The sequence below is a fragment of the Clinocottus analis genome, unplaced genomic scaffold (assembly GCF_023055335.1).
Source record: "Clinocottus analis isolate CAN_PGR_092001 unplaced genomic scaffold, fCliAna1.0.p SCAF_24, whole genome shotgun sequence".
NCBI classification, from domain to species: Eukaryota; Metazoa; Chordata; class Actinopteri; order Perciformes; family Cottidae; genus Clinocottus; species Clinocottus analis.
The window spans coordinates 6,211,216-6,485,000 of record NW_027175976.1 but is presented as its reverse complement, the minus strand read 5'-3'; the positions used below and the strand labels follow the sequence as shown (position 1 = coordinate 6,485,000).

The 273,785-nt window shown below is 47.4% G+C and overlaps 18 protein-coding genes across 49 annotated transcripts; 6 read left to right on the top strand and 12 right to left on the bottom strand.

The window, feature by feature from the left end:
• Positions 1–18,837: 18,837 nt before the first annotated feature.
• On the bottom strand, positions 18,838–21,112 carry LOC137794085 (thymosin beta-4-like). Its single transcript, XM_068590686.1, has 3 exons — positions 20,971–21,112; positions 19,718–19,830; positions 18,838–19,535 (listed from the first exon to the last, which is right to left on the bottom strand). Exons 1-3 carry the CDS (start codon positions 21,081–21,083, stop codon positions 19,510–19,512), a joined length of 252 nt encoding a protein of 83 aa, XP_068446787.1. The 5' UTR covers positions 21,084–21,112; the 3' UTR covers positions 18,838–19,509.
• An 889-nt stretch (positions 21,113–22,001) lies between these two features.
• On the bottom strand, positions 22,002–29,016 carry LOC137794025 (ribose-phosphate pyrophosphokinase 2). Of its 2 annotated transcripts, none has more exons than XM_068590567.1 (7): positions 28,703–29,016; positions 25,782–25,965; positions 24,487–24,611; positions 23,902–24,026; positions 23,549–23,722; positions 23,300–23,459; positions 22,002–23,148 (listed from the first exon to the last, which is right to left on the bottom strand). In XM_068590567.1, exons 3-7 carry the CDS (start codon positions 24,547–24,549, stop codon positions 23,056–23,058), a joined length of 615 nt encoding a protein of 204 aa, XP_068446668.1. In that variant the 5' UTR covers positions 24,550–24,611; positions 25,782–25,965; positions 28,703–29,016; the 3' UTR covers positions 22,002–23,055. The 2 variants fall into 2 exon arrangements, with proteins under 2 accessions (XP_068446668.1, XP_068446667.1); XM_068590566.1 differs by having other exon boundaries at positions 24,487–24,585; positions 28,703–29,015.
• A 1,302-nt stretch (positions 29,017–30,318) lies between these two features.
• On the bottom strand, positions 30,319–89,115 carry LOC137793858 (histone deacetylase 4-like). 7 transcript variants are annotated; one of them, XM_068590239.1, is made up of 27 exons: positions 89,019–89,115; positions 73,462–73,792; positions 63,963–64,031; positions 56,390–56,718; positions 53,055–53,205; positions 51,516–51,639; positions 50,010–50,128; positions 44,964–45,092; positions 44,746–44,855; positions 44,125–44,259; positions 43,838–44,030; positions 41,868–42,091; positions 39,683–39,904; positions 38,997–39,192; positions 37,931–38,064; positions 37,714–37,816; positions 37,536–37,582; positions 37,320–37,427; positions 36,851–36,906; positions 36,517–36,604; positions 36,294–36,413; positions 35,849–35,940; positions 35,374–35,498; positions 35,080–35,213; positions 34,685–34,769; positions 34,456–34,600; positions 30,319–33,733 (listed from the first exon to the last, which is right to left on the bottom strand). In XM_068590239.1, the coding sequence occupies exons 2-27, from the start codon at positions 73,481–73,483 to the stop codon at positions 33,694–33,696; spliced, it is 3,300 nt and encodes a 1,099-aa protein (XP_068446340.1). In that variant the 5' UTR covers positions 73,484–73,792; positions 89,019–89,115; the 3' UTR covers positions 30,319–33,693. The 7 variants fall into 7 exon arrangements, with proteins under 7 accessions (XP_068446340.1, XP_068446342.1, XP_068446339.1 ...); XM_068590241.1 differs by lacking the exon at positions 89,019–89,115 and adding an exon at positions 88,347–88,422; XM_068590238.1 differs by lacking the exon at positions 89,019–89,115 and adding an exon at positions 75,823–76,271.
• Positions 82,302–86,426, top strand: aamp (angio-associated, migratory cell protein). Its single transcript, XM_068590568.1, has 11 exons — positions 82,302–82,597; positions 82,933–83,067; positions 83,157–83,276; positions 83,370–83,509; positions 83,860–84,004; positions 84,108–84,191; positions 84,658–84,773; positions 84,861–84,955; positions 85,231–85,321; positions 85,509–85,663; positions 85,762–86,426. The coding sequence occupies exons 1-11, from the start codon at positions 82,507–82,509 to the stop codon at positions 85,835–85,837; spliced, it is 1,248 nt and encodes a 415-aa protein (XP_068446669.1). The 5' UTR covers positions 82,302–82,506; the 3' UTR covers positions 85,838–86,426.
• Positions 89,116–91,106: 1,991 nt separating the features above from the next.
• Positions 91,107–92,132, top strand: gpbar1 (G protein-coupled bile acid receptor 1). Its single transcript, XM_068590243.1, has one exon. The coding sequence runs from the start codon at positions 91,107–91,109 to the stop codon at positions 92,130–92,132; it is 1,026 nt and encodes a 341-aa protein (XP_068446344.1).
• Positions 92,133–94,616: 2,484 nt separating this feature from the next.
• LOC137794305 (keratin, type II cytoskeletal 8-like) lies at positions 94,617–97,445 on the bottom strand. Its single transcript, XM_068591057.1, has 8 exons — positions 97,284–97,445; positions 95,886–96,094; positions 95,705–95,765; positions 95,463–95,558; positions 95,222–95,386; positions 95,012–95,137; positions 94,692–94,926; positions 94,617–94,645 (listed from the first exon to the last, which is right to left on the bottom strand). The coding sequence occupies exons 1-8, from the start codon at positions 97,443–97,445 to the stop codon at positions 94,617–94,619; spliced, it is 1,083 nt and encodes a 360-aa protein (XP_068447158.1).
• A 310-nt stretch (positions 97,446–97,755) lies between these two features.
• On the top strand, positions 97,756–100,922 carry LOC137794205 (keratin, type I cytoskeletal 18-like). Its single transcript, XM_068590893.1, has 8 exons — positions 97,756–98,216; positions 98,304–98,386; positions 98,496–98,652; positions 98,741–98,902; positions 98,999–99,124; positions 99,484–99,713; positions 99,887–99,921; positions 100,530–100,922. The coding sequence occupies exons 1-8, from the start codon at positions 97,833–97,835 to the stop codon at positions 100,874–100,876; spliced, it is 1,524 nt and encodes a 507-aa protein (XP_068446994.1). The 5' UTR covers positions 97,756–97,832; the 3' UTR covers positions 100,877–100,922.
• A 497-nt stretch (positions 100,923–101,419) lies between these two features.
• arpc2 (actin related protein 2/3 complex, subunit 2) lies at positions 101,420–108,407 on the bottom strand. The gene is made up of 10 exons (XM_068590894.1): positions 108,208–108,407; positions 106,966–107,000; positions 106,594–106,706; positions 105,176–105,221; positions 104,800–104,986; positions 104,441–104,534; positions 103,901–104,027; positions 103,707–103,807; positions 102,718–102,818; positions 101,420–101,915 (listed from the first exon to the last, which is right to left on the bottom strand). The coding sequence occupies exons 1-10, from the start codon at positions 108,279–108,281 to the stop codon at positions 101,894–101,896; spliced, it is 900 nt and encodes a 299-aa protein (XP_068446995.1). The 5' UTR covers positions 108,282–108,407; the 3' UTR covers positions 101,420–101,893.
• Positions 108,408–111,868: 3,461 nt separating this feature from the next.
• On the top strand, positions 111,869–112,924 carry LOC137794119 (C-X-C chemokine receptor type 2-like). Its single transcript, XM_068590748.1, has one exon. The coding sequence runs from the start codon at positions 111,869–111,871 to the stop codon at positions 112,922–112,924; it is 1,056 nt and encodes a 351-aa protein (XP_068446849.1).
• Positions 112,925–113,938: 1,014 nt separating this feature from the next.
• slc19a1 (solute carrier family 19 member 1) lies at positions 113,939–120,098 on the top strand. 3 transcript variants are annotated; one of them, XM_068590176.1, is made up of 7 exons: positions 113,939–113,995; positions 114,650–114,722; positions 114,878–115,275; positions 116,231–117,002; positions 117,737–117,929; positions 118,035–118,176; positions 118,735–120,098. In XM_068590176.1, the coding sequence occupies exons 3-7, from the start codon at positions 114,979–114,981 to the stop codon at positions 118,927–118,929; spliced, it is 1,599 nt and encodes a 532-aa protein (XP_068446277.1). In that variant the 5' UTR covers positions 113,939–113,995; positions 114,650–114,722; positions 114,878–114,978; the 3' UTR covers positions 118,930–120,098. The 3 variants fall into 3 exon arrangements, with proteins under 3 accessions (XP_068446277.1, XP_068446278.1, XP_068446279.1); XM_068590177.1 differs by lacking the exon at positions 113,939–113,995 and adding an exon at positions 114,176–114,347; XM_068590178.1 differs by lacking the exon at positions 113,939–113,995 and adding an exon at positions 114,176–114,347 and having other exon boundaries at positions 114,650–115,275.
• Positions 120,099–121,891: 1,793 nt separating this feature from the next.
• On the bottom strand, positions 121,892–124,951 carry LOC137794036 (T-lymphocyte surface antigen Ly-9-like). The gene is made up of 11 exons (XM_068590581.1): positions 124,700–124,951; positions 123,503–123,655; positions 123,280–123,405; positions 122,992–123,152; positions 122,818–122,911; positions 122,639–122,737; positions 122,536–122,556; positions 122,350–122,370; positions 122,229–122,255; positions 122,071–122,127; positions 121,892–121,931 (listed from the first exon to the last, which is right to left on the bottom strand). Exons 1-11 carry the CDS (start codon positions 124,773–124,775, stop codon positions 121,912–121,914), a joined length of 855 nt encoding a protein of 284 aa, XP_068446682.1. The 5' UTR covers positions 124,776–124,951; the 3' UTR covers positions 121,892–121,911.
• A 596-nt stretch (positions 124,952–125,547) lies between these two features.
• On the bottom strand, positions 125,548–128,415 carry cyp4f3 (cytochrome P450, family 4, subfamily F, polypeptide 3). The gene is made up of 13 exons (XM_068590680.1): positions 128,212–128,415; positions 127,832–127,976; positions 127,688–127,741; positions 127,462–127,589; positions 127,242–127,363; positions 127,021–127,167; positions 126,815–126,926; positions 126,676–126,742; positions 126,465–126,594; positions 126,264–126,397; positions 126,074–126,138; positions 125,915–125,997; positions 125,548–125,824 (listed from the first exon to the last, which is right to left on the bottom strand). The coding sequence occupies exons 1-13, from the start codon at positions 128,413–128,415 to the stop codon at positions 125,605–125,607; spliced, it is 1,611 nt and encodes a 536-aa protein (XP_068446781.1). The 3' UTR covers positions 125,548–125,604.
• An 857-nt stretch (positions 128,416–129,272) lies between these two features.
• On the top strand, positions 129,273–135,411 carry LOC137794130 (insulin receptor substrate 2-B-like). Of its 2 annotated transcripts, XR_011078277.1 has the most exons (9): positions 129,273–129,411; positions 130,481–130,976; positions 131,084–131,333; positions 131,589–131,838; positions 131,921–132,542; positions 132,876–133,290; positions 134,129–134,226; positions 134,748–134,883; positions 135,334–135,411. XR_011078277.1 is itself a non-coding variant. In XM_068590761.1 (6 exons), exons 1-6 carry the CDS (start codon positions 129,387–129,389, stop codon positions 133,282–133,284), a joined length of 2,052 nt encoding a protein of 683 aa, XP_068446862.1. In that variant the 5' UTR covers positions 129,273–129,386; the 3' UTR covers positions 133,285–133,601. The 2 variants fall into 2 exon arrangements, 1 of the variants encoding a protein (XP_068446862.1); XM_068590761.1 differs by lacking the exons at positions 134,129–134,226; positions 134,748–134,883; positions 135,334–135,411 and having other exon boundaries at positions 132,876–133,601.
• A 2,197-nt stretch (positions 135,412–137,608) lies between these two features.
• On the bottom strand, positions 137,609–174,835 carry LOC137793862 (protein unc-80 homolog). 16 transcript variants are annotated; one of them, XM_068590245.1, is made up of 66 exons: positions 174,342–174,835; positions 173,835–173,883; positions 173,324–173,480; positions 172,390–172,730; positions 171,893–172,016; positions 171,686–171,750; positions 171,197–171,339; positions 167,675–167,948; positions 167,441–167,575; positions 167,123–167,339; positions 166,492–166,632; positions 165,677–165,945; positions 164,988–165,377; positions 164,739–164,870; positions 164,171–164,318; positions 162,784–162,834; positions 162,185–162,333; positions 161,000–161,163; positions 159,730–159,828; positions 159,276–159,484; positions 157,683–157,789; positions 157,341–157,494; positions 156,122–156,294; positions 155,813–156,025; positions 155,596–155,731; positions 155,269–155,402; positions 154,978–155,155; positions 154,656–154,895; positions 154,454–154,551; positions 154,116–154,322; positions 153,924–154,031; positions 153,700–153,838; positions 153,196–153,377; positions 152,880–153,011; positions 150,789–150,975; positions 150,516–150,647; positions 150,217–150,360; positions 150,004–150,104; positions 149,794–149,880; positions 149,510–149,693; positions 149,327–149,421; positions 149,149–149,238; positions 148,867–148,968; positions 148,570–148,750; positions 148,217–148,482; positions 148,002–148,136; positions 147,393–147,531; positions 147,189–147,285; positions 146,931–147,101; positions 146,723–146,815; positions 146,398–146,616; positions 146,071–146,301; positions 144,765–144,888; positions 144,539–144,664; positions 144,311–144,434; positions 144,016–144,222; positions 143,753–143,937; positions 143,479–143,644; positions 143,210–143,389; positions 142,954–143,101; positions 142,415–142,471; positions 141,342–141,423; positions 140,863–140,968; positions 140,491–140,511; positions 140,077–140,261; positions 137,609–139,921 (listed from the first exon to the last, which is right to left on the bottom strand). In XM_068590245.1, the coding sequence occupies exons 1-66, from the start codon at positions 174,431–174,433 to the stop codon at positions 139,427–139,429; spliced, it is 10,410 nt and encodes a 3,469-aa protein (XP_068446346.1). In that variant the 5' UTR covers positions 174,434–174,835; the 3' UTR covers positions 137,609–139,426. The 16 variants fall into 16 exon arrangements, with proteins under 16 accessions (XP_068446346.1, XP_068446352.1, XP_068446348.1 ...); XM_068590251.1 differs by having other exon boundaries at positions 146,101–146,301; XM_068590247.1 differs by having other exon boundaries at positions 150,516–150,644.
• A 1,127-nt stretch (positions 174,836–175,962) lies between these two features.
• On the bottom strand, positions 175,963–203,115 carry LOC137793856 (microtubule-associated protein tau-like). 6 transcript variants are annotated; one of them, XM_068590229.1, is made up of 18 exons: positions 196,541–196,613; positions 196,397–196,430; positions 196,096–196,261; positions 192,404–192,570; positions 191,251–191,325; positions 185,981–188,674; positions 185,596–185,793; positions 185,284–185,421; positions 184,503–184,558; positions 183,577–183,762; positions 183,375–183,489; positions 183,046–183,096; positions 182,021–182,331; positions 179,438–179,530; positions 178,707–178,799; positions 178,214–178,295; positions 177,843–177,955; positions 175,963–177,702 (listed from the first exon to the last, which is right to left on the bottom strand). In XM_068590229.1, exons 4-18 carry the CDS (start codon positions 192,531–192,533, stop codon positions 177,493–177,495), a joined length of 4,545 nt encoding a protein of 1,514 aa, XP_068446330.1. In that variant the 5' UTR covers positions 192,534–192,570; positions 196,096–196,261; positions 196,397–196,430; positions 196,541–196,613; the 3' UTR covers positions 175,963–177,492. The 6 variants fall into 6 exon arrangements, with proteins under 6 accessions (XP_068446330.1, XP_068446331.1, XP_068446332.1 ...); XM_068590230.1 differs by lacking the exons at positions 183,577–183,762; positions 196,096–196,261; positions 196,397–196,430; positions 196,541–196,613 and adding exons at positions 198,318–198,379; positions 202,986–203,115; XM_068590231.1 differs by lacking the exons at positions 183,046–183,096; positions 183,577–183,762; positions 196,096–196,261; positions 196,397–196,430; positions 196,541–196,613 and adding exons at positions 198,318–198,379; positions 202,986–203,115.
• Positions 203,116–220,650: 17,535 nt separating this feature from the next.
• Positions 220,651–223,941, bottom strand: acadl (acyl-CoA dehydrogenase long chain). Of its 2 annotated transcripts, none has more exons than XM_068590776.1 (11): positions 223,829–223,941; positions 222,600–222,767; positions 222,368–222,505; positions 222,118–222,282; positions 221,963–222,029; positions 221,687–221,851; positions 221,486–221,587; positions 221,236–221,349; positions 221,010–221,137; positions 220,841–220,927; positions 220,651–220,744 (listed from the first exon to the last, which is right to left on the bottom strand). In XM_068590776.1, exons 1-11 carry the CDS (start codon positions 223,915–223,917, stop codon positions 220,651–220,653), a joined length of 1,317 nt encoding a protein of 438 aa, XP_068446877.1. In that variant the 5' UTR covers positions 223,918–223,941. The 2 variants fall into 2 exon arrangements, with proteins under 2 accessions (XP_068446877.1, XP_068446878.1); XM_068590777.1 differs by having other exon boundaries at positions 222,600–222,758; positions 223,829–223,914.
• A 1,684-nt stretch (positions 223,942–225,625) lies between these two features.
• mylz3 (myosin, light polypeptide 3, skeletal muscle) lies at positions 225,626–228,712 on the bottom strand. The gene is given in 7 exon segments (XM_068591004.1): positions 225,626–226,158; positions 226,248–226,325; positions 226,463–226,633; positions 226,865–227,008; positions 228,108–228,135; positions 228,615–228,653; positions 228,656–228,712. Coding segments are annotated over 7 exon segments (531 nt in total). The 5' UTR covers positions 228,698–228,712; the 3' UTR covers positions 225,626–226,129.
• Positions 228,713–231,076: 2,364 nt separating this feature from the next.
• lancl1 (LanC antibiotic synthetase component C-like 1 (bacterial)) lies at positions 231,077–237,432 on the bottom strand. The gene is made up of 10 exons (XM_068591003.1): positions 237,337–237,432; positions 236,783–236,929; positions 236,497–236,614; positions 235,524–235,734; positions 234,591–234,738; positions 234,178–234,324; positions 233,482–233,664; positions 233,211–233,387; positions 232,179–232,251; positions 231,077–231,839 (listed from the first exon to the last, which is right to left on the bottom strand). The coding sequence occupies exons 2-10, from the start codon at positions 236,867–236,869 to the stop codon at positions 231,763–231,765; spliced, it is 1,221 nt and encodes a 406-aa protein (XP_068447104.1). The 5' UTR covers positions 236,870–236,929; positions 237,337–237,432; the 3' UTR covers positions 231,077–231,762.
• Between the last annotated feature and the right edge of the window lie 36,353 nt (positions 237,433–273,785).

The following is a 273,785-nucleotide window of genomic DNA, read 5'->3' as shown; positions in this document are numbered from 1 at the left end:
CTTCAAAAAGGAAAACATGAGCGTGGATTTTAATACTTTGATGCCTCTCATGACTTTGGTCCTGGTGGTTGCAGCCATGTGTTCCCTCTGGTGAGTCAACTATTATCCACATTGATTTGATTGCCCGTTTCCCTCCTCTCTCCCACACACACACACACACATGCAAAGACGAGACACATGCTCGGCCTTACCGCCACCCCGGGTTACAAATAACCACATCCTCCTCCCACGGCGCTCACAGTTGCGCAGCACCTACTGGACGCCGCGGAGGGCCGGGGCTCCGAGCGCAGGTGCGAGGGGCCGCTCTTTCGTGTGGTTCGGCCGCGAGAGCGACGGCAGCTCGAGCTGCGTCGAATAACTCCAATCGAGGGTCCTTCCAAGTGTAAAGTTGTCCAACGGGATCCCCCGCAACGCGAGGATTTGTGGGTAAAGACAGCCGTGCTCTCGCCTGCCAGCCAGCTGTTACGTTTGTAGACTGTGACCAAGCATGAGACAATTTAAAAGGAAGCAAACACATTATACAAATGCCTATAGCATGACCCAGCATTAACTACTGATCATAGACAAGCTGTAAACACTCTTATCATCTTTTTAAAAGACACACTCTTGATTTCATTGTGATACCTTTTATATTATTTTACTACATCCTTTACTGGTTTACAATGTATTCATAGTATTGCTCATGTGCTGTCTTCAGTGAGACCCTTTTTTACTTATCTCTAACTCTTGTTAATCTGAAGCCTGAACCCCACCTTCAGGCGTTGTGGGCCGATCGCTGCATTCCCGTCGTCCACATCGACCTCAAGCACATATAGATTCAAACAGAACGCCCCTCCTCATCATAAAGAGCTGTAACCTCGCAGGGAAATCACACAGTTCAAACAGGTGTGTTCAAGTCCCTTGAAGATAAGAGCTGAAAAACGCGTTTGTCTTGCAGGGCGGTGCCTCGTGTGACCGGCAGCAGCAACACAAGGCTTTTGTCTGGTGCGGCCGTATCTTCATTTGGATATGAAGCAGAAGACAGATATCATATCATTGTTTGGATCCGCTTTGATCTCTATTTGTCTGAGAGGATTCTGTTACTGCCAAACATGAGAAAGATGTTGGGAAGGATTAAGACTAAAAGAGCATCTCTGTACAGTCAAACGTGCACACGCAGAATGTATTTTTTCCTAAACAAGAAAAGGACAGCGACAGCACATACTGTGCTTTTTACATTTTTAGCCTGCCATCCCCCAACCCCCTCTCTGGTAATTTCCGTTGGGTGATTGAGTCTGAGTTCCCACAGTCAAGACTCGTGGGCCTGCAGTGTGTGTCACTTTACCTCTCCCACCTGACATCCTTCTCTTCTCCCCTTTTTCTTTTCTATCATCCTCTCTTTGTACTTCATTTCCTGCTCTTCGCCTTCCTCTCCTCCCTCTCTCCTCGGCGCCTGTCCTCTTGCTTTCAGCCGCCTGATGGATGCACGATTAGGAGCCTGAGGAGGACCAAAATAGTGTCCGCAAAGAGGAAAAGTGAGAAAGTGTGTGGGATGAAGTGTGTTTTCAGACACAAGCGGTGGAAATGTACACACACATTAGCCGTATCCATGTGCTTGTGCGCTCGCTCCCACAAATGCCTGCGTGGTCACGCGGCGAAGACGTTAGCAGCCAACTGAGCAGGAGTCACCACCTCGCTCTCTCTTTTTCATTCCAATGTAATCAAAAGAGACCCAAGCTGTAGACAAACACACACTGTTTAGTTTGAGCCACGAGATGAGAAAGCTGCAAACAGAGAAGGTGCCAAAGAAAAAGGTGCGACTCCACCTGCAGTTCTTCGGTCTGAACGAAAATAAAAACACTGAATAATCTGCAGGTTTGGAGTCAGTTCCATCAGCTCCAAAGCGAGACGACGCTACGTTGAAAGAAGAAATAATGCAATCTTCTTTCTACAGAGAAAAAGCTAAAGGAATTTATTACACTCAGGAATTTTGCCCCACAGCCCAACTCAGTCTGGTATAACCAGTCCAGCTTACAATGATAGCAAGCTTTAAGTAGAGGCTTCGCTTTAAGGACTTAAAAGTGGCGTGTTGATAGCCACGCTAGCTGTGTTGCACGATCACGTGCTCAAGAACATGGCAGACGTTATACCTGCTAAACATCACCATGTTAACATTGTTGTGATTACACTGACGTTAGCATTTAGCTCAAAGCGAGCTCCTAAGTCCTCTTTTGAAGAGCCACAACAAACAGAGTCTCGGTCCCTGTAATTTTAGCTCAGAAAGCTTCAGTTGCTGTAATTTGATCTTCATACCAACACAGAATATGAATAAACCCTGAAGCGGTAAAACAGGCATCTTTCCCTTTTATTGAAGAAGAAAAAGCGACAGCGCAGAGGTCAAGCTAACCTCTCCAAACACGCTCGGTATGAACACACAACTGGGCATCAAACACATTTGATGACAGGCTGTCTGACAGCGGCTGCTGTCCTCCAGTGCTGGAGCTTCTGCAAATAGTTAACCTCTGAACTGCCAAACATGTGGAATCTGTGGCAGTCGGAGGTGCTGGTGACTTAACTTCATCCCTTTCTGCATCTAAAACTCTATTGAGAGGATGAACGCTGCTCTCTAAATGAGGTTTGGCTTGATGAAACACACATGGACTCACTCTAAGTGGGGACATCTGAAGACTGAGGGCAGGTCATGCTCTTTTCATTCCCGTTGATTTTCAACTACAGGCCTTTGTTACTCGGTCGATCTGAGGTAAACCCCAACGCTGCGTCTCGCTTCCTCGCTTTGAGCCAGTATGTAGCACTTGTCTCAGTCCAAAAGGGGAACTTTAAAGTAACACAGACAATGTGCTGGCACACAGCGCAGAGGAAGTAACACTGAACAGGAAAATTGTGAGCCGTCGTGTTGAATAGCATCGAGACTCTGTCGCTTGTTTTACATAAATTTAAGTGAAAACAGTTGCTGAGATAGAGCGACCTACTATAAAATATTTGTTTTGAGACTGTTCTTTTTTTACTTTACCTTGAATTGAAATGGAATAAAATTGATTTGCATTGAGAACAAGTGACATCATTTCATCAAAGGTGCAGAACATTATAATGTTAGCAGTCGGGTGTCTCCACAATGATCTATAAAAGCACCAAAGCGTGGTTCATTGAACAAACAATGAACCTTTCTGTGGGCATCAGTTACTTCTCATGCACTCAACTTCCTTCTAACAGTCAAATCAAAAACAAAATTGACTTTTTTTGGCGGCAATTACATCAGTAGTTTAGAATTAGTCAATGGCCATTTTAGGCCTTTTTGTTTCTTGGTCTAAACATACCAAAAAAGAAGAAAGGAAAACCTTGAGTTATCAGTGTGTGCTCTGATATTGACAGTTAAACACAGCAGCTGTGGTCAGAGGTGAACGAGGGGAAATGTTTTACTCTACTCTGGAGCCTCAACGGGGTTACATAACAGAGAACATGTGAAAGTGAAAAAAGGCAGGAGACAGTAAAAAGAGGGTAAATATAGAGAGAGAGAAGGGGAGGAGGGACATCGATGATGTCATGCATTTTATAGTAAATGAAGGGGATCAAGTCAGCAGGCAAAAAACACTTACGTCACACTTTTTTTCTCTCATTCTTTTAGTCAAATGCCAAAACAATGAGCGACAGCTTCGACGCAGAACTTCAATTTCAGCATATCTTCAGCAATCTGGCCTTATTTGGCATCCTAGAAAAGGGGGGGAAAAAGGAAGGAAGGAAGGAGGCGAGGGCCAAAATTCCACATGAGGTTTTTATCAAACCAAGACTGATGTGGAGTCAGCAGACGAAAGCGGTTTAACACTATCTAAAGGCTATCAGGTCAGCCATTTTGAGGCCTGGAGTCTCTACTTCAAGTGAACTAAGACATGCTTCTCAACATACGATGGCTTGATACAAGTAACGACTTGGAGTACAAATACACATCCAAAGTAGCCTTGCAGCCCGTGTAGAGGTGTCTTTGTCTGCCACTGGTCTGGTGTGGCAACCCTCCGAGCACAAACAGTTCATTTTGACACATAAAGACACATTCAGCCGCTCACATCTGACAAAACAACCAACAGGAAACAGAACAGACACCTCCTTGTTTGCGCTCTGCTTTCAGAAATAGTCGCCCCCGCCGTTATCAAGCCAGGGTCACACTTCCTGTCTTCCTGCTACTCAAATTCACGCAAGGCATTCTGGGAAAGGACTGGAGGTACAGGAGGCCTGTACACCCCCTCGGCCCACCTCTGCTGTCTGGCAGCAGGAAGTCAGCGCTCCCACTTCCTCCTCGGCCAAAGCAAATGCAGAAGTGGAGATGGTTTAGTTTGGTAGAAGGTCACTCTCAGTTCTCTATCTGAACTCTATCGTGTCTCTTATCAGCGATCATAAATAAATTGCTATTCCACACACAAATACTCTGAACCTCTTCAGATAAAATAACCCAGTTTGTTCTTCTTTTGTAAACCAAAAAGTATTAAAAAAAAAGTCCCAAACATTTTGTAACGTGAGTCACACAGAGCACTAATCATGACCTTTGTAGTGCTGCTGCGTCTCACAAAAAAAACATGCGGAGAAGCTAAAAAGCAAGATCTGCAGGACCTCTTTGTCATTTATTGGACCCTTATATTTTTTGTAGTAATATATACGGTGATATACTAGATCACATCATTTTAATATAGATGGAGAAAAGAGGTGAAACGGCTGGGTGACTGCTGTTGTCGGGTTAATAAACGCACCATTCCTCCCACATTCCTGAAACAATGGCTGCTCTCTGTACCAAAAACAGTGGCTCTTCAGCTCAGGGAAGTGTGATGGAGTAAAAACAAAACACTTGACGTGGTAACATGTTGTCCGTGTAATGTGAAGGTTGTCTGACTGGTTTCAGTGAAACAGAGGAAGGGGCCGGCCCACATTCTTTCGAGCAGACCTCATACCTGACCCAAAAAAAAACAAAAAAAGAGGGGATGTAAGTCCAAAAAACTAGCTGAGACTCTGCGATGGATTATTTGTTGCAACACCTACTTTCTCGAATTACTGCTCCGTGTTTCTGTGTGAAAAATGAACAGAGTAAAATAAAAAAAATGCACGAGCAGTTTCGGCCTTTCTGCACACAAGTTAAACACATATTTGACATTGCTTTGACATTTGACGTTTCTGGGGACTGAGTGGCGAGAGAAGTGTTTATTATTTGCTTTCTTCCTCTTTCTCTTTCCCTGAAAGACGCTATTACTGTTATCGCCGCTTCGATTACCGGAGATAAGAGGCCAGATTGGGAAATGCCTGCGTAGAGAACGCTTATTCGTGTCCAAATATGGTCGCGAGCTGGCACTCGGCAAAAATGCTGAAAATGAGCTCAGAGCGACAGATTTGAGTCTGTGTGTGTGTGTGTGTGTGTGTGTGTGTTCCATGTAAGCGTGCCAGGAGGGAAAAGGCTTGTTTTTGGACGCCCACGCTGGGAAAACAAGCGACCGGACCCCCGAGCCCAGGTGGACGTTCAAAGCCGCGACGGATCAAACTTTGAAAGGCGCCGCGAAAGCCCACGCCCGGTGCACCTGCTGTGCACAAAAAGCCATCTTGTGTTCAGTCACAAAGATGCCTTCACTGGAAGTCTCACGCATATACATTTGTCTCTTCTCTTACTATACCTGCCACAGTCAATTCGTCAGCCGTGTCTGTGCACACACACAACAAAGGCCGCTAATGAGCAGGAATGCCCACAGATCAGTGAAACAGCACGACAGCCATCGCCACGGGGGGGGGGGGTTTCTCTTATTTGTCGGCTGTTGTTCGCAACTGACTGTGCCCCCCCCCCCCCCTCCCCCCTCCCCCCCGTACTCAGACAATGGCAGGCCTGGCTCTTCCCGCCACGGGTGTGTTCGTACCGTACAGTGAGAGGAGAAAGGACAGCGGGCAGAGTGGGTTGATGGTTCGGAGGGTGAGTCACTTCTGCTGCCACAGGAAGAAACTTTCCCAACTGAAATATTGGGAAAGTGTCAAAAGACAGAGACCAGCGGGACAGTTCACTTCTCAGGATAAAACGCCGCACATTGTGGTTTTAAAGGCCGCGGTTTCATCAGGACCGTTTCTAAAGCCTTACGCGCTGAACGGGGACGCGCAAAACTGTTTTTTTTTTGCAGTTAAATGGCATTTAAAAGTTAGAAAATAAGCCACACTAACATCACAGTCCCTGTGCTAAGAGCATGCAGACACATCCAGAGAACGTCACCAGAGGAATCGACTCAACAGTCTCCTGCCAACACGCTGCGGCTGGAAAACCATTTTAAAAAAAGGTGTTACTTTCCACATATATATAAATCTGGGCATCTGCGCATGGAGTGCCTCACGCGGTCACCAAAACACAATCGTCATTCCCAGCATCCCAAACATCCGGGGATTTAGACGTCACTCCTCATTTAAGAGCATAACTGGAACACAAGCGGGTTGCAGTCGTTCCCATCTGCTGCAGCGGCTCGCCCCGACGTCCCAGGAATGCACAACAGGACACGTTGGGCTCGGGGAGGAGGAATGCTGGCAATTATGCCTGGTCTCGGTGTGTGTGCGTGTGTGTGTGTGTGTGTGTGTGTGTGCGTGCTCCCACATGCAGACCATTCCGCCACAGTTTGTCTGCCTGCAATGTGCTGCTAGATGGGTGCAGGGATTACATCAAACGAAGTCTGATTGGCTGCCTCTAAGCATGGCAGCGGGACTGGCCTGCACAGATGCATCCCGGTGGATTATGGGTAAAATTGGAAAGTTGTATTAAGGGCAGGCTGTCTGTTCATTTGTCGGTCTGTCAGCACTTTTTGATATGAATGCATGACACAAAGAGAGAAACAATGAGATTAATCTGTATTTGTGCAGCGGATTTCAAAATAAAAGTCCGATAGTGGCGCTGAGAGCAGATTATATAAAATGGAGGACATCTGATAGCTTAAAGGCCGACTGTGACACATAATCAGAGTTAATATGTATATATATTTTTTTCTTCACAAAATGGTACCAATGTATTTAAGGAACTGGGACATTTCAGTGTTTTGCAGATATTAGTCAGGACTCGGTTTTGTCTTGAAACCCAGACATCTGCTCACTGCAGCTCTCGAGGTGGCCAACTGCCAACTGCAGCGATGATTCCCACTCGATGTTCACTTTTCTTTTCGGCGGCGTTGTGTTTGTCACATACAGTGTTTTTATAGAAATGAGGGGGTGCGGCGAATGTCGTCCGCGGCACACAAACCAGCCTGTGAAGACCTGACAGCAACACACTCGACACATGAGATCCATCGGAGTTTGTTGAGGCCCTTTGTGTCGCGACCGCCTCCTCCATGGTCGAGACACACACTGATTTCTTTCACCTGAAACCACTGATAGTGGCAGGCCTGCGCATGTTTGTCCCGCATCTTACAAACTGCTAGGACACACACACACACACACACACAAACAAGGCCGGTGAAACACAAGCTGAGAACAAGTACGAACACTTTCCCCCTGGGTATGAAGCAAATCAGCCGATCAGCTAGTTTGAGTTGGAGTCGACCGCTCGAGCCATCTGCTCCCTTTTTTTGGGCCCCGGCCTGCGTTTCTGTGACAACGCAGTGTTGATAAATGGAGGCGAGTTTTTATTTAAGTCGGCAATCTGCTCGCGTCGTGAAGTAAACTCTCCGCGGCCTCCTTTTGTGCGCGTGTCCAGTAAAAACGAGCGCCCGGTGGCCGCAGACGTGAGCTGTAATCCTGGATCAGCGTTCTCATAACGGAGGGGAACTCGCTGTGGAAATCTTCTTTTATGAGGTTTTTAAAGGAGGCGTGGAAGTCACCGGGATATGATTGAAAGAAACAACAACCTGCTGTGAGTCTGTCCAAACGTAAAGCAGATGACGGGATGAGTTAAGCTCGAGGAAACTAAACACAGCTGCTCCAGTTCCCATGAGAACAGGTCGCTCGCCTTTTGTCTGAAAGGAGATCGTCTTTCTCGTGACCTTTTTTATTTCTCCCATTTTAACCACCAGTTCTCAATTCCTCCGCCGCTGCGTCCACTCCCACTTGTGATTGGCGGCTTCATCCACAGTGAAACCTCATGGCGTCCCCGTGTCACAGTGAAGGTATTTGTGAAGTGGGAAAGATACATCACACCGCGGTGTGTATTGTACCATTTACTTGGGAAATTAGCTTTGCAGGGTTTTAAATAGTGTAAAACTTGTGTTGAGTTCGAATTAAAAGTTTGTATCAAAGCTTTGTCTGTAGTTTTAAGGGGTTATATGTTATAACATTAGGGATTTTACCTATTTCTTTATATTAAATTGTATTTAATTTGATAATAAAGCTGATTATGCCAAAATATATCTGTCATAAATATAAAGCTGCAGCGAGGGACTGTTTCTTCAAACCAGGTCATACACGTGTGTACTTTCATTCTAATGTACTTAGTGTTAAGCTTCAGCGAGGGGAGTTTTCTTAAGTGATAGCGGTACATTACTCTTGTAATTGTACTTCTGCTTCAGTAAAACAGCAGAGTCACACTAGCTCCTCCTAAAGTAGACATTTTCTTTCCCCCCGGAGCTTCTTTGTGTCCTGATCTAACTCAGCACACTTCTCAGTGGGCGACAACGTCAGATAAATGCTTAAAATGGAGGTAAATCATGTCAACGTCAGCGTCCTTGTGTAGCCGTGAGATACCCAAAAGGCCATCTTTGTGCCTGTTTATCTTTCAGTCTGTTTGTCAGGAGTTATATAAGATCCAGCCGGAGGACTTACACACACACCCACACACACACTCTGCTTGAGTTTGACAGGACCTAAACGTCGATCTGAAGTGTCTGGCATCGCTCTCCTCTCTCGGCTCAGCAGCTTGTCCGGGTGGATCCGTGTGTTTCCTGGTGGGTTGCCGGGGGAAAGCCGTGCCAATGAAGACACATGCCTCTTCTTCATCGGGTTCGGCCGCACCAGCGCCACGCGCCTCCTGACGAAGCCAACGCAAAACCGGTTTCCCAAGCTCTTGCATCAGTCTCTTCTATTGAGAGTAATACGGGGAGGGAGGGAGCCGTGGCCGTGCAGGCGGCGTCCCGACGCGCGGCCTTCCTGTGGCTCCGAGCACCAGTTGTCCTATTTGTCGGCACCGAGCGCGGCCTCGCAAATGCGACCAAAGCACTTCGGCCCTCTGGCGACCGCGTGCTCCTGCTGCCCCCCCCCCCCCCCTCCTCCCCGACGCGACATGGATGTGCAAAAGACAGGCTCCGTCTCGCGGCACCGTTCCCGTCACTGAGCAAATTGATCGTCTTCTCACGGCCTCAGGTGGAGGCGGGGACGTGAGAGGCCGCCAGCCGTTAACATCGGCCTCTTGTTTCCATGTCAGTTAATGAAGAGCTGGCAGAGACGCCATCGAGGTGGAACTGCAGGTTTCACTTGACCTCTATCTAATCTCCGTTCGCTGGGATGTAAATGGCATTTGAATCGGTCTAAATGGTCTTTTATCCGTCTTTAAAGGCCCTGCTTTACTTTGCGTATACTTTAGCTGGAGGTTGTTTAAAACCGCTCCTTCTGTCTCCATTAGCGTCACAATGTCAACACACTCAACACACTCGCCGAGCCGTTTACCGTTGTTCCTTTAACGAGGCACACGTGACCTCAAAGGCAGTGTGTACACTCTGGATTCACCACGTGGGTGTTTTCTGAGTGAAGTAACTGAGCTAAGACCACGTTGTTTGGTTAAGTCTTGTAACTTCATCAACAAAACGTCAAACTGGAGAGACAACGAGATTCAGAGGGCGAAATCGTCAGACATATCCAGAGAACAGCCGGAGACTCGGCTGTTTAAGACCAAATTATGAACCGGCGCGCTCGGAGATGCATCGCGAGAAAACAGCTCCCCACTGGAGACGCCCGGTCTCACCTGAGCAGCGAGATATTGCAGCCGAATCGCAGCGCTTGAGCTCTGGAGCTCCAGGAAATCACGACCTCCGCAGGGAGTCTCGGTACGTCACGGCGCTCGCGGGCACCGCGTGAGGCGCTCCCTCTGCTTTTTGTCGAGATGGATGACTGAAGGACGGCGGGGGCCTCACGCAGACTACGATACGCTCCAGCCGTCGATTACGGAGGCAAAACACTGGAGCCGCGTGAGCTTTCCACCGCTCCTCGGGCGACTCGTGTGTAGGGAGATTTGTTATGGAAAGAGAAGGGATCGAGGGTGGGCCGGTTTTCTGGGAAGTCACCCCACTCTGACCTCCGAGGAGGAGAAGCTGGCGGGGCAGATGGGGGGTCGGATGAAGGAGGAGAGGAGGATTCTTTGGGATCTTTCTGGACGCCTCCTCCCAACCCTTCCCTCTCTGTTCCTCCTGTTAATCCTCTGCTGTTTTGTCTCAAGTTTCTCACCACAGCTGAAGGCCTCGGCCCGGAGAAATGCTCCGTTTTAATCAAATGAAAACAAGGGGCGGATTGAGGAGGGATTCACTCCGTTGGCTCTCGCCGCTGAATATTTTGGCTGCGGGAGTTTTGATTTGACTCGCACTCGCGGCTTTCTAGAGCAACATTATTATTAAAGGAATGCTTTTAAACTGTTTTCCCGAAAGCCTTTCGGGGAAATATCATCCGACCGCCATCTCTCTCTTGCTCAAGTTGTTCACAGCTGACATTCCCTCCTCTCCCACACGAGTTATTTCCGCCCACATCCAGCGAGGTCCGATCGACATGGGAATGTCAATCTATTGTGTAACAGATGGGACGGAGCCTCAGTTTATCCCATGACAATCTAAACATTTACAATCTCACGAGGGCGACGTCAGGACATGAGGCTTGTGTCTGTGTTTCTCACATCTCCTCTGACTTTTTATTTTTAACACAAAATCAGCTGCCTCCGGAGGGGCCAGACGTTTGGTTTGTTAAAATATACTCTCAGGGCCAGTTTGAACAGAGTCCCGCGCCGCTCCGCGCGGCTCATCTTGTTTTAGCACCCAGAATAGAGTAATCAAGACGTGGCGACGATTCAAATCCACACACGAGCGATGACGGCACGACTGTTGTGGTGCCCGCCTTGGCGGCGTGCCTACGCTGGGGCGCTGGCGGTTATTTTCGGGGCCAGAATGGGGCAACGGCGGGAACAATGGGGGCGTTTTTGGAACCGGGCCACGCCAGTCGCCGGAGCAAGTCATGTGCCAGATCTGCAGACAAAGAGGGCGAGTCGGTGCGCATCTGGGCCCGAGTCCAGTCCAACTGGGACTGTGACGGCGGAGGTGTTGGGGGGAGGAGGAGGCGAAGGAATGCAGGCACACGTCTGACTAAAGCCTTTCTTCCAGGAGGGGGGCCTCAACGGACAAAAAGGACACAGGGACCGGCTGTCTCCCCCTGCAAAGACGGAGAGGCACTCGGGCATCTGGGATTCTATTCACTCAGCAACGGCTCCACTCTCTCAAGCGAGCAGCTTGCTGCGAGTCCGTTTAGCTGATTCACAGTACCAGCAGCACGAGCATGTGTCCTTCCCAGAGTTCCTCGTTGCTCCTCTCTCACCGGTTCCTCTTCTGCTTCAGTCGTGCGTAACCTCTTCACATTTTGTTCCTCTGCTTGGTTTTCATGGGAACTATCTACCACTGTAAACAAACGCTCTCCCCGCGAAAAAAAAAAACAACCCTCCAGGATTCATTAATCCAGACCTCAGAGCAACGCGGCTCGACCTTTGACACTCAGATGGAGGAAATTTGGCAGAACCAGGCGCGGCAGAGCCAAAGACTCGCACCCGAAAAACAGGAAGAGCAATCAGCTCCTTGACTTCCTCGTGCTGCTGCAACAGAGAAGTTAGTCTAACGGGCTTTATTTTGTAGGCCCGAACCCGCGGAGGCCTTGAGAGCTCGTTTCTTATCACAAAACACTTTCAAAATCAGAGACAGGAGGCTGTAATGAGGTAGTATTGTGCTGCAAGTCTTAAGGCATATCTACAATAATCTGCTGCCTCACGTACACACCAAAGCCGAATTTAATCTTCGCAGATTACCAGCCTTGATCATTGTATCTGACTGTGCTTTTATAATTGAGATTATGATGTATACTGTTAATCAGGTCTGGTTATCTTTATGGATTGGGTGGTGACCTACATTGCTTCCACACTGGTGGTGATTCACGGTCCGGGAAGTTGCTTTTCCTTTCAATCATTGCTGATAGCTACTGGTGACAGTCAGTTAGTCATCTCTTGTGCAACTGCTCACGGAGACGACAGTGAAGACTCCTCAAGGCCGCACAATCTGCACGTAGAAATGAAGGGAGAGCATCTGGCTGCTGCTGCGCGACCCCCCCTGTGACATCACAGCCTTCCTCCTCTGTGAGGGAGCCTCACTCCTCTCCGGGGGACACACACACACACACACACACACACACACACACACACTACGCGACAACATTGTTTATCGGCCGGCGTCAAACTGCACATCACGTATCCATGGTGAGGATGCACGTCTGTTGCCATGGAGACGGCTTACAGACCACTCTGAGTCGCGGAAACGTCGGTGGAAATCGTGTCAACGCGGCTTTCTAAATGTAATTTGTTGATGAACATTTTCCGCGTGTTTTCCACCGTTATTGCACGAGTTGCACCAAATGAGAGTATTATATTTAACCTTGAAGACGCGTGCACCTTCCTCCCGCTGTCAGGAATCAGTCTTAAGATGGACACGCTCTCCTCAGAGATGGTACGTCCTGTGACATTTCAAACTGCACAGGGAACTCTTCTGGATCTCACGAAGTAATTCTGAAACGTCGCGACCAAAAAGCAGCGGGCAAAGTCACAACCGATACAGCGTGAGAGGAAGTGAAGTGCAGCCAGAGTTCCCTTTTTGGACAGAGCGAGCACACAAAAGACCTTATTCATGAAAAAAAGAAATAAAAGGGATGGCATGCTGGGACATTCAGGAGGCCGAGGAAGCCGAGCAGATTTTGGCGGCGATCGGGGGTTAAACCCCCGGAGGACCGCGAAGCGGACGAGCGTGTGTTCAAAATGTTGCGTGCTTGGGTTCAACTCCAGACCTCTGGCAGCGTCTGGCTGGACGAGGACCCCATGCGACTGATCCCGCTCCAGATTAAGTGCGGGTTCGGTTGCTGAGACACGAGGAAACGGACTCCGAATCAATTTTCGCAAAACTGCCGCGACGATAACAAATCTCATAGTCGCTTGATCCATCGGGAAATTGGATTCCCTCGCCGCCAACCGCAGCGTGTGGTCAAAGGTCAAACTCAGTGATGCGGGAGCTTTAAAGGAGGTTCGAGGAAAACCGGGCTTGAACACGAGACGCCTCGGGGGGCAAGATCTCCTTACGCCGCCGCCGTGTCTTCACACAACTATTGCTGTTGTTTCCACACCGATCAGACCGGCAGCGTCCTCACAAGGAGCTGGAGGCGTGGCCTTCTTTGATGCTTCAATAAGCCAATGGGGACAATGGGCTGCGTCCAACAGCCCTTCTCATTGCGATAACATGCATGTTTTGCCAAAGTAAGCGTTCTCAGTTCGAGTATTCACTTCCCTTAGTTGAGACAAAACAACACGTGGTCCCGAATTCCTCGAATGCCCGACACGGGTAAATAGACGTTCTGTGTCCTGCACGTCTGCGTTAATGTCCTTGAGGGTGCTGGATTGTTGGCAGCGAAGGCCGCGGCTGGAAATCGAGCTCAATAAAATCGGCGAAACTGATTCCTTTCTGAGGGTTTAACAAGCAACTGCGTTAATGGACGTCCAACTTGCACACGTAGCAGAGAGAAAGACAGCCAAGAGCTGGTCATTACACCGCTCAGCACACGCCCCCCCAGCGACCAGATGTGAAAAGCCTCCATAAATCTCAGGAGGAGGCCAAACTTTCCGCTAACGAGGGTAAAACCAGCTCTCCGGGTTTTAAGATCTCTTGGCATTCGTGAGCGTGTGTGTTCGGGCCCGTGGGCGTGGACGCAGGTGTGTGTGTGTGTGTGTGTGTGTGTGTGGGATGCTGTATGCAGTTCAATCATTCGTACCACAGCGGATCCACAGCTTCGCCTTTTTTTTGTGCCCAACCGACACATTGGGGTGTTCACAATAATCTGTTTTTAATGGATCTGGATCCCCAAACAGCGGCTTCCCTCGACGTTGGGGGATAACGGTTTACAATTATAGCGGCTAATGCTGCGTGAGCGCTCCTCTTGGAGGACGGCCAGCTCCCCTTGTTGTCTTACTTCGCCCTGCTTTGCTGTTGTTGATACAGCTCCGGGGCTGACCTTGACACGCTGTCGCTCACCGGCACGCCGGCAGGCGTTATCGCCGCTGCACCGACCTCGCCCGCGCAACTTAGAAAATAAACGCAGCGCGGGAAAACAACCGGGAGACACGAGATTGAGCGGATTACGGGTGTAGTGTGTGGACGGAGCCGCGGGGGCGTCTGACTGTGAGATCCCTCGACTGAAACTCCAGTTGCATCAATGTGCGACTCACGCGACTCATTGAGGCCGATGGCCATCGCATCCTGTGTGTCAGACCCCGGCGAGGCCTTTGAGCAACGCCGTTTGAGCAACCCTGCGAGTCACATACATATGATGCAACGGCATGAGGAAGCTTCATCCACGCGCCAGAGGACGGAGCGAGATGAGTCTCCAACGCTATCCGGAGCCCCCGGGGCCCTCGACACACACATCATGAGCTGATGGAGAGCAGAAAGAGCTTTTCATGATGTCCCTTCCTTCAGGCGATGTGAAGAGAAGGCCCGAGAGGTGGTGACAGCGCAACGAGTCGAATGCAATAATCACCAATGTGGGAAAATATCTATGGGTTTAAAAAGGGCGCCCTTGGATATCCTGGCCTTTGCTCTTGCGCTGATTATTAAAAGTCTAATAAGGACACGACACGGCTAAGCTTGTTATTAGCAAGGGGGCTGTAATTAAGCAGCTCTCTGCTGGGACCACGGGGGTAATTAACACTCATGATCAACATTTCTTTCAACCACAACTCACAGTTTTTTTAATCAAGGTGTCTCCTTTTAGTCCACGCGAAGCAGCATGTGTCTCCAGAGATGTGAAGAGAGGGGCATGTGCATTTTTTTTCCTGCTGCATAACGACGTAAAGATACAAAATGATGGTGTTAGCTTCAGGAAATTAGACTCTTTAGGGGGGAGGGGGTCCATAGATCTATTATCTTCCAGTTAAGGACAAATAAAGCTGCGAGATCAACAAAAGCACCGCGTTTGTCGCTGACAAGGGGATTCTGCCGAGCATCAGCGCTGGAAGCAGACATTTGCTCTGCTGAGTTTTGTGAAGGGGAGACCAAAAGCGCCAGGTGTCTGCAGCGGCAGTGTCGTCTACGAAGAGGAAGAGCAGAGAAAGAGAAGGCCCGCGGCGAGGGAGGGAGCGTCAGGAAATGTCAGGGCTGTCGCTCTGCGTTAGCCCTCAGGAGAGCAGCCACTGGGAGCTCCTCTGTGTTAGCACCTCGTGGCGGATGCACATGCATCTGTCCACCGGATCCTGTGTGACCACGCGTGTCTCAGGCTCTCTGGACCACCTCATCAAGTCGCAACGAGTCCATCCGACGCGTCGCTCTTCCGTCCGAGCATTGATTCCGCGCGACGCTCCGTCTGATGCATTTACAAGCGATTTGAAACGCCGCTTACACGGCATCGATCGGGGCCCATCTGGGGCCGCGCTAATGGAGCACGTCTGGGATAATCAATCCGAGCCACAGACGGGCAGCCTGCTGCTGTAATGTGGGACCACGCCCGCTCTCTGCACCACCGCCGCTTAACAAGCCAGCTGTGCGTCTACGCATCGGTTTGATGGCGCAATTAGCGGTGAAACAACTGTTTAACGGACTTTTCCCGATCCACAGGATCTGTTGTAATTGTCACCGATGCAACAGGAGAGCGAGCGCTGACTTCAGAGGTGGTTTTGAGGCGTTTCTGAGCCAAACGGCGAGCGTCTGCTCTTTCTTGCAGCCATAGGGGTGGGCTCGTGGGCGTGTGCGCTTGGCTCTCCTCGATTTCAGAGCACTTTGTGTCTTTGTTCACAGAAGTGCTATAAAAAGTAAGTTCCTGCTTCCTCCGGATGCCGAGCAGCACTTATCTGTAAACACGTTGCACCAGGAGGACGTGACTGGGGAAGCTGTCTGATGTGTGTACTGTACTCTGTATGTGAGCAACTCAGCAACGTTATTGCATCCAGCGCACTAAAAACACAAAGTCACGCGAAACCATGCAGCGAGGAACTCCTCCGGCTCAGACAAATCACTCCTTTGCTTCAGTTGCGCTTCATCCGTGAGGCGATGTGGGAGGAACCCGAGCGCTTTCATTGCTGTGTTAAATTACACCCTATGAGCTCACGCACACATGGCCCTCAACCCATTAAACATGGCCGCTCGTACCTCGCACGCTTGTCGTTGCCACGTGTCCGTACCAAGCGGCGATGGCGGCGGCGGCGAGCGGTACAAATGCCGCGTCTGACTTGATGTGTGTTCGTCACCACCGGTCTGCCGGGAGCTGAGTCAGCGCGACGCTAAACGACGACCCAATCTGGAGAGCGGCGGGTCGGACCGGAAGCTGCGGCGACGACGACGCAATCATGCACGTTCTTTCCTGTTTGTGTCTCGGCCGCCGATGGGGCGGCGGACATTTGCGAGCGCATTAAAGCTAATGGCCAGGCGTCGACGTGCGGCACGTCCACCGCTCCGCTGCGACGCCAAATGTAGCTCCTGGACGGGCAGTTGCCATGGAAATGGAGAGCAGACCGAGTGTTTGTCTCTGCCGGCGAGCGATAGGAAGGTAATTGACTCGGGCGGCCGTCTCTGTGGAGAAGCAACCTGCGGATAATATATAGCACAGTCAACAGAAGGACGCTGGGGGAATGAGCTTTACTGATATGTGGCTGTTAATTTATTTCCCCTCCAACGATGAAGCTGGAGAGTCTGCAGCCATCCTGCTGGCTCTGTGGGGATGCACGTCCAGATAACCATGCTGTTTAGCAGGTGCAACGTTTACAGTGTTCACCCACTCAGTCGAGAATGTTGACGATGAGCAGGAAACACAAACGCTCCACCTCTTTATGAGACGGTCGGAGCAGCTGATGGAGCGTAATAAGAGAGAGAGAGAGTCCACGAAGGATGGACGGGTCAAACGGACACAGGACTTTCACCCAGGAGGCCGATGTGAAACCAAGTCCGCGTTGATTTATGTTGCATGTGCTTAACTAATGCCAGTTTTCTCGTGAGCATCCTTATTTTAAGTACTTTTTTGTTGTCATCGTTTGTCGCGACTGTGACCCAAACTGCAACAGCTTGTTCCCGGATCCTCAACAATAGCTCATTGGGGAACCATTAATCAACCAATCTCCTGGTTGTCCGGGTCCGACGGCCCCAAAGACAAAGGGACAGACAACACGGACAACAGAGCCCCATGTGCTGCGTTCATAATCCCCCTGCGTGTTTGGCTCACGCTCCGCCCGGACAGCTTTAATGACCCGTGCCTTTTCCAAGGAGAAACGCTCCACGCGCCGGTAACTAGCATCCGACCGCCCGACTCCAGGAAGTGACTCAGCAGCAGCTGTTGCCATGGGTTACCTCGACTCCACCCCATCTGCCGCTCCTGCTCAAAATCCTTCGTCACTTTCCTCCTGGGGGAGGCGGCGCCCCTGTGTGCGGCGTGCAGAGGGCCGTAATCCCATCCGAGGGGAGGGCCCCGCGAGGCTTTGGCTCGCTGCACCAACCCCCTGACCTCCACGCCCGCCCCTCCTCCCCCACGCACATTAATGCCTTATTAAGAGCAACTGATTTAGCAACAATCCACTTACACTGACACACAGCGAGCGGAGGAATCCTCCCCCGTGGCCTGAGATCAATCTCGCCGATGGGCCCGGGAAGGAAGAGCTGACAAAAACAACGACGGTGAGCGCGGAAACACGCCCCGCTGAACGCTGCGACGTCTGACATGCTTAAAAATGCCGATTCATGCCCCACGTGGTCGCAGTCGTAGCTTGTAGCGTTAGCGTTCAAGGCTACAACCATGCTGAATGAACAGATTTCCTTGCCCAGAGCCCAGTCACCTCTGAATTACATAAAAGTACGGACCATAACATGGAGGTATAAATGCAGGAATGTCCGTGACGTGATGCTAATGACTTTAAGGCTTTGCCGGCTAATTTAGGACAAAGGGTTGTGTAAATCTCCTGCTGAGGCTGTACTCTGGGTCAAGGCCTGCTGTCCCATAAGCCACTTCTCTTCCCTCCACAGCAGAGATAAGCAATGTGACCAATGCACTTTTTGAGTTGACTTCCTGGTTGCTCTGCAACAACCGGTGGCTCCAACGTGAGCTTTGCGCTGACAGTGAAGCTCGCTGAGGAAGACCTTTGCTACCCTGCCTCGCTGCAGACACACAGAGACAAAATGTATCTCCTGTGCTAAATCCCCTGCAGGGCTTGAGACGTTTAAGCCTTTTAATAGTGCACAGCGTCATCCCTTAAGTAATGCTAAAGATGTTTGGCATCTGAAGAGTGTAAGTTGGTGTGAGATGTGGGTTAAGCTAAGACAAGCAGTTTGGCTGCATTACGTTTGCAAATGTGAAACAGCTTCTAACAAGCTGTGAATGTGGAGACGTGTGTGAGGACGCCAGAAGAAGAAACTCTGCGGCACAATTTCTTTAGTAACAAATTCTTTTTTATTACAACATTTCACGGTTTTCCCATTTCTGGTAATGGTTTGTGGCAGAGTAACATGACTGCTGGAACACTTGAGAATTCGAATCTACTGTCGAAAGCGAACAAATGGGATCAATTGCCGGCACATTTTGTTTCCCCATTTCCTCCTTTGAGACGATTCAGAGACAGATTGCTACACAGAAGCCGTCCTGAATCGCTCGGGCCAAAAAAAAAGGGCGTTAAAATGAAACCGCAAGTGAGGTCCCATTGGAGCGCCTCCCAGATCTAGATGGAATCCGGTGCATCGTTATCCTCGTGAACATACAAAATAAAAATAAAAACATTGTGACAGAAGACAGTTTCCATTTTTTTTTTGGGGGGGGGTAGGGTCATTTACATTTTGGCCAGCGTACAAACAAAGTTGTGCATTTCCGAAAATTAGGAGACGAAGAAACAATAATAACAACAGAAAAAAGCTTGACGCCTCAGCTGGGGTGGGGGCGCAAAAGCAGCCGCACGGGGCCGTCGGGTGATGTGGCGATGGTGTGTGAGACGCTGGCGAGCTTCCGGGGGCCACGCCCCGTCCCCTTGTTCAGGTGTTGTCGACGAGGGGCCGCGCACACCTCGCGCAGCTCCCCCACCCTCCTCTTCCTCGCACAAATCCTCCCCATCCTTCAGGAAGACCCGCGTGAAGGCGGTTCGCGGTTGAGGGGACGAGGCCCGGCCGCCGCGGCGGAAGCGTCACCCCGTCCAGCGCAGCTCGGTTATTGTTGTTGTTTCATACTTTCGGTTACAAAGTTATACATCTAGAAGAAGTGGCTGAAAACAAGGCAATGCAGGAGGAGGAGGAGGAGGAGGAAGAGGGGGTGTACAGTGCATGACGGGAGGGAGGGGCATCGTTATTATCCAGCCTTCTCCTGTTCGATGGCTGTGGAAGAGAAGAGAGGGGAGGAGATGTGAGATTCAACCGCACTGGGTCAAGCTCTACTTTTATACACTAGAGTCAGTAAAAAGGACAGAAACAGTCGAGGGGACTGTGACACACACACACACACACACACACACACACACACACACACACACACCACGTGCAGGAATTCTGAATCTTACTTTCTTTTGTCGGCAGGGGGTTCTTCTCTTGGGTCTCGGTCTTCTTCAGCTTGGACTTGTCGAAGTTGGTCACTTCTGAAATGTCTGGCTTGTCACTCATTGTTGCAGGTAGTCTGAAGCATCAGAGAGAGAGAGAGAGAGAGAGAGAGAGAGAGAGAGAGAGAGAGAGAGAGAGAGAGAGAGAGAGAGAGAGAGAGAGAGCAGCCATTAAACAGAGACATTATGTGAAAATATAACCATCCAATGTGTATTTATTCGGCTTTTACAATAACAATAATGCCTTGAAGAGGAAAAAAAGTAGAAACCATCAGAGCCTGAGGTTCACTCTGACTTTTTTTTTTTTTTATCAGTCTAAGGGCGTTGCCTAAATCTCAGTGGTCGAAAAACCGTTTATTCACTCCAACTGCATGCGCACTCACACCGCTTGTGTGCGTCCGCCCCTCCTTTTGTTCGCCCGCGGCTGAAAAACCAGCGTGATCTGCCTGATGTGCGTCCAGTTATCAGACTCACAGCCCGGGATGGCGCACACAGAGGGCAACACAACGCTCCAGACAATGAAGCCAGTCCACAAGGGTTCAGACCGCGACATTTACATAACAACAGGAGTTCCCATACTGCGACGGCAGAGAACAAAAAGGAGGGGGATAGGATGGGGGAGCCGCATGGCTTATGTGCAAATATTATTTTAAGGTAACTAGAGGGGTTATAAATGATGTAATCTCGTGGTAAAATAATGATTGAGAAGTATCCACAGGGAGGCTGTGCATTGGCTTCTTCCTTTGGGTTGCGATCCGAGAGGAACCACCGCCCAGATTTTTTTTTTTTTGCACGTTCACGTCAGCCTTAAAATCCAAGTTCAACTCTGTTGGTTCAAAATATAACCCCCCCCTCCCACCCACCTAAAAAAAAAAAAGCAGGCACGTTTATGGCTGAATAAAAAGGGCACCGCTTGAATGACGAAACCATGCAGCACGAGCGCAGACCGCAACAAAGGGGATCGGCCGATATGCGTAAATGTGTTTTGAAAACAGATAACGCCCTCGCCCTGTCGTCTCACTGCACCCTATAATTAGCTATTTCAATAGGGAAAAAAAGTCAAATAAAAGGAGCTGCATCCCATCATAACTAATCATCTGGTCCCTGGTTATGTATTTGGGAGCAGCATCTCTGGATCACATGTCCCACGTCAGACTCTTCATCGCTGCCAGCAATGGAGCTCAAACAATAGAAACGCTTTGTTGGAAGAGGCTTACCGAAGTGTTGGCTGATGGCTGGATGGTCTCTTGGTCAGTGCGTTGCAGCAGTAGTGGCACGTCTTTGCGCAAGCATCAGATATAGTCAGAAATATGCTAATGACGTCTGACATCACCAGCTCGCATCCTCCCGTGTCCCCCTGCTGGAGAGGCGCGAGCCCTCCATCCTCCTCGTGCTGAAAACCAAACACTGAAGAAGAAAAGCCCCTAAAGGAGCTCCGTGTCATCTCGCTCAGGGAAGAAATGTAAATAAATAGATGTATTGGATTTCTTTGCGCGTGAAGTTGCGCAATCGCGCCCTCATCTTTTTTGTTTTGACTGTTTCACAGCAGCGTGGCGCCCTGACACTTCAGTGTATCACCACCGGAGATGTTTTACTGACAGTCTTCTCTCATTTCAACCGCATTTGATGTGAAAATAACACTATTGGTATCAATGGCACATTATTTCTCCTCTCTACTTCCGCCTGCCTGCAGCTGCTGCGGCTGCACGCTGCTGGGGAAGGCGCGCCCCCTGGCGGCAGCTTGAGCGTCACGCATCGCCGCCTCTAAAGATGACGTTTCTATTGTCTCTTAATTACTACATGAGGTCATCGCGCGTCCATATTGAGCCGCTGATCGAGTTAGACGGTTCATTAGTGGAAGAATATTGATTTAATTGAGTAAAACAAAATGCAAGAAAGTTACTATCAAGTGAAAAACTCTTGCATTCAAACTGTGGTTGATTTTTTTTTTTTTTTTACTGATATTTCAACTGAACTGATATTCATGTAAAAAGTAACCTGTTTTATAACATGTATTAGAACATGTAAATACTTCCAGAGCTTACATATGTTTAGTTTAGCCTTGAGTAATATACTTAATAAAATGTAAAGACACCAAAGATAAACTGTATCATTTTATTTAACGCAATACTCCTGATGCTTATAGTGAGGATATGTAAGCATTAAAAGTCCATCTTTTAGAAAACACAATTCTAAATTAAAGTAATGACACTTTTAATTAACTGAGAGGAAAACAAAGATGAGCATCTGCAAGCCATTGTCAAAGCTTTATTGGCAACGAAACAGCTCAAAGTGTTACATATAAAAAAAAAAATTAAACCACGCTTTTTAACCAACTTTTCTTTATCCACCTGCAGGCAAACCCTGAAACCTGCCTCATTGGAATTAAGTGACCCATTACAGCCGTAATGACAATTGAAATCTTGACACTTTAACAAGCTTCGGGCTCAATTTGTTTTCATGACCTTTTGGAACATGGGCGAAACACCCACCGACGCCTCGTCTCACACACTGTCAACACACCTGCCCAGAGTTTGGAAAGTTGTCTCTAAATCTTATAGTTTCATAGCATAATTAATATGAGAAGAGGGTTGTCATGCAGATGAGCCACCACTGGGTGACAGCAGCTTGTTGTGGGAGAAGTTGCACTGAGGTCCGATGCCTCAGCGTCTCACTAAAGGCCCAGGAAATTAAAGATTATGCGTGTTCATTAATTTGACTCCCATTTGGTCAGATCAACACATTTCCACTTGTGTGGCAGCTTTAAACTGACCAAGCATGAACTATTACAATCAATATAGCTAATAGAGGGTTAGGCTATATTACTTTAATACTTGTAGCAGCGGTTAAAGCAACAATGAAGGGGGTGGGGGAAGGTGCCTGAATTTATTTTACCCATTATTATAACTTTGTGAAGCAGAAAGAGCCAACATACGTCTAGTCACATGATGTTGTGGAATGCTTCATTTCAAGCGAGTTCGATATGAGGTACAAATACATGTTTACAAAGTGAAGCCTTTGGTTAAAGTGAAGGCTAGGCCTCGGGGGACCACGGTCGGCAACAAGAGATACTCATAAATAGAAACTTGGTCTTCTGAGAATTAAATGATATTTCTCTCCGTCTCCTGGGTGAGAAGGTCAAGGACAATGTGAGGGCGTGACCTTTAAACAGTCACGTGCGGTTGGCAAAAAAACCATCGGGCCTTTATTCTGGGAGATGTGGCAAAAAGTGCCAGCAGAGTGGCCCAACAGGGGGGAGGAGGTGAGGGAGGAGAGGGACGGAGGAAGCCCTCTCTCTTTCTTTATAAGGGTACGTGGCTGAAGAGGTAGGACACAGACTCGCCGTTGTGGGTTCTCCGGATCGCCTCCGCCAGGATCATGGAGATGTCGATGACCTGATGGAAACCAATCAAACGCAAGGGACATGAAAACCTATTGCATGTCCGAGGTGAACATAACGTCTAAAAAGCAGAGAGAAACATAGTCCGACGCCCTCAAGTGGATGGTGCAGCCTTGAAAACGGTCAGAAACTGCCGGTCTGCATACCTGTATTTTCGGGCACGCCTTCATCTTCTCTTCCTGTGGGATGGTGTTGGTCACCACCACGGCCTCGAACGGGGCGCTGTTGATGCGCGAGATGGCAGGACCGGAGAAGATGCCGTGCGTGAGGATGGCGTAGACCTTCACCGCGCCGGCGTCGATCAGTCTAGAACCAGAAATACAATTTTTTTTTAATAATGTTTTAACTTCGTCGATTGAAAATGGGTGAATTTGGAACACTGAAATGACACCGACTTGTCGGCGGCGTGGCAGATGGTCCCACAGGTGTCGGCCATGTCGTCCACCAGGATGGCGACGCGGTCCTTCACGTCGCCCACCAGCACCATGCGGTCCACTTCGTTGGCCTTCTTCCTCTCTTTGTGGATGAGAGCAAAGTCCACGTTCAGACGGTCGGCGATGGACGTCACGCTGGACAGAGAGACGAGAAGGAAGACCCATTAGACACGGACGAAACCTTTAACTGCTCGTCAAACAAGACCACTTGTTGACTCTTCCTTGGAGGCAATGAGCCTGAGCGGGACGGGGAAACGCGCAAACCAAGCATTTATCCACAGAAAGGTCTGCCCAACAACGAGGTGTCTTCGTACCGTTTCGCTCCGCCGGCATCCGGAGACACGATAATGCAGTTTTTCCATTCTGGGATATTTTCCCGTATCCATTGGAGCACGGCGGGCTCCGCGTAAAGGTTGTCTACAGCGATGTCGAAAAAACCCTGAAAGAAAGACAACAGTTAAGAACAAAGTATCGCTCAAAGTCAGTGCGGGAATATGTGCACGTTTGGTTTTCTATAAAGCGAGGGACGATGTTATCTACATTTGTGCCAAACGACTCAACTGTACACGTATAATCAGTCTTTTTATTACATCAACAGTTCCTTATCCCCGTCTGTACCATTACTACAACAGAAGGCCTTTTTCTGACCCCAAAATGTCATTACTTGGGGCACTCTGTCTTATTGCCTCTGTTGAAGCCTCTCTGACATAAGCTGGCACTTAAACATCTCTAAACCTCCATTTTGGACACAATCTCCCCGTAATCCTTCATATAAATTAACTTTCAGTAGGTTTCGCTATGCGCACCAATGATCCGATGAAACACTGCAGTAGTTCGAAACACAAACGTTGAGTACATTAAAAGCCCGGTTAGACCCAGAGAGAAGGCAGCGTACTGACCTGGATCTGAGACGCGTGGAGGTCCATGGTGATGATGTGGTCAGCCCCGGCGACAGACAACATGTTTGCCACCAGCTTGGCTGATATGGGTGCTCGACTCTGGGACAAGCATCAAGACACAGTCGCTTGAGGTAAGTAAGTAAGAAAAGAAATGTTGGAACTTTAAAAAAAAAAATAAGGACCATCAAAATTCCTTTATGTGAAATAAAATGGGACAGCCTCCGTTTTCACTCCGTCTAAATGAAATACATTTTGTCAGGACTTTACCTGAGACCTTTAAGGGCGAGTCAATGCCGCAGGCTCTTTCACTCAAGAAAAGCCAACACAGTGCAAATGTACCGGGCAGACCTCAGGGCCTGTTGACACAACACTCGACTACCTGGAGCTGGTGGCTGAGCAAAGAGTGTCTCAGAAAATGCTGTTTGGAGAGCGAGGCCGACGAGGCGCTAACATTTAAATGCCATCACACATCGACAGGAGAATGAAATGTGAAGTGGACTCATCGAGGGAATAATCTTGGTCGTGCAGGAAGCCTGCCGCGTACCGCTCACGTTAAAGTATGGATGTGGGAAATCTCAGTGTTTGCAGGGCTTTGACCCTCACATGATACACTACCATGCGACTAAAATCAAATAAAGTATTGGATGACTTTGGGCAGACGGAGGTGCGACTCGTGGAGCTGTCTTCATTTGGACCCGACTTGCTGTTGTCGTTGCATAAATAACTGAGGCAACACCAGATAATGATTTACAAGATAAGCAGGTTGTGTGAACCAGTTTCTCAGCCTGAAGGAACGTCCAATGTGTCAATTTCAGATTTTTCCCTGACTGCACTGCGTACGTGTTTTACAGCAGTGTAGACGTATGTAACCTGCAAGGTGCAGACACAGGGAAGTATATAAACAGTTACTAAAGGCCTTATAACGAATGTTACCAGCTGGAAGGACATTGTAATTGTTCCCTCAAGTACTGTAGTTATAACATCCATGAGGACACATATTACTACAGAGGTGATTTATGCATTTATACAATAGCCTCTACTTATGGGAAGAGTTATAGTTGTTGAAACATTAATAAACACTAATCTGCTTCCAGTAAAAGTTAATTATAGTGTTGTAAATCATTTGTCAGATGTTAATAAATGCTAAATCAGGGGAGGTCAAAGTCATGTGTGACCAATGCACGTGTGTAATCAAAGTCTTTTGAAGGGGCGTCATGGAGGAGAGGATTCAACAGGACATTGGTTTCGTCGTGATGATGAAGAGGATGACGATGATGCCGTGTCTGTGTGTCTACCTTGTCCTTTTTGTCCTGCCGGGCGTAGGGGAAGCAGGGGATGACGGCGGTGACGCGGGACGAGGAGGCAATCTTACAAGCGTTGATCATGATGAGCAGCTCCATCAGGTTGTCGTTGATTTCGCCACAGCCGCTCTGCACGATGTACACGTCCTCGCCGCGCACGCTCTCCCCGATTTCCACGCTACGTAAACGACAGAAAGGGGAACATGAAAGCGTTTGGGTTCGACTGGAGCCCAAGGATCTCAGGCCGACGTGCGCGGTGAAACGGCGCATTTTTAAGAAACAAATTCCTCAGCACCACCGTTAAACCAGCTGGACGGCAGCATCGACATTTTTGCGAGAATTCTTTCCAAATTGAAATGTGATACACTTTATAATCAAGTGTATTAAGCACACGTAGAAAGTTATCGACGACAGAATGGCAAGAAACAAGTTTGGACACCTCTCGGCTCATCTGAGGCCCTTTAGGGAGGCAAACGCTGCACCGCCAGAATCACAGTCCACCAGCCTCAGCATGTGTGTGAAACATTCCTCTGTGGGGGGATGACAACGTCGTCCCCGGCCTCAGTCATGTGATCACTGGACGTGTACAGTTGTAAAGGATAACAGACCATGCGGTCACAAGACCTGGAGGTTTTTTTTTTTCCAGAGGCCAGCTCGTACAAAGCCAATATCCCCTGCCGCTCATACCGTTTAAACACGTTTTACAGCGTGCTTGTAAGAGAATAAAGTTGAAGACAACTAAAGTTAACAATGTGGCTAAGAAAGAGATTGTTTTGACACAACTAGAGCCGCAACAAAAGATCATTTTACTCATCTGGTATTGTATGTAATAATTTTGTCTGAAGGCAACAAGAAGCTGCCACAAGCTAATATTTGGCTTTAATTCAGAGAAGGGAAAAAAGAGAAATCCCCCACATCTGAAAACATCAACTCCCCCTGCCTTTTGATCCTCTCCATCTGTCATCTTTTGATATCGACAATAAATCCGGATCACTGTCCTTCACTAGGGCAAACATGGCAGTGACAAGAAAGTCTTTATTTTTACAATCTCCCTGTGCTAACAAACAAAACAGACTGTCCGTCTCAGGAATGCGCTCCCCCTCTGCACTGGTCCCTTGACCTCTGCGCGTCACCTGGTAAAATCGGTGACGCGCTTAGAGAAGAGCTGTTATTAGCATATTGTTCTCACCTCCTTGTTAGTCTGTGAGAATGAGCGAATAATCTTTGTTTTGCACTGCGCGTCGCCCAAACAGCTGTGTTCCCAAGAGACAAACCCAGAGTGCGGATAATCAGAGTTTTCCCTGGATTTTAGAGTTGTGGGTGTAAACATCAACTGCAGACAGAGTCTTTGGAGGAAAAGGGGTCAATACAACTTCACAAGGCGGGGTTTGACGGAGGAAACCAACGTTGGAAAACGCTCTTTGGTGTAATTCAAAAGGAAAGATTACAAAACAACGCATCCCATCTGGAGGATGCTTTTATCCAGAGTGCATTACAATACAGTGAGTGCATCAGTGAGCGACCCCAGAGGGAATTAAATCCAACCCTGACAATGTTGAAGCCGTGCTCACTAAGCCACGAAACACACTAATGCAGTCTGTGGCTCCCATTGACTGAATCAAAGAGAATAAAATGCACTTAGGCGAGATTGATAGAAAGCCACACATGCATTTAAATGTATGCAAAGTTTAAAGCTGCACCGCATGGTGAGTTTAGGTCCACTAAAAGAGCAAACAGGCCAGCGTGCAGCTAGAAGGTCATCCTGCAGGAGGGTTCAAACAAGCTGCATGACCTCAACAGCCTGTTCAAGGCCAGGCAGCAACAGGATTAAACAGGTAGTTTGCTATGCTAATGTTAAACTACAGTAGCTGCAGGCGTGCAGATAGTAATTGAACTCATGGTGAGCTTGAGAGCTTTGGAAATGAGCACAAATTAAGTTCATGTGACTTCAGCTAACTTCCCTAGCAATACAGGGAGTAACGATAGCTACACATACACATGCGTTTATTCATATTTAACTGCAAGGTATCCTCTCAGTTCATAAACCACATTTGACATGCACCACCTCTGTTATGGTTGAAGTTCTGCTTTCGCCTCGTCAGATGCTTACAACTGCAGTGAGCCACATGTTTTAGTGTGTAGTTAGCCAGCTAACCTCACGTTGACTCCATGTTTAATGACCTGCATTCTCTCCCCCAGCTTGCTGTGCTTCTTTTCGCCATGAAGTGGACAACAGTGGTGCCTAAACTAGCGTTTGAGCTGGTGTACCGATGCCTGTATCCATTTTAATCATATCAACATGTAGTAATGCTACAACTAGCTAGAATCCATCGAGCTAGGAAGGCATTCAAAAAAAGGTGTAACATACATTTCTGTATAACTGTGTCAATCTGTTCCCAATTCAAACCTAACCCTCTTTTTTTAAGCCCACAGTTGACATTGTGACGCGTGCACTAAACAAACAGCTCATCGTGTTAAAAAATAAAGTTACTCCACAGAGTTGAGACGGATGAAGGAGCTCGGGGGAAGACTTAAAACCTGGCCTCCTCCACAGTCACCCATCACACGGACCGTTAGCGTAGCTAGCATCATACGCACCGAACAAAATACAAGGTTGCGTACTTGTATGGCTGCCGGTTGTATTTGAACGGTGAGAGTATTAAAATCCCCCCCGTTGCACAATTACGTGTAATAATAGCGGAGAAAGCGGTCCGGTAAAGGACAGCACATGGTCTGTTTACATGTGGCTAGCTAGTCACGTGTGCGCTTTAGAGCCCGCTGAATAGTAAACTATTGTTAGCCTCAAGCTAACCGAACCCACATGGGGGGTAGTAGCTATAGCAACAAAACTCGTTTGCTGCTCATGTCGAAAAGTGAGGAAAAAGTCCACTTTTTATATGCGTTGGTCTACTTGCCATGTCTCCTGGTTGCTGAATTTTTTCGTGATCACTTTCCCCAGCTCCAGTCCGAGCCGATCGGCCACTTTCTGGGACAGGTCGTGGTGCGAGCTCCCGCTAAAAAGCACGATGTTCGGCATGTCGTGAAAAAAAACGACTACCTCCCGCTGCAGCGCGTGAAAGAAAAGGGAAAGGAGAGTAAAGAACAACCGAGGGGTCGCGGTCGCCCACTTAAGGGGGTTTAAGAAAATGGGGGGAAATTTGCGAGCTAATGCTGCAGCCGTGGCATCGCAGTGGTGCAGCGCAGGGGCCAGTGAGAGGAAATAGCAGGTCAGCATTAGCACGGTGAAGGAAGTGCCCTCCCCTCATTGGCGGAGCAGTCCACTGACACACGTACATTTATTACGTGTGTGTGTTTATCGTTATTACACACACACAGAGGTCTATTTATAAGATTAGCAAATACTATTCATCTTTTTTTTAAAAATGCATTTATGCGTGGGCGTTGTTTTTTTTTGCCAGCTTAATTTATATTTCTGATGTCTCTAGTTTACCATTTATGCTGTATTTTGTTGTATTATATATTTATTTTTTCTTCCGTGAATATTTTCATTATTTTTTTTTAACACTTTGGAGTTATATTGACAATTTAAAGATGTTTTAATTTAATTATTCATTTAATTTGTATGAATATTAATGATGCACATTGTATTTAAACTATGGTTTATTTGTTGATATATTCATTCATTAAAGCATGTTGTTATATTATTATCAGACATTTGCATTCATATGGGATCCTGCACGTTACCAATACCAATTTATCCTCCTTTTATGCTTGTAATTACTTCACATTAGTTTGTCTCAAACTCAATTTCCAGCTTCATAAAATACCATTTGCTGTTTTTCTTATAGTCTCTTATACCGACGAACTAAATATCTTTGAGTTTTGGACAGTTGGTGGAACAGACCAAGCTGATTGAATATTTCAGCTTGCGCTTTCGGAGATAATAATGAGAATTTGATTTACCATTTTGTGTCGTTCTGGAGAGGAGGTCACCTGATAGCTGCTGCTTTGAACACTTGTGATATTGGCTCTTGTAATTAGATTTTCTACTCATCAAGAAGTCAGCTGAGACTTGAAGCCTGTTCGTCTCAGTGGTGGCATACTTTCTACCATCAACGCTGTCATGTGCCGGGCAGCTAACTGCCCTTCAGATACAGTTCAGGTCACAAAGTGGAAAGTTTGTATCGGAGACATACACACTTTCGATAAACAAGGAGTGTTTCTCAGATGAGATGACGGCGAAGCAGCTGTCCTGTCTTTCCAAATACATTTCAGGAATTCAACTACAAGCAGCACTCTTGATTATTTACACTTGCATTCGCTCACATGGACTTTGATTAATCATTCACCTGAAGAGACAGAATGCTGAAATCCTCACAAGTGATTAGAAAATCATTTCACTGTGAGTGTATCTGTTGAACTGGTTTCAACCAGACGAAAACTCCCTGAAATCCCACCAAAAGATCCCAAACCCTGACCTTTTTCTTTTTTTAAAAAAACATTTGGAAAGCTTTTACGAGACCAAAAAGAAAAAAACAAAAGTGCAGATTGTTGTATTTTTCAGAAATATATTTTATAGATGTCAGAGATGAAATGTCCAAAGCGTAGGTCCCAAAGAAAGATAACATTTTTCATCAATAGAGACAAACAACAAACAAAAAATAACGTTTTTATCCATTTACATGTAAACCAAGAATTGCTCTTGAGCCACAGTGGTTATATATATATATATAGAACTGGCCGAGGTGGGTGTGACAATCAAACGACGATGCCCTTTTCTCCAAACCTTCCCAAAACCAAAATCTTCCACCATCTCTACCGTCATTGTGCCCGTTCAAAGATCTTTGAAAGAGGAACATTCTTTGGGAGAGTCTTGTGAAGTTGTGGATGTGTAGCAGAGGTTTGGCGGAGCATCTCTCTAACACAGTCCACACATGTTGGAAGTGCTGAATCCGGTTCAAATCACTTATTGGGAACAATACTCAATAAGAACGATATCAAATGATTGATCAGTTTTGGACAAAGTTTTTTAAATTGTTTTCGCACCAGAGAGGAAGAAAACCGCCCCGCCTGGTGCTCTTGGGAGTTGTCATGGGAGGTTGTTTTTTTCTTCTTCTTCTTCTTTTTCTTAAAAGTCCTCCAGTGTTCTTCTTCTATTGTGCAAATACATTTTTGTTACATAGACAAGCAGGCATGCTGACTCACAAACCATGCAAAGAGTTAAAGTTGTCGCGAGCAGATGGCGAAAAAAAAAGAAAAGAAAGAGTAGTGTTAAAGTTTCAACAAAAGAAATAAAAAAAACACATACAAAAAACAAAAAAAAGACAAGTTAAGCCAAATTAAACGAGTAACAAGTGGAATGTTTTGTTAAGACATGAAAAAATAAATCTAAAATTGTACAAGTTTCTAAAATGATAATTTAAACATGACAGTTGACTTTAATCGGGTGGAACGAAGCAGTTGACAGATGGAGGTCATTTCAATGTCATCTGATAAAGTACTGATGTGAGATCAGTTGAATTGAAGCGGGGAAAAGGGAAGAAGGAGACACTGATGTTATGGACAATTAAACATTATAGTGCAACACATGCTCAGAAAGAGATATCTAAATTATCGGCTGATGTTTCTTCATCCTCATACTCGTTCAAACTCCACTTCTTCTGACACCCGTGTTCCCTCCTTCTCTTTTCCCACAGAGGAAAACTCAGCTGGCTACATAAAACGGCCTCGAAACCTCTTTTTTTTTGGGATGTCTGATGTTGTCACAGTCGAAAGGTAAGTGCATTATCACCCACGCACGAGAGGAAAATGTATCAATTAGGCAACAAAGTGATCAAACGTTTTACTCTGAAGGCGTTCAAAAGTCAATTGCAGCGCCGCTTAATGACCCTCGCTTCCCTTGAGGCCAACTTGAAAACTGCAGTCGATGACGAGTTAAATATGCTGCTTTTTTTTCTTCTTCTTGTGTTGAAGTCCATGGAGTAATATCGTACACCATACTGTTTTTCGCTCACAATATCATAGCTGTCATTAGTTAGAGTACATTTATAAATTTTCCATATACAAATCTTCTATAAACAGTACATGTTATAAATACACGATTGATGAAAATGCAGAAAGGCCGAGAGAGCCGTAGAAAGAAAGAAAGAAAGAAAGAGTTGCTCCTTATTTTTGATAAATACAAGAAAGAAAGAAAGTTTTTGAAGAAGTGACAATAGTACTAAGTTTGTGAATGGCAGCCCTATAACTATCCAGAAAACGGATAAAAACACAAAATCTATAGATGAAAAAAAAAAAAAGTTAGAAAAATAATCTTATACAATAAAAAATAAAAAGTGGACACGCTTACCAAACACGTTTTTTGATATTGTAAAATCGACAACTTGATGTGGAAATCATACATGTAGATACAAACAGGCAATACTCGATTACTGCCCCTCAAAATATATTCAATTCAATATACATGACCAATGTTGAGCTCACACCAGCAACCAAGGTAGTTGCCAAACCGGCAAAGCATGGGAGGCCGATGGGCACGCGTCAGGAAGTGCTCACTTTGATACGTGAGGATTAAATCAGTAAACATTGAACTGGGTACTGGGAGCCTTTTCTGAAAGGGCCAATACGAGAAATGTCTGTGCACTTGCCGGCTAAGTGGAGTGAAAGTATTACTGTAAATGCAAACTCATGCTTTGGCTTCTCTTGCTTGGCTTTCCTCTTTTGGATAACATTCAAAAAATCTTGCACAAAAAAAAACGCCCGGTCTCTCCGCTCAAACGCATGCTTTATGTGTTGACAAAGCAACGACTTCAGTTAAAGGGAAGCTACATCAAAGGCTGAACCTTTTTGACCGTTTTCAATCTAATTTCCTTGTTTTGAAGGTCTCCATGTTTGCGCCGGTTTTCTACTGAAGCTGGCAACTACCTTTTACAAAGCGGGTTTTATTTTTGTCCTTTTTTACAGAAAAATAGATCCATCCAAAAGTAAAGTAACTCTTCAAGAGAGGCGTGTGAGAGACGTAAAGGTTGTCTTCGTCACGTTCCAAGTAAACATGCTGAAAGATTGTTCGCTTTATTTTTGTCATTCTCGCCCCCGAAAGGGCCGGGAACTCTTCGTCACCTTCTCTCCTCCCCTTCCCCTCGCACCTCGATTCCTAGGCGAGAGAAATCTTTTTTTTTTTTTTTTTTACTTAAGGCAATCTTTTCCTGAACAATCCTGAAATCCAGCGGACCCTCACCAAGGCACTCCTCTCACTCGTCAACCCCCCAACGACAGGCCGGTCCGGCGAGGTGACAGTCTCGTCATCAAATCTTTGCAAAGGCCGACTCAAACTTTCGGCCGACCAAAGTCCACAGTGAACGCATCGTATCGTAAAATAGTATCTCGGCTGCCGCGATGCCCTTTGTCTCGCAGGGGAAAAAAAAAAAAAAAAAAAAAAAAAAAGTCGAGAAAAGGAGGAAAAAGAAACTCCCGAGCTGTGATTGGCGGCTGGGAACGTCTGCTGTCCCCGGTGTCCTTGTGGCCAGAGGGCAGCCGTGTAAATCACCGTGTGTTTCTGCGGTTCATCGCACCTTTCTGCGGCGAGGCCGGATCTCGCTCCCCGACTCCAAATACGCTCGCCCTCTTCCCGCTGCCTCGGCCACGTGGTTAGCCGCTGTGGGGCGACGACGGCTAACAGAAAAAAAATGAGTGTCTCTGAGCGAGTGCTGCCAAGCAGCGCTGTTATGTTTAATTTTTTTTCCAATTCAGTCCTCTGTCTCCTGATTGGCTCCCTACTCTGAGGCTGAGCCCACCCCCTCCCCCTCGTTTTTTTTGGCCGAGGGGCCGCCAATCAATGTGACTGACGTGGTGAGTGGGGTTAGGGGGACTAAATGAAGGGAAGCAGTCGAGACTCTTCTCCGGAGAGGTCAATGGTAACAGTGTGACACCCTCGTGTTTCCCTCAGTTACAGTGGTTCCTCCTCTTCCATGGGTTCCTCCTCCGGCCTGGTGGACACAAAGAAATGAGATGAGACCTCAAGCTGCTTCCTCCAAACTGACATCTGCTTTACATGCAGATACGTCCTGCCACTGTTTGTAGAGCAACTCAGAAATATTCCACTCCTTTTGACCTTCTGAAACATTTTTAGTGATGCCATTATTGGGGATTTTTGAGGGGACTCTGTCTCGGTGTCGGTACAAACTTCTAATAACATCAGCTGTGTTTGTAAAATGATTGTCCAATTGACTTAATTTGGTTAACTCTGTAACATCTGTCTAGGGACTTCATTGAAGAAATCGCCTCTTCGCAAACTTTCTAGCATGCACAGTCGTGTTTAAAACTCAAAGCCAAAACTAAAACAATATTTGACTTATCTTTGTATGGTAGAGGTCTTTGTGAGTAATACATAAACATAAGAACTCCTGTGTGTTATCATAATACATATTGTATTTTTTTTAGATACACAGAGCCATGATCATGTCTAGGAGATAATGCCAGTACTTTATAGTAGACATGGAGGGTACAGTATGTTCTTATTCACATCAGGTCTTCTAGTGATACTGGTCCAGTGCTAATTGGGCTTAAGTTGGATAATTTGTTGCAATGCGACAATTCAGTAGTCTCGCTTCCTCAATAAACAATATCCCGTGCACAGTCGTAGAAGTAGGAGTGAGGTAAAAGCTTATCAATGTACTCAGGTCACTCTCCCAGGTAGCAGTGAGTTCACCTTTGATCCATGGCGTTGGTGTTGGCCACAGACAGGGAGGCCATGGCGCTGACGGCTTCGGCCTCCTCCGAGTCTCCTCGCTTGGCCTCCAGCAGAGAAAGTCCCACCAGCGGCGAGCAGCGCTGCACCGAGCTCCAGTACTTACCTGGTTGGTCATCAAAGTGCATCGTTAGAAACGGAGATAAATACTGTTTACAGACGTCTCCGTGTGTGTCAGCGCTGCACTCACTGTGAGTCTCCAGAACTTTCTCCAGAGAGCGAACAGCGTTGGGGTTGGGCCTCTGCTCCAGGACGGCCTTCGGCAGCGGGTCCAGCTGTTTGGAGAAAAGGAAAAACACGAGTGTGGGACAGGCTGCATTGTCGACACTCTCCACGAGGGGTTGATCTGGAAATAATAATCAATTCCTCCTACTCAGGAATCTAGCCCTGAAACGTATCACCACAAAACACTGAAACTAATCAAATGGACGGCGTATTTGAAATCATCCGGGAGAAGGAAAGCTCCCGGCTGACAAGCGGACAAACATGCCACACTCTGTCAAGCCCACTTTCCCCCCTTTGATATAACATGAGGGACATTCATTAGCATGCAGAGGCTGTGTGTTGTCTCAGTGACCTCCTTACCTCCTGCCCGAGCAGGGCGGCCACGCAGGCCTCAGAGGCGTCGCAGATGGCGGTGAGGTCGTGACCCCCCTCCAGAGCCAAGACCACCCGGCTTCCAGCGAGGGTCATCAGCTGCCTGGTCAGATAGCCAAAACCTGAGGAAAGGTTACGGGCAGCGCGTGAACGCATGCAAATTTAATTTGCTTTTTTTTTTTCCCCGTTTGTCAGCTGCAGAAACACAACTCTCAACCGTCCTCCGAGGTCAACTGCTGCAGCGCGAGATAAGACACATTCTTCAGATAATCTTGGACTCACATTTAGACGTCAAAGTGTAGCCGCCCAGTGGGGAAGGGTGTCCCTCCACAGCGTCGAAGCCAGAGGAGACCAGCACAATGTCCGGGGCAAACTCGTTGGCGATGGGCATCACCACAGACCTGAAGGTGGGAGGGTGGCGCGTTGAGATTATGCAGAATAACAACTTTTTCTTATCACGAATGCAAAAAAATATTGTCAACCCACCTCAGTCAATTCATGAACCAACAAGTATTTTTCATAATCTGTTCATCCATAATATACTGTCCCACATTATCTGCTTCTGTTTGTCTTATGAGCTAATACATTGAATATCTCTGGGTTTTGAAAGTGAGACATTTGATGGCAGTTGCTTCTGTTGCTGAACATTTTCTGCCTTTTTTCGTGCAATTAAATGTTTGGCTGTTTTTCCACACACATGATGAGTGTGATGCTGGTCTGCGTGGGACTGGTTGGTCTTGTGATGTGGTACCTGAAGGCGGCCAGGTACTCCACATCACCCATGGGGGGGTCCAGGCCTCCGGTGAAGGCAACGTTGACATTGAACCCGACTCCGGACCCGCTGCCCACCTGCAGAGAGAAGCACGTGTGTGACCCACAGTCATACAACAGGACAAAGATCAAAGACTCTATTTGCTGTTCACTGTTAAGTTTCCACACACTTTTCAACACCACTCCATATTTACTTCATTTGGAATATTGCTAAGAATCCAAACTCATGTTAATTCATCTATTTTGTCTGTCGGTTTCTCCTAAATTCACAAAAGGTTTGCATTAGATAATGCAACTGAGAAGGTCTCATGGTCCTATATTGGAGAGTTAAATCATTGAATTAATGTTTTAAAACGTTATCCCACAATGCACTGGGAAAGGTTTTGCTCAACACTGACGACACACACACACACACACACACACACACACACCTCGTCAGGCGCTCCGCTTCCAGGGAAGAAGTTGCCGTCGTCGTAGCGGTGAATGGACAGGTAGAGGACGTTGGGGTCGTCGTAGAACGCTTGCTGGGTGCCGTTGCCGTGGTGAACGTCCTGCGGTCAGACAGCACACATGATTTGATCACAAAGTGTTAAAGACACACAACGCTGACTAGCGGCGTCACATGACAGACATGCGGCCCCTCAGGAGACTGACCCAGTCCACGATGAGGATCTTGTTGACGCTGAGTCTCTGCTGCAGCAGCTTGGCTGCGATGGCCACGGAGTTAAAGTAGCAGAAGCCCCTGAAACAGCAGCAGAGAGATGAAAATCAGCTTCACATTCATCTTTATAGAGCCTTTTAAACACGTTCTGAGAAGGATATGAAAAATAAATAAAGCGGTGTTGGAACAGCTGGCAGAATGAAGGCGTTGGGTGCTTTATGTGCAAATAAACTCCAGGGCTTGTGAGGCTTCAGCTCCAGACGAGCCCGCTCCAACGCTGGTATTTGTATATGCAGAGATGAAGTGCGGTGACGGCTGAGGCCTTACATGGGAGTGCTCTCCTCTGCGTGGTGTCCGGGGGGGCGGACCACAGCGAACCCGTTCTGCAGAGACAGACAGGAGCGACAGCAGTCTGTTAGCCACGGCGGCACTGAGCACCGCTGTTTACTGAGCGGCGGTGAACCACCGCGCACCGAGCGCTGTCATGTCGCCAGAAACACACTCAAAACACAAAGAGAGGTGGTCAGGGTTAGTTTTTGACATTTCTCTAGACCACATGTGAAATTAGTTCAAATAAACTAGATAATGAAAAGGAGTTGCAGTCTAATTATTCACTTACAATAAAAACATTACATTCAATCTGACTGGAACTTTTTTCTTGGAACTATTTGTCTCAGAAAAACTAACTTTCAATCATTTTAAATGCTGGCAGGAACCCCCATAATGTCTTTAAAGAAACAGTTCACCCACAAAACAAGCCTTTGTGACTGTGGGGAAGAAAGTAACCAGTGGTTACCTTCAGCTCTCCAGTGGCCACTTTGAAAACCAGTTCCACCACCGAGCCGACGGCCAGCCGCGCCGCGCTGGAGGAGTGGACCTCGTTCCAAATGGTATCGCTGTCCACCTGGAAACACAACCAACAGGTGTGTCATGCTCACACATATTACTCATGACAGTCTATTCGGTTGAAGATTCAAATATGCATATTATTATTGTTACAACTGTTACTTACCCCCACCCCTCCACACGGTAGACGTACAAACATGGGAGTGACTGAACCTAGTGAACAGGCAATACACATTAAATCAATGACGGTTAGTGACTGGATATTAACAGTTGAGTGTGTGTGTGTGTGTGTGTGTGTGTGTGTGTGTGTGTGTGTGTGTGAGTGTGAGAGTGTCAAAGCTTACAATCAAGTTTCTGTCGGAGCGGGTTGGTCCCGTACAGCAGGACGTGGGCTTCAGAGTGAACTGTCTGCAGCTCCTCCAGAGTGGCCTTCCTCCCACGGATACACTACACACACACACACGCACGCACACACACACACGCACAGAGGGATACAACTCTCGTATACAGTTCATTCTTTGTGAGATGTTCCCCGTGGAGTCTTCTCCTCTCGTAACGTACCTCACACTGCGCTCGGAGTCCGGTCTCCTGCAGCCGAGACCAGATGCTCTGGATCCGGCCCGCGTGCTCCGGATGGCTGTTGGTGTTTCCACACATACACTGGTGCTTCTGCATGAGAGAGTCGTACACCAGGCCTGGAGAAACACACACCGAGAGAAACACACACACTCAGTCACTGTGTAATTATTCAGCGATTGGACAAACGACAACACAATAACTGTTTTTATAATCGACTCAATTTCACTTTAAAAAACAACAAATACTTTCAGCTTCAACCACTGTGTTTAAAAGTAGTGTCTTAGTGTTTATGTTAATGTCTCTAGAGGGACACGAGGAGAGAGCAAAACTAGGACAAATGCAATGTTAACGAAAGGCCTAAAATAATGTGTGTACCTGTGGTCTGTGCTCCACCTTTCCACCAAGTTTCATGAAAGTAAGGCCATTTTAGAGGAGGTTTTATAGTCTAAATATTGCTGAAAAAACAGCTTTATTCTCTATTTCACACCGACAGACATCTGACAGTCAGCTATTTATCGAGCAGAAGACTCTCATCTCAGCTCTCACACTGTTTTTGAGGATATGAAGCCTTCCCACGTATACTATGCGGTTTGGAGGTAGGCGTTAAGGAGTCATAAAACATCTTCCACTACCGTGTGTGGCATCTTCCTGGTGAGAACATGTCGACAAACACACAGGCGCTGCTGGTAGGAGCTTCATTCTTTATTCAAGACTGGTTGCCTTTGTTATTTCCATCTCTGTTTTAAAGAGTCAGATGTCTTGGAGGAAGAAAAAGCGACCAGATAAATGCTTTTTGGCAAGATCCGCTCCTCTGCTGTGACCAGATGGAGGCCGGAATCATTACACCGTTCTTTTGGCAAATTCACCTGCTATTTTGGATGGAAATGCCTCCTTTCAGTCCCGAGTTTCAGCGTTAGGAAGTGAGTGAAATATAACCTCTCAAACCTCTCGGGGCAGACCAGAGGGAGGCCACAGTTGTGGACTTAAAAAAACCGACTGGCAGCTTGATAGAGAAACCTGAGCGAGCTCGATAAAAGGTGATGCCGACCTGTGGTGAAGCGCGGTTTGACGAGAGGTTCGGGGGCCGGGACGCTAATCGGGAAGGAGGAGGCCGAGGCCGGAGACGACTGGGCCCTGGACAGGGGGCGGTGTCCTGGGAAGGAGATGGACAGGCCGGCAGCCTCCATGGAGGCCTGGTAGTTTCTCAGCTGATGAATCCGCTGCTGCTCCAACAACAGGGCCTGCTGCTCACACACACACACACACACACACACACACACACACACACACACACACACACACACACACACACACACACACACACACACACACACACACAGAGGAACATAAATAAATAAGATTAATTCTCCAGTCGGGCCAACATGTTCAGTGAAACGCCTTAAATGTAAATGCATCAGAGGACGAGCGGGGAAGAGAAATCGCTTCAACGTACTCTATATTGCAAGTGCAACTTCTGGCCAAAAGATGGCAGCCAAAACAAATGATTCAGCTTTGATTTTCCCTCAGCAGTTAATCACAAAGACGTCATAGGACAAAGAGTCCTAAATACAGTTTCATGCCTGTTTTTTTTTAATGTGTTTTCACCTCTCAAGGACTTCCCCAGGAACAGCTACAATACATCAGTGCCAAGCAAATCAATTCCCCGGACCTTCATATTGATTCTCTCAAGCCTACGCTGCTTTGATGTCTCACTTTGAACTCCCCATCCTCTACCTGTCTAAAGAGCAGCTCCTGCTCCGCCTGCATCTCCCGCACCCTGTGCTGCTGCTGCAGCGCCTCCTCCTGCAGCTCCTGCGGGTCGGGGGGCTCCTGCTTGACGGTGACCCCCGGCAGCAGACCTCCTCCGTCCTGGTGCTCCCTCAGCTCCTCCTCCGTCTCCTCCGGGTGGCTCTGGTGCTGGCGGCCCACGGGCGACTCGCTGGGCTTGGTCATCATCTGCAGGGAGCGGGGAGGGGGGAGGGAATTGGAGAAAAGAGAGGATGATGCTCTGATGTGAAATTAATTTCACAATCGAAACAGCAGGATGTGACAAATCCCCTCTCCGACGTGTGAGGCTGCATTCAGACAAACGGGCGCTCTCTCCTCTGAATCAAATTCCTGGCAAATCACTCCTTTCTCTGGAGTATTCTTCTTTTAACAAGCTTAATTTGGATTACTCAGTCAGATTGGTGGCTTGCTCATTTCAAACCCGGCCGCTCTAATTGAATGTGAGCGGCCTCTCTGCCGTCTGTACTCCGGGGCAAAATATGTCTGTTTGGAACAGAGGCATTCCTCGCTCCCCGCTGCGCTGCTTTTCATCGACTCATTCTGGGGCCCGCTGTTAACCGAGTAGTGATTCAGTTGTCTGTTCATTCACTCTCACTGACACGGACCATTCAGAAGTGCCATTCAAGGCTGTGGACTACATTGTGCATGTGTGTGTGCAGACAAAAAAAGCAGCGAGAAAGAGAAGTGTTTGCTGGAAGTCTCAAGAGTGAGTTACAGGTGTGTGTGTGTGTGTGTGTGTGTGTGTGTGTGTGTGTATGTGTGTGTCCTGGCAGAGGGCTGGTGCAGCATTGACGTCAAAGTATTCACCGGCTCTCATTCTCCCGCTCCCCCTCCTCCCCTGTTCTTGTCTTCTCTGCGTCCAAACAAACTTCTCTTCTTTTTCCCCTCCATTTTTTTTTCTCGACCCCCTTCCTCTGCTCCACTTTCCCAGAAACTCCCTCTTTATCGGATCTGTCCTCACCGATCGCAAGTGCAGCGAGAGTTTATACACACATTATGGTACGATAGGTCAGGCACCATACAAGAGGATAAAGGAAAGAGAAAATATGTAACCCTTACCGCATCGCATTACACATTTAAATTGCTTGTTTTCTTTCTGGCCGACAGTCCAACATTTCTCTCACTATTCTTTGACATTTTTGGACAAAGAGAGCTATTCAAGCCATCAAACCAGAGTTGGTGATTGTTGGAACAGTGGAAAGATAAAACAAAGAGGATCTCAATGAGTTTTACTTTGTTTCTGTCGTGTTTTGATGATCAGCGAGGTAAGCCAGGTGTTCATGGGTGTTTGTGTTTTGTATTGTCCAGCAAGAATAGGGCCATTAATGCCATCAATTAATTTTCAGTTAATTCAGCAAGTCATTAATTGATGCCACTACGCACATTACAGAGTTTATAATAAAACGTTTGAAGTGGAGTTTTTCATTTTTGTCCTGACAAAACTCAAAAACCCTGTGCTCTGCGAGCCGGAGGCTGCTGGATAGATGTCTGTGTGAAGAGCGTTGAAACATATGGAGGGAGTGAGAGCAGAGCAGAGGAGGGGAGGCGGAGGCGGAGGAGAGGAAATCCCTTGTTTCATCCGCCCACCTCTCCTCCAGCGAGTACTCCGCTCGAATAGGTAAAGCCGTCCAGAGCGGCGGGCGGCGGCGGCTGCTGCTCGCTTCCTCCCCGACCATATAAAGGCAAAAGGCTTCCACTCTGTTGCCATGGCAGCAGCACACTGTTACCTCGCGGTCCGTGGCAACTGAGTCCCGGCCGCAGCCACACAGACGAGGACGTGAACATATCGCGCGCAGCTTTTACACGTCAACCTTAAAACCTGCATAAACACTCCAGAGGGGAAGCAAACGGCAGAATAAAATCAAAGGCTTGCGTGTTTTTGGCTGAGTTACTGGCCATCGCCGCCATCACAAGCAACCACACTGCAGCTGCTGTGCAGGCTCACGGCGGCTTATCGCCCCAATTAATTATCAGCTCATTCGAATGGGACGTCATCACCTGCCTCAAACTGCTTGACATGATCGTTTGCGTTCAACTAGAAGAGAAATACCAGTTGAGGATTTGCTATTTTTTAGCTTCCGCACCAACGGGGCGACGGGGAAAGGGAATGAGGAGATGCTCCGCCCCTCACCTTGTTGAGGTGGAGCTGCTGCTGCTGAAACTGCTGCTTGTGCTTCTCCAGGAACTGCTGGTGCTGCTGCTGGACCACCAGCTGCTGCAGGGCCAGGGCCTGGGCGTGAGCCTGCGCGGCGCTGCCCTGAGGCAGGGGGGCCGACTGGGTCCGCCCCAGAGGCCGGTGCTGCCGCTGCAGCTTGGCCATGGACGCCGCCGGCGACATCGACAGGCCGCTCACACCTGGGACATGAGGACGAGGAAGACTTTGGTTACAAGGGGAGGCGGTGACTCATACCGGGAGACCGCTCGCCCCTCAAGGACAGAGGGTGCATTGTTTTAATCAAACACAGGCTTCATGCTGGATGTCCCATTAGGTCACAAAGGCTTTCATTTTCTGCACTCGGTCTGTGCTATTTAGGGATGGCGGCGTTTCAACATGAGGCATCCGTCTTTCTCGAACATTTTCAGTGCCCTATACTTTGAATACTTTGTATGTGGCGTCATGAAGGACACAACAAGATCTGCTTTCGACTGTGAACCTGGAACAAACACACTTTGTACTCTTCTACAAATAAGTCAGGGTCGGTCTGATGTGTCCCACATTACGGCAGTGAGCCCGAGAGTTCAACTCCATTGTAAAGGATTACTTCACCCTTAAAATGACTATTTGTATATGTTTCTTGCATGCCTCCGAGGCAAATAGAGAAAATAGCCTAGAATTCAACTCATTTATCTACAAAATATTCACCAAAATCAAATTCAAGGTAACACGTGGCTGTAAGAAAATTAACGGATACAGGTTAATTTTGTGGCTGAAGTATTCCTTTAACTTGTTGCAACATAGTTTCCATGAGGTAGAAAACCACAGTGAGTATTTATATGATGACCTGACCTGCCGTCACTCCAACAACCCAGAACATTATGAAGTATTTAGACTGGGTGTCATCATGATGCATGGGCCTCTGTCTGCAAGGCCTAATTTGGTGACTCCCTTGAAGACACACGACATGAGCTTTTTTGTCGTCTTTTTCGAGCCTTGTCAGTCCACACCGAGTGGTCAGCAGACCCCCGTCTTTTGTGCTCAGCTGCATTAATGGGACTTCCGGGGTAAATTCTTAAAATGAAAGAGAAATATATGGCGCGTTCACATCGACACATGGATTCCTAACTCCGCTCTTACTGGTGTTGGACCTAAGATTAGTCAGCAGATGTATTTGTGAACCAAATAAAAAACTGCCATCTGTGCAGCCACGATTCTTCCATTGTGAAGTCAACAGATCAGTGAATTAACAGCGCACCATCCGGGTGAGGAAAGTAAGAAAAACAAAACAGACTCGACCGAGCCCAGGAAATGATCTGAGGGAATATCACAGAGGATTGTGTCTGAAAAAGCTTTTTCTGAAGCATTCCTTCTTTGTGCGTCAGCAGGAGGTAGGACCTGATACGCAGCGCGGCACTTCATATCAGAGAGGGGCTTTTTTTTTCTGTGGCTAAAATCATGACTTTCCCTCGCCTGGGCTGAGAAATAAATGACTGCATTTGTTCAAATTCTCCCTCGGCCGCCGTGCGTGGGCGTGGGCGTGCACGTGCGTCCCTCGTCTGTACGTCTCCGAGCGCGCATACGCACCATGCATGCGTCTGAGTGTGCGTCATTGCCCATTCAGCGCCCGGCTGAAAATAGCAGCAAAGTGGTAGTCAATGAATGAGCGGATGGGAAAAGGGCACACAATGCAACCATGTCACACTCTCATAGCGCACGCCAACGTATGAAAAGGAGCTCATTAGTCTGAGCTCGTGAACGGTCGGCTGTCAGTGCGAGCGGCCAAACAGCGTATTGAAAAAGAGGAATACTTCAACTTTTAGTCAGAGTTGTAGTTGGCGATTTGAGGTCTTTCGATCAATTTTACCACAACTACCACCACAAATAGAGCATCTTTTATGCCTCATCATTCACCGGCTTCATTCAGCTTCCATTACTACTCCTACCTGTCACCAGGGGGCTCTGTGCCGGGCTCTGCTCCATGAGCACCATGTGTTGGAGCAGTGGACTGTGGGCGCCGTGCCCGCCCGTTCCGGCTGCGGCCTCGACCAGGTAGGGGGTCAAGTGGCCGCCGGAGAGGAAGGGAGGGCTGAGGGAGAGGGCCGGCTGCAGACTTCCATCCTGCTGCGCCGAAGTCACCTTGAAAGGAGGGGAGAGCGTAACCGGTCACAGACAGCACGCCGACAAATTCCCCCGATAAACAGTCTGCAGCAGTTTCCCCCCCCCTCCTTACGTTGGAAGCAGCAGTGGACGTGGCAGTGGCGGGCAGCCCCAGGGTGATGTTGGGCAAGGACGGCGAAGTGTAGAGGGACAGCTGGTTAACGGAGCCCCGCTCAGCACCGCTGCACAGCCTCTGGGCCAGAGACGCCTGGGAAGTACATTGAAATGATGTATCTGTGTTTGAATCAGGAGGAAAAAGAACAGCACTGGGGGCCCAAACACTGCAGCATTGAATGTCCGCACCCGACATGAAACCGTCACGGCCGTCGGCCGCCTCCACACTGCCTGAGTGCCCCTAATGGCTGCCTCAAATAGCATCTTGCCGACTCCTCGGCCGTCTTCCTCCTCTGCACACCCATCACCTGAACATCCTTCACTCAAGAGCCTTCGTACACGCTACAGGCTGCAGAGTTTAAAAGCTAATAACGAGCACCTGTAGACCAGAACCCACACAAAAGAGCAAAGCCACAGGAAAAAATGCAGAATGTGAATTGAAGCCGTCCACAGCTCAGGTGTTGTGCCACGATGCATGACATTTAAATGTTGTGAATGTTTGAATGGAGATGGAATTCATCGGTCTCAAGCTAGGATGCGCTAAAGTGTCTTTGCGTGTGTGTTTGTGCGTGTGTGGTACCTCCGTGTTGTTGGAGACTGACACGGTGATGCCGTTCTCATTGGGGATGTTGTTGGAGCTGTTATTCGGGGAGCTTGGGCCCGAGCCGGGGGCGCTGCTACACGCAGAGTCTGAAACACACACACACACAAATCAAAGGCAGGCTCAAGAAAATGCAGGAGCCTGAAAATACATTTTTGTTTTGTTTTGGGTTTTTTTTCACGCCGAGCGTCGCTCACCTGCCATGTCGAGGGAGCGCTTCTTGGCGGTGGTGATGGGGCTGTCCCGGCGCCGCAGCAGCGGACTGCTCCGCCGCTCGCTCACCTTCTGCTTCAGCCGCGAGCGCAGCTTCAAGTTGGGCTCCGAGGCTGAGGGGAGGACGGAGAGAGAGGAACCAGACGTTGTGATCGGTTCATTCGTTTGTTTGCAGTCTTAGTTAACGGGAGAAAAAAAAGTGTGGGGAACAAATTTCACGAGCCCACACCGACCCCTTCCTCTGTAAAGCCGATTTCGCACACTTTTCCTTGTTTCCTCATTCACCACGTCTTTACCTGCCACTCCCCACCGCATCACAACATTCTTTTCCCTTTAATTCCAACAACAGCTTCACGTCGTCTCCCCTGATGATCGTTCCTCGGCAGCCACAACACCAGTGTCTGATTATCTGCTGTACTCATAACGAGGCGTGTTACTGGTTCCTGTTGCAGCCTGACGAAAGTCAACATCTGCTGTGTTGTTTGTGAGACTCTCATCTTTGGTATTTTTTATACAACTTACTCTCATTTCTTTCTCTGCGACGTGGCAATTCAAATCATCAAATAACACCCAGACTTCTGCTTCCACCGTCGGACAGGCGGGAGAGTTACCTGATCCACAGTCTCACAGCTTGAACTGGGAGCACTGGTCTACTGGAGCGCGGAGCGCCTTCCACAGAGCCACTCTGTTATGAAACCTGTTTGCAAGACAAACTCCGACACGATTCCCATTTAAACGCTTTCTGAACATGCCAAATTCTGAGCCATTTTCCCAACGACACTGCGGCTAAAAAGCAATTAGCTGCAATTTGGGAGCCATGTCTGATTGCCTCCAGGCCTTTTGGTCTTTTGTGAGCGCTGTCACAGAGTTGTGAATGGAGACAGGGAGAAAGGAACGGCATGTCACCTTGGCTCCAGCCATGGAGGCTAATGCTCTGTTTACTCTGCCCTGCCAATCAGCAGCCTCGGATAATTTCACTATTCATTATCCAATTTTTAATCATCTAAGGAGAGCTAAATCCAACCGTGGTGCACCACCAGCCCTGATTATGACATAACACGCTGAAACGCTTCTTCACCTGCAGCAAAAGTGCGTCGAAAAAAAAAAAGTAGCATTTTAGGAAACATGTCATCAAACACTTGTTCCCGTTTACAGTGTCAGGTAAAAATAAACGTGTGGAAATAAGTGTGAACGACAAAGTGTGAAGGTACTAGAGCACAGCGTGGGCGCGAGAGCTCGGTCCAGATGGAGTGCAACCAGATAAAGTTTGTGGAGCCAATTTACTACAATTTTACTACAAATGAGCATTTCTAAGACTCTCTGAATTTGATCTTCAGATCTGAGGAAATATCATGAAAACGAAAGTATTGTGCACAAGGGCAACAAACATCTATGTCATCATGGTATAGTGGACATTTCTACCATCTGTGTATCCAGTTAAAAACTGTTATGGCAAAAAAGCTAACAACAACAACATGAAAGATGTCCTTTAGATGGTCCAAGCCATCAAAACATGAAGTACGGCATCTTAAGTCTCACCCTTCTCCATAACTTCACTGTTTCTGCGGTCGTAAAAATTCAAAAGCTTCCAGTTTGATAGAAGCATTTTTAATAATTCACCGTCTGTCCACTCTGTGCAGAAGATAGAAGTTGAGTTTCAGTGTGCTTCATTTGGTTTATCTCAACTTTCTTTCTCCAAATGATTCCTCAGCCTAACGGATTAAAAACATTCAAAAGGGATTTTGTTTTAATGATATAAAGAACAAACTTTTCTATCTGTCCGATCAAGACTGAACGCCATAACAACACTAAAACCATTACACATTAGGCATTTGTTGAGATATATAGTGGTGCTCAGGGAAGAAAATCATGTGTCCGTCACACTGAAGTAAGAGATTTACAGATCATTGCAATGAGTTATTCCCATTTTTGGTGGATTAATGCATTCATTCCGAGGCGACGACGTGGCTGCATGAATATGATTGGATACTCTACCAAGCACATAGCCTTAACATGATTCTATCACTGGTGATTTTCTCCATGCAAAATGAAAGGCTTTGTTACAGGCTGTCGGGGAGCATGAGCACATACAATCCCATATGATATTAATGCACAGACGGGGCATTGTCGCCCTCCTACAAACGGGCCTCATAACGGAGGTGAAAGGTTGTGTTAGTGAGTGACATCCCGCATTCAGGCAGCCGCATGTTGCTTTGCATTCATGGGTGAGCTGTGTGCCATGTTCGGTACCAGCCTGCCTGTGTGCTATTGTCTCCATGTGAAGGACTGGCTGCCCCAGTTAGGCTCCCAAAAAATAATAATACACACACATAGTTGCTCATCAGTGAAAAGACAAGGATGCTTTGCTCTGCCTGCATCAAAGGGCACAGTGAGTCTGAGGGCCTCAAACTTTCCCACCCTTGTCGCCTTCTCTCAGAGGCATCCATGTGTCTGTGAGAACATGCTCCGGACATGCAATGCTCTCTCACCCCTAAGTGTTCACCGCATAAGAGGAGTTATTGATTTTAAAAGGCGCCCGTTTGACTGAAGCTCAGCGTCTCTCTTGTCACGCAACTCTTTTCCCACCACACATTTAGACGATCCCACTGTATCACCAGTTTTAGGATTTGCATGAAATCAAACCCCCCCTTTTTCTTTTCTTTCTGGGTAAGCATTCAATGTATTTATACTCTGTAATTACCTCTCCATAAAGCATTACTGTTAACACCGTATCAGAGCCGCATCCAATTACTCTCATAATACAATTTTGACATCAATCTGTTGTCGTACTGCTCTCATTGTGTCGCGGATAAGGGTATCGTCGGCTCTAAATGTCTAAAAAGTGAAAGAGGAGACGCACAAAAGAGCGCTGTTGCCTCCCTGGGTGCCAGTCCTCTACTTTATGGCCAGGCGGTGATATAAAAGAGCCTCTAACCTCTCCCGAGCTGGCATTACCATAAGTAAACCCCGCAAAGCACGTCATCGCTGTGGGCAAATATCAGGGTGGCACAGTTTCTCTCCTCTCGAACACAATCCTCCTTATAGAAATCAAGGAGACGAGCTGACACTCCAGGGACGATCCTTTCACTTCCCGCCATTTTCCGTACCCTTCCCCCCCTCCTCTCCTCTTTCTCTACATGGAGCAAGTTTTTGGGGGAGTGTGGTATCACTGTGTTAAAATCTGCTTGCCAGCTCTACTACTGTAAAGAAACCGACACTCCCTCCATCCTCCACCTCAAATGTTTGTCTCGACAACAAATGGTCAGTGAAGCCACCCTCGTCTTCCTCGATCGATCTTTCTGATTGCCACGGTTCTCCCTTCTCGTCCTTCATACTCCCCTCCTCTCTTCCTCCCTCTCTCCGTCTTCGTCTTCTCCTCTCTGAGCGTGGAATGCGTCCTCGTGGGCCAGTGTCAACTGTGGTCTATCTGCTGTCGTAGCCAGCGCCACGAAGGCTCAGAGTCAACAGGGCCAGCCGCCGCCGCGCTAAGTGAATAATTGCACTGTAAGACGACCGCTGCATCACGGCTACACCACCGCACACACCACTCACACTCCACACACACAACGCTGAACACATACACACACCTGATACAAAAAAAGCACACTGCAAACAGCTGGTTTTACTCTAAAAAGGCTTCTTGACTTTAAGCACAAAATCCTGAAGACGTTAAGATCGTAGGCCACGAGGAAACTTTACTCCAGCGGTGCACTTGGCCGCGTCACGGACGCTCCAACGAGTTTTGACAAGCTGTGTCACCCAGTTATAAGAAACCATGGTGCTCTGTGCAGCGGTACTGTTACTGGAGTAAACCACAAAGCATAACTTAGAAGCCAATTTAAAATCCGATGTTGTAATCACCGTGCCCGCTGTGTTTTTTGGAGCTGAGGGTGGTCAATTAATTTCTTGGAAAAAACAGCAAATTAATAAAAGCTACGTGGCTGGGCATAAAAAAAAGCATGAATACGATTTGAAATTTAAAAAATGGATTCATTCTTACACCTGATTAACAAATGGCAGGTTTTGTGAAATTCCAATCAGGGATTTATGGCCTCCAGTTGGAATATAAATTGGTTGAAATGCATTTTTAACAAGCTGAAAGTACAACACTGAGTTAAAATGTACGGACACAAACACATAAATAAAGATTTATGTGTGCCAAAATAATTTATTTTTATAGCATAAACCCAATGGAGGCAGATCAATTTAGTACATTTTCTATATTTCTTTTCCACCCGAAGGTTTTATCAACTTGTAATACATTATTGGATGTGAATGATTCAACATCTCGGAGACAGTGAGTAACCAGAGGACAGGTCTGATGGGTTCACTGTGAGCGTATCATCAGCATAACAGGGAAAATAAATATTGCAGTTGTGAATTACTTGACCCAGAGCAGAAGTAGCACGCAAATGGAAAACAATAAAGGTGCGAGAATCGAGCCCTGTGGAACCCCAGAAGTAATTGTTGCGCTGCTGGAGGAGCTGTTCCCAAATCCCACAGATCTCCGAGAGACAGTTAGTTTTAATATGCAATCATCTAACAATTCAAAGGCAGCAGAAAGGTCCGGCACCAAAAAATAGTGCAACAGCAAGCATCAGAGTGATGCTGAGTGCCTCAAATCTGAACATGAGTTATATATATAATGCTCTTTCTAAAGCTGTTGCTGAACAACAGCTGATTTTAAACAACGCCTGAGGAAAAGGAACTATTAAAAACAAATAAAACGTGCTTAAATGTACAAAACCTCTCTCACTCCATTGAACTCTTGAACCACCTACGCTTCTGCTCTCGCTAACAGTCTCATGTGGGGTATGCTGGGAGACCCTGACAGCCTAATGTGCATGTGATTAATGGTGCAGAGCTCTGATGCCATCTAAATTATGCCAGACGTGAGTCTGCATAGCAGCTACTGGACGTTACAGACACGAGCGCGCGTGTGTGTGTGTGTAATCCTGCATAGGAGCAAATAGACAGCTCTGCACCGCCAATGCTAAGTGTTTGTGTGTGTCTGTATGTGTGTTATGTACCAGTTTTTCGCAGTGGGAAGTCGTCCCGGGGGTTGTAGACACCCAGCACAGGATGGTTGTAGGTGGACACACCAGTCTGTGGTGGCGAGCTCTGGTCCAGAGAGCTGTGCTGGGTTTTTCTATGGAACAAAACAAGCACAGTGTTAAAGGTGTCACCAAGATCACAGAACCAAGCGAAACGCTCAGAACTCAGTGTACATGTGACCGACTCCAAGCAAAGTGACTGACTTCATGGCTGTCAAAGATCTGTATGATTAACGCCTCATGCAAATCCCTTGGCACGGCTGCAGACACACGCTGCCATCTGTTCCCTCACTGCCGACAGAATAAAGTGGCGTTTGTAGGCAAAGTTAAGCCGAGTTGGCCTCGAACCAAATGCATGTTCCTGACAAGCGGATGTACACACACATCTCTTCCAAAAGCGAGGGGGCCGATGAGTCCAATGAGTGGAGAGAGAACGGCATCGGAAAAGGATATAGAACGAGAAAGTTGGTCTCACTTTGAGCTGCAGAGTCGACGCTTGTGGGTGTTTCATTGGGTCACACATCCAGATTATGTAACATTGTTTGGTTATGTATTTGCATTGTGTGGTTTCAGTGATTGTATTGTGCCAAATGGAATACATAATCATGGAGAAAAGGGTTTGTAAATGACGCTTAGTGCTCCACTGCTGCGTTATTTTATATTTTAGTGTTGTGTCAGGTGAGCAAGCAGCAGCACTGGAAAGTCACTAAGTACATTAATAGCACTGTGTTGTGTACTGCACAATAAATAATGCTTTTATCCCCTATACTTTAAAATGTAACTACCATTCTTTTCTTTTTTGCCTTTTGTGTTCAGTTCAATGTCCAATTTGTTCAATAAAATAATGAAAGAAACAGTTTTCTCAGTTTTTAAAAGCTATGATATTTTTTCCAGTGCTTCATTTCCATTAAAAACCACCAAGAATAATAATATAAAATATTAAAAGAGATCCTTATTCAGGTAACTGCCATTTAAAACCTGCAAAAAGTAGGAAAGGACCAATATAAATTGGTTTGCGTCACCATGTTTCCATGTTACTCAGACAATGAAAGCGACTAAGAGAGCAAACAAAAGAGGAAACAGCAAGTGTACACACCTGCAAAGGGCTCCAGAGATGCTACAATAAACATTCAAGGCCTAGCCTTCAGTATAAGAGCCCCTATCATCAGGTTTCAATATCCTGCTCTTGTGTGTGCGCGTGGGTGGTGTGTGTGAGCGTGCACGCCTTTTCCCATCATTGTTTTATAACCCTGCTCGGTCCGTCTCTCAGTCAGGCTCATACTGTGTGGCAGGTGAGGAAGAGGAGAGGCTCGCTGACAGATTAAGACACAATCCAATACATAATTCAGCTGCAGTTAGAGAGAGAAACACCATTCAAACTCATAATGATCCGCTTCTAGTGCAATCGTTACAAAGGACGGGAGTTGAAATGCGCCAGCCATGGCAATCAAAGCTTGTATAGAAGCATGAACTGTCCCTCACCGGTACCAGTAGGGAGCGTCGTTGTGGAGGCCTCCTTGGTTGAGGCTGCGCTGGGCCAGGGCCTTCTTCTTGTTCAGGACGAACTCTTGGAGCCGCATCTTCACCTCCGTGCTCGCCACGGCGCCTATGGAGTGAGGATAAAGAAGAAAGTGAGATCTGTATTTAAAGAAAAGTCCTTGCAGAGAAGGTTGTGCTGGTCTGTGAAGAAGAAAGTTGTTATTGACAGTTGGCATGGTTTAAATGTCTCACCAGAAGTATATTTAACAAGTTACACTTTAACATCCAGTTCTCACATGTTAATTCCCTTTCAAGTTTGACAGAAATGAAAAGCCAAAAGGAAACTTTTCTTCCAAAACGTGTCAGCACAGCATGACTGCTGGAGATTGCATGCCAACGTACTGCGTACTATACTCGATCAGTACGCGATGCATACTGCCTACTAAATTACCAACGTCAGGTACACTCATGAGACACGTCTTCTCTGCAACATTACCTCGTCCACTCAGCGGATGCAAACCGGCTGCTGAAGTGTCGACTATGTCCAATGAGTTCACGCCTCAAACGCAGTAATTCTTTCTAATCTAGTATACATGCAGGCAAAGACAAAATCCACATAGTAAGCAGTTGGAACAAACTAAATACTGTTACATCCTACTCCGTAAGAATATTAGTTTTGTGCATAGACAATAAAGCACAATGTCAGCTGATGATGTGAGAAATCTGTACTTTTTCTCTGTTTTTAATATTATTGAAAATGTATTTTTGGGGTTCTGAACTGCTGGTTGCACAAAACCTAATAAAGGGCTTATTAAAAACATTTTCCACTATGCTCTGACTTTTTTCAAACCAAACAATTAACCAATCACTGACAAAGCCTTGAGCAGATTAACTGACAAAGAGAATAAAGGTCAGCCCTACCCCACCTCATGAGGACTTTATATATAGCCTTTGAGGAGTAACATTTCTCCCGCAAAAACAGCAACTCGCTCCCAGTCGACTCCCACGGATGCAGCCTCGATCTGTAACCACTTTCCATATAGTGTGTAAACTACTCTCAAGGACTCCTGTCCACTCGCTTTCAATGAACTGTTGAGAGACATCCAGCAGGCAGCGGTAATAACCTGGCTTAGCCCCCGCCAAGGCCACCGGCTAACGCAGCTCGTTTAACCACAGTAAACACACAGGTTCTCCAAGCAAAATGGAAACACACACACTGTGGAGCCCAACGGCCGTTTCAACCGATTTGAACCTAAACGGGAGGAACGGGGCGACTATTTTGTCTATCGTCTGCGGAGGTCCCAAAAAAAGCAACTTGTTGCAGTCTTTTCTCCAACGGTAACCTCCGATATCTGCTGCTGCTCTTTAATGTGTGACATACATGTTGCACAGTTGAGAGAAAAACAAAACGACCTGAATTAGGATGTATTTTTTCGGGGTGTTTTCTTGTACTTGAATATGTGCAGTTTGAGTTTGTCCATCAGATGCCTGATGGACAAACTCCAGCGCTTCCTCAAAGTGCCATCTCCTGCATGTACTTACTCTCCTGTCCTCTCTCCTTGTTCTTCAGCAGCAGCAGTTTCTGCTCCCGCTGCTGTTTCTCCAGCTCCTGCTCCAGACGGTGGTTCTCCATCTTCCTCTGATGCTCCAGCAGCTCCTGCTGGTGCTTCAACGCCAGAAGCTCTTGTTGCTGCTGCGGGGAGAAGCATCAGAACAACGTCTTCAACATGCAGCCGTTTATATTCAAACTTTATGCGAACTCAGCACAACAGGAGACCCTTCTCAGCTGCGAGATAAGATCCTTCGAGTTTTCTAATCTAAATGTAATTAATTCATTACTTTCTCCTCTTTAAACATCAATTTACATTCCACTCCTGGTAAGTTACCATCTGAAATAATTAAGTCTGACAGCTGTTTGAAGCAATAAAATAAAAACCTTTGCAATCCTATAAAAACCTCATGCCCCAAGCGCGAGCCTTTAAATAAACATAAACAATTTAACTGGGGCTGAGGCTTCAGCAAGACACATAATCCAATCTGCTCACTTCCTTCATAACTTCGGGAGAGAAAGAGAGGAGAATCTGTTCATCACTTTAAATGTAAAAAGAAAACCTCAGGCCTTTTCAATGAAGTGAAAAAACAACCTGGCTGTGACTCAACGGTTCATCCTGTAACCAAAAAGGTCACAAATAATGTCTGCGTAAAAGCCAAAATGTGCTCTGAAACACCTCTTCGTTTCACTGAAGTGTCCTTGAATGAGTCACTGTGCATAAGAACATCAATTAAATGCCGCTGATGCAAACTGAAAGCTGCTTTCACCGTCTTAATACATTTCCTCGACTCAAGGCACCAAATCAAGAGTCCCAATTACTCTTTAATGCCACTGTAATATACAATAAATAGGCAAGCTGTCTCTGCTTGCACTCAGCCAGCTCCATAATGACCTCTTTCTGACGCGTCAAGGACCCGTCGCTCTGCCCTCCTCTTCCCCTTATCATCACACACCCAATGGCAATATTTGATCAGTTCGCCATAACTGCATGTAATCAACTTCTTCTCTTTTTTTTTTTCAACAGACGCTCCTGTGTTTACAGTGAGGGCAAAATCAAATGTTGGAAACAAGTCTGTGAATAAATCAGCGGCTGAAGGTGAGAGGAAGGTGAGGAGGGGCTCGTGAGAAAAGCACATCGGCTCTCTGGCCGGCATCCAACACGGGGGCCTCCATTTTTGTCTTTCAATCAACGTTTGAGATTGAGAGTGGAGAGGCTCAAAGTAACTTCACATGCGCACGTCCACATGCGCACACACACACACACAGACACACACAACCAAAACCCCTGTGGCTCAGTGGACCAAAGATGTACTCACAGATGACTAATACTCCGAAGGGCTTCATGATAGCTCTCACTTTCTGAGGGTTCCCTGTTGTCAAAATGCAAGAAATGTGAGTGTTTGCAGACATTTAAGTGTGTGTGTGTGTGTGTGTGTGTGTGTGTAGCTCTAAACCGGGCATCGTGTCAGTGTGTGTTTGCTGACATTTGAGAGGATGTGTATGTTTTAATGCCTGTGTGTGTGTGTGTGTGTGTGTGTGTGTCCGCAGGGGCAGTGAATGGGGCTGATTGAGGCCGGGCCTCCCTGCTCAGGCTGTGCGTCACTGGCCTCCACCTGAGTGGTCCTGCAGCCCCACCACAGGCAGGACGACCCTTCAGACGCCATCACTCATCCCTCAGTGTCACAAGACGACCCGACAGACGGGACGCAACCAGAGGAACAAAAACATGAAGGAGAGGAGAGGAAAAGAGAAAGAGAGCAACCAAAGAGAAAGCAAAGGGGAGTGGACAAGAAGAAGTCGGAAAGAAGGACAGAGAGGAAAGAAGCAAGAGAGACACAATTAAAGGAAGGAAGAGAAGATGACAGTAAGGAAGATAAGAAGGGTGACAGGAGACAGAAGATAAGACGGAAAGGAGACAGGAAAAAAGGGAGAGGAAGAGAGGAGAAAGCTGGAAGAAAGGAGGAGAGGAAAGACGAAAAACAAGAAGGTCCATAAGAAGAAATGAGGCAAGAAAGAAGACAGGAAGTAATGAAGAAGGACACAAATGTAGAAAAGCAAAAGGAAGAGAGCAGGAAAAGGAAAACATTAAAAAAAAATTAAGGACAGGAAGGAGGGAAGAAAAGGAGGAAATAGAGAGAAAAGGCAAACAAGAAGGCCAGTTAGAAAAAAATAGGACGGAAGTAATGAAGGCAGAGAAAGGGAGGGAGAAGAAAGAAGACAGGAAATCAGTGAACGAGGAGGAGAGGAAAGAAGGAATACAGGGAGACAGTAAGGAAGGAAAACAGGAGGAAAGACAAGATGGTAGAAGGAAGACATAAAGAAAGAAAGACGTCCTGTATGGACCAAGTTGCACAGGAGGAATTAAAACCGTTACACTCAAACTAATGTAATCCTGCACACTGCGATCTAATCTCCTGCCCCCACAATCCATTTTTAGACATTTGATTCTAAGTCCTGAAAAAAGAAGAAGAAGAAGTACTTCAGCTGAATCTGCATGTGATGCAATTCATAGTACGAGCAGTAATATTCTACAAAAGAACAAACACTGGAATATTTTTATATGACATTTAAGTCCCACAGGAGCTGTCGGGGGCCCCCGATGTATTAGAGCTTCCCCGAGTGGGCGTGCTGATCTAGATTCACTTTGTATTTCCAGGTCACTTCTACAGCGACGCGCGCGACGGTCACAGCTTCAACATCCGGCGCTCAACATGTAAAGCAAGTCTGACTCAAAGCGCCGTTATGGTCTGAGGAGCCAAACACCTGCTTATTGAGACGCCTGCGTCGTTCAAAGTAAGGCTGGGTAAGTTCGTCTTGCACAGGGGTCCTGGATCTAAACGCATCCGTCGCTGAAGGTGAAGCAAAAGAAGCCAAACCAACCCCCCCCCCCCTTGTTCTCCGCTGCCTCTTCGCTCAGAGCAAAGTGATTTTAAGCTGACGGAGGTGCTCTCTTTCGGTGAGGGTAGTCTGTTAATGAAGAAGAAGACTAAATCAAGAGCTGCCTCTGCTTTGTTTAGTCAAGTTTTAAATAGGTTTGGGCCGCGTGCCTGCTGCTCCTGCTGCTCCTGCTGCTCCTGCTGCTCCTGCTGCTCCTGCTGCTCCTGCTGCTCCTGCTGCTGCTTACTCTTTACTTTAATTGTATTTGCTGTTGGCTGCTCTTAATCTACAGCTTTAACGATTGATGCTGCTATTTTCCTTCCAAACGAAGGTCAAATGAACTCAACACTGAACCTCTGAGGAGGCGGTTGAAAGGAGAAAGTAGTGTAAAATGGAAATACAAGTACAAGTACCTCAGGAGTACACTGGAGTACTGTCACTGACATACCTTAATATGTTCCTGGAGCTGGACCTCGTGCTGGCGGGACAGCTGCTCGTGCTGCCGCTGGAACTCTGCGATGAGGATCTGCCGCTGGATCTGCTGCTTCTGCTTCAGGGTCAGCAGCTCCTGCTGCAGCTGCTGCTCGCGCACGCCCCCGCCGGCCTGGCACGTGCCCCCCAGCAAGCCCGGGCCGGGCGACTGCTGACCGGGCGGGGAGAGCGAGCACACCTGCTGCTGCTGCTGCTGCTGCTGCTGCTGGTGGTGATGGTCCACGCGCAGGTCCATGGGGATGGCGGCCGGAGGGAGACGCAGGGGCAGCGCCGAGTTGATGTCCACTGCGGGGGGAGACGGACAGACGTTGGCACAGACGTTGCGATCGCGTGAAACTACAAAACAGTGGTTCTAAAAAGCACCTTGGTGTTTACAACCGCGAGGAGAAGCATTGTGCAGCTGAACGGGATTAAATTAAAGCTCTTCAAAACGTTCGGGGATGAGCGATATGAAGAAGATACCTGTTGGCGCCAATCAGCATCAAACGCATTTCAACGCTTTGGAGTTTGAATCAATTAGTTTTTACCAGCTTTAGAGAAGGAAAACACACGGCTGCATAGAAACTATTGTGTGCGCATTGATTCAACAGATGCTTTCGGTTGACAGTGAAGAATAAAACTGCCATCAAACTGAAGCCAATGCTTTTACCTAAACACACAAACAGCAGCCGATAATAAAAAGACCTTTACAGCCACGCGCAACATGACCGATGTTATCATGTGTCAAGTATTGACTGTTATTCGACCAAACAAAAGGTCTAAATCTTTAGTATCTGCGGCGCTCACAGCAGCTTCGAGTCCCCCGTGGTGGTGATCATCTTCTATTTCTTTTTTCTAAGTGACAGCAGAGTGGTTTTCCAAAGCTAACCCTGACCTCTGACCTCTTTGTCGGAGAGGTGATGACATAATCTTCTTATGGGAATCAATAAAAGCTTTACATCCGTAGCGATGAAGAAGAAAAAAAACTTTGACTGATGCTGCAGCTCCACGCGGGGCCCGTCGACAGCTGACAAAGATTGCATTGACCCGGCGAGGTGCGGACCTTGAGCCACCCACAAATCACAGCACAGGAAGCCCTCCAATCACGCAGCTTCCTCCCCATTAAATCCAAATAAACAGAGAGCCGATTGGCTGATTATTTACCTACATGTTTACAGAGAGCGCGGCGAGAGCCAGAGATACTTTGTGTTAATAAAGAGGCAAACACGCCGCCGCTGGCACACTTCATGGCATCAGGGTTACGGAGCCACACGACCAAACAAACCGCTCACATGAGGGAAGTACACAGCGAGCATTATCCAGCGGCAAATTGACACTTGTGCCTAAAAACCTGCAGGGATTTCTCAGGACTCCTTTTTTTTTTTTAGGGACGTCGCTTGAACTCAACCCACACGGACACAATCGCACAAATTGAAGTGTGTGAGGAGGCTCCGGTGATCATAAAAACACAAGTTTCCTGCAATCTGTCGAGCCCTGCTTGATCTACGACGCATCCCTCTCTGACATGAGCCATGTTTGAAAAGTGAAGCATTCACAGAGGATCCTCCTCTCCTTTCTCTTCTGCACATCGTCCTCCCTGCAGACGGACTGGAACCGTGCACCCGAAGCCGGTTGAACCCTCCTCCCAGAGTAACAACATGCAGCGGGCCCCTGAGGGTCTGCCGTCATGTGGCGGATGACAACAGCATGTGAGGCAGGAGTCAGCACTCTCTCTTAATCTGCTTACAATGTCTCCAAAGTGAGAATCAGTCTCTCCGTTACAACCCCCGGGACATGAGGTTTGACATTTCACTCGTCATAAGATGCCTTCTTTCATTCCCCCCTTCTTTCTTACACTATTGGTCTCCTTCCACGAAAAGGAGCCTGGAGTGTTTCGCTATTTGTGAATCTGACTAACAAGGTGCCCAATCTTTTAATGAAATGCAGCGACGCCCTCGTCGTTGGCTGTTCTCCGGCCGCGCGCTCATTTCAGAGGCGACGGCGGTTCAAGTTTGGCAGTTGATGAGACGACGAGGGAAGGGGAGAGGAAAGAGCTCGTTAGGAAAGAGTGACTCCTCCACGTCGTGAATCATCATTTCACAACACGAACAGAGAGTTTTGACAGGAAGACGCTGGAATCCGAAGAAAAGAAATATCGAAATATTACTTATTGTGTATATTTCGATTTCTGACCTGCATACGTATGAGTCACTCTGCAGTTTGTTCAGTGCATGACGGTTAAGAAGTCTGTAGGCTGGAAACAGCCAAGGTATTAAGTCTTCAGGGTCCACCATGACTGGTGACTTCGGTGGGGTCATTAATTCTAATCTCAGAGTAGTTTTAGTAAAAGAGGACGCCGGCCGTTTCCCGTCAGAGGTGAAAGGAAAAAGAAAGAAAGGACCGCGCCGATGTGACTGTGACAGAAAAGCTGCACTTGTCAAAGGCATGCAAATTCATAACTCATGCACACAAACGGGTGCATGCACGCACAGACACACACACACACACACACACACACACAAACACACACACACACACACACACACACACACACACACACACAGTCCTCGGACAAAATGTTCCTCTTTGGGTATTGAATCCCTGACACAACACAAACAACGATGGTGACGTGCACAAACGCGCCGCTTCTCCGCCGGAGTTGCAGAAAGAGAGACGGGGATCGGCGGTGTCGTTGAACGTACCCATCGGTGCTCTCCTCCTCCTCCTCTTCCTCTTTTCAACAGCCTCTTCTCTCCCCCTTATGATTGCACCTCCTTCAGTCTATTGCGGCGAATGACATCTCGCTCCCTTTGCTGCTCATCTGACTTCTCCTCTTGCTCTTCACCTCCGACACTTTTTGCTCCTCCTTTCATCCCCTCTCCTGTTAAACCCGATGGGCGTCTCTCTCCTCTCCCCTCTCTCTCTCTCTCTCTCCCTCCTCCCCTCTCCTCATCCCTCGCTTGCCCAGTGGTGACATCACAGGGCAGTCTCAGGCATGCAGCCTGTTTATTCTGCAGCCCTCTGCTTTTCCAGGAACTAACGTCACACACACACACACACACACACACACACACACACACACACACACACACACACACACACACACACACAGCACTCTCTCACTCACTGTGTCTCTTCTCTCCTCTCCCCCCCTCGACCTGCTTCCCTAGCTTCTAAAGGCCAAGGAAAACCCTCCACGCCGGTTGTAGTGCATCAAATATGTCCGGCCTCTTCCTCCTCCTCCTCTTCTTCCTCCTCCTCCTCCTTGCAGGCGACCCACTCAACTGCACGTGTCCTTTGCCCTCCCTCCCTCCCCTCAGTACTCCCCCATAATAACCATGTGGTTTTAATACCCAGTGCTCAAATTCCTGGCCTGGAATTTGCCAACATTTCCCAAACAAATAAAACCACAAGATGGAGGATCAGAAAAAAATAATAATGTGGGATTAGTGTTGGATAATGGTTTGTTGTTGTTTTTTAAACACAACTCTGCTACTGTAATCCCGCGCCCCATTCTTACAGTACAGGTCTCGTATTTTGACATTTGTTTCACAAACGTTATGTTTTGTGTGTCCACGCATGCCCACACCTGGAGAGACTTGTTATGTGTGTTTCCTTTTCTTTTCACATGATTGTTGTCTGCAGATTTGATGGATTTGCAGGCTTTTTACCATTTACTTCTTTTTATATCTTTATATTGCATTCGCTGAATCATTTTTATTTTGTCACGAGAAAATCTTCAGCAATAAATGGTTCAGCAAAATGAGAATAACTGTGAGACAATATTTGATTTTTCAATTTGTTAGTCGAGCGATTTTGATTACCAATGAACCATTTCAGTATTTTTTCAAGCAAAAGTGCAACATTTGTAAATTGTTCTTGTCTTAATTCATCATACACTCATTATCTTTGAGTTTTACACGGTCAACAGGACACATTTAAGCAATTTAATATTTAAATTTAACCAATTTTTCACTGTCTTGAAACGCTTTTTGACCAAACAGTTGATACAGTAATCTAGAATATCATTACGAGACGAATCGATGGTGAAAACAATCGTTGGTTGCAGGGCTGTAACAGGTCAAGCTCAATAAAAGGCTCGACGGCTGCAGAACGGTCCCTCAAAGGTCAAAACACGCACACTAAACTACCCGGTAAATCGCATGGCAGGATATAAAAAAAACTGTCGCGACCCATGAGATGCACCTGGTGAAGATCAACCCGGCGTCTTTGCGTACGAGCGGTGCCTTCAGACACGCACCTCGCTTCACAGATGTGTGCCGGATAGCAGCCGGCATGGGGGCACTCGGAGGAAAGAGAAAAACAAAGACGTCTCGTCTGGCGGGGGACCGGAGGAGCTTCCGGGAGTCGAACACAACTGACAAGCTCACCTGGAGCCAACATCAGTTTGACAGGAGCAGGTACTTTGTCTGCGTCTGTTCCTGTTCGCCCCTTTTCCTTTGAGCGCTTCAAAGTTTCCTTTCGGTTTGATACGGAACATATTTGAGGCATGAGGGCTGGATCCCCGCTCCACCGCGCAGAAATCGTGATCCTAATGTTTTTTCATCCCACTCTCTGGAACCTTTTATTTTTTCCTCTTCCCTCAGCCGAACCGTTCCTCCTTGACCTCTCTTCCTCCCAGCAGGTACCTCTTCTCCTCTCCATCCTCCTCCTTCGTGCCCTGTCCTCCGGCCCCGCTCTGCACCCTTCCCCTGTTCAGCGGCTCCCTCCCACCTTTCTTCCCTCCATCTCCCTGCAACGGATCACAATCTGTTTACAACCCCTCCGGCGCACTCCACAACTCTTCTGGCTCCAATTGCAGATCTATTAATACCAGACAATGCAGAGGCCTGGCGTCTCTGATTTGAGGCTCGGTTCGCCGAGTGTATATCCCGCGGTCCGACTGCCTGAGCTCCACACTCGTTAGGCTTAATAGACGTCACACTGAGGCGAGCCGAGCTGTTTGGAGCGGCAGATCTTCTTCTTTCTTTTTTTTTTCCTCCCCTTCTTTTTATGCATGCAAAGCGATGACAGACATGAGGAGATATTCTGCACAGGGTTTCACAGTGAATTTAGCAGCGGGGCGAGATGAGTGGCAACAAGTAGCACATCTGTTGACGGTGGAAAATAGCTGCGGTCGATTACTGATTGGTCTCTGAGGGTGGGTTGCGTGAACATCCGCCTACGTTACTTTCTATCACAGAGTTCTGCCTCCAAACTCTTGGTTTTCGACAAGCATATCCTGGTTTTGAGCTTGCAGCAGAAGCCCGACTGTGATCGCTGTGACCTCTTGAGGAGCGAGAACGAGACGCTGACGGGGTGGGGAGTGGGGGGGTTTGAGGAGGGGGGGACCTTGTTCTGCCCGAAAGCGAGCTCAGACATGTCGCGGCCCACGGTTGACGTCACGCAACGGTCTGGAGCGCCGCAGCCTGACGGGGAGGGGACGGGTGGAGGTTGAGATTGAGGTGCAGTACGTGCAGGAACGTGCCCAGGCCTGTGAGTGTTTATACTGGAGACGAGTCGAGCGCCGGCTGCGCCATTTCCAATCTTGAGTCCATGCATGATGAAGAACTGTTGTCAAATATACACAAAAAATGGTTTTTTTGGTTCCTGGTTTGGTTTTGGACAGCTGGTCTGACAACACTTGAAGACATTATCTTTAATTCTTCACAGTTCTATGTCATTTTGTAGACAACGTCCAAAGTTTGCGCTCCAGACGAAACATTTTACTGACCAACCGGTTAATCGGCCAGTTAAGAACATCATCAGCTGGTCAGTGAACCTGCTGCAACTCTCCAGTTTCGCGTCGGTGAAATATGAGGAAGTAGAAACTGTCCGTTCACCAACAGCTCAAAACCAAACATTTACAACAGAGAAGACTTTTGCATGTTTGCTCGATAAATGAGTTCAATGATTCAACGGACGGTTGAACATTTGTTTATTTTCTGTTGTCGTTTCCACAGTCTTCTGCTCGCTTGTCGTGAGGTGCAGGTTAATGGCTCAACGCGTCCTGAGCACAGTTATTGCAAACGACCGGTGCTGCTTTGCGTGAGAAACCAAACGCGGGTGTTTGCTTTGAGCTATGAAGCTCCCAGAGGGCCCGGCGACCACCGCTTTGCATCCCAAAAGAAAGCGCTGCACGCTTCCTCCGCCGGGATACGAGTACGTAAACATGAGACGACGGAGCGTTCGACACTTTAATGACGCAACAATTGCATTTGCTCCGGCGCTGTTTGGTGGAGGGACGGGAGGCGGCGCGAATGCTTTTAAAACAGGTGCGCGTCCAAAGTGTCGGGGTCACGCGCGCTCCCCGTCAGCTCTGTATCCAAGACAACAGATTTTGAGAATATCCGATGAAGTCACTCCAGCGAATTTCAATATTTTATCCGCCTCGCCTGAGGCGCGCAGAACATAACCCCCCGACAACAAGGTTTTGGGAGGAGAGAAAGAAGGTACTTTGGGTCAAAGTGAGGAAGAAGTTGTGGTTCATTTGTTCTTCCAGAGCAACAGAGTGCTGAACAGCAGCTTCCCGCCGCTCCGTGGCATCAGAGGAGCTAAAGAGCAGCATGGGCAGTAAATTATGAATCACACTTCTACTATTTCCATTATTTTTGAAGGGGGGCGGGGGGAAATCAAAAATGGTTCTCCGCGGTGATGAATGAAAAGAACAGAGCAATTTAAACTCCCTCATTATGGACTCAGATAATACATTATGCATATATTACCTCGGACTCGTTCCTCCTTCAGATTACCTCATCTCCATCTGTGCCCCTTTCTTTTCTGCACTCTCGCCTCGACACAGCTTCGCCTCTGCTCCCTCCTCGTCCCCCCTGCCACTGTTTGTATGGACTGGAGGTGGAGGAAGCTACTGTAAACACGGTGCAACACTTTGTGATGTTTTGACAGTGTCCTTTGCAAAGGAGACACAATGCTTGCAGCAGATAGGAATTTGGAGAGAGAGAAGCCTATTTTCACCTATTTTTATTTATAGATGTATATTTTCAGTCCACAAGCTCAAAAAAAGGAAAGCTCTGATTTGTTTTGGGACTATCTCTGCTCCCGCCTCGGGGACTCTTGCGGCAAACACATCACCAAGACAGTCACAATTTACTTGTTTTGTTTTGCTTCATATTTTTGGCAGCCATTCCTCCCGAGTCCTTCGACAACAATTTCACATGAGCTCACGAGCGGAGCGCCAACATTCAGGCGGCTGTATTTCCATTCAACAAAATGGCACTGCATGAATTAAAACGTACAGGAGTCAGCGTGGACTCTCCTTTGGACTTATTAAAATCAACGAGCAATTAGGGTCAGCCGTGAACGGGTGCTATTTAAAGTGAGGACACTTTGATAATTGGAACTGAATGGAAATCGGACTCATTCTCGGAACAACACCTATGCATGCAAAGTTGCACAGGATGTGGTTAATAGTGAAATCACGTAGGTGCACACACACGCACACACACACGCACTGTCTTTGGTTTACAGAAGCTCATGCACACACACACACACACACACACAAACACGCACGCACACACACAGTGTCCAACCTGTTGGGATGTGGTTGAGCGCCGACGTCTTCAGAACCTCCAGCGGCTGCTCCTTCCCCAGGATCCCCTCTGTGGGAGAGAGAGCACACTCCGCTTCAAATATGGTCCGCAACATTGAGACGGGCTTCCAGCGACAAAAGCGTGCTAATTCAGGCGGTCGAGACCACAGTCCGGGCGGGCGGGCGGGCTTTAGGTCATCTGCAGGGCTGCGAGCGCATGCCGCGCCGCGGCTACCGCCACCTGAGCGACTGCCCGCTGCATGACCAGCGAAAAGAGCAAGCTGCTAAATTAGTCGGAGAGGCTCGGCTGCAGAGGCGCTCTGAAAGAAGCCCGAAATCGGAGGGGACGCCGAAGGGAGCAGCCTTCATTAGCTCCCGTGTGCTTGTGTGCGAGTTCGGTGTGCGAGAGGAGGGATGGTGGGGCTCGACTGATACTGCCTGTGCTCAGCATAGCAAATGTGGCTGGCAGCAGCAGCGGAGAGGGATGAAGAGGGGGTGGGGGGATGGAGACGAGGGGTGGGAGGGAGAGAGGTAAAAATAGCTCACCCTTTTGTGTATAACAGCACATGCGGAGAGCGCACACCCAACGCACACACATGCAGACACAAAGACACACTGCCGTTGCCGCTCTCCTGTGTTTGTGTGCGCGTGTGCATGCGTGTATGTATGTGTGTGTGCGTGCGTGTGTGTGTGTGTGTGTGCAAGTGTGTAGGCTGTAATTATAGTGGCAACATGAAAAGGCTTTTGTAGCTGCCGAGCCCTGGGAAGACATGGCTATAAAAAGCAGAGCGACAGAGAGGGGTGGTGGAGGAGTAGGAGTAGGAGTAGGAGGAGGAGGACGCATCGGGGTAGAGGGGGGAGACAGAGGTAAGGAGGGGAGAGAAAGAGAGAGTGGGAAAGAGAGAGAGAGAGAAAGAGAGAGGTGTTGAGGATGAGGCGATGGAGGAAAAACAACGAAAAAGGCGCAAAAAAAAGGGAGGAGAGAGGAAAGGATGGAATTGACATGCATCGCGGCTGCACACCAATCTGCGACTACTGACACACACATTCTCTATATGTGCATGTATTTTTAGTAATCATGGGCACCTGATCCATGTGTGTGTATATTCTGAGCTCAAGGGAAAAAAGACATCTGAGGCGCTCAAACATGCAATTATTCCTTTGGATGGGAGATGAAAACCCATGTAAAATCCCTTTGGAGGAATAAAAGAGAGGAAAACAGTCTCACTGTGCATGATCTATTTCTGGAATTCTCCCTGGACCAGACTGGCACACACACACACACACACACACACACACGCACACACTTAATTAGCCATGAAGCTGGAGGACGCGCCGTGTGCTGATTATATATGTGTGTGTGCGTGAGTGTGTGTATTCGTCTCGCACCACCTTGCATGAATGGCTGCACCCATGATGCACCAATCCCTCTGAGGACTTGGGTGTGGACTCATCACGTTTGGTCCTGTTCACACGAATGTCAACCCACTTTAGCTCAGCGTGATCCTCTCACCGGCAGCTGCCAGACATTGCTGCCCTACCTATCGTAATTAATCAATAAAAAAGTAAGAAAAAACAAATTTAAATCTGCGTCCTCTTCCACGTGAGTGTCAGAATGTATGTAAATAAAGCAGACGGGCGGTCACGCCACCTCGCACGTTCCTGCCTCCCCAAAACAAACACGCCAATGACAGCTGATATCTCTGGAGGAGGCTATTCAAATGAAAACATGCGTGCGCTGGCGGGTTTTTGCGATGTAAATGTGTGATGACACCTGTGGCTCGGAGTCATCCTACGCTGGGTTGGTGGTTGCAGCTTTACATCTCCAACCTGTGGGGGAGTATGGGGAATCATTTGAGGAGGTGGGGGGGACGTCTTTGTCTGCGGTTAGTTGTCACAAACAGCGTATAAGCTTTCAGTCCGGGCGGCGCGGTTGTAACCCGAGTCGCACGTGGAGGCCGCGCAGGTGTGACACACACGCGTCAAACACAACCGCCACACACTTGCAGAGAAGTGCCCCATACCGTGGCAACGGGGTCCATCAATCTCGACTGTAGCCTAGTTACCCAGCAGCCCCCCTCCCCTGTCCTCCCCTCCAGCTCCTTCTTTCCTCCCTCCCTCTCTCTCTCCCTCCTTTCTCTCTTTCTCTCCATCCTCCTCTCTCCTCCAGGTCCCACTGGGCTAGCATCGGGAGACAGGGAGCTATAAATAGCCTCGGCTCGCCTCAGGCAGAGAGTCAGTCAGCTCGAGCTAATGCAGCTACCGCTCGTTGAAAAACATGCATGTTATGATCTGCGCTCTGAATGGGGTGTGGGGGGGGGGGGGGGATGCAGGAGCGCGGAGCTAAATGGTGTAGCGCTCCGTCTGCTGCATTGCTGAGCGTAGTTTTGTGACGGTAAAGAGAGGCAGGATGGGGGAGGAGTGGGGGGGGGGGGGGCTCCACTCCGGCCTGCATGCTCCGTGTTGACAGAGGCCTTTGTTGTGCAGGAGAAGCGAGATGTGTGTCTGTGCCACAAAGAGCGACAGAGACCGAGAGAAAGGGAGGAAGGATGCTCCGGCCTCATTACATTCAGCGCACTTCCGTTCTGGCTGCTTCGTCCAGGGGTGACTCCGGCGCGCAAGGTGAACCCGACAGGAACAATACGATTAATCAAACACGCCTCTCCTTGAAGAGCCTGTTTTCCCTCAGGGTCGCAAATTTGCTTCCCGGGGGCACGGGCTGACGTCACGGCCGACTGATAAAAGAGGACGGTGACCCCTGCGTGAGCCTCCGACGAAGAGTCGGAAACGACCGTCTGACCCCCATCTCACGCTGGGAGAGTCGGGGAGGGGGGTAATGTAATTTGGCGTGGTGTGTAAGCGCTTCTCTGTGCTTTTCCGCGAATGCCGTTATTTGATATAAAATCACAAATTAGTTGGGAATTGTTTCATTAGGGGCTGCGGGTGAATGCCGTGCGTCCAAAACGCATGTCATGAAGTCAGTGGACCAATGAAGAGAGAGAAGAGTCACAACAACATGCAGAGTTGTGTCTGCAGTTCAGATTCATGAATTTGATTTGACATCTGGAAGTGATTTATTAACTCCTTCAGTATTAAAGCAGATTGAGTTCAGATTCAGGAAGATATAGGTATGCATACAAAAGGTCTGGGACTGAGTTGCATCTTGATTAAGACTTGACTATCAGTGTTTTATCTCAACCAGACAGCTGAAATGCAACTTTGACAATCAGATATGATTAAAGTTTACCTTTAAGTAGTGTGCAATTCACTACCCAGGCGGCCATATTGGATGTCCAAAGCTCCTGTGTATCAATGGCAGGAGTCTCTATTTCTCACGATGTGCGTCGAGCTGCAAAAGGTGTTTCTCTGCTTTTTGCCCGTTGCATTCTGGGACGGACTGCAGACCTTTGCAGTGACCCAGTGCAGCAATAATAATAAAGGATGAAAAATGTATCAAAGCAATTATTGAACTGACCTGCACACATCACCTTCGGCATACACCACTCAGAACGCTTTCCCTATATTTCGTGATTATCGCACGCGGTCGATTCTTAATGGACGTCCACGCACAGGTTGCTAGGAGATTTGTGATGCAACTGTAAAGCCTCAGCAGCCGGGCCTAATGCCTTAAAACAACAAACACCCACAGTATGTGAGATGACGGTTGCTCTGCAGCCATTATGCATACAGAGTAACAGGTGCACCATTTCATATTTGGTGTTTTTGGTGTTTGGCACTGTGGCGCGTCATGTCAGAAGGCAAAGACGGGGCTCCGAGGAGGCAGTGTAAACCGTAATTGCCGCTGACAGCTCGTTGGCAGGACACAGTGTATCCCGTTTCTCGGCTGGGACGGGACAAAAGACAAGGGGACAAAAGACGCGTCCCGTTCCTTTCATTAGCTCATGCTCCCTCGCCGCTGTCTCTGTCCCGATACCAATTAAAAACAGAGCTTTTCTAATGTAACCCGCACATAAAACCCGTCTAAAGGCCACGATTGGGCGTTTGTTATTGGAGGGGGATGGGTGTGGCGGGACGGGATGGGTGCTGCGCTCCATTTGCACAAGGACAAAGCAGGGCTTGTGCATGTAGGGGGTCGCTCGTAGCACAAGAGACACCCCCCCTCTCCCTTTCCCCCTCTCTCCCTCCTCCCCCCCCGGGGGGTTTGTTCTGGGATGGACTGTTTGTCGTGTTCAGCCAAGTTGGTGGCACATGGGCGGGCCGGCGAACTGTCTGGCTGGCAGCAACCTCGGCTCTGCTCACCGGGGTTCACCGAGGGCGGGAACACTCTGCCGAAATGTGTGTTTCGCAATCTGTCACAATTATTTTCCCGCCGTACAGTACCTGGCTTTTTTTGCAGCACGGGAAACAACACGCCGGCGCGAGTGGACGGGCCGAACAAACGCCACGACAAGGGGCCCGAAATAGCGCCCCGCGAGGCTCGCGCTCATGTCACAAACCGCTCAGTCGTGAAGAGGAGAAGCAACACGGGAGACCAAATGTAATGATTGTTTGTTCGCCGTGCACGCACGTGTGCTTATCATGTGTGTGTGTGTGTGTGTGTGTGTGTGTGTTTCTAAAAATAGACGCAGGGATAAGCCGGGCCCTCTTTATTGCAGCGAAAACTTTTAACCCCTTCACCCCAGGATTTGAGCAGCGTGATGTGCGAATGCGTGCGTTTGGATAAGAGGATGAACAAAGGGGGTCACTCTGGGAGAGCGCACGCGATGAGAGAAATGTAAATTTAATGCATGAACCGTCATGGACTTTGGCCTTTTGTTCATATCTCATATAGGCAGCCACTGCAGAGGGAGTACTTCCACTGTATTTTAAAATGTTGAGATGATGATTGGTGTGGAAGCTTCGTTCTTCACAGTTTTATGTCTGATGTGCTCTTCTGGACCAGTTAGGAATGATGTGTCTGGCTCAAGGACACCTTCCTTACTTTCTCTTACTGGGGGGAAGGGAAAGTGTTTTCCATTCACTTTTTTTTTCCTCCGTCGACCAGCCAGTACAAGCCAGTGATCTTCCCGTCCCGAGTCTGTTCCCTAAATCTCCGTGCCGCTGCTGCCCCGTTAATAGTATCTGGCAGGTGTAATAAAAAGAAAATCCATAATATGGATTTATAGGCGTCCAGAGATCCGTAGTGCTGCGGTGTTTATCAAGTACGGGCGTGAGCCACAACGACGGGCCGTCAAATTACTCGCACAAAGCGGGAAAAACGTGAACACACGAGTGGAAATTAAGCTTTTCCGTCTCTGCCGTGTACAAAAACGGTGCGGAGGTTTTATTAGAGCCCCTCACTGATGAAACGAGGAGATTATTCTCGTCGTCACATGAGTCACAATCACCAGCGTTCAACATTTACGACACCGCGTGGCTGGAGCGCTGTGTATATTTGCGGCGACATGCATGCGTGTGCTGCGCGGTACGTTCCGGCGTCCCCGGGGTGTGTGTATACACACACATATGCGTGTCACTACCTCGTCGGTGGACGTGTGTGCATGTCAGCAGCGGTCCCTCGCCGCTCCAGACAAAACACCAAAAAAAGTAGAGGGTAAAAGTGCATTCACAGGTTCACATGCAGCAGAAAGCGGATACTTAAAGGAATAGTTCCACATTTCGAGTGTTAAAGGCTAAAAGGAACGACGAGAGCGCCGTCACGGAAGAACAACGACACGTTGAAGACGCCGATCAACCAAAACCAGTATGCTCCAGCTCCGTATGGCTAACCTTGAGAACGACAGCGCTCCACTCCCTTTGTTCCTATCTGTTCCAATTCAACACGACATCAACGCGTGGCCATAAAACACTTTTATAAAATGACCCGTAACCATTGATCGTACAGCGGATCTTGACTGACGGGAGCACAACTCGCGTCTCCTCCTACACTGTTTCCTTCATTCCCCGCCTTTGTTTTTGTTGTCCATCAAGGCCGTATAAAACTGGAACTGGTTGCGCTTGTAACTTCGGATATCGTTGAGCCTTCGAGGAAGGGAGCGCTGGGTCAAGTTTGCCATAAAAGGCGCTCACGCCCACGCACACACCCTGCACAATGAAGCCGGAGAAATGTGATCCGAACGGTTTTAATATCCTGATTCATGCCTGCTTCTGATAATGTTCGCTGAAAGGCCTTTTTTCTTTTCTTTTTTTTTTTTTACATATTTGCATGAAACAACTGAAAGATCAAACCTCTCATTCATTGATAATTACTTGCGGTACCTGCGCGCGCGCGTGTGTGTGTGTGTGTGACTCATGTGCACACCGTGTTCTTGCTCCAATGGGGAAAGCTGCAGATATTCCTTGAAAGACGGTGCACTTTTGAGTAAAAATACATTTTTAAAAAGGGGCATCCCCCTTCCTTCTTCACAAGTCACTGAAACCTGCGAACCCTCTTCTGAGACGCTTCACTTCCACTCACACATCATCATCCGGCCCATCATGGTGTCGACATGAGCGGCGAATACGGACCGATCCCCCACAGAAAATAGAAGGATGAAACAAACTTTCATGCGTAAAGGATGACTAACAGCTACATTAACCTTTAAGTGAATCACAAAGACGGGCTTTCATTGACAAAGTAACACGCTGTCTGTTTTTTGGATCCGTTCGGCAGCACGCTGCTTTTCATTGTCTTGTACTTTATTCAGATCAGCTGCCTATCTGTCGCAATTCATCATGAGCGAGACGTTTAGGGAAACCGCGTGCTCAACGCGTTAGCTCAACACGTTAGCTCCTTGCTAAGCTCAAGTGTAAAACAAATGTCTCAGGCTAATATGCTAAAGCTCTCCGCACACAGAGTAATCACTCGTGAGCAAACACTCAGGCTTGTTTGCTGAAATGCACGCGAAAAAAGAAGAAAAAAAAAGACTGCTGTTGGGAGGGCCGCGTCGGCCTGACCCCCTTTGTTCTGGAAAAATGTAAACCCGTTTTACATTTCACTTTTCTACGAAGAGCATTATGGTAAATGTTTAATCTAAAAAAAAAAAATCCTGCTGCCGTTGTAATAAAGAAAATGAGTAAGTCCTGGATCAAAAACATGCGTGCTGGTAAGCTCATTTGCAGATTACAGAAATGGCACACAAGCAGGAACGCACGCACGCACGCTGGCAAACACCCGCCAGAGCTGCAGCATGAAGCGCGGGAACGTGGCAACGCACACACACACACACACACACACACACACACAGGGCTTTACACTTTGAGACCTGGTACATGATTGGAAATAAGTGCAAAGTAACCTCAGAAAAGAAAAAAAGAAAAAAGTTGGCAGCTCCGGATCGCAAATACAAGAGTACAACAAAAGCCGCGGATGCGAAAAGTCTCGCTGTTCGCCCCCGAGAACAAAGCGAACGTTGTTTGATGACACTCATTAAAAAACAAACTCATTTGAACAGTTTGAGCAGACGAGCTCTGACCTGAAACAGCGGGATCAATTCCCGTGCAGCTTGTTTATCTTTCTTTTTCTTAAAAAGAACAATTATACCAGAGAAATCAAACTGACACCTGACCCCGCTCGTTCTCACTTCTTAAAATATCACTTCAGAGGGAGCCTGACAAGCGCCACAAGGCCACACGGCGTTGCACATTTCATATCGTGCCGACATCCAACAAGTGCGTCTCTGAGCTGTCGTTCAAGCAGGAGGGAGAAGCAACACCTTAAATTGACGCCCACACCACTTGGCAGCACCCGGAGGACCGAGACCGTCTCCTCTGAAGGCGGCTCAGAGGCAAACAAGACAGAGAGGAACGGCGGCGGCTGGGAAGCGTTTCTCCTGGACTCGCGAACAGATCGCGGCTTTTTTTGGGGGGTTTTGGAGAGAGGTGAGAGATCGTGGGTTTGGCCCTCTATCGGGCGCCGCACCTGAGGAGACGAGGGGTAGAAGAGGTGCAGCGTGGGAAATTAAAATGATGGTGTTTTGACAGGAGCTGCTTAGTTTATCTGCTCCATCAGCTGCTGAAGTTTCCTGCCTTGGCTGTGTTCAGATCTGGGCATCGATTCAATATCAATGTTTGTCTTCTTCCAGCAGAATCGCCACTGTGATTAAATAATGATGGACGGTGTCATTTTTTTCTAGAAAATAAGAGCACGTATTGATCCGCGGAAACACCCTCTGCGAGTCCGCGTGACTGGGTACATACTTTTTTGTGGATTTGACACAGTTTCCTCGTCGAGGTCACGGACGTGTGAAGAGAGCTCAGCGGCTGTAAAATGACTCGGGCTCGTTCCCAAAAATAGCAGCGCAAAGATAAATCGGCTATTAGTGCATTTGACAACTTTTAGCATCTATTGATTTAAATAAAGGCTATTTTAAGTTTTCAGACTTATCAGAAGTTATCGTTTATCTTCGAATGAAAGATGCTATTGGGTTGCATTGTGGGACATGTATGATCCAGTGTTTTTGACCTTTTTATTACATTTAAAAAAAATCTATCTCTATGGAAGTGCGACACTGAATCAAATGATGGTATTTTTATAATATAACTTTTATAATATGTCATCTTGCTTGAATGTTTATTATCGTGTATTTCAAGGCGGTGAACACACCTCTGACAGTTGAACACGTCGCTTTGCATATGTCGGCCGATATTACCGTCTAAATCATCTCATCTCTTCATTTTGTCAGCTCTGTTTGAAGAGCAGACGAGTGAAGGTGTAAAGGGACCACAATGGGTCGTCTAATGATATCGGTTGAGCCGCGCTAATCCGAGGTTGAGTTAACAATATAATGAGATTGGCCCTTCTTGGACGGGAAGCGAGGTGTCTCAAAGAGCACGCGTGTACACCCGAGTACCAAGCGCCCTCTCGCAGCGGCGGCGCTGTGCTCGGATGTGTCCGTGAGGGAGATGCTGGAGGGCCGAGGGCGCCGGCTGAGGCTGCAGCTCGTCCACGTCCCCCTGGGAGCCCCGCTGGTGGTATTTATAGGGCACACACTCCCAGGTGCACGAGGTAAACACGGTCGACACCGTCAGGTACCACGGCGACCGGGGCATGAGGGGTGGGTGGGGGGGGGGGGGGGGCTAACCTTTTTTTCTCCATCTGCCAGCTGCTTCCCGAATAATTTATCAGCTCGCTACAACAGGAGCTTCTAAACTGAGCTTTGATTGGGCGTCAAAGAGGAGAGTAGACTCTCTTAATGAGGCCGGTTATGGACTTGTTCTCTCGTCCTCTGGAGCTCATTCATACTGAATCAAGCCAATTAACAGTCATACAGCCGGATTAAAAATGTTTTATTGCGTTTTAGCGATGAATGTTGCCGTATATCAACGTGGCAGATCGAGCCGCGGGGAGACTTCCCAAATCGAGGAGCGAAACTCTCATTACTCTTCACGTGAGAGTGGATGCAAAGACGGAGAAGATGCTGCAAAACGTCACCTCCTCTCTGCCTCTCTGTCATCCTTCCAACCGTGAGTCAAACGTTTTGATATCCACCTTGAACAAACACTGATTCATGCTGACATCCTGTAAAAAAATAGATTGAATGTAACAGCGTAGATCTTACCTTGGTGGCTGTGTGACGTCATCGCTGACAGGTCGGTCAGGCGGGCGTCCGGCTCGGTGTGTGTATTTGCAGGAGCAGGTGTGATTTACAAGACGGCAATCAGGAAGCTATAATCATGCCAAAACTGTGGCTGCAGGAGTGTGTGTGTGTGTGTGTGTGTGTGTGTGTGTGTGTGTGTGTGTGTGTTTAAATGAGTGTTTGTGTGTTCGGGTTGATCCAACGCTCTCTCAAGGCTGGAAATAGGAAGCAAAAGTCCGGCAGCAGCAGCCAATCCCCATGAGGCTTCTGATTTGGCTGCTCCAATCAAAGAGCCAGCTTGTTGTCTGGCAACCTATCAGAGAGGAAGAAAAGGACAGGAGGTTAGAAAAGGTAAAAAAATAAAAAATAAAGACAGCACAAGTTGAGGGATCAGAGAAAAAGCTGTCGAGGTGCCTCTCTGGTAATGATGCACACCCCGTTCATTTTCCAAGTTATTCATAGTATTGATCCCTCAGTGACACTAATGATGACTGTTGGCTGATATGGCGTGGTCGTCTGTAAATGTAAATATAACTCTTGCAGTTGTATGTCCATCAAAGCAATTATATTTCCGTTGCATTGAAATGCTGAATAAGCAACCACGGGCTCTGAGAGGTGTCTTCTGACAATGATAAGAGTGGACACGCAACACTTAAAACTGGTTTTCATCGACACTTTTACAACATTTATTTCTTGCTTTCTAATCCTGCTCTTTGAAACACGCCCTTGTTTTTTTTAAAGTAAATTACTGTTGCCGTGCAGATCCAAGACCACTGCCGAAAAACTCAATACGACCTCAAGTTCAACCTCGTGCTTACACTGCAAGAAACCTGTAAACCAATCGGGCTATAAATTTCCTATCCCGGACATAGTTTGTTTTTGACTGGAGCGCTCCGATATGGAAAATATGGAAAAAATGGAAAAAAGTATGATGCATTACTTTCACTGTACCGCCCCGTTAGTATCATGAACATGTGTACTTTACATAGCAGAAACCTTTGATTCTTGTGTTTGTTTTGGAGAAAAATTATCTTTTCTTTGTTTTTTTACAAGTATTTGGTCTTTCAAGTGTTCCTGGAAATAAATAATTGTTCTTTTCTTTCTTTTTTTTCGGAGGGTAGCTTGAATTCCTCGTGCCTGGAGCAGCACTGTCAGATGTAATAACGGCTCAGGACCAAAGCATCAAGTCGACTTTACCACCGCCGATAGAAGGGGTAAAACAGCCCGAGGCTAAGTGGGTGGGGGGTGGCGGCGGCGTGGGGGCAGCGTGCATGTTCACGCCCTTGTGTGTGTGTTGGCAGAGGTCCTGTAAAGCAGGATGGATGCATGAGTGTGTGTGCGTTAAAGGGGGGTGGGGGGTAGTGGGTCTTAAGACAAGAGGGCCAGACAGTGCAGCCGCAGGACAAATTGCCCCCCAAAAAAGTCGGTCACTGCACAGTGCATGTACACTTGTGCTTTGTGATGGAAAAGCAAGACGGGGAGGGGTCGAACGTGTGTGTCACAGGGAGTAGCTGACACTCCAGGGGAGGGAGGGGGGGCTTCATGCAACACCATTCTCCGAGGGCATCTCATCTGTCTCGGGAGGGGTATTCATGTGTGTGCGTGCGTGTCCCAGGCCATTGTCCCTAAAAGAGCTTGCTTGATGCAGGGTGACAGATCTGAGGAGACAAGCCCTGGAGCCCAAAGTGAAGAAATAACACAAAAACAGACCTGGAAAATGGGTTAAACACACAGTTATGATGGGATGTAACGCCAAAGTTTGCTGCATATGACTTCAGCGTAGCATTAATCATGTCACTAGCTTCACCCTGCACTCCAAACTCAAACTCCCTCACTAACCTAGCGACACAGCAACAAAATCGCCACCCCTGACGAAGATGTCCTGCCTTTTCGTCTGCTTTACGACACTTTAACCCAGCCGTAATATGCTGCTTCAGATGTCGCTTGAACGGCTCCAAACAACCCGTACGCCCCCATTCACAAAAAAAAAGAAGAAAAAAAAGATTGACGCATGCAGAGAATTACCACCGCCCATCCCGAACCATTCACACACTTTACGCAGGCCCGTGTCTTCGTTTTACGACTTTTTCTCGCCAATAACGCGCGCATACGGCAGCAGAAGCGTGTTAGCAGTCTGTATATTGCGTTAAAGCCTAAGGCTCGGTCGCGCACTAAAAATAGCTCAGCAACAATCGGCATAATAAACATCGCCTGTCCATTCTCCCCCTCCTCCCTCCCTCCCTCGCTCCCTCGCTGCCTTCACACTTCCCGCCCGCTACAGCGCGAATAAACCGCCCGCAACAATGTCGCAAAACGAATTAAAAGATGTGAAATCACTCCTACCAGAAGCGGACGCGAGTCGGGGAGACGGAGAAGCCGTGGAGGAGGAAAATAAACCCAACCGGCGCGCCGACGCCGACGCGGAGCGGAGTGGAAACTTCAGCCGGACATTGTTTTGATGAATCCCGTCTGTGCGTCGCATCCCCTGCATGAATATCAACATCAAAGCGGCGCGCGGCTACACATTCATCCCGCGAGGACGCAAACGCGAGCTCACCTACACGCGCCACCAGGAAGCCAGTCGTCCCAACATGTGTCCCGCGGGGCTTTTTTTATTTCTCTCCCATGTTACACTCTGGGGTGTTTTTTCTTTCTCTCAGCGTAGAGGAGGAGGAGGAGGTGGTGGTGGTGGTGTAGTGGGGAGGGGAGAGGAGGAGCGGGGGGGCAAGAAAATTCATCTCCTGACAGATTCCGCCATACTGGATTTTTGTAACAGCCCCAGCAGCGTCACATGGAGCGCCCCTGCTTAGCCTGATGAAAATGTGATTATCTGGGAGGATATTCTGTGGCGTTGCGGTCATTACGAAGAGGAAACGTCTCTGTTTAGTATAAGAAACATCTCTGTTCCGGTCTAACGCGGTCATCATTTGCTTTTAATAACTTTACGATGCATTGCATCTCCTTTAACTGCTCTATATTAAATATATTTGCAAGGACCGGTTTCTTCGTCGTGCTCAATAAAATAAATAAATAAAGCGTATTTATTGATAATTATTACAATAACAGTCTTTCTGTGCAAGTTTAATGAGACCTTTATTATAATGTTGTATGTTATTTACAGAATAAAGTACACATTATTCATATTTGCATTTGGGTGAGTTTATTATAACTTCATGTCAACTGCTAGTCTTTTTCTTTATAACACCCCTATAATATACTTTAACTTATAGTTAGTTTATTACGTAACATTATGGTAAACTAATAATACCATTGTGAGTATTATAGCTTTAATATGCTTTATTATAATCATAATAGGCCGTTGCATGTTTCTAATAACCTAGAGGTTTATATTCTATGGTGTTATTATTACGGCGCATTAATATATTTGTATTTGGTCTTTTTTAGTAGTAGTTTTAGTAGTTTATGTTTCTGTCATGTTATGACTAATTATTATATTTTATTATATTCTGTTGTGATGTTTCTATCCCTTCATTTCACCGTTTGCTGTCACGTGTTCATAAGGAACAGAGAACCTGGACTAACTATAGATTACAGAATTATTAAGTTTAGGGAAAGCTTGAGCAAATCAAGCTCATCTACGGCACATTTTATTTTGCACTATCTCAGCATTTTTGTTGTAATTTCCAACGACAGAAAGCAACTTCACTAACCTTCCTTCCATTATTCAACACTTTCCATAACCGGTCGTGGCAAAATGAAACAAACATTTTTATCCAATTCTGGCTCGTTGCAACATGAAACGCCTTCCCGCTGCCTGCTCTAATCCAATATGCTTTTATTTCCATTACTTTATATTTGATTTTGAGTCTCAGCAGCCACCCACAGGCAGAGTGCAGCACTGCTGCCGACTGGATGACTGTAATATGCTAACCAGCTTCTGCATGTGTGTTACATCTGATATTCAACCAAGAGTTGAGCAGGAGAGAATTACTAACATCATACTGTCAACCCCTCATCTGCCTGGAGGCCGAAGGTCAGGTGCTCTGGAACGATTGTTATATACTTGGACTGAATTTCTATATAATTGCTTGGCGTGATGTTTTTGGTCTGATGTGCCGCCGCTCCGTTCGATGAACTCAAGCAGCACTTGATGATCCCATCCAGTTCATTTGAACTGGATTATTTAATGCTATTCATGATAATAAAGAATATGTTGTTACACTAATGTATTCATACAGTTGAATTGTTAATATTTCAAGTTTGCACCTGATGTATCCAATCGTTTTCACCATTAATCCAATACTTTTAACTATCTTATATACATGTTAATGTTTTATATTCCTGTTTTAGACTTGTTATTTGCCTCCTGCTTCCTTTATTATCGTCTCATGTGAAGCACTTGTTGTTGTTAAAAGACACCAAACAAATAAACTTGCCTGTCCTTCACCTCTTTCTTTCTATTTGAACAATTCTCATTATTTTTAGCTCGTCCCTGCTCTGTGCATGCATTTATTAATCAAAGTCGCTCCTCTTTTTTTTTTTAGTGGGGGGGGGGGGGGGGAGGCCAGTTGGGACAGCCGTATCCATGGCAACAGAGGATTTTAATTTCTGTGGATGAGCTACGGAGCATCGGTTACGTAAGGCCTCGGTCTTGGAGGCGTCTCTGATGTTGTTGCGCTTGAGTAAGCTCTTTAGGGCTCGACCCCGAGTGTCTGCAGACCCTGCATCTGCATATGAAAACAAACATGAGATGCATATCGTTATGATCCTTCTGTGTGCATGCAGGACATCTTATTCACTTTCATACAGCTATATATAGGATGCATACATCGTTGCTAGAGGTAAATACAGTTTCATTATGAAATTTCAGTTCCCTCTTTCGAAAAAAAACAACAACTTCAAAACAAGAACCAAACGAAAACAACCTGCAAAACAATGATCTTGTATAACATTTGCAAAATTAGCATTACATAAAGTATCTAAATCTGCCTGTGAAGTGATGGACAGAGCTATCCTAAACAAATAATAAATACATGCTTTAAAATATGTATCAAATTGCAAACTGTTCAACAACTCATCCTATTCTGCAAGATTACATACGTCATTGTGACACAAAAGCACTACATTGAAACGTTTCTGTCAGGGAGCTCACATCTTTCTCCTCTGTATTGTTTGTTTATACGCGCTTCTGCTGACGCAGTTATGCATAAAACACTCAAACGTGTGTCTACGTGTCTGTGTGTGTCTGTGTGTGTGTGTGTGTGTGTCCAGAGCAGTGATGTCAAAGCAGGGATTAGATTGGTTTATATTGCCCAGAGCAGCACATTTGCAATTCAGTGAGCGTCACACTCGGGTCGCCAAATCGCTGATCACGTTAGTTCATCTACTTTGCATCCAGGAGGAGGGTCGCCATCACATCCTTCCAGTTCAGACCTGGAAGACCTCTGGTTTGACCTCTAGTTTGACCTCTGGTTTGACCTCTGGTTTGGAGCATGATGCCTTTTTAATTTTTTTTAAAACAAAGTACCTTCCATGGCTCTGGCGGGAAAAAAACACACAAATCCTGAGTAAAAGGATGTTGCAAAAATACTTGTGTTATGTTTTTTTGGTCAGTGGCCGGAGGAAGGAAGGGTGGGTGGTGGGGTGGGGGGGGGTCAGTAATCTGGCTAGAAAGTCAACAGGCGTGCACGCGCGCGCGGCCTGCCGCTCCCACCACCACAGCCGACACATCACACGCAGGCTGTGGACCAGACCACTTGCAGTGCGCACACAACCGGCTGTTAGTGGTTTGGAGGAAGGGAAGCCGTCGTCTCACCCAGCGCGGCCCCACATGAGTCAGATGCATGCGCGCCGAGGACGCGGCCGAGACCTGCGGCGTTGGAGACGGCGCGCGCTTTCCAGGTGAAGCTGGAGCGTTTAAGAGCGAAAGGAGAGCAAACGGAGCCATAAAGAGTTCTTGTTAAAGAAATTAATAAATAAAAGAAGCAGAGTCAAGGCTTCTTACTGTCGAGCCAGTTAGTCTAAAACTTTCCATCAAAGCTGAGCTGCATGGAGTAATTACCTCTCACACAGCAACAGCTCCCGGGCCTTATTACTGATACTGTGTGTGTGTGTGTGTGTGTGTGTGTGTGTGTGTGTGTGTGTGTGTGTGTGTGTGTGTGTGTGTGTGTATGTGTGTGCGTGTGTTTGTGTGTGTAAAAGGTACACACACACAAAGTAGATGAATTTGCCTTCATGTCCTGGTCAGGCATAGTGTGTGTTTCCGTGTGTGTGTGTGTGTGTGTGTGTGTGTGTGTGTGTGTGTGTGTGTGTAAAGTAACAGCCCCAGAGTGTCCTGTTTTTCAGACATAAACCAGCTTGAGTGATAAACCGAGACATGTTTTTATGACGGGGGTCGCTGCTGACCTGATGACGGCAGAGAGAAGCCCACCCAATGTGCTGCTGGGTAAAAATAGGACGATTAGGAAAAAAACCTCCAGGAGCGCTGAACAATCCTGCAGTTTTCTGTTGCCCCTGAAGGCCTCAACTCTCCCTCTGCCCTTTTGAGTGTTTCCAACTGTCAGTGTTTTTGCTTGAATCCTACATTTGACTTATTTGCTGATGTTCAGACTCAGAAGACGTCCTCAGATCTTTCGCTTCAGTGCTAAACGTAAAAGTCGTGTTTTCCAATCCAATCCCAAGATACAGAAGCATAATCAGCAAACTCTGTGATCTAAATCATGTGGAAGATGATAACTGACTGACGGGGGTGAAACTTCTTTTCAGACTGAGGATTGGAGTTTTGTTGGCGGTCCCGGTTGCTCGGGGACTGGATCACATGACTTCTGAGGTCAAACCAGCTCATGATCTGTGTTGCATACATGGTATTTCCTGTTTCTCCCCACCAGAGACTGTATTTACAGCCTATGCTCCTGACTAGGATTAAACCTGCAGATCCATCTTTATTCAGTCGTGTAATCTTTCTTTGATGTAATCGGTCTAATTTCATTTGTGTTCATATTTGGATTTTATTGATGAACCTCAAGAGCGTCTAATCTCTCGTCTCGGTTTTAATCCAACTGCTTTTTTCATTTTCATGGAAAAACAGTGGCGGCTTGTTATGTTTTCCGGTATAAAAACGAGTTTATTTAAAACATCAGCTCTTGGATTAGTGTTTTGTATCAGCGCCGTAGTAAAAATGTCCCAAAACCTGATTGATATTCCTAAATAAATCCAACAAATTGAGAGGCTTTTGAGTGATGTGAACAGGAGCTGAATGAAGTCCTTTTCTGGCTCGACGGCCAGAAAAAACAAGCCGATGAACTGTCGAAACAGATTGACGGAATAAAGCGGCGGCAACTAATGTCATCTAACTTTCCAGCGGTCGCTCATAACCCAGCCGAGAGTTTATAAATCTCTCACTTACTGCAGATTGGAAACGTCTAAATAATGTACACTCTGATGTTTCCACATCTCACCACATCATGAGACGGTTGTATTTTTCCAGGGACGGCTTAAAGCGGAGGCCCGTGCAGCCAGTAAAAGTTATTTGGGCACACAGCGGCTGAGCGCTGCCAGCAGCATCTATCGCTGGAGACATAAAACCCCCCGAAAAACCTGAGGTAGACAAACTGTGTTAAGTGTTCATGAAATATCTCAGGCCAGGGAACTTTTGATGGAGAGATTAAGGAAGAGAAGGGAGCTCGTTTTACAAATATCTCCACATGTCCACCCAGAGAGAGGTGTTTGTCTTCGAGGTCAGAGGTCAGGAATTCAAGCTGGTGGAAACCTGAGAATTTAAACAGTTTATTTTCTTTCGCTTTGATTGCACTGAGGTGATGTGGAGGACAGATTCAGTTATTTACACCTAAAAATGTCTCTAAACCACGAGAGGAGCTTGATATTGTCACCTAACATGATTTTGAGTAACGCTCCTGCGTTCATAACGCAGCAATCTACAAAACATTTTCATCACATTTGTCATCGAGTTATTTGAGTTTAAAATCCCACGACGCAGAGCTTACCCTTTGCTCCGGTAATAACAGCCACGTAAATGACAGTTTTTGTGTCGCTACACATCAGTAATGGAGCATGATGAATCCTAAGTGTCAGTTCACTGGAGGGCCGCTGAGTGTTAATCATGGAGGGAATGAGAGGGACGGATTTCTGTTCCGACTGAAAGGGACGATTACACAATGAGGAACACTTCACGGGGATATTTTAAGAAGTCAGTATGTGGCCCAGAATTAGTTTTTTGCATGTGAAAGGACTTTTGCTTCCTGTGCTGCTTCCTTAGAAATTACTCAGCATGAAACTTGGAATTATGTAAAACATATTTTCTGCATGATGCTGATGAAGATACTGAGGATGAAATTGACTATCATAATTTTCATTAGTGGTAGTTGCGGTGATTCAATTCACTTTTAACTTCTTGAGGGAAGCTAAGACAAACTCACACAAAATTATTTGAGTCACTTTGAGGTTAAAATCTCTTTATTGAAATTGGCTGAATACAAAATTTAGACAGAAAAGATCTGGACACAAAAACATTTTTTTTTACAAGCAAAATGTAATAATAATAGAAAAAAACATAATTAAATCAGCCCTGGATAACTCGTTTAGAACCAGTTTATTAGTATTATTGTGCTATAATAAAATGTCCTCCAAAACGCCAACATTTATTTTAGGATGATTTTAGTGTTAATAACGATGTTCTTGTTTATTCGGAGAAATTACACAATAACAACCTTTAAAATCATCCACTTTCACAGTATTTTGTGAGCAGTATCATAATTCTGCACAGCAGCGCCATCCTGTGGTCACGGAGGGGAACGACGCGGAGGTTGTCGCGACTACGTCATCATTGCGCGTCTGCCTTCTGAAAGTCTCCGCAGCATGTGAAGAAAAACACGGGGAGGCAGTTAATTTGACATTTAACAACTGCTATATTTATATTCACACAACACTAACTGTGACGTGTGTGACCGGAAGTGGAACTACTTACCGGTCCCGTAAGAAAACGTGAGCTTTACGCGCGCGGTTAGCCTAGTTTTTGGTCGTTTTGCTAGCTTTCAGCCCGCTAACAGCATGGAAAACACGGAGGAAAACACGATCGATCTGCACGGAGATGAGGAAATTATTGAAGTCATCGACCTCAACGAGCAGGAGCCTGATCCCGGTGGGTTGAAAACTGTCCGCATCTCCACTGCAAGTCACTTTGGGGCAACATGCCACCAAATTAAACTTTCTGACAGAAGTTTAAGGGCTCAGGATTTGTGGGGCCCCTTTTTAATAATAACCTTTTCTACAATGCTATTTATCACCACTCATCTTGTTGTTTGTTTCTAAATTATCTTATGTCGTTTCGATTCTCTTGTTTTAGTTGATATTTACTCCGTTTGTGTATTTATGTATGTGTTCATAAAGGTTCTTGTACTGCTGCACAAACAAAATCCCCCCCGCTTGTGATAAAGGCGCATCTTCTTCCTAATTTCCCCTCTCTCTCTCATGAAGATGATTTGGCAGAGGACTTGGAGGACGTTGACTTTGAAGACGCCGGAAATGGATATGACGACGAAGGCTGGGAAACCGATGACGAGATGGAAGAGGAGCAGGACGACAGCGAGTTCACCTTCTCAAAGCACACGGGTAGACGTCTCGCCTCGCTTGACCTCACGCTCTCCTCAGCGGGCCCGATCCAGTCGGTTCAGCTCCTGTAAACGCCTTTCTTTGTCCAGGCTCAGTGTTCTGCGTGAATCTGGATCCTGCGACAAACACCTTGGCAGTAACAGGCGGGGAGGACGATAAGGCCTACGTTTGGAGGGTGAGCGACGGAGAAGTCCTGTTGGAGTGCACCGGTGAGTGTTGAAGGCCGACTGGAGGCCGTGTTCACGCCACGCACGTGACTTTGAATCTGCCCACAACCGTTTCCCCTTTTTTTGTTTCCGCAGGTCATAAAGACTCCGTGACGTGCGCCTTGTTCAGCCACGACTCCTCCATGGTGGCGACGGGCGACATGAGCGGCATGATTAAAGTCTGGAAAGTGGAAGCCAAGGAGGAGATCTGGTCCTTCGAAGTGGGAGATCTGGAGGTGAGGGTGAAAGGGTGTAATCCCGCCATAGCCTTCTGCATCAGCACGAACATGTGTCTGCTTAGTTTGAGCATCTGTAAGCATTTGTGAAAAGTCTTTTATTTGGGCTGAAGGAATTTATGAGGACGTAAGAGGGGATGACGGCTCGGGCTAAGAATGTGTGGTCTCGTGGAGGAAGTGAACGATCAGACGTTCTCCTCTCCTCAATCCAAAACTGCTGAATCTCACTCTTTTTCAATGCACCCAACCTGAGATGGTTGTAAGTGCTCCTTGGCTGCCAGTAGCAAACTAGAGGGACATAATCTGTGTGTGAAGTTATTTTGTGGCCGTCTGCCCGGCTTCCTCCTCAGTGGTTGGAGTGGCATCCCTGCGCTCCAGTGCTGCTGGCGGGAACAAACGATGGCCAAGTGTGGATGTGGAAGATCCCCTCAGGAGACTGCAAGACCTTCCAGAGCTCCGCATGCCAGGCCACCAGCGGCAAAGTCCTCCCCGATGGTGAGATGGCGGCAGTACAAGATACAAATTCTGGAGACACATTCCTCAAACGTCTTGGTGTAAAACTACTGCATTGTGAACTTTTTACACACATGCTCTCCAGGTAAACGGGCCGTCGTGGGTTATGAGGATGGAACGGTACGCGTGTGGGATTTGAAGCAGGGAAACGCCGCCCACGTCATTAAAGGTGAGTCTGGCAGCTCAAGATGTAGCTTTATCCTGTTAGATTTAAGGTTTTTAAGTAGATCTTTATTATCTAGATGAGTTCGCCTTCCTGAATCAGTTTCTAAAAGAATTGAGGAGAGACAAAAAATGTATTTTCCCGTTAAGGAAGGATGTGATTCTCTGGAGAACTTTCCATGTGACTGTGCCGCTCCAATCCCATTGGGAGAAAGGTTTAGGAGAGGTCACTGCTTAATGGAAAACAACAGTAAATAAGGGAAACCGTAAAAGTATCAACCATCAATCAAATGCAGAGTTCCAACCCAATAAAACAGACAGAAGCTGCCAGAAAATACACCAATTATATAAGATTCAGCCCTGATTTAAAAATAGACCATGCTCCACAATACAGAGAGTATCTGAGCCCCTGACCCAGATAACACACATCACCACCGTTACATAAACGGTTTGGTTTCGTCTCGGCCTGACAGGTCTGGACGGACACAAGGGGGCGCTCACCTGCCTGGCGTGTAACAAGGACGGCTCTCTGGTGCTCACTGGTTCAGTGGACGGTCTCTCCAAACTCATCAACACCGTCACAGGCAAGGTGGGTGTCCGAAAAGACGGAGAAGCACAGAAACATTGTCCGGTGTCTGTTTTTACGAGCGTTCCGATGTGTTTTTTGTGCGTAAAGGTGGTCGGAACGTTCTCTCTGGACGAAGGCAAACCCAAAGCGTCGACAGACGAGGCTGAATCCAACTCTGTCGAGTCTGTGGGATTCTGCAACATGTGAGTTGTGAATGGACGACTTTGAGCCATTAAACTGCAGGAAGTTTTCCATTTCAGAGAAGTATAAGTGACGTGCATTTTACTTTTTGTCGCCATGATTTGAAATCGGGTCAATTCAAATGGCAATCTATTTCACGTCCTCGAGCGAGTTTCTCTTAGATAATTTAAGAGAGAACTCCCTTCGGCAGAGCTCTTTTGGTCCAGAGAGTGTCAGAGGGAAGTTTCCCAGCTCAGCTCCGGTTCATTAAACGTTTCGTCCCTCTTGTCCTTCCCAGACTGCCTCTCGTTGCTGTGGCGTACCTGGACGGGACTCTGGCCATATATGACCTCGCCACACATGTCCTGAGGAACAGGTGCCAGCACGAGGTACCGCGCAGCAGAACGTTTAGTTTAGCTTGAGTGCCGCCATGGATCCTCACTTGTCATAACTGTATGAGGTCTTACAGTGCCGTCAGGGAGGTCCAGTTGAGTTGATGTGGCCCGTGTGCAGATAATATGTTGAATTATACACTCCTGAACTGTTTTATTTATTTTCCTCTCCGTGGTCCTCCAGGCTGGCATCGTTCACCTGCAGTGGGAGGAGTCTTCTTCGGTGGTATCCACCTGCTGCTTAGACGGAGCGCTGCGCCTCTGGGACGGCCGCTCCGGCACCGTGGTGGCCGAGTACCGCGGCCACACCGCCGAGATCCTCAACTTCACCATCAACAGGTACGACTCTGCTGCGTCGTTATATCTAGACTTAAATATTCTCTCAAACCTCCAATCACTAAATGATGTGTCTTTGTCTTTCTTGATCTCTCCTTCAGGGAAGCTACTCTCGCAGTAACCGCGTCAGGAGACAACCAGGCGAAGGTCTTCTGCCTCCAGCGACCCGACCGGTAAAGAGAGCAGGAAGAAGAGCAAAGGAAATGTTGCTGAGACATTTCACAATCAGACTTTTTGTTCTCTCACACGTTGAGAACATGTTCCCCCTCTCCTCAGGATTTTAAAATGTGTGTGTGCGTGTGTGGCCTCACCATCATATCTGACCTGCTCATATGAGATTGTAGCAATGCAACATACTTTCCCCAGTTTTCAAAAGAGAAAGAAAGTTTTAAAACAAAAAGAATCTTGTCTGGAATGAAGTTTCGAATCTGATGTGTTTAAATCAAACTGTTCCCTCATGACTTCCTTAAGTACGCTCTTGTTCAAGAATCTGAGACTCTAAACAGAGGAGGAAAAGAGATGCATTACAGCAGCTAATGCCTTCAACACAGAAGAGGTTTTCCTTTGGTCTTTAGTTATAAGTTGTTCCATTATTGTTTTTTTCCCCCCTCGTTTACTCACTCAGATGGAATATGTGTGGTCTTCCAGCTCTCCAACACATTGTTCAGGATTTATCTCGCCAAGTTTGTAATGTAAACTCAAGTGTAAATACAACATAATAAATAATTTACTTTCTTTGGCTAATGGCTGCCCCCGCCTCTCGAAACACTAGTTTCTACTTGTGTGTGTCAGCTGAGAGAAGACGAAGCAGCGGCTTCATGCTCGAGCACAACGTGGTCGTTAGCAGCCTCTTCACATGTTTAGACTGCGGTTTGATTCAGTTTGAATCTGTTTTATCCATTTGATCAGATATGAGTAACGGCAGCAGTTGAGTCAGTCGGCAGACGACAGGACCCTTAAGGATCCAAAGACCACAGCCGATATGATTCAAGATATAAAAATGTAAAATAGGAAAGTGGTGAGTACAGTCACAGTGGCCGAAGTTGATTTAGTAAAGCCTGAATGCGTTCTGCCCTGTCTTTAATACCAAATTTAGATTGTTATCATTAAATAGATAAGGCTTTGTTTAGCCAATGGGGCCTCCACTAGCACACACTACTCAGAGCTATATTACTCCTTTTGAATTCCACATTTATCTTCCGGTCTTCCTGCTGCAACGACAAATAAACAGTATGTTTCTGATGCTTCAAGAGATAAACTTTAAAATAGACCGGCACTAAAGCTATTACTGGGACTCGACCAACAAGAATCGCTCCATGTGAAATGTTCTTTCTGCTAATGTGCATACAAATCAAGACGTAATGAACCCAGTAAAGGAACCAGAGTACGGGATCCCAAAAAGTAAAACACTGAATGAATGAAAAGGGCGCAATTACACCAGAAACACCTCAGCAGTGACTCACTGACCAGCGTGCAATCCCTCGTATTAATGGATGTGTAATTAACGGGTGAGTCGGTGCTTTGCGGTTTCAGGCGTCCTGATGAAGACCAGACTGGAACGCCTTCTGATTCAGTCAAACACCACCGCTGCACCTCTCCTTGCTCCTTCTCGCACTCAAAAGTTTAAAAAGGTCTTGTTTCAAGGCCAAAACCAGCTCTGCTCCTCGAACTCTATTGTTCTGTTATTTATTTTTCTCTCCTCTCCCGCCGGTCGTAAGTCACCATGAGGGGGAAAACAACCGTCAATCGGTATCCTGAGCACAAGTGCTTCTTCCTCGTATCTTGATGCTAATGTATGCACAAGCAGACATGTTTTGTCTGTGTGCTTCTTAGTCAGAAGATGAGGCACAAAATATAAACAATATTGTTTGATTTTCTGTGTATTTTTGCATTATAGGTTGCACAAAACTCATCCAGCAGTAGTTAAGCCGCCTGTTTAGTGACCAGGAGAAAACACCACCTGTCGAGTGTGGCGGCCAATGACGGCATCATGTTTTCCTCATCCGTCACAGCCGTGTGTTTGGTCAGCCTGCCTGAAGACAAAGGCGAGGAGTGGCCTGAAGGGTGATCACTTTTAGATCTCCACAGGGCCAAAAGCCTGGTCTATTAAATTGCAGCTCGTATTGCCGCGCTGACAACCGACGCCGAACAAATCGGTCGAGCACAGAGAGACGCGCAGGTGCTGGTGCCAAGGTAAACACGTCTGGAGGAAGAGGAGGCAACTGAAGGACCCATTAAAACGGTTTCACAAAAACTGACTCAGGAAAAAAACACTTATAGGGGAGTCAGTTTAGATATATGTGTGCCAACTGGTGGCTTTCAGCTCACTTTCCAGCCTGTTAGAGCGGGGGAGATAATCTGCGTGGCCACATTTTCATTAAAATTATATTATAGTTAATTTAAGTGTAACATGTATGATTAAAGTAAGTTAAGAGTTGGAATTGAGTGCTGGGAGGAAGTGTCAGATGAGGTGTATGTGAAAAATTGATTTGGGAATGTCAGGAATTATAAGCCCTGAAAGAAATTAAGAAAAATCAAACCTCCAGTGTCTTCTGGAGCGAGGAAGTGGCACCATACGTCTCAGCTAAAGTTTGCCAGCCACAGTCTTCAGACAACCTTTAATTATTCATATCACACTGCGTGTTTCTACTGTTTACGAATGATGCAGATTAGATCACTGACGTACTGTCGAATAGGATCCGGTGTTCTGGGAAAGCCAAGATGCTCCATCTCCTCCTGTGTAATGGGGAAGATGTTGTGGTTTCATGTCCAGCTCGGCCTTCCTGCGTAGTGTCTTCTCAGACGCTCCCGGGCCCGGGGGACATCTCTGTTTACAACCTATATCTGACGGGAGCTCGTCCATCTCGAACAGCACCAGGTCTGCTCCAGACTATCAGGGAAAGTTTCCGTGTTTGGCTAAAAAACAGGTCACCGGCGGCCTTCCATCTCACACTGTGTTTAAATCTGAGTCGTGTGTGACGGCTGTTATGAATTCAGGCGTACACACTATTGCATGTGTATGTTTCGGTCAGTGAATGGCCAAAAGAAATACATTAAGAAAATATGAATTCAGATTGCTCATTTCCTGAAAACTCCTACTTTAGTCCACATTTCTAAAGAAAATTGTGTTTGTACAGCTTCTATATATTTCTATATACAATATTGATTTCCCCTTGGGACAGCTTAAAAGTTGTAAACTTCTGAGAGAATCGAGAGACTCTCTCTTTGCTTGAAAATATTATTATCAGTTGGATGTTCCTCCCTTGGTTCTCTAACTGAGGTTTCACTTAAAGAATATAAACACCAAAAGCCTCTGGAGAACTTAATGGAGGGTGTGAAAGCGAACCACATGCCAGACCTGGTGATGTTACCCAGGAATGTCCTTATCCCATCCAGGCTGCAGTGATAACGGCTTTCCATCCTCCTTCAATTCATGGACGTGAACCACAACCCTGGACAGTGAACAAAAGCTGCAGTTAGTAGAGGGAAGGGTTAACAGACATTGCTGCCTCATCCTCAGTGTGACCAGTGACCCTTAACAACTGCTGGAGCCTCCTCCTTCAGTGTGCACTTCCCCTTTAAAGTATCTGAGAGGAACAGCGTTACACTTGGCTGCTCGCTCTCGCTCCCTTGGAGTTTGTAGTGAGGCTGCTGTGGCTGACTTGATTGAAAGGATTATTAAACAATACAGAAGAAGCTCCTGTCGTTCATGTTGAAGGTGGCATCTTCTGCTTGTGGATGTGACATGCAGGGGTGCAAGGTCGACGGCATCAGGAGAGCGATAAGAAGCATTTTTACTTGAATTTACTTTGCCGAAGGATACATGACTGGACCGCTCATCCCAAGAAAAAACAGGTAAAAACCTTCATAGTTGTTTTATTTCGTTACCTTTTTTATTTCAAAAAGTTTTCATACTTTGCAAAGGTTATTATATATTTCTGGTGATTTATTTAGGTAGCATCATTTCTACTCTTTTAAACCACTTTCTTCATTATTATAGGGTTACAAATGATTTGAACAATTGTTTTTTAAAAGCATTGTTTTATTTCTTGAAAAATAAAAAAAGTGTCTCCTTTTATGAGAAGACATATTTTGAAAATGGCTTTAAAGCATATTTCAGTGGAGAAGAAAACCCCATGAAATCAAACCAAACAGCATTAAAGCAGTAATTGAAGTCAAACCAATTTGTTTCTGTGTATTCACCTCTTAAAGACCCTTTAAAGACTGCATTTGTTGAAACTGTCGCAGGACTTTGACACCATAAAATGTTAGAGATTGTAATATAATGTTCGCTTTTGCACATTAACAGCACAGTTGCAAACAATACTAGCTAACCCGACATAATAAAGTATACTTATAAAACATATTTCACAAATAAAACTATGTGTAAAATATGGTTTATTGTAGTTCAATGGGAGAATTTACCTTGACCATAAACTGACTTGTTTCCTAAAGTCAAACTTGTAAAATGATCTCCGGGATGACGACAAAGCGAGGTAACTCCAGACGTAACGGAAACACATGTCGAAGTGTAGCGTTAGCTTCGCGGTAACGTTAGCTTTAGCAATAAATACCTGTCTCTTCTGGCATATGAGTGCTTCCTTCACCGGCTGGTCGAAAAAGACTTATAATTTTGGGAAGTTTAGCATTCAATTCAGAATTTTTCTGTTTTGAATGCTGCTTTTGGACACCGCTTTTAAATGTGCGTTTCATTTTTTCTCAAGAGAAATTTCCTCGTAGGTCTCCCAGAATGCACCGCGGCCCAACAACAACACCCGTCCGCGTTGCAGCACCCGAGCTACGTTACAGCTAGCTACCTGTTTGCTAACAAAGAAAGCACAATTAAATATACTTTTCTTTATTTTTATATCAACTCCGGAAACACAGACAATTAGTGTGCATCTCATGTAATTAAAATTGGATTAAAAAATGATGACAAGGTGTAATCTCTTGACTCCAGAGTCCCAGTTGATGAATTATTAAATGACAGCAGCCTCAAATCCATTAACACCTGCTCTTATCTCGGCTTTGAGCCAACACACAGATTGCATTTGTTTCACTGCTTGAGAGATGACTGATAGTGTTGTAACTGTCACACCAAAGACGAAATGGGATATTTTAGGGAATATAAATACAAACATGCTCCCTTGAATTCAACAAGGAGAGTTTGTCTCTCTCTTTAGTCCTAATGATGTTTGACAGGCCGCTTTGCTTGATCTTTACTGAATGTTTAACAGTGAAATTGTAGCTTTGCTTGACTTCAACTGCCTTTCAAGAGGATCCTTTACTGCGTCTTCTTAAATAGAGTATCCCAGTCTCACACATTTCAGCTTGTTAAGCCATGAGAGCTCTACTTCAACCGTGCGTCTCCTTCCCCGCAGGGTAGCTGTGCCTTGATGGGAGTAGAAACAGACTGCAAAGGGGAGGAAGGCCACATATCTCACACATGATGGACTGCAACGACTCCCAATCGCTGCTCTCGGGGGAGCAGCTCATCTACGCCATCACCGTACCGCTGTCGACCTCCATCATCTTGGCCAACCTCGTCATCATACTGGGCATCGCCTGTAACCGCCAGCTCCACAATACGCCCAACTACTTCTTCCTCAGCCTCTTGGTCGCGGATCTGTGCACGGGCATGGCGCTGCCATTCATACCATTAATGGGCCTGAACCGGGAGCTGAGTCTGAGCTCCTGCCTGGTGGCTCACGTTTTCCCAAACTTCCTCTTCCTGGCGTTCCTTTTCAACCTGGTCATGGTCCACTACGAGCGCTACATCTGCATCGTCGAGCCCTTGCACTACAGTAACCTGTGGATGCATCGCAGCTTCCCTCTGGCGCTGCTTGTGGTCTGGGCGCCGCCGCTTCTGTACGCATCCCTACCCGCTTTCGGGTGGAACAACTGGACGGCCCCGGATTGGAACGGCTGCTGTGCGAGCCAAAACATAACGCCGTTTTCAAACTGTTCACCCAACAGAACCAAGTGCTGCTCGTACAAGCGAGTGTTCCCCAATGCGTTTATCTACTTGGAGGTGTATGGACTCGTCCTGCCCGCCATACTAGCCATCGCTGGCATGACTGGCCGTGTTCTGTGGATCACCCGAGGTCAGCTGAAGGACATTTGCCGCCTCCATCGCTCGGTGGAGCGGGGGAGCCAGGCCTCGGACCACGAGCAGAGGCTGAATCTGCGCTACACGCGCTGCGTGGTGGCCGTGTCGCTGACGTTCCTCGCGTGCTGGGTACCCTACCTCATATACATGCACGTGTGCATCGTATTCTTGATCAGCGACACCAAGAGGAGCTCCACCGCTCACATCGTGCTGTCGTGCACCGGCATCGGGAGCATGGCGGTGGTGCCGCTGGTGCTCGGCCTCGCCAACAGGCAGTACACCGATCCCGCGTACAAGCTTCTCCAGAAGCTCAGAGACAGGTGGAGGCGAAGGACGCAGGAATCGGAAGAGGTGGAGGTCTGAGGAAATCGGGTGGAATATTTATGAAGATGAACCTGTAACGATGTGGAGTTGATGCCCACCAAGGTCTGCAGGAGGAAATGCTGCATCACAGCAGAAAAACACATTTGAGTTGATTTTTTTTTAACAAGTTTCCATCCACAAAATGGTTTTACCTGCACAATACTAAGACACATCCTGTCTGTCTGTAACACCACCTTCCTTATAGGTTTCCATTACAATTTGATAAATTGTCTGATAATGCTACTTTGATATAATCAAAAAGATGAAGACAAGTTAGTGGTGATTTTCAGAACACCAATAAAACCAAGCACTGTTTGAAACAAGACTTTAGTCTTGTTTGTTTCTTATCATTTAACCTGAGTTAGTGCCACGACAGCGACATGCTAACATGCTACCGTCCTGATTTCTCGGCTATCAGTTGAACCGGTGGTAGATTTTCTCCATCTGCCTGCAATGTTTACTCCTACTTTGTGTTTATCTCTATACCGGTATGCAGGCTCATTAATCTTCACGACGTGAGGAGAATTGAGAGCTTCAGCATGAACGTGCACAACCATGTGTGCAAGTTAAAAGTTAGAGAAGAGTTCCCAGTTTTGACCATATTTAGATAAACTGTTACAGCGAGCTTAAGTACCGTAGAAACATCTGCTGAGTCCAAATACCTGTATTCCAAGACTAATTAGTCTTTGTTTCCCCTATTAAAGTGCGGTTTTAGACGTGTACGTACAGTATGTGGGTGGAAAAGAGACTTTAATCCAGTTAAAGAGCAAACAAGGTCCGACTGCGATGGGACATGAGGAGGGATGGGATATCACCGCGGGGTCTGACTCCACCGTCACTGTGTTGTGTGTACGTGTTGCCTTGCTCATCCATGTTCTGGCATGTTTTCCACATCGGAATATTGCGCATGAGAGACCGAGACGAACCGGGAAACGAGGAGGAGGAGGAAGAGGAGGAGGACAGGACAAGACTGTTGGGCTCCAGGTCCTGATGAGTGACTGCAATGTGTATCAAGTGGAAACACACTGTGTCCAAATGGTGTCTGGATTCTTTTCATGGAACAGAAAATATGAGTGACGTCACTTACGCATTTCCACGAAATGTCTTTTCTCCCGGCGACTATACTCCCTGTGTGTTATTGTAAATGAAAAAGAGAGCGGACGTATTGTTCACGGCGCTTTATTTATTTATTGTGTTCAATTGTGAATATTGAATAGTAAACCTTTCTTGCCCTTTGACTTTCTTGTGATCATTTGGACATGTTTGTGGTGTAAAGCAGAAGGAAAAGACATCACACCCCCCGGATCCATGTTTGTTGGTTACTTATTTTATTGTTGTCGTTGAGAAACCTTTACACGGTCAGACAAAATCATACATAGCTCCCAAAGGCATGAGGGAACAACTGCAAAACACACACCGATGGGACCAAGAACACGAGTCTTTGCGAAGACAAACAAAGATAAAAACACTGCTCGGCATAAACAAAACGTCTCTGGGTTCTAGGAAGAAACGTCCCACCTGCCAAGTAGCTATAGTGTTATCCTAGAAAACACACAGACGGAGCACGAGACGACTCTTGCATCTAAACGCCACTTTCCAGATGATCCCTGAGGGGTTCAATTTAAATGATTTAATTCACATTTTGCGGATGCACTGTAATGCTGCAGACGAGAGGCGCGATGGACCGCGTCGGTCAAGCTTCGATGTATTGGGAGCTTTCGGATAAGACTCTGCCGGCCTCCACCTCCACCCGGATCAGCAGGCGGCTCTTGGAGGTGGGGTGCACTCCCCGGGTGAGGCCATGAGCCGGGACGATGGTGGGTTCTGGGGCTCGTGGCTTCTCGGGCAGGTGGGGCTTCAATGGCTGGTGTTCGTTCTCGGTCAGGTGTTCGTTCTCGGTCGTGTGTTGCAGCCGTTGCTTCGATGGCAGGGGAACGTCTGCGTGCAAGTAAGGACGTGGATTGGTTGGTTTGTTTTTAGAAATCTGAGCGGAAGAGAGGTTTGATTTTAGCGGGACACAAACATGAATCAGTCATGAGAATGTTGATGTGCATGAAATCGATGCAGGTTTTCTTTCGATTAAATATTTGCTATAACCAATTTGTGTTCCTCGCTACCTTCCTTGTCTTCCTCTTTCTCAGATTCCCTCAAGACATTTTATTTTACAGTTGCTTTAAATCAAAGGCGGGCAAGCACCCACTTTGTGCCCATTTGCTGCATTGCATTCTGGTATATTGAGGCCTTCACTGCTGTACTGATTTAACATTAATTCCAAACATGAGGGTCCAGATCCCGGCAAGGGGAAAAAAAGACCAAGGGGGTCACAAAATAATTAATACACAATTATGCCAACTTAAATGATGTATTTATTTCTTCCAAACTATTGATTTGTCTTGTAAATCACTGGATAATTTCAACTCGAGACATCTAAACAATGATTGCAAAATGGTTCTCACCTCCGTTGCGCATGAGCTGGTTCATTCTTCACAGAGAGGGAGCAGAGACAGAGACGGCTGTTAGTTGGAGCGTTACCGCACGGTGGTACATGTGATGGCAGACATGACCTCACGTACCTCTGCTCCTCGCCCTCCAGCAGCTTGCGGTAGGTGGCGATCTCGATGTCCAGCGCCAGCTTCAGGTTCATCAGGCACTGGTGCTCGCGGACCTGTCCCGCCAAGTCTTGCTTGGCCCGCCTCAAGGCCTCCTCCAGCTGGCCGATGTCCTCCCGAGCCCTCTCCAGGTTGCTGTCTCCCTCCGCCCTCGTGTCCACGATGTCCTTCATCAGGGACTCCTCCTAGCATCCAATGCAGAGTGTGAGGAGAACGTCAGCGGCTGAACGGATGAACTCTGGGGTGGGTTTTTATCTGCGTGGTCACAACCTTCCTGTGGAGGGCCTCCAGGTCCCCGTTGAGCCTCTGGATGTGGCGCAGCAGGTCTGAGATCTCCCTCCTTAAGTCACGCACATCCTTCTCACGCTGCCCGACAGTTGAGACCATGGCATCCATCTGAGGAAGGGAGGGAGGCACATTTTTTGACCATGTCTGTTTGTCACTGGAGCTGGTTTAAGAGAGACTCTTCCTCATCCTCACCTTTTTCTGGTTCCACTGCTCGGCTTCCTCCCTGGTGCGGGCGGCCATGTTGGCGTACTGGTTCTTGACTCCCTCAATGATCTTCTCCATGTCCAGGGACCGTTTGCTGTTGTCGCGTAGGATCACTGTCTCGTTTTGGATGAGCGACTCCAGCTCCTTGATCTCCTGCAAGGGGCCAGACACGCGGATCAATCGCTAAGCGTCAAACGACGATGAAAAATACAATAAACCATTTATTTACCTCATCATAGCCGACCCTGAGGAAGTCCAGTTTCCCCATCAGGTCCTCCAGCTCCAGAGCCAGATCTACTGTGTCCAAGTGACCTTCATCGACGTCCTGTTACACACGTTAAAAAAACAGAATAATACATTTATTAGTTGCCTGAAATCCTTTAAAAGTACAATAATGTATTTCAAACTTCACAAGAGACTATGTTTTGAAAAGGTTGAATAAATAAGCAGCTTAAAAAAAGCAGACGGCACCTTTTTCTTGATGATAAACATGTTCTCCAGGTCGGATTTCTTTAAAAACTCTTTCTCATATCTGGAACCAATAGAAAGGGTGAAAAGTGATTTTTTTCCAAAAATGACTTAGTTTTGAGTCCCCTGGATTTATGCTTTGGGACATAATTCTCCCCCAAATAAGGACATATTAAAAAATGACCTCGTCTTGGTGTCCTCCACCTCCTCCTGGTTCTGCAGCAGCTCCGCCTGCAGTTTTTCTTTGTCGTGGAGCAAGACCTCGATCTGCTGCTCCATCTCGTTCTCCAGATGCTTGACGATGTCGTCGACTTTCCCCTCGTAGTCGTCCTGGTCCTTGAGGACCTTCAGCTTGGTGTCAAGCTTTTTGTTCTCATCCTCCAGGTGTTTCACCTGAGACAAAGAAAGAAAATACTCCCATTATTTAATGTGATGGGGAAAACAGTGAGGAATGCCATGTCTAATACAGTATAAACTGTAGCTGGATGCAAATTTTGTGTGTGTTTTTTCATACTCTAAATATGTAAGTTCAGCCCCACCTGCTGGCAACAAAATAGAAGTGTGGTTTATTATTATAATTCTGCGCAAAACCAGCATAATCGTGTCAATGCGCATGCGCCAAGCTGATTCCTGCCGTGCTGCGATTTCATTGGGTTTTTTTGGCCACATTTTTATTAACTCAAAAAACAACACTAAGTCCATATAGTCCAGGTTACAATGACTGACGGATGACCCGTACACACCCTCAGACTTAAAGGTATATATCATCATCCACAAGGTGGCGTCCTACAAGTACCTCTGACATTGTACACCTGAAGGGAGGCGAGCAGAACTGGAAATGATTCATGTCCTCCGGTTACACAACTAATTACAGCTGACAGATGCTGATACAAGTCAGTTCTTTGCTACAGCCGCAACAAAGGGCTTGTTGTGCATTCAACATTGTTTTGAATCTCAGAGTCAGAAAAGTTTATTGCCAAGAGTTTCACATATTCGTCACTGCAGGTGGAACATGACATGAGACAGTAAACACAGTGTAAGAAATAGGAACATGTTACTTTTACACTATAATATACAATTAAAATAAAGTGCACAGACAAACAGATAAGAGTACTTTAAACAAGAGTGATGTGAAAGTGACATCTGCGTTACTATGTGAGGTATGAAGGGATGTGCAGGAAATTGTCCTGGGACTGCCGATATTGTTCTGTTTATGAGTGATTGTGACATTTTGCGTCGGTTTAAATGAGTCAATGAACACAAACAAATACAAATAAACGACAACTATCTTCTTTTCTTTTTAAAGAAAAAAAGAAAAAGGCCAAAAAAATATTAAAATAAATGTCGTAATTAGAATATTTTTTTAATTATAGCCCATGAAAAAAACATACAAAATAGTGAAAAATGCAATTCATAAATACATTGTTTAATATATAATACAGATAGCGTAATTATTATAGGCTAATATGGTTTAGTAGCAAACACATAATAAGCCTAACAGTATAGGAAATATCTTAATAAACCAATTAATTAATTTAGCCCAACTGTTGAACGTACAATAAGTAATGAGTAGTTCACACACCTTGTCAATCAACCTGACGAACTTGTCGTTGAGTCCCACCATGTCGTCCTTCTCCCTGGATTTGCCCGACGGGTCGATCTTCTTGTTGCTCGGGAAGCTCTTGACCGGCCCCGAGGAGCCGGGGGAGTAGGACTGGCTGCTGTAATCTTTTGCTTTAGACATATTGCAGCTTGTCCCCGCGAGGTGAAACCCAGAAGCCGAGCAGGTGAGCCGTGAAGGTACCAGCGGCTCTGCATCACCTGCTTTTAAAGTGGACAAGGACCACCCATCCCCTCCCCAAAACTCTGCATGCGTCCAATCCAGAGAGGACAGATGCAGAAAAACACTCAGGAAATCAAACTAAAACAAACATGAAATACTTGAATTTTGAGTGTGAGCCAGTTCATCAAGGAGTGGTGCTGGGCACCGTGAGCCAATGGGTCCAGCTCGGGGCGGATTCATGCGTAAAATCCCGGTATAAAACCCACCAGTCTCCATCACACCCATCAAGTGTCTCTCCAGTCAAGAAGCGCTCCTTGTGGTTCAGCTCCCTCTCATCCAGCAGCGATCATGCCTTCAAACACCGCCTCCAGCATGTTCGGTGGAGCCGGCGGAAGAGGCTCCAGGGCGTCCGTGGCGAGCCTGCAGGGGCTGCGCAACGTGCTGCGCAACGAGACGGAGAGAGACGCCGCTCCCGTCGCCCTCTCCGCGCCGGCACCAGCCGCCGAGTCCACCGCGGATGCGGCCGCGTTCCCCGCGGCCCCCGCGGACGACAAGCAGACGCTGCGGGGTCTGAACGACCGGCTGTCGGGCTACCTGGGCAGGGTGAGGCAGCTGGAGAAGGAAAACCAGGACCTGGAGAACGAGATCGATGAGATTTTGGCCAAGAGGAAAACACCCGCGGGGCGCGACTGGGATGAGACTGAGAAACCCCTGGATAACCTCAAGAAGCAGGTGCGTCACGTGGCCTTCTCACTGTATTTCTTATGTCGTACGGAGCTCAATTTTCATTGATTCATTGTCATGCATTCATCTTCTTAGATCAAAGACATCACCAAGGACAACGCCAAGCTGCTGCTCCAGATTGAAAACACCAAACTGGCGAATGATGACTTCAAGAAGAAGTGAATCTCATGCTTTCTCTTTCTTTTTTTTTTGTGTGGAAAACATTGCCTCGGTCAACTGTATTTGTTTGGTTCGCGTGGATCATTGTTGGTTCTCCCTCACGTGCAGGTTGGACGATGAGATAAAGGCAGAGAAAGAATTAGAAAAAGACCTGCAGGACCTGAAGAAGACCATGGAGGACACCGACCTGAACCACAAGCAGACGCAGAAAGAGATCGAACTGGTGAAGGAGGAGCTCGGTCGCCTCGAGCGGGAGCACAGAGAGGTGAGACTCGAGCCAAACACGCTTTCAAGAACGCGTCACAAAATGTGCACCGCGTGAAATGCGAGGTGAACTTGTTTTGCTCTCGCAGGAGGTGGACGACCTGCGCGAGAAGGTCAAGGTCTCCGAGGTGAAGGTGGAGATGGAGACTCGGGGCTCCGACCTGGCCGACCTGGTCAACAACATCCGCTACCAGTACGACAAGCTCGCCCAGAAGAACCTGAAGGACACCGAGGAGTGGTACGAGAGCAAGGTGCGTCAGCTTTAGGAGAGTTACACATTGTTCTCGTCTCCTCTGTTCACTCCACTCATCTTCATCTCACCCCCTCCTCCTCTTTTCTCTCCCCAGTTTGAAAACATCAAGGTGGCGGAGGCCGAAAACACCGAGCACCTGAACTCTGGAAAATCAGAGCTCAAGGAACTGCTCGGGCAGAAAAGATCTCTGGAAATTAAGCTCCAGAGTTACCAAAGCAAGGTAACAACACATTTTTTCCCCCCCCTCAACAATATTTTCCATGTTTTTTAAATATGGACTCGACAGCAAAACTGATAGTAGTCGGCCGGTAAACAGCCGTCAGATCAAAGTCGGAAAGATAACACTGCCTTTAGCATACCTGACTGCTCTGTCATTACCACGTGAACCTGCTACTTTAAGACGGGCACACTCTTCATCCGGCTCACTGACACCTGAATCTGCTCTCACAACAAACTGTAAACCTTTTAAAACGTTACCGCTCCATACTATTTGGCCTCGGCGGTCAAATATCTAAAGAAAAAAAGACATTAAGAGACGTGACCCGGCTTTAAAAAAGTACCTCTGTGTGCTCCTTCCAGATCCTCAACCTGGAGGAGGCCCTGAAGAGCACCAAACTGGAGAACGACCAGCGCCTGGGCCCCCTCAACCAGGCCATCCTGCAGCTGGAGGCGGAGCTGAAGGAGGTGAGGGCCCAGGTGGAGCGCCACGTGCACAACAACAACAATCTGCTGTGCGTGAAGATGAAGCTGGAGACGGAAATGAATAACTACCAGCGGCTCATGCAGGGCATCGCCGCCGACCCCGAAAGGTGAGGATGGCGGCGGTGAATACCGACACCTCTCAGGAGAAATAATAGTTGCAAGCGTCCGGTAAAAGGCTGCAGTTGAAATAGTTCTATATATATTGGGAAGTGGCCACCTATTGGCTTATTTATACCTGTTTCCCACTCGTTAGCATACTCATCCTCCTCTTTCCCGACAGCTTGGACTTTTCTTTAGAAGATGCGGTGCACGGCGGTAAGTTCTGGATCTGGCCCGACGATCAAATGAACAGAACGAGTGAACCAGAATCGCAAAGACTGCAGCACGTGTTGGAAAAGTTTATCTCTACAAGGCAGAAAGCTCACCTTCTTCATTGGCTTCTTTCATAAAAGGAAAAAGAAGGATTTGACCCCCGCAGCTGTAGATTTGAATTGTAATATTTTGTGGATTGGCCACATGGTTTACACCTTTTATATTCGGTTCAAATCAACAGCTTCTGTACCTGCAGAGTTAAACTTGAAAAATGTCACCCTCACGTCACTTCTTGGAGACGTCGCTTTGGGGAAACACGCCCGTTTGCATACCAGACACAATACAATGACAGAAGACGTTCGGGCCTTCTCTTCTGGTTCTGAGCCGGAAAGCAAACAAGCCTGTTTCCCAAAATGTGACACTAATGGTGTCGCTTCACTGTTTCTGTCACGCTGCACCCTGTCACTGCATGTAACCACGCACTGTTTTAACACACTGGCACCATAAATGTTATGATCAATCGCAAAAGCAGCAGCAGAATCCCACACTGACGCGAGGAGAGCTGAAAGGTTGAAGGGATGCTAAACACACTTTTATCTCCTTGTTTCCAGATCAGCAAAAGCCTGACCAGAAGGTGCCCAAGCAGCAGGAACAAGTGGAGGAAGAAGCCCTCGTGAAGCGAGAACGCTCCTCTGACAAATCCACCCCGCCCGAAGCCCCCGAGGAAGAGGAGGAAGGACCCCTCGTCAAGGACGGGAAGGTTGCTGTCGACAGTGAAGCAGCTGCAGCGAGCAAAAAGAAAAAGAAAAAGTCCAAAAATAAGAAAGATTCCTCTTCTTCCTCTTCTTCTTCCTCCTCTTCGTCTTCTTCCTCCTCCTCTTCGTCTTCTTCCTCCTCCTCCTCAGACGAGAAAGAAGATGAAAAGCCCAAGATAAAGGAGGAAGTGCCCGAAACCTGAACTTAAAAAGCTTTTCTGTCTCCATCATGTCAAACTGTTTCCTGCTGTTGTCTCACCTGAGAAGGATGAGCTCACCAATAAATACATGTTGGATTTAAAGTGTTTCATTTACTTATTCTGACTGAAGGTAGAAGTAGAAATACATCTGCATATGTACTTATATTGATACTACTGAACAGATTATGATTCACAGAGTATGACTTCCATGGGAAGAAGTGAAAAGATAAATTTATAACGAAGAAATCTGCCAAAATGTCACTCAGGTGAAAATTGAAAGTTACCGTAATGTCATTAGCACCATTTATTCTTTTGTAGGCATTTTTTTATTTCTAATGGGTGTTATAAAATATATTTTACTATTAAAATAAAAGCCAGAAAGCCATTAAAAAAGGTGATTATGTCCAATATACAAAGAAGTATATGCAATTTATTTGATACGATTTTTTCAACATCAATATTTTAAAGTAAACATGACGAAGCAAAGCCACAAGGACAACACATTATATGTGCCATGAAGTGGTGGAGAGGAAAGGACAGCACGAGTAAGAGTGATTTATTTTATTTTTTCAAATGACAATGGTACAGACGACATGAAAGCACAGAGGGAGGAAAGGGGGGTTGAATCATCCAACAATAGATATTGCATGGTGAGGGTCGAGGGGCAAGCAAGAGTACCAAATGGAGTAAAAGATATCGTATCAAAAATTTCAATTTTTTTTCATATATATATTTATATAGGACTAATAATTCTCTTTAACTATGCAAAGCAGGGAAAGCCCATGTTTCCGTTTATCTTGAGCCGAGGCCTTCCCGAAGTACAGCCGACATTATTATTCATAAAAAAAAAAAAATCAAAAAAAAAAAAAAAAGGAAGGAAGGAAAAGACTGGACATGTATTTGAGGGGCTGGGCGAGAGCGTTGAGAGGAGTCCGGTCCGATGTGGCGTCTCAGTGGAGCGCGTTTTGGCTCGTGTCCACGAGCGTTCGGATTTTCTCTGGTGGGGAGGGAGGATCAGCCTCAGCGGGAGAACGTTTTCCCACTGAAAGAAATCAAACAAAAACACATGAGAGGCCACACAAAGACACCCAACAGGTTATCGTCTTCCCCGGTGCCGCCCACGGACTTCAAACCCGTGAAGTCGAAACAAAGTTTGTTAAAAACAACTTTTGTTAGCTGCTTTAACGACATGAAAACATTATTAAGTAATCATTTGGCATTTCGTCGCGTTTGCCGTTTGGTTGTTAAATAAACTAAAAACCGCCGGATAATTGTGGCATCAATTAATCTGCCGACACATTAAACAATAAGCGACAGACACTTCCAGTATCGGAGTATTCCTGAGCCCATAATCTCTTCGTATCTTTAAACACAGAATTCATGCGAAGTGTTTTCCCCTCTTCGAAACTCACAAACATGATGGCTGTGTGTGACCGTGTGTGTGAGTGTGGGGTCTCTGATTGTTTCAGTTACACAATAACCAGGGAACAAAGACTCCCTCTGCTCCGACAGTTTATATTTCCCCATCATTTCTAAAGTTACAAGGCTAAAAAAGCTGTGTTTGGAGGTTTTAGGAAAAAGCAGAGTGCTGTAAAAATTCCTCCCTGACTCACTTCAAACACTGCAGAAACAATGTCGGCAAACAGTCACACCTCAAAAACACACAAAGCCACAGATGGAAAAAGAAGGAGTGGTCAAATAAAATCTTGTTAAAATCAACCTGAAATAAGAACCCCCGCCCCCCAAAAAAATGACGTTGTCTCATCACCGGATGAGGAAAACCTGAATGTGAGCAATGGCGTGGGAAGGGAGGGGAGGGGTGAAGACGGAGCAGAGGTACGTACGAGATGGTCTTCATCTCTTTCTTCTCGGCGTCGGGTCGAGCGCGGTTCAGCACCTTGAGGAAGTCTGACGTCTTGGCCCTCATGCGTGTGTGAATGTAGGCCTTTGAAGGAAAGGAGATCGTATGAGGAGATTCTCAAAGAACAAATGAACAGTTTCTTTTTCTCACACAAAGATGAAGATGAAAACTGTTCTCTTGTGTCACGCTCCCCACTGTCCATGGGATAAAACCCCAACAACTAATTCCATCACCTGGACAGCAGGTGTTTTGAGATTTAAATCTGCAAACACACACTTCCACTTTTGAGTCCATGTTCCTGAGTATTTCCGAGCGCAGATAATCTTTTCGTATCTGCAAAATCACAGAAATTTGTGCGAAATGCATTTCCCTTTTCGAAACTCACAACCAGGACGATCTCAAGAGGAGATTCTGAGTCTGACGGAAAGCTTTGAACGGGGTTGAAGCATCCTTTTGAAAAATGTCTCATTTTGCGTGTCAAAATACCTCGGCTTTCTATTGTGGAGAAGGTTTTTGAACGCGGATGGAACGTACCATTACGGAGGTCTTTACGACTCGTGTGCAGCCTGTGATTAAGGCAGACTTTCGACAGTTGCCTTCTTAATATGCGTTAAGCAACGCTGGAGCCACGATCATCATTTAGCGTGTCATGAGCTTCAAGTCGTAAAGTATCGCTCCAGTGATAAAACATAATGACCAAAGAACTTGTTGAGTCACACATATGGCAGCCAAGAAACAGACATTGATTATCTACAACAATATTGATTATCTAAAAGGTCTATTTGAATACCAAAAAGGTGGTTTGCACCGGTTACGCCAGAGCTTAATTAAAAAAAAAACCACATGATTTTTAGGTTGCATTTGCGTGCACTCTGCTCCAAAGAGTCTCAAAGAGAAAATACCCCAGACCTGACAGAACATGAGTGTTTTTAAATCCATTAGAAAGGAAACTTGCCGTGGAGCTGAACTGACCTTGGAGCACTTTATGTGGTAGTGCAGGTAGTCCCTGAAGGTGTGGATGAGGTTGATGGTGTTGTCTCTGGCATTGGCATTGGTGTGGCGTGGGAACAGGACTGAACACATAAAAGCAGAGTGAATACATCGGAATCAAATGAGTACACAAGTAAAAACAATAAGTTCAGCCGTGGAGCTGCCTGAGTACGGACCAAAGGTGATGTATCCGATGTTGTCTCCCACAGCGGCGTCTGTGTCCTTCAGCTCCAGAGGAGGCTCCCTGTGGCTGAACAGCACCTGGGGGGCCGTGTGGCTGGCTCGCCGACCCTCTTTGAACTCCTACGCACCCAACAGATACGTTAACAGTTGTGTTGTAGTAAAAACACAACATATGTGGCAAGTTATATATATTTATATTTCAAAAAGGAACATGTGAACTGAACAGCAAGGAAGGAAAGAGGCTCGGCTCTTAATCTTAGCTTGTTAGCTACTTAGCTTGATGTGGTAAGCTAGGCTACTTAGCCATATCAATTAATCAGAACATAAATAAATAAGCTTTCAGCTAATAATGAGAGCACCACGCGACTTAATATTAGATAACTCTTTGCTCCCATTTCAACATGTTAATGCTACGCTCATGTAGCTAATGGACGCTGAACAGAGAGGAACTTGGGAGTGGACGAGCTTGCTGCAGTCTCATATAACCTCACTGCATTTCCTCCTCGACTTTATGGACATGTGGCCTCACACACCTGCATGAAAACTTTGCCGATGATGACATCGTCGTCGTCTTTGAACACCGTGCTGAACACAACCGTCACTCTGTCTTTCTTGGCCTCCAGATACCTGAACAGAAGACGAAAAAAAACATTAGGCTTTAAAAGCCTGGTCCTCTGAGGCCTATACTAATTTCCCATTCAGAAGAGTTCATCCAAAAGGACTCCAAATATGTCTTTTAACTGTGCAACATCATAAGTCTCATAATCACCCTGTTTTCATTTCATTATTTTATTCATTACTAAGACAGTAAGTTATTTTATATCCACAACACCTAATAAACATGAACATATTTATCTATCTCTGTTGAACAAACGTGTGAATTTGCATTTACATGGACTCGTCCTCTCTGTAGTGGACCACGGCCCTCTTCTCGCCCTCTTTGCCCTCTTCCTGGAACTTGAAGTACTTTTCGAACACCGAGGCGAAACAGTTCCTCTTGAGCATGCCCGCCTGGTGGACGAGCTCGTCTTTATTGGCCGGTAGCGCGTCCAGATCGTAGATGAGGGACACGTTGTAGCCTGGGAGGAAACCGATCAGGATTAACGATTGTACAAAACCTACAGAGAGTAATGCCTCATTGTTCGCCATTGCTTTTGATTTTCACAGACACACATTAAAAGGAACAAGTAGAAATGAGGAACAGAGTGGCTACGTGGGAGTCAGCCGTCTATCAATCTCAAGCAATCAGTAACTTTGTGAGATCTCACCGTCCTCTGCTGGAACCAGGAAATTCCCATAGACCCTCTTGAGCAGCTGTAATTAAAAACATGACCTTTAATTTTCAGCGCAAAAAATAATTTTAAAGTCAAGAGCAAAATCTTAGTTGACAGGAAACAAGAAGGAATGAATGCAGCAGAACAAGACTGCAGGAGTTAAACAATTTTTTTTTTTAAAAAAAAGCTCTTAAGGCGCTTCTTTGACGCGAGAACAGAGATCGGTCCCAAGATGATTCGGCGCCATCTTTTGATTGAACTGATGCTTTCAAAGCCATAATTTTCTCGCTCAAAATTCTTCATCAATAACAAAAACAATAGGTAGAGTGTGTTGGAGGAGGAAGGAGGTGGTGATTTCACAACAAGGAGGCCTCCTCTCTAATGGGTACCTGTCGTCGTGGAATGAGGTGGGCTCAGCGGGAATATACAAAGCAATCTCGACTATGGGTCACCAAAGGTCAACAATACACAGAGCGCCGTGTACAATGATCTTCCTCATTTTAATCCGAGCAGCAGAGCTAACCGCCTCAAATGAAGAAGAAGATTGGAATGTGTGAGAATAAAAAGGAGCCCTCCTCCCTCCCCAACTGCTTTCTGAATAAGACTTTTCACAGCCTGGATAACTGAATGTAACACTGCTGAACCATTCACTTATCCCTCCGCTCCTCAGTTTTAGGGAACAAGGAGGGAAGCTGTTGGACGGCAGCCAACAAACACACACACAGACACACACACAGACAGACACACACACACAGTGGCTGCTGCTCGCAGTCAGCATTTCCTCGCCTGGGGTGAGTCACACAAACACACTTCCTGTTTCTGCCAGAAGCCTCTGCAGCTGCTTTCTTCCTTACATGGCAACAGAGCTCTTGTGGTGGAGGTGTGTGTGTGTGTGTGTGTGTGTGTGTGTGTGTGTGTGTGTGTGTGTGTAAATAGCAATAAGGACCTCATACTGCTTAAAAAAAAACAACTTTTTCCGCTCAAAATTGACACCAAAATCTTAATGAATCCTGTCTGGACGTATTGGTGACAGTGGCTTCACTGTTGCACTTTGAAAGAAAAATGTAAATCACAGGTGTATAATGAAGCACCTGTTGACTTCCGCATGACCAATTTATTTTCCGCGTGTGAGAAAGTTCACACGTTTTTGGAGATTTTTTTAAACAGGTTTAGGACCGTAAAGACAAGAACATTTCACCTTATGAAATATAAGCGCATAATTTCAGACACTTAAAGAGTTTTTTTCCAGGACTTGGAACCTGGTCTGTGTTACTTTTGTGTATACAGTTTGTATAAGTGTGTGAATTTGAAACTTCACATAACTGAGCATTCCTGGGGCCCCATTTCTGTCTGGGCAGGCCCAGAGGAACATTTTTTTTTTTTCGTTAAGTTGCTCCCTTTGTGTGTCGTACCTCATCGGCCCCGTGCTCCTGCAGCTCCTTGTAGAACTTCAAGGAGATGCTGACCATCACTTTGGTCTTTTCCCCATTGGGGTTGGAGATGTGGTACAGGACGCCATCGAAATCTGCAGCGGAGACGAACAATGAACACATATTCTGCCATCTTCATTGGAAACCTAAGGCATGTCATGGAAGATTATTTTGGACGATTTCACATGTGATTACCGGCAAGGCTGAGCATGTGCAACAAGTTGATTGCATAATAGGAAGATCTTCCAGCAGTACCCTTGAAACGTCATCTATATATATTTATATATATATATATATTTGATAACTCAGTAGATGGACAATTCGAATCTCGATAAGATGCCACCATAGTCTCACCTGCAAACGTCACATCCAAGGCCTCTGGCTTGGTTCTGCAAGGGGAGAGCAAAGTTAGGAGATGCATGAGGCATAAAGGGAATGCAGCCATGAGTTGTTGAGTCAGATATAGTTTAATTATAGCATTCTTTAATTATTGTATGACCTTTTAAAAGCTGAATGAATAAAATGCTAATGAATGTATGACGGGAAAAAAAAGTGTTTATGCTCTGATTTCAAGTAAAGACAGTATCTGTTTACTGGTGTGAATTTTCTGTCCAAAATCTTCGGAAAAGCACCATAACTATTGATATTTCAGTAAGATTTTGTAAGAAATCACTTCGACAATATTGTAGTTTCTTAATCCAGAAAAACACTCTTCCGGGGATGTAACCACAACACGTAATACGTGGATATTTTTAGAGGTGGATGCTGCAGCTGCTTGTCCAAACTGCTCGCTCCAAGAAGCTGCACAGACTTGACTCAGCCTGACGACAGGAATGCGGAAGCTGGAGAGAGAGAGCCGCTGGTTGGCTACCAAGTAGCCGCTAACTAGTCCTACTGAGCCGTGGAAAGCAAACATTTGGTTTATATAAAGTGGAAGCACGAACTCCAAGACAACAATACCAGCCCTGTGTTGTGACAGTGTGGCTGACGGTTAATGACGCGGGGACAGGACACCGGATATGATGTTTTTTATCCTTGATTTAGCTGATGTGTCAACAACTGTACTTATTAGACAATGTATATCACTGGATGTGAATCCCGATTTAATCCCCTAGTTTATGCAGATAAATGGCTTTAATTAAATGGAGAGTTAAAAATAGGCTTTTGTGGTTTGACATCAAGATAACCGACATTGTGACCTCCATTAATTAAGAAGACTTTAACCATAACCACGTTAAAATGTATATTTTCCAGGTAAACAGTACACAAATAGGCTAAAACACTCAGTTATTATACTTCCACGGTCTCTGGAAGAACCGCGAGGGGAGATTCAATCACCGGGGTCACAAATTGCGGTACAACACCACTCTGGGCAGACACACCCAGCTCCGGGCAAACCGGGATAATCGAGATATTTCACAATGTATTTGGACATTTACAGCCACAAACACGACTGACTAGCAGGCAAAAGGTTACCTACGGCCTCTGAAGTCCACCCTCTGCTTCGTGCTATGCAGCCATTACCTCCAGTAAACCGCTACAGGGGGAGCTAGCTGATGCTAGCGACGCTAGCCAGGTGTAACAATGATTTCTCACCCGTTGGATGCGCCGTCGAACTTCAACGACAGCGTCTCCTCAATAATACGGTTATTGATTTCTAACAGGATCATGGCAGCGGACGCCGGTGTCGAGGAAAAAGGGGGAAAGATCGGTGCTATTTGGTGGGATTAACCTCTTTGTGTCAAATTCTGCAAATTTTTTCCTGCCTTGACAGATCAGACCGCTTCCGCCGAGGCTCCTTCCGCCTGTCGCTTCCGCGTATTTTACACTCAGGACCCCAGAAGACGAGGAGGCCCGCGAAGTTGCCTGTCTAATAAAATCGTAACGACAATATTGTTAATTTGTGGCAGATTAGATGGAAAGAAACGGACCTGTCACTGATTTAGTGCATGATGGAGATTTGCTATTTACTTGTGATCAGTTTTGCATAAAACAAATGTCCAAATATACAACGTATGCAATGCAAACAAATACATCCTTATGTAAAATACAGAACTGAAGGTATCTAGATTATTAAAAATAATGTCATAATTATTGAGAACAGGTTTTTACAGATATGCTCTAAAAATAATAATGATTATTGCAATACAACTCATATTAACAAATCATTGTTCATTGATCATAGTTTATTGTTGTATTTTTTTTTTTACAATGGTCTCATATGTTTATATTATATATGGTTAAGGTTAATAAGATGAAGAATGTGTCATGTTATTCTTTTCCAACATAGTAATTATCCAGCAATTGTGTAGCACAAGGACAGTGTTTGAAAATGTATTTATGTGGGTTTGTCTTGAATTTATCATTTCAGTCATCTGTTGTGAAACCCTGAAATAAACATAGTGTAAACCCTTTACGCATAATTTTTAATAACTGTTATTTGCTATTTTAAAGAGTAAGCCATATCACATCCGCAAGTCTGAATTACCAGCCATGAAATTGGACAACCTGATATTCCCAAGAACCACAGTAGCCATGTGTTCACTTGTTTTTTTTTCATAATTTGATTTGCTTGATCAAAAGTGGTTTATTCACACTAGATACTGACACAGATAGATAACTATGTGGTTCTCACATGTCAGACAAACACATTGTCAAAATAGTTCATTTTACATGATAAGTATGAGGTGTAAATTTAAACACAGGCCTGGGTCCATTTACAAGGAATTTTAAATAACTGTCAGCAATAGCTGCATATTCTGTCGCGACATACTCAAAAGTCGTGTTGAGCTTTTCAGTTGAGTGCTTTTGTTTTTTTTTAAAGAAGAAGTTCAGGAATGTAATAACATAACTACTGTGTTGGTATATTGTCCAAACATGAAGAAGACACTTTCATGTAGTAACACAACACAGCGTTCAGTCACTGATGGGTTCACCAAAACTCACCTGCAGCTGCAGTAAAAGAATACTTGGACTGTACATTGATGCATGAGTATTAACAATCTAATAATGGCATGTATGAGTAGTTTTACTTAATTTTTCTGATTATATTTTTGTATGAATGCAGGCGTTTACTTGTAATGGAGTATTGTAAAATTGTTTTATTAAATTATCAAAACAAACAGCTTAGAGGACGTCAGGGTGGTGACAGCAGAATAATGCCCCAGACGGACCCTTGTCAAATAAGAAACTAATAAAAAGTGTTATCTGATTGAAAAACACATAGATGCAGCCCCACTCCCAACATAAACTAAATTCCAAGCATAGCTTCATTTTAACAGATTACGTCTTTAGATTCTGAAGAATCATTCCAGGGTTACTTTAGACCCAAAAATGTTGATACGCATGGTTAATAAAATGATTGATGGACGAGCAAATATTTCCTTTTCATTGTCACAATTGACATTTCTAATGAAGACGCACACAACCCGACACATTATCTCAACTTCCAAAGAACAGGCATGACCCTGCCAAGTTTCACCATCATTCTTTTTTCTTTTCTTTACAAAACCGCAAAAACTATAACAAAAAACAACTCAAGAAAACAAAAACAACACTGATATTAACATTTTCCAGCCTTTTGTTTTTCTGTGTTTATTTTCATAGTGCTGTTATTACTAATCAAGATATTGTTTGTGACCAGAAACCAAGAACAGGCCAGTCTTGTTGGGGACTACCTCGTTACCTGAGGGACGCTGGAGCCAATACTGGTAATTGTTGGCGTGGAGCCTTTATGGCTCAGTTGTGTGACAGGAGAGTGAAGCAACACAATGCTATGTGGATTATTGCGCGTGGGATCACTCAGGACCTAAATGAAGTGACTGATGGAGTCAAAGGGGAGGAAGAGGAGACACCCCAGTGTCTGGATACATGTTTGTCTTTACTTTAAGATCGAGCAGACGCGTAGGAGTGTCAGTGAAGCCTTTCTATGAGCTGTGTCCCCTGTCATTACTGATGTGTTATTCTCTGCATGCTCACACACTCTCAACAGACTAACCCACATACCAACAATCTGAGCAAGATACCTGGCAGTTGACTATTTGTTGACTTCAGATGATGTGGGAACAAAACAGGGGGAAGGATGCCAGACCTTCGCAACAGCAAGCGTGAAATCAAAATGTTTAATTTCCAGAAAGTCTCACTGCCGACATCCCGACTTGCTGATTTGTAAAACCCCTTACCCAACACCTCTGGTTACCCAATGACTTGCAACAGCGTCCCATCCTCTGTCATCTGGCACGTCTTGTTTTGAGACATAACTTTCTTGACTGCATCAATCAGTTTATAACATCCATGAAGGATTTTTTTTGCTATACTATTATCACAAATGTGTCTATTTTCAAAGGTGGGGAGCTTTAGTTTGGAGGAACATATCATTATTTGTAGACATATAAAGTGTTATGGCGGTGATGAGAGAGAGAGAGTTTGGGAGCATAAAAAGGCTCACTTTGTTGTTTTAGATAGGAACAATTTATGTTTCCTTTTTTTAAAAGCATTAACAAGTACAACTAAACCAGGGGTTCACAACTTAAGATTTGTTTATCTGGTTCCATTTATGTGTATTTATTTACTATGTGTTTTCGTAATCAGCGTTTGGATAGCTATATTCCTATAAATCAAAGAGCAGAATGGCAAAGCGTCACTTCATTTCACCTGTGCTTCCTCTCCAGCAGCATGTCAAAATCTCTTCTGCTGCAATGGAGCAAAGACATTTGATAACACAAGCCCGTGAAGCAACATATTGGGGACGGAAACAGGACATTGGGTCAACTCTCCATAACATTTTTTTTTTTTACAAACACTTAAAGGGATGCTCGTTAGCACAGACTCATTTGGGTGTTGAGCTGTTGTCATCTTGAAAGGAAGCTCCAGCAATGTCAGAAGGTGAGCGTCTCAGTGTGTATGTGTGTATCAAAAGGAGATATGTAACTTTAAAAAAGACGACTAACCCAATAAAATTGATAAATAATCCCAAAAAAACTTGTGTTTTGGTTTCTTGGTCTGGTATGACCAGGTGTTGATGTAAGTTAACGGTAGCAAACCGTAATACTCGTCTCTACTTGTGATACTTCTTCTCTCCATGGAGCTTGTGGTCATATTTTAAAGCTGCATAATTGTGGTAAATAGCTATAGCTTGAGAAAGTAATATCATGCATCCTCTTGCTGCAGCTTCCTCTTCTTTTCAAGTGTACTTTTGTAGGATAATTGCATTAAATCCTATACCAGTATTCATCTTTTTTTTCTCCACTCCATAGGCATGATGTACAACTTTTCTATGGATAATCTGAACTATACCTATTCTGAAGACACCACACCCTACGTTTTGGATCCAAAGACGTTACAATGTGAGCTAAAACCGCTGGCTCCGACAGCAGCTTTGACAATCAGTGTCCTCCTCATAGCCATCTTTTTACTGGCAATACCGGGGAACCTGTTGGTGGGGTGGGTGATCGGCACCAGCAGACAGGCGCTGACCCCTTCGGATGTGTACTTGTTCCACCTGACGATAGCAGACGGTCTGATGGCCCTCACAATCCCATTCTGGGCTGTGGCCCTGACTAAAGGATGGATCTTTGGTGACTTCATGTGCAAGCTCCTCAACCTCGTCTTCGATGCGAACTTCTACACCAGCATCCTCTTCCTGGCCTGTATCAGCGTCGATCGCTACCTCGTGATTGTGCGTGCCAGTGAGAGCTTCCGGAGTCGCCAGAGGATGTGCAGCTGGATAATGTGTGCAGCAGTGTGGGCCCTCGGTTGGGCCCTCGCTCTGCCCGCGCTCTTCAACGACGCCACCCAGCTCAACGCAGAGAGGATGATATGCACCGAGACCTTTGACATAGGCAGCGCCTCCTTGTGGAGGAAAGCCACGCGCGGGTTGCGCCACATTTTTGGCTTTTTGCTCCCTCTGGTCGTCATGCTGTTCTGCTACAGCGTCACCACCGCCAGGCTGCTGAGCACCCGCGGCTTCCAGAAGCACCGGGCCATGAAGGTGATCATAGTCGTGGTGATTGCGTTTCTGCTGTGCTGGACGCCGTTCCACATAACCATGATGGTGGACACACTCATGAGGGCCGACGTGATACAGTACAGCTGCGCTCTGAGGAGCGCCATGAACTTGGCTTTGGTTATGACGAACAGCTTGGCTCTGCTCCACAGCTGCATCAACCCGGTCCTCTACGCGTTTGTGGGAGAGAAGTTCAGGAACCGAATAACCCAACTTGTTCAGAGGAGAGCCAGACAGGAGAGGACGTCGGGGGCAAAGTTCAGCAGGTCGACGTCTCAGACTTCAGAAAGCAACGGACATATTTTCTAAAACTGCAATAGACTTTTGAAAATATATATTTTTAATCGTCTTCTTTTTTGTATAAGCCAGATAGAAAGTTATTTCCATCTGAATGCAGAAAATCGTCGCTAATTTTGATATGTGGTGCACTGCTGCCATCTGTTGATTTTCCTGTTGTCTTCATCCACGTCTTCAATTTACATTTCCTTGTTAAAGAATTGACCATTATTTGGATTTTGGATGTGCTTTTGAGTGTTTTTAATCAAATAATTTTGGACTATTGCAGAATTCAAGCTTACACTCTTGATAGTTTTTTCTGTGTTCATTTATTACATATGCTACAAAGTTTGTATAACTGTAAATACTGCTTTTTCAGTAAACGTGCAAATGCTATTCACATTTCAAGTGCTGACAAGTTCATCATTACAAATAAAAAGGCCTTTCAATCTTTCCTGCACTCACTCACTGTGGTTGGCGAGTGCTTTTGACAAACACAAATACCAATAATTGTGACAAACCTGCAAAAGATAACTATAGGGTGATGCTTGAAATGCACAGCAATCAATTTTACACTTTGGCTTTTCATAATCAACAGAGAGTTCATTCTTGAGCTTGAAAACAACAGTTTACAAGATTTCTAAGCTCACTAAAACCAGACAAATCCAGGACATTATTTCAGAATTCACATCCTTTAAAACGAACTGAGTTGCAAAGTAATTCAGTGGGCATGTATAAAATAAAAGCAGAGGTAGTGTTTGTTATATTAAGGCAGAAATGATTATAGCGAGGTGAGCAGATGTTGACCTAGTTCCCGAAACAAAGTCCCAAGCAAAGTACAAATCTTTACTGCAGATGAATAATCAGGGGACTGATGATAAAAGGTTTAAAGTTGTGTTATAAGTATTTTAATTAAAAAATAAAAAAACTAAGTTAATGCCTGGGGATGCCTTGCTCAGCTTCAAAGAAGCCTAAAGTAAAGTTGGTTTTACCAGCGTTGACGCAGCGGTGGAACTGCTGAACTTCATTTCCCAGAAGTCAGTGCGGCGAGAGAAGAGCGGGGTAGTAAGTGAGCTACGCTCTGCAGACACGCACTTTCACGAGGTAAGTTATGCGCTTAACGTCAATTTATTTTCGTGTACCCTAAAAATGATATAGATATTGTGAATTAGTGCTTTCTTAATAGGAAGCACGAGACGCGGGCTGTCAGCTTTTTGCTTTAAACAGTGTGTCATGAATTTCTGTGCCAACAAAAGCAACACGAGTGCGTTTTTTTTAAATCGTATTTAATGTTAGCAAGCCTGCTAGCTTCGCTATAACGTCGTTCACGTGTCGTAAAACTGCTGTGACGGGTTTCTGTGACACAACAACCCGACCAGGTGCAGCACATTACTGCTAGCCGCCACGGAGACACTGGCACGTTCGCTCTTTACCCTGTGAATGGATTGTGTAACTGGTTTGTATTGACCCTAAATATCTAGAAACGTACCTCAGACCCACTGTGTGTTTCACTTGCATGTGATTCATGAGACATCACCACTACTTAAACAGGATGTGGATTATGTGGAACCCGTTCTGTAAACTTGTGATGAGCGTTTATCTCAATTTCTCATATTTTAGACATCAATAAAAATAGATTTATTGCAAAAAATGTGTTGATAATTGCAGCTATTTTTGAGTTTAACCAGCTAGACTCTCATGTCAGCTGTCTGCACGGTGTCAAAACAGTCTGACTAACTGACAACATTGTCTTTTCAGGTGAACAATGACGCCGGACTCAGCTGCTGGATAGCCTGCTGTCATAGCCTGCACAATATGGAACGGAGCAAAGGTCAACATTTTCCCCTACATGCCAACAGCAACATGTAGCATTTTAACTACCGGGCCATCACCTTGTTAAGTTCATCAACACCGTCTCGGTATCCTGGATTGAAACCCAGTTAGGTTTTTTTTTTTACGTTATTTTCTTCCCCTCGTTTCAAGCAGGACGTCGGGCAGCTTTTTCACATCAAAACGAATCCCCGGTGGTGATTTGACACAGCAGAAAAGTCACAGTCCGCATCACAGAGGGGTCCCGCTGACGCACTATGGTGGCAGATTACACGGCACGAAGTGGGGACAGATCAGAGGGGGAGATGGACCAGAAGGCACCTGCATCTGACGACGACGGAGGACATGGAGATGGAGACGTGGAGACGGCTGTCTCGGCGTCCGAGGGCCCGGCTCCTTCAGCAGGTCCCCAGGGCGAAGCGCCGGAGCCCAGAAAGTGGAAGGGGGCCGTAATATTCTTGTGTTTCTACGGGTTTATGGCGTCGATAAAGCCCGGTGAGCCCTTCATCACACCGTATCTACTCAGTACAGAGAAGAACTTCACCAGGGAACAGGTTAGTGACGTCATCAGACTGGAGGAGTTTATTCTGTATGTCTCTTTATATGGTGCATCCTCATGTGTAATTAATGACAAAGAAAAGCCCCAGGAAGAAAGCTGTTTTGCAGAGTTGCAACCGCTCCAACAATGGGCTGCCCAGAAGACTCAAAGTTAACCTGTAAGAAGTTATTTCCACATGCAGTGGAGTCCTGGTTATACAGTGGAATGAATGTCTGTGGGGAGTCTGCTGATCCATCTTACAGTGGTCAAAGTTCACATTCCTCCAAACTGGGTCAGTGTAAGAGGTTTGTGAAGACTGGCTAGGGAATCATCTAAAGACTTGCATCTGTAGCTTTAGGTCATTTCTCCTTAGTTTAAACATGAGTTCGTCCCGAGGGTGGCTTACTTAGCTGTCAAACTGTCATTCAGAGAGGTTATTATGTTAATTATTTGTCTGCCTGCGGAAAAACTAGACCTGAATGACAAACATTTCTATGTCTGGCAGAGGGTCAGTTGTGTTCCAGTCCCACTATTGCGACTTCAAGTTAGTTATGAGTATTTTGCAGGACAACAAAGGACCAAACAAGCACATACTTAGGATTTTGGTTTAATTTGCACGAGAAGTTTGGCAACTGTTATGACACTGTTACATACATTAAATATTGCATCAATTTGATCAGGTCCAACTATACATTTTATCTGCAGACTCAATTCTTGATTCATACATTGTTTGTTTATTTATTAATTCGTTTATTTAATGAGATATCTTTGGGTTATGGGAAATTGTGAAAGAAAAAGTGTCATTTTATTCAATTTACTTAAGAAAATATTCTGCAGATTAAAGAAACAATCATGAATTGCAGCCCTACACTATACAAGTGTAAGACAAAAATATCAATAAGTCATATTAGTCTTTAATTTCAATTTGCGGCCTCCCTGATTTCTCAATTGACCAAATTGTCTCTTTCCAGGTGACCAATGAGATCACTCCGGTGCTGTCGTACTCCTACATGGCGGTGCTGGTGCCGGCCTTCCTGCTGACGGACATCCTGCGCTACAAGCCGGTCCTGATCATCCAGGGCGTCAGCCAGGTGGTCATCTGGCTCATCCTGCTGCTGGGCTCCAGCCTCCTGGAGATGCAGTTCATGGAGTTCTTCTACGGCATCACCATGGCCTGCCGCGTGGCCTACTCCTCCTACATCTTCTCCCTGGTCAGCCCGGCCCTCTACCAGCGCGTGGCCGGGTACTCGCGCTCCGCGGTCCTCATGGGGGTGTTCACCAGCTCGGTGCTGGGCCAGCTGTTCATTACCTTCGGCGAAGTCAGCTTCTACACGCTCAACGCCATATCTTTGGGTTTCGTCAGCTTCGGGCTGACGCTGTCCATGTGCCTGCCCTGGCCGAAACGCTCTCTGTTCTTCAACCGGACGCGGAATAACGAGCAAGCAGCCGAGTTAGCCGCCGAGTCAGAATTGGACAAAATGAACCCGAAAGAGAGCGCCCCGGCCCCGGCAGCGTGCTCCGCGTCACGCTGGAGGGACTCTGTCTTTGTGCAGATGCTGCTGGAGGTGAGACATGTGGTGAGGATGCCCAACCTGAGGCTCTGGTCCCTCTGGTGGGTGTTCAACTCCACAGGGTACTACCTGGTGCTGTTCTACGTTCACATCCTGTGGAACAAAGTCCATCCGGTCACTGAGAACAAGAACGTTTACAACGGAGGAGTGGAGGCAGCTTCTACCCTGCTGAGTGAGACATTTCTGGAGCTACAATAGTTAGTTTTTTAGAGGAAAATGTGTTGCTTTGTGCTCATAAAGCTGTTAGGATTCTGTTTCATAGTGCTTGGTGCTTTTGTTCACGCTGGCATGCAATCTTGGCGTCTAAATTTAGGTGCAAATAATGGGGACAACTCATCTGTGCAACAAAATATCAGTTTTAGGTTTTTCATATCTTGCACAGTTGCTCTGAAAACTACAATCAACAAAGTGGTTAATGCCACAAGGTTTATGAGGCTCGAAGTCCGATGATGTGGGAGACAGATAAAGGCTTTATTAAAAATAAATCCTGTGTAGATTAAAGGAGCCTGATTAAGTTTAAAATGAGTTTATCTCTAAATGAATTTGATTATATTTTAGTGGTGGGTTTTGAAGCTGCATACAGTATTTAAAACACCAGATCCACATTTAGTTCTAATTATTATTTCAGTCATCAAACTAAAGAGTCTGGCAAATTTTAATTTTAAGCACCAAAAAATATCAAAAAGACTGTTTAGAGTCATTGATCTCCCACTTTTTATTGTAATTGTAAAACGTAACTCTTCAAAGACAATATGTTTACATCAAAATGAATAGGTTAATAAAGTGACAATATTAAAAGAGTAATATGAATGACAGCGGTGATTAAGTGTCTGCTTTCAGCCACCTCTCTGCTGCTGCTTTCGAAGCAGATGAACAGACTTCTGATCCTCGTGCGTCTTCCTGCAGGTGCACTGACTTCCTTCGTCGCCGGCTACGCGAAAATCCGCTGGAACGTCTGGTCCGAGCTGGTCATCGGCGTCATCACGGCGGTGCAGGCGGGCCTGCTGCTGCTCATGGGCACCACGGACAACATCTGGATCTGCTACATGTCCTACGTCCTCTTCAGAGGCTTCTACCAGTTTCTGGTGCCGATTGCCACGTGAGTGTAACCTCGATACGAAACTACATCCTCTGTTAAAAATGAAAAAGGGAGTCTGAAGGTGCAGCGTTACGCTCTCTGGTGATCGTTGCATCGTCTGCGCAGTTTCCAGATCGCCTCGTCGCTCACCAAGGAGCTGTGCGCCTTAGTGTTTGGCATCAACACCTTTTTGGGGACCATACTGAAGAGCATCATCATCCTGATATTCTCCGACAAGAGAGGCTTGGCGTTGAACGTGCAATCTCAGGTAGAACGGCCGTTTATTACGTAACGGTAGCTGCTCGGCTCATAGAGCTTTGGCATTGAAATGAAAGTTCAACAGACTTTTCTTGACAGCAGTTTTCCAACTTGTTAAAGCGATGTAACAAAGAACAATCTGTGTGTTTCACTACAGTAAATGCCGGAATACAGACATTTTTAATGGGAAGTTATGTTAATTTTAGTTGGATTTTTCATTTGCACAACAGAAACTGAAAAGCAAGTGAAACGAAACACATGTTTAATATCCTTTAACAAAATTGTCTCAGTTTGTTTCTGTTTTTTTTCCAGTATTGTTTCTTATTTAAAATGTATATTTTAGTAAAATGGAGAGTAGATAATAGAGGAGGTGATTAAAAACAAACATTTTAGATGTAGAGAAACCAAATGTAAGTCTCTGTTTTGCAAGAAGGGACTTTTTAATTCCATTAAATAATATTTATAATCCGACAAAGTGAAGGTTTGTCATGTGCCAAAACTTTTGTCATCCTCCTTTTTATGATTTCGATCACATTTTAAGAGTTCTCTCTTTCTTTTCTCCTCTCAGTTCCTGGTGTACTTCATTTACTTCATCATTCTCACCGTCGTCTACCTCGTCTGCGCTGCCGTGGTCATCGTGCGTCACTACAGGAAGCAGCGTGCAGGAGGGGGCGGGGCCAGCGAGCCGGCGGCGTCCACAGAGCTCAGCCCCGTGGCTGCAGAATCGGAGCCTCTGTCCAACGGCAAAAGTGCCAAAGCGTAACGACGAGGCAGCAGGAAGCTCCTGCTTCCTGTCGGTGTCTCATCTCGAGCTCTTGGACTCGATGGCATCGATGGAGGAGTCTTAGACTTATCAGAAGTGCCTCAAGCTGCTGCACATTTACTCAGAGAGAAGAATATTCTTCCGATTGTTTTTCTTCAACAAAAAGCACTAAGTGGTATTACGCTTTCATTCACAGAGAGAGGGACCATTCATGTAATGGGGCCTTTTTTGTATTTTGTACAGGAAAAAAGGATTTTTTTTAGTTGTGATTCAGTTTCCTGATTACTATGTGAGCACAACGTGGTACTTTATTAAAACAGCCTTTTCAGGTTTGATTAGACACTTTTATTTTGTTGTAATTCACGCTACTATTGGGCCGTTTCAGTGATTATGTCTAAGTGCCATTTAATGAAAGCAACTATATCAGTATGAGCTGCAATCCTTTCTGTATTAATCATCAAATTTCACATCACATTCTTAATCTCATGGAAGTGATCCGTTTATGTGAAGCTGGAAACTGCAGATTGTACGCAGTGTGTTAGAGAATGTGATTATTTTATTTTTATCATTATATCATGGCCGCTGCATGCTCTTTAATGTAGAAGCTGCAGCATCCGAACACTGAGTTATTCATTATTTGACACATGGAAACAAGCTGCAGAGACACCACATACAAATGATTTACATACACATGGTCCTCATACACATCACTGAATTTTGTTTATTAAACGTGATATTTCTCTTTGGTGTTGATTTGGAGGAAGATGCAGCCTAGCAGGATGAAAAACAATGTCGGTAGCATTGTTGCTAATTCTATTTTCTCCTCTTCATCATTACCAGGAAGACTAGAAGCCCACGAGTTTCTAATAGGATCTTTAATTAGATAAACATAGGAATGCACTGTTACTTCATGCAACAGGAACTAAAGTGCAAACATTGAGTAGTTATGAAATAATGTCCATTTGCATCCTTAAAAAGCATCTGTTCAATAATGCATGTTCTTTTACAGTAGACACTGTAGTGGCTGACGTTTTTTACATTCATAATGTATAGATATATTTCTGATTGCAGAGATGTAACTGTGAATCTGTCTGAATGCTGTAAAAAGACAAAAGCTGACATTAATTCCTTTTGTATTCACAAATAAAATGAGTTTGGTGGATGAAAAACCTCTCGATCATTTTTTACAATTCATCTTTTCCTTGATTCTGAACTTTGTTGATAAACTATTTAAACAACTTTCTCTCCAGCACCAGAGGAGCTTCCATGTTCGTAGTTCTGCGTCTGAGGGACTCGTAGTCAATGTTTAATCAGCTGCTCGCAGCATGAAGAGCCCTCGATTTGATCTCTCTGCGCTTGTTTTTCGGTCAGTCAGCTGTTTATTCAGCTGAACACGTGATGTGATGAAAAACCTTCGCGTTCACGACCCATTTCCCTCCCGCTCGGCGTTAACCTGCGTGTATCTCCAGATCTAATCCCAGGAAATCAGATTAAGTGAGAAGTGAATCGAGGCGTTTGCTGCTGGACGCTCCGCGTTCTTGACCTCTGAGTAAGCAACGATTCATCACATGACCAATCACCGTGACTTGCACCGCAATATTGGCTTTTTATTGCAAAAGAGTTGTAAAGAATGTAAATACATGTTGTATAACAGAAACCCAACACAGGGCTCATCATGCCTGGTTTCAATGTGTCGACATGCTGCCCTCTAGTGGTTCTAGTTATTTATTTTGCAGTTTTTAAAAGACTAAAGACATGAATTGATAAGAAAAAAAAGGGTTGATATTCATTGCTTTTATTAACTACATGCCATAAAAAAACACTTTATTTATACATACATTCTTTGTATCTGAAACACTTCAAACCACAATAAATACCACGCTAACGGGAGGAATAACGCATTCAAATAATGTCAGTGCCACGTCATTAAATAGTGCTGCGTTGTTAAAAAAAAACATAGTAAATTACAAAGACTGATTGGATCTTCAATAAGTGGTACTTTCTTTACTGATGCTAATACGTTCAGTGTGTTGGAGTGCAAAGTATTTTATACTACCAGAAGTTACAAAACTAAGACTAAAAAGCTAAGAAGAAAGTTTAAAAACACACCTGTTCACCATTTTAAACACACACCCAGCGCATTCACACAAACAAGTCAGCCCTTCAAAATGCAAAGCAGAACACACATTAAAATAAAACCAAAGATGTCGACGACCGAGTGAGATACAGGAAGTTAATGAACACAGGAAAAGAAACCCAATCGGAAAAATAGCTGATGGATACCGTCTTTAAAAAAAACCAAATCTGAACATATTTTGTTCACAAGTCTCACAGCAGCTGCTGCGGAGGACTCGGTGCAGTACAATGCCTTGCTTTGTTGACCCAAAACACACAAAGGCGTCCCTTTTTCATCCCAGTTCCTCCCCACGGCAGCATGGATCCACCAGACCTGCCCGTCCCATGAGCTGGAGGTACCAGCCGTGGTCAGGTGTGCTCTCCGCTCCAGGAAAGAGAGGCACTTCCTGGTATTGTCTAAACGTTGAGGGCCCCTCCTGAGCCTCTAATAAAACCTAGAAACAAACCTTATGGGCTTTGTGTTTGTTTCTGCCCCTTTTTTGATTTGATTTCATATTTCCCTTTTGTAGTGTAACATAATAGATCCCTGGAGTTAATGTAGCAGCTGGATAAACTCATGCACTGTTTCAAACCAACAGTATTTTCGATATAAGAACGTTATGTTCCTTTCGGAAAACAGTGGATTGCTCTGATTTTTCAATACTTTTTAAAAGTAACATATACAAAATAAAATAAGTCCACTATAATATTACGATTATATCTAACATTTGGGCATGGAAATACAAAAAAAAAAGAATGTCTCTCGACTATTTCTTCTATTTTGGAGCACGAGACACTTTTCTTAAACGGATTTCTTCACTGTGGGTCGACGTGTTTGACACCCGACACTCTGCGTCACTTTGCTGCCTATGACAATGGTGTTTCCTCTGCAAAGGACAAAAGCAGTTACACACGGCAATATATATATATATATATATATATATATATATATATTGTATATATATATATATATATATATATATATATTATATACATAGTAATTTACTATAATAATATCTCTCTTACCGTCGGATTGCGCCCTCTCTTGAGCAGATGTGCCGTTACATTCAGCAGCATCTCTCGCTGTATTTATGATATAAACACATGGACGTTAATCTTTTCATTGTAATAAAACATTAGGCAAAAAATATACAAAGAAATGGAGAAAACAGACTGAAACTCACGCGGCCGCTCGTTCTTCCTCCAGAAGTCTGTGATGGAGGGAGTCAAGACGTTAATATTATGTAAGCCACCATGTCAGTAAAAAGGTACATGTACGTGATTCATAATTTATAATTTACTAACTTGGTTCCCACGGCATGGAGGCTGCAAGGAGACAATTACAGGAGATATTATGTCAAAGCGTCAGTGTTTACAACACTGTAAAATGTATATCCTACATTTCCCATGATGCCCCAGAGAGGAAGGGACAACTATAACTCCTCTTCGTATTTCGTGTCAAACTTGCAATGGCTTTAAAGGATCTCTTACTTTTTTGGAAGAACCACATCCCTAGAGGAAATAAAACAAGAACGATTAAAACTCAAAAAGCACAGAAAAGCACGCGTAGCAGCTTCTGAATCGCAGTTCTCACCTGCTTTACATCTGTGGACGCCGACGAGCAGCAGCACGGCGCCCAGCAGAGCGATGAAGACCGTGACCCCCATGGACACGTTCAGCTTCCCTCCGGGAGCTAAAAGGGAAACAGCATCGCGCGGTGAGACTTATGACAGCGTGATAGCACATCATTTTGAAGACGTGGTAAGAACCCACTTGTGGAGAACGGGTTGGTGACGGGTTCGCTGCTCATCCGGCTGACCGGATTCTCCAGCAGGCAGCTGAACTCGCCGACGCCCGAACTGTCTTCCTGAATGGACGTACGTGCGCGCGTTATTAGCGTGCGTGTTAAACTCCGAGAGGCCAGCCGACCGTGAGCGTGGTGGCTACCTTCGTAATGACGAGCGCCTGAGATCCAGTCGTCCACTCGTCGTCCCGCCTCCACCTGTGGGTGACCGGGCCGGCGTCCGCGGTGTCCCCGTCACAGGTCAAAGTGCAGCTGGCGCGCTCCTCGTCGCAGGAAGTGCCGACAGTGGGTCTCGGGACGGGAGCTGTCGGGGAAAGAAGCCATCGGAGAACGTCGCACTTTCAGTTTCTTCGTCTAATTTGCCAGATCGAATCAGAAACACACCCTCCCACACCGATGAACAGGAACTCTGTGCTTTGCGTTCCACTCACGGATGACAATGAGACGGAAGTCTGGGGTCGTGACCCCTTCGATGTCTGACGTGTACAGTCCGCTGTCGCTTCGAGTCAGCCCCGTGAGCTTCATCTCCCCGCTTGTCCGGTCCAGGGTCCCGCGCTCTTTGGAACAAACGCAGACACGGAGACGGTTAAACCTCCAGGTAGCGTTCAGGGTTTCCATCGATCGAAAACACACGTGCGGTCGCACAGCCCTCACCGCTGAACTGACGATAGGATTCGATATCCGTCCCATCGAATTCCATGGCGAGGCTGTGATTGTGCTTCCAGACGACGGTGCCGGGGCCGGCCGCGGAGGCGCCGGTCGTGTTGAAGACGACGTCATCGCCCACCATCTTGTAGACGATAATCTCTGAAGGACAAACAGTAGCTCAGCACATTCTCTGCTTCCAGCTCCTTGAGAATCGTTGTTTTTTCTCTGTTTTATGACATTGTGACTGTCATATTTCCACTGTATTCTCACTCTTTTCTAATGTACTTTGAACTGTTATAGTTCTACTCACTTCTGCTCTATTCTAATGTACTTCTATCTGTTATATTTATACTTACTTCTTCTCTATTCTAATGTACTTCTATCTGTTATATTTATACTTACTTCTTCTCTATTCTAATGTACTTCTATCTGTTATATTTATACTTACTTCTGCTCTATTCTAATGTACTTCTATCTGTTATATTTATACTTACTTCTGCTCTATTCTAATGTACTTCTATCTGTTATATTTATACTTACTTCTTCTCTATTCTAATGTACTTCTATCTGTTATATTTATACTTACTTCTGCTCTATTCTAATGTACTTCTATCTGTTATATTTATACTTACTTCTGCTCTATTCTAATGTACTTCTAACTGTTGTATTTATACTTTATTCTCACTCCATTCTAATGTACTTCTAACTGTAATAGTTCTACTCACTTATGCTTTATTCTAATGTACTTCTGTCATATTTCCACTTTATTCTCACTCTATTCTAATGTTCTTTTAACTTATATTTCTACTCACTTCTGCTCTAAACTCTTGTAGTCATAACTGTTCTATACATACTGTTATTTTTCCATACTACACATCTTAATTCTATTACAATTTACTAGATTACCCCAATCCTTGCATGGACAACTGTATAACTATCTACTGTTTTCTACTCTGTCCTCCATCACACAGATTGTTCTTTGGTGCATTAAACTCTATTAGGATCTATTATCGATCTAATCTCAGCCCTCGTGCGGTCCTAATAAATACCAGCTGGTCCACACTGGGTGGGGCCGTGGATCTGTCCGGTAACACACGATAGTGCGACACAACTACGCGCACGCGCGCAACCTTTTACAACCCACAAAACGGCACTTCTCTCCCAAAGGTGGCAGCGAGCAGTGACGTAACGTAACCGCCTTACCGGAGGCTGCGGACGCGACAGCCAGCACGACGCACGACCATGCGGCCCAAGCCACGGGCGCGTCGCGCGCACACATCTCGCTCCTCCGTCGGTTGGGCCGTCAACAAGCTGCGTCTGTTCAGATGCACACAGCGTTGTTTAACCGGGGGGGGGGGGAGGAAGTGTGCTGGTTGAAGTTAGCACGGCGAGCTGCACGTGCAGGAAGAAGCTCAAAGTGAAAGTTAAAAAAAGGAAAACCACCGCCTCCGGTTCCCGGTGTCTCCGCCTCTACCGGGGCATGCACTTTATAAAAGTAGTTTTAGTTTAAAATCACAATCAGAAACGGAATTTTACCGCCACCCAGTGGCCAGAAGATGTTACTGCAGCAGAAACTAAACTTTATTTACAACATCAGTATGTAATCTGATGAACAACAGGGCTGCAACACATGCATGATTCATCCAGAGGGATATTGTACTACCGTTACTAACCCGTTAATAAATCACTTGCAATTATTTATAAAAAAATTTACCCTGCTCACAAATGTTTTCTTTCTTTTTTAAAGGTAGCGCATGACATATTGTCCCGAGTTTGACCTGGCTTTTTAAATTAAAAACACAGATATTGCTTTATTTAAATATGTGTTTTGATGATCACTTGTTTTCTGCCTGTGTAGAGTTTAGGATTTTATAAATCAGTAAACAAGAAATAGGAGGTGTTTGTTTTTCAAAGGGAAATAACCACAAAGGAAGAGTGAATTTTATTTGTTCAACACTTAATAATCAGGTCATTAAAATAAATATTTATTATAAGACATGCAAATTACATAAAATCAATTGAAAAGTGATAATAAAAGCGTCATGAAGCCGAACAAATGTCACAGAGACACATAAAGGACAGGGCTGAAGATGTGTTTTTGTCAGGTGTCATTCATCCTGCAACTCCTCCGGGTTGTGCGGGATCAGAGGCTCGAGCTGCAGCCACAAGCCTCCCTCTGCACGCAGGACGAGTTGAGGGAGACGGCGGACTCCCGCAGACCTGGTCCCGAGTTCAGGGTTCACCCCCGGGGTCAGGCGAAACCTGAGCAGGGTCAACGCCACGACGACTCGAAGCTGTGCCAGGGCGAACCTCTGCCCGATGCAATTCCTGTGTGAACACATGCAAGTTCATATCTGAACAACGTACTCCTTATTATGTCAGATCCTATAATAACCTTGCAGCAAGAGGACTCAGTACCTGGGGCCCGAGGAGAAGGGGATGTAGGCGTGAGACAGCCGTTCCGCTGTTTGCTCGGGGCCAAAACGTAAGGGATTAAACTCCTGAAAGAGAACAAATCAAACTCAAAAAAACGTAAGTAAACAGAAACTTAGGAACTGTTTTTTTTCCATGTCTTACATGAGGGTTTGTCCAAACAGCAGGGTTGTGGTGTGTACCGTAAATACTGACCAAGCAGATGGCCCCTTGGGAGGAATCACAGAAAGAAGCAACTTTTTGACAACACATTTCACTCACAAGCAGAATGTAATGTCTAAAATCTATTTGATAAACTTTTTAAGAGAGCCGAGAGAGTCTCCCCCCCTCTCACCCTTTGGTACGGTCCGATGCCCTGGCAGTGCCATGTCCTGGGTGTACATCCTGGTGACTGCCTGCACAGGAGCGTGCAGCCGGAGAGACTCTCTAATGCACATGGTGGTGAAGGGAAGGCTGGACAGATCCTCCCTTCGAATAAAGACATTAGGAAAGTACTGCCGATGCTCATTGAGATCGCATGTGTGGGTTTTCTTACCACTCAATTGCATGATGGTCTCGTTCTTCCATCAGATCCATCACCTCCTGCCTGCATTTCTCCTGACAGTGCTCGTGGCGTGCTAAATTATACAGCGTCCAGCTGATCGCACTGGCCGTCGTGTCGTGACCTGCGAGGTGAAAAAAGAAGAACACTTGTAGTGGATGACAACTTGTGTTTTTGTGACTCATTTGGTTTTAAACTGTCTCACCTGCAAACATGAAGGTGTTGGCCTCCGCCTGTATCTCCTCATCCGTGAGGCCTCGTCCATCTTCATCCTGCAATTATTCAGTATTACGCCGCAGTCTTTTACATAACTGTATCCATCTCTCATAGTTCTTCTCTACTACCTTCGCCAGCAGTATGATGTCCACAAAATCTTTCCTTCTCGGTGGTGCTGAATCTGTCTTTGTCTGCTGGCTGATCAGAGCGCGACGCTTCTGGACCACCTCCCTGGTAAACCTGCAGACACGCAAATATAGAATAGTATAAATACTGTAGAATACTACGATGTTATCTGCGCAGCACTGCTCCATAAAAGCTCAGACGGTCACACCTGTGCACGATGCTGAGGGCCTTCCTGAACCGCTTCCCCTGCTCCGTTTTCCAGTAAATCCAATCCCAGTGGTGCCAAATCTTCTGCCGACGATCTATTATCAGGTCACTCAGCTCCACTATGGCGGACACGTACTCACTGCTTGACCTGAAAAGAGAAAACTAACATAAGAATCGAATGTACACCGGGATACTTTTGAAGAAAAATGTGCACGTCCTCACCTCTGACAGTCGCTTTTGTAGCTGAAGGCACATTTCAGTAAACTGTCCAGCGTCATCAGAGTGACGTGGTCGAACATCTCCAGAGTAGTCGTGCCTTTTGCGACCAAGTGGAGCCACTTATCCTGAGAGACGTCGGAAAGATGCGACGGAGACTTATGCATATATGTACACATCTCACAGGGATGTTGTGGATGACGGCGGGTATGTTTGCGTGTCTTACGTGCATGGTGTCGGTGGAGGTGTTGAACTTGGCCGTGTAGTCCTTCAGGATGTCGAAATGAAAAGCCGGAGTCAGCAGCCGTCTGCTGCGAGCCCATTCAGCCCCGTTGCTCAGCAACAGGCTCTGGCCTGGGATGTTAAGAGGAAGGAAGATTTAGAGATGCAGAATGGACAGTAAATTAAAAAAAAGTCTTTCACAACACTTTCATCAGAGCGTATTGACTCACCGAGCCACGGACGCAGATGACCATAAATGAGCTCATCTTTCATTGTAATGCTGGCTGGAGGGAGACAAGAACAATGTGTGGAAATGTTGCATTGATGGCTCAGATTACACATTCAAAGAGTTGGTTTTAGAAAATATACACTACCAGGTGCCATAAGCAGAGGCCTGACGTAGTCAGGGTGGAAGAGTCGGACCAGGTGATAGAAAGGGCCGAGGAACCAGCTGCAGGAGTGCTTGTACATCCGCACCAGGTCATCCACCTGCAGGAGACCTTCCTCTGAACTCTGCATCTTTGGCAGGGAAATGATCCACAAAGAGGACATTTTGTAATAACTTGCAACACTGCATCACGCTGATGGTTAGAGTTCCTGACGCATCGTTTCAACATCCAAGCGTTACAATAACGACATTAACGGATGAGGCGATTGGGAAATGAATCCCTGATTAAAGTGACATTTATGACACCAGGTATGTGTGTGTGTGTGTATATGTGTGTGTGTATGTGTGTGTGTGTGTGTCTCCTACCTGGCCCAGGTGGCCGAGCAGCCAGGAGTTGGCATGTGGCTTGCTGAAGCAGGACAGCTTGGTCGTGTACCAGGCGTGTCGCAGCAAAAGCCTCGCCGTCCAAACTGCAACCACGGTTCCCGCTCCCGCGGCGAGCGCGACCAGGACCCAGCAGAGGCCCGTCCAGCTGAGGACCGAAGAGAGGACGGCCCAGAGGAGAGACATCCCGGGACAGAGTGAGATCCAGAGGCTCTGACTGTTCACATGCGAGACGTTACTGATTTTGAAAGGTGCAGGAACCAAACCGTTCCACCCAATTATTTCAACAGACGCAACCTCTGTCACCATTATGTGTGACTTCCTTTTATTGGTTAAAATAACCATGTCATAAGTCACAGCCAGTGCTTTGCGTCCTGTTGATGGAACATAAGATCCATTAACTTTGTTAAATCACCTATGAATTTATTTCTTTTTGTTGGTTATTGTCACCTTTGTGATGGGGCCTTAGGGGAATGAAAGTAAACTGACACCACCTGGGGACTTTCACCCCAAGAAATAAAAGTCTAACAACCCTAATGTCTAGTTTGTTTAAAGACACAGGCCGAAATGGGTGTAGCGCCTTGCTATTTGGTGATTTACATTTGTTCGGGGGGGCATTTCTGTTAGCCGTTTTGTGGGGAAAGGGTTGAAAAAACTCACCCAGTGGGACACCCAAACACTCAAGGGTATTTTTTGTTACATACATTTTAATTTCCTACCCAATGATTGTAAGTGATTTATCCAACTTTTCTTTACTTGCATTTTAGAACTTAAGTTTATAACTGTCTGTAATACTTAAAACACAGCTAATAACAAAACAAAAGTCATAAGTGTGTAAAGATGAACGTTAATTAAGGAAACATGCACATGTCAGACCAATTGAAACATATACGTCTCTAAATGTTCATAAACTATAAACTTTACAGCTTTTATCTTTATTGATGAACTTGTTTTTATACCGTAAACTACTTTGTCACAAAAAGTCTCGTTGGTCAAGTTCTCGCGTCACGCTGTGCGCGCTCCCGCGAGAACACACGCGCGACCCTGCACCTGAGCAGACAAACGGTTCCCGGGTAAATCAGGAGTTTTACCGGAAAATAAGCTCAGAAATGGTTGTTGGACTTCTACCGACAGCCTAAAATGAAGCGCCGGCTGTAATGTTTGCACTTCAGACCGTTTCAGGTGAGTTTAATTCAACATTTTTGTCATATTTGTGGGGAAACTCCAGACGGCTAACTTAGCGAACTTAGCTAATTAGCGTGTTTCCAATTAGCTGCTGGTAGCTTCCTGTGTCCTCGTGTTTACTCTTCATTCAGTTCATAGGGTTGCAGAAAAACATTTACTTTAATTTCTTTGACTTTTGAGTTTTTATTTTAGTTACATTTTTGCTTAATGCCAGGTATTTATGGGAACATGCAGTAATTTGACCTTTTATTTAGAAGATACTCATGTTTTATTAAATGGAAGGAGTGATACTTGTCGTTTTTGATTAAAACACCATTACAAAATATTTTTCTGTCTCTGTTGCACTATACATTCATTTTACAGTGTATTTCCGTCTCGTCACTACTCGTCACTACTACTACTACTACTACTACTACTACTACTACTACTCGTCTATATATATATATATATATATATATATATATATATATATATATATATATATATTTCACACTCGTGAGTCCATATAGCAACAAACACAACAACAACAACACTATATAAAATACAATACTCTCTACAATACCAGGACACAGGTATAATCATGAGTTAAAAAAAACAACCGCTCGTGGTTAAAAACAGACACTTGTTCCAATGCTTCCAGAGACAAGAAAAATACCTTGTATCACTCTGTGTTGGCTTGGTTAAGGCTTTTTATAATTACATTTTCGGATTCATCCAGTTGACATTTAAATTCCTCAATACAGCATGGAAAGTGGGAACATTATGAGTCACACACTTGCACTTGCCCATCTGAGAAGTTTTACTGAAATTCTGAAAGCGTCATTAAATGCCACCTGAATCTTTTACATGTATAATGTTTGCTTTTTAAGCTCTTTATTTATTTATTACTATAAGTTATTTATATATAACTTTCCAATATAATTTGACATTAGTGTTTGTAATTTTTTTTAAATGTATGACTATTTGTACACTGAAAAACAATTTTAAACACTATTGTCAAATGATAATGAAGGATTTAAATGTATCTCGATGTCATTCTTCTTCTTCCTCTGTGTGCATGTTTTAGGTGTTCAGCTTGAAATGAATGAAATGGCAGAAGGACACAGCAGGTGTGTCGACCAGGAGAGACTTCTACCTGCTTCCAGCTCCCCTCTGCCATCCCCAAGCTGCAGCTCCACCCAAATATGGCTCCTCGCTGATTCCCCTCTGCACTCTGCCTGCATGGCTGATCGTCAGGTGGAGCAGGATTCTCCGCACCGTCACGATGGGATGCAGTCGAGTCCTCCGTCTCGTTTCTACGAGGAACTCTGCTGTACTGGCCAGACCGCCGACATAATGCTCCCTCTGACCGGCGCCCTCATGACCTCTTCTGGGCCGCAGAGCGACGTGGTGAAACAAGGTTACCTGGGGAAGCTGGATCAGAATCACCGAAGATATTTTGTCCTGAGGGCTGGAAGTCACACCGGGCCGAGCCGCCTCGAGTGGTACAAGAACCAGGAGAAGTTCAGCTCAGTGGAGAAGGCTGCTGGTAAAGCTACGCTGTTTGGCTCATGCAAGCAAGGGTAGGTTCAAGTAACTTTAACCAGATCAATAAGCTTTAAAAGTCAATAAACCCTGCCGGCTGCAGCTGACTGTTGACATTAAATTGTACTATTTCTGTTCTTCCCAGGGTGATTTACCTGAGATGCTGTCTGGGTGTGAGTCGGAGTGGCAGTTCTAGGAAAGGCCACACGGTGGTGCTGTATGCCAATGATCAAACCATGGTGCTGGTGGTGGAGGACCAGTGGGAACAAGAAGACTGGTATCTGGCCATTAAGAAACTGATAGAGGAGGAGCGGAAGGATGAAGAGCATGGCGAAGGATTCGATGAAGAGGATGATGGGTATTGCACCCTGCCCTCCGCAGCTTTCTTCAAAGAGGTCAGACCAGATATTTTCTGCAAATGTAGACATTTTATACATTTTATGTAAAAAGATAATCAAATAAAAGCGTCTAATTTGTTCACTAAGGCGTTTTGGTGATACGCTGAAATCCAACAATTATGTTCTTTAAAACATCCAAAGTAACCAAAACCAAATTGAGTCCTTTTGATGTAACTTAAGTGCTCCCAGCTCTTTATTAGATATAAATATGTCTGTCTGTCTTTGCCTCTGCTCCCTTCACCGTCGTCTCAGGTGTGGCCCGTCACAGTGAAGCCCATAGGTCTGGGCTGCTCCAAGTCGCTGGCTGGTGAGAGCCGGCTCTGCCTCACAGCTACGTCTCTTATCCTGGTCAGATTGGCTGCGGGCAGTAATTTGCCTTCGGTTACCATACCGTTGCTGAGCGTGAGGCGCTTCGGTCACTTGGATGGTTCGTTCTACCTGGAGCTCGGCAGGTCGGCGCCGAATGGTCCCGGAGAGATCTGGATGGAAGCAAGAGAGCAAGGTAATTACGACCTACAAGATGTGCTAGTTTCACTCATTTGTTCCTCACCATGGGGCCGTGGCTTCTTGTCTGCTCTGTGCAGGAAACACAGCAGTCGCCCAGCACGTTCATGAGGTGGTTCGTGAGACAGTGAGGGCCCTGCGAGCTCTCCCTGACTTCAGCCGGTCACCGACCTCCAACCACAGTCCGCTTCAAACCCTTCTGGCCTTAAAACGCTGCAGACCCAAATACAGAGACAAACTGAATGTGAGGCCGCCTGGTTCTCGTCTGGCCCTGCCCTTCAGAAACCCTGAAAGTCCAACTAAATGTTACCTCGAGCGCCGCAAACCACCCAAACCGGAGCCTGAATCCACTCTGAGCTCCGCCTCGCACGTCAGCCCTCTCACATCGCATCAGCGCTCCGTGTCTGAGACCGGCAGCTACATGGAAATGAAGATGGACCAACACCTCCCAGTGAAGAAAAGGAGGGAAAACAACTGCAGAAGAACTGCCATGGCGACAGGGCAGCACTGCAGTGTTGCAGCCTGCGAGATGGAGAGCTGGGAGCCGGGTGAGGACCAGGGTCCCGCTTACATGATGATGTCGCCACCGAGAAGCCACAGTTCCCCTGTACTGCCTCAGGATGACTATGTGACCATGGCAAGCCCACATAAACACAACATCTACCCTTCACCGTCCTCTTCCTTTCAGACATCCTTCAACAGGTAAGATTACCTTGGTGATGAAAGCGCTGCACTCTCAAATCCAGTCAATGCAAACTCAGCACTTGTCTTATTACATTCAGTTTCATGGCAAAGTCCATCAGTAGACTAAGAATCCCATGTTAACGTACCGCGAATTAATTATTATATAAAACTAGCTGTCTTTATAGCTCTGACTGCAGTATTGCGAGTTTTGTGCACACGCTAAATGCAGGAAAACTTAATTTGTAAAGGAAAATATCAAAAGTAGACTCTTTCCAACACAGACTGATGGAAAGGATACATGCCAGCCATAGAATTGACGAATTATGTTGAATGTATTTTCTTTTTTTGTAGCTCCACCTCTGACAGCTACTCCCCTCTGCACCCGTCACGTCATCAGACCAATGAGCACAGTCAGCCACACTGGCTGGTGACCTCACTCCAAAAGTCGGAAGCTGGCCAATCGCAGATGAGCATCAGCTGCTCCAGCCGACCACAGGACGACGCAAGGCAGGAGCCGACGTCGGCCACGCAGAGACGAGGAGCGCAGACCAGGGCCTCTTCGTCTCCCGCGAGGAGTGGAGATCGCTCTGGCACGATGACTCCAGTTACCAAAAGTGGACCAGACCATACCAGGCCGGTCCAGGCTGGTCCACACTCTGGCAAAGGCCGGGCTCGCCGAGCGCCATCGGACAAACCTGTCCGACGATACCGGCTGTCTTCGTGTCTGCCTTCCTGCCTGCAAGCTGAGGACAGACACTGAGTTGTTGTAAGAACGAATTGTTTTGTTGAGATCAATTATCTGAACAGGAGCTACTTATTTGTTCTGGTGCAGCAGGTTAGAGGCCACAAAAAGTTAAACTAATAAAAGAATAATTGGTTGAAATATTCAGTCAACTGGGGCTTTAACATGTTAAATCAAATAGAGAAAATGTTTGAAAAAATAAAGTTGTCTTTGACACATTCAAGCGTCTGTAAATGCACGTAGTGTTGGGGTTCAGTTTGGCCCTTTTTGTCCATTTTCTTTTTGTTGTCTTCCTGGTGTGGATTAGATCCGGCCTTGGTTTTTGGTGGAAACCACACAGCTCTTGAAGATGCTCTACTGTTATATGAAAGAATTAAAAGAATAAAGTCCCATGAATGCAAATGTTTCTTAAGCCCTTTATTAACCGGTGACCAAGGTGAGGGATTTGAGCGCAATCAGGAGGACAACGGAGAATAATAAACGCAAAGATTGTGGAATTTAGAAAACTTATTTATTTAAACATTGAAGCTGCTTGTATTAAAATTACTAATGTCGTTCTGTTCCTTTTCTGTGTGAAAACTGTTTTAGTTTAGTCTTCATGATTTATTTTTATTAGATATACATAATAAATGAAGGTAGCTCATATTGGAGTTTAACTTTAACGATGAATAAATTGCATTTTAATTCATGGAAACAATATATTTCAAATTGATTTTTAATGATGAAAAAGCAGAAGAGAGGAACTTTCGTGTGCAAAAACTGAGAAATAAAATGTATCAGGCCACTTTAATACATGGTTGGGTATATTTTAAATGTGTGCCAATCAAGATTCTGATGATTTATTTTCTGTTTCGTCTTGTAGATGGTTGCAAGTTGACTGGCGTTTACACGTCCGTGGGAACGATGCTGTCTTCAGCTTTGAGAAGAAGAGGAACGTCTTCTCTGTGCCGAAGCTCTAAGGCAGGACACTTTTTCTCTATTATATCTTCTGCGTAGTGTTTAATGTTAAATATCAAAAGCAAAACCCACTTTAAATTCAGTGGTGCCTTCACTGTCCTCTGGTACAACAACACAGATATTTAATGTCTCTATAAATAAATCAAACAATATGCTTGATGGCTGAAGGAGAGAACGATGATGGTCACAGGATCCATGCGTCAAAAGTGCTGTCACACAAGTTATAAACACTGCTCCACACAAGTCGAAATTATGAGATAAAAAGTCAAAATTAGGAGATTTATATGATGTAGCGACTGGACGTCCAGCATCACAACGTGACAGAGTGGCCTTGTTGTTCCTTCAGATGGCGCTTTTCTATCCCTAACAGATAAAAGCTCAGAGTTTAGTCTCCAGTGCAATATTAACTTCAAACAGTCTAGAAAAATGACAAGAGCTACTTTTGGGTTTCTTCAGCATACAAATGAATTTCAGTCCTTGCTGCTCAATCGTTTACATCTTCCTCTCCTCTTTTGATGTCTTAGGTCATGCAGGTCTTCTGGTGGCATTGTGGATGCAGGACCGTCCTACCAGAAGAACGTGTCTGAAGAGCTGCTGGACCTGCAGAGAGGCTCTATGGAGGAGGACACCTGGCCGAGTTTCCTGAGGTCCAATTCACCGGTGAGTTTTCAAGTACAGATTATTTTTTTCATCCCCACAATTTTACTGTTTCCTCTCATAAATATATGTTCCTTTGCCACTAGAGAGACTCACTGTAATCTGGGTTTTTGTCTGTGTCTATATAGACTCAGACAAAGATCCAGATTACAGTGAGTCTCTAGAATAAATATTTATGAGAGGGAACAGTAAAATTGTGTGTCCTGCTTTGTAATCTCTGCGCTATAGCGTAGAGATAGTGACAGGACGGGTTTCTTATTCTGTTTATAATAGTTTTCTGGAAGCTTTAATCCTTGATCTTTGCTGTATTAATACATCTAGATGTAGCCAGTTGCTTCATATTGCTGTCGTCTAGATGTAAAATGTAATTTCAAGTATTTGTATTGTTGTACAACTGCAATGTGTCATTTCAAAACTTGGTGAATAACTATCTGTTCTCTTTTTATTTTCCAGACCCGGAGGAAGCGGCCAATCCACATGTAGATTTACATGTGACATGTTGCTCTACATGTCACATGTAAATCTACATGTATTGTATGTAATAAAAAGATGGGACCAGGATGCAGTGTTTTTTGTCGCTTTTTCTGATCTTTTTTTCATGGGTCGAGCAATCAAAACTCATAACCCTCTCCGTATCTTTCTCTGGAAACCGGGGAGGAGGCTCATGCCTCTGACTCCCTTCGCGGATCATGATGGGGTTCACATCTGAGGCGCGAACCCGGGACCATGCGCTTGACCCAACAGGAGCTTTGTTACTGCGCCACCACTTCCCGCGGACTTCAACATGTTCTCTGCGCGTATTTGTCTTCTTCATTTGGGTGTTGGACCCAAAAGTACTGACCTGCATAAGAATTGAACCCACAACCTCCAGCCTGCAACACAGTTGTCTATCTCATCACACTATCAGCTCTGACCCTCAGCTCTGTGTTTTGGTCATATTTAGTCATAACCTTTGTTTTTTAGTCATATTTGGTCATGACCAAGAAGTTTGAGTACTTTTACTTTTGGTACTTTAAATGGTACATTTTGGTGGTAGTCATGTATTTTTACTTTAGGTTGTACCTCTATATTTCCCCCGTAGTATTACGAGTTGTATCTCTGTAAAAGTTGTAACAACCTTTTCCACCACTGGTGGCTTGTGGAGTCTTAATCTGTAGAAATCATTTTGTTGATTGGATTTTGTATCATTAACTGATTCTGCACATTAGTAGAAAAATATTTATCATGATAGATGAGTTAAAGTGTTCATGGAGAGTACGTCATAAATGTACTTTATTTTTCCATCATCTTTATTGTGATCGCAATAATAACTGCCAGCAGGTTTTTGAATATAAAAAGTTTTATTACATTCAAGATGTTTTTACCGTCACATGCACAGATAAAAGACATTTATTCTTTACAATGAAGAGCTTATTTTGCTCGGTCCTCCTAACACACAGTTACAAGGAAAAAAATTAGGCACAAAATATAAAAGATAACAGTTATGCACAAAAATATAATAGCATTGCTATGATCAAATATAATAAAATAGTATTGCTATATGATAAAACAATAGTATTGCTCATTGTATCTTTATACACTATGCATTGCTACAACATTGCAATTTGTGCTAAAGTTTCCGTGTTGATGGTGTTTCTGGAGGACTCTTGTGATGGTCGACATGGCCGGCATTTACTGATGACGTCATGCAGCAGCAAACAGCGTCCTGGTGTCCAGTCTCTTCTTTACTGATGACGTCATGCAGCAGCAAACAGCGTCCTGGTGTCCAGTCTCTTCTTTACTGATGACGTCATGCAGCAGCCCCGATGCCGTTGCGCAGTCCGCTGTGGTGGGATGTAAACTGCCAGTATAAACACTGCACTGAACCCCCTTTGCAAGTAGAAAGGTCTACACTTCAACACTAGTGGAGCAGTGTCTTTCAACCACCTGTACGTCCGAGCATCACCTGTTCACGTAGACTCAGACGCCGCCTCTCGTAGAGTCGGGAACGCTGTCTGAAAGCCGGGTTTCCGTGAAAATAAGAGCAGAGATGCTTTCGTCTCACACTGGGTTGTAGTCCTGGTTCTCAACTCATCCATTACATTTACACCATTCAAATAAAACTCTGAACAACCCAACCACACACTGTCTAAACCAGACTGTCAGTTTGATACACGGGGGTACAAAAATATGAGAAAGTAGTAAGGAAAAGTACAAAAAAGTGTGATCCATAGATAAATATAACATAAGGTATATATGTGTGTGTGTGTGTGTCAAGTTGCTATGTATTTTTTGTCAATTCTTGCCAACTTGACTGGCTGGTACATTTGGACCAAAGGACACACGGGACAACTCTTTCCAACAAAGCTCCAACTTTATTGTTTCTTAATTGTTGGCTGGTTGGTCCATTTAGGTTGAAAACCTTCAAACACAAAAAAGCACAAAGTTATACAAACATGTAAATAAACCTTAAACAGTTTCCATGAACAAAATCAATAGTTACATTACCAGAGGCTTCTTTGTCTGTTCCACGAGTTGACTCCTCTTCTGTCTCAGCTGAAATGTTTGCTGTGAGACCTTCAATTCACAGCTGCTGCCACTTAAAGCAATCAGCAGCCTGCACTGGAGGTGCATTATGGGATTTGAAGTCTTTTCTTTTTTCAAACACGATTGGCCTGCAGAGGGAAGAAACTGTGTGTAGGAAGAAACTTCACTCGGCACAGTTAGAAATGAACAGCAAGCTGAAAAACATTGTAAACATTATGTATTTATTTAGATATTCCAGAGAAGTATTCTGATATACTTTAGCTTTATTCTAACTTTGCACATAGAAGACATCATTTGCCGAACACATTACATTTAAAGGGAAATTAGTTTTAACAGTTTAATGGCCCTCTGACACAAAAACACACTGATGCGTCTTCGTAAAAGACTTGAAATGTGTGAGATTTGAGATAGATATGTTTTGCACTGTGCAGAAATAAAACAGATCATTTCTTAGGTTGACGTAGCGACAGAGGACAGGACAAGAATACACAACAGCAACGTTCCCTTTGTGGTACTGTCAAACATTTTGGGTATTACATTAGGTGGAAACGGGAGTAATGTGCGCTTTTATGAAGAAAACACTTGATATAAACTGCATTAAGACACCGCCACAGAGGCGGCACTACTTCCTCTCTACTCTCCACTGCATAAGAAAACAGTACACGACCTCTTTGTCCCCAAATGACCACTGACGGCGTGACTTATGGCACATGAATATGTAATCCTGTCTCACGGGATTCAACAGCATCATCACGACGTTTGACGAAAGCAGGGTCAACACGTTTCACCCACGAGAATGTGTTTCAAAAATAAATACTGATATGATTCAATATTGCGACCTTTTGTCACGACATGTCCACGAACTGCACAATCTCCTTAAAAGTGGACATTTCGGAGGTATGAGGTATTTTTTTAAATTTTTTTTTACCGCAGACGCAACAAACGCATTGAAACAGACAGACGCGTACATATTTCTCTGTTAAGGCATGGAACAAGCATCGAGGTCACGGCACCGCGGCTGTGAGACAAGGTCACACACACACACACACTAAACATGAGCGTGAGTGGATACACAAGGTCACAAATAAAATCTTCTGCGCAGACACCGAGCGGCACAACACACACACTGCAGAAACAGTCAATGGATATACGTTTGACATTATGCTGAGAGCTCAAACAACGATGCTCAATAGAGGACAGTGAAACAAAGCATTTCTCATCTCTTACATATTATCACATACAATGTTTAGAATACCTATACTGTATTGAATATTTCCTGTATATAGCTCTTATAGATATACTGTCTGTACAAGTTCTGCTCCTTTATAGCCCTGGCGACACTTTGTACAAGATATAACTTCTCTTATATAGCTCTCCGCAATATAGACAGTCCACAGTTACAGCGTTCATTTGTTAAATATCCATTTTCTTTTTATAATTGAGTATTAATCTAAAATAAAAATTACAAAATAAACCTTTTATCTGAAAAATACAGCATGACTTCACGTTGCTATTATGATGGAGGCAAGCAATAAGGTAGATCGCTGCAAAAATATACATTCAACCCGCAGAGCGTAGCCCGAGGATCAGACAATGAGGTGAAATTCAACACTGAGAAGATGGAAAAAGAGACGTACTGAAGGAGGGAGGGAGGGAGGTGTTGTACTTTTAGGAGCGTACACTTGTGTCATAACGAAACCACACTGAGGAGAGAGCAGCTCCGTTTCAGGGGAAACACAAACATGGCTTTCACGATAGAAAACAAGTCGGTGGCGGAGAGACGCCCTTGAGGGAGGGGCTCGGTGTGGGCGACAGAAGAAGCCACGCTTCTTCTGTGCGTCCCTTCCTTTTCAAACTACGCACTTTCAGACCCTCAGTCGATCGCATCACACGGTACTTTGTCGCTTCTGAAATGTTCGCGGCGCAGCCTCCCCTGTTATCCGTACCCTGCAGGTATTCGAACGGCATTTGGCTTCGGGGCTACAGATAGAAAAAACGCACAGTACGCACGTCGGCCCTGTCAGACGTGGGACTCGTCCAGGTCCAGGTCGACCGGGGAGAGGGGCAGGGGCCGGCGGCGGGGGGACGGCTGGGCCAGCAGCGGCGCGAGGAGGGGGTTCTCCGTGCCGTCGTCCTCGCTGAGCTGCAGCAGGGTGTCGCTGCGCGGCAGCAGCGCCGTGGTGTCCTCGTCCCCGGGGCTCTCCCGCATCCGGGAGGGCCCCGGAGGCGGCGGCGGAGGCACGAGAGGCGGCGGCGGCGGCGGAGGCGGCGGCAGGGGCGGAGGCAGCGGGGGGCCGGGGGCCGGCGCCGTGCCCAGCACCGGGAGCGGGGGAGGGAGAGGAGAGCAGGTGCGCGACAAGGGGAGAGGGGAGCAGTTTCGGGAGAGGCGCAGCGGGGAGCAGGTCCGGGACGGCGGCGTCGGGGTGGAGGGGCGGGAGATGGAGGGCGGAGGGGAGAGGCTGCTGCGGAGGCCCCACTGCTCTCGCTTCTCCTTGCTGCTTATGATGGGAGGAACCTGGGGGAGGGGGGGGGAAGACACTTTGTCTCAAATGAAGTGGACTTTGGATAAAACATTCATAATATGAACGATCCGAGCTTTAAAATGCATGATGGACGGTTGTCAGCAGGCGATGGTAATTTGCCAAGATGGAGGGTTCAACTGTTAACCACCTGTGTCTTCGCAGGGCTGTGCAGGTCGGCAGTCACCATGGCCGAGACCGAGGGCACTTCCAGGGTCGGGGACTTGGAAAGCGCGGCGCTGTCCCTCCTGCCCCCCGCTGGAGGGTCCAACGTGCCGGGAGCCTGCTGCCCTTGACTCTCCGTGAAGGTGACTGACCTCTTTTGGTCTCCGTGCGCTGTGGGCACAGACGCACGCGCACAGCGGTCAGAAACAGAGACAACGGCGCAGACAACACGCAGGCAGGGATGGAACAGGAAGAGGGCGCTGAGGCAGGGACTGGGAGGGGATGCAAGACAGACATGCAGAGCGCCCTATTGGGTGAGGTTGCAGATTTAAAAAAAAAAAAAAAAAAAAGGGTCGGGCCGTTGCAGGGTGGAGAGGAAGGGTTAAGGGTTGTGTCTCACCTTCACAGTCCAACAAAGTTTCTTTATTTTCGAAACATAAGGCGTGAGACAGAACAGAGTGAGAAGAGTCAGTCTGGTGACCGGTGGTACAACAAACAGCATTGGAACAGAGACGGAGGTCGTGGATGGGGAGGATGGGCCAGTTCACGCCAGCACACAGACATCACACATCACATTTCAACGGGATCATTATGCTCTCACAGTACTGGACCGTGTAGATGTGGCTTGTTGTGTGTGTTGATCTGAAGCGCAGGGAAAGTCTGGCTGTTAGGTGACTCACTGGAGATGTTTTAAAAGTCTAGACACACACACACACACACACACACACACACACACACACACACATATATATGATGGTGTGTGTGCTGTTACCCAGTGGTTTGTTCTTGGGCTGGATGCTCCTGCGGGTTGTGGAAAGCCTCGCTCCAGATCGACCACGCGGCTCATTCTTCGGGATGGACAGCAGGGGGCGCCGCAGCTGCAGGATGACACGGAGAGTTCAGGCAAATATACAGACGGATGCTTTTAAATGAGCTTAAAACATTAAGCATACATGAATGCACTTGTCTATTAGTTGATAAATAAAGGACAATGACAAGTTAACATATGTGTATTAATTATGTCTACAGATTTACAGATTTAGACAGAGATATTTTAACTTGTTTCCAAAAATCTGGCCGCAATATATGAGATTATTTTCTCCACTACGTATAAAAAAATACACTACTTTCATGTAATGTCTTGATTCCATATTTATTTACATATGCATGATGAATATTATCATTATGAATGCAACCTGTTGTTAACATTTTATTGCTGTTGGTTTTGTAGCTTGTAGATCATGTGCACACCTGTCTGAGGCCTCTCTTTCTTCCTAAAGGAGGCTGGAGGAGGATGTTCTGCTGGCCCGGTTCGCTCTGCACACTGGCAACCCTGGTACACACAATCAGACGAACACATGCACACATTTGCATTCGCGCACACACACACACGCGCACACACACACACACACACACAAGAGACACATAAATAGATCGGCATGAAGAGACCAAAAGGCCACCGCATCCCCAGCTGAGCTCCTTTACCGAGCGCGTCTTTGTTCAGATGTGAACTGCTATTCTACCCATTCAATCACTACACAACACACAATAAGTTACAGGACAGCCAATCACAGGACAGAATAATAAACAGTGCTGCCACGATCCATACACTGACAACACAACAAGGGATAGTAGGGTCTGGAGTAGCAACGCTCATACTTAGAAACCAAATTGTAATTGGGCGAGATCACAGTGGAAGTTCTCAATTGGACAAAACAGGACAAAGAAAGCAAACACGTCCCGATGCTACGGTTGCCACCCCAGGTCCCTCTTGCCCCTACAGATTGGTATCCGGAGTCGGACGCCCAATTTGATCAGCGAGAAGCCTGATAGACACGCAAACGGTATGAAACACCATGGCACCGATGGGAGAGAGGCTGACGTCAGTGATGACACATCGACTGTAAAGACCCACAGCGCACAGAGGTGAAACAGAGGCGGAGCGCCCTGGCCCCGGGGGCCCCTCTTTAGTTGGTGTTTAAGGGGGTAAAAGGTGAGGTAGAGGGTGGGGGGGGGGCTGGTTAAGATAGCACAGCAGATGAGCCGAGAGGATGAGGGTCAGTGTTGAGCTCAGGAGGAAGAGGAGGGGACAGAGACACACTTGGACCCACACAGAGAGAGATAGAGACGGGTAAGTGGAGGGGGGGAGGGGGGGGGAGGTGCGGTGTGGCGGGGCCGAGGCGATTTGATTGGATGTGGATGAGTGATCGACAGCGAGGCGGGCCAGTAGAGAGCGCCGTCCCGAGGCGATGCCCCCTCCCCACTGGCGGACAGATGCAAGAAGGCACCAACGGGACAGACACAGAGGAGAGGGGCCACTGTACCTAGAGAGGTTACCCTCCTCCAGAAGGCCCTGGGACTCATCTAGGACATTGGGTTCACTGCAAAAAGGGAGGGCGGAGGGGGAGAGCGGGAGTTTAGGGAGTGCAGTCGAGAGCCGTTACCACCCGAGTCCCTGAGCCCGGACGGCGGGGCGGGAAGCCAGAGCTCTGGCCGCTACGCTCTTACCAAGATACAGAGTCTGAGCGACTGTTGAACAAAAACGTTACACATCCACAGAGATATACAGGAAAAAATGGTTGTGGTTGTGGGATATGACTTCATTAATATTCGTTGTACATGTCACACAAAGGAGCCGGGATCTGAACCGCACACGGAGGCAGCTGTGAAAACATTTCATTTCGTTTGAGCTCGGCGGATTCGGCCATTTTGAACAGTTTTCGTCAACTGCAGGGGAAATAATGAAGAAAAGATCCTGTATCTTGTCCCGAAAACCAAACCAACTCCTCCCGTCTGAGAAGCTACACTACGAAAGGTAAACATTGCACTTGTGCGTGCGCTTGTGTGTGTGTTTCTAGGTCACCTGTGGCTGGGCAGCAAGGTGTTGCGGGTGACCTCGGGCTGCGAGGCCGCGGAGCCGGTGGCGTGGCTGGAGAAGCGGCGCTGCGCCATCATCCGAGGCAAGAAGGCTTCGTGCTCGCTCACCACGCTGGGAATGCTCATGGAGTCATCTGGAAGAAAGACGGACGGGGAAATGCCGGTGAGTTCGGTTCAATTTTCCTCCGAATCGCCGCGCGGAAAAAAAAAAAAAAAAAAAGAGACGAGAAAACGTTTCTGACTCTCTTCGTCGTCCTCGTCGGTGCGGCTCAGCGTGTCCTGGGAGGGTTGGCGCGACGGCTGGCTGTCCTGCTCCCACACCGTGCCGGTGCCCGTGTTGGAGCGCGACATCGTGGCCAAGCTGAGGCGGTACGCCGACGTGGAGGTGCCCACCGTGCTGATGGACGTCTTGCCCTGGTAAGCTGTTGCAAAAATGTAAGAAAGCAGTGCGGGTAAGATCAAGAAAATCTGCATCCACACAACTTTGAGAAATGGCAGTTTTCGCTCTGACCGGAGCCGCTGTGCACGGCCTCCTTGAGGATCTTGAGTTCGTTGTTGAACTCGGCAAACAGGGAGCTCTTGCAGAGCGGCCGCGGGATGAACCGCCGCTCCAGCTGGTCGGCGATGTGGTGGCGCGCCGTGATCTCCTCCTGGGAGTCGGCGGGCTGCGTCAACAACTAAGGGAACGCGGACCAGTGAGGAAGACGAGCAGCCCAGCAGCGCAAAGGGCGCAACCACGAAGGGAATGAGCCAATCGGGCGGAAAGAAATGCGCTGGTTCCTCACCTTGCACTGTATGAAGGGTCGCAGCAGGACAAAGATAGGAATACGGGTCCGGACGATGAAGTCAATGAAGTCCCAGAAGGCCAAGCCGCCCACTTTCCTCAGAGCCATCTCTTTCACCTGCAAGCTCAGCCGGTACCACTGGTTCCCCAACGAGCGCTCGAAGCACACCAACACCACCTTCAGAGCTGCGGAGGGACGGGAAGAGGATGAGAAGGGGACCGAAAGGCGGCACCGGAAAAAAGGCTGCCGCCCGTCACACGTACCCAGGTACGCAGCCTGGCTGGTGGACTCGGCTAACCCCTCCCTGCGCAGATCCTTCCCCGTGTCGCCCGGGGTGGAGCAGTGAGCCGGGGACGCGTCCAGCATGAAGTTCTTCGTGCGGGAGGTGGAGATGATCCGGGGGGGCAGCAGGATGTTGATGACCGTCTGGAGGAGCAGGAAGATCTCCGGCTGCTCCAGGTGGGGGCTGTCTGCGAGGGGGGAAGAGAGGCGGACTTTTGATTCATGACATTTGTGCGACGACGACGAGTAAGGAAAGCAACAAATAGCCGCTTTTACCTTTGCTTCCAGAGCCCACGGTGAGGACGAAGGGGATGAGCAGGTTGAGCAGCATCCCCTCTCGCCGCTCCTGATTGGTGAACGGTGAGATCACATGGCTGAGAGGAAAGTCCTCCTTCAATGCCTGCGGGGGAAAACGAGAGGGAGCAAAACGGACATTTAGTGCTGCCGATGGGCCGATGGGCCGACGAGCCGACGGAGAGCCGGGCGGGGCAGAGGGACGCCGACCTGGATCTGCAGCGCGACCAGTCGCACCACCGCCGTGCTGAAGGGCAGCGGCGGGGAGAGGTAGGGGCTGAGGTGGAGGAGAGGAAGGCCGTCCGCCACGCTGGAGGGACCGACCACGCCCATCACCTGCAAACGCACACGAGGAAATGGTAACGCTCAAACAACGGTGCGGACGGGTGGCGCGCGGCGGGCGTTTTGCGCGGCGGCGGCGGGCGGCAGCGCGTACCAGGTTGACGCAGACGTTGATCAGCGAGCGGAGGTGCGGGAGGAAGGAGATGATGGGCTGTCGCTGCAGGGTCAGGCAGATCCCCTCGATCAGGCTGCTGGCGGCCTCCCACTCCACCTGTCTCCTGGAGAACACCCACCCATACAACACCACCCCGCACCCGAATAAAGCATATTTTTTATGAATTTAAAAATAGACCAAAGCACAAATGCCACATTCGTGTCACGCCCGGGTAGGATGAACTCAAGACCTTCATTTGGGAGTGACGCCGAACGTGGCACGATATTAAATGTGAAGCAGAGGAAAAGGCCGTGAACATGAAACACACTTACCGCGCCGCTAACACTCGCCTCCATCTAATCATCACCGTCATGACTGTGGTGAAGGCCATACTGACAACAAGTAATGCAAAGCCAACAAACACAGCCAGCTGGACACTGCAGCGACAGACCGCGGTGTGAAGGACACGTGTGTGACCAGCGTTCCCTCTGAGCCGGCGCCGCTCAGTCTCCCGGCGTGAAAGAGGGCGCAGGTGCGCTGGTCTCATTCGTTTGTGCTGAACCGCGGCCGTGTTGGTGTTTGGATGCAGCGTTATGTCATCATATTTCAGTGATGGTCAAATAGGTTGCGACGTGAGAAAGCAGCTACATCTGCGTGGAATACCTTTTTTTTCATATTTTTGAGGTATTTGGTCAAGTGTGAATTCAATTTTCATTGTTTGAGTTCCCAAAAAAAGTTTTGCAATTAGAGCTGCTTTTGTGTTGTATGTAATGTGCCATGCAAATACAGTTTATTGCTGTTATTATGAATGATGAAATCTTCCACTGGATTGGATATCATTGTCAGGATGAAGTGTCAATCAGTGACGTCTTTGACACAGTTGGCTCACATTGCAACAAAGCCACTTTGTGAAGCTTTAAAAGAACGTCAGTAAGGGTGAGTATCACCCTCTGAAGGAGAGGAAATGTAGAATAAATTATTGTTCATGTGTGCAATCTATGGTCATCGTCACTCGTGACGCGAGACTGGACTCTGGCTCGGAGGGGACACTTCCTGTGATCCACTCTCAGTACACACTTCCTCACGCAACCCAGGAATGCACTTAACTCCTCTCGCGCACGCACGCCCACAAGTATCCGCATGGAAAAACACGCCACAGCAGCACTTACGGTACAGCAACCACCAAGGCAGCGTGACAGAGGACAGTGCCAAGAAGCCGCCTATCTACTGGACACACCACGGCACCGGCACAGCACGATACACTCACAGGGAGACGGAGAAAGAAGAGGGATTGTATTCAACAGACCTGGTGCATAATGCCTGTGGGCGAGCGCACCTGAGCGTAGGCATCTTGTGGATCTTGTTGAACATGCGGTCCAGCCTCTTGAGGATGAGGATGAGGGCGGGGCGGACGGCCTCGGACGACCAGTCGGTGATGGGCAGCATCTCCATGATGTAGCGCCGCAGCCCGCGGCTCTCCATGGTCAGGGTGTCGTAGGGCGCCAGCTTCAGCAGGGCGTGGGCGATCTCCGCCAGCCTGGCAGGGAGGGAGGGAGGGAGGGTGGAGGCACACATCTTAAGAACGTAAGAAGAACAATGAACTCCGGACGCTGCCGCCGGTCCACCTCATCACCTCATGTGGGACTTGATGTCCAGCAGCTCCAGGGCGATGACCCGCGGCTCCCCGGCGACGTTCTGCAGGATTTTGAGTCGCGGCCCGCAGTGTTTGTAAAACTCGGTGCAGATGTTCAACAGCGACTCCCGGGGCCGCCGGAACTCCTCCCGGGCGATGCGCTCATCCAGCTCCTCCCTCGGCATGCCCTGGCCTTCCTCCAGCAGGTGGAGGTTGTCCCTGGGCACACGCGCGCGCAAAAAAAAAAAGACGGGACGTCGGCGTCAGAAGTGCACTCACTCATCCCGGAGCGGTAAACAAGTCATTTAAGGCGATCGCCCCTGACCTGGTGTTGACCCCTCCCGACATGGCGTGGTTAGCCGTCGTGCCTCCTTTATGGCCCTGATCACAGCGGGACATCTGGGGCGCCGTCATGGGCCTGCGGGTAAAAGGGTGAGGAGGATCGTGAGCAGATCGTGAGCAGCTAAAAGGACGTCACACGAGTAAAACAGGCTCTCAGATGTTGTTCTGGGGTTTTCTTCGGGGAGTCAGACCTCGTGAGGGTCTCTGAGCTGTAGAGGAGGGCCTGCAGCGAGGTGGCCAGAGCAGCGATGGCTGCGATCTCATCCCTGGCGGCCGAGGCCGACTCCATTGTCACCGTGTTGATCTTCAGCTTCTGGAGGTGGCAGGGGACCACGGCCTCCAGCACCATCAGCATCTGGAGGCTGGAGAGATGCACGCAGAACTATTAGCGGGAGAGAAAAGGGCCGCTGTGGGAGAGAAGAAGACCCAAGAAGAGGCGCCTCTGATACCTCCTGAAGGACTCGGGGGCGTAGGCGACCACGGTGACACACAGCTTGATGGAGTCGCTGACGGAAAAGGTCAAGTCCTCGTTGCCGTAGCAAAAATCTGCAACCGAAAAGTCAAATGCAAATACAGAAATACGCATAACCAGATGTTATGAAGGCTTCCTCGAGATAGAAGACCTTAACGGGTATGTGGGCGTGACCGTTTACCGAGAGAGCGGAGAGGTTTCTCCGCCTTAACAAGCTCCAGAGCGTCCAGAGCGTCCTGGGCTTCACCCTCCAGAGAGACCAGCAGGTCAAACAGGCACTGGGCGGACACGCCTTTAGAAAGACCGGTACTGGTGCTGGTCTGGAATCACAGAGGAAAGAAATATTTGAATACATATTGTGTGTGTGTGTGTGTGTGTGTCTGTGTGTGTGTGTGTGTGTGTGTGTGTGTGTGTGTGTGGTCGTTCCCTCTTCGCCGTCAGCAAAGGTGATTGATGGCGGCGCAAGATTGTTTCGCTAATTGGTGACGGGCCTCCTCGTACCTGCAGGCCGGCCACTGTTTGTTTACCAAGTGTGTGTGTATGTGTGTGTGTGTGTGTGTAAATGTAGACACTCTTATTTGTCCTTGTAGCTATTATCATGTTGACTGAATGGGTCTTTGCTTGTTTTTGTTTTGTTTTTTTTACAGGAAATCAACAATTTGCTAAAAGGCGGTTTGCACACGGACGCCCCCCCCCCCGCCAAGATGGGCGCCAAGTGAACTATAAGTAAGAAGTGTGTGTGTTACACACGGTCTGTCTGTGTGTGTGTGTGTGTACTGAGCAGTCCTACTGTGAATTCCAGCAGCGGAGCCACGCTGGCAAACAGCTGCAGGATGAAGGGTTTGCGGTGGAGGATGTAGAACTGCCGGCAGCAGAACTCGATGCCCTTCCTCAGCAAAGGGTCGCTCTCATAGTCGGCGTAGACCTGTCACAACGACACGGAGAGCCCCGTTCATTCGTGCCGGGCAAAAATGAGCAACTGGTGTCTCTTTCGAGCTCTTCTACCTGCAGCATGGTCGGCAGGATCCACTGGTACCCGCTCAGGGAGAAGAGGTGGTTGAAGTGAACGGCGGTGTTGATGGCGGTGGCGGTGTACTGCCTGAGGAGGGCGCTGTCCTCCGGGTGGAGCAGCAGAGCCCCGTTGAAGACGTTGAGGAACAGCATCATCTCGTCGCCCCAGGGGTACTCGCTGGGCATGCCCAGGAACATCTCCTCCAGCAGCTTGATCCACAGCACCTTGTGGAGGGTGTCCAACCCGAACAGCTCCTTGCCTGGGAGGAGGAGACGGTTTCAAAACAGGTTTTTTAAACTTCATTGTTATCCAAGCGTCTGGTAGTACAGTTTGACTCGGCACCCACCTTGCGGCTCGTTGACCAGCGAGAACTCGGCGTCGATGGCGGTGCGCGGGAAGGACGGCAGGCGGAGGAGGTCTTCCTGCAGCAGGGACACGTGGGATTGCTTGTGCACGGCTGGCATGTTTTGAGTGAGGGAGATGAGGAAGAGGACCCGACCAACTTCCTCCAGTTTACGGGAAAACACCTGGAGGAGGAACAGAGGTTGAAAAAGAAACGGACACTTTGTCGTCTATTTCGATCCGGTGTTGATGTCATGCAGACTAAAGAGACTCACGAAGCCTGACGTGTCAAACCTCATACCTGCTTCTGGATGAGCTCCTGGCCTTTCTCAGGCAGCATGTGGACCAGGTTGAGCTGAGGAGAGACCGATCGCCGGAAGGGGTAGATGTCTCTTACGTATGTCTGGAGGAAGGAAATAGCAATATTGTTTGTTAAATTAGACATAAATTGCTCAAATATTGCCTCACAAATGAGCAAGTGCAGGCGAGCTCCTCCTTTGTGTATGAAGATGCACCGTGGTTCTCATAGCAATACACATCTTCTATCAGTAGCTACAAGAAAAAGCTCATGCATCTCCGGTACCTTGCTGTAATGGATGAGGTTCCATCGTTTGTCCATGAGGAAGTAGTGTGCAGACCTGGCCTCGGGGATGTTGAAGAATTCGAGGCACTCCTGGTTCGAGGGGAGGAAGAATTCAGACTTTTTAAAGTTTGACTATTTCTTTTTTTGCATCGCCGCCCTGGTACTTTAACTTTCCTACCTTGAGCAGGGCTTCAAACTGCGTGTCTTCATGGACTGGAAGCTGTGTGGGGATGTCACACTCGTTCTGCCCGTGCACCACCAGGGTTTTGGTTCCTGCAGCCACAAAGCGCGAGAAAATATTCAAATGATCTTTGACGTATCCTCGACGTCCTCCTGCTGAATCGTTTATCCCGAAGTTCACCTGGCATGGATGCAGTGACCAGCAGCTTGACCTCACACTGCTCCTTCTTCATGGTCTGCTTGAGGTCCTTGAAGAAGAGCCCCTCCACGTAGCCCACCACCTCCCACAGGAAGGTCAGCGTGGCCGAGATGGCGTCCATTCCCCACTCGCACGGGGTCCGCACAAAATACATGATCAGTCCCACCTGGCAGGGGGAGATCCCATTGGGAGATTTGACGGTTAACTGGGAGTTTAATCACGAAAAAGCAATCTCAAAAACAAAAGGTAGAGTTGCATCTGCTCACCAGGTAGTTGAAGAGGATATGAGAGGTCTGGGCCGGCAGATCTCCAATGTTGAGCAGGAGCTTCCTCAGCATGAACATCAGCTCATCCTGACGACACACAGGATGCGAGTCATGCAACATTTCACATTTGAAGCCTTTTAGCTCGCGCTCTTATCCATGTTGTCGTCCAGTAACCGGAGAGAAGAGCCTCTTCTTGGGATGTTCACGCACCTGTCGATTGCTCACTGTTAGTTTTTCCAGGAAGTGGCGCAGAACCAGGGCCGGGTCTTCGATCAGGCAGTTCCACAGGATTTGTTGGGCAACGGCACTCACTGGAAATATATCAGGGTAATACTTGTACTTGCAAATAAAGCGCGGGACCAAATACCATGAACCGGCCTCAGGTTTGGAGGCGAGCCCAACCTGAGAGAGAACGACACCTACCAGCCACACCGTCCTCTCGGACCTCCCCGTCCTCCATCAGGTGCACTATCGGTAGGACCGCGGCACAGATGCACGCTGGGAAGACGGCTTGGGGCGGCTGCAGCATGTGGTGGGTCGGCGTGTGTTCTGTTGTGTTCTCTTCATCTGGCAAAGAAAAGAAGAAGAAGAGGAAGAAGAAGAAGAAGAAGAAGAAGAAGAAGAAGAAGAAGAAGAAGACAAAACGTGTCAGTGGGAAGAGACGTTTTATTTAAAAAAAACAGCAAAAGCTTTGATGAAAAGGATCCTTTTGGTTTTCGCACCTTCGGCGCTGGCCAAGGAGCGGACGGACCACACGGAGCCCCGGCGGAAAGAGTAGTTCCTGTGGGAGTTACTGGAGGCGCAGGACGGGCTGACGGACAGACGGCGGGACGCCAGGTTCACCACTTCTTCTGCTGGCGGGATCAAAGCCCGACATGACCGGCACAGAAACAGGAAAAACAAGGCGCCGTCAGGGCACAGCGGCGGACCGATTTCCCGTCCGACGTTGGTATTTTCGGGCGTAATACGCATGCTTGTGTGCCCGGAGGCCCCACCTTCTTCCTCCTGCTCGGGCGGAGGGCTGCACGTGGGCTCGTAGCAGGCCTCCTGAGCCACAGGGATGGCCGTGATGATGCTGGCCTCGCGGCCCAGCCGCCGCTTCTCCTCCTCCTGCTGCAGGTTCTTCAGGATGTGCTCGGCTCGCTGGTGGGAGCGCGACACCGCCCGCGCCGAGAAGGATTTCTGGAAAAAAGGGGGGCGGGGGGGCGGGGGAGGGAGGGGCATGGACGGTGGCGTTTCGATCAAGCGGCACAGAGGCAGAACAGCGGGTGCAGACGTACAGGAAGTTCAGAATGAGGGAGTGCACAAATTAATAGAAAATTTGACAGTTTGACTATTTCGGGAACGTGTGTGCACAGCTATTCGAGGCTCACGGTGACATCTGAGGAGCATTTGGTAATGTAAAATGACCGGACAACACATTAATACAGTAACTCTCCTCCAGCACATTGATCCCATGCTCTAACGCTGCCCCGAGCATCATGAAGAACACTGTTGGAGTGTTGAATCGGAGAATTTCAATCACAGCAAATTGAGACACAGATAAATGGGTTCAGACTGGAATTTGGAGAATTTACTGTATCGTGTGTACAGTAAATGCCTCACAGCATTCGCACGAGTGCTCGTACACATACATATCCAAATAGGCTGAACGCATGATATGGAAAACATACACGGCAAAGTCATTCTCATCCAATGACCATGCATCAACAGCACAACACACACAAAATGTCTGAATGTCCGATGCATGCTGTTATTTTTTTTTTTTTTCCCTTTTCTTCTTCTTACAATCAGAGCCGAGCTAGAACCCTTTTTAGGTGTGGTGTGTGTCACTGACCAAGATGCAACTATCTGAAATGACCCATGAAACTGCCCCAGCTTCTGATCCATGATGAAAACCTACAGCTCCCAATGGGCTGAAACACTCAATGGAGAAAGTTTTCCTTCCTGTCAGTAATGATCTGAGGTAACAAGATGCATCAGCACAAACATCCGGACAGAAATACCAACTTACTATGGCATGGACTGACTGAATTAATGTGGAGAACTAAAAACAAAGACAGTCGATAGATAAATTATAAAACAGGTGCTCGCAGGTCGTCATCAAAATCTATCAACATATTTTGATATTCATGCTTTTTAACCAAAAGGAAGACAAGAAAGTAAAAAAGAAAACACCAAGAAATCTGTTTTTCGACTTGAGACGTCCTGAAACACGTATTACATGTATCGCTCTTGAATGAGCAGATTTCTTGGTGCGGCTGTTCACATTACACTTGCAATAACAAATGTATTAAAGCAGTCTAAAGGGCATCGTTTCTGCTTTTGTGTGCTTAAAGCGGGACTCCGTCCAAAACCAGTGTCAAAATAAGACTATTCAAAACTGACATGTCTTTACAGGCTTTGGGATTGAAAGGGTCAGTTCACCGACATTATGAGAGAAACCCACATTTTCTCACTTAGTCTCAGTTGTGTCAAACCACGCTGATAGTTTTGATTTAGTTTGGCCACATTTTGAGATATCCGTCTGCGATGTGCCTCCCTGCACCCCGACACAACGGAGGTGGTTTGGATCTAATCTAATTAGGCCTGCACACATCATTTTAATCTGTTTAATAGTCCGCGTCATGCTAATGGCTCTGAGAAGGGAACAGCGTTAGCCACATAGCAACCTAACAGAGCAGGAAGTCAGTCAGGAAACTATGGCTGTCTGTACAAAATGTCCCTAGAATATGTTAAAATCTATCTTAAAAACTATGTGAGCTTCCAGACACAGTGTCCCCAACAGTCTGGATATCCTCAAAACCTGAAGCTAGTAAATTAAAGCAATCTGCATGGCGAGCACTACAGGGAGGTGAGAAAACCCGTGTTTTGGGTGAACGGACCCTTAACTAACAAGTCGCTCTAAAGCAGCCTCACTAGGTCACTTTGTTTGTGATGTCACATTTCAAAGTCAGTGCGATTTACCTCAAACATATCAAAAGCGATCAATACTACTGCCACTGAAGAAACAAATGCTCACGCAATGTATTTTTGGTCAATAAGTGCATATGAGGCAACCCGCTTGCTCAGGGGCTCAGACTTACAGACTGGTCCTCATTGATGGGGTCCTGGACGCTGCCCGTGTTCTGGGGCACCCACGGCGGGTCGAATATGGGCACGCAGGGCATGCCCAGTATCGGAGACGGCAGCGTGAAGTTGATGCTGGGTGGAGGGATCTGAAACAGATAAATATAGTACGAAATGGGTCAAAGCCGCCTCGTCCGGTGAGCCGGTACGTTCTAAATAAAATATGTACCCCGATAACAGCGAAACTGTGTTGTCCTTTCTGGACGGCCTTTTGAAGTGGATCACTTTTATTTGTGACTCTGAACAAGACGCTGTTCTTCTTCTTATTTGTACCTTAAAGATCTGCTGGGCTCCTTCCTCCATGCGAGGCCACACCTGGTAGCGGAAACGCCACAGCGTGTAAAACTTCAAGACGGAGTTGATGCGCTGGCAGGCCTCCTGGTGCTGGAACTCCGCCATCATCATCTCGGTCACCGCGTCGGGGACCTTGACGGCGCACAGGAGGAACATGGCCGCTGGAGGGGATTCAGGGAGGCGGCGAGGAGTGAAGAGAGGAAGGAAGGAAAAAGGAGGGAAAAGGGCAAGAGAGAGGACACGAGAAAAAAAGAGGCAGAGAGCGAAAGGGGGAGGGAAGAAAACAAGGGTTGAAGCCAAGAAGTGGAAAGAAGATGAAGAGTGCAGTATGATAGAGAACAATAAGCAGGAAGAGAGTAAAGAAATAAATGTATATGTTAGGAAGCAGCTGAATATCTAGGACAAAATGCAATCTAAAATGTTCACGTTGAAGTGCTCAACAACCCACGGAGGAGACCCACGGGTCGCTGGTGGCCGACTCACCGGCTGCAGCCGCCATGTGTTCGTCCACGCTGAGCAGGAGCTCCCAGGCCGCGGGCTGGATGTCCCCGTACATGTCGTCGGTCAAGATGGGAGCGGCCTTGATGAGCAGCGAAAGCGGCGCTGGAGACAGGCTCATCACCTGGGAGCAGCAGGTTGTACACAGTTCATTTGGTAGCCTTCTTGTCCATTTCCTCTTCGTTGATCAAGTCTACAAACTAGTTCACCTGGTTGCGGATGTACTTGAGCATGCCGGTGTCCTTCTTCCCCTCTGTGTTGGAGTCATTGGGTCTTCTCTTCATGGACGGCGTCCTCAGGCAGGACTTGTCCGAACACTTCAAGGCACAGACGCGTCCGTTAGCCGCCGCGCCAAAACAGGAAAAAGGCAGGCCAAAACAAAGCTTGATCGTGGGACGCACCTCTTTGCTCTTCTTGGCGCGGGCGCCGATGACGCCGGCGGCGGCGGCGTTGTCCTCTCTCAGGCTGTCCACCGTCTCGCCGTACACCAGCTTGATGGCGCGCACCAGACGGGCGCAGGAGCGGCTGTGGTGCTGGTAGCAGCGCGGGTGGCAGAAGTCGATGTGGGTGCAGATGAAACTCTGCTGGTTGCACAGCAGGATCATAATCTGAGCCGAGAGAGAGAGAGGGAAAGAGAGAGAGAGAGAGAGAGAGAGAGAGAGAGAGGGAGAGGAGGGGAGTCAGTGTTTTTGGAAGGAAGCCGCCATATGCGCTCATGTCACATGTTAACGGCCCGTACATGGAGCCAGGACATGTTGCGGTGGTAGTTGTCCTCAGTTCCTCCAGAGCTCTGGCCCTCTGGTTCTATGCTGGGCTCGCTGGTGCTGAAGGGACTGCCTGCAACAGGGAACAAGCGCATGACAATCAAGTGATCACCTTCGAAGAGGGCGAGATCAATGTTTGGTATGAATGAGGAATAAGTGGCGTCGTCCGTGCCGTACCGATGTCGGTCACCGTGTCCCTGCTCTGCGTTTGTGAGAGCAGCCCCTCGTCGTTCTCCGACTCCGAGTCCTGCCGCGGCATCTTGGTGCTCTTGAGGCTCCCGGCCCGGCGGATGGAGGACAAGGACCCGCCTTTCTTAATCCGGAAACTGCGAGCGCCTTTGATCTGAAGCAGCCGGGAGCCCCCGATGCGGATCTTGCGGATCGGCGCTGGAGGCGAGGGGAGCGGGGCGAGATTATCTGAATTATTTTTCGGGGATAAGCAGACGGCGCGGCACCAAGACAAAGGAGCGGGCCGCGTGCGCACGGCGCCGGATCTCACCCTGCACTTCCTGCTGCTTCTTGTCGTCGCAGGCGGTGTCGGACTTCAGCGTGTGGCTGCTGCTGTTGAGCGAATCGTGGCCGTCCTCGTCGTCCAGGATGCCCGCGAAGCTGATCTTCCTCTCGTAGCGCTGGCGGCCCAGGTCCGGGTCCAGCCGCAGGCGGCAGCTGTCCAGGTCCTAGCGGGAATTACACGTTTCCATTTCACGTCAGCTGCACCGCCACGGCATGAAAACACATGGGAGCATGATATCATTCTTTGAATGCATGTGCTTAGGATTTGACTGCTGACCACCAGGGGTTCGGTGCGTGGGCGCGGCAAGCAGGGGAAGGTCTCTCGCAGGAAAGTGGTGATTTCCAACAACAGCTGGCAGGCGGCCATCTTCAGGGCAAAGGGGCAGCCACATTTTGTCGGATTGACTGTGTCTTAAAAATACATAATAACGTGGTTAGAACATTGAAAAGAAACTTCACACAAAGTCAAACTTCCAGCCGTGTCTTGAGCATGTCGTCGCACGATCACGAGCGACGCCGCGATGAGTTCAGTCTCGTCCTATTAGTTTATGAAAACCAACAACCCGCCACAGATGTGCCGACGGGGCGTTAAACTCTGACTCACTGTCATCCAGGTAGTCCTCTTCCTCGTCTTCTTTCCTCATCCTCCGTTTGGTCTCTTCGTCAAAGATGTAACCCAGGATGTTGGCGGGGCTCTCGCTGTCGGAGTGACACAGCTCGCTGAGCCTCGTGCCGATCGCCTGAGAGAACACACGTGTCCATGAAAAGCCACGCGACATATCATAAAGTCCGACCCGAGATGAGCGAAATCTTGGACTCACGTCTCCCCACTGGCAGAAGTGTTTGGCGGCGTTCCACTGGAGCTTCTGGTTTCTCTTGTTGCCCACGATCGGGGACCGGCCCCTGGAGAGGCCTCGCTTGGTGATGTTCACGTGGTGGCCCTTCATCCACTCCGGCCAGTTGCCGCGATTGCAGCGGTGCACGAAGCGGGCGCACTCGAGGAAGAGCGAGGCCCGAGCCACGACCGGAGCCTCCTGGGAGAACCGGACAACGGGGACGGAGACGTTAATGTCGGCGATCGGAGCGACCGAGCCTCGTGCGGAAATAAAAAAACCAAAACACACACACACCAGGTCCAGAGCGGCGGCGAGGATGGAGGCGTCGGGGATGGTGCCCGGCTCGCAGCAGTTCAGCAGGAACTGGAAGCGCTTCATGCCCTGTCGGATGGCGCCCAGGTTCACCACGTTCTTGTTCTTCATGGCCTCCTGGCTGGCGGCGAGGCGCTCCTGAAAGCCGTGAGGCCCTGAAGGAAAGTGTGGAGAAAAAAGGTGGAGGAGGAGGAAGAGGAGAGCATAGCAGAACAAGTGAAGGGATTTATTCTTTTTTTCCTCAAGCGTGTTCCGGCGTAATTATTTGCAAAGACTGCACTGAATATTAAATATATATATATAGACATTGCATGAAGCAACATCACCATCCAGGACATTTGACAAAAAGCACTGAAGAGCCACCGACAAATGAAGCTGAGTGGGAGATGGACACACAGCCATCGGCAGTGGTTACACTTGGATTTGAATCGAACGCCATCTCGGAGACACACAACAATGACAGAGACATTAATGGTCGGGGGGAGAAGCTCTTATATAGTATATGAAATCACACTGAAATGACAAGTGTAACCAAAGCCGTACAGAGGAAAGCTGTCTGTGGACCATTCTGTTTTGTTTTTTTGTGTTTTTTTTTTTATCACTGTACTGAAACTCAGGCATTGGAAAATACCACCAGACGTCACCACAGAAGAGACGGAGAGAGCACTGACAGCGTCATGCTTGACACAGTAGCACGGAGATGCGCTCGGACAGTAGAAAGATGGTTTCATGGCTATATGAGTGGACCCCACACCTCCGTTCCTCTCTGTCCACCAGTGGGTGAAAGAAAGAGAAGATGGGTCGTTGGAAGAGAACAGCACGTGCATAGTTGGAGGTAAAAAAAGAAAAGAAAAAAGAAGAAGGGGGGTCGTGAAGTTGGTAATATAGCACATTTACGCCAATCGGTGTATTTATTTGACAAACTTGGACACCGATGGGTTGAAAAGTAACACATCGAGGCTAACAGAGGGGAGCAGGCAGCTATCCGGCCGAGCTGACATGGAGGATGGCGGACGGACGGGAGGACTGGCGGGAGAGAGAGAGAAAAAGAGACCACGACTCTGCGAGGCAAGACACGACAACCACACGGACAAACAAGAGGCAGGGAGAGAGAGAGAGAGAGAGAGAGAGAGAGAGAGAAATAAAGGACGATGGGGGCGTGGGGTGGGCGAGGGGGCACCCCGGGGTGGGGGAGGTCTACCATCTTTCTCTTCTGTGTGGTGAAGCTTGGATGGATTCCTCCTGCCAGACCTCCATTTACCGAGCCGCTTGAAGAAATTCTCCTCCTCGTCCCTGGCGTACTCCGGCCCCACCGCGCCCCCTTCGGCCAGCTTCACGGCGCTGGTGAACTTCACCTGAGGCGCGGGAACACAACGCTCTCCGTTCAGTTTTGTGCTCCCTTGTGTCATCTTTCAAAATAAAAGTCTCAATGCTGTTTTAGAGCCTTTCGGTGTTCAATGTAAATTCTCACTGGATGTAAAGACTGTAAATTTAGTGTTTTTTTTTTTCTCCCCCGTGTGGGATGGAGAAGCCGTCCCCTGACCTTTGAACTCTGACGTATGAAGGAGAGTCGGTCCACGGAGCTGATGTCCAGCAGGTCCTCGACGCCGTCAGTCAGTCCAGAAAGAGAGGAGCGCTTCAGCCAGTTGCCTGCAGACACGTGAACGCAACACACGTGCATGAACGAACCACACGGCAGAACAAAGGAATGTATAAGCAAACACTGGGTTGTGAAGACAAGTACACATGCACACACACACACAAACAAACACACAAACAAACACACACACGAGGGTTGGGCACAGCATCGTCATATAGAGTCACAGTTTCATTCAAAAATCATACAAAAAGGCACAAAATAACTTTGTATAAGACAGTTTGAACAAAAGACTCTGGGCGAGCGGTATTTGCAAATACGTGTTGAGAATATTTTTCTCACAAGGGAGAAATATTGTACAATGTTGCACACTCATTATTCAACAAAAACCCTGCGAGATGTCTTTGGATCATTTTCAGGGAATGCGGGTTGAAAATATGAACTTTTGAACTCGTTTGTGTGAGAAAATCAACTTTATCCTGATTATGTTGCGTTCGGAGTTCATAGAGAGCTAATGTCACGTGCCTTTTTGACAATACCTTCATATTTATATGAAAACCGAGGTAATAAATGAATCCAAGCTACACTGCGACTCCGCTCAGCCCAATCAGGAATATATTTACGCATCTGATCGTTTCCAAATGTGATAATTGCGCCTTCGTCATTTTTGTGATTCGATTTGCAGATCCAGCTTGACCCGGGTCTGTGACGGCACACACATTGGAGGAGATGACCGACACAAACAGGCATGAAGAAGACATCTAGAAACATATAGATATGTATGGAGATGGTTCCACGTCCACATACGTAGGACAGAGACAGTGAGCGGCAGGCGGACCGTCCCGCGGCATGCTGCGGCACAAAGAGGAACCACAAACAGACCGAGGAGATGAAGTGACGCGGCCTCTCGGCGGCCAATGCTCCCATGTGTGACGTACAAGAACACAGCATGTTAGGGTGAGTTTCAAGGCGAACACCTGGGACAGCAAATGCAATGAGGAGGTACGGTCATGGGAACACACACACACACACACACAGCTGGCGGAGCGGCAGGAGTCGGACGCTCTGTGAGCCGCTAAAATGAGTCACTGTGCGGCGAGGACGTCGCAGCCAGTGAGAGGCTGTCGTTGAGTGATGACTGACAGGCTTTGATTTGAAGGTATTCAGTTTAAAAGGTCTGTATGGGAACACATATTTATGGGGAACACGTGGAGGGGAATTGACAGATTTAGACGTTACACTTTGACATTTCTGACTCGAATTTCTGAACACTTTTAATTCATCACCTGGTGCAACATCCATAACGTTTAAGTACTTTTATACACATTCTTACTTGTATTCCATCTGTAGATTTAATATTCTTCTCACTGTTTATGTTTTTATTTTGTTTTACTGTACTTATGTTGCTTGATTTGTATCTTTATTTACTTGTGAGCAGCACTGGCGTAATCCTGTAATTTCCCCCTCGAGGGACTAATAAAAGATTATCTTATCTGATCTTAAATGTTCTGCAACCTTTGCGTGACAAGTGCTCTTTACCTATCGGCAGCTTCAGCTTCTTGCGAAGGGAAATGCGGCGCGACCTGGAGCGAGAGCGCCGGTCGGTGGTGGTGCCGGAGTGCGCCGTGGTGCAGTCCGAGGTGTCCTGCTCCGATTGGCTGCTGGTGTCGCTGGCGGCGCTCTGCGACTTGAACATCTTCCTCCAGAAGTCCTTCCTGCCCAGCAGAGCGCCGGGGATCTGCTCGTCGCTGGAGGCACAGAGAGGGAAGCGAGGGAAAGGCGGCGCTTGAACGTCGACGCACGAATGAAAACGTCAGCTGAGGGCAAATCAGCGGGAATTCAACTTTTCAACACTGTGAGCTGTTGTTGTTGTTGTTTTAAAGGAGGGGGAGGGAAGCAACAGGAAGTTGTTTTTCCTATTTTGAGCAGAGAAATGGCGGCTGGGCTCGACATAGATGGAGCTATATGGAGATGCTGTGATGTGGACACTCACTGTTCGGGGGTCTGGGGGGGTCTACTGGAGATGTAGCTGCGACACTCATCTGCAGCACTGGACACCTGACCCTTCTCCCCGGACACACCCGCCTCTGACCTGCACACACGCACACACACACACAGACACACACACACACAGACAACCTGGTTCAGACGCAGAGGGAACTTTCCTGATGCAGGAAACCCTCGTCGTGGTTTTCTTTCAGCGATGAAGTTTAGCGTCGTTTCCAGAGGCTTTGTTCAATTTTTATTTTGTCATTTAAGTTTTAGATGTTTGGCAAACTGGGTTAAAACTATACTTATTTTCATTTATATTTTATATAGATTTCTAATTATACTGCGTAGTAGTTATCATTTTAAACAAAAGAAGTACCGATTACCAAACCTGGAAGGGAGGAAAGAACTAAATATCAGGTTGATGGATCATCCGTATTAAAAATGAAACAAGTCCGACATTTACATATTATCCATTACATCTCCATTTCACCCATTCTTAGGACCAGATTACATCCTTTTTTTTCCTACATATTTAATACTAAATTATGGACTCGTGCCACTATTATGCAAACCATCGTGCCTGCATCACGTCAAGTGTTGATTGGAAAAAAACAAAAGGTATTTCAGAAATAACATTTTTTTTCAACATCTGCATAATAATGTGGCATGAGTCCATAATTTAGTATTAAATATGCAGAACATTTCCTGTGAAAAAAAGTATGTAATCTGGTACCAAGAATAGATCAAATGGAGATGCAATGGATCATATGTAAATGTCAGACTTATTGAATTTTTAATATGATCCCAAGTCTAATTATGTATTCTTCTATTACTCATTAGCCTCACATTCCTTTAAAATATACAGTGTATACATAAATATACACACACACTGTATATTTAGTATTTCTGAGGTTATGACTTACTTCCTGGCAGGGCGGCTCCTTCGCCACCAGACAGAATATCGTTTGAAATAACATCAAATCATTCACTCAAGCAAGAGAAACAGATGCAGACGGGACAGAAAAGAAACATAAAGGAAATAAAAAACAGCCAGCAGGGATGAGAAGCGCAGCTCTGACGTATCAGGAGGAAGTAAGAACACTGATTGTAAATATTGGGTTCCCACTTGATCGGGGGAGGGACGTTCACGGTCCGTGCTCAAGGGCACGTCAACATTAATCAGCGCGTGATCGCCGCGAGGCGCGCTTGTCGATTGAACTTGAGAATATGACGTCATAGAGACCATTTCGAGGCCGCTGATTGGCCGGTACCTCCTGGGTCCGAGCTGCTTGGTCTCTTCCTTCTCTTCGGGTTTCTTGGTGGTGGCGACCTTCTCGGCGCTGTCCAGGAGCGCGCTCAGCGCCACCCGGCGGAACACATTCCCGTGGGCCTCCTTTATGAACTGCACCAGCTGGCGGATGTCACAGTACAGGCCCTGGAGAGGAAGAAGGTGGCGAACGAGTGAGAGGAAGAGAGGGGACACCGAGCGGGAGAGAAAAACAACGCGCCGGAGCCAAAAGACATCGACCGCTCGCACCCAGAAAGCGGCTGATCTTAGTGTGCATGTCCTAACATGCAGATACGCGTACATGGAGGGTGGACCGTGTGCGAGCACACTCGGGTTTGTCAAGACAACAGCTCCAGCTTGTGAGTGGGTGGCCTCTGATCCGGTGCCACGATCCAGCCTGCCTTGAAAAAAAGTGTGTCATCTTACGCCAACGCGCACCAGGCCTGCCAGCCGTGAGGCTTTCGAGGCGCCAGAGCGGTCACGGCACCTCCGTGCTCTTAACCGTCAACTTAGACACATATGAGGGACCGGGTTATGAATGCATGTCGCCAGAGCTGCGCGATGACGACTGAACCCGTTTGTTATTCAGGACGTTTTGTGGTTTAAATGTTGTTGTGTGAAGCTCTTTGTCTTGTCTCTGCTGTACAAATGAGCCTTAAATACAAAAATAAAGGTCTGAGAAGCAACACTCTGCAGCCGTCATGTGAGAATCAAACGTCAAGTTATTAATAGTCTGTGAAAGTGCACGGTATCAACAACAAATAGACGGCGCTCGCATCCGTTGGAGCACAAATATCCAGCTTGTTGTCTGCTGATATTATATTCTGATATCCTAGAGAACAGTTGATGCCATTTCCAATTAAAATAGACTTTCTCTGTTTGTAATAAGGAACTGGGAGAAGCTCCATTAACGTCTTCATTCACCCAGTGAGATTAAGTACCACTCATGTCCAATTCATCATGTATGACAAGGCGCTAACAAAGGCGGCAAACTAAGTGATTGCCCGTCTTTCGGCTCGGTACAAAATGAGCCATTAATAATTCAACTGCAGCATCCTGCCAAAGGAAATACACGAGCGTGTGAATCGCGCCGGAGTGCAGCTGATACGTGGAAGCGCAGGCTGCACCGAGAGCGGCAGATGGACGGACGGTCGCGCACGCCGCTCACCAGGTTCTCGGGGCTGTGCAGCTCGTGAGTGGTCGAGGCGCAGCGGGTGATGAGAGACTTGAACATGCAGCCCACCACAACCGCCTCCATGTTCTGGGCCACGGACTTGTTGTCCCCGGTGGTGAAGTTGTTCCCGAAGCCTGCCTTGTCTGGAAGCAGGAGGGGAAGGCGGGAGAGACCACGGATCACACAGGGGGGGGGGGGGTTTAGTCGCATTACTGACAGCTGAGCAGCTTGGGTATAAAACAGTGAGTCCATACAACAGGGAGGGCAAAGGAAAAGGGTCCATAAAGCATATGGGGGAGAAGCAAACTGAAAAGGATTCTGGGTCGGGGGTTAGGAGTGCATGCAAGAGACTCGGCCTGCTATAAAAACATAGAACATGGGGCTTATTCTCTTGGTCCAGTTTAACTATGCAAAATGTAAAAGCTCCATAAATACCAGATTTAATCACACAAATTTTGCCGCAGGCGAGTTTTGTCACTTGCAGAGAGAGTGAGGGGTGCAGCAATGGAAGCGGTGCCTAGGGAAGGGTCTGATCAGGTGAATATATTCATCTTATTGCTATATTTATCGACTTATTGATCATGTGTATCTACCGATGTTTCTTTTTTTCGCCCTCCTGGACCTCTCACCTGCACTGCCGTACTCTGCAAGAGAAAAGAGGCGGGGCACAAGTTGATTGACATCAGGGCCAAAACAGACATGTACGCGGCGTCAGAAAGGACGTGGCACCCCACCTCTGGGGGGAGGCGAACTGGAGACGCACGCACACACACACACACACACGCACACACACGCACACACACACACGCACACGCACACACCAAAAAAGTAAACAAGGCGCCCTTTTCTCTTTGAGAATTAAAACAGTCATCGGTTCAGTAACTTGCCAATTGCTGTTGTATGATAGGTTGTGCTGATTATGGTGTACAGTACACAATCCTTCAAATCTCAGTGCAAAACTGAATTGGCATGTACAATGTGTCTCAATGCTCAGCAATAAAGCCACTGGTTGAGCAGAGATGTAATGGGCAAAGCTTTGGATTGGCAAGTGTACAGAATGGATGAGTGAGTGAGGAAGGGAGGACTCAGCTCAGGGAGACGTAAAAGAGGGAAGATGGAAGCAGGACGACGACGACGACATAAGGGACAAGCAGAGACAAGTGGAAAAAACAGATATATAAAGTGGAAGCGCTGGAATGCAAAGTCGAAGTGCAGGTTGAGACAGTTGCAGTACAATTCAGCTTTGTCAACCACAGTAGTGGACATTAGTGGTCACACGTGATTACTCACTTTTTTATTTTATAGCACCCACACTAAACATTTGAGTGGCATAAAGATTTCAATGCTGGAAATATATTTGTCTCATGAACAATAGGGAGTTTGCTTCAGTGTAAATATCTGCAAAGCAGCTGAAACGCTTGCTAACACGCTAATGCTGCGCAGGTATATATCTTTACGTCAGGATGTCCACCATTTCAGTTGGTTCTCTTCAGCCTGTTAGCATGCTGACATTTGCTAATGAACACTAAACTGTGTGAACACAAATAAAAGTACAGCTGAGGACAATGGGAGTGTTGATAGCTTAGCAGGTCATTGGTAATGACCAACCGTGCTGATTAGCCAATGTTTGCATGCTAACGCAGCACACTAAGACGGTGAACATGCTCAAATTGCACCTTTTAAACATGGAAGCATGGCCTCTGTGCATGTGCACATGCACAGCCCTGCTAGCATGGCCGTGGACTCTCAAATAATACCCGCCAGATTCATCATCAACGAAAAAAAATGGATGCCCGCTGCAGCCCCTACTGACTCCTTTCTCCAGCATCGGTCCTGACCTGAATCATATCAGTAGTGGAGCCCTGACGCAGCATCATGTGTGCCTTTGCTATCAGTGCATCTCTGTGTGTGTGTCCCGATCTGCATCTGGTCCCACTCACACACACACACACACACACACACACACACCACCATACTTACTGTCGGTAATGGGCTCCATGCAGAAGCCCAGCAGTGCATGCAGGAAGTCCACAATGTTATTGAGAGAGTCTTTGTTGACGTACTCGCGCATTGTCTGTCGAAACTGCACCTTGTCCAGCTTATAAAGGCTGGTCAGGCAGTTCTGGGCCTGAAAGGAAAGAGTTGGAACAGGACGTATTAGACGAAAGAGAAGAAGAAGTCAGGGAGGACTAGAAAGGCCTTGTGTGCAGGACGTGCTATTTTCATCACTTTTCATTGATTCACATGAAAGATATCAGCTGTCTGGATCTAATTCTATTTCTCCAATACAACTTAATGCAATAACACAACATATTGATCAGCATTGAAATAGAACTGCAGCTGCTTCTCCCTGATGTGCGCTCCTCGGCCCGGCTGCCTCGCAGCAGTCATTTTGCTTTCATGAATCTTTAACCGCACCAAAAGCAGCTTTGCGGTTGATAATCAGTCGAAAATGAGTCCATGTCAGGCGCCTCAGACTGTGCCGACTGGTAGAAAGCGGCACACCGGCACACGGGAGGTTCGGCTGAGCCGGAGGAAAAGGTCTGACCTGCATCCTGAGGCGATCCCCAGACAGTCCGCGGTGTCCCTCGCCACAGCCGTAGGCACAGCCCAGCGACTTCACTATCTTTATCAGCATGGTCAGAGCCAGGCGGTGTGTGCTGAAGCCGGAGCCCTCTTCCTGCGAGTGGAGAACGCACGCGTCAACCCACAGGACGTTGAGGTCGATATATTTAGACATGCGCCAAGTTCATAACCACCGCGTCCCACTTTGAAAAACAGGACAGAAACAACGCACCTTTTTATCGTTGTCCTTGTTATTCTTCACATCATCTCTGCTCCCTTGCCCACTCCCTCCACCACTCCCTCCACCACTCCCTCCACCGCTTCCCCCTCCTCCTCCTCCTCCTCCTCCTCCTCCTCCACCGCTGCCTCCATCGCCCCCTCCACCTGCTCCCGCTGCCCCCGGGACCGCCCCGCCTCCCTGGGCGCCTCCTCCGAGGCCCGGACCGGCCGCGTCTTTGGCCCGGGCCTCCTGGTTCTCCTTGTTGTCGGGCTTGGACAGCTTCTTGCCCATGCCGGGCACCACGCCCAGCTGCAGCAGGCAGTCGATGATGTTGAGGGCCACGTCGCAGATCCTGGAACTGATGTCGTGGCTGAGGACGGCATAGAGAGCCCGCAGGACCGCCTGGAGGACAGGAAGACATCGCTTGTTTTGACCAACCAGCGCTGCTTAACTGTAGGCCAGAAAACTGGAACGTAAACTAGTAATAAGTCGGGTCTTTGTTCAAAAAGAAAGCTACAAACTTGACTTTTCCTACAACGTGCAGGGGCAATACAAATGAAAGAAAGCATCCAATTCAGTTTGGATTCCCACTGGTGTCGTTGTTGGCGAGGAGAGCAACAGAAGCTCAATACCTTCCTTTCTATGTATTTGCCCGCAGGGATCATTTCCTGTCGGTTTCGCTGGACGCGCCGACCGCTCACCGTGAGGTCCAGCATGCCGTTCTTCAGCACAAAGTTGTTGGTCCCCTCGATGTTCTCCCCTTCCTCCAGACAGGTGTAGTTGATGCAGGAGTCGGTGAAGCTGCGCGGCAGGTTGGTGCAGGCCAGCGGCTCCAGGGGGAGCTCGGGCACGGTGGCGGGGTTGCACAGTTTCTTCATGTGCTCCGTGAAGAAGTCGGCGTAGCCCACGTTGAAGGACGCCACCGTGGTGTTGAACGCCGCCATGGTGATGGTGGAGATCTGAGATCGCACTGCAGGGAGGAGGAGGAGGGGTGGGGGGGGGAGGAAGGTACAAGTGATACATGTTAGCATGCAGGAGGCAGCTGTGACCTTCGGTTGAATAACAGTTTTCTCTTGTTGATTTCTATTTTCAACACTGCAGCTTTTGCTTCTTTACTCGCACTCAAATTCTTTGGTAAAATGAACATTATGCTGAGAAATGTCCCCTCTCGCGTCAATCACGTCAGAATCAGCCCTCTTCTATAATTAATATCTTTTGTTCTGAGTGAAGCAGCGTGTCTGTGATGCAGCGTGGAGCTATTTGTATGCAAATTAGCATTATCACAGGAATACTACTGTTACATAATCCTGCCCTAGTTCTGCTCTGCAGGTCTCAGTGGAGCCAGCATTGTCTTTGTAGCTGACGGACAGTGACATAAATATAGTTTCCATCTTCAAAAAATAGCCATTTTCAGTGTCGTATGGTTTACTTCACGTGTGGATAATAACGTATTGTGACTCGTTGGATATCTGTGGAATAGAGCGCTGTACTACTTGTACACGTAGCTCCTCCTCACCCTCTTTGACGGTGTTATCGCTGTGGCTGTTGGAGTGGTCGGGCATGTCTCTGAGCAGAGAGTGGTGGGAATGAGAGTGTTTGGCGCTCAGGCTGTCGGCGTCTGCAGCTGTGTCTGTGCTGCCCCTCCGTGTGAACTTGCCTGGAAAATGACAAAGACACTGATAGATGCATCAGGTTGAATCACACACACATATATAAATATATATGTGGAGCAAAAACACACATGCTGACTGTTGCAGGAGTCCCTTTTCATGCATGTTTCCCGCATCTACTGAGTATTTTTAGAAAATGTCATCTTGGGAATGGAGCTAATTTAAAGCAGCGGCTAACCCAAGTGTGACGGTATCACAGTATGGTGACAGTATGGGGTTCACAAAAGACATGCTGAAACAAGTCACTAACTCTGAATAGTGTCTTTGTGCCGTGAGCAAATGTTAATCACACTTCTCCGAGAAGCGAGCTAATAAGACGTACGTAATGGCAACGAACTGACCTAATTCACGAGCTGACAGCCGGATCCAGACACAATCCTCTGACTCACTGGCTGAGGAGCCTAAAGAAGAGGAAGCGCGACTGCGAACTGGTGGCATGCAATCTACCCCCTGATTAGGAACGGCCCCCCTGCCTACCCATGATGGTGGCCTGCCAGCCCCCGCGGTCCAGAGCCCGCCGGTCGTCGCCGAGGCCGGAGAAGCTCCCGAAGGAGAAGGTGCTGCGGGTGGGCGAGACGTCCAGGTGGTCCTCGTGGAGCAGGAAAGGGACGCCCATGCGGCGCTGGCGCTTCTTCCCCGTGTGGTGGTAGGGGATGGAGCCCTTCCTCTCGCGGTCCTCACGCCGGTTCTTGAACTAAAACAGACAAAAAGGAGGGCAAGGGCTTCCTGTGACAGGCTGATGCGAATGTGTGTCGTCGGTTTTTTTCCGCCCACGTCTGGACGTCTCGCTCTGACCTTCTTGAAGATGTTCATGCCCAGGTCGGAGGAGAGGTCGGGCACGGCCTGTCGTCGGAGGCTGGTCAGGGAAACCTTCGTGAACGTCTCCGTGCTCAGAGATTTCCCCTCCTCGTCGCATTTCAGACTCATGTCCTGCAAAGCGCAGCAGAGCACGCGGACGACGTCATCGCTCAGTGCAACAACAAAAAAAAGGCGTCGAAAAGAGCCCTCCCCTCGCCTCGCCGCCGTTACCTGAGTCTTGTGGGTGTTGACCAGCGAGGGCGTGGCGGCCACCATGGAGCTGCTGCGTGGCCGCGGCAGAGGCGTGACCAAAGGCTCGGGGGCGCGCTCGGGCCTCTCCTCCAGGATCTGCCTCAGGCGCTGCAGGTAGAACATCAGGGCCCAGTGCACGCCCTCCTCCGTCCAGTGCGGCTGCAGCAGGCAGCGCAGCACCGCCACGTCAAAGTAGGTGGCGTAGCGCGCGCGCTGGGCCAGGGAGGTCGGCAGGCCGGCGGGGGCCGACGTCCTGAAAGAGGAGGGAAGGGACGCGGGGGTGAGTTTGATTGGTGCAACCGTTCTGTATCGTAAACGACAGCCTCACTGATGTGAGGCAGTCTGAATCAGCAACAATGATCTGGTGTCCGCCGAGTGGAGAAGTGGAGCCCGCAGCGAAGTCAACCGATGCATGGTGGGAGCTGAAGTGCCACACGTAGTCATCCGAGTGTGAATTGGAACGAGCGGCATTGAGATGATCGCCTTTAAAAAGCTGAAAGGTGACCGTGACATTATGGAAATCTGACAACTGTCAACGCTGACAACAGCTTCAGCCGGACCGGGACCTTCACACAGCTGACGACATCCACAACAATTACACCGCGGCGCGGCCTTTTCCTTTTATATTAGCCCGTCATCTCCTCCCGCCACACTGCTTCATTAATAATGCATCAAAGGAGGATGGTAAACAAGGGCAGAGCCCCCCTCCAGCATCATCGGGGAGAGAGGGAGCCTAAGCCTACGTGAGTCCACTATAAATAAGCAGGAATGAAGGTCAGCGGTTGGTGAGCTGCAGAGCGTATGGAGCGCCGGGCAGAAGCATATTGATATGCCGTGAGAGGAGGGGAGGGAGGCAGAAGGAGGCCATTTAATCTTCGCCGCTGTAATAAATGGAGCAGGAAGAGATGGTCGATACCTACATGAATCACTCTGAGAGCGGACGGCAGCGGGGAGGCCGTGTCGCGTTTCACCGTCTCGCCGAACGCGCTCGCTCCGCCCGCCCGCCGCTGTTGTGTCAGGTCGCCAAGGAGACCTGAGTGACGACAGTCAGAGAGGCGGCGGCCCAGCCCCCCCCCAACCCTCCTCCCCCCGCCGACTCCATGCGGCGGAGGAGAGATGCAGCGGCCCGCCGGTTGCCGTGGAAACTGCCTCAGCATCAGCAGCAGCTCTCTGAGCGGAGCGCGATGCGGCGGCGGCGGCGGCGGATGAGTAAGCCGCATTAATCGCAGGACCAGAAGAAGTGATTGTATCTGGGCGGCGCGGCGCAAAAAAAAAGGTGTGCGAGCAAGAGGACGAGAGGAAAATATGAACTCTGACATCGCCTCGGAGCGGAGGAGAGGAAGAGGAAGAGGAAGAGAGGAAGAGGCTGTACACAGCCCCATTGCTTTGTGGCTCCAAACAGGAGGAACCCAACAACTTGAAAACCGTGAAAGAAATTCCAGTCAAATCCCCCCAAATGTCCAAATCTAATTAACATTCATCTCACTTTGCTCTCGTCCTATGCGGCGCCTCACATGCAGCTTAACATTCCCACCACCAACACTTAGAGAAAGCAATTCATCGACCGTTGTTAAGTGTGCGCTGCGAAACAATGGAGACAAATCTCTCCGTTCCTGCGTTATCATGCGACTGCGAAAAAGCCTTTTGGTGTTTGAGCGTATGAGGATGTATAACCAGCTCGGGGGGGGGAGGGAGGGCGTGAGGGCTTATTTTGAATTTGCAGTCAGTTGCTGGCTGTCAGAGGGATCACGAGAAGCACTGGAGAGACTTATTTGGTTGTCAGAATGAGTTGAGATGAGCAATGGACGGCTCCTCAGCCTCTCTTCTTCTTCTCCTCCTCCTCCTCCTCCTCCTCCCACATCTCCCTCTCAGCCTGGTCGGGTGATTCAGGATGATGACAGAGCAGACGCGACTTCAAGACAGAAAACACCCACGTAAGATGAGCCAAATGCAAATGTTTTGAAGAGTTCATCCCGAGACTTTCTGCCCAGAATGATTTGTGTTTTCTGGCCGCACGATGCGTCATATTCATGCTGTTACGACAAGATTTGAAGCAGTAATCATGGATCACATTGGATGTAGCTATTAGATGTTTGGATAATTCATCCTTTTCATTTGTGTGTTTTTTTTCCTGCATGATTATTATCGCGCTAAATGATCGACTAGTTGGTTTTTAAGCTTTTTCACACTGAATTACTTCTTTATATCAAATGTATGAGCACATTTCTAGCAAACACAAGACTTGAAGTGCTGCTTTTGCCTGTGATTCTTTGTGGAGAAACTAGGCTCTAAAAATCAGTCGAATAAATCCACATTTCAAGTGTTCGTCTACTTCATTTTGGCTGTTCGCCTGTGATTTTTGCACAAGCAAAACGTGCACCAACTGCTCATTATGGCCAGCCGCCGCTTGCCAGGTGAACCAAAGCGAGTGCACTTTGCTCCCGAGTCGGGCGGCGGAGGCCGAACAATGCCAGACTGGCCGTGCGCGGACCGGATGAAGCCAGGCCGCGTCCTGCCAGGCCAGAGACACTGCCAGCGTCAGGCATGTCGCACATTAATTCAGCATAATTACCCCGGTTGTGGGGACAAACGTCAGAGTGTGCTCCTGCTCCAGCAAGACAAGGCTCTACATGTGTGTGTGTGTGTGTGTGTGTGTGACTGAGGAGACTGCGTAGAGCACTGACATCACACATGGGAAGGAGGAGCTCCTCGTACACACTCGCTCTGTGGAGCGGGCTGCGCTGTGCCGTGTGTGTGTGTGTGTGTGTGTGTGTGTGTGTGTGTGCGACAGACGCCGCCGCAGGGCTAAATGTTTTGCCATCAACTAGACGATGGCACCGGCTCCGTGTCAGCGCGGGTCAGCGCACCGCTTCGTCACACCACTGCCTCCTCGGGTTTCGTCACGTTGCGTTATTCCTTCACGAATGCGTCCGGCGGCCATGAAAATCATTGACGATTACGAATCGACACGAATGGTCAGGGTGGGCTGTTTTCTTTTTTACTGCAAAGAAACGAGACCCCGACCTTCTGTACGGACTGCAAGCGCTTATTGTCAGACAGGGACGCAGTCAAACCCAAATCACAACGGTTTTAAGGGATTAATGCAAGTGTATTAGTATCCAAATATATCCAGATATGCACTCTTTGGGAATTATGTACTTTTGATTAAGGTTGCAGGTCTGCCACATTGCTATTTTTGGTAGTTTCCTATTCCATGTGTCGAGTTATCGGAATCCAAGATGGATGGTGCGCTGTTATAAATCACTCTTCGTCAAACTGTGATGAGCTGTTGCAGCACCTTTCTGCAAACTGTTATTTACTTTGAAGTGGGTAATGAATGAAGCGCTCCCTTCTTGTTGCTGGTCATCTCTCCCTCCTGCCGCTCAGCAGCCTGAATGGGCCCTGAACACGAGTCGCGAGTGCAACAATCAATCGTGCACACAGGAAGCGCTACCTGTCTCGCCGCTCGTCGAGGGGTTAAATTGATTCACTTGTGCTCACTTTTTCTTGGAAGGGCCTTTCGCCGGCGGGGGCGGTTGGGAAGGGCCACCTTTCTCCACCGAGTTACCACGGCGACAGCTCCGCTCTCCAGCCGCCGGGGAGGAGGAATCCGATTGGGCGGCTTCGCAAACCACCTGGAAGCCCTGTGGGGAGGGAGGGGGGGGAGAGGGAGGGGACGGACAGATCGGCTGCAGATGAGCGGGATGAACAGCGGAGAGACAAACAGCCCCTGGTGATTAAAGGCTCCGAGGTCGGAGGGAGGTTTCTGTCACGACCCCCGGCTAACCACGCTAATGCTGCCGGATGGCTGGTGCTAATGAATATTAGCCGGCAGCCCCTAGGGGGGAGAGGGAGGGGGGAGGGATGGTGAAAGGGGGTTGAACGAAGGGGGGGAGGGAAGGGATGAAGCCTCACACTCCTTCCCCGGACACATTCAATCAACACGAGACGCAGAATCAGACATGATCTGAGCTTGAAACGCTCTCTCACCATGGGACCCGGGTTGCCAGATCCGCAGGGGCTGCACTGGTTGTTGACTGGGGAGTTCCTCTTCGCTGTTGAGACAGGCGTAGCGGATTACACGTCTCAATTACGAGCAAACTAAATAGATTAACTCTTGTGGGGCGGGGCCTTGGGGGGCTGGGGGTGGGGCAGGGGGATCTTCGTGGCCGTAGGCGAGGATGTTTTTCCACCCACCTGTCACGATGTTTCTGACTGGTTTGATGAGCGCAGTGAAGGCCGAGATGTCCGGCTGGCGGTGCTCCCACATCGGCTGCCATATCACCAGACCGCTGGCCAATCGAAAGGTCAGGTCCGACTCCTTAAAAGAAAGAAAGAAAGAAAAAAGGGATGCAGTGAGAATGGAGAACGGACATTTAGCCCTATTCCTCAACCATCCAATCATCACCCAATCAATGCAAGAAGCAACGTGGAAGACGGGACAGGTTTTTACGACCTGAAACGCTGAGACTCAATCATCACTGCTATTATGATATGTCCACTTACATAAGACACTCATTGATTGTTCAGTTGGGAATCCCAGGAGTATTGTAATTGACCCTGCACACGGATCAATAGCCACAGAGTGACAGTGTGTATGTGTGTGTTGGAGGCTTTGCGATGGGCCAGGCTGCATGAAACTGCTGCTGAATATCTGATATCGGCTGCGCGCGTCCGTGTCTGCAGGTACGGACCTTGATCCGGTGGATGAGCGGCGCGAACAGGAACACAAACAGCTCCACCGTGGCCATGCTCTTGTGGAACAGCTTGGTGCGAGCGTGCTCGTCCTCCTCCGGCAGGGAGCCGCTGTGCTGGGGGCCCGACCCCCCGAGGGCCGAGCCGGAGCACGAGCCGGGAGCTCCCGGGGACGAGCCCTGGTTGCCCACGGGCTGGAGGAAGGCGCTGCTGCTGCTGCCCCCCGACCAGCCGTGGCTCAGGCTGGGCTCGTGGTTGCACTCCTGGGCGGCGTCCAGCAGCATCCAGTGCAGCGTGTGCAGCAGCTTGGTCTCGGCGACGCCCAGCTTGTCCTGGTGGCCTGTTGGGGAGGGGGGGAGGAAGGGTCAGAGGTCAGGGGGAGTCAATGAAAGGCCGGCGTGAAGGTGAAGGGTGAGCTTTTGTGCGTGTGGTACTTTATACCTTCTGGTGGCTTTGACATTGTGAATACAGAGCGACAGATAAGTGATGGAAGAAGAAGCACATACCGCGCTCAAGCTTTCTGAATGTGAGGTTTTAATGTTTTTCTTCGTCTTCTGTGCTTCTAAAATTAATATAATTTGGTTTTCGATCAACCGAGGACTTTTTATTGGATGTTTTATGAAAGCATTTTAAAATCCTTTTTAATCAAGAGACTTTAACATTATTTTATCTTCTCTGTGCTTTAAATACTCCGTATATTTTAGCGTCCCTAACAGTTTTTTGTTGTATTTTCTGGTGCTTTCATCTGAATAAACCCATTTATTACTCCCACTGATAATCCTGACCCGTGCTGCCCTGTGAGTCAGGCTGCTCTGTAACGGTCCTGTGGCCAAAACAACATCCGTTTGGTGTTTTATTGCACGAGGACAACCTGGATAAGGCTGTCACCTCAGTACATAAAGCGGCGGTCATGTGTGTGTTGCGTGTCCTCACCCAGCCTGTTCCTGTTGGACAGCAGGATGGAGGTGCAGTGGAGTACATGAGGCAGGGCTGCCTGGACCAGCTCCCAGCGGGAGATGCTCTGGATGGCCTCCGACAGAGCCGGCGACAGCCCGTGGAGCTTATTCTCCACCAGCACCCGCTCAAAGGACTGGGGCGGCCGCCAGAGGAAAAGGAGAGAGAGAGACATCAGGGACTACAGCCTCTTTCTTTGACCATCTCAACGCCCCAAGCGAGGCCCTCAGAAGAGACAGTGGCCGCTCTGTTTGGACTCAAAGGGAACTGGAGAGAGCGTCATTATGGATATGAGTTTGCAGCGGTCTGGCTTCTGGAGGCGAGAGGAAAAAACTAATTTGCTAAATGCCAAATCAAGAGCCCACTTGATTTGCAGGTGCATTAAGGTAAAAACAGATTACTGAGAATGGACTGGAGCGATTATTCCCTCCCCCCACCACACACACACACACACACACACACACACACACAGCATTATGAAATAACTTACCACACAAGACGCTTCATACTGTTTCCCCAACTTTGGACGCAGAAACGCACTGAGGGAACACAAACACACGCTTATGTAAGATAGTTTACAACACAACACATGTAGGTTACACCATCAAATCTCCAACATCCAACGTCACGTACTGCTCAGGACATTGTGCACAAACAGCAGCTGATCCACACACACACACACCACTTGTTTTCTTTGGCCCACTTCCTATATTGGCTTCACAGGTGTGACATCATGCTTTCTGCATCTGTCTCCGTTCAGTTAACACTCCACCTCCCTCCGTTTACAACGTTCAACGCAATCAGTGAGCTGACACTCGGTGCCACGGGGTGCCCGTTCACGGGGTGAATTATGACAAGGCATCGCATCTATTTGGACCCTTGACATGATTCGAAAAATGCGGGTGGCTTTGCATGTATGACACGGCTGCTGTCAAAGCCTTGATCCTCCTCAGCGACGGCAAACACCTGTTATCCATCCCCGGTGAAGCACACTAACCTGGTCTGCCTCCAGAGGAAGGTCTGGATGGGGAACGGTATTCCCTTCCCGCACTCCGGCTCGTTGTCGTCCAGGCTTTTCCTCTTCACCATTTTGGCCGGACCTGCCTGCTCGCCTGTGTGTGTGTGTGTGTGTGTGTGTGTGCGACCACCGGGGACACACGCGCGAGCGCGCGCGCGCGGCGGCTGCTGCTGGCTCTGCCCAGGTGACCAGCGAGCGTCGCTCACGACATGATTGGGTTCGTCCTGCGTAAAATGGCTGCAAGTGTCGGTCGGTCGGTCGGTCGGCGGCAATAGAGAGAGGGGGGAGAGAGAGAGAGAGAGAGAGAGAGGGAGAGAGAGAGAGAGAACGAGAGAGAGAGATTTGAGGAGGAGGAGAGCGCTCGGATTTCAGCACCTCCCTCGCCGGACAGCGACAGTTGATCGGCGTGCTAATTTATCGTTGGCGGAGTTTAAAGACGCAGTGTGCGGCTGCGCCAGATGTTCCCCCCTCTCCAGCCCTCAAAGCACCATTCAAAGAAATGACACTGCGTTTGACTGCAACACGCGGACGCAACGCCCGCAAACGCGCCTTGCGTCGCACCCGGATGGTGCGTTCACGTGAGGATAATCCTTCATGTGAACATCAACAGGTTGTCCAATAACGCAGGTGGACGAGGGGGGAGGAGTCAGCGTCAACGAGGGATGGGACACTACTAAAACTATATATATATATATATATATATATATATATATATATATATATATATATATATATATATATATATATATATATATATTCTCCTTTTGTACATCATGTCCACATCGTCAAGCTCCTTTCTATTTCACTGGCTGGGTAGTCTCAGAAGTTGGATACGTTTAAATTTAACTGGAATTAGTTCCAGAAAAGGAAATCATTTTACTTACAATACATTGCAGTTAACGTTAGTACCTATGTTAACGTCCCTAACAACCACGTGACCTCTTGTTCACTCAATGTAAAGCACTGTGCAACAACAAATCTAAGTTGAAACCTAGTTTAAAGCTGCATCTTGTGTGGTGAACATATGGAAGCCTGTTTCTGCCACCGTTGATGTATTTTTACCATCATAAATATGTTTGCACTTCTGTATTAACATCGTGATAACTGGGGAACTTGTTGTAATACTTGTGCTTTGTGTGTTTTTAAAAAGAGACCCCTAGGGTCACAATTTACGACTTTCAGGTGGACACAATTGTGCGATACGATCTCATAATTGTGAGAAACGGGCTTCCATATGAATATGCTAAATTGTGTCCACCTGAAAGCTGTAAATCGTGACCCTAGGGGGCGCTTTTGCACGTACCTACATGAAATAAAAACTTAAAGCACAAGTGTTACAAGTTCCCCAGTTATCACGATGTTTATGCAGAAGTGCAAACATATTTATGATAGTAAAAATACATCAAAATGTGTTGGCAACCCCCAACATGTGTCTTGATGTACACAAAAACATTCTTTTTCAACAATAAAAGTGACAAAACTAAAGAGAAATCACACAGATGTAACATTTTAAAGACCCACCAGGCACACCAACATAGAGATAAACTGATCATAGGTGTGTTTTCGGGGGAGAATTCACATATGAAAACGAGCGCAAATCTGTTTTTATTTTCTTTATTTCTGTTGTCATCATCCTGTAGGAGCATTTGTCATCAGTACGTCTCAAACATCGGAAAGAGTGCACACATCTACATGGTCTTTTAAATACACTTACACAGGCAAAGAGGGGAAGCGAGAATATAGGAGGCACAGAAAACACTGGAGGGTAACGGACACTGGGGAGGAGGAAGAGGAGGAGTTTCACAATGGTGAGCAGAGAATATGCTAGAACAGTTTTGTATCCTTTTTTTTTTTTTTTTTACAATGAATTCTAACAACTGCAAGTTGAGGGTTACTCCCATTCTTCATTTCGGCTTTCATTTCCTGTGAAGTTACTGGTTCAATTGCTCTAAAGGGCTGGGTCGCTGCTCTTTTCCTGGAATGTTTTCATATAAAGCTTCATTTTTCATTTGAACTTTCGGAACAAACTTTGCCCATTCAAATACAGTGCACAACCCAGTCTCTGCAGAAGGAGGAACATCACAGGAGCATGAGGGGCGGCGTCGGGGTCCTGGCCGTTTACACTCACACTGAAAGGTTTAGGTCTAATTTGTTCATCATATATTTGCCATGCCAGCATAACAGCATTGTTGTAGCCTAATAAAATCACAGAGCGAATGTGAAATCAAACAGAAAGAGCAGCCCGTCGTTTTTGCGAAATAAAAAAAATGTAAAATCTATCGGAAAGCGAAGCCTTTTAGCGCTTGACTCGACATAACCGCAGCGGTTATTCACATTTAAGTGCTAATAAGCCAGTGCAGCCGCAGGGAACATACAAAACTGGAACAACTTCCACTACAGTGACATATATAAAAAGGTAACGCAACAAGAGATCGCTCCAACAATTCAGCACACGTCAGGAAATCATGAGAATAAAACCGAACCAATGAACGAACCCAAAAAAAAATAAATCCTGTCACATCTTAGCAGACGTGCTTTTCTGCAGGTACAGTTACAAGCCATGTTCCTGCAAGTTAAGTCTTTCACACAGTTGTATCTTTAAGACTAGCGTCTAGTATCTAGTAGTTATTTCTTGCACTCGGTACCATATTAGTTCTGAATGCACATTATGCAACAGCTCACCTTACCGCTTAACCCCAAACGAGTGGAATGTGATGCTTTTTTCACGCTGAAAATCACTGTACAGTCATAAAACCTTTCATGCCCTCTGAGACAAAGACATCCACTCAAACCTTAGCATTGAGCCTATCTAGAACAGAAGAAATAAAAGTCCATCTTTGAGCGAACGAAAACAAATGAACAACAAATACGGAGTGACTGCGGACGCGTCGCCATTTGAGGGTGAGCGATAATCCTTGAGTTTGGAAAATCCCGCCGGAAGGGCCAGAAGGGTCGCTGATGGACGAGACAGTCGGCTACAGCTGCAGAACCTGTAGGGTCAAGTGAGTGGGGGGGTCATGTTGCAGTGAAGGACCATGGGAGAACACTGGATGCTTATGAGTGAATGAGGTTGATGGGAAGAGGAGTGACGGCGGGGGGGGGGGGATTTTGGAGGGTATCCTAAGCCCGCTCATAAGCCCTGCTTGGCCAGGGCAGCGGTGACGTCCTGGGCCAGCGTGGAGAGCTGGGGCGAATCCAGGACGCTGATGCTGCCGGAGGAGGACATGCGCGGGGACGTGCCGCCCGTCTCGACCCCGGGGGAGTGCGTGATGACGATTTCCGCGCCGTGATCCACCCGAGCTTTGGCTGTTTCCCGGAAGGACAGCTTGTGGCTCTCGATCTGGAGGCCGGAGAGAGAGAGAGAGAGAGAGAGAGAGAGAGAGAGACAGAGAGAGAGAGAGAGAAAAAGCTCAGGGGTGTTTTCTCCTCTTTATTTCTACAGAAAAAAAGACGACTGTGTTTGCGTGCTTCCTTTGTTACCATAATATTCCCCCCTCCGGGAGTGTGGCTGCTGTTGCCCAGGGAGCCGACCTTGGCGGCGGCTTTGTCTTTAAAGTCCAGCTTCACGTTCTCAATGCGCACCTGACCTCCCCCTGGGAACCAGACAGGAGGAGAAGAAGAAGAGAGTCAGACCCGCAGGACATCGCTCGCCCTCAGGGCTTCTCCTGAGCAAAGAAGAGAAGTGTGCACGGGAAGGACACTGCAAAGGATTGGGCTTCGACACCCTTTCAGATGCCTTCGGGTTGCACTGCCATCTTTGAAGCACCAAACCATTATTTTCATTGTTGACAAAGTGATATTATTGCATATTGTACACGTTTCCTTCGCCAAAAGCTAAACGGGCGCCGCACCTGGTCTGTGGCGGATGTTGGACATGGAGTTACATTTGGAGGTGATGTGGCTCAAGTCGATCTTCTTGGTCTGGATTTGGACCTGTGGGGCAGCGGCACAAAGCACACATCAACATACGTTTACCTGAGAAAGTGTTGACAAACAGGGGAGCTTCAGGGAGTAACATGCAGTGAGGAGAAAGCTGGAAAATAAACGTGTGATTCAGTCAATCGGGAGGCAGCGACGCCGATGTCGGTTCCCCGGAGAGAAGTTAACATGAACATGGCGCCGCGTGACGCTACGGGGAGCAGCTGCTTCAACTAAACTTTATTGTCCAGTTAGCGCCGTTATGTAATGTTGGAAAGATACCGAGACAAGCCTGCGTGCAGTAAAGAGGTGTTTACATGTTGCCTCAGTAGCAGAAATATTACATGATATTTTGCTGCAAATGCTAGTAGAAAGAGACACTTAATGACAGCCTGAATGTACATCATGAATGTGTGTATCACTCACATTTCCGCCGCCTGCTGCGTGCTGGATTTTGTCCAGGGAGCCACATTTAGCCTGAACGTGGCTAAAGTCCAGTTTAACACTTGGAATCATGACCTGCGAATGACAGGGAGACCTTTTTTATACAAACACCCGACATTAAGGGCATGACTGGAGGGGCGGAGATTTAAAAAGAAAAAAAAAATGCAGCCCCCTCCTTTTCCTGCTCAAAATAATCCCGTAAAAATGTCCCAATTTTAAATCCACGACCTATCAATCTGCCGGCACTCCCTTCAGCGCTGGGGAATTTAAATTTCAGCTGATCTGGAGTGAAGTGAAGCCGTTTTGTGGCTGGAGTTTTGTTTTTTATATGGAGGGATTAAGACATTTCTTTAGAGAGAATGATGCTGCACTTTTAGCGCTATATAATCCACGGGGTCTTGAACTCAGAGAGTTCTTACAGCCGGAAAAAATATCTGAAACGGGTTGAATCCCAAGTGCAACATCCACTATACTACACAAGGAATGACGACAAGAAAAAAATATCTCTTGGGAACTTTACTTCTTGCTTGACAAGGACGTAACATGGAGGTATGGCACTTTGGATACAAACCCCTCTTACTCTTGACTGAAACAGACAGATATGGAGACAGATGCACACAGAAAAGTAGCTCGAGGAAGCGTAAACACCTCCAGCTGAAAAGAGGGAGAAAGAGACGAGCAAAAAGAGAAAGAAAAGAGAAAAGCGTACATACATTGCCTCCTTTGGGCGAGTGCCTCAGATTATCCTTGGAGCGGGTTTTTGACTGAACATGACTGAAGTCCAGCGTCTCGTGTACAATTTTAACCTAAAACAAAATCGCATTGAGAAAAAAGGAAAACACTACATGTGCCTCGTTTCGGTCAGTGTGGGACGAGGGATCCGTGCGTCTTCACATGCAGTTACATGAGAATAGAAGTTATTGCTGTTCTGGAGGTACAAATAATGTCAATGGCCAGTTAGACCTCAAAATACTTTTTAGACTGACGCTAACACTAAAATGCAGAAGGGAACAGAGGTGGTCGTCCACGTCATGCAGCCTAAACCTACGGACTGAAAACAACAAGCAGTCAAACACATAAACAGGGTGACATATATAAATCTATGTGTGAATATATAGATGTGTATATAAATAAAACGTAGCCGAAGCTCACTTGTGGTTCAATACAACTAATGACAGTATTTCTGCTTTGTGCGCCATTCTGTGTCAAGTGTACGAAAAGGCCTACTTCATTATTCAAATGGCCAAAGGTGAACACAGGGAGAGGAAGACAAGAAAGGAGGGAGAGGAAGAAAAGAAAGGAGGGAGAGGAAGTAAAGAAAGGGGAAAGAGGTTCCTGGGGAGAACAAAAAAACACAAGAGACTCGACAGCAAGTCTCCGTCTCCAGCAGACACCGACCTGACCTGGATTCTCTTGACAGCTCCTCCTCACACACACACACACACACACACACACACACACACACACACACACACACACACACACACACACACACACTGTTCTTACAATCCATTTCGGCTCGTTTCCTGCACTGTCCCCTCGACAGCTGTTGACAGCAGCAAGGTCAACCAATGACAACGCACCTGCACTAAACCCACGAGGGTCCAGTCAAGCCCAGAATATGCATGTTGTAAAATCTGTGATACTGGAGCTGAAGCAAATAGTCAATTCATCGATGAACTATTTTGATGGAGGATTATAAAAAGGCTCTGAGATGAGGATGCTTGCTGGCTTTGTTTATAAAAGCAATACAAGTGTGTTAACTTGTGGGCATTTTATGGGAAATGTGATCATTTGTGGCAGCCCTACATTATGCATGATGCAACAGCTGCATTTCATTATTCATGTTTGAAAAAAAAAAATCACTCAAAATTAAAATGTTGGAACAACAAAATCAAGACCAAACACGGAGGCTGCAGTCTCATTTTCATACTTCACAGCATCTCTGTGCAAAAGTCTGATCCAAAACAAGACTATAAATATGTAACATGTTATTCGTCTCTCTTTTTGTACCTACTCAATGAAAGCTCATCCCAGCCGTGCGTCACTCAGCCTCATTAAACACTTCTGCCCCGATGTCACATTGCTCCCCAAAGAGGAAGGAAGAAGTGGCCTCCTCCTCCCCGTAATCCCCTGGGGTTAAAGTCTCACCTCTGCAGTACATTAAGACTGTCTGCTGCCTCGGTCATGTGATCGTTTCATTTTTATCCCGCGTATTAAACATTTAGCTTTTTTATTGTCACGCAATTCTGTTTGGACCGATAGGATGAGAGATCAAACTCATGTTCAGGTTCCAGCAGGAGACTGTTGTGAAGATTAAAGGTGATATTTTTCTGTTCTGTCCTTGATGCAACTTCTCAATAAGTAATTCCTTCCGCTCGCAATTATTAATACCGAGAGCCAGAGGGAAAATCCTCCACTGCGATGACGGAGGCGGATCCCCCCGGGCGAGTGATTCTGCAGGTTGACTGCTCCTCGGAGGCAGCGGGAGGAACACTCTTAAGAGAATAGTCGCTTTAAATCGGCTGCTTGGACTAACGGCCGCAGCTGGTTTGGCGTCCTTCTTGACCGAGGAGAAATGTGAGAGACGCGAGGAGGAGGAAGACAAAGAGAGGCCGCAGGCAGCTGATGACGGAGAGGACGGCGGACAGGGAGAGGACAGTCAGAGGAAGTGACGGCGGGGGTTTAGAGGCAGGGAGTGACAGTGAAGATGTGAACAGAGACATTTTAGGACATGTCTGCAACTCAGAGGGAGACAGAAGAAGAAGAGGGATGTTACAGATGTCACCAGACTCTGATGACACGTTGCAGTGGAATCACAACATCAACCCAGACAGTCAGACGGACATTTAGAGTCTAACAGGAAGTAAAAGTTTGATTCAATAATTGATTTTGATTTGTTTTCGATGTCCATGTTTTGCTTGTCTAGGATTCCTGCTGCACAGCCAAATTATTTTAAAAATAATATTACCTCATATATTGCCTCACATTTATTAAGGATGGGTTAAATGCTGAGAATACTATTTCTTTCTATACTCTTAGAAGTTACAAGTAATAAAATTAAAGTCCTATAATGTAAAAACTGTCCTTTACTGCCCCCATGTGGCATAAACAGATCAGTGCATGACATTTGAAAGTCATGATAAATATATATCAATGTAAATCTGTCTCTCTCTGGGCTGCAGACTATTGTGTATAAATAAATCAATGTGTCTGTTTGTGTTTGCTGTGAAGATTTCCTGTGACGAAATGATTCTGTCACAAAGTTTTGACTCGACCTTGACACGGCCGGTTACCTGTCCGCCTTTCGGCATGTGCTTGAGGTTGGAGGTGGACCCGATCTTGGACTTTACATTCGTCAGGTCGGGCAGGGGCTGATTGAGAACCTTCAGCTGCCGCTGGGCGGAGGACGGCGACTTGGGCGGGGTGCGGATCACCGCCACCTTCTTCTCCTGGAGGACGCTGAAGGACTTTGGCGTGTGGCTGCCGGGCGTGCGAGAGCCGGGCGTGCGGCAGGAGTAGGTGGGGGGGGTGCCGGGCGTGACGGCGGTGGAGCCGGGGGTGGAGGCGCCGCTGCGGACGGATCGGGAACGTGTAGAATCTGTACCTTGAGAGGGAGGAGAGACACGGATGGATTACGATGACATTGAGGGGGAAGAGGGAGGTGGAGAGACATGAAATGAAAGAAAACCCGTCCGGGGCAGAAACACTTTGGACGAAGAGAAAAGGGAGAAAGAAACACTGATAGCGGGGAAAAGAGGAAGACAATGGAGCACCATATGGACTGGAGAGTATGATCCTTATCAGGCGCCAAATTTGTTCAGTTTCCACAAAACAAACAAGAATGTTTGACGAGGAAGATGTGAAAGCACACAAAAGCAGCTGCATTGATTAGACGCTGGCGCCTTGTTGCCATAAGAACAGGAAGCAGCCACCTGTTGTCATGGATCCCTCCTGAGAGAGTTACGGCAGGTTTTACAAAGCCAAATTGAACACATTTGAAGACTATTGAATCGAGACAAATTTGGGAACAAAACGGCATAAACAAGTTTGAAAATTGTTCCTATTTCAGATTGGAATATGACGGTCCTTAAACTGTAAATGTGCAGGAAATAGATGTGGAGTGAGATTAATCCACATTAGGTTATGGGTTAAGTGTAGAATGCATTGTAGGTAGACTTGAGTCATGAATCATTTTCAGACGTTATGAACACTGCCGACACCTTTCGGAATAATGTGTAATGAATAAACACTACAGCCAGGTGTCACATGTCGATGAGCAGGGTGTGATGGGTCGATCAGGAGCTACTCGGTGGTCTACCTGTCATACCAGGGGCTCTTCCAGGCCTGTTCTCCGCTCTGGACTGGATCGCTTTTGAGTGGAAAAGCAGGGCAAAAAGGACAAGGAGGCAAAGAGGGTCAAAGTAAACAAGGACGTGAAGGGAAACAGGAAGCAGATAAGAGCGAAGAGGGAAGGAAGTGCGATGTGGTGGGAGTTAGTATTTAATAAAGTAATTCAATAGAAAGCGATTGAGGAGTGTCACGGTGTAAGAGTGAGAGATTAAAGAGGCAACCTGCTGTGCAAGAGGAGTTAACTTCGCTGGAAGAGTCCGTTGTGTACTTGTGTGTTTTTTGTGTGCGTTTTCTTACAGGTCGGCCTAGAGGGCGTGCTGTCATCTTGTTCAGCAGCAGGGATGTGGCGCGTCAGAGATTTGGCCGGCCTGGGCAGAGACGACCTCTTCTCCGGGCTGCGGTACGCTCGCTCCTGAACAAACACACACCGCGGCGTCAGCGCCCGAGCTCACTCCCCGGTCGCGGCTCCCCGGCAATCCCCGCTTTCTTTACATTTTACCTTCTCTGCCCATTTGTCTGGCAGAGGGAACGGGCGGGAGCATGCAGAGGAGGACCGGGCCTCATTGAGCTCCGCCTGCACCAGAGGGCTCCGTTTAAGGCTACAGGCAGAGTTGGGCCGGGGGGGCGGGGAATCGGTGCCCCGGCGCTGAGCTGCCATCTTTAACAGAAAGGCCCTCGTGGGGCTCTGGACCGAAAGAGGCAGGAGAGCATGCAGGATGTGGGGCCCGAGGTGACAAGCAGATGGAGAGATGGAGACATGAGATGGGACGGAGGGGACTCGACACCAACAGCTTACAGGACAGAACAATTTGCAACGCACGAAAGAAAACAAACATGTTTAAATCATGAGACTGAATGATCAACGTACACAAGGGATGATTTTAGACACAGTGGTTAGGGGTGAAAGAGGAAAGACGGAGTTCAAGATATTTCTGAGGGGGCCCTGTATGCGTCGGTAAAATAGTAAAACCGGCCTACGACTGTCGGCTTCCTCGTTCGATTTCTATACTCACAGATGTTCTCTGTCGAGACTGGCACAAGGACAGAGGCGGGCATGCAAGACAAAATGAGCGAGCACATGGAGAGAAATAACATGCAGACATTTAGAAAAGGGAGAAAACCACCATTTTGTCATGGAAACAACAAGCCCCATGGCAGAGTCACGTTGGGAAAGGCACCGAGACAGACGCATCGATATGCAACAATATTGAACTGTGTGAGAGATTATGAACAAAGAACCTCTGGGAATAACCTCTTCACATTAAATGTGAGCAAAGTGTGTGCACTGCAGGGTCTTGTATTTCCTCCTATATTCACTAATGCATTTATATTAACATAACAAAAGGGAGAAATGGTAATAACCATGAATAATGAATATGATGCATTTAAGTAAAAGTGAATGCGCATAGTGTTGATAGTACTTACAGTGGTCCTCTCCCTGGACTGGTGGGCCACACTGAGGGGCTGATGGCTTTCCATACCTGAGAAGAAATAATTTATCTTTAATGTTCATTGCAATCAAACAAGGGAGACGCATTTGAGAATGTCTCACACACACACACACACCTCCATAAATGTACTCTGACTACAGTACAAACGTACCGTCAGTCTACATTCAAAGACCTTTTCACAGCAGCTGACCAAACACACAACCTTCGACATGCAGCCATTTCCCAGCAAACACAAACAAGTGTCACTGAAGAAAAAGAATTACCAGAGTTTCTTTGATCATTCATTAAATAACAAATCGCAAATTACAGAGGCATCAGTGAGCAGAAATAAACATGAATATGAGGCCAAGCAGGAGTACATACTCCTTTTTTTGACAAAATGGGAACAATAAAAAAAGACAAAAGCTGATTGAGCTGATTTAAAAAAAGACCGCAGCACATGATGTTTGCCAGCTACATTGCACCTGTGTGATTCCTCAAAGAGCCATTGATAGAGAGAGAGAGTAAAGTCAGTAAAACACCAGTTATTGTATGTTTGTAGCAACAATTCAAACCCTAAATTGTTCCAGTATTGACCATTGAATCTTGTAAAATAGAGAAATCATAATTTGGCAGGTCTAATAAAACATAACGTTTCTGTTATTGTATGTTCCTCTGAAGCCAGGAAGACAAATAATAGACGGGAAGTCGTCGGGTCTAGAATTAATTTGCACTCTCTCTATCCACAGCACTGATTCCCGGTGAAGACCGTTCACCTGTGACCTTGCGTCTAGCAGAGCCGTGAAGCACAGCGGGCCTAGGATGTCTGGCTGCCACTTTGGCTACACTCTTTCGAGATGGAGAGCGACTTTGGAGGGCTGACACCTTTATCTGGTCAGCCCTCCTCGCGGCTACTAGCAAAGAGGAGAGACAGGATTATACCAACAAGCAAACCTTGGTTAAATGCACTGCAGAGAGGCTAACATCAAAATACTAGAGTAACATTGCTACTGGATTTAGTACAGAAAGTGGAAATACAAAAAGTACATCATTTGCTGAACAACACGACTTGAATACAGAATTTGAACCTTTTTTCTTCTTCAACTCCTCTCTTGGTGGATGGTGGCTGGGGACTTTGCGGGAGACTTTACTTTCAGTGATGCCAGGGTGGCCCCTTCCTCTGCCAGGGGCCCGTTTAGCGGGTCTGTCCACAACAGGTGTACTGGTAGGACTCTGGACCTGAGGAAGGGCTTCGATTTGCTCTGTCATGATAGTTTTGTCATCATCTGCAGTGGGGAGGGATTAAAAGAGGACTAATTCTCCACATTCCCGGCCAGCTCTGAGCTAGCTTAGTACAGAAGACACATTAAGACTTTACTCGTAAACAAGCTTTGTGGTCTAAGCTAGTTTTTGGTATTAAAAAATACTGAAACATTTATTTAACATGTGATTAATTTTACAAGCTTGGGGTACCTTGTGTGTCCATCCAGCCACTGTCTGTATCTAGGAGGGAGACGTCCATGGTGGTTTCATCGTTAGCCGTCTGACTGGACACAGCGGAGGCCTCTTCCACCTCCTGATCAATCTCGATGTCCTTCTCCTCATCACCGGTCCTCTCCTCCATCTCATCCTCTGTGGTTTTCACCTCTTTCTCGTCGGCTCCCCCTTCAGAGCCAACTTCCTTCGGTTGCTCCTCCTCCGTTTGGTCCATCTTTACCACCTCGCCTTCTTCTTTGGTCCCTTCATCTTCTACTTTGTCTTCCCCTGTCCAATCATCTGTGCAACCTTCATCCAGTGGCAGTGGTAGATCATGGTCAGAGCATGGAGACAAGTGTGAGCTGTCTGTCGCAGGGCCCCCATCATCACTGTTTTGCATACTGTGGCTCCAGTCTTCAGCACCAGACTTGGGATCGTCTTCCACCATCTGATGGCTTACAGTCAGGCTCACCTTGATTAGACTCTCAGACACTTCAGCTTCCTCCATTACCTCTTGAGGCTCTTCAGCAATCTCAATATCATCCTCTTCATCTGCTTCTTCCTCTACTTGTGCTTGAGGTATAATGATAACTGGGGAGATTATATGTGATTTTGGTGCGCCTTTAGCCACCTCCTGTAACTGGATTTGTTCATCTTTATCATCAAATGGCTTTCCAGTGCTTAAATCATGATCAGCTTTTGAGGTATCTTGCTTTTCTTCCCTTTCTAATCTTGGAGGTGTCCCACAATCACTTTGCATGTCCTTGTCATCTTTTTCTGAACTCTCTCCTGAAGACTGAGGAGACCCAGAAGGTATGTTTGCTATTTCTGGTTCATCCCCTCTTTCATCTGAATCCTCTGGCTCAGATTGATGCAGCTCTGTGTCTAACTCTGTCTGTTTATTATCAATCCTCTCAGACTCTGGATCGTTCTCTGCTTGGACCTCCGGTTGGACATCTTTTGCCGTCTTTTCTCCAGTGACTTGAGTTTCTGAGGCTGTATCGTCTGGGGTCTTGGGGGTGGTGGGAGTTGGGGGGACCTTGCTTCCAGTTTCCAATGGAGTAAAAGTAAAGGAGCTGTCTGGTGGGATGGGTGAAGCCTCTCTGGAGGGGTCCTTTTCAATGTCTACCTCAGGAATTGCTTGGATCTTTATGTCACCGGGCAGGCCACTCTCCAAACGAAACTCAGTCAGTCTGTCTTTAGAGGAATTCAATGGGATTCTCAGGCGATCAGGTTTTACTCCACTTGTCACAGCCCTCTCAAGAGTCAGGGTACTTTTTATTGGTGAATCTTTCTTTTCGGATACAGTTGTTTCAGAAATGTCATGGGTAACTCCTTTTTGATCTTTTTGTTGAATTCCTTTTTGGAGTCCTTTAACTTCTGGGGCCCCAAGCTCCTCCTTTACTTCACTTTCCATTGAAGGGAAGTGTGAAGAGTCTCCAGGACTGGGTACATCGGCAGGGGAAGGCATGGGACCTGAGTACTCATTGAAGACACAGTAGCCCAGTTCCTCAAGTTGGGTTTCACCTCCAACCACTCTCGAGGTTGGATCTAGCAAGGCAAGCTTGGCCAATGAACTTCCCACGAGAGCTGATACATTGGCAGGCACGGACTTTCGCCTCATGTGGTCAAGCTCCCTCCTCTCGAGTGAAGGCCGAGGCAGATCCACAGCCAGGTCCAACATTTCCGAAAGACTGCCTGAATGTTCAAGACATTTGTGCTCATCAGAAGGGAAAGGCCTGTCTTCCTTTGTCGGGGTCTCTGGGGGGGATTCAGGGGCAGTTGGTGTAATGGAGACCGCTGGAGGAAATTGCTGTTGGCTCTCCACAGATGGAGTTGAAGGGTAAACTTCCGATTCATCAAAGCTTCCACTGATTGAACACAAGGCCTTTGACTTCTCTCCTTTGCCTTGTTGTACTGTTGAAGACCCAACAGTAATGTTTAAGGAGAGGCTTCTTTGTTCAAGAGACATCTTACCGGGAGATATTTTGGCTGACCTCTCCTGCTGTTCCCCGAGGTCCTGCACAATGCTTTTAGTGTCCTCACTTAACTTTTTCTCTGCTGCTGTGCTGAGTTCGTAATAGCTCTGAGCTTGCGAGGACTCCTCTTTGTGGCTTTTTGAGGATGTCTCAAAGTAGGTTTTTGCTGCCAACCCGTGTAAAATATCTGATGTCTCTTTCAACTCCGTGACAGCTTCTGGACTTGACCCGACTGCTTCGTGCTTTTGGTCCCCTGGCATCTCCAGCAACTCAATGTCGCTGCCACCACCTTGTCCCTCCTTACTGATCGCCTCAACAGTCTCTTGGGTTTTCTTGCTTTCATTTATAGGGGCTTCTGATTTGCTTGGTAAGATAACTCCCTCTTTATCGTCATCCTTAAGATTTGATAACTCTTCTGTCGGTGGCGATTGTTTTGCTTCTTTATCTTTAGACTTTACAAGCAGGTCGCTCTCAGCAGCCTCTTTTACTACATCCTTTCCCTCTTGGTCACCCTGCTCATTTGAGGAGGTGTCAGAGAGATCTTTCTCTTTCATGGAGGGAGAAGGAGGTTCAATCGAGGTGAGCTCTGCAGCTTCCGGTGTTGCTCCTTCAACAGCCGACTGCATCTCTTGTTGCGACGCCACTTGAGGTTCATCTTCTTTCAGAGCCGACTCACAAGATTCCTTACTCATACATTCTTCGTCAGGCTGAGCTGTGAGTTTGAAGGATACTGTACAACTTTGTGCAAAGTCCTATAAGCTAAAAGGTTTGCTCGAAGCATCCACAAAAGCTATAGCCAATACAGTCAAGCCGAGGCCTTCTGCACATATAGAGTAGCTATCACATAGCACAGTGTATTTTGCAGCAGGCCACAGCAGCACAGAGGGGATCACAGCACCTAAAATAGCGTGCAGAACTGGAATGAAGGAATGAGTTGCATGATGTTAGAGGGCAAGTAATGAATCTACACAAATGTATTGAATTCCTATTGCAATACACATTGTTGTTTTTGTTGACGTATTTATGTACCAATGGTTTTCATTACGGTTTCTACAGCAAGTACTTGTTGAGGTGGATTAATCTTTACACTGCTTGGGAGTACATTTATGAAGGGTATGTTCTTATTTTAATTGACCTTAGAGATAATAAGGATGGTGATACATGTCCAATGAGGGTGTTATGTAATGCCAAAAGTGTGTCTTTCGTAACAATAGGAAGACAGAATTATCCTTTGCCTTGGGATGAAATGAAAACAACATTGAAACTCAAATGAGGTGATATAGAACAGACTTCAAATACATTCAAGACTGATTCATGAAGCTCCCATACATGTGGGTGTACTCAGAAACACCTTCTTGCACACAATATTCCAGCAAAACCGACATGAAAATATACAGACAACTAATACTAGCGACACAGAATAGACAGTGATATTTGCATTTGCAATGTAGCTGGCAATACAACAGTGCAGAACCGATCAACTACAACATGGTTGATCAGGTTAAATGTCACTCCAATGAAAAGCAAATGGTTATGTTTTGCATGAAACAGCAATAAATCAAAATGCTATGTCACATAATTTTGCACATGGCAACTTCAGGTACTGAAGCAGAAGCTTAAGGATTTAAGAGCAACAAAGCTGCAGGAAGGTTGGCGGCAAAGCCTGAGTTGCATCACAAGTTATAAATCAAGAGTGGAAAATATTGAGTCTCTATTCAAAGAGCACAAGAGGATCATGCAAAAAAAAAAAAAAAGGTCATCGGTAAAAGACTCTCGCTGAAACACGCTTTCAAAGAGGAAGGATGGACAGTTGCTCACACTCGCAGTACACTCACACAACCTGTAGGCACACAAACAAAACCCAATGCAAACCACACACACCTTTTTGTGACGGGCTGTGTTCACCTTGATGACTTCCTCCATTGAGGACCTCAGGTTTCTGGGCTTGCTGGAAGCTCAAAGCCAGGGGCTCTGTTAAATTATCTGTCTGCGCTAAGAGCAAATATCCAGGCTGCTCACATGCCTCTTCCTCCTGGTAACTGTGGGGCTCCTCTGGAGCCGCCTCCTCCTCCTCCTCATCCTCCTCATCCTGCTGCTGACTGACAACTTCTACTTTGTCTTCTTTGAGCAGGGCACAGAGGGGGACACATAGATGAGACATGGAGGACAACAAAGCTTGGGGTTACCATGGTTTACTTTCAGCTCTGATGGAGATGCATGGGATGCAATTGACACACCTGAGTCTTGATATAGTTATATTTAACATGAATTTTGAAAATATACAATTTCAGAATTTGCACATTTAGCTTATAAATAGTAGTTTGATCATTGTACTACAGTTGTAATTAACTTATTTTAACCCTGACAGATTGAATTAGTCTTCTTTCAGAATATAATCACATTTTTTTTTAAAACAAAATGTTTTTTAGGAGTATGAGAACAATATTCTTTGGATGCTTTCACAAGCCATTATTTGTTTGACTTATCCAAATTAGCATGATATTGATACTAATGGTTAGTTTTCTATTTAATCTGGTTTGGTTTAACAGTGCACACATTTAAGTGGACCAAATAAAAATCGTTCACCTCTGTCCATCTCAGCAAATGCCCGATCAGGCAGCAGAGTTTGATTCAAACTGACTAAACGTTGGCTCGTGAAAGCACCCATGAAGTTAGTTCTGTTCATTAATGAATAACTGAAATTGTTATTTTTTGTGATCACACGCCACGTGCAAGAAGAAAGTGATCAGAAAGCCAACGGTGCTGTTTCCTGAGCGAGAAGAGCTGAAAGACAATCTGTGATTTACTCATTGAGCAAATCAACAGACACAATGAGCAACAGTGGAGATGTTTTGAGGAGAAAGCAGACTGGTGAGATGAAGGGCTCCCGTGGCAGGCTATGCACTACAGCGTGAAGGGAGGAAGGAAGTGTTGTCTAGTCCTAGCGTCCAGGGCCAATAACATACCGGCATATATTGGAAAACTAATATTGAACTGATATTGGTTAAATGGACCAAAGTGTGTAGAGGACAAGACAGCGTGGCACATGCTGCAGACTTCTTAAAAGGTGATATAACGATCAGCTGACATGCAAGGTGACAGAGGACCCTGACATTAAAGGGACCAGAAGAAAGAGGAGGAGTTTTTGCTAATCATGCCAGGGGCTGCAATGAGAACTTGAAATCCTGGAGATGTTCGCTTTTTTAATTAATTTTTTTTACCAGTCTCACAACCATTCACACTCTCACCCTGAATGGTCCGAGTGGTTACAAGTGTGAGTGGGTGTACCTTGTGCCACGGGCCCAATCTGCTCAGCGGATGGAGAGGGGGGAGGGGAGGGAGGCAAATTGGCTGAGTCATCCACTGTGAAGGGAGAGAGAGAGAGGCAGAGAGAGACAGAGAGGCAGAGAGAGACAGAGAGAGAGAGAGACAGACAACACAGGGAAGACGAGACGTGGATGGGAGGAAGGAAATGGAAAAACTAATAACTCTGCTGACCTTATCTCTGTGGGCGGGCCTGCCTTTGAGTTTTAACAATACTCGCCGTGTGCGTTTGTTTGATGAATCTCATGCTCCTCTAGGATTCGATTAGTGGCCAGGTGGGCCTTTTACTCAATGTCGAGTGCAGATGGATGCGCGTTGAGCATCGACTTACCTCAGCTGGTGTATATTGTCAAGAAAACTAAACATACACGGTGTCAGATTATACTGGCTCAACCATCCAATATCAAAAGACATTGCCAGACTTACTATTTACATTTAATTTACTAATACAAAGTTAAAGATGGACACATATATACTTCAGATATACATTGATATAGCATGCGTCAACATAAAATATCAGCATTTTGCTATAATTCCAGCATCCTGCATGATTAATATGATGCTATTTTTTGCTAGTTTGCGTGATTTAGTAACCTTGAGCCAAGGACATTATCATATTTCTGAGCTCGCAGAGTTTAGTTAATTTTTTTCCATAGTGCAAAGAGTAAAAACCTTAAAACAAGGATGTCTCTGAAAGGAAAACATCCTCAACGTGCAACACTATGAAATTAAACAGCTTTATTGCAAGATACCTCCCTTGTCCTTAACTTTTAAATCCAAGCTTGGAGTATTTCCAACTAGGTGTCATGGAGCGTTCTGGTAAACTTCCATAAAAAAGGTCCGCATGCCCTCCACACAAGTGTGTTAGGAACCACAGCATTGTCCTTCAACCTTTGCTATCGCTGCTACAGCAGCTTGTTCATGTGCAGTACTCATTTGAATGTGAAACACGTGCCTTCCTAAATGATCGACTGCTCTCGCCTGGCACCGTGGAACCAATCCCATTTACCCAGACCCATCTGGCGGTTTGAGTAGGCGGTCTAATCAATGTTATCGACCCGGTGCCGTAGTCACATGCGCTCAGACACTCACAAACACATCGTGCCGGAGTTCCTACCTGTCGCTCCGGGATGTGCGGCTGCCCCACCGTGGTATCCGTTCTCCCTGTAGGCCGAGCTGTAGGCGGAGTAGCCGTTTTCCTGGCCGTTTGAGGCCAAGTGCTCGTCTGGCTGCTGACCGTCTGCCATGCCTGCCTGCTGGGACACCGGGGAGGGGACAGGTCACCTGCAGGGGCGAGTGATAAGAGAGAGACACGAGGAGTCAAAGAGACATCTCATCTCAGCAGACTGTGGTACAGGATTCACGCCGCACGTGAAGATGACAGATCGGCCACCAGAGGGAGTCAAGAGCTACACTGCTCGCATACCGGCAGCTCTTTGTCTCAGCATCCACGTGCTGAGACCGAAGAAAGACTAAAAAATAGCCGTGCCACACGGTTTTATGCATTTTTCTTACTTTAACAACAGTGGATGTGACTCCCAAAGCCTCCCTTAAAGTGTCTTCCAAATAGCGGTTTGTAGGTGGAGCACGACGCCATCACCTGCAGGTGCTTTCCATTTGATTCAAGAGGTGAGCTTCGTTTTAAAAACACAAAACCAAACGTCTAAGATAAACCTGCGTATGAATTCAGAATATGGGATGCAACAAAGACACAGCTGTGAAGGTGCACTGCAGCAGGAAGCTCGTGAAACGGTCGGGGGGGGGGGGGAGACACACCCTTTACATCCCCTCGTCCTCGATAAGGAGGCTGTTACCGTGGCAACCGGAAGAGGTCTTCCGGGCGTCTGGCAGATGGGTTTGACGGGCTCGCCCCTTTCAGAGAGCGGCACCCGCCAGACCCCGCTGACACTGCCTCCACTACAGCGCAGCAAGCTCTTTCCCAGCATTATGATGACAAAGGGCTCCGGCCTCAAGTGCGCACTACCAAAGTATCCACTCTCATCAAGCATGCACCCAAATAAAAGCTTTTTTTTTCACCCTAAAGAGGAAACACATAATGTTGCTTTACAAACACGATTAGCAGGGGGCCGTTTATTGCCTGGCAGCTTCGCTAAATTGCATCATTATCGTCAGCTGCATATAATTTCATCATCACAAATCATCACTGAAATCAAGGACACAAGCTGCTTTATTCAGTTTTCTCTCCTCTTATCCATTCCTCTTCCTTCTCCGTTTACTTTTAAAAAAAAATCCTTTTTCCAGTCTTTATGCTAAGCTAACCAGCTGGTAAGCTCCATATTTAACGGGCAGAGAGTGGTATCAAACTTCTCATGACAAGAAGCTATTCTTTGAAAATTTAGATAAAATAAATAAAATACATTTGATTCTTTGGAAGAGACATTACTGGCAGCTTCGGTCGTGAAATATGTGTAAAACTTGTGAAATAGTGTCTCCTTTCATTTGTCCCCTTGCTTCCTCATTCCTCCCCCTCTCCTTCCCTGCATCGCTGCATGACGACAGGCTCACAGTGAACGGGAGGAGGGGAGAGGATAGAGAGGAGAGAGGAGAGGAGAGACGAGGGGAGAGGAGAGACGAGGAGAGTAGAGTAGAGGGGACAAGAGGAGAGAGGAGGAGAGGAGAGGCCTACTGACACTTAAAGATATCGGGCCAAACTGTCTGAGACAGAAAGCCTCAGCTCAGGGCTCAGTCTGGTCCCAGCTGTTGCTAAGGAGGAAAACTGGTGCGCTGATGGTGCTTCAGAGCTGCATTGAGCCGCTTTCAGCTGCTGTTGTGCATTAACCCCACACAAAGATGGCATAAACCTTGGCTGCTTACATAAATCCTTTTGTTTTGTCTGTTTAATAAAAAGGCACTTTACTGTGGGGGAAAAACACAAACACCTTGTCTCACAAATATACTTCGGATCGACTGCAAATGCCTCTTTTAAGTAAGCGTTGGCTTGCCTCTCCTACCAGCCGACGGTAAAAAAAACAAGAAGCAAGCCCCGTTTAACACAAAGGGGCTGCAGGAAAACACGTGGGATTAGTGGCGAGTTAGTTGTGCCCATGTGACATCGGTCCTGTTGACATCCCAATGTTAAAATGCATTTCCAATTCCTGACCGAGGTCAATGACAGAAAGCACGTCTCAGACCTTGTTGCTGGGCAGGACAGCATTCTTTGGAATCCTAAGACACTTCTAACGTTAGATACTGAACGCATGTCAAACTATTTGTCTCCTGGTGTCTGGGTTTGCACACCCTCTCCAGGCACACCTTGTCATCCTCGTGCGGTTTAACATGATCCGACGTCGCCCTCTCCCGTCGCACCCTGTGAGCTGTTGTCCAGTCGTATTGTGTTAGACGGACAAGGATAAAGTGAAATGGGTAAGAAGCAGATGTTTTTTTTACAAAACATACACTGCACTGATTGATAATGTGTTTTCTTTACTCTCTTATCTCATCTGAAGACAACACAATTTACAGTCTGCAATCTGCTTTGTGAGCTGACAAAGTCAAAACACTGCTTTTACTGGGCAGGAAAACCTAATTAAAAAACTGATGGGGCAATCACCTACAGACAAGAACTGATCTCTGGTGACACCACATGAAACAGACCTCCTCCCCCGTCCCAAAACAACCCACAACACATACGCTAAAGCTGATAGAAACACAAGTTATCACGTTATCTTTTTCTCGAGATTCCAAAAACCACAAAAATCATGTTCTGACTTTTCAGAAAGGCCAAAGCTCAGACAACTGCACCGCATGTGAACCAGCGCGGTAACTCTTAAAGGGTTAAAGCAACAGCCCTGGGAGTCAAAGGAGGACTGTCAAAGCCTGTTACGCCTGTGGATGGAAGTCCTGCATTGAGCACGCTGGCGTGAAACTACAGAGAAGAGGGAAGGTGTGGCGGCGGCCTGAGGCTCGCCTGACTCCTCTCCCTCTCTCTCACTCACGGCGCTCCCCTTCCCACACTTCGCTCTACCTTCCAGCCCCGGCGTCTCTCTTCCTCAACCGACTCCACCCCATCCCCGTCCCTAATCCGACCTCACTTCTCTCTCTCCCGTCTGTGCCTCCCCCCCCCCACTCTCTACCAACCGCACCCCAATCTGGGTCACTCATCACGCCTCCGTGGAGCGCCGCTCTCATCGGAATGTCACCATCCATTTAGGAGGGAGGATGGAATCTCTGGCAGCCAGTCTCAGTACGCCAACCTGGCCTTAATCCTCTGTGTGAGCGCCCCGAGTGCGTCTGTCTGTCAGTGTGTGTGTGTGTGTGTGTGTGTGTGTGTGAGCTTGGTCTCTGATTTTAAGGTATGATTTTCTTTTTGACAGGATGGTTTATAGTAAAACTTCAGCTCTGGGTGTTATTTATGCACACAATTGTGAAGGCTCCATTTCCAAAAATGTCCTACAAAATGCTGTGTTTTGAGTTCATAGTTGTTATAATAATCCTTATTTAATCCTTAATTCCTCTTCCTGTCCTGGAGCCTATCACTTCTCTTATAATAATGCACTATATTTCAGTTAGAAATAGCTGTTTTAGAGACAAGAAGGTCACTGATTTGTTTACTTATTAACTATTTAGGTGGACTTAAAGTCTACTATCCAGAACTCTAAGAAGACAATGATGTGATAAGAAATTAGGATTAGGTCGAAGTTGTCATAAAAGTGATATTTCCTGTCATTCAAATACATCCCCTGCACCATTAAAGGGCCTTCAAAGCTTCATCAAAGCACTACATATAGACAGCCACTGAGTGGTGCGTTGCAGTGCATGCTGGGTAACTGTCACACACTCAACACTTACCCCTATGAGGAAAAGAGGACACTCAAGGTTGCCGTGACCAGTGATCAACCCAGAATCCAGCGAGTTCCTCCTGAGCGGCAGCAGACGGGCGGATTACGTTTCGTTGACCCAGCAGCTGCGTGGGGGATTGACGCGTAATGAGCGCCGCCATTGAAGTGTGAAGGAACTGTGTACAAGGCGAAACAGCAGCATGGCAAAAACACGCACCCGTGTACAATAATCCGAGGTGTGGGGCTGTAACCACCACTCCTTGCAGATTAGCTACCGTAATAACTCCAGTAGAGGCGCACTGGGAACTCACGCGGCTTCAGAAGTCCTCGGAAACATCTCAGCATCTGAAATAAGTTAACAAGCTAGCATGTGGAACTGCCTTTGTGGCCACGAGTCAAGTGTTTAAGACATGAAACATGACTTGTAGTCGGAAAATATTTAAAATGAGGCTCACCATATTAAACGCGGTATCTACATTCCTATCAGATACGTGTTTCTTTGATCAGTCTTTGGATCTGAGCATCAATCTACACAAGTAATCAGCTGAGAGCAATTGTTACCATGGCGCCTTATACTTCTGCATAACTCAAAATGAAATAGCGACAATAACAATCCATTGTAATGTATTCATATCATCTACTGTTGCAGTTACATATTAATGGATTGCTCTCCTATAAACCCAGCAGTAACAGTCAAGAGAGTGCTTTTTCTGCGCTTTCGGCAACCTGCTAATCAACTTTTCATTGTCGTGTCAATGGCATATTAGAGATGAATCAAACTGTTATTGGATTCGAGATGGTTTTAAGTGAGTTTTCAGCATGGAAACTACATTTCCTCCTCCCGAACAATTTAGGATTGAATTAAAATCAAACTGACGGCTCACATGTATTCCCTCCTCTCCCTGCCTGCACGCTCGCTCTCGCTTCTCTTTAGCTTCAGCTTCCGATCTCACCAGAGGAGGAGATGCTGCCTGGCACATATCCGCCCCTCCCCACGCTGATCTCATTGTTCCCATGGTGATGTGAGCTCCCGGGTGGGAGGGGCTTGGCGGTGGTCAGGAGGAGAGGACGCCGGCTGCAGAGAGAGAGCGGACTTGGACCACGTTATGGATCCTGAACTAGGTCAGCGGATCCTCCAGGCGAAGCCCCCCGGGGTCGTCCCTAACGGACTCAAATGGCGGGCGAGCCTTTTAAAGTCATCAATACGCTGATAGCCGGTTTGGTCTTTTTTTACTTTTAGGCTGGTGCCGATGTGGGTGCTGTCTCAGCGTATTACTGTTACGCAACAGCAAATTGTTGTATAAACAAAAGCATGGCATCTTAAAAACTAAAAAAAACTTTAAAAAAAGCAACACAGGAATGCGGATTGTCCTTATTTACACATTAATGTTATTGTATTTGGGTTAAAGCGCAGGCAACTAGTTTGAAAAGTAGGATTCGCCAGCTAATTCTGCATGATAATTCCTGCTAATTGTTCCAAACCAAAAATATTTTTAAAAAGAGCTGTGACATTCACACACAGCGCTGAGCTCCCCAACAAAACGTCCAGTCCGTCAGCCGCTGCCTCCTTCAAGGCTGAGAGGATTATGATGAATGCCGACAGAGCCCACGCCCTGCATGCACGCACACACGCACACACACACACACCCACCCCAATCACCAACGCATGCACAAACACCCAAAAAACCACGCACAACCGCTCTCATCGACGGCAACGAATGCATCCACGGAGCTTAACAACCCACAACTCTGGCTGGGAGGAAACACATTGTTAACATGCGCTAAGTATAGACACACACACACACACACACACACACACACGACCTCTCTGAATTTACCACTAAATCTACATTTAGCCACTCGCTCTGTCATTTCACTTCAGCTCACATTCACGCTGCCCCCCACAACCCCTCAAAAAAACAACTGCTTCTTTTTTTCTCTCTTAACGGTGAAACATATCTTGCATGACATCAACCGAAACAATTGCGCCGTCTCCCTTCCGACATGTTTGCCGAACATAATTCCCTCTTTATTATACGTCCACGGACAGCCAAGCTAATCATCTGGCTGAGTGCAGCCACTTAGATCTGACTCCGGGGGCCTTGAGTCATGGGAAAGGAGAGTGTGAAATGTCATGGGTGGAAGTAGTGCATAGTCTACCATCTGGCAGCGGTCCAGACGTCTGTGTTTTTGCGTTTTCCTTTTGGTTATTTCAGTGCGAGATGAGCTTACCTAACTTGAGCGGTGCGTCACTGATGGATGAAGCGGACGAGAGCTGAAGCGTCTGCTCAGACCTGCGAGAAAGAAGAGGGAAGTAGAGAAGAAGTATGTCAAACTATCTTCATTTTAAACACAAGAATAATGATGAGGAACAAGGTAAAAAACAGACTTGTTCAAGGTAAAAAAAAAAAAGACTTTAGAAAGGATGAGATAAGGTCAGTAGGATAGTTTCCAAGGCAACTGCAAGGATGATGATAATCATCCAAACAGAAATTGATTATTTTTAGGTGATTACGCGTGAACGTGTCATCTGTGTGCCAACAGACTCCACTGAGATTTGTCAAACTCTTGGATTGGAGCGTTGGGGCTGAGCCAGGGGATGAGTTCAGGCTTAAGCCCGCCACGGGGAAAAAAACAGATTTTGCACATTTGCTTTGCTTTTGGGTTGTCGGGTAGAAAACAGAGCGTCCAGTTAACATTAAGATGGTGTGAAAGGCCCGTCGAGAGAACAGAGAGATGAAGAGACGGGGGATGAAGTAAAGGGACAAAAAGAGAGCCGAGCAGAGATCCTCCAAACAGGAAGGAGGATGATTTATTAGAGGAGAGAGAAGGAGGCCTGGAGTGAAGGAAACAGAATTCACAGAGGAGGAAACACAAGTATTTCTCCTCGAGGAATTCGCTGAGGACACTTTGCAGAAACTAGAATGTTATTTTACGCGCAGCCGAAAGTTGCTGATGCGCATGAGATCGTCACTGTTGAGCTTTTCTGCAGCAGAAACGTGGGTTTACTTTATTTTTTGCTCATGACACTTCAGAGTCACCATACAATCTTTGCAAAAAAAAAAGTTTGGTAATAACTCTGCATGGTCTTTTAATTTGAAGGATTGGATTCATTAATTGTGTTCAGCCTCCGGGACAGATTGAGTGGAAACATCTGCATCTGTTCACACATCCAGTGAGATGTTTTTCTTCAATTTGTTCTTGGTCTGCAGATAAATCACTCTCTAACAGAGAGGAATGGAAGCAAAGAGGAGGAGAAGGGAAAGGGGGTGAGAAGGGAGAAAAAGAAGTGAGAGAAAAAGAAGAGACAGTGAGGTCACACAGGAAGTAGACGTCTCCTCTGGCCAGCCGGCGAAGCTGGATAAAATCACAAACAGGGCTTGTGATCTTGAACAGAAAGCGAAAAGACAAATTGAAGATAACCGTAAAAAAAAAGACAATTATTGAGTGAATGCCTAAAAAACGTTTTCTATTTAATCTCCTGGAAGCAAATGACTTCTTCTTCCTCATTTTTTACTGCACTAGTAACTGCAATCCCCCTCTGATCTCTAAACTTATTCATTACAGCTTCACCAGGAAGATTTGCTATTTTTTCACTCTCTTATCAGTTTGCCCGTGATGACCATCAGCCTCCAGCGGCGCGTGCTGCTGGTCGCTCTTTGACGGACGGGCACAAACAGTCAGGGTGTGACCGCGAGGTCGGACAAACGAGAGATTTGTCTCGAGCTTCTGGAACGGAAGACGGCGTCTCGTCCTCCTCCCGGGAGGAGCGAGGGAGGCCGAGTGTGTCAAACAGAAGGCAAAGAGAGAAGAGGCGGAGGAAGGGAAGAGGCAAGGATAGAGGAAGGAGGTCAGAGGACGGCCTAATCCACAGATTTAACTTCATCATCAAAGATGAGGCAAACAGGAAATGAATCCTAATCTTGACCTGATAACGGGGGGGAACATCAGAGCAAGATATTTCCACAATTATCAGGCTCAGATGTTTTGAGCGTTGCTTTTCGGCATCACAGGACTCTCACTGCTCATCCTGCAGGGCCGTGATTATCCAAATCATGTCACCCATGTACAGCTTTTAGGTAAAAGAGAGAAACCCTGCATTAATCATCACATGAGGCAAAAAAAGGCCAGATAATTCTTCATAGATAATAAGTTTGTGCCAGAAAATGACATGATTTATGCTCATAATGCGGCAGTCTGTGTTGTCCAGACGTTACATTTGACACAGCCTCTCCCTCTGAGGTCTCTGCTTCCTCCTTTTAACTTAGCCCTCGCTCCCACCTCCTCATCTATAATTCACAGAGACGGCCGCCTTCTCCCCAAAGACAAACACGCACGCAACACCCCCACAGGCCGATGCACGGCTGCACGCAACAGACACACAAACGCACGCGTGTTAAATACATCAAAGTCGTGTATTCATGAGAAAGGATTCTAAATGAAACATTATTCATTTGCTCGCCATTAAGAAAACCGTTCCCTGAAAACTTCTTTCAAATCTTAAAAAACATTTTTTTGGGACGTTAAACGTTCGCGGCTCCTCGTTATCGCTCCGTCAGCGACTTCTCTCGGTGGGAGCCGGCAAGTAATTGCGTCTATGGTTCACTGCACCTTCTCTGATCACAACTCCGCATGTAGTCCTGAACTCCTTTATCCTGCAGGGGCGTCGGTACAATCTCACAGGTGTGAAGAGACGAGGCGGGGAGGGGCTGTTTTCTACACCTCCACACTGTGCACTCGAAGCCTGTGTGGCTAATGAGCCAAACTCTGCCGGGAAACAGGCTCATTAATTAATCCCAAAGAAAAGAATAGAGAGGAGCATGATTGCAGTCAGCAGTTTAAAGAGGGGAGTGAGCTGCAGAACTTGGTCTCTAGTGGAAATTATTAGGAAGTATCAGGCTCGTGTAATGATGCAATATGAAAATTAATCCAAATTTTAGCCATGAGCTGGAGTATCATCCATCTTACCTCGATTGCTCGCACAATTTTTTTTACTGTTTATATATCTCAAGTAATACTCGTAGGTTTAATACTCTTTTTTATCTTTGACAGAACAGTGACGCATTAGAAACGACCGATTTCTCTACTTGCCCTTGAAGTATCTCCCTGGAGAAAAGGATGTGACATTGCTCTGAAAACAGTGTCGAAGACCTTGGATCCAGGTATTAACACTCGTGCGTCAGACTGAGCTGCAGATGCAAAAACACTCTCAGTCTGGCACATGAGGGACAGGCTGAAACACATGCGAGCGGCACTTCTCCCCGCTGCGCTATGCGAAACCAGGCGGGACCAGGTGCAGGTCTTTGTGCTCCTGAGGCGACAGCTGCACTTAAGTAGGTTTCATGCGGCCTGTGAGCATCGTGCACATTCATCAGTCAACATGACGGAGCCCGCAGGCTGCCATTTTACTCTTCTGGAAAACTTTCACCCTCAAGAATGTGAAGACGCTGAAAATGGGTTTTAAAAAAAAAATGCATCTGTTAAGTGTTTTTTTTTTACCATTAACTTGTGTCTGACATCCTGCGAGAGTAAAGTGCCGTCTATTTTATTTACTTGCGTCCCCATCCAGCTGCATCGCCATCACTTGTCAACAGACACTTAAGGGCGTTTCGTCAAAGTCAAGGGTGTCTTTGACGCGACCTCAATGTCCCCTACAGTTTGCTTCTGAAAATAACCGGCGCAACATATTTATCTCTGATGGGTATCGGACGCCCTGAAGGCTGAAAAGTGCGACTCCAACTGACAGTTGGAGAAGTGACAAAGAGATAAGTCAACGGAAACAATGCCCTTCTCTTTCGCACCCGGCGTCTGTGTACTGTAACACCTACATTTAGCTCCGTTACAGCGCGAATGCCTCGCTGGCAAACAGCCGTTGGACTCGGGGGCGATGTTGACTCCGAAACAATGTCTTCATCTCCCACTGTTTTAGCCCTGCGCTCGCGGGCAACAGTTGGTTAACGAACTGCGGCCACGGGCCTCGCTGCCAAACGATGACCTCGTTCCGAGGGCAGAGGAGGGACGGAGGGGGAATGAGAAGAGGAGGATGATTGGAGGGAGACAGGACTCCATTTGTGACCCCGAAAAAGAGGACACAGAGGGGGGGACAGCCCCCCTCCACCATCTCGTGCTCTTCTCCCACGTCGTGGTGCGTCATTGGAAGTTTGGTTCCCAGGAAAGGACAGCTCGCCCGTCTCTCTCTGCCCACGCAGGCAGAAAAAGTGGCCGAAGAGTTGGCGTCTCGTCGCTCCATCATCCACCTGCTCACATCAAAAACCTCCCGGCGGTCCCAAAACCCCCCAAGCCCCCCCCGAACTTGTGACAGCCCGCTCTGATGACATTAACAGCCGGGGCAGTGTGTCCTGCGGTCTCTCGCTCGTCTCAATGTCAATCCCACGGAGGAAACCACCAACAATCTGTGGTCTACGAGTCGCTCACCGCCAACAGCCGCACGCCACCGCAGACTCACAATCACCGTTATTTTTGAAGCCTTTTCTCCAAGAAGAGAAACAGTGGGTTCCTATATGTGTCGGTAAGCATGCGTTGTGCACAAGGCAGCAGCGGCAGCACACTCTGGGTGAACTGTCCTGCCGGCTGAATAATCAGCGATGTCTAGACTGTACGCCACAAAGACGACCGGTCACCAAAACACACAGAAACAGCCCGCGGCTTATCACAACATCGGCGCACTCACTCTGTTGTTTGAATATGTCAGCAGCAAATATCAGGAATAATTAGAATCTCAGCAGACAAAGGGGGAGATGATGCAAAGGGAGGCATTGATTTGAGATTATGGCGCGAGAGAGGAAGACACTGAAGGGAAATAATTCAACCTTTATCTCTCGCAATAAAGCAGCTGCATGAAAAGATTTTTCGGCAAAATGAAGAAAACAAACGTCTTACCTGGTGGGTTAGAGGGCAGCTTTTTTTTGTTTGGTCTGCAGAGAGCGCTCAAGGTGGGGTTGGGGTGGGGGGGTGAGGCAGCGGCTTCTGTGGAGAGGAAGAAAAAAAAAAGAGATGAGATGGGAAGAAAGAAAAAAAGGAGTCACACGAGCAGCGCCACGCTGACAGAGATGGCTGATGCACACACACACGCTCCCTCACACACACCCCTTTCCTGACTTCCCCTTCACCAGCGCACACACTGCAACCAACCCAGTGTCTCCATGGCGTCGGGGAGGGGTGGATAACAGGGGGATGGGCACAATAAATGTGCGCGTCCGTGTGCACGTGGCGGCCACATTAATTCATGTTTGAAAGAGATATGCAGCTCATCCGGCCCAGAGGGATTTGAGCTCCAAGATGAACCTCTCTCCGAGGCCTTTTCCAGCAGCATATTTCATTCTTCCACTCAGGGCGCCTTGGAAAAGAATTTGCTTAAAAAAAAGGCGTCCACATTATGGATGCGTGCAACATCTAAACATGACAGCGAGCGCTGCACGGGTAAAAAAAAAAGAAAGAAGAGGAAGGGAGCGGGGTTTTGCCCAGTGCTGAATAATTGCTCTGTCCTGGTGCTCATTTGCAGGCATGGCCGACTGCCGCAGCAGCACTGAGACAAAGGCAGAGAGGGGGATCGGGGAGGGAGGAAGAGGGTCTGAGCGAGAGACCGCAGAGGCCAGACGAGCAGAGCAAAAGCATATACAACTCGGGAGTGCTGACTGCTGAAAGCCTAATGCCCTGCTCATATCGCCAACCCCAAAAACCACATGAAATGAGCTGTATTTATAGTCCCGGGCTCACAATGGGCCCAGTCTTTGGATATCCATCGCGCGCGGTACGAGAGACGTCAACGTTGTGAATAAATAGAGGCAATATGAGCGAAAAAGATCAATCAGAAAAATGAGTACAAATGTGGAGAAGTGAATAAATAAATAAAAAACAAAAGAAACCAACTGAGGGAATACATACACACACTCATGTTAGGATTCATGAGGGGAAGACATCATTAATAAGCTAAGTATTTGTCATTTAAAATGGCACCTTTGATATATAAATGACGGACCTTTTCTTGACCTTCTGCTCATTGTTGTGGTGCGACTGTGAGCCTGGTGAGCAGTGTTGATACTCAAAACAAGACTTGAGTATTAAAACAGACTTCTGAACCTATACTTGAAGAAGGAAATAAATAAACCAGCTGAATAAAACCAGTACGACCAGACCGATGTCAAGGGACACTCCCCAACACGATGGCCAAACCACACACAGACCACGGAGGCTGACATGAGGCCGGATCATAAAGGACGCATCGACATACACTCCCCCCAAAACCACTTATAAAAAGAAATTAGAGGAAGAGGAGGAACAGAGCGAGCCGCCTCTATCCCACATCACATCCTCCCTTAGTGCCATCATTAGCTTGTCTTGTTCCAGGAGGTGGGAGAGAGAGAGAGAGAGCGAGAAAGAGCCATCAGTGAAACACTGTAATCAACTTGTCACTGTCTGGGACCGGATGAAGTATAAAAGGAACAACAATTGAGATATTAAAATGACAAAATAATCCTGCTGTCAGTTTGAATTAAGAAGTCGTTTTCGCGTTTGTTGAGCGAGGGTTCGGCGTTGCTCTTTAGGAGGAGTTGTGGAAAAAGACGAGGAGAGATTAAAGATGAAGAGGAAGGAGAATGGAGGTTGGGTGGGCGGGCGGGTTGGGGGGTAAAAGCTTGGAGAGCCGCAGACGGGCCCGTCAACGCCAGCCGCCTGTCGCGAGGCCTTTTGCCAGCGCTGATTACAGAGCGAGGCCTCGGCTGGAGCCAGCTAGCGTCGCCGCTAACATCTAATCTCCCATCAGCCTTTGCTGCCGGTAAGCAGGCGCTCGCCGCGCTAACGACAATCCCTCACGACTGTCAACAGACACAGCGGCAGGACGAACTCGCCGTCACCAGATTACACGATTTGTTTACCCTGCGTTTGAGCTGGACATATGGCCCGTTAAACATCACACACACACACACACACACACACACACACACACACACACACACACACACACACACACACACACACACACACACACACACACACACACACACACACACACGCTAAATGGGTGCAGACAGGCCATGTTGAGGCTACTGGGTTTTAGAAATATTGAACATGTTGGACATTTCGACACAGTTTTGAACATGATCAATACATATTTCTTCTCCTCAAAACAAGTTTGTGAGGTTGAGAGATTTTTAGGAAACAAGCATCAAAATTCTTGCCAAGACGCCAACTTTCATTGGACACAAGTGACATTTGTTCATTTTCGGTGCATCTGGTCATCGCAGGATTTTACTCTTACGGGTCATAATTTAAACCTGACGCCTAATCCCAAATTTAAAAAAGGTAGGTCAATCGCATTGCCTTTATTGGGAACGGGGGATGCGGGTTGATCGCTGATTCCCCAGCAGCCAACTCACTATGATCAGGATTATCTGAATGGATCCCTTCATCCAGATTTGGATGGGAGATTTCATCGAAGAGCCTGGAAACAACAAATCCAGCATAAAGACCGTCTCAGCAAGGAGGTCTTGCATTCATTTTTACCCCATGTTCGCAGCCCCGAAACCACATCAAAGCCTGTATAATGAGATGTTTTGTAATGCTATTTATCCTGTTTCTTCTGCATTGTGAAGGATAACAAATCAAGTATAATCTGCTTCTTCAGAAAAACAATCATTCACCAGACTTGCCGCCCGCCCTCTGAAAGCATGACTCAAGCTTTTAAAAAAATTACGCAGCAGCATTAGCACAAGCCGAATTTCATCGAGTGGACAAATTTACTGCAGGTGCTCGAGGAGACGACGGCGTCGGCTGCAGCGGTTCTGCGTCAGACCTCAAGTGCCATCAAAGCTTTAATTCCAGCTTTTTTGTGTGCCAACATATAACTTGAGCTGCTGTGGTTTCACGAGAGAGCAGAGGGCAGTTCTCATGAATATATGCAGATATGGATTAAAGATTAAGGGAAGGGCTTTGGGACAAAAATGAACTGAGGCGGAGGAAAGTTGAGACAAAGGGGGATGTGAAAGGTAATCAAAGCACGTGCAGATAAAAGTGAAGCATATAGCAATACACAATTCAACAACAATTTTGATAAAGATTTTCCTCATTTTGTATCATTGTGACCTTTATATCTCCAGGTTTTTGTTGGGAAAAAAACAAGCGAGTTGAACACATCCCCTTGTGCTCTGGCAGATGGGTACTCAGGTTATGTAACTTGAGTGAGTGACAGAAAAAAAAGGTCTTTATCGATGCAGCAGAGGCATTGGATCCTACACTTCCCATAATTCAACTAAAAACCTCACGTCTTTCACACTCCATCGTGTAACCTCTGGATTTGAAAAGTGCTGACAATGCGGAATTGCTGTACACCAGCATTCTTACTAACGGCCAGCAGGGGGCGACTCATGAGACTGCAAACATGTATCAGATTGTATAGAAGTCTCTGATAAAATAACTACTTCTCACATGATTTACTACCTCAGCACTAAAGACGATCAACAGTTTTGCTTCTGGAAAAACCCCCCAGAAACATCCATTTTCTAACTGTAAGCCTCACAGTCAGTGCCACGTTAATGCTTTCACCCAGACATGGACCTTGTAATCGTCACAACTGGCAGACGCGCGTTAATGACCGAGGATCGGCTCGCCGCTACAGGATCACAAGCGCAATCTCTTTCCAGCGCGACGACCGTTTCCCAACAACAACCGCTCCCTTCGGCTCGAAGCGGTAGAAAACACAGCGGCTTCTGCTTGTTTTGTTGTTTGCTCTCAACAAATCGTAATTCGATTTAAGACCATGGGAAATCTAATTACCCAAATCCGTGCTGATCTGGCTTCCTGTTTAAAGGTTAGCAGATACGCGTGTGGCTCAGTCAGCCAGGTCAACATATACCTTTCGTCTCATTTCATCTAATTTATGAGCACTTCCCATTCGAGCGTCAAACACCCCTTTGTTCTGCATGTCATTGTTATTTCATTGTTTTTCACCAGAGTCCTCAAAGCTTGTTTGAGGACTCTGGTGACAGAGGTCAAAGGTGAGTCGGTTCAGAGCAGCGAGACAAGACACAGACGCTGATCCTCTCCATCCCCTGAGAGCGCGCCGCATATAGACACCACAGCGGGACTCGTCACACCAAAGCCAAAGTCCCGCCTCCTGTTCAAGCCCATGTCCTGTCGGTCTGTTGCTGGTTCAATACTAAGCGAGTTCTTTGGAAGCACGGCTTACAAAACGCTTTGTTCCTTTCAGGGCTGTGCAACTTATTGATATTATATTGATGTGAATTACAGTGAAGTGATGGCACTTTCTGGATGCCACATACTGTGTAACATGGCATTAACGCTTTTTCACAGCTTCACAGGCTGGTGAGTCTACCAGTTGTCAAACTTGAGCCCAATTGCAAAGAAAAAAAAAATGTTGTTGTACAAAGAATTACTCTCAATAAAAGAGTGATAACACTACAGTTGAGTATTTATTTACGGTAGCACTATAATCACACACGAGGTGAACTACGCTCCATTCATGTTTTGGGAAAAATAAACTCTGGTATTGACACTATTACACTGACAGAGTGCGACTGTACCAAGGCTCGTGAAAAGCACTTCAGGCTGCTAATTTGCCGAGCTCGAGCGTCTTAATGGCCAGCTTGCAAAGTCCAAACACAACCGATAACATATGCACACACACGCTGGGAATGTCCTCTACCCTTCTCATGCAGCAGCCGGACCGCCACAGGAGAAATATGAACTTTGATGGACGGAAACTGCTTCTTTCACTCTACCACCCAGCAGGATGGCCTCTCTAATACTCTCTCTAGTCTCTCACATTTGTATGCATGTGTTGAATGTGGACACACACACACACATTCACACGGCCTCCCATGCTGACAGGCTAAAGATGGCCTGTGTGTGTGTGTGTGTGTACTGTCATTCCTCTCTGATAAAAGCCGAACACAGGAAATTCCTTAAATGTGAAATATGCCCCAAAGAGGCCCTTATAAAACAGAGGCCTGATTTGAGGAGAAATGAACAGACAGGAAGTGGAGGCACCGTGCGTGAAGGAGTGTTTGTGGGGGGACTCGGGGGTGAGAACGCAGTCGACTGTTTTTATGGACTGAAATAAATTCGTGTCCATCTGAGGGCGTGTGTATCGTGGCATATATATAAACTCCCTGCCAGGTTGTGTGTGTGTGTTTGCGTGAACGTTTCAGCTCGCGTGTGCCCGGCTTTGCACTAACCACAGGGTGTAGCCGTGGGCTTTGAAGTCGTCCGCGCACCCGGGGCTGAACAGAGACACAGGCTACTGTACTAGAAACCCATATTACGCCATGGAAAAAAAAAATCACAACATGCTTTTTAGCCACAAGGAACATGGCCCTCTCTACTCCCCCAGTAAAACTTCAGTGGGTAGAAAAAGGCAGAGAAACAGCACAGAAGGGATGGAGCAAATGTACATTATGGATTAGTCATTTAGTGCCCAATATGACCCCAAAACCACTGTTGAAGAACTTTGGCCTCGAGTGCTTCGTCTCTAATTCAGAAGCTCGGTCTTGCTCCTCTGTTTGGGCTGTGTGATGCTCCTCTGTACCTGCGGGGTGAACGCAGCAAAGCAAACAAATTATTCATTCAAGCAGAGGTGAGACTCCAAATGTCGGCGAGGATGCACTCACCCCTACAGAGAGACACAGAGCCAAGTAAAAAAAAAGGTCTTTCGAGTGTTTCTCTCGTCAGCGGATCACTGAGAGGGCAGGTTACCAGCAAGCAAAGGTAAACGGCTGTAATTTGTAGCAGGGATGTCCCTGCTCCTAAGCCATTTCCTGTTGATGGGAGTTCTGAGCACATGCCATCTGCTCTAAATTAGCACCTACACAGGGAGCACCGAGATCCGGGCCCCCAGTGGTCAGACGCTGGGGTTTAGTGTCATGACGCTGCAGCGGGAGGCCAGTTAGAGCTCAGCCGAACAAAAAGAGGGCAGTGCCACCGTTGAGGCATTAATACAACAACAATCAATACAATTTCAATGATTTGCCATTTACAACTGTTGGAAACGCCAACATAGATGTCACGACTGGATCATTAGCAACTGTTCGGGTAAAGATGCCGGATTGCTTCCCCGGAGAGCAGCGGATAACGGCTTCGTCTTGTCACCGTGAGGTTCAGGCAGGGAGGAGAGAGGACACACGTGTCACTGAGACGGAGTGGAGGAGCGGAAGTTTCTGGAAGTCATCAGGGAGAAAGAGGAGGAGGAGGAGGAGGGAGGCAGCTGCACAGGACTTTGACTGCAACTCTCATACACACACACACACACACACACACACACACACACACACACACACACACACACACACACGATGCAATACCAAACAGATACAGAGTGCATTCAAAAGGACCCACATCCGCACGCAGCTCCATCGCGGCACATGTAAACACCAATAAATGACGAGCAAGCACAGACACAACACATCCCCGAGCTGGAGTCAACAGCTGTCAAGTCTTATGGGGCAACTCTGTCATTCCGGCAGGGCATGAGAAACCGCCCCGTCAGTGAAGCATCCAAAACAAGCAAGCCCGCACTTTTTCTCCTCCTCCTCGTCCTCTTCCCAAAAAAGAATGAGTCATGGCAGGAGGCTCGGGAATAGAGACGATGTTGATTTTTGGCCGCTCCGAATGGGGAAAACTCGCAGCCGCTGCCCTCGTGAGAAATGAACAACAATGCGTTATGTTTTGACGTCTTATTTTTAAAATGGAAAACAAATTTTCCGCTGCTCCTAAAGGACCATGCAAAACGTTTTAGTTAACCATTGCAAGCAGCTGTTGATTTCCATTCATTTCACGTTTGTAAAGTCAATGCTTTTGAGGCAGTTACTGATTGTTCAATCATTGATTTATTGGGAATATATGCACAGAAATGAACGGTAAATGACGGCTTTGAATCCTGGAATTACACATCTAAAATTGTGTTGCGTGCACTTTTGTGCAATCTGAGATACAAACGTGCAAAAAACACCTCAACGCTCCATTAAAAAGTAAATCGCAACAAGCATGGAGCACCAAAGCGATGATAAAGACAGCGGAGCGATGATATAGACAGAGAAGACGCAAGTCTTCAATCAACTCAAACAGCCTTTTAAAACTGTTTTAATACAAACCCCCTCCGCGTCTTTCCTCTATCGGCAGGAAGCATCACGGTAGCTTTCACCTCAAGGTGCTCTAAGTGCGACCTATTAGTGGAAGTGATACAGCAATATTGTGGTTGGAGTGAGAGGAGGGTCTGCGTGGCATGCAGGGGAGGCAGTAATGAGAGCAGGCTCTTAAGGCAGATGAGAGAGGCTAAAGGGGGGGACGAGGGAGGGTCTTGTTGCCTGGGAATCTCTGGTTAGTTTCCATTAACAAAAGAGGAAGGAGTGGAGAATGAAGCCGGAGTTATTAAAGAGCCGTGCAGCATCTCAGGTATAATGCGCTGACATGGTGCTCGGCGTGGTGAAGCGATAATGACTTTGTGCACTTAAGGGACTCGAGGGTGGGGTCATCCTTCATTAACTCGCTGGACGTCTCACATGCTCGGAGCCAACTGCAGCTCCGGATACGTCTCTACGACTATTTCATTATGTCACGTGATACAAAGAAAAGAAAAGAAAGCCCACCAAGGGGGTGTTTGTCAGGATTGCTGTCGAAAGCCTAATGTGTTGCTGCAGGCGTTCAATCCAGACTGAAACTGCTCATTTCTTCTCAAGTGTTAAAAAGAAATACCAAAATGGGGCCTAAAAGCTTCAATCCAGTCAACAGTTGTACTGCAGAGTCGGAGGGGCGATGTCCTGGGAAATACAAGCTTGATGAACAAGGAAGTGCAAGAGTCTGGTACCTGAATCCTTGCAAAGGGATGTGATCGACTGACAGTAAATCTAGTTCAAAGGGTGAAGACATTTCTCTACAGATTCCACTCATGCATTTATTTGGATGCCACAGCAACAATAAATAGCAGTTCCTACAAATAGAATGAACTAAACTATATGAAGGAAAAAGTCAAACTATGAAGAATGAAGGGAATCAAAACCTTTCGTCTCAGAGTGGTGCTGAAAGTGACTTCCTGTCGAGACTCATTCGTTATTCAGAGAGACAAACTGAACCCGAGCGCAGGTGAGTTCATCGCCGCCAGAAAGGGAACGCCAGCAGTGCCGGTGTCAGCGCATCATCAGCATTCAGGGCGCCGCCAACCCGCACAGAGCCACGTGCAGACGCAGTAGCCGGCGCGATGCAGTGCAGGCACAACCAGACGGAGCTTTGTGTTTTCATTACTCAGATGTGGACGCAGATTAAAGCGCCGCAACTGGTTCCCACGTCTGCAGAAGGGGGAACGCCGCCGTCCGGCACAGGAAATAACTGGGCTCGAGATCATTGGAGCTACTGCAGATAAAAATGCATTCAGTGTCTCCGGGTTTGAAACATGTGTGTGTGTGTGTGTGTGTGTGTGTGTGTGTGTGTGGGGTGGGCGGTACTTTCCTGTTTGCATCAGCTCTCCGATGACTTTTCGTCTGATCTGCGATGGGAAAGTGGTGCGTTAACTTTTGGGGACATTTGTCACAGCTGTCTTCGGGGCAGTCGTGTTTGCATTCCAGCGTTATTACACTTTTTGTCATCGTCATGATGATCTTGGGGGCTGAAGTTGGTGATCCATCTTATTACTTTTCTATGCGAGAGAATGTGCAGCCCTCTCCTTAATCGCTGTTCAAGACAGGGGCCTCAGTGTACCCCTGTTGCATGGGAGGTTCGTTGAAGAGGGTCTACTCAATAATAGTGCTATACTGTTACTGTGAGCTAAAACTCCCATGCTATTAAACGAGTATACACTACTGTTCAAAAGTTTGGGGTCACTCAGACAAAAAAAAATCTCATGAAATAGCCTTCATTTCTAAGAACAACAACAGACTGGCGAGTTTCATATAAAAGTTCTCTTTTTCTGGCCATTTTGAATGTATAATGAACCCACACGTGATGCTCCAGATACTCAAAATGAAGTTTTATAGCTTCTCTATAGCTGTATAACATCCGTGCACAAGGGTTTTCAAGAGTTTGTACGGGTTTTCAAGGGATTTATAATGTTTTTTTGAGGCGTTTTAAGGTGTTTCAATGAGTTTGAGGGTTTTCTACTCATCCATTAGCATTTTAAGGCGACTAGCAAACACAATGTACCGTTACAACACAGTTGATGGAAATGGGCCTCTCTACACCTTATGTAGATATGTCATTAAAAACCAGACAATTCCACCTAGAATAGTCATTTACCACATTAGCAATACATAGCTTGTATTTCTAATTAATTTAATGTTATCTTCATTGAAAAAAAATGTGATTTCCTCTGAAAAATAAGGACGTTACTAATAAGTGACCCCAAACTTTTGAACGGTAGCCCCTTTAGCTCTGATTAAACACCTGAGCTCCCTCACACGAGTGGTTAGTACTCACGGGCCCAGAGGCATACGTACAGTCACAGACCCTGGTGTTGAGGCAAATCCACAGTGATGGCAGGAGACTTTTTCCTGCCTCCTGGTCCCTCGTCTGCAGAGCCGTACACGTCAAACCCTCAGCCGGTTAGCCGCTAGCCGGTTAGCCGCTAACTGCTAGCTCACTCACTGCTAGCTCGCGGGCCGCAACCACCCGATGCCAATGAGAGGTTCAATGCCCACTTAAAAAAGTGGGACACTTAAATTATTTCCTGATTTAACTGTTTAACATAACTGACAACAGAAATGACTGCAAACCCATGTAGCAGGATGCTCCAAATGTATTTTAAAGTACTCGTGTAAATCTTTCCCAGATTTGAGTAAAAGTTAATTGAAAATTATATTTACTGCACCCCCGCGATGAAGTAAGAAAAACAACCACTCAAGCTTCCCGACAATGCATTTTTCTATTTAATCCAATAGGCTTTTGGGGGGTTTACCGCATCTGCCTTGAGGGGTCTGCATGCTTGTGTTGGAGCCACAAACTGCATCTGAACTACATACCACGAATACATCGACTCCATTCAGAGGGCGCTTTACACACATATGATATATTCAGGAGACAATTATTGCAATCTAAAAACAAGGCATGAGCATGAAAAGGAACGTCCCACAGTGACTGCTAAAATACACTATTATGTCATCCCGATCCCCCCCCTACACACACACACACAAACACCAGCTGACGTGCAAACAACTCAAAAGAGCAAGCCGGAAAAAGCGTTCCCACTCTAATGAGTGGGAGCGAAAGTCCAATATTTCTGCCCCTGCGTGTAAATCACGTCTGCGTCACTCGATTATGGAGAAGGGAGGCCTTGAACTGTTTCTTTTGCACTGACAGGGATCGACTTGTCAGGCCGGAAGCCTCTCGTCATGCAGCAAAACAGGTCTATTATTCTCAGGTCCATTGCCCCCGAATAAAAGGGGTAACTTCTTTAGAGTCCTGTTCTGCCTTCTGTACGGGTGACCCCTGTTGGGGTGAGAACAGGACTAAAGAGGGTGCGGGGGGGGGTCTTGATTAGGGTGTAGAGGCAGCGACCAGCCTGGCGAGCCCCCGGGGAGCAAAGAGCTCAGGGATTTTCCTCCCTACCCCGTAGCGACCGTGGACAGGGAGGCATCGCAGCCCCCACCTCAGCGAGGTCGAAAGCAGATGGCAGCGGATTAGCATTTGAATGTGGCCATGCGGATCCACGGGGGGTCTCCTCGTCCTCCTTGCTTCCCGACAGGGGACAGGTGAGCGGAGGCAAAAGGAGGGACAACATCAATAATTGGCGGCCAACGGCGCGCAGACAAAAGAACTGGTGGCTTTACACAGCAGAGATTTTGCAGGTTAATCACAGACGCCAAGTTATTTCTTTCTATACGGATTTCTGTGTTGCGTGCACAATGGAAACCTAATACAATACAGAGTGTTAGTAGGAAAGAAGAGGGGGATTGGGCCCGAGCAGAGATAACATCAGGACACATAATGTTGGGCCTCCACGGCCTGAAGAAAAGATGCTGGTATCAACAGGTATCAACAACAGGCTGCAGCCCGGACTTATCCGGCACCGGTAATACGAGGCGGTTAAGATGCGGAGGTAAAACACAGCAGACAGGTTTGCGGCTCCTAAGAGACAGAGGCGCTGGACAGACTTTACTGTACGATCCATAAAACCTGCACAAGTAACAGTGAACGCAAAGAACGGGCAGAAAGACATTCACAGTGAATGTAAAAGTTTCTATAAAGAAGCTGAGGAAGCAGTCAGCGTGTGGTGCTGATGCCATATGTGATATATATTAGGGAATGTAAAAGCTTTAATACTATTTCTATGGGAAAGTTTCCCTTTACAGTCAGCCAATTGAGTTTATTCTCCTTTGTGGTGGTTTGTACCTGAAGATTTACACTTTTTTTTTTCCGTAAAACCAGATCTGTTTTGGATGAAAACATTGTCCTGGGAGCCCAACTTCTTCAGTTTATCCCCAGTTTATCACCGGCTATTGTCAGCATTAACAAGAGAGACTCGCTTTCCCCAGAGGCCATTCACACGCATCTGTTGATGCTCCAGAGTAAAGCCGACGGCTCCCCTCTTCCACCAGGATTTATGCTCTCAGATTTAATGAGGTGACCTGAGGCGGCGCAGCCTCCCACCCTGCCTCCACCGAACAGCGGCTCTGGGATACTCGTGTTTTATTTCCTCCGCCGTTGACACAACATGACACCCATGGACGCCGCAAGAGGAGGAGCGGGAACAAGGAGAGACTCAACAGGTTCAGCGACGGCGTCCCGGAAAAAAAAACATGCAAACGCCGTTTTCCGGACCCCCGTTCTGCACCCTCTCACTACGGAGGGAGCTGCAGCGGCACACAGGGTCGCTACACACTGGCCCTCAAAAGGCTCATTCCTTTGAGGGGCTGGTTTCCATGGCAGGGGTTGCCGTGGTGAGGGGGCCGGGAGGGGGGGGGGGGCTTGACGGCCCCGACGGGGGCGCTCGGCACAGTCAACACTTGAAAAACAACACAGACAGCCCAGATACGAGGATACTTGGGAATGAGGAACCCACTACAGTGCAGTGTGAGGGTGCAGGGAGCATTTTTTTCCTATTTATTCTCAGGGTAAAAAAAGTGGGAATGACACCCTTCATCTCTCCTCATCTTCCTCTGCTTGTTACATAGCTATGAGAGGGCGTTATGTGCCGGTAAGTCCCTCTTGAGGCATTTGCAGTGGCGGTCACAGTGAAAACCCCTTCCTGGAAGCGGGCCAGGAGGTCCACTACACACACTCAGCTGCCGTGTTCCTGCAGTCCAGTTAAAAAACAGACTTACAGGAACGAGATGTACCGTCGGCCTCCATCTGTTTCTACGTTTCACACTGGCTCGACAGAGAGTGTGTGTGTGTGTGTGTGTGTGTGTGTGTGTGTGTCTGTGAAGTTCCCATGAATCGGGGGGTTTTCCACGCATCCGAAACACGGCCCCCACCACGACAAGCAGATGCACACGCTGACACAGTGAAAGACGTGTTCTGGTTTCATTTATTCAGCCTTGAATCCTCGGAGACTTATTTCCATGACATTAGATTCCTTAATGGTTCAAGTGGAGAAGAAAAAGAAACGCACAGTCAAGTTGAGATGCAATGAAGGAGAAAAATGTCCAGAAAAGCATAAAGAAAACCAGAGCGTGTACGTTCTAACAATACATGGGCCTCCAACAATGAGGCTCTTTGATTCCTCCGGCACACTGCACCCCATGTTTTCGGTCTGCAGCCGCTGCCAGTCCGCTGTTTGCAAAAAAGATGGGGAGAACACAACCTCGCTGTTCCGCTGGAACATCTGGAAATCATAAAAGCCTCGGCGCTACGTAGCTTAGCCGCTACGCCGGGCTAAGTGGAGGACCCGGGCCCATTCAGGGAGACACTCGGGCTCATAGACGGCTCCTTCCAGTGTCCGAAAACCCACAACGGCCTCCACTGTAACTGCTGCATGCTGCTTCTAGTACATCATTTAGGCTTTTTAAATAGTTCTGTCTTTGACGGACTATTGACAAAAAGATCTGGAATCTGCCATAAAACACTTTTTGTTGTCCGTCAATGAAAGAAATCATCAAATTGGCCCTTCCTTTACACCTCCGCCGTCCAAAAATAAAATCCTGCCACGTCCCGGTGTGTTAAAACAGCTGGCTACATGTACGTAGAAACAGACAGACAGTCATAATATTATCCAGAACTTGTCAACAGCCCAGTTGCCGGCATTCTCGTGTCCCAATTAGGGCCGTGAAAGCTCAAACAATAAGTTAGAAGCTGCACTCGTACGATGTCATGACCCCGCCGAGCAGACTTCCTGCGACAGCTCCGTGTGAACGTCCAGCACATCCTCTTTTCTTTCCTTCTTGGAATGTGCTTTTGAGCACTTGTGCACACAAACTGATCTAAATAAAGACGAGGACTCTCGAGGAGGGAGATAAGTTTGAGGCACATGGCTCAACATGGCGTAGACTCGCTGGTCTCAAGCCAAGTCCACCTGCTCAAAGCGTGGTAGGCGGCACTGTGCTCTCCATCGCGCAGAAATAAACTTCTTTCCCACTCGCGCCCGGTGTCCTGCTGCCTCCCGTGGACAAACCCGGCCGCCATCGCGCTGACCTCGCCGATTAGCTAACAGGGTTACGACACAGGGAGAATATCGCGGATGCCAATATGTGGGGAGAGTTTGCGAGGAATGCCCCGAGTGAGTGTCCTCTCTGTCGCGGAGCATCGCCCGTGAGGAATGAAATGTGACGCCGGCTGTCAGGGTCGGTTTGGGCAGGCCGGGTCGGAGAGAGAGAGAGAGAGAGAGAGAGAGAGAGAGAGAGAGAGAGCGAGAGAGAGAGTCACAGGGTAGGAGAGGCCGTCCCGGACCCGCAGGAGGTCACGGGGATGGATCCCAGCGCCAGATAAACAGTGTTCATCCAAACTCAGTAAACCTCAACACCTGCGTCCTCCACATTAACTTCAAGAATCCCAATAAAGACATACACATCTGCATTTTTTCACAGCTGTTTCAACAACATCTGGACACCAGATTGTACGCGCTGTGCTTTCAGCTGAGCTCTTTGCCCGTCTGTCCCCTACGTCCCTTTAAGAGACACACTTTCTCAGTTTTTCAGGGCCTATTTCTCGAAAGTACCCGAGAAGAAGAGTGCGTGTTTACAGGTATGTGTGTACACGTGTGTGTGTGTGTGTGTGTGTGTGTGTGTGTGTGCTCCACATGCAGGTCAGTGGGACGCTTGGCCCCTCTGACGTATACAAATTAGATTAGGCTCCTCTCACGGTCAAGACTTAAGTGTGCGCTAAGGCACAGATCTGCCAGCTCCCATTAGGCACCTGTAGGGAGAAGGCCTCAGACGGGAGGAGCAGCTGGGGACAAAGAGGCCTCCAACACCTGTGACACCACACTCACCCACCCTGCGCCTCCAAAAAAACCCATCAAGGAATCAGACCCTCCATCTACAAACAAATCCAGAAACTGATCTTTCCTCCCCAAACGTTGCTCCAGTACAATTAGTCCCGGGCAGCGAGGTCCCACCAGCCAGCGTGTCTTCATTTCAGTGGAGCGCACAGCGGTTCTGTGGTTTCAGGATTTTCGACGGCGCACCTAACCAGAGTTGACGTTGGGAAGTATACTTTGCGTTCCCGCGCGGCGCTCGGGAGGCGGATAGGGTTTCCTGGTGGTGGGAGAGAAGCAAGAAGCAGGCGGAGGACGTCCCGTGAACACAGAAGGCGTCCAGAAATGGGAGATTTGTACAAGTTGTGATTTCGTAGCTTATGCAAACACACAACCTGCCGCTTCCTGATTAAGGTCATTTCAATTACCCCATCGGTGATTAGACTCAGCCCAATCTGGCCTGATAGGGGTTTGAAAACACACAACTCGACTGTAACAAACTTTGTCAGCCTCCATTTGGCCCGAGCCAAGAAACACAACCTACTTAAAGCGAGCAGTTCATGGTTTGACTGAATTATACATTAACCTAAACGCACAAAGTGTATCTTTCTGGCCATTTTTTGTGTTAATTGACACCCGCAAACCTCTATGGTTGGCCTTAAATCAATAATGAGTATAAGTAACCATCCCACTTTATACACCTCCAAACTCTCACAGGAAACACTTTGGGAAAACAAACTGCTGCACATTTATTGCATGTTTTTATTCAAATAAAGTCAGATTAAAAAAAGCAAACCGGGTGTCTGACGCTTCCATTTAACAGCGTGTCAAGTTACTAAACCTCAAAGCGAGAAGCCGCCTGAGCTCCACACCCCGCTGTCCTCAGGAGGAATCTACCAACGCTGCAACGCTTGAATCTCATTTACTTGGAGCCCAAACCGACCCCATCGTGAACCGAAGCCAACAGCAGCAGCACGCGAGGGCTTCTTCATGCTCCATCCTCCATATACCTCATCTGAGGAGACCGCAATAGGAATGTGCAAATACAAAAACTGGTGGAGAGTCTCATGCGAGCGCTAAGTCATTTTCATGAAAGGAATGTTCTCACATCCAGACGTGGGGAATCCGGCCCCTGCTTCTCCTCGGCTCGCGGAGGCCGAGGGGACCGTATCCCTGCTTAATGGAGGTCTGGACATTGCTAGATCATTATCTTTGGCTGAATGTGATATAAAAGAGACATTATAATCCATCAGGGGCCGTTACGCACAAAGGGAGGAATCCGGGTCTGGTCATCAGGTGGCTCTCTGCTGTCAGCACAGAATTAGTGCAATTAATGCAACTTAATCCCACTAAATCACATGAATGACATCAACGCATGTGTTATATACATGCTATGCAAGTCATGCAGCCTTTTTTTTTTGCTGATGCAAGCCCGTGATGACCACAAGGGCAACCTATAGGGCTGTGGCAGACAAGATGCCCACTACAAGCAGGGCTACTCCCACATCCACGGCCATGGACAGGGCGGGAGAAATAATCCACACGTTAAATCTCCTGCCTTTCTTCGCAGGTTAGTCTGCTCTCCTGTGCTGCAGTGTGTGTGTGCGCGTGTGTGTGTGTGTGTGTGTGTGTGTGTGTGTGAAGGAGGGTGGGTGGGGGGGCAGGTTTCAGCACCATTCAGGCGTGGACCAGAACAAAAGGCGCAGGCTGCTGCTGCTGCTGCAGCGGCGAGAGGCGCACTAGGACGCAGCAAAAAATATTTTTTTAAACACACACGCACACACAAAAATGAATCAATTTGACACATTTCTCCACGTGCACATTTATATGTTCCTCCTGAATCTACACTGAAACGCGACAGAGTGACCAAACTCCCCCTCGAGATGACACGCGCATCCTTAATTCACACATAACTGTACACGGGACCAGGACGCGTTCACGCAACGCGACATTTGAGGATTAGCGCACGGCAATACCGACAATAAACTTTTCTTTTTCACGGCCGCCGGCGTTGCACTGAAAAAAACAACAACAACAAAAACAGCCCGGAACGGAAGACACGCACGCGGACGCAAAGCCTCCGCGTGCCGGTACGCGAGGAACAAAGAGCGCCGGCTCTTACCTGGAGGCTCTGGCTGCTGAGCGGCACTGACACCGCGCGCGAGAGAGGAGAGCTCGAGCGACAATGAGCGCGGTGCGGGGCCCTCTGGCCCCTCCCACCGCGCAGGACGCTACCGTAAAGGCTGCAGCGGAGGCGCAACGGGATTGTGTAGCTGCAGCAAGCATGACAGGCAATCTCTCCTGGATAATATATTTAATTGTGTGTGTGTGTGTGTGTTTTAAGGGTTGGGTGGGGAGGACGTGCAACAAATGCATGTTGGTCACAGATGCACACCTGCATGAAGCCGGACTGAAACACTCAGCAGGTGCCAAAGGAGTGAAATGTCGAGTCATTGTGAAAAAAAAAAGAAAAAAAAAAGAAAAAGCTTTCTGGGCCGCTTTACTGAGGGGAGGAAGTGCTGCCCGCAGTGGAAACGAGCTGAGGCACTGGGGTGTGGCTGTTGCTGAGGAAACATGGAAAAAGAGGGGAGGGGGGGGGAGAGGAGGAGGAGAGTGGGTGGAGGGGATAACGTGGATGTGATGGAGAGGGGAGAGTGGGGAAGGGGATGGGAGGAAGATGCTTCAGTGAGCAGTAGCTGCACTTCTGTCCCCCACAGGTGAGGCGTGGTGGGGATGCTGTCTGCCTCCTCTACTGCGGGAGAGGAGGGGAGGGGAGAGGGGGGGGGGGGCGGTGCATCCCTTCAGGGAATCTGGTCGTGTATGCGAGAACAATTTCAATCGACAAAACGAAGAACGATGCTCTCGGTGGCAGAGTCCCCCCATTCAACAGTCGGCATCGCCGCCACGTCTGTGCCGGCTCTGTCTGTGGGTTTGCTGCCACCTACTGGTAGAAATAAGACAGTGCACAAGGCAGATATACACGTTTTTATTTCAACTTCAATTTCTAAATATTTCATCCCGGAGTACTTGCGTCACATGCCTCGGCTCACTTCCCACCCAGACATGCTCTACGATCCTAAAATCCTAAAATGCAACAATGCGTTGCTGATTATCAGAGCAATACTATCATCATATTTAATGTGCCAACCATCCCACTGCCTCTCGGGCTCGATCGCCACAAACCCATCCACTTCCTTACTTCCGGCTCACGATGGTGCGGGCGATGAGCTCCTTCATGATCTCGTTGGTGCCCCCGTAGATGGTCTGAACACGGGAGTCCACAAACGCCCTGGAGAAGACAGACCCCGGTACAGTGACGCGTGGGCGGACTGGAGTACGAACAAAGTGGCGTCATCCCGACCTCAGGAGGTCACGTGACACTTACTTGGCGATGGGGTACTCCCACATGTAGCCCCAGCCTCCGTGGAGCTGCAGGCACTGGGCGGCCACCTTGTTCTGGAGGTCAGAAGCCCTGCAGAGAAGCCAAAGAAGGACATTAGCAAACAGCAGCACACATAAAAAAAAAAGTTAATTTAATTCGAACGCATCCTCACCAGAACTTGGCCATGGAAGCCGTGGCTTGATCCAGTCGCTTCTCAGCGTGGAGCATCAGGCAGTTATCTACGAAGGCTCGGCCCACGCAGATCTCAGTCTTCAGCTCCGCCATCTTGTGCTGCACCGTCTGAAGGGGTCACATCAGACTCAATGAAACGCATCCCCAGACAGAAATAGTCAGACTCAGGAGATGAACAAGTCAGACTACGCCATTGTTCGACAGACCTGAAGATGAGCGATGGTCTTGCCGAACGCCTTCCTCTGCGTCACGTAGTTCCTGGTTTCCTCAAACATGAACTCGCAGCTCGCGACGGCCATGCCGGAGACCAGCAGACGCTCCTTCGGGCCACAAAGTGGGAACGGGATTGAGACAAACCAAACCGAAAAAAAAGAGACAATGCGCCGCGTACTTATCGATGCGGGGCAACAAGGACACGGCCCCCCGAGGGGGAGATCAACAAGGTGTTTTCTTCACCTGGGGCAGCTCGTTCATCAGGTAGTGGAAGCCTTTGTTGGCTTCGCCCAGGAGGGCGTCAGCCGGGAGCCGCACGTCCTCAAAAAACAGTTCGGCCGTGTCCTGTGACGGAAGCAGAGGGGAAAATAGTGAGACGAGCGTAGCCAGCGACCCGATTAAACGACCGGAAACGCGTCACCTCCCTCTCTCCCCTCCCGGCACCTGGGCCTTCAGGCCGATCTTCTCCAGCTTGCGGCCCTTCTGAAAGCCCTTCACGCCGTTCTCCACCAGGAACAGACTGATGCCGTGCGCGGCCGACTTGGCCTCGCGGTCCGTCACGGCCGCCACCACCACCAGGTCGGCCATCCAGCCGTTGGAGATGAACACCTGGAGGGAGGCGGAGCAGAGCGAACAGGTGAACGCCGCCGTGCCGTCGAGCGACAGCTTCTCCCCCCTTCATCCCTCACCCCGCACGTGGGCGTGCGCGCGACTCGCTACCTTGTTGCCGTTGAGGATCCAGTCGCTGCCGTCCCGCTTGGCGTACGTCTTCACGCCCTGGAGGTCACTGGAAAAGGGAAAAGGTCGCAGGCTCGTCAATGCCACACAGCGCCGGCGTGCTCTCCTGACGCGCGCGGCGGACGCTGAACCCTGACCTGCCGGCTCCCGGCTCCGTCATGGCGATGGCGCTGATGCATCGGCCGGCGGCCATCTCGGGGACGAAGCGCTTAATCTGCTCCTCGCTGCCGTATTTGGAGACGTAGGGCATGACGACGTCGGAGTGCAACAGGAAGCCCGGGCCGGTGCAGTTGGAGTACATCCTGCAGACGGGAAATCACGAGCAAAGTTAGTGTTGAAGTTCAGATAGAAATGATTTATCCATTTGCGATTTTTCGCATAACTCACTGTTCCTCCCACGTGACGGCCGCAGAAAACAGGTCTGCTCCTATGCCACCGTGCTCCGCTGGTATGAACACTCCCAGAATGCCTTGCTGCCCAGCCTTCTCCCACAACTCCCTGCTCACCTGACCCGCCTTCTCCCACCTGGATTGCAGAAAAAAAAACTTTTTTTTTGGAAATTCGAGGCGTGGATGTAGTTTATGAAGCCTTTTGCATGACGTCGAACGCGTCGACCTACTCCGCGTGGCGTGGAATCACTTCCTCTTGAAAGAAACGCCGCACGCTTCGCCTGAAGATGTCGTGCTCCTCGTTGAAGACGCGGCGGGTCCCGATGTCCATCAGGGTCGCGGCGCTGGAGGTCTCGGGACGGGCGGAGCGGCCGGGATCCAGACCCTGACTGTTCGGCCTGCAGGAATGAGAGAAATTCAACCAATCACAGGTTGCAGATCAATGTTCATATAGGGTTAATAAGTGTTAGCCCCCTTCCTGATGTCTTATCTGATCTTATTGTGTGTTTGTCAAACTTAAATGTTTAAGATCATCAAATATTAGACAAAAGGTAACACAAAATGCAGTTTTTAAATGAAGGCTTTTATTATTTAGGGGGAAACAAAATCCAAACCTATCCGATTGAGATGGCATGACTTTAATGATGTGGCTAAATTACACCAATTCTGCAAAGGTAAGTGAGCCAAAATTCCTCTCCAGAGCTGTAAAAGACTCATTGCCAGTTATCTCAAATGCTTGATTGCAGTTGTTGCCCAACCAGTTATTCAGTTTAGGCGGCAAACACTTCTTCACACAGGGCCAAGTCGGTTTGGATTTTTTTTCTTCCCCTAAATAATAATAAAAACTGCATTTTGTGTTTATCTGTGTTCTCTTTGTCTAATATTTAAATGTGTTTGATAATCTGAAACAGTTAAGTATGAATATCACGTGGCTTGTGATTGTTTTCTCACACTGTGTTTATTTGCACCAATCAACTTGCCAAGTTATGTGTAGGTGTTGCCTATGGCAATAAACGGTTCCAAAAGGTCTAACCCCCCCCCCCCCCCCCCCCCCCCACACACACACACAAAAAAACAGAACATGATAATAGAAATCCACAGTCAGTTTAATAAAGTCCTGCAGGTTATAAGCAGCAACTCCTCACAGCTGAAACCTGAACATGTTGTGAATTAATTGTACAAGAATAATGAACAATGCACAAGAAGTGTGTCAAAGATTGTTTAGAGACACTTCCACAGATAACGTGCAGAATTAATTACCGTCAACGTGCATTGTCCGTCTAGTTTATCCCTTATTGAAACGTCTCTACAGTGATATATTGGTATTGAATACTCCAGCTGTCAGCAGAGAACATCTGTCCTCACCTGCAGGATGACTAACCGTCAACGTGCATTGTCCGTCTAGTTTAGCCCTTATTGAAACGTCTCTACAGTGATATATTGGTATTAAATACTCCACCTGGCAGCCACAGAGAACAACTGTCCTCGTCCGGAGACATTTCTCAGCCCCAAAAGACACGTTTTGCCAACTTTCTTCATGAACATCATCGATGAGCTGATGAGAGAATGACAGCAGACGAAAAAAGGCGCAGACTGAAGTTTTAATGAAGCCGAACAAAGATCGTCTCGGTAAGAATAGAAGCATCCCTCTGTTGCCTTTCACTGGCACCGGACTACAAAGGCCGGTTTGTAACTGTAGAGAAACGCTGTGTGTAGAGAAGTAAAACACGTTTTCTTTGTTTCTTTCAGTGTGTCGATTTCTATCACTTGTGTGCAACGTCAAAGCGACTTAACATGTGACTTTGAAGCAAGTCTTCGCGCTCGAGGAGAAGGTTTTGTCCTCGAAAACCGCAGCAGAGTAAAACCTCTCTATTACAATCTCTACTCATTAAACGTCTCCATTACATTGGTGCAGAAATTTAAGGTAAAATATGATAATCCTTGATTAGTCCCTCAATTGGGAAATTACAGGATTACAGCAGCATTGCTCACAAGTAAATATAGATTTAAGAAAATCAAGTAATATAAATAAACACTATATATGGAACCCCAATTTATCTCATAATTCTTTTTCTTTTTTTTGTCATAGGTCTTCGATCAGTATACCACTAATAAAACAAAATTAAAAATTAAACAGTAAGAAGAATGTTAAATATACAAATGGAATAGAAATGTGCATAAAAGTACTTAAAAGTACAAAAACGTAATGGGTATTGCACGTATTAGGTGTTGCACCAGGTGATGGATTAAAGTGTTCAGAAGTGTTGAAAGTGATTCATAACCTCCTGGGCTCAGCTTATTGTGCAACCATACAGCAGCGGGAGGAAAGGACTGGTTGTACTTCTCTCTCAGACACCGGGGATGTTTGTGTTCATGTAATGTTTCGTGATTATCAATTATACACCAGATACCAGTCATTCATTCATAGAGCTGAAAAAGTACAGCAGACCTGAGACGTGCAGGATGTGTGTTACAGTTCCGATAATGCTCAAACATAGTTAATGGACAACGTTGTCCTCATCAGCCATACAGGCAATATTATCTGCCCAAGAGAAATGTGTTTTGCTGCTGTTTTTATTCCTTATGTTTTAAAAAAAAAATCTTTAGTTTGTCATGTGTTTGTTGTGTTTAAATAAACGGCTACAACTGCATTTTACAATGACAACAAATATAAAAAAACTGAATATAAAAAAGAAAGCTGCTTTATTTCACAACGTATTGCTGTTTTGAACAGGACCATTTGTTTTGACATAAATCCGCCCAATTCCTCATTCCACCACCAGGGGGCGGCCTCTCTTAATGTTTACATCAGAGGCGCTCTGCTCCAGTCCAGTGAGGGATGAACTGCGCCTCCACACGAAGGAGAGGCTCTATCCCGGAAACTAACTTCATATCAAGGAAACGAGCTGTGCAAAGATAAGTTTATTCTCTGAAGAATGTGTTTGTTACAACATGCATGTATTATCTCATCGTAAATGTCTTTTTAAGGCCGCTGCAACGGAGTAATCCATATGCACATGAGATTATTATGAGGTTAGTTATGAGAGCATTTGCAGAGGCAGCCCTATTGCAGTGTTAGAGGTCAAAGGTCAAAATGATGTGACTAGATAATAGCCTGAGCTTCATCATGAGTATATGACTTTAAATAGAAAACTAGCAATGTTATCATGCATTAAAACATTAACCCGTGGCCTATGTTGAAGCAGATCTACAACTGCATACGGGCAATAAAAGACTCAACCGGACTCAACCCAGGTGGGATGTACGTTGGAAAAGTTTATTCTGAAATGAACAGAGTGACAATAAATAAAACTTTTCGGGGGAGTGGGAGACTTTTGGCGGCCTGTCCACGAGCCATTCTCCAGCACCTTTGGCATTGCTGGGACCAGTGGTGGCGTGACTGAATGAGGTGGCGGTGGGAAGGCAGGGATCTACCCTCACTTGATGAGCGGTCATCCCTTCTCCCCCGTTCCTCACCCCAATGCGGCGAGTGGAGACCCGCCCCGCCCCCCCGGACCCCCTGGGGTGGAGGGGAGGAGCAGAGGCCAAGTGATGGTGGGGCTTCGACGGAGCGAGGTGGAGGGTTTGAGACGAAATGGTAAGAAAAAACAAAAATAAACAACAAGATGGGTTTGCGTCGACATCCCTTGTACATAGTCCTTGTCTTTCCTTGGTCGTTGGTGTCGCGTAGATGTCCTGAACACCGTTGGGCTGTCTGTAGGCGAGCTACAGCGTCTTCGGCGCTCCTGCTGCCGGCCTCTTACACAGACATGATGTGCTTGACGAAAGCTGCAGGGAGGCAAAATCTTCAGCATGATGTATTGATGAAAAAGGAAAACAAAAACAGACAAGGCATGCTGGGAAAAACCAAAGCTCACCCTCGTAGTGCACGCTGCCGTTCTCGTCCTCCTGGCCCGTCATGAGGGCTTCAATCTCAGCCTCGGACATCTTCTCTCCTGCGGGGCGGCACGAGGGTCCGTGTCAGGGAAACACAATCTCCATTTCCCCCCCACCTCCTCCCACGTGTGTGTGCTACGCAGTTATTTGCATGCGTCTATATTTACACATCATAAACCCCCCCCCCGGGACTCACCCAGGGTGGACAGCACGATGCGCAGCTCAGCGCCCATGACTGTGCCGTTGCCCTCCTTGTCGAAGACGCGCAGACCCTCAACGTAGTCGTCGTAGCTGCCCTTCGGCTGGCTGTCGATCTGCTTCAGCATGGGGAGGAAAGCCTCGAAGTTGATCCTCTTGTTGGCCATGTCTGTTGAAAACACACACACACACACCGTGAACCACCATGGGCCCACCGTAAAGACTGCTTCCTGGCATATTTTGGGGGGGGGGGGTCGCAGACCGCTAGCTTGAAGGACTCTCTTCTGGCTCTGCTGATATTCTAGGTTTTTAGCGTTCACCTTCATCTCATCTTTTTCTATCTTTCTAAGCGTCGGCCTGCTGCGTTCTGCAGGCGGGGGGGGGGGGGGGGGTCTCTCACCATCAGCGTTTGGGTTTCCCAGGATCTCCACGACGGCCTTGTTGGTGGGGTTCATGCCCAGGGCGCGCATGATGTCGGCCACCTGGTTGTAGGCCACCTGGCTGTCACCGACTCTGTCGAAGAGGCCGAAGGACTCCTTGAACTCTGGCCGGGAGAGCGGGGAGAGAACTTTGAGTCACAGAGCACCGACGCCAGGAAAGACACGCCGTCCCACACGACACTCCTATGTCTACAGGCTGGTGTGGTTAAAAACTTACGACACGGCTATTTGGGCGTTTTAATGGTGCTGTTAAAACGTTATATCTAATCCGTCTCCTCTGGATCGTCCATTCTTAATTTTACAGGGTTCTTAGTCGGCCAACGCGGCGAGGCGAGGCCGCGCCGCCTTGGGGGATCAAAGACTAAAGAAGCCGCATACTTCTGTCATTGTTTCGGCAGATAATCGTGGTGGGCAGCTGGACCCCGAGCTCAGAGGAGGAAGGTCGGCTATTTGTATGAACCAGGAAGCCACGGTCAAAGTGACCTTTTTGACAGATTACTGCACAGAACAGCAGCAGCAGGAACAGCTGTACCTGCTCCCCAACTCCCCCTCCCCCTCCTCTGCCCCGCCCCACCTCCGACCCCCTCTCCATTCCTGCCTCCGCTTGCATTCAGGGAAACCGATACACCCCGGCGGAGTAACGCCGGCCATATAGAGGCATGGCGAGTTGAACATGAGAACGCTGAGTGTGCTGTAATCCACACCTCGCCCTGAATGCATCGCACTGTAGTATAAACGCGCCACAATGTGCAGAGGCAGCACTTTTTTTTCAAGGGTGCAAATACCTAGTTGGGGATTTTTTCAGAGTCGTTTTTGGAGACACATGTACATCTTTCAGCGCTGGGGATCACAGTTCTGATTCCTCGTGTAACGGGACACCGCCGGGCCCGGATCTTAAACCTTGACTCCGGGATTAACGCCTCGGCTGTGTAAAGGCCACGCCACAAGGCCGGGTCGGCTTAGAATAGACATATCTCAAATTCTCCTCGACAACTGGACATGTCCGAGGAGCAGCGTGTCCTACAGTACGGGACTTTGCTCATCACTCCTTCCTCCCTGTCGGAGTTAATTTGGAGGGTTTAACTACTAAAATGGTCCTAAAATGACAATTTGGCGAGAGGATGGATTCCTCACAGCCTATTTTCAGCATGCCAAGTTGTGTGTAAGAGTAAGATGAATCCCAAGCCCCGTTTCTTCACTTACCCTCAACCTGGTCCGCTGTGAACTCGGTCTGTCACGTGGGAATACACACAAAGGCACAAGTGCACAAACAAAAGAAAAGGGCATTCATACACACAGAGAACACAAGTTATGAGTTTAGAAGTTACACAGATGAAATCCAGTAATTTATTGCTGTAAATTGTCCAAAATGGCACCGAATACATTCAATGGATGCATGCTTGCATTTAGGTATAAGCTTCATTAAAATGTGGATGTATTTCAAGGCGGTAGTCCTGGGCTAAAACTATCAAATCTCAACTTTGAACTTATCAAAACAACTTCTATTTCACAGCGGCCTTTTTTTTATTTTTTATTTCTCCGCCCTATCACGAGTTCTTTGATGCCAATCAAGTCCCAATTTATTCTGATCAGATTTTTGGGTGTCCAAACCACAGAGAGCGCTTCCTAGCAGGAAAACGGGGTAAAAAAAGTAACTCCGTCGGCACCGCCCCGACCCACAAAGGATCCGAAACACAATCATGTACACACCATTTTGCAGAGAGGGAGCTGGAGGAGCGGAAAGAAAAGAAGAAGTGAAGCCGAAGTCCCAAGACAGAGTGGTCCCGAGCCATTGTCAAAGCCCCTCTTATTTATCCCGGACCCGTGATGTCATCTATGCTAATGAGGGGGATCAGATGACACGCTGGAACATCTTTAACTTTCTTAGGGCAAACAGAAACGAGAGCTGTGCGTCCGCTGCAGTGGGCGTAGGCCTCTAGAAGGGGACGGGGGTATTTTTAGAAGGCCCAATAACCGCCGCAAGACACCGTCCTGTGTCTCTGGATTTATTTTCATGTATTTATTTCACGAAAGAGGAAACAAACACCTGTATTGACTTAAAGCTGAAATGTTCTTTTTGTTGGTTTGTCGGAGACGCACACGTTAGGCCGTGACGACCTGAAAAGTGACCTCGCCGCACCTCGGAGGGGCTCGTTTACAAGGTGGTATTTTTAAACGGCGAGTCCTCCTCTTATGGTTAAATGACAGCACGGCGTTCAAAAACCTCTGAAAAGACGATTCCTCTCCGGCAACCTTGAGCGGAACTTCATGTGCTTTCATAGCACGACTTTAGATTATGATGGACGTTACAAAACTCTGAAACCAGAGGCTCAGCGCGTCAGATTGCCTCCATCATGGTGTATAATTAATAGAGACATCTCTGAGGAGATCCATTGTCGTTAAATTGAGCGCTGAAATGCATCGGGGGTGAAATTGAGGCAATAAAATTAGGATAATGGCGGAAGTTACCCAGAAGTAAAGACTTGATTGCGCAATCGATGGAGGTTAAATGACGCAGCGGCGTTTCCGCCTCACCCAGAGCTCTCCATGGTGCTGATGGCAACATGGAAAAGGAACGGATTATTAATGCAGAAGTTGAGCTCGTGCTGTGAATGGATGGATTATCGTCTTGAAAAACAGTCCCGTGCACACGGAGGAGCGTTAGTGCCGTGCACGAGGACACAAAACGGGAGGAGGAAGATGTTTTTGTATTTGCATTTTGAGAATTTAGTCGAAATGGCCAATAAAAAGTCAGAGAATTTGCATGTGTGTGCGTTTGATTTATTCGGAAAAAGATATAGAATTCAGACAAATTAAATACAAAAATAATCCTCCTGCTTTATTTAGTTGCATGCCCGACACTAATGATGAAACTCTCACTTCTATTCTGAATATATATATATTATGTACATTTAAATACTTTCTCCCATTATGCATTGCTATGCTCCTCCTCCATACTCACAAGATTGAGAAAATATATAATACTTATAAATAAAATTGTCATACTTACTCTGACGGAAGCAAATAAAAGGTTCCTGCCATATAGTTGTTGATCGTACTGAAGAACTTTCTGTCTTACTCACGCCGACAAAAAGGTGAACTCTTGATTATGGAAACAGTATTTTGACTTTACGATCATAACTCAAAACTCATCCTCCCGTTTAAACATTCAGCTCGTTTCCATATGTTTGAAACAAATTGAAATTTCTGCTCAGCTTCGTTGTCATTAATGTGGCTATCTCTCGCCATATTTTAAGATTATTTGAAACAGGATTTTAATCACAAAACGGGGCATTTATTTGATTAATATAGACCCGTGAATCGTCACTGCATTGGAGGTTAAACTACACCCAGACGCAGCGCGTGTCCCGGCTCACACTCAGGCCTCTGATGACCACTATATATTCAGTATGAAGTTTTATTAATAAGCTCATTAAACCAAGCAGCACTAACACATGAATTATGAGACAGTCAAACCATTATTAACAGAGATCATCAACGTGAATGTCCACCTTCCTTCGTCCGTTTTAAAGACACAGCAGAGACGCAAGGAGTGGGTAATTCACGCACTGCATTGAACACGTCGATGGAGTCCTGCAGCTACAGGAGGGGGGAAAAGAGTCGGAGGCCTCTCAGTGAAAACACGTACAAGACATGGTGCCCTCGGGACAGATGAGCTCTATTTTTACTCCCGATTCCTGCAGGAGGTGCTCGGTTTCTCCTACGAAAAAGCAACGCTTCTCAAGACGCCCCCGATACAGTGACCACGCCCCCTGTGCCCTCCACTGAGCCGAGCCGACCCTCCTCTGTAGGCCTCGCGGGACCCCGGGCTGGCGCCAGGACACACAGAAAGCACGGGCGAGGGGGCCGACGTGAGCCTTATTTGGAATAGAGGGCAGAGCGGCTGAGCCACGTAGCCCATGGAGGACGAGGCGCCGCACCACGGGGCTCCTGTGGCGAGCTAAATGCCATAAATCTGTGTTTAGAGTGAGAGAGAGGTCAGATTAAGGGCGCACAGTTTGACCTGTCGGGGGACTGGACTTCACTCGCCAGGTGGAGGTCAAACACTGATTTGTTGCGGACTCGCTGCTGCCCCCGTGTGGCGTTCCCTCGCCGCACAACCGCCCGCCAAAACAAAAGCAAGGAGGAGTAAAATGCACGAGAGCGACAGCTGTAAAAAGACACATGGTTTATTGCTCAGACAGTGCAAAGGACAGGCAACAGTTTACACTCCGGGGTTAATCCCATAACACATGGCACAGCTTGGACTGTATTATATTTAGTGCGTTGTTACTAGCTTTGCTGTTGACTCTGAAAAAGAAAACCAAAAAAAGAAACCAAAGCATCCATTTCCGTCTTTAACATATCAAGCTCACAGATTAGCAAATATACAGTTGCTGAGTGTTAGCTGAACACCATTTAGTTTTAAACACAATATTTTGTTATGTTTTGTTGTTTTATTAATGGTTTTTTTGACAGCCGGAAAACTAGTTTCCTTCCTTTTTGCTGAAACCCTCAAAAGAAATCACAATCTGAGCAACAGCCACAGAATTTAATTATTTTATACACAAAAGAGGAACGAAAAACCGAGCCAAGCTCTCACCTTTGACATATCTTTGAGACAATTATGTAGTTGAGATGCGAGTATAGGATTTATCCCGTTAATAACATGTAAAGTTCCCGGTAAAGTAGAGCAGGAAAAAACATGGCACAATGTCGATTGTTGTGAATGTGATGCTTTCATGCATGAGTGTGACAGAGAGCAAAAGTGTGGGTCTTCTCCTTGTTATATTTTCCCACAGTGTGGAGTGGGGAGGGAGGGAGGGGGGGGATGGGAGGACTACCTGTGGGAAAACCTTTACACCTCAAAGGCCGGGAACCTCGCTTTCATTGGCTGCAAGATGTCAGCCAAGAAGTAGATGGTGCCCGCCATGCCTGCAAACAGGAAGTGACGCAGTGAGCAGCTACAGAAACAATGCAACAGAGACGCAGAACGATGCTGTGGCCAAAATAAAAAAGATTATACAGTCGAGATAGATATAGATTACACATACAGTGTCAACATGTTGTATATGCAGGGACAGGGCACAAGGAGACTCGATTATGGTGTCGTTTAATTATTACATAGAGGCGTCAGTATTACATCGAGACCTTTTCAGAACCAGCTAAAAGTTCCTTGCAGTAACTTTCATTTAAAAAAAGATTCATTCGATCTAAATCAGCTTTACAAAGCATAAAGATAGCGGGATGTGTGTGATATCATCAAAATATTACCTTCAAAAAGTGAGAAGGGAGTGTCGGGTGTTCGGCATCCATGTTTGCCGTAGTTCATGCACCAGTCTGCGAACTGGAGGGAGACAAAGAGAGATAGAGAGAGAGAGAGAGAGAGACAAAGAGGGAGAGAGAGAGAGAGAGAGACAGAGACAGACAAAGAGAGAGAGACAAAGAGAGATAGAGAGAGAGAGAGACACAAAGAGAGAGAGACAGAGAGAGAGACACAAAGAGAGAGAGATAGGCGGAGTCACAATAACATTCTGTCAGAATAATGAACGACAGCTGAACCGTCTCCTCCGTGGAAAAGCCAGCGATGTCAACAACTGCTAAAAGCCGCGAAACCCCCCCCAGCGCCTGTGTCGAGGTATCAGATTGTGGCCACAATGCCAGTCGGATGCAGCGGGAGCGCCAAGCGGAGCCTCGGTGAGACATCTGAAGAGCCTATTTCCATCCTCCACGAACAGATTCATATTAATGATAGTACACGTGGGACTCGTGCCACCTGGAGTGCATCCAGAGAGCAGCCCCCCCCCACACCCCACAACCCCCTCCCTTTGATGCCGACTTGCACCGACAGATACCAACCTATTGTCAATAAACATAAAAGGGCCTGCCTCTCACATGCCCCGCCCCCCTCCTGTTTCAGGAATAATTATTTGATTTGAAGGCTGGCGAGGAGCCAACCGCACTGTGATGGGAAGTCCTTTGAGCTAAGTTTACTTCCACATATTGCATCGAAGTCAGAGGCAATATCTGTAAAGCCTCCAAACACAAACACAAAATGACCTCTTCTACTTCCAATTTGTGTATGTATGTATATATATATATATATATATATATATATATATATATATATATATATATATATATATATATATATATATATATATATATATAAATAAATAAATGTAAAACCACTGCAGAGGGATCCCGCTGCAGCTCGCCGTTAATATTTGCAGTTGTGCGACGACTGAAATGGCTGCTCGGCTTATGTGTGAGGGACGCGTACGGACCACGTGACGGCGCTCTCACCATGCAGGCTCTGTAAAGGTGCTTGGGGTCCTGCGTTAGCCGGTAGAGGGCCAGGAAGGTGTAGGCGTTACCCGCCGCACCGTGACACAGGCCATAGCCCTTCTTCAGGAGCCCGCAGTGCCACACCACCTCGCCGCACTGCAGCGCGTCTTCCAGGTACTGGGGCACGCCGAAGGCCTGGGATGAAGGAGAGAGGAAAGAATGGGGGGGGAAACTAAATAACTTCGCCATAATAAAATCCTAATCGCCGCTACATCAGGCGGGTGTTTACCCGGTATGCCTGCAGGAGCATGTACACCACCCCAGGCGAGCCGTGGCACCAGTGCACCAGCAGGTCGCGGTCGTCCCCGATGCAGGGAGGGTAGTTCCCCGTGGGGAACTTGAGGCGGCAGACGTGGTCGACGCTGGGCTTCACCAGCCTGTGGACGTACTCCTCCACGCAGACGAAGCCGGGCTAAGGAGGGAGAGATCGGACACACCGGGGCTCACGTCAGTGCGCAAACAAGTCGTTCTCGAGTCATTTTAATCCGTTGGTCAACAAAAATGTTGCGCTTAATCTCGCAAAAAAGGTCAAAATGTACCGGTCATGGCTTCTAAAAAAGGTGATAATTTGCTTCTTTTTTTTAAAACATTTTTAGATGATAATCTTTAACTTTTGATTTTAAAAATGTAATCTTGGTCTACGGCAACCTGTGATGGCATTTATGAAGTTCGATAGATTCAACAATTAGTCAATAATTGGAAATATAACAGTCAGGGTAATCAGTAATGAAAGCAATTGTTATGCGGATAACAGACCCACACATGTTGTGGGTGCCTCCTTTGTTAATTGTAAGTGAATTTGTGTGTATTTCTTATGGAGCTCCTTACAAGATTAATCCAGTCGTGTAGAAGTAAAAACAAATACTACTCCTGTAGTTTGTGTCTAAACTATCCCCACGAGCTGGACGCAGGAGGCCCGTTTTACCTGCATGAGGTAGTAGTAGATGCCAGCCAGGCCGTGGGCGGCGCCGACGTACTGCTCCTGGTACCACTCGTACATCAGAGGGCTGTGGTTCTGGACCCTGAACTTCCTGCTTAGGTGCTCGCCTGACACCAGCGCGGACTCGCTGATCTGAGGAGGAAAAACAACACATCAAATCTGTCCGACTGAAAGAAATCCAAAGAGATAAGTGAAAGGTTTCGACTTTGATGTGAGTAAAAGGAACGCAATTTAGCAAAATCAAGGGCCAGCCATGTATTGTTCCACTTAAATGACAGATGCAGATGATGAAGTTAATGCTTTATCCTTCTTTACGGCGTAAGATCTGTGTGCACCATGGAAGAAAGGACTGTCGCAGAAGTCGCGGATCAAACACGGAGCGTGGATTTCTTTCTGACCTGCTGGATGTACTGCAGCGGGATCCTGTCCTGCCCCAGCTGCTGGTTGACGAAGACGAGGGCGTAGAGGAAACCCATCCGGCCATAGAGCAGCTCATCGGGCAGCCCGCCTGCACCTTTCACCACGTTCTGGTGAAACTGCAGCAGTCTGGGAGAGTAGCAAAGGACACGGAGAGTTCGTGAACCCGGGTGACCTTGAGTCCCGACCCACTTAATGCACCAATGAACTGTCCATGATGACCCATAACTGTGTGCATGTGAGAATAAAACCATCCTACCTTTTGGCAGATAATATAACAGCATCAGGAGCGATATTCACCCATTGTGATTGGTGTAATGCTCCGGTTCGTCCAATCAAAGTGGTCACAGATAAACAGGCTGGCCAATCACAAGCATTTAGTTTAAGCAGCACGTTCTCAAACACTGTCGCAGCTTCACGCGAGTGCATTTCTCCAGAGTGGCGAACAAAACCTATTGTTCTCCAAAGAGCAGGACATTCAAGAGCAACTATATTCAAGGCACGGGTGCAACAAACATCAAGTTGAATTATATATTTGATATGTAACCATGATTACAATATTTTATATTGATCCTATTTGAGGTAAAATTGTGTCGCTATAAATGTTCATATTTATCTGAACCAACAGCAACAACCTATAAAATAAGAATAGCTTTGCAAACTACATAAACTGAATATTGTAAGTACATAGAGTACATTACCAACCAATTGGATGTATTTCAAGCTATAAAGCTGTTTGCAGCCTACTTCTTTTCCTCGGCAAAGAAAACACAGGAATCTACATGAAACCTTGACGTTTGACCCGGATCAATTAATCCTCAGCCTGTAATATGGAACATAAGAGGCGAGAATTTAACAAAGTATGAAATGATATATGTGACAATCTCAACCTTGTGAACGTATTCTTCACTGACCTGTTGATGCACTCATCAGTCTCTTGCACCCTCTGCAGGCGATGGTAGACCACTGCAGCGACAGCGAGGGGCCCTGCGTCCCCGCACAGGAAGGTGACGTCATGACGTCGGGTCAAACACTTCAGGCTGCGGTTGACATATTCCAGAGCTCTCTGAAGCAAGGAGTCGTCCCTGAACACGTTGTGGAGGTGCAGGTAGAGCAGAGCGATGCCTGTGGACGGAAAGATACTTAAACATGCTGCTGCTGCTGAAAACTTTGGACGCAAACCAGAGATGTTTCCCGTTTTAAACTACACCTAATATTGAAATTTTAATTTAAAAATGTAGCGGAAATAATGAGTCGACTGATAACGTGAACAAAAATAGAAGTATTTAGAGTGTGGATGAATCAAAATGTAATTTTTTTTACACAAATCTCTCCGGTTCCAGCGTTGTAAATATTAATATTTTCTTGATTTATTGATCATCTATAATTCAAAACTAATTATTGCAATGGAAAAAAAAATAACGGGATGAAAAACAAGGTTTAACAAGACGGGGACAGTGTTTCATATGCTTGACTTAACGCAATATTAATACACTATTTATCATTGTTAGATTTTTTTCTGTCTAATTCAGTATTGTTGATTTGTTTTCACAATGTATTTTTTATATTAGATTTTTTACTGTCGAGTGTACATTTTACCTCGTTTGCTGCCGTAATCCTGCACATTTCCCTCACTAATAAAGGAATATCTAATATATTCTAATAAACCCAATATTTGTAAAATAAATAAATAAGCAAATGTGAAGAAAAATGTAGACATCAACACAATTATAGTGATTGTAAACTTAAAAAAAAGGGACATACACAAACAAAACAAAAATGTCAGCAACGAGCATCACAAATCCCGCGTGACCTCCTTTTGTCAGTCACGTGGGCACACCCGCGTGATGTCACGTATTGCACGTTCGCGTGTAACGGTGGCATCACCTGCCCAGCCGGTGTAGGTGGTGCAATCTCTCGGGTCAGCAGACTTCAGCCCGTTCTCCATGACAGCCAGCAGCTCGCTGATCTTGCTGCTCAGCCGCTGGGCGAACTCTGCTGTGAGCTGCGGGGTGGAGGGATGAGGGGTGGAGGGATGAGGGGATGAGGGGGTGGGGGAGGCAGAGACATGTTCAATGATGAGGGTCACTGTGCACGAAGCACGTGCAAACCCACACGTTATATATATTTATATATTTATTCAGATATATATGTGTATATATAGTGGTGTTACCTTCCCCTGGCAGTCAAACAGCGCCTGTGTGGACGCGGGGTTGCCGTCATAGTCGTGATACGGATTCCTCCAGGCTCTCGTGTCCATTTTCAAAGCTTTGTCACTGGCCGCACCGCTAAATAACTGGGCCAGGAAAAGAAAAAAAATCTGCAACAAAAAAAAGAAAAAAAGAAAAAAGAAAAAAAAAAAGGAAAAAAGAAGATGAGGCAACGTGAGGCGCAGCGGGGCAGAAGGCGCGCAATAAGCGCGAGGCGTTAAAGCACGGGGGAGCTAGCGGATGTTTATGAACAGATTACGGGGCCACATAACGCAGTAAGCCTCTTCTGCAGCGCACAAACACCCACATACGCATAAAATAATGACAGCTTAGCTCGCTGCAGCTGCTGGTCCGCGGAGCTAAACCGCTAACGCTAACGGCGAGCGACCGCCGGGGAACCTCGGGTCTCGATAGCGACGCACGACACGGTACACACGTGAAATAAGGCAACGCTATTGAAAGTCAAAGGTTTAAGATGGAGCTGTACAAGGCAAACAATGATGGGGGGAAACGTTACCTCTGCTAGTCTCGCACTGTTGATGCTAAATCTTCCTCGTCGTTATATTTTCCTGAGGGCGATAAGTGGCGTGAGGCTGCGCGCGACTGCCCCCTGCCGCCGCGGCGGTGTCACTGCAGCGCCCCCCCTGGAGGAGGAAAAATGGATGAATGGCTGTGCGAATGGTGAAAAAAATAGAAGAGAAAGAAATATATAAATATAACAAGCATCCCCACCAGACAGTAAGGTACTGAGAATTAATAGTAAATGAGGAGACGTTTCAAAATGTGACCCGGAGCTTTTCCTTTTTGGTTCAAATCATGATTAACGCCATAAACCCAAGAAAGATATTGCTGCATTAGATCTGTGTTTACTGCTTGAAGAAGAGTCATTTCACTCTCTTGGATGAACACCAGTAATAACATATTAATTAATTGGATGGGAAAATTGTCCATAACTCTGGAAATATAGAAAGGAGCCCAATATTCCCGAGTGAAATGAGGGAATGTGTTTAATCAAATTATTGTAAAAGCACAACATTCTGCTCATATGGTCTGACTACTACATTCATTGTTGGGTATTTATAACTAACAATAGGATTTTTTACCATTTTATTTCTATATATTGAATGTAAAACTGTGTTTTGCAGAGTATTGTCAGAGACTATAATTATTTGGAGGATATGCTTGAAAGAAAAGGACCAAGGCCGTCCTGCATCCTCCCTGTAATTACATTTGTTCAAGTGCGACTGATAAATTGTGTTGCCAACATGCAAATTATTAGAATAATAACGGCGTCGGAGACGGATATGAAAAAGATTACTCTGACCAAAAGGTTGTGTTTGGACATAATCAAGCCCATACGTATGTCTATTTGCGGACTGCTTTTCATGGAGGGTGTGTGTGCCAACAGATTAGAGCTCGACCTGCAACAATACCGAACCTCAATGTTGCCCTCGGTGCTCTGAAGGACTTTGTCACACAGGTGTCTAATCTCAGACATTAGCACCTAAACATGAATGTTTTCCAAAGGTTGCGTAATCCATAAAGCTGTTTCCGCTGTAGCCATTGTGTTCCAACCCAACGCCGGCTACTTAACACACGCATGTGAGTCGATTTGGAACAAACTAAAGGAGCATATGCTCATATTAGAATAAAAAATAATGTTATGCTATTGCTTGACATTGGATTTATGCTCTTGAGCCTTTTGGAGAACTGCATTTCTCACATCTCCTCTAATTGATGAACACAACCTGCTTTTTTTTTGGTACTTTAAGACAACTAGTGCCATGCTATTGACTCCCAAACAACTACACAAGCCGAAATCCATGATCCGAGGGTGGAACACAGTTTACGCACGCTGGAGCCATGGAAACGTCATGTGCCACCAATCTGCTCTCGTCCCTCTGCGAGGCCCGAACAACAAGTCATTCCTGTGGACGGCGGCGACTAATTGCGGTCGTCATGGAGAACACGGGGCCGCTATCGACTGACCGCCGGTGTTCGGCGTTCACGCTTATTGCAGAGACGGAAAGCCGCACCAGCCGGGCAATCTCCCCCGTGAACGCTCGGGCCCGTGACGGAGGGGAAGACCACGCTGTTGTGGCAGCGAGACGAGAGAGAGAGAGAGAGAGAGAGGAAGAGAGAGAGGGAGAGAGAGAGAGAGAGAGAGAGATGACTTAATCGCTTCCCTTTCTTCCCATGTTTCATCCTGATTCTCTCTGGTTTCAGACGACTTTCTGCTCCAGAGTAAAACTCATCAAAACACAGTCCTAATTAAACTTTACTACGGGCCGATGTTAGTCTCACTTCAATAGGTTCCCACAAGAGTGCAGGCATTAATCCTCCACGACTCACTGGATGGAAGCGTGAGAAACAATATTAATCGTTTAAGTCTTTATTTTTCCTTTTCGCAACCTTTTAAAAACTTTTTTTTAGAGACTGATACTTTTGTCGACAAAGTATTCTAAACCTTGGACGCTCATCTTGATATTATGCAAATAAATATTGAGTTGCTTTGCTTATATGGAGGATTTTTTTTGCTCCCCATGCTAATGACTTGTGTGACCTTGTCTTTGAAAGTGCAAATGAAGCTGACAATCCCATTGTCCAAAGCAGCAGTCATCAATGTCACTCTTTTGTTTACCTCGCTGCACATTTTTGTCTCCGCTCCATCATTTCCTTTCCGTTACAAGAACTTAGCCCGTCATTTCCATATCAATCGCCCGAGCTGCAGGTGAAGGCCAGCCACGCGGCTCCAGAGCACAGAGCCTTTGCTCAGAGTGTACACCTCGGGACCGCTCTACCTTGCCTTGAGGGTCGGGGAATGGAAATGAGGCTGAGACTGCAACACCGTTTCAGAAGGAGACCTTCAGCTCCTTGTTGAAAGACACATTATTGACCCGAGCCTCCTTCCCACCGCGGCGCTGGGAAAACCAGTCTCACGGAGAAAAGAAATACAAAATCCATTCAAAGAAGCGCTGATCGTCATTTGTTCCTAGCACAGGGCGACATCCGGGCTCACGCGGCCTCGTCCAGACCGCTTTCCAAACCGTACATTTAGCTTGATTTGCCATTAAAAACGTTTTAAAAAGTCTCTGGGGACCGGTGGGCTGTAGAGATGGATACATGCATTGTTGTTTTTCTCTCCTCAATGGGAGCACTGATGAGTGCACACAGTGTGTGTGAACTAGAGCCATGGAAACACTGAGATATAACAAAAGAAAACTTCCCACACACTTGCTGAATACCATCTCCCCTCCCCCCCCATCTTCCTCCTCTCTGTCAGCATCCCCTCCCATCTTTCTGCCACCCTGAACAGCCACGGAGTCTCTGCAGACTCCAAACTGCGATGCACAAAGCCGACCACTTGACCCCCCCAGCCGTAGCCTGCAGCATCCTCTTCGACTCCCGCTGCAGGAAAAAGAAGAAGAAGAAACAACTCCTCCTGGTCGCTGCTGTCCAACACTTTGTTTGCAGGTTGAGAGGGAATCAAATGGATCCTCCCCAGCTGTGCATGCTCTGGGTTTTACCAGCGGGTATCTTGTCCGTAGAGGTGCACAGACCTGCTTTAGGCCGTGGCTAAAGCCTGGGTCGGTCACAGCACAGGACAAAGCTGTTATTTCTGCACATATCATCATTGGAAATCAGCAAACTGGGTCTTCTTCCCACTGCAAAATGTGGTATGCGAGAAAATGTATCTTTTTTTATGATTAGCCTGCTAATATGTAGTGATATCTGCTGTGCTCGCTGCTTTCAGGAAGCTCGCTTTTGAGATAAATCTCTTTTTTTTTTTTTCCGCCCAGGCAATGGCCTGCAATTTCACCTCAGCTTGATCACGGGTTTGGACACAGCTCCCACAGAGGAGCTGACACAGCAACTGTGAGCCTTTTCCTTTCGCCAGCGTCCGTTTGCACCCTCAACAGTTATTCAGCCACGGGAAAAGACGCAATTAAAACCTCATTCTGACGAGCGGGAGACAAGGGAGGGAGATAGCATCCCCACCTTCCCTCCGCTCTCGAGTGGACCAGATCCATTTTGGTCCTCCGAAAAAAACTGACAGCTGAGATAAAGAACATTCTGGTCTCTGACATGCTGCCACGGCTCCATCTGTGACGGCGCTAAAAATACTCGCAGTCTGGAGAGGGACAGACAAGTAGATACAACCTGAAGCATTTGAGACTCAGCAGAAGGAGAAGAAGACAAGACAAGGAGGACAGTGACGGAGAGAGGATGAGCAGAGGTAGCGGAGAGGAGGGTGCTATCCTCACTGTAATATCGCTATCACGGGATGTTGACATGATAAGTGTGAACGAGTTACACCAAAACCTTGTCGGCTCATCCAGAACATGACAAGCAAACACGGAGTGGCGCTCGCGGAAACGCGGCTGCAATCTGATCCCATTTAGAAGCACTATGGACGCAGAGGAGAAGCCTGTAAATGCACATCTGAGGAAACAGCCAGCACGGTCGTCACATGGGATAAAACACTCGCCTTTCTGTACTGCAACATGCACTTTATTGAAATGTGTTTATTGCTCCAATATATATGGGAAACCGTGTCGTCTCCTGATAACAACTGCACACATCAGACAGCCTCCGTTCCTTTCGACCAATGCAATCTCCTAATCTTCTTTTTGTATTATTATTCTATTCAGATTCACACGGTGAACATATGAGACATATTAAAAGGGGAACTATGCCCATTTTTCCAAATTCACACGTGTTATTCTTTTGGTCTTCGATCCAGAAAACCGTCGGCAGAGGGAGTTTTCTCAGTTGATGGAAGGTGATGGAGGCCATGAGGCTCCAGATGAAGTCCAGTACCAGGGCCCAAACTATTTCCACTGGTCTAGTCATTACATCGCCGTGCATCTGGCAAAGACAGGCCGATAGTTGCACGTACGTGGCACCGTGTTATTTGAAAAGAGCAAATTTATAAAACGATCACTATACAGCAGCAATTGTTGGCAACGTTAAAAACCAATCACTAAACGGGATGATCAGCTTTTGGCTTTATTCAATCGGTACAACCGTTTGAACACACACACACACACACACACACTTTTACACCCCCCTCCCCCTCCCACACACACACCCCCTCCAGCCCTCTCACAGCAATCCCTCTCTCCTCGAAATTGAGTTATAAAAATTTGATCAGGATCTTAATCTTGAAAGCGCTCGTCTCGTCTTGCACTTTAACGGCGGTCTGCGTGAGCGGCAGCGCGCTGGTCGGGGGATGGCGCTCACCGTGAGGACGGAGAGGAGAGAGAGCTGTGGAAGGATGGTGTGGTTTCACCCCGCCAACATCCACCTGCTGCGCTCAGGCGTTTGGACTCATGTCTTCCTCCCACACACACACGCACACACACACACACGCGTGGTCGCGCTGGCGGTTGTGACCACGTCGATTTTGCAAATTGCAAATTCATTGATGATGATGACGGCGACGAAACGGTCAACACCTTTGGGAGTTTCCGCTTCTATTCAGACGAGGGACGTGTTGCTGCAATCCTGCTCAAGACCACTAGGTGGACCCCTTGCAATGACTTGGCCGTGCTCGATGGGTTCGCTGTATGTAGTGCCTGCTGACACGCTGTTTGATTGGTTTCTTTATCGTCGCTTCGACTGTTTGAATCGATTCCTGTCTTTGCGAAAAACAACAAAAAAAGTCAGCCTATTGTTTGCGATGACAATAACTCCGTATTAGATTGTTTCTTTCTTCTCCCACCCCCCTCTTCTTCGTCCAGTGTTTGGGCCCGGCGATCTGCACCCCGTGCACAGCCGAGCCGAGTGCCTCCTCTCCCCCCTAATGGTTGATCCTCAGCAATAGGGACTGTTTAGCTTTCCTAATTAGAGAGCAAATGCTAAGCACTTGCACAGCCTCCCTGAGTGGATTTAACAAACAGGCTCCTCATTAAAACCAGGCACCGCTCTGAACCCCGCCTCCCCGACAACACCCAACGTATACCCACCACCGTCGGCATGCCACGTCTCCATCCTTCTCCTCCTCGCCCACTCGGCACCCCAGGAAAGATCTCCGGCGTAGAGAGGAGGCACTGATAGAAGAAATTAAGATTCTGTTCTGTCCAGAAGACTCCCTCTCTGCTCGGAACAACAAATCAAAACACACACACACACACACACACACACACACACACGCGCGCGAGGCCGGGTCATGAAGCCGCTGGAGGTGAAAAAAGAGAGCGGTGGATTCTAGACATCACGCAGAGATGTGCAGGATAAATTGTCCGCGGGAAAAACAAGACGGGGAAGGAGGTTACGGAGCAGTAACGGAGGGGGCCGCGGCGGCTCCACAAACCTGGTTTGAAGCCGACCCGATGACCCCAGCTTAGAGCTGGAAAGATACGGAAAAACCGGTAGCAAATTAAATTGTCCAGGAACGAGCTGAGGCATTGCCACAGAGGTGATCACTCATGAGTCAATAAACAACATTTACAGGTAGAAAAATAAAGCACGGGGGTCTGGTATCCCCAGCAACTAGCAGCCCTGAATTAGCCTTGAACAACTTAGCTTCTGAAGTGAGAAGAGACGACGGCGTGACGAACAAGGCCGCGCCACCCGGATGAAAAGGTGTCAAACCTGCACTGCTTTTCCTTCGTTTTTTTGAGTCTCCTATTTACAAATAGAATAAAACTAGAATTCCTGCGAGTAGAGAGCTGCGGCTCACGTCCATGTTCGTTCACAACGCTTTCACCTCGTGTGCAATTGTCAGAATTACCCAATAAAGTCATGAGTAACGGCCCAAAAACGTGTTTCGGCAGGTGCCGGTGCCTTTGACCTTTGACCCGACAAAGTGAAACTCCCTCCGATGCTTCCCTGACCGCCCGTATAGCCACGTAGCTTTGCGCGCTAGCTTCACACACTCGTGCGCGCTTCAGGTGCGTGTATCAAGCGGCCAAAAAAGCCTGACGACGCGATTGAGAGGCGGCACACGATTCCAATCGCCCTCCCGTCTCCTCGCCGCTGCGGCGGAGCAGAAGTTTTTTTGTGGCTCGCCGCGGGGAGGCCCGCTCAGATACTTAGGCTAACCGTCGGTTAACAGGCACAACTCCCCTGAATCCCCTCTGTGAGTTAGAAGGCCCGCTGCGGGAGACTCGTCGTTCCAAATCACATCAGCTCATCAGCCCGAACAGAAGGAATCAAAGGCTGTTGTAGAGTCGACGCACAATACCGCAAGCGGTTTATTCCCCGGGAATAAAGAACGTGTCTCTGCTTCTCGCTGAGGCTTCGACCGAGCGCACGATTCACGGCGTCGGAGCGGAGCGGTCGCATTGTTGCACCCGCCTCTCTCCCATGAGATTACCTGTCAAACACACATTTGACGACGGCGCGTCGGCTTGTTATTAAAGTTAATTGCCTGTAATCTTCTGGAGATGTCAGTTGTTTGTCTGTTCCAGCCACAGTGAGCTCCTTCTGTGAGTACAAAGCAGGGAGGGAGATGTGAGATGCAACTTTAAAAGTGATTTAATATCGAATGCATTTTGTTTTGTATCAGCATCCATCACTTCATCCATCCAGCCATCAACATCCATCCACCCGTTTTTCTGAGCGTCATCCATCCACCTGACATCCATCTGTCTCACAGCCTCCATCCATCAGTCTATGGATGCATGTATTGATCTACTGACAGTATCTACAGTCTCTTTCTCCTATAAAAGACGAACACGGAGGGGTTCGGATGAAAAGTGTCTCCAGGATCTACCCGACACCAATGTGGAGAACAAGAAAGGTCAGCGGTTTTTTCTTTGGACATCCTGTCCTGCAGCTTGAATCACTAGTTTTTGAGTATTAGTCAGCAGACCAGCGCCGAAGACAAAGTAACAGAAGTGGGATTTCCAAAAAATAAAAAAATAAAGTAAACCCCGGGTCCAGTTGCAGGCGCGTGAATCATGCGGCGCTGCCATGCGAACCGGCCTTTGCCCCTCCCCTCTCTGCCCCGACGCCCTCTCTCCTCTCCGGTCCAGCTCTCCCTGCATCCCCCTCCCTCCTCCCTCCTCCATCCTCCATCCGGCGCTTAAATCTTTTGAAGCGCAGATGTGGGCTGACAGCGGTTGTTCCTCATTACGCCGCGACAGCTTTACGTGTCGCAGGCGCTCGATACACATCGGACAGAAGCGTACACACACACACACACACACACACACACACACACAGGGGGTCATTATGAATCCCAGCAGCTTGGAGGGGGGTTGGAGCAGGCCGGGGCCATCCCGGGACCTGTCGATACTGTCATGTTTTATACTCATCCCTCCGCCGACCCAGAGAATGGGTGTGTGTGAGGGAGGGTTCGCGGGGGTTAAGGCCGCCAGCTCGCCGGGGGTCGAGCCCCCTTGACCTCTGCATAGCTGGAGAGTCGGCGTCGCGGCCGCTGGCACGAGGAAAAGAGACGGGCCACGGCACAGCGCACAGAGAGAGCACGGCCCGGGCGCCGCCCAGTGATTTGTTTCTTCGGCTGGCTGCACGGCTGAAGTCACAGACGGAGGATCCTAATAGCGGACCAGCGCGCTGATAAAGCACAAGGGGTGGGGGGGGGAAGCGCCGTCACACCAGGACCTGAAAGTGGACACCGAAGCAGTGGACGCAACAGAAACAACAGCAGGCAAGAGGAGAGACTGTGCGGCGGCTTTTTCTGACCCCTTTGAGACACAAATGAGCATCGAGTGTCTCGTAGAGAGAAATACGATTTTAAAAAAAAACAAAACTTTCTGGGCTGATCCAGCCAGCGAAGCATTTAGCATCACAAACAGTGTTTACTTTTGCCGCGGCGCTGGAACCAGGACACAGGCGGCACATTTACATACGCAGCTCGCAACGAGGATTCTTCAAGGGAAGTTTGGTTTGGGAAGTCAAATTGAGCGGATAATTCAATCAATTAAGGCTTCAGCCAGGCAGAGAGAAAACACTTCATTTGGAAAATAAAAGCAAATGCTACACAGTGGGTACACTATGGGGCCGTATTGGACCATGCATTCCCCCATTTACATAATTCATGTGCTGAATGCTTCAGTGGAAAGAGTTTGTATGCTGGAAATGCTCAAAAATGGACTTTTCCACGGGTGCAGTTTATGGAGAAAATACATCTGCAACACATTCAAACTTTAACATGGAACCACAATCATTTGGCTGAGCAACCGAGGACATGCTTAAGCCCAAGTGCACATAACACCCACCCACACACACCTACCACCTACCACTCCGTGATAAGCGCACATTTCCTCCCCAGTAAAAGAAACGATCCCTCCGCTCAGCCATATACCCAACGGCGGCACACAAGTGCACTCAATGCCCCGATTCCAATTTGGAGCCGCTCCGGCACACCGAGAGACTCTGCTCATGATACACGTCGGCCTCGCCGACTGCGGAGATCTAATATCCACTGCGAGTCGTCCTCGGTGGAGGGAAAAACAGCAGCCGGTTTTCTTTTTATTTGGCCGCGGGTCCATTGGAGTGCATTAAATTCCCATTAGGGGACCCCCAGGTCCGTGTTTTCGAGCCGTGGTGGCTGACTAATAAGAGAAGCGGGCCGGGGCGAATCTGTCATGGTTTAGCTGCACCAATGGCCACCGTAGCTTAGCCTTGGCAAAGGCAGTCACAATAGGGCCTCTGCTTTGCTCAAAGGCCGCTATTGATCTGCGAGTGGCTGGGAATCAGAGGAACGTGGAGGGAATCATAAGGCTGGCAGAGCAATCTCGGCCTCAGCTCCCCTCAACCTTCTCCCCTGCAGAGAGAAAGGACCCCTGCTAGTCGTCCAGGCTCCGGCCTGGAGGCCCGGGACCCGCTTTTTTGTAATGCGCCGCCACGGTTGTTGTGTGCGTTTTCTTTAAAACCAGACTCCGCAGATGGCAACGCTGGTCTGGTGTTAATTGAAGCCGTTGTTGTTATTCCACATTTTGCTTTTTTTTGAAGCGTGTTCCAGTTTCTTTTTGGAGAGGAGACACTCTGCGACACAATCGGGGTTCAAAGCCAGAGGATGGACGTGCAGGGCGGAGGATGAAGACAACGCAGGAAGTGGCATAACGAGCATATTAGTTTGGTAGAACAGTGAAATGTTTTCCCCACAAAGCCAAACAGCATTAAAGAGCAAAACTGCAAAACGCTTCTATAGAATACGTATGTCTCTCAAGTGTCGAGAAGTACAACGCAAGTATATATAAAAAAAAAGGCATCACACTCAATAACAACCTCCCTATAAAATAATATGATTTGGTGCTGAGGAGAAGCTGCCGGAGCCAGACTCTGTGGGAGGTTTTTCCTTTCTTCACAGGCACAAACTCTCCCAGTTATGCGTTTTGTTTAAGCAGTTTGACCGAACTCCCATGGCATCAGCCAGCTCGCTCAGCGCCGGCTGCTTCGCTGTCTGTCTCCGCCGTCCTTCCAATTCACATCGTGTCGCTCCCTCGCTGCTCTCTCCCGCTCGGCGCTCGTGTCCAACCTGACCCCTCCGTGAATAATGAGCGAGCGCGAGGCGCGGTCCTGTCCCTTCTCGCGCCTGCCAGCGCCCCTGAAGCGCACTATTTAGTTTCATAAGAAAGGAAAAAATCAAAGCGTAAAATTGACAGATTTCTCACTTTGCGGTTAGGGTTTTGTACAAATTTGCTAACGAGATATAACGTGTTAATCAGTGAGCTTTAGTCGTGGGTCCTTGTCAATCTTCTCGTCTGATTCTCGGCTAGGAAGCGAACACCACGTCTGTATTTTTCACCCCAAATTGTCGCGCGTTGAAACGAGACACGGCGAGTGCAAATGTCATGAGAAAAAAAACAAAATGGCGTCCCAGCACAAAGCCCTTCATGGCAAAGTAAAGAACACAGTGAATGCACAGCGGTGGACAGATTATAAATATTGTAAGTGTGGCATCCCGCCGTTGAAAACATCCAGTCAAAGAACATTTGCGGCGTGCGGAGCAGAACCGCCGCGGGGATTGTTGCCGGCACTCGGCCCCGTCTCTCCTCACGTCTTTGTCCGGGCGGAGGCAGGTGGATGCCCCGCCCCCCTCTGTGAGAACACAGCGGTGAAGTGCTGGTGAACGTGATGAAGACTGATACAGAGAGCAGCTCGAGGAGCCTTATCGCCGCTGTCCGGCGGAGCCTTTGTCCACAGATGTACTTCACCGGGAGGCCTCATGTGTGTCAACAAAACCAGCGGAAACAAGAGGCAGACATCTTGTTCCAAGATGGTATTGAGGTGCGTGGGGAAAAAAAGGACATTTTATCGCGGGATACTCCTGCCATCTCGCAGTCCAGACTTTCTCGGCGGTTTGTAAAATGGATAACGACGCGATGGACCGAGCCGAAGTTTTTCAATTCATCATTTAGTTTGACTGATGGAAATTCAGATAGCAATTGTTTTCCCACCAAATTGCACACCTTCAGAGCAGACGCGACCTGTCATAACTCACAGATCTCATGCGAGGACTCGCTTTCAGCAGTTACCCTTCATCTCTCCTCTTCCTAATCGCTCTCATTTCCGGGTTCCAGTGAGTGATGATCCAGCAGTGAAATCCGCCGGTGAATCGGCTGTTTCTCAAACACGGCCGCCCTTAAACTGAAAATCTACATATTTCCCACGAAGGAGCAAACGAAACCTGAGACTGCAGCCGAAGAGGAGACGAGGAACTCCTGCTGGTGGATGAAAAAACACACAAACAGAGAAAACGCTCACAATGTGAAATATCGACAGATCGACAGACGCACACGACTTTCTTAAGGTCTGATCTCGCTGACCCTCCTGCTGTCGTCGTCGCTGTTTAACTAATTGAGCACCTCCCTGTCTGTTTCCCCCCCCAACGTTCAAAGACTATTCCTTCTTTTTGAATGTCTCTCATGTGCGGCTCACGGCCACAGACGCTCCACTGAGCTCGACGACGCCGCACTGTTCCCCAAAAATTGCGTGAACCCTGCAGGTGTTTGGCTTTTAAGATATTCAGGAACAGTTGCGGCCGGCGCCATGAGTGCGAATAGCGGCAAACGGGAGAAGCTCCCAGAGAGCCGCTCCTACTTACTGCAGACAAACTACACGTCGGGGTTATTGAGTCTGGACTTTATGCAGAAAAGTGAAGCAGGACGACCGAAAGATAATGAAAAACCTGACTGGACTGGAATTTGAGGCGGCGCTTCGATTTTGCACAAAACCTCCAGACACACTTGTCAATAAGTGTGTGGACAAACAAATATTCCACCCATGGGCGGAGCATGAGACAATGGAGCCCACCGCCTCTCCGACAATGGAGCAGGACACACACTTTGTAGTTGTTGAGCATCCATATGCAGTTTTGTGTCTTTCTGCTGTCGTTACATCTCTTTGTGATTTTCGTAATCATCTCTTTGTTGTTGTGTTGTGTATCTTTACGGCTATTTTGCCTCTTTTTTTATTCTCTGTGTGTCCCTTTGCTTTTTCCCCCCACCTTTGTATAGCCTTTTGGTGTATTTGTGGTCTTTTTGTCGCAATGCATGTTCGCGTGCGCTTACTTTGCGTCTCTTCCTCGTTGGTATGTGTCACGCTCATTTGATCTTCCCCTAAATGTGATTGCTCATATTGAATCATCCAAAGACACCAAGAGATGTAAAGTATCAACGCAGCCACCGGTGCATACCCACAGTAACACAAACTCACACACGAGAGGCACAATCAGCCCGCGCAGTAAACTGCTGTCTCTTTCAGGGATTCAACTCCATACACAGCGTGTTGACAATGGCTGTCATCTTCTGTTGAATTAAAGTGTGATTTCACATGACCCCCGGGGGTCACGACCCCCCCGAAATAGAAACACCTTCCCTCCATCTCGCCTGCGAGACGACTAAAGACTTCATTGTGTTTCCGCGACAATCATCCAGTGACCGTCTGTAATTTTGCCTCGTGCGCTCAGTCCTCCTCTTTTGTGCGCCCGCGTTCCCTTCAAGAGGATGGTAATGGGACTCGTAATAGTACGTTTGCCAGTTAGCGTTGAACAAAACCGCCGCTGTGGAGCGCATTCGTCTGTGAAGAGCGATGCAATCAGGTACAATTAGAAATACTAAATAAAAAAGCTCTTGTGTTAAGGAAGTGAAAACTAACATTTGGTATGTTTGGATCACTTTTCTTCTAATTACGGATTTTTTGTATTAGTTTTTTTGCCCATCGCCTCCATCAAGCCAAACAACTGCAACTACATTTTGTCCCTCGTATTGAACACGTTGGCGTTTCATACACAGGAAACATTCTTCTCTTTTTTCTTGATTCCATAACCTCCCGACTTCTACTTTCTGTCCTCTGCTGAGAAACGCCATTTCCTGATTTCAAGTACCAGGAGCCTGCGGTTCCCTCGCTAACTCTTCGTTGTGTTTTTTTTTTTTGTTGCTTTTATTTAATACTTTCGCCCCAAAAGTGTTTCTGTCCGACTGCTGTTTCTTTTTGTTTCTCCCCTTCTGACGGGCCTCCCTCTCCGTGATTGCACTCCATAATGGTTGATTAGCGGCCCGGTTTTCGGGGGCCCGTGCTGGGCCGGTGATTGTCCCTTATCCCGCTGGGTCTGCTGATGGCGGGAGAAGCCCCCTCTCTCTCTCTCTCCCCCCTCCCGCCCCCACATCTCCCTGTCCCCTTGCTCGCCCACAGCCTACGCAGGACTGATTGTCTCCCGCTGGGTGACGGCTGGCGAGGCCACCGTCCCGCTGAGGCCTCCGCGTCGGGCGGGCGGCGGACGGCGCGAGGAATAGCTCTACCTGGTTACGTGTCCGCGCTCACGTCGAGTGTTTTTCCAAGCGGGCGTGTGCCTCCGAGGTTCTCTCCCTGATTACGCCCCCGATCCGGCTTCCACGTCGGGGGGGGGGGGGGGGGGGGGAAGTTGTTTGGCTGGGCTCGCCGACACGGCCCTCGCGCGCGCGAAAAGGACGGAGGCTGAAATGAAGATGTGGCTTTCGGCAGCTGCACCGATCGGAGGGTGGTCGGAAGAGGCGGGCGGGGTGTTTGGCGTGGGCACAAAGGAGGACGATTCAGAAAGTGGCAAATAGGAGCTGAAAGTGGGCTCCACGTGAGGTACGGCAAGTTGCAGGCTGAAAATTCTCCCCCGGTTTATCCAGATTCAAGCGGGAATTGTCCTCAGCGGGATCCCCGTTTATGGCAATTCAAAGCATGAAACTAGTCTTTACGCAGTCAGATATTGTACCAATCTGAAAAATAAGTGAAAACTAAATTTTGAAAGCCTGTCCACGCAGTGTCGGCCACAACGGAAATCCAATCGTCAAAATGTCTCATTGAAAGCAGAATGACGGCAGTTTAATGAACTATTTGCTTCGGTGGTGCTCATCTTTCGGAGCAGTTGAGTTTCCGGCATGTTTTTTTTTCGGGCATGAACGGGGGTTTCATCTGACCCGAGCGACGGCGGTTTGTCGCGTCTCGTTGGGCCATCGGGGAAACACGTCCACGCTGGGTACAAAGACTGAGATAGATGCTCCGACGTGACCATGAAAAGTCACCCCGAGTCCATCCAACAAACACCATCCTGCTCCAGTAAACGCTCACAAGTGCAGCGAATGTGTGTTACTCCGCAGCTGGAAATAGTCCCCGACAAATGCGTTTTGTTTCATGTTTGGTGAAAGCGACAGTGCGCATGCTGTTTGAGGAAATGACTCAGCCGGTCTTACTGAGCAACTTGTTTGGCATTTTGTTTTTTGCAGACTTTACCATCTCGACCTTTTTCGTTGTCGTGTACGAACACAACAGAATAAACCTCCATGTTGCGCCGTCCCCGATATTTCCATCTTCTGTACCTCAATATTAAACACACCACGCCATCAAAGACGATCAGTATTTATTTGTTCTTCTTTTTCATCCCTATCAAGTCTCATTCTCCTGTCGGCTAGAAAGTGAACCGCAATGCCACCCTGGCGAAGACCGTACATCTGCTGTTTTTAAATTAAAGCCTCACGAGGAAAAAGAGACAAAATAAACAAATAAAGCGAACCAGTTGAGTCAGTGGCAGCCCTGCAGGCGGTGTGCTTCTCCCTGCGGCTGTGACACCAGTATTAAGCAGACAGAGTGGAGGCTTGCCGCCCCACTGGGCCCACGCGACAGGGCTCTAACTCCTCCGTCCCGTTGCAGGCCGACCCCACTGTCTCGGCATCCTAATTGAATCCCAGCGCAGAGAGCACAAGGCCCTATACATTAGACATTTGTCAGCAAGGCCTGGGATAGAGGCGGAGCCGCATCACTGCCATATAATAGGCCAGTGTGTCTCTACCGGCCAGATGTGTGTGCGCGCATGTGTGGAAGATGCTTACGAGCGAGAGAAAGACTTATGGATGGCCACGCAGGGAGCGGAGTGAAAAATATACGTACTGTACAGACACACACACACACACACAGCATTTTCCTTTTATTTCACCCTCGCAGCTTATCTTTCTTTTTATTTCCCCTCTCCATGCTTGAATCTACACTGTTCTTTCCCACACAACACACACACACACACACACACACACACACAGAGAGCGAGGCCCCGGTGTGAATCGGTGTAAAGCGAGTCCTGCGTCTTTATTTTCCTCACGATTCTACGTTCTTTTAAAGGCGGGGCCGATCATCGCCGCCGTAGGCGCGCACGCCCGCGGGGTGATGTCACTTCAAAACCTGTAGAGGCGGCATATTCCAGACTCGCGCCGAGGGGTCCGAGGGGTATCGAGGAGTGCGGAGGCATGTATTTAAATCAGACATGGGTTTTAATTATTTCGTCGCAGTGTAATTTCCTAGCTGAGGGCAGTCGATTCCTTGCTGAGGTTGCATTTCCATAATTCCCCCAGCATCTCCACGACGGCACAGTTTTCAAAGTCCTCGGATGATACGCGGCATATATTAATTGAAACTGAAATGTCAGCTTTAAAGGTCCCACCTGTGTCCCCCCCCCCCCCCACCACACACACACACACCCGTGTGATCTACAGCACGGCCATCTTTTTTCTCCCCCCCCCCCCCCCCACGCGAGAGAAAGCGGCGGCAAATAATAGGAATCCAAACAATATTCCAATTAAATCATAAACAGCCAATAAACATCAAAGCGGGCGGCTCCGGGGGCGAAAGCGGTCTCGAGTCGGAGTTGATGAAATGTGAACCGTCAAATTGTAAAGCGATTGCCTTATTATGCACAGTGGCTGTACCGCTGCGTTCTTTCAGAGGGCCGTGCAGCCTGAAGGCGTTTCCCACTCCCTGTCTTCAGGGTGCAGCGGAGGGGCATGTGTTCGTTTCGGGGAGACTGAATAGAGAAGTTGGAAGCCCCGGGGTCCTCCTTAATCCTCCTCCATTGATTTCAGATGCTCTTCTACTTATCTCTCCTCCCCAGTTAAGTAAAAGACATTATTAGTCATGCTCACAAGCAATGACTGCAAATTAAGACAGCTTGAGAAATAAATAAATAAATCAAACGGAAGCGGGTCGGGAGAAAGTCGATGTTGCTCAGCGTCCTCCTCAAGGGAAGTCGCCATTTTACACCAAATGGAATTTTTTTTCCACGGCGGGAAAAAGCGTCTTGACATAAGGGCCCGCGAAAGGTTCGGAGCATGAATAACTCGAGGTAGTTAAAGTTTTCTGGCTGGTTAAATCAAGTGCACCCTTCAAGTGGCTCAAATATAGGACATCCATTTACAGAGCCGTAGATTCTTTGGCCGGGTCTGAGCCGCGCACCTCATCATTTTCGGTGAATCACGAGGCCGAACGGAGCGCGCTGGCAGTAAACCACGGCTTTAAAACGCAGGAGAAGGAGCCGGCGAGATGCCGGCTAATGGGGCGCGCACATAGATGGAAGGTGAAGATGATTAAAAGACAAGAGAAGAAGAAAGATACTGAGCGAGAGAACAAATGGAAGGAAACGGTGTACAGTCTATATATTTACATTATCTCGCCACGACCTGTTTTCTCTGCTTTTTCAAGACAACTGAAGATTTGTTTTGCATTTTAAAGAGAAATGCACGAATGACATCATCATTTTTGTGTGTAATGTGTAAATTTTTTACACTGCACTTAGTAAAATGCTTTAAAAGCAACTTTATAACTTCCTCTTTTTTGTTCATTTTCCCTTTTTATTTGACATCTTTGGATTAAACGGACGGATCAAAGACAATTAATACGCGGCCTGAGCGAGCAGCATATTTTAACATCTTAATATTGGATACGAGTGAATTCAATAAAGCGCGCTCTTGTCTCTGTGTGTCGTACTGTACGTTCTGTCCCGGAAACCAAATGAGTTTTTTACGATTTCAAACAGTGAGACTAGAGCGTCGTGAAGTTTCCCGTCTCTCACCGTTCCGCTGACAAAGGAGAACCCCCCCCCCCCCCACAGTCCTCTAATCTATTATAGAGCGTAATCTAGGGATGTGTGTTGAAACAGATCAATTTGGCTGAGAGATTCACCTCCTGATAGGATCCAATAGACTGCGTGAGCTCCGAGCTGCATCCTAATGCCGGTGCGTTTTGACTGCCGTCGGTGGCTCGCTTCATGAGCAGAAGGTAATCATCCACGTAATGGATTTCCTGAGGCGACCGGAGACGTCAAGAGATCTGTGTGCTTTTAAGTCTATCTGGAGTCCATCTTGTTCCCACATGATAGCCCCTCTGTATTCACGATCTTATCCGAAGTCTTTTACAATGCTGTAAATGACGGGGAGAGCGAGGAGGGATGAAAAAGGAAAAGAGGTGAGACCAGTGTGTCAGGGCAGCAGCAGCAGGTACATATCATGTTGTTGTGTTTAAATGCTGTTAAGATCCTTAAAAAATCCTGATAAAAAAGCAGCCATCACTGCAGCCATCTTTTTGCATGAATGATGTACCACATAGCAGAGGTACGGAAGCCTGTTTGTGCCAAGAAAAGAATGAAAATGTTGAAAAATAACCTTTAATTTAGGAGATATTACGCCACTGGCGTTGGGTTGAATGCTCTGCTGGTGGTCATGAACTTTACCATCCTAGTTTTGCGCGTCAGCTCGCTAACTGTTGCTAATCAGCGCTAAACATACGGGGACATGAGGACGATTTGGATCCACAAGGAGTATATCTCACAGGGCTAGTAACGGGTTGACCTCCTGGTGGAGCTCCGCATGAAACGTCAGGGGATCCCCGACGGGATGAGGATCCATCTTGAATATCCAGAAGGAATATAATGACATCCAGAAGTTGTCAGCCTGAATCAAAATGGTGGAAGGAGCGACCTCGCCATCAGTGGAGCCAAAGTCAAAAGTATGAATAGCCTCATTCCTGACTTTTCCCTCCTTTTGCTCTTTCTCCTGCTGGAAGTTGGCTTCTTGCTGGACACACACAGCAGCAGCATCGTTACAAGCCACAACATATAAGTCAAGTGAGTCTTCATTCAGATACTGCCGCCACTGAGAAGATCCTTTTGGACATACTATTTCTTCACTGTCCTTCCCTCTTCGGTGGCTTCCCTTCTGTGTCCGGCAGCCTCATTCGCTGATGGCCACGATCAAGCTCGCTAATAGAAAATGCCAACAGGAATCGGCATGCCGCCCCCACCCCCCTGGAGATAAATGAATGGAGAGGCGGATAAAGACCGAGGGGAAGCCAGGGAACAGGACGACGAGGAAGGTGAAGCGAGCCGCTTTGATCGTGTTTAATTCTGTTTTTTTTTTTTTATTGGCCCCGCCGCGTCACACACGGGCTGGGATCCGTCACATGGGCCGAGGACGGCTGTGCACACAACACACAGGGACAGTAAATGAGAAACCAACCAGACGGGCTCAGCTGCAGCCGCTCTCTCGCTGCATCGCTACCTCCCCGCCGGTTCTTCTGTCTGTTTACCTGAAAAAGCTACTTAAATCAACTTTGCACGTTCAAACTCGGGCGGACAAACCAACGTTTTCGGGTTGGATCGAGCTGGATTTTGGGGAAAAGCACACAGGACAAAAGAAGCAGCAGAATGTCACGTTCTGCCTTGAAGAAGGTATATTTCATTCAAGTCGGATAAGTTATTTACGATACAGCTCTTCCCCGATGGCCGCTGGTTTCTTTTGATTTTCTTATTGTGTGAACATTGTGTGTGTGACTCTGGGAATTGATTTTGGAGATATGAATGCAAAGCAGTGGGAGCTTGGAAAGCAGGAAAATCACACATTCAAAATATCTAAATGGCTTATTTGGAAATGTTCGATCGCAATATGTGCTATAAATACGAAAAATATTGGTATCATATCAAGCAGATACTCCTTCGAGCTTCCAGCAATGGGGACATTTACAAATTGCCAGATCAATGTCCCCCTCAAGGCCCTTTTTCAGCAGCCGATTGGAATATTCACGACCTCAAAGTCTCCTTAAAGTGCAAAGAAAAAAAGAAAGATATCAAAATTGTTGCTAATAAAGATCACGTGAAACAATAAAAAAAACAACAAAGAGAATGGATACCAACTGGATCTCGAGGCGAGAATGAACTTCGAGACTCGTCTTTGCGCATGTGCTCGCCGCCATGCGGCCTTTTCCTTCTCGCCGCATCACATTGCAGCGCGTGCAGCCGCAGAGGGGATTCACTGCGTGAGGTGTCTCTCTCTCTCCTTGCCCACACACCGGGGCTGTCTCGCCCTCCTCTCCAGTCCGGTCACGACTCCATCCCGCCTTGGGCTCACGTTGTGTATTCATTACCATTAAAGAGTCTCCGGCTTGTCTCGCCATTAGGCCGCGTTACTCCGCCCCGCGCTTCCTGACATTGGTCACGCTCTGGTCGGTAATCTGGTCGCCACTGATGCAGGATTTCCTTTGTAGGGCGGCGGTGGGAGGAGGAGGAGGGGGGGGGGGCTCTCCTCAACTTGCCGAAGAGGTAGATAGACACGCGCTCTGGTGAAAACACACAAACAGAGACTTCATTTCGGGGGATATCCGCGCCGCGTCGAGATGCGTCCGGAACCAATGGCCGCCGCGCCCTGATGACCGCACCGTGGCTGAGACCAATCGGAGCAGACGAGATTTGCTCCCAATACACGGCCGGGGGCTCGGGGGAGGGCTCGCGGGAGTGAGAAATAGATTCGTATTCATCTATTCCTTCGACATAGGTACGTTAGCATCATTAGTAACTCTGCCTCTTCTGTGCTAAACACATTATTGATTCGGTGTTGAGTCATTCTTGTGAATCCTGTCCACGTCAATCAGTTGTGAAGTAATACGATACCTCAGATGGAAAAAGAGGAAGAGCAAATATCATCTGGACCTGCCGTTCACCATGTTCTTGCATCTCAACCCTGTCTTTACTGAATTCATTTGGATAAAGGTTGGAAAGTACGACTGTATATGTGAGAAAAAACAACCTTGTATACATACATGACACATTTCAATTCAATGCCTTCCCTCCAAGCTCTCCCGAAGGATCCGCTGCATTGGACATAACGTCCACTCGACTCTGCTTTTTACAACCGAGAAGGCGCATCCGCCGCGAACCCACCTCCTCACGGCTCAATAGGAACTCCCCCTGCCGCCGTATTCATTGTCCGACGGCGGCATTATCTCCTTCATCATCCCATTACAGTGCATGCGACTAGATGCCGCGCGCCGATTCATTATGAGGGCTACGAGCTGACATTTCCCCTCCAGAATGGATCATTTATTTGGAGCACCTTGATGGCAGCGGCAGGCCGTTAAAAGCGCCGAGGCAATTCACAGACGGGGAGCAAGTTATTGTGACAGCCAGCCGCCTAATTGTTCATTTGAGGTAATCACCCGACAAGTCAGAGCAATTTCGAGCACAATGCCGGAGACTAATGGAGGCGGACGTGCTCGCTTGATGAGATCAGAAGCACGGGGCCGCATGCCTGCAGAGCGCCGGGGCCCCCGAGAGGGCATCTTCCTTGATACTCAGGAAATTATCTGCACCTCTGTGGCATGGCTGAGTACTCACTGGGGGTCGGCGGGATGGGAGATGGGGGGGGGGTAATAAGCAGGGAAAGCGTACAATAGTGATAATATTGGTCTTCTTTCAGAACAGAAGGGGCGAAAAAAAAAAGAGAGGCAGAGATGGAAGAGGCATATTGTTCTTTTATCTCGCTGGAAAATCCACTCAAGGGGAGCAGAATGACGGAGGCTGCAGCCCAAGTGAGGCTGAACATTTATTTTCACACCCCAATCAAGATGCTTTGTGGAGCTGCTGGCAGGAGATGCATACCTCCTTCTTAGCATGCAGGAAGACACTCTCTCTCTCTCCCTCTCTCTCTCTCTCTCTCTCTCTCTCTCTCTCTCTGTGGGGGCGGGGGTGCATGTGATGGATGACCGTGCAGAGCCGGGGCGTTCTCGCTTTAATTGTGATGTCAGCGCATGTCTGTGGCAACCCTCGCCGTGAGCGGTGACAGACAGGAGGGTGCAGATGTGGGGTCTATATGTGTGTGTGTGTGTGTGTGTACATGCATGTCTCTCGTGCACGGGAGGACACCACAGAGGAACTCTTGACTTAATGTTGCAGGGGGGGGGGTGAAGGTTTTTTTTTCTTTTTTAAAAAGGCCCTCAAGCGGACTCTCAGGAGACGAGTTTGAGGAGTTTGTCGGGGCCTCCGGCTGCTCGGGGAGCGGACATGTGTCAGTCTGGCTCAGTGGGGGAGTGTCAAACTGCCTCTTTGGTGTGTGTTTTTGTGTCTTCGAGCTCCTGGGAACACATGATATTCACCTCATACTCTCTTGTCAGTACATTATTATCTTACACCGGCAAAGCTCCGCAGTAAACAGTCAGAAACACCTCCAACATCCCCGAATATTTGAATAATACGGGGCCTTAATATTTTTGCTTTTTGAGCTTGACAGACAAGCCAAAGCCTCCACACTCAACACTTTCAATTAGCACGATGATTACTGATACTTACGCATATCCTGGATGCATAATTTGGTTTCATGAGTCACACATGGAGACTGGAGACCACCTGCTGTTCCCCCTGACGGTCAGAGGGTGGTGCTGTTGGACCTGGACCTCCGAACCACCCCTCCGCTCCTGGTGCAAACAGATAATGCATATTGCATTACATTCAGACAGGGCAGATTGCCCTGTGAGCCAAACAGAGGCATGTGGGGAAATCATTATTTACTCTGAGGCTTATTGGGTTGGAAACATTGTATAATTTGAGAAAATATCCCATTTTGGCCAATCTGCTTGTGGAGGTGAGGCTGTAACAACTTGTTACATCTGATGTGTTTGTTAGATTTTGTTCACAAAAGCCTTCTTATCAGCATTTACAATACGGACTCGATGCTTCTCAAATCCGTGGAATGAAACAGTCACTACACACTCCCGTGCTCTCTCATGTGTGTCTCCTCCCTCCTTGCTATTCTGCTCAGGTTTGGGAATCCAGGAGTCATGTTGTTTGTAAGAGAGCGGGAGTCAGTCAGTCTGTCTCCGGAGCCGGAGCCTGAGTTTTCAGTGAACATAGTGTGGAGTTCTTCAGGGGGAATATGTAATGAGGAACATAGCTGCAGCTCCTCTCGCTTTCTGGGGACTAAGTTGTCCTCGACGCTCAGATAAACAGGCCGGCAGACCGACTGGACGGAAATAGCGCTGACCAACTGTGCTCATCCGGTGCCAATTTGAGATTATGAACATGAAAAAACAGCAGACGATGCCAGATGTGGAGGGGAGAAGTGCCTCTGATTCCTGGCAGACAGCGGAATGAATCGTGGCATCTTCACAAGTGTATTTTAAATGCCACCTGGAGTCGGCTCAAACGGCGCCTGAGCTTTTCTGTCGCGAACGTCTCTCGTTCAAACACACAAGAACTTTACAGTGGATGAGGCCCCTCGCGGGAGTGCCTCCGATTAAAAGTCTTGACGCTCCAAAAGTGGCCAACGGACCAAACATGAAGAGGCTGATATGCGGCCCGCAACCAGGTCAGAGGGTGCCGGCAAAGGTTATCCCACCGTGAGTTGTGGGCCTCAATCCATTTGCCGCCACAATCTGCCCGCCGTGACAGAATGAGGTGTCTGAAAATCCCTCGTGAAGGACTGTATCTTCCGTGTGGATTTATTTCGGTGTGTGGCGACAAAGAGTGTTTACACACACTCGGTTTAGCTCGAGGTGGTTTCATTTCCCGAATCAGTGGCTCGCGCCCGCGGGGTCTCCGCCGCGGCGCTCGGCGGCATGATCCGTCGCCGGCGGGGGTCTGGCACCCCCGCGGCAGCAAAAACCCGGGGAGACGAACCGAGCGCCGAGAAAGAGGAAATGACACGGGAAACGTCGGGTCCGAGCCCGAACGCCTCCACAGCTCCTCGTGGCCGGCCCGATCCCGCTAATGAATTCAGCCTCACAGAGTCTGCGTCCAGAGTGGCAGCATGGCACCGGCCACTGAGTGGGCTCAAGGGAGGGGTGCCGAGGGCGTGCGATGCCATCTGTTGTGCCGCTGGACGCTCCGCATCCCTTCGCTTCCACTCCACAGGAGAGAAAGACAACAATGGGAGGTCTCGCTAATGCGCTAACACGCTAACACGTCAACACAAACCAGCTTTTGCTTTTGTTAAGCTTCTGAAGAACCAGAAAAGGAGTTAACGCATCTGTCAATTGCACTCATCTCTTTTGTGTGCGGGATCAATATGAGCTGCGGACACCCAGCGAGTCGTAATAATTGCAGAGGCCGATTGTTATCTGGACTCAGTGTGTCATGTTTGTTGTTTGTAAAGCCTCCACAACCAAATGACCTGTTTGTGCATTCTTGTGATGACAGACTTCTCCCTAAAATTTTAATCTTGCTCGAGTCAAGCTTCATTTTGTTTCGGGTAATTCCTTTTGCCTCTTCTCAACAAGCAATTTTCATCTCCTCCCTGTCAGGACGAATACAACTCATCCAGCATTTTCGTACGCTAACTTTTTGAATGTTTAAAAGAGAAAAGAGAAACTTTTCTCTTTGGAATCAGAAACCGAAAGAAAAGACAACCGAGCAGCTTTTTGTCACGCGTCAGATTTTAGAGCTTGTGTTTTTAACAATATATTCCAGCGCCGGATTGAAATTGCACGTTGGATTTTTCCGGCTTTTTATCTAAACGGGTAACAGCCTCACTGAATACTCGTTCAGATATTTCAGTCTGGACCCAAGTCGTGGACAAACTGACAACAAGTGGAAAGCCACAGATTTCAGCTTTACAATCCTGTTTGTCTTTTTAAAAAATGGACACGTCAGCCGGTCGGATTTCACCGCTGCCACATTCGGTTTGAGAGAGACGGAAACAAAGCGGAACTGTCTTGTTGGTGCTGCTCCGCGTGCCTCAAAGGAAATTCTCTAAAACAAATAGACGTGGATCCGGTGAAACTGTGACTTCCGACTGTCAGAGCCCATCATTAAGCGCTGAACTCACACCGTCTCTGCGTTGACAGGATGACAAACCTTACTCTGCAGTTTTTACCGCCTGACAGACATTTTCTTGTCTTGGGTGAGTCCGTGTCTCCGGGCAAGTTCTGAATCTCCCCCAATTACTGTAAATCGGAGTCGGGAACATTTAGCATCCCTCAATAACACTCGCAGATACAATGTGCCCGAAGATACGTACAACAGAATAGGTCTTATCCTTCTTCGTTAAACTCTGATCGTGCAATTATTAACTCTACTTCATGGGTTTAAATGAAAGGCACAAGCTTTTTATCAAGTGATGTAACTCTCTCTCTCTCTTTACTGGAATGTTTCTTCCCATCTTACATCCTGTTATGTTTCATACAGCTCTTGATGTGAAGTCTGATCTCGGTACTTATTCCTACGCAGCTTTGCATCGCGGCAGAAGAAAGAAAAGACATGCGTTTCCTGCGTCTCTGTCTTCGGCTTCGGATGGGGAGCCGAAGCTTATTGTGTCCAATGCGGCGATCCAATTATGAGGCAGAGCTCTGTTACGAGGTGGCCATGACAGAATCAATGAAAACAATATAGGAGAGACCCATTTCAGACACGTGTCCCAGAAAAAAAGGGAGAAAGACCTTAAAGGAACACGTCAGCGTTGCAGAGCGAGTCAACAGCCACGCTGTTCGAAATGAGGCGAACAGCTGAAGGACTTGCCGAGCTAAAGAAGCAAGAACTAAATAAAGTACCCGCAAGAAAGAGTTCATATTGTTGGAAAGTAGAATATGGCAATCAATTTGTAGTTCTAGTGCAATGCAACTTGTCTTTGCACGAATCACAAATTCATTTCCACTCATTTTCACCATCCTCTACGGCTGATTACCGGAGGAAGCCGCGCTCCGGTCCCGTGTCACGGAGCAGCGAGCGGCGAACTCGGCTGCGTTTCAGACTCGCGTGGAGGAGGATGAAGGCTCGCTTCCTGCCCTCGTTCAACCAGAGAGCAAAGGGCCCGGCGCACTCTCAGCCCACATCTGTGGAGGGAGACGAGGAGGGAGGGAAGCGAGGCCGAGGCGAGACGCCCACGCGCCGATCGGAGATGGCGGATGAGGCACCAGACGCGCCTCTCCACGTTTGTGGGGGCTATTTACTTCACAATGAGATGGGTTTTTTTATTCACAGAGATGGAAACCTATGATGATTATCTCTATTATTACATTCAACATTATACGTTTTAATGCATCAAGAGTCCAATTCTAGCAGCAGGAAACTGGTTCTTGAAAGTCCAGTTTGATCTCTCTGCTCAGACATAACTATAAAGGAACGCTTCAACCTAAGCAAAGGCTTTTGTTTCAATCCCCAGTAGTACCCGTGTGTTGACCGCGTGGAGCTTCAAAGTGCGTTGGAAAGAGAGCCTGACAAAGCGTCAGTATGGGACCGATTGAAACGTCCAGTCCAACGGTGCGTGCACAGTTTGCATTTTGGGTAATGTCGGGTGGGTGCCAGGATTTGACAAGGAAGAAGAATAAGTGCAATAAAAAAGATGATATTTCCGGTTCTACTGCATCGATTTTGATCCTGAAGTACAGAAAAACTGTCCGTCTTGAGTCCGACAGGAGTCATCTCGTATTTATAGGCGTGCTTTGCTGACTCAGCGGAGTGCTCTTTTAATACAGCGAGGTGCTACAGAATTGGACAAAGCTCACGTGATCCTCTGGTTTCCCGCTCCCCTGTAAGATCAGCGCCGTCAAAGGCGGTTTGCGATGAACGGACGCCAACGTTGAACTTTACGCCAACGCGCTGAGCAGAAACTGCTGATGTTGACTCCAATGAAACTGAACGATTCTGGTCTGACATCTACCGTCACAAATGCAGGTGCGGCGGGGTCCCGAAGGTCAGGGAGGCGCGCTCGCGGCCGTAAAGGCCGCCGCTTCGACCTTGAACTGGCAGTGCGAAATTGCCTTCCTTCATCACGGCCAGGTTGCCTTTGATCGCGGCAGTTATCACCCAAAGGCGTCATGGGACTGAACACATGACTGTGTTTTCTACTTCCAGCAGCTTCCAGGTGGCCAACGTTTGGTTTGTGTTCTCGAGGAACAAAAGAGCCGCGTGTTTCGACTGACCATGAGCGAGTCTGCCTCGACTGGCCCTCTTCCTCTCTGCTTTCTTATCTCCCAGGAGTTTATATTGACATTAATTAGGTCATTAATCAAGTTAATGGAATATCCTTGGATGGACCAACTGTACCCGCTTCCCGCAGAGCCGCCTCACATCGCCGTGGGACCGCCCCCCCCTCCCCCACCACCGGAGGGCAACACTTCCTGGTTCACGGCCGGGAAGTGCCGGGCCGTCCTGCCCATCTGTCAAAGCCGCTGCCTCGGACATTCACATATGTGCGCTCGGCGGGAAGGTTACGTATCACATGCAGCCGCTGTCAGCATGGTCTGCTGCACTGCTGCAGCCCCGCTGGAGTGATGTCGGCTTCGACGGCAGGACGGCTGTGAGGGCTGTGAGGGCTGTGAGGGCTGTGGCCTTGGCATCACGCCACGCCGTACAGCGGGCCTGAAGAAAAACTGCTGTCAGATCGCTTTTTTTCACGGCTGAGAGAATGGACGGGTGGAGGATTTCTTTTATTTAATGCCTCTGTTGGGTCCAAATCAAACACACACTGCACTTTGTGAGGCGGTGTGCAGCAGACGCTGCGTCAGCGCTGCAGAAACCACAGTGTGTTCACGCACACACAACGACACAAAGTCACAAGGTAAAGCTTTGCTAGCTCACGGCTTACGGCTAACGGCTAACGGCTAACTTCTGCGCATTGGCTGTTTGGACAAATGTCTGTCACGACATTTAAAGCTATATTTCATGATACAAAAGGTCTCTTTAAATTAGGCCACAATCTAAGGCACGAGGCTTGTTTCTGGGATTAAATATGCAGAAAGAGATTCAAACCGAGGACCTCTGACGTTGTGACGTGCCGTCGAACCGCGGCGCCTCAAAACAAGCACGGTGCTGTGTTGTGGGTTTATTTGCCTGATTTGCAGCAAATCAATTGCTTCCATCACTGCAGACGTGCGCAATCACCAACACAAGCATTCGAAAAATAAATAAAAAACTGTGTCGGGCCTGCGGTTGCCTCACCAGCGTTCTCCCTCTGGCCATTTTCCTCTCCGTCCCTGGAGGATTCAATCTTCTGCCCCGCCAGCCTACCAGAGCTCATCCCGACCTGCCTCCCAAACGGTGTAATTGCTTGTCAGAGCTGTCTGCGTGCCTGTTTTTCTCCTCGCCCGCCACGCGCCTGACAAGAAACACATATTTACACACAAAAATGAAATTACAGGCAATTTGAGAGCAAGGAGCTTTGGAGGCAACGCGCCGCTATCGAGCCGTCCGAGTCGATGAACTCCTCTCAACCCTCGGCTCCGTATCAACTTGAAACAAAAAGGTGGAGGAGGAGGAGGAAAGAGATGGAGAAGAGGGGGGATAGAAGAAGAAATGCTTGTCATTTTCCCCACGTTATACTTCCTCCTCTAACAATGACTTCCTCTTCCTGAACAATACCGGTCTTCACACCTTTGAAGAGGTTCAGCAGGAACAATCCAGCTGCACCTGTTCAGGTGTTTTAATGAAATACTGAAGGCGATCACGTTGATGCAAAATGGAGTTAATGCATCACGACTGTATGTTTGCTGTTATAATTTCTTTAATTACAGACGGAGCAGCCGCCTCGGGAGCATATTATTCTCATTGATACACTTTTAACTTTTACCATTGATTTCACTTTATGTTTGTTTATAGGAAACCAAATGAAAAAGCTCAAAAGGACTTTGACGCTTGTAATTTGCAAATGCATGTGTTTATTTAGACAGTATTTGAAGAACATTATTACATACAAGTATTTAAGAAGAGTGAAATGTCAATTTCAAAATGGAATACAATTACATAAATATACTGTATTTGTACTTAAACTAAATGGAAGAGAAAAAAACAAGTGAACGTAAAAAATGGAATTAAATACAATAAAAAAATGTAGATTTTAATATAAAATATGAAAAAAGGGATATAAATTAAATCAAACAAAGATATCTAATTAAATATAGTTTAAAATAAATATATTTTGCATTAATCAAAAGTACAATTTTTCAACACAATACACATATATACGGTACAATCTTGAAAAGTGCTGCTATTTAGTGAATGCTTTTACCATACTGCTCTGCATACATTGACGCTTTACTTAAGTTGTTTCTATTTCTCAGTTTATTTCCATACTTGTATGAGGTTTCCTACTTATGAATTCTTCCCGTCTTCGTCGCTGCAAGCACTTCATCTTCCCTACAGGAAACAATAAAAGCTCATTATTTTCTTTTGTCCACAAAGGCTCAGCACCTTGTCACAGAGAACACGCTGTAGCCGAATACAACAGCTGGAAACATCTGTAAAACAGCAGCACCGGGCGCCATCGAGAGAAGAATCGCGCTCTGTATGGCGGCCATGTTTGCGGGTGTTTACTCCCGAGTCGAATCGTGTTTGACATTTGTTCCAGACAGATCTGTTTGGGCCGGGTGGTATTTCGGGACGAGAAGTCAAGAGAGGCGAGATGAGCGGCAAAGATGTGAGAAGGGTCGTGATGGGGAAGCCCATGATTGATATTCCCATTAGCCACCTGACAAGGTGAGGACACGGCTCTGATAATGAATTGTGACACATTAATGAGCTCGTCGAGCGCGGACAATACTTGATCAGCTCTCTTACCATTTAACCTTTGGTACCAATGAGGGAAATTGCAGGCAAATAAGGGTTTTGTGTCACTTGCAGAGGCAGAACAGGACTTTGAAAACAGAGCACTCGGCGGGTTGTTTGGAGCCGAGGTGGCTGGAAGTTCACGGGGAACTCATTGACTCCAGAGAGTTGTGCTTCTGGAGCGCAAAATGCAAAACTTTTTCCTCGTTTCTGTCTTTTCGAGGGCGTGAATACGACTCCTTCTTTTTGGTTGCGATTCAGTGCAGAGTTTCAAGGTAATTTTAGATGTCCGAATTTTGACCCCCTCGGGTCAGTTCTGGAGGAGGGAAATGTTTACAAGGTGCGGGCCGATCTAATTACTTTATCCTTCAACGGGAGCAGTGGATGCTTCAATTACAGCACAGCGAGTACCTTGAGAGAGAAAAAGGACAGAACGTATGACTGGTATTAGTCCAACTTGTAGTTCAATGACAAAACAAATATATATAATATCAGGGTACGTGGTACAGTACATACTGCAGATATTCCTACTAAGTTACTCTTTTTAATGTTGCTTTTCAACCGTTTATGTCCAGCACAGACACTGTATATAGTCTAAGAGAGGTTGTTAACCCTTTGTGGAAAAAAATCATTCAGTTTGCAACTAGCAGCTGGTGAGCAACACTTTCCTTTTGCTTTCAGGAGTTGGTATCGAGTTACCGTTTAACAGCTTCCACTCTGAAATTCTCCAAGAATTAGAAAACACAATGTGAAGCTAGCCCACATACACACGGAAACACAGTTTTTCTTCCCGGGAGGAACTGTAAAGATCCTCGTAATCCTGAGGGAGCCCTGAGACGTGTCCAGCTCTCCTGGCGTCCAGATGGATGTGGCGAAAAAAATCTATTTTTCTCTATTTTACAGTGGGTGGATACACCTTCCTGTGTCGGGGTGAATGCAATGTTTGTGCGAGTGTATTGATGTCACCTCCATGTACAGACACCCCCCCTCTCCCCTCGCTGCCGGTGCCTCATTGGGACGCTGGCCGCCTATAAGTCTAATCCCGGGGGAGCTCATTAGAATCAGCGGAGAGGAGAGGGCCCCAGACAGGGTCAGGACAAACTGCACCGCCGAGCTGCATAGTGATGCCCTCCGCTCCGTCTTCATGTCTGTTCGCTTTGGCTGCGTGTCAGTTGATCTGAGCGGATGGCAGATGAGAGATTGGCCCGCTCAAGCGCTTGACAACCATGTTGAACACCCACATGCACAGATAAACACACTCATAGACACGGACGCTTCGGCTCACATTTTCAAATCTATGACACGTGCGCGCAAACTCTGGCCTTGTGCGTGTGTGTGTGTGTGTGTGTGTGTGTGTGCGTTGTTCTCGAAAAACGTCTCGAGCAGAGACGCGGCGTCAGGCGCCACGTGCGCTAAACAGAGTTGTCGTGCTGTCATGCGACAGTCAGCAGCTTCCTGTGTGGTGGGTGACAGTAAGAGAGCGGCGTGGGCGAGGTCAGAGACACTCATTACATGGGTATGCATCTCAAGTGGAGTCCTGTGTGTGTGTGTGTGTGTCTTAAATCATTTTAGTTAAATTGCTTTTGTGTGCCAGTGTGTGTGTGTGTGAACACACTTGCTCGTGCATCGGATGTGTGATCGGTGAAACCTGTCAAAACAATGCAGAAGTGTAAAATGTACAATATTTCCCTCTGAGCTTGTACTTCAAATTTGTACGTGCGCTAAATAAACTGTTGATATTTCGGAACGTTTTGCTCGATGGCACGCGGGGCGACCTCGCCGCGTGCAGCCAAACGCAATATGAGCAAGTGTCTGTTCCTGACTGAACGTTTTGTAGTATTTCACTAATTCTGCTGTTTTACTTGACAACCATGTTGAACACCCACATGCACAGATAAACACACTCATAGACACGGACGCTTCGGCTCACATTTTCAAATCTATGACACGTGCGCGCAAACTCTGGCCTTGTGCGTGTGTGTGTGTGTGTGTGTGTGTGTGTGCGTTGTTCTCGAAAAACGTCTCGAGCAGAGACGCGGCGTCAGGCGCCACGTGCGCTAAACAGAGTTGTCGTGCTGTCATGCGACAGTCAGCAGCTTCCTGTGTGGTGGGTGACAGTAAGAGAGCGGCGTGGGCGAGGTCAGAGACACTCATTACATGGGTATGCATCTCAAGTGGAGTCCTGTGTGTGTGTGTGTGTGTCTTAAATCATTTTAGTTAAATTGCTTTTGTGTGCCAGTGTGTGTGTGTGTGAACACACTTGCTCGTGCATCGGATGTGTGATCGGTGAAACCTGTCAAAACAATGCAGAAGTGTAAAATGTACAATATTTCCCTCTGAGCTTGTACTTCAAATTTGTACGTGCGCTAAATAAACTGTTGATATTTCGGAACGTTTTGCTCGATGGCACGCGGGGCGACCTCGCCGCGTGCAGCCAAACGCAATATGAGCAAGTGTCTGTTCCTGACTGAACGTTTTGTAGTATTTCACTAATTCTGCTGTTTTACGCAATAATAAAGGCCAAGGAGGAAACCGGCTCCAAAAAATAAATAAATTGGCAGCTCCATGAGCCTCAGTTACATCAGACCCGGAGAGAATTTCTTCATTCATTTCTTCTGAGAGCTTGATTGACAGATGGTTCACCCACTCACCTGCCAAACAGCTGCGTCATCAAAGAAGCCGTAACCTTGATGTCGTCTCACCTCGTCGATACCGTGGCCTCCCCCCCCCTGATTGAAAAAAACATGGCCGCCCGCCCGACGACGTGCAGCCGGCTCGCCGTTTCATCCCGACGGCCGCTCCGAGCTCACGTCGCCGAGTTGTGCGGAAATGGACGAGCGAGGGGCGAGAAAGGCCAGCGACGCTGTTATTGCTCCGCACAAAAAGCCCGCGGACACACAAAGACGTTTGTCATCTGGGTGAGCGGAGAGCAAGCTGGCTGATATCCTGAGGCCATCGCAGCGCTGTCCAATGAAGTCTGATTGACTCCATACATCAAAGGGTGTGCGCGCACGTCTGCGTGTCTCCGACCGTGTGTGTGTGTGTGTGTGTGTGTGTGTCCCAGAGAAAGAGAGAGAGAGAGAGAGGAAGACGGAGAGAGCTTCGGGCGACAATGAAATCACACACGGGCGCTCACGACTTTGGTATAATTGGGGAAAGTGCTGTGAAAGATGCCGGGGAGTCGGGGGATGTTGTGTGGTCACAGCAGCTCAGTCAGAGAGCAGGAAGGCAGTGGGGTGTCGGCTGCTCCTCCACACACCGGAGGAGGTGTGTGTGTGTGTGTGTGTGTGTGTGTGTGTGTGTGTGTGTGTGGGGGGGGGGGTGTTATGAATGGGCGAAAACAGCAGGACGGGAGGCTTGATTGGACGCCACCGGAACCTGTTTGTTGTTTAAAAAGCTTTCTCTCTCCCTCTCGCTCTCTGTTTATGCCTCTCTCCCCCGCTCTCTCCATCTCGGTGTAATTAGGCTCTGCCGGCTGGAAGAATGATCAGCTGTCATCCCCGATGGTGGCCTTCCACTGCCTGAATGTCAACACTGTCTGAGACCTCCTGTCTGAGCGAGCGGCACACTCAATTAGAGACGCTCAGTCACCGCAGGAGCCGGCAGGACAAACACACTGACACATTTACAAAGCATCGAACCTGCACGCAGGCACGTGAGCACACACACACACACACGCACACACACACACACAGACACACGTGTGGGAGAATGGATGGCTTGAAGTGGATACCCACGTGTAGGAGAGAGAGGATCAAAACCACGCACTCGTCTTGATTCCTCACAGTCGCCCTCGGCGGCTCCGTTCATTAAAACAAGGCCTTTTCTGGACTTAAAAGTGACTATTGCTTACGGTGCTGTTTCCCCAACGTTGGCCGGACTCCCTCCGAAAGGCAAACGTCACTCCCGGATGAGAAGGCGGGCGGGAAAAGATCCCCTCGCCCCCACCTCTCTCCTGCATGCATCCACATCACAGTGCTGGGAGTCAAGGGCCGAGACGCCGACGAGGGCTTTCTCTTTGTGCGTCTGTGTCGGGGACCTCGCAGGCGTCTTCTTCACGACTTTAAAAGGGGGTCGCTGCTTGTTTAATGTTGTGTAAAGTGCACTCGGAGGCCTCGGCCAAATGGAGATGAAGTCCACATGGCTGTATTTGAACTGATGCACGTGAAATGCAGACGTCTGACTGTGATGATGCGCTGCTCACCGCCGCTCAGGAACACACTTTTGCCCGTTCGGCAAGCCGAGAGAGCCAAAATATTAAGCTTGGGCCGGCAGGCGGTTAGCTTAGCTTAGCTTAGCACAAAGACAGGATACAGGGGGAACCAGTTCGCTTCGCTCTGCCTTTTTGTCACGGTCTTGGCTTTTCATTTTGGATGTCCCCGTCTCTCGTGTCCTCTGTTCTCTTCACTTCCTGCCCTCGAGAGGGAATCCTCCTGTGTCTCATCACCTTGCACCTCCCCAGTATATTTAAACACAGGTTCGACTCCTGCCCCGTTGTCCTTCATCTCTTGCCGTAGGACTGTGAGTGATAAAGGACAAACAGGAAATTCAAAAGACAAAACCAAGACCGCGACACTTTTGACGAAGCCGGGCTCACCGCAGTCATTGTGATGAGGATGAATTCACTGTTGGCTTCACTTCTTTTGACGGTAATCTCACATACAATAAAAACATAAAACCATTGCCGGCCTCCTCCTTTAACAGCGCTCCACCTCAAGTCAAGAGAAATAATGCTTTCTGCCTTTATTTGCTTAATTTCCTACACCGTTCAGCATCATTTTCTTTGACAAATTACAGGGCTGCTGCGGACCATCTGGACGTCTCCGGGCCTCTTTACATGAGAGGGATTTAGCTGATGCTGTTATCCACAGCGACGTGTGATGGAGTGAGCAGGTTTTGGTTTTGGTCCATCCGCTAAAATAAACCCAGCAGGACAGGAAGCGACTGATGGATGTGCGTTTGCAAAAAATAAAATCAAACCCGGGACTATTTGATGACTGAATACTTTTGCCCGCTCGTGAATCTGCACACTTACACGTCAGACTATAAGCGAGAGATTTCTATTCCTGATATCATCTTCAAACATACTATATATATATATATATATATATATATATATATATATATATATATATATATATATATATATATATATATATATATGTGATAATTTTGCCATCGTGTTTAGCTTTGTGAGAGTGAAAGGGTGGAGATTGAGTTTCGAGTGATGGAAAGACTTTGCGGGCTCGGTGGAAATTACAGCTCTCCATCTCTGTCCTCAGGCCAGAGATGTGTGCTTGTGTTTGTGTGTAGTTGCGTGGGTGCAAATGTGTATGTGTGTGTGTGTGTGCGTGTGTTGCTCAGGGTCACTGCAGGAATAAAGAGCGAAAAGTCAGATACCTCTCACTGAAAATCCTCACTAAGCTCCACAAAAACAACACTTGCAGCAGCATAACTCTGAGGGTGTGTGTGTGTGTGTGTGTGTGTGTGTGTGTGTGTGTGTGGAGGTGGACAGGTGCATGTTTTTGCTGTGTATCAGAAGTAAGGTCAACAAAACATAATAATAGATGTTCTGGGTGTGGAGGTCCAGAGCTACGCATGTCAAAATGAAACACAAATCTAATTTAAATAGTATTTTTCATCCGTGTGCATGATGCTCAAATTGTCATGCAGCGCTCTAGAAACCGGAGCCGGAGGAATGGTGTCTTCTGATTGGTTGGCATTTCAATCAATGTATAGTTTCGATGGGTGATTTCACAGGAGGGGCCGAGAGGAATCCTGTTACTTTGGAGAAGAGCATGAAAAATACCGTCCCCGCTTTATTTTCACCGGAAATGAGCGGAGGACAGAAAACATTGATTAAAAACAAGTCGGACGACGTCATTTGGACTTCGATAATGTGCCATAAAAATATATATATATAATCAGGATAATAATGCAATGGACACATTTTGAAAGGCGCACACATGTTTCTCCCTCAGGGAAATTACTGCCACGTCATGTTTTCGCGTCGCAATATTGCGATGGAGGGTTGTTTCTGTCGAGTCTGGTCGCACTATCTTCACCGAGCTTTCAACTTGTACTTGTTCCTGATGCACCACTACTTATTAGTTGCTTAGCAACACTTCACACATTCAAGACCTCGACTGATAGGTCGGAGTAATCCACTGTTGCTGTTGTGTTTTCATCCACTGCGGAGGAAACGCGGGTTATGAAGCGGGCACAACAAATAGCGTCTCGCGAGGCTCCTCATCCACGCAATGTGTGTGTGTGTGTGTGTGTGTGTGAAGACATGTATTGCAGCTTCGCAAAGTGCACTGCAGCTGCAACGCACACGGTCACAAGACCGGAGCGCGCGCGTTTGTGCATTCGTGTCATGTTGTGAGTCAACAGCTTGTGGCGTGACTCAGCGGAAGACTTCCTGATGGAGCCGGCTCTTACTTCTGGAGTTAAACTGTGCTGCGGATCTTTTCAGAAGACATTTGCTGTGATGAACTGGAGCATCCGGCAGTACGGTGAAGTCCTGGGAGTTGTCCTCGCTTCAGCCAGCATCCTCTCCCTGCTCCTCTCCGAGGTGATTTTGTGCAGCTCTCAGCCCTCGACGTGCTGCCTGAGGCTGTTGTGCCCAACCGTTCGGCCTATTCTCTCTCTCTCTCTCTCCTCCCCTCGCACTCCTGCCTCCTCAGCCGCCTCCTCAGCCCTGATTACTATGCTGTGTGGAAAAGTTGCCTCACGGGAAGTTATCGTGTCCTCCTCCTCCTCCTCCTCCTCCTCCTCCTCCTCCATCATGGTAATCCTGGGCTCCAGACTAGACTCAGTGCGTCCGTCGGCTGGCAGCACATGGGTCTCTCCGGCTCCGTCTTTCCCCTCAGACGTTTGTCCGAGCCTCAGGCACAGAGATGGTCTCAACTCAAGCCAGCGGGGGAAGAAGAAAACAAAATGTTGAGCCGCCCCCCCTGCGACCGTGTTTACATCAGAAATGTGTTGACGAATCTCAAAGTGATAGAAAGGATGAGTTGCAGGTGAGTCAAAGCAAAGCCGTTCAGCGGCGTCACATGACTTCGACGTGGATCGGAAGACTGCAAAGGTGCAGTGACTCATTTTTTCCGGCGTGGCTTGGAGAGGATTGTTGGCGCATACTAATGACTCGATGATTTACTCGGCTTCTTATCTAAAGCCATAAAATAAATGGTTCTCAATGAGAGGAATGTTTCTATCAATAAGCAGCTCAAAGCACGAGGCCTCAGTCACAGGACTCGTCGTTGATATAATGACCATGGCTCCGCTGTTAAATGGAGGAGGAAGAGATTAAACACCCAGACTCCCACCAGCGGTCAATATCCTACTGGAAATGAGTCATAATGGCTAAATTGTCGATTATTTTAAAGATGAAAACCCCGCTTCTTGTTTCAACCTTGGATCTCGGTAAACATCTACACGTAATTAATTTTTCGGGGCGATACAGCCTCGCGGTGGGAGATAAGTGTGATTTATGCGCCATATCTTTAAGCACATTATGGAAGCAACATAATGGACACAACTTAATTGCACATTACGGGACACCGGGGGCATTTCTCCATGTTATTAGAATGCAAATATACCGTCTGAAGTGATATGATGTCAGCGTAATGATGTCAAATTAGCGGTTACATGATGAAGAGAGGAGGAATACACGGGTTCCCTCAGTCCCGCTGTCGCTGCTTCAATCCGGAAAATGTCAAACGTTAGCTATTCATTTATTATTTAATAAATGAAGAGCTAATTCACCCTTTGCTCGGACGTTGTCCAATCAATTGGCCAAATTATGCCGTGGATGTTTAAGGGTTGAGGCTGGAGAAGGATGAGAGGAGTGATGGGGAGTGATGTACTGGGAGGGGGGGGGGGGGGGTGAATTTTGTAAAAACTTGATGTTTAAATGTTTTATTGGATATAAATATGTGGGTATTCTTGTATGGATGCTC

Coding starts and splice junctions, on each gene's coding strand:
- LOC137794085 (XM_068590686.1), bottom strand. CDS start 21,083: ATGTCAGACGTCATTAGCATATTTCTGACTATATCTGATGCTTGCGCA. Junction 19,831..20,970: donor AGCCATCAGCCAACACTTCG/GTAAGCCTCTTC, acceptor CTGATGCTTCAG/ACTACCTGCAACAATGAGTG. Junction 19,536..19,717: donor CCCCCTGCCGACAAAAGAAA/GTAAGATTCAGA, acceptor TCTCTTCCACAG/CCATCGAACAGGAGAAGGCT.
- acadl (XM_068590776.1), bottom strand. CDS start 223,917: ATGATGTTCATGAAGAAAGTTGGCAAAACGTGTCTTTTGGGGCTGAGA. Junction 222,030..222,117: donor ACGGAGCCGGGAGCCGGCAG/GTCAGGGTTCAG, acceptor TCCCTTTTCCAG/TGACCTCCAGGGCGTGAAGA. Junction 221,138..221,235: donor AGACCATCGCTCATCTTCAG/GTCTGTCGAACA, acceptor TGACCCCTTCAG/ACGGTGCAGCACAAGATGGC.
- LOC137794025 (XM_068590566.1), bottom strand. CDS start 28,824: ATGCCGAACATCGTGCTTTTTAGCGGGAGCTCGCACCACGACCTGTCC. Junction 24,586..25,781: donor GGCAGGACAAAAAGGACAAG/GTAGACACACAG, acceptor TGCTTGTCCCAG/AGTCGAGCACCCATATCAGC. Junction 23,460..23,548: donor ATCTGCCACGCCGCCGACAA/GTCGGTGTCATT, acceptor TTCTGGTTCTAG/ACTGATCGACGCCGGCGCGG.
- LOC137794119 (XM_068590748.1), top strand. CDS start 111,869: ATGATGTACAACTTTTCTATGGATAATCTGAACTATACCTATTCTGAA.
- aamp (XM_068590568.1), top strand. CDS start 82,507: ATGGAAAACACGGAGGAAAACACGATCGATCTGCACGGAGATGAGGAA. Junction 84,005..84,107: donor CGGCAAAGTCCTCCCCGATG/GTGAGATGGCGG, acceptor CATGCTCTCCAG/GTAAACGGGCCGTCGTGGGT. Junction 84,774..84,860: donor TCAACACCGTCACAGGCAAG/GTGGGTGTCCGA, acceptor TTGTGCGTAAAG/GTGGTCGGAACGTTCTCTCT.
- LOC137794036 (XM_068590581.1), bottom strand. CDS start 124,775: ATGTGTGCGCGCGACGCGCCCGTGGCTTGGGCCGCATGGTCGTGCGTC. Junction 122,371..122,535: donor GATGTGGTTCTTCCAAAAAA/GTAAGAGATCCT, acceptor GTCTCCTTGCAG/CCTCCATGCCGTGGGAACCA. Junction 122,128..122,228: donor GAGGAAGAACGAGCGGCCGC/GTGAGTTTCAGT, acceptor TCATAAATACAG/CGAGAGATGCTGCTGAATGT.
- LOC137793858 (XM_068590236.1), bottom strand. CDS start 64,077: ATGTTGCGGACCATATTTGAAGCGGAGTGTGCTCTCTCTCCCACAGAG. Junction 53,206..56,389: donor AGCTCCAGGAACATATTAAG/GTATGTCAGTGA, acceptor TTCTCCCCGCAG/CAGCAACAAGAGCTTCTGGC. Junction 35,941..36,293: donor GAAGCGGAGCGCCTGACGAG/GTGTGTGTGTGT, acceptor TTCTCTCTGCAG/GTGGGCAGCGGGTCCGGAGT.
- arpc2 (XM_068590894.1), bottom strand. CDS start 108,281: ATGATCCTGTTAGAAATCAATAACCGTATTATTGAGGAGACGCTGTCG. Junction 104,987..105,175: donor CCTGGTTCCAGCAGAGGACG/GTGAGATCTCAC, acceptor GTTTCCTCCCAG/GCTACAACGTGTCCCTCATC. Junction 104,028..104,440: donor TCGGCAAAGTTTTCATGCAG/GTGTGTGAGGCC, acceptor TTGGGTGCGTAG/GAGTTCAAAGAGGGTCGGCG.
- gpbar1 (XM_068590243.1), top strand. CDS start 91,107: ATGATGGACTGCAACGACTCCCAATCGCTGCTCTCGGGGGAGCAGCTC.
- LOC137794205 (XM_068590893.1), top strand. CDS start 97,833: ATGCCTTCAAACACCGCCTCCAGCATGTTCGGTGGAGCCGGCGGAAGA. Junction 98,903..98,998: donor AGGAGTGGTACGAGAGCAAG/GTGCGTCAGCTT, acceptor TTCTCTCCCCAG/TTTGAAAACATCAAGGTGGC. Junction 99,125..99,483: donor TCCAGAGTTACCAAAGCAAG/GTAACAACACAT, acceptor TGCTCCTTCCAG/ATCCTCAACCTGGAGGAGGC.
- LOC137793856 (XM_068590229.1), bottom strand. CDS start 192,533: ATGGCAGACGGTCAGCAGCCAGACGAGCACTTGGCCTCAAACGGCCAG. Junction 177,956..178,213: donor CAACATCCGCCACAGACCAG/GTGCGGCGCCCG, acceptor TCTGGTTCCCAG/GGGGAGGTCAGGTGCGCATT. Junction 177,703..177,842: donor CCGGAGGGGGGAATATTATG/GTAACAAAGGAA, acceptor TCCGGCCTCCAG/ATCGAGAGCCACAAGCTGTC.
- cyp4f3 (XM_068590680.1), bottom strand. CDS start 128,415: ATGTCTCTCCTCTGGGCCGTCCTCTCTTCGGTCCTCAGCTGGACGGGC. Junction 127,977..128,211: donor TGCTCGGCCACCTGGGCCAG/GTAGGAGACACA, acceptor TCCCTGCCAAAG/ATGCAGAGTTCAGAGGAAGG. Junction 127,742..127,831: donor GCCTCTGCTTATGGCACCTG/GTAGTGTATATT, acceptor GTCTCCCTCCAG/CCAGCATTACAATGAAAGAT.
- LOC137794130 (XM_068590761.1), top strand. CDS start 129,387: ATGTTTGCACTTCAGACCGTTTCAG. Junction 130,977..131,083: donor TTTGGCTCATGCAAGCAAGG/GTAGGTTCAAGT, acceptor TGTTCTTCCCAG/GGTGATTTACCTGAGATGCT. Junction 131,839..131,920: donor GATGGAAGCAAGAGAGCAAG/GTAATTACGACC, acceptor TGCTCTGTGCAG/GAAACACAGCAGTCGCCCAG.
- LOC137794305 (XM_068591057.1), bottom strand. CDS start 97,445: ATGTCTAAAGCAAAAGATTACAGCAGCCAGTCCTACTCCCCCGGCTCC. Junction 95,766..95,885: donor GTGGAGGACACCAAGACGAG/GTCATTTTTTAA, acceptor TATTGGTTCCAG/ATATGAGAAAGAGTTTTTAA. Junction 94,927..95,011: donor TGGAGGCCCTCCACAGGAAG/GTTGTGACCACG, acceptor ATTGGATGCTAG/GAGGAGTCCCTGATGAAGGA.
- LOC137793862 (XM_068590245.1), bottom strand. CDS start 174,433: ATGGTGAAGAGGAAAAGCCTGGACGACAACGAGCCGGAGTGCGGGAAG. Junction 159,485..159,729: donor CCCCCCCAGACCCCCGAACA/GTGAGTGTCCAC, acceptor CTGTGCCTCCAG/CGACGAGCAGATCCCCGGCG. Junction 154,032..154,115: donor GCGCCAAGAAGAGCAAAGAG/GTGCGTCCCACG, acceptor TGTGCCTTGAAG/TGTTCGGACAAGTCCTGCCT.
- lancl1 (XM_068591003.1), bottom strand. CDS start 236,869: ATGGACACGAGAGCCTGGAGGAATCCGTATCACGACTATGACGGCAAC. Junction 235,735..236,496: donor CACCTACACCGGCTGGGCAG/GTGATGCCACCG, acceptor TTCCGTCCACAG/GCATCGCTCTGCTCTACCTG. Junction 233,665..234,177: donor TCTACTACTACCTCATGCAG/GTAAAACGGGCC, acceptor CTCCCTCCTTAG/CCCGGCTTCGTCTGCGTGGA.
- slc19a1 (XM_068590176.1), top strand. CDS start 114,979: ATGGTGGCAGATTACACGGCACGAAGTGGGGACAGATCAGAGGGGGAG. Junction 117,930..118,034: donor TTTCTGGTGCCGATTGCCAC/GTGAGTGTAACC, acceptor TCGTCTGCGCAG/TTTCCAGATCGCCTCGTCGC. Junction 118,177..118,734: donor CGTTGAACGTGCAATCTCAG/GTAGAACGGCCG, acceptor TTCTCCTCTCAG/TTCCTGGTGTACTTCATTTA.